The 238,955-nt window shown below is 43.3% G+C and overlaps 2 protein-coding genes, 1 long non-coding RNA gene, 1 other non-coding gene and 2 pseudogenes across 4 annotated transcripts; 2 read left to right on the top strand and 4 right to left on the bottom strand.

Moving 5' to 3' along the window:
- Positions 1-1,517: 1,517 nt before the first annotated feature.
- On the bottom strand, positions 1,518-34,352 carry RS1 (retinoschisin 1). Its single transcript, XM_003261113.2, has 6 exons — positions 34,267-34,352; positions 19,949-19,974; positions 18,962-19,067; positions 9,052-9,193; positions 6,010-6,205; positions 1,518-3,756 (listed from the first exon to the last, which is right to left on the bottom strand). The coding sequence occupies exons 1-6, from the start codon at positions 34,316-34,318 to the stop codon at positions 3,604-3,606; spliced, it is 675 nt and encodes a 224-aa protein (XP_003261161.1). The 5' UTR covers positions 34,319-34,352; the 3' UTR covers positions 1,518-3,603.
- A 2,789-nt stretch (positions 34,353-37,141) lies between these two features.
- TRNAV-UAC lies at positions 37,142-37,214 on the bottom strand. Its single transcript has one exon. It is a non-coding gene; the product is annotated as a tRNA-Val (tRNA).
- A 12,888-nt stretch (positions 37,215-50,102) lies between these two features.
- Positions 50,103-54,145, bottom strand: LOC105738517. Its single transcript, XR_001114336.1, has 3 exons — positions 54,083-54,145; positions 52,897-53,062; positions 50,103-50,365 (listed from the first exon to the last, which is right to left on the bottom strand). It is a non-coding gene; the product is annotated as an uncharacterized LOC105738517 (long non-coding RNA).
- PPEF1 (protein phosphatase with EF-hand domain 1) lies at positions 52,431-189,141 on the top strand. The gene is made up of 19 exons (XM_012500894.2): positions 52,431-52,600; positions 59,310-59,396; positions 61,769-61,871; positions 69,102-69,269; positions 91,252-91,379; positions 94,802-94,856; positions 110,712-110,872; positions 118,524-118,638; positions 122,431-122,477; positions 139,745-139,911; positions 143,076-143,112; positions 144,637-144,786; positions 149,510-149,662; positions 164,288-164,473; positions 166,811-166,953; positions 179,165-179,271; positions 185,116-185,279; positions 186,946-187,030; positions 188,496-189,141. Exons 4-19 carry the CDS (start codon positions 69,224-69,226, stop codon positions 188,705-188,707), a joined length of 1,956 nt encoding a protein of 651 aa, XP_012356348.1. The 5' UTR covers positions 52,431-52,600; positions 59,310-59,396; positions 61,769-61,871; positions 69,102-69,223; the 3' UTR covers positions 188,708-189,141.
- Positions 189,142-200,191: 11,050 nt separating this feature from the next.
- LOC100589585 lies at positions 200,192-201,006 on the bottom strand (annotated as a pseudogene).
- A 5,423-nt stretch (positions 201,007-206,429) lies between these two features.
- LOC100589921 lies at positions 206,430-220,870 on the top strand (annotated as a pseudogene).
- The last annotated feature ends 18,085 nt before the right edge of the window (positions 220,871-238,955 follow it).

Genomic DNA, 238,955 nt, shown 5'->3' on the forward strand with positions numbered 1-238,955 from the left:
GTAAATATGTTAAAATAAGGTAAGAGTGAGTTTTTCCTACATTATGTATAATTTTTAATTGAAAGTTTCCCCCACAAAAGAAATGATACTTGCAAGCATAGTTTGTGTGTTTGACAGCAAGATTCTATTAGGCTTCAGATTTCCCTCAATAAAAGTTTTAGTTTTTATACATTCTGTCATGAATTGAATGAAGTAAATAATATGCTGTTGTAAGCAAATTACCTGCAGATAAATGTCTTATGAATCGTATATCTTACTGTTTATTAAATTCTGAAGTATTGAGCAGTTTCCAATGTGAAATCCCAGCTGGCTTCTTTGCAATGATGGACAAGTTAGTTATAATTCATATGGAAATTCAAGGAACCCAGAATAGCCAAAACAATCCTGAAGAGCAAAGTTGGAGGACTCACATGCCCCAATTTCAAAACTTACTACAAAGCTACAATAATGAAGAAAGTGAGGTAATAGAATTTGGAGTCCAGAAATAAACTCTCTCACATTTATGGTCAATTGTTTTTTGACAAGGGTGCCAAGATCATTCAATGGGGGAAAGAATAGTCTTTTCAGCAAATAGTGGTGGGACAACTGGATATCCACATGCAAAAGAATGAAGTTGGACTCCTATTTTACACCATATACAAAAATTAACTCAAAATGGATCAAAGATCTAACTGTAAGAGGTAGAACTATAAAACTCATAGAAGAAAACAGGGGTAAATCTTCATGACCTTGGATTTGGCAGTGGTTTCTCAGATATGACACCAAAAGCACAGGCAAAGAGAAAAATTAATTGGACTTCATCAAATGTTTAAAATTTTGTGCTTCAGAGCACTCTATCAAGAGGGTTAAAAAGATCCACAGAATGGGAGAAAATATTTGCAAATCATATCCAATAGGGGAATTAGAATATACAAAGAATTCTTAAACTCAGTAAGTTGTAAGCTGATTTAAAATGGGCAGAGGATCTGAAAGACCTTTATCCAAAGATGTGCAAATGGCCGGTAAACACATGAAAAGAAGCTCAACATCATTAGTCACTAGGGAAATGCAAATCAAAACCACAGTTGAGATGCAACTTCACACATTATGGGTATAGTCAAAGACGGACAGTAACAAGTGTTGCTGAGGATGTGGAGAAAGTGGAAGCCTCCTACATTGCTGGTGGAAATGTAAAATGATGCAGCCACTTGGGATAATAGTTCCTCCAAAGATTAAACAAGAGTGACTGTGTGTCCCAGCAGTTTTACTCCTAAGTATATACCCAAGATAAATGAAAACACACATCCACACAAAAACTTATACACAAATGTTCATAGCAGCATTATTCATAATAGCTAAAGAGTGGAAACCCAAATATCCATCAATGGATGAATGGATAAGTAACAATGTGCTCTTGACATGATACTGAACAATGATGTTCAGCAATAAAAAGGAGTGACGTAGTGATACACATGTTAAACGTGGATGAACTTTAAAACACTATGTCAAGTGAAAGAAGCCAGTCATGAAATACCACATACTATATGATTTCATTTATGTAAAACGTCCAGAATGGGCCAATCTATAGAGACGGTCGGTTTGCGGTTGCAGAGGGCTTGGGGTGGCCGATGGGTTGGGGAGTGATGGCTGATGGGTGCAGGATTTTTCTTTGGGGTGATAAATTTTCTAAAATTGATCTAGTGATAATGGTTGCACAACTCTGAATATACCAAAAGTAATCAAATTGTACACTTTAAATGGATACAAATTGTATGTGAACTGAATCTCAATAAAGCCGTGATAAAAGTTTCCAACATGAACACTTATTTGGAAAGACTTTCTCCCTGCCTCACTGTTTCCTCCTCTCCTTTTTCCCTGAACTGCACTCTCTCGACTCCTGTGTTTGATGTGCCCTTAACTCTTAGGATACTGCCATTTTGTCTGACAGTCCATGTCGTGACCAAAGTTAATTCACCTTTCCAAATAAGGGTCTCTGTTCAGGCATTTCTATCCAAAATAGATTTGTCCTGTGTCCTAAGGCCAGGGATAGGTCCCCCCCCCACCCACCCCCAACACCCTGTGTGATATGTTTATATTTGAGAGAAGATTGGGCAGGGAAAAGCATTTTCCGAAGTTCAAGCATACAGCATAGGGACTAGAAAGACGCTGGGTTGGATATAAAATAATTGAGCCCCCAAAGCATCAAGAAGGATGCTTGGAGCTTTTAGAAGGCTGCCTGTTCACAGAAAAGGTGGATGTGTTCTCCAGGACTGTGTTAGCGCGAGTCTAGTCACTTGCCTTGGCGTTTGAAAATGAAAAGTAACTCGGAAATGAGCTGCTAGCAAAGGCCACCCTGTGTCTGTGGCCAGGACAGTCTTTAGAGCAGCCTCGTCCTCTGATTCCACCACTTCCTCTCCATATACCTCTCCTGCCCCTCCCCCGTGTTAACAGCCTCTCCCAGGAAGGGGCCTGGAAACTCAGGCTGGGCTCTAAGTGGCCAAAGAGGCCTCCCAATCTAAGGCGCCGCCTCCAGGAACGGAAAGCCAGGCCCACTCCTTCCCAGAGAGCTTTTCAGGAGCAGGCGCAGTCTGCGTATTGCAAGGCAGGGGGTGGAGGGCGAGAAGCTTTCAGGGAAAAAGCTACGTGGTCCTTTTTAAGATGTGAGGCCTTCCCACTTCCTGCGAAGCATGTAGCCAGCTAATGAGCCTCCTCTGAGTAGCCAGTGGTAGCTCCTGGGCCAGCTGTTCTCGAACTCTGTTTGGTTTGCTAGGAAATGGTAGCCCTAGGTAAAGGGCAATTGTACTGTGTTGTGGTCATTTGGGGTCCCTACATATACTTAGATGTGCAGCCTGTCCTGTATGATCACCTAAATGGTGACCACAGACACGGGGAATTTGCTGGAATGGATTGCATAATGGAGCTGTGTGTATTGGGCACCCTGGTCCCTCCCCATTCCCTGTGTTCATGAGGGTGGAAGCCCAGATCCGCCTCGAAGGTGAGAACTGCGAGCAGAGGAAACTCCCCTACCTTGGGCTTTTGGTCATTTGTCACGTATAGCCTCTCAGGGCACCAGGATTCTCACCCACCACACTCATCCCTGCCACTCAGTCACCCTTGAGACCCTCAGCTGCCCCCCCGGGGCTCTGAAGTCCTCTTTGGCGATGATTTAGTGGAAACTTAACCAGGAGGAACTGCTCCCTTCTACATTCAAAGCCAGGCTTTAGGAAACTGTATATTTCTGTCTTGAATGTGGTAAAGCAAAGGAATTTTCAAATTATCAGGGCTGCTTTGTGTTCCCCTGAGACTGCACCTTTCACAGTATCACTGAGACAGAAAATGAGCAGAAAATTACCCCTGCTACTTAGGCTTTTGTAAGAAAAGTCGTTTCGGGGACATTTTCTTTGTTCTGACTTTCTCTGGCCCTGAGTGGGGAATGAGTTCATTTTTATTTCATTGACATCAGAAAGCTATATGTTAAAAAAAAAAAAAAATTATCTACCCAGCACTGCAGTTAAAATTGCTTTGCAAAATATAGCCCTGTCCATCTCGGTGGTGTGTGAGGGGGTCCCCTACGGCCCGCTCTGTGCCGGTGACCCCCTGGCAGGCGCCAAGCTGAGGCAGGCATCAGGCACACTTGCTGACGCACTCCAGCAGCTCCATCCGGATGGCAATGCGGACGTGCCAGCCCAGCGGGATGAGGCGGATGAAGCGGGAGATGATGGGGGGCCGCAGCAGGTTCTGAACCGTGGAGGTGCGATCCGAGTTGCCATAGAAGACCTAGAGAGAGGAAATCCTGTCACCATCACATCGGGGAGGGAAAAGGAAGAAGGGTTCCTTTCTGGAGCTAGCCCCAACTTTTAACAATGGAAATGATTAGGAAGTGGTTAAAGCACAGAGAGTTTGCGGGTGCCCCCCAAAATCTGACTTTGAGTGATTGTCATCACACCTACATGCTTGGGACATCTGGAACTGCACCATCCATTAGGGTGGCCACTAGCCAATATGTCTGTTTACACTTCAATTAATTAAAATTAGATAAAAATTCAGTTCCTCAGTCACATGGGCCACATTTCAAGTGGCCGCCATATTGGACAGTGCAGATGTAAACATTTCCATCATCACAGAAAGTTCTATTGGAGGGTGCTGCTAGAAAATGCCACTTGACTCATCGCTTTTGAGTTTTTATCCTTTGCATTTTGACATTTTGAAAAGGCCCACATCACACTTACATGTTCCAAAGGTATCCAAAGTAGGGCTCAAGTGAAAACCCGTGCTTGGCTCAGGAGTTGTAAGCCAGAACCTAAATGTGTGTTCCTACTTTGATACAAGTGATGAGTACCTTTTCAACTTGGAAAATGTTTTTTCAAAAAGACATAAAAACTTGGCCAGGCGCAGTGGCTCATGCCTGTAATCCCAGCACTTTGGGAGGCGGAGGCGGACGGATCGTTTCAGGTCAGGAGTTTGAGACCAGCCTGGCCAACACACAGTGAAACCCCGTCTCTACTAAAAATACAAAAAAAATTAGCCAGGCGCAGTGGCTGGTGCCTGTAATCCCAGCTACTCTGGAGGCTGAGGCAGGAGAATTACTTGAACCCGGGAGGCGGAGGTTGCACTGAGCTGAGATCACACCATTGCACTCCAGCCTGGGCAACAGAGCGAGACTCCATCTCAAAACAAAACAAAAAGACATAAAAACTCGAAGGAAGATTCTGGAAAGGGGAGGGTGGTGCCAGAGTAAAGAGAAAGGGGGTTTGCTTAGTGTTTTTAAGGATGTAACATAAAAACATGCTGTGGGTGTTTGACGCTATTTCCAAAGAAATCACTCTTTGCCCTCTTACCAAAGTCATGGTGCTCTGCCTGATGCCACTAGGACGTTTCATTTCCTTCTGGGATTATCTCCTGAAAATATCTGGCTGTTGCATTTGGTCCCATCCATCCACAAAACGGGAAGGGCCTGGTCTGCCATGTTCTTGCCTTTCTCCGCAGTGGCACCGCCCCACACTGCCCTGTCTATTGCAGTTTGTTTTTGAGCCTATTCAAGTCAGGAGCCAGGTGAAGAGAGGGGAGGGTGGAACAGGCTCCACCAGATTGCACAAGTGCAGGGGTGAAGTGCCTCTTTGCAAAGAACCTTCAAGGCCTTCAGAGGCACAGGGCTTGAAAAACTTCTCACGTCTTTTGGAGAAGCCAGCTAATAAGAATAAAAATGAAATTAAATGTCCAGGTATCAAGATGGTTTTTCCTATTGTGTTCAAACTCCTTGACACAACCCATGAACGTCTTGCTGTACAAATTGTTATCAGAGACTTACAAAGCCTTCTGAATCTCAGCTGTACATGTCTACTTAACCTGATTAAATGTTGAAATTAGCCTGGGGAACTCCTTACTCTTAGGCAAAGGGATGTTTAACATTTCCAAAGAGCTAGTGAGTTTTTAATTCATTTTTATTCATAGCAAATATATATGTATATATAGTCAGAAGTCTACTGTGTTTAGTCTACGGTGAAGAAGACTTCGGTCTCAATCCACAAAGATTAATAGGTTGTAGAGTTGCCCAAAGGTTTAAGTTCCTCTGTGTTCGTGCTGGTGAAGTCCTTTTAACCATTTAGCTAATGGGTAACTTGCTAGATTCTCAAAAGTCTCCCCTCTGTCAGTCTCAAACAATAGGAGAGGCCACATCTATATAAATGGATGATTCTCTACCCACATCAATAACATCAGACCATACCCATGAAGCAAAGCGCATTCAATGATCCAGTGAGTTGAAATAGTCCAAACGGTCAGTCTTAAGAATTCAGGCAACTGCATACTGATGTGGATGCACTTAAGAGTAGCACTCATTTGCCAACAAACTGTGCTGGGCACCAAAGCAAGCCCAGGAAAGAGAGCACAGCACATTGTGGGGAAAGTACACATGATCCACCGTGCTGTGGAGTTGGTGCTCTGACAGAGGGCAGTGACAGGAGCGCAGGGACCGGAGGGGAAGTCCCAGAGAGTGTGAGCCGAAGTTGGTTTGGGATAAGCCCAACTTACCCGGTTGTTTCCAGTCTGGTCCTTATAGTAAATCCAGTTCAGGCGCTCATCGGTCCTGTACTGCACGCTGTACTTGGTCATCCACTCATCGATGTCACAGCGCCCCTGGGTGAGGATCCCTGAAATCACTTTGATCTCCTTCAGATCTATCTGTAACCACTGGCTACTGTCCTGGAACTTGGAGAGCCAGGCGCACCTGCCGAGAACATACTGAGTCACCGGGAGACTTCCCCTGTGCATGTCTGCAAAAAGCCAGCAGGTGCTGGCTCTCGAGGGGATGCCAGCATCCAAAGAGCCCCCTGCCAAGCTCGGGCAGTCTGGGCTGCAGTCTGAGCCTTGTCTCCTAGGAATGTCCAGCTTCTGTTATGCTTAACTTGCATCTCATTCTCCCTCTCCCTGCATCTCCACCTCCCAAGAAAAAATTTCCAGATTCGACTAATTTGTCAAAGAAATGCCTCAGAGTGTGGCTGAAATTGCCTTTGGGAGTGGTTGAACATGTCTGCCTGCAAAGCATGCAGGTGTGGGCCGGGGGCGGTGGCTCACGCTTGTAATCCCAGCACTTTGGGAGGCCGAGGCGGGTGGATCACGAGGTCAGGAGACCGAGACCACGATGAAACCCCGTCTCTACTAAAAATACAAAAAATTAGCCGGGCGTGGTGGCGGGCGCCTGTAGTCCCAGCTACTCAGAGAGGCTGAGGCAGGAGAATGGCGTGAACCCGGGAGGCGGAGCTTGCAGTGAGCCGAGATTGCGCCACTGCACTCCAGCCTGGGCAACAGAGCGAGACTCCATCTCAAAAAAAAACAAAAAACAAAAAACAAAAAAAAAACATGCAGGTGCATGGCTGTTAGACCACCAGCCCCTGCCCTCTGCTTGAGACTCCCGGGGTGAACCTTTCTGCGCATTTCACTCTCTTCACACCTATTTGTGTTTCCCTCGGATGGTGACATTCCTGCCTCGTGCAGAGCACTGACCCATGTGGATCTAGAAGGGCTTTGGACAAGTGTCAAGCCAGATAACTGTTGAAGCAACTAAGTTGTTTTTTTAGCTACATTCCTCATAAATTGTGGAAACCTATAGTAGTTCCCCCCGCTGCCTCCGTTTTTCCTTTTAGTGTGTATTTTAATTAGCTTTGTAGGACTTAAGCCCTGGGCCACCTTCTCTTCTTTTTCCAGACTTACCCCTTGGGTGGCTCCTGACTTTTCGCTTCTATCCCAGACCTTTTCTAAATCCCAAATCCAGAGAGTTCAGTTGCCAGCTAGAGGACTTCTGTATGCCTCTCAGCATCTCAGATGAAACACGTCCCAATGTGAGCCCCTAAATGCCCCCACCCCACCCTGCTTTCAGACCCCACGTCTCTGAGTTAACCCCATCCTCGCATGCGTCCATGCCGGCCACCTGAGAACCATCCTGGGCCCCTCCTCTCCACCTCCAGCGCCCAATCCATCTATTGGCTCCATCTCCAAGTGCCTCAAATTCCTCTATTTCTGTCGGTCCCCCCCTTTCTTGCCACACCTCAGCTACTCTCCCTGGATTGCTCTGGCCCCACAGGAACCAGAGAACTTTTCTTAAAACACAAATGTGCTTGCAATACTCTTCGACTTAAAATCTTTATCCGGCAGAGTCTGCTAATTATCACCCGATACTCCCTTCCCATCCTCATTTGGTAATAGAACCCCTGAGTTTCATCTGGGCAAATGGCCATCTGGCTAAGATGGCATTTCCTAGTCTCCCTTGCAACTAGGTGGGGCCCCCTAACCAAACTCTGGTCAGTGGGATGTGGGCAGAAGTGGCCAGTAGAATATGTTTGTGTTCTTAAAGGCAAATCATGTGCACTCTGCTGCTCTTTTGTTTCTCCCCACTAACTAGAATGTGGATGTGATGGCAGAAGATGGAGACACCATTCTGGACCCCAAGATAGACGTTTCATGTTAAGGACGACAGAACAACAAGGTAGAGTCTGGGCCCCTCATGCCATCAAGCTGCCATAACGACCCTAGACTACTGAATGAAACTTTTTTTTCTTTCTGAGACAGAGTCTTGCTCTGTCGCCCAGGCTGGTGTGCAGTGGCGCACAATCTCGGCTCACTGCAACCTCCGCCTCCCAGGTTCAAGCGATTCTCCTGCCTCAGCCTCCCAAGTAGCTGGGATTATAGCCACCTGCCACCATGCCCGGCTAATTTTTGTATTTTTAGTAGAGATGAGGTTTCACCATGTTGGCTAAGCTGGTCTTGAACTCCTGACCTCAGGTAATCTGCCCACCTCGGCCTCCCAAAGTGCTAGGATTACAGGCGTAAGCCACTGTGCCTGGCTGATGAATGAAACTTTTAAGTGAGCAAGAAACACACTTCTACATTAAGTCACTGTACTTTGGTGCTCTTTGTTACAACAGCACAAACCTGTATGCTAACTAATACGCACTCAGGGTCCTCCCATTATCCCTATAGTACGGACCACAGTCATTAACGTGGCTTCTAAGGTCCTGCACCATCTGACCTCTGCTTGCCTCTCCACCTTGTCTCACTTGTGCTTCAGCCTTGCTGCCCTGCTCATGTCCCCCATCCACACCCTGGAGGTATCATCCCAACTCAGGGCTTTTGCACCTGCTGTACCCCACGCCTCTTCCCCTCCCTCACCTGGCCAACTTCAAGTCACAGGTCAAATACGTTTTCCTTAGCCTTCCCTGGCTGCATGGATGAGGTCTTTCTTCCTTCATCTCTCCCCCAGCACTCATAAGTACATTCTGTGTCATTTGTTTATTAGAGAGGTCTATATTTTTTTTCTTTTTTGAGACAGGGTCTCACTCTGTCACCCAGGCTGTAGTGCAGTGGTGTGATCTCGGCTCACTGTAACCTCTGCTTCCCAGGTTCAAGCAATTCTCCTGCCTCAGCCTCCTGAGTAGCTGGGATTACAGACACGTGCCACCACGCCAGTTAATTTTTCTATTTTTAGTAGAGACAGGGTTTCACTGTGTTGGCCACGCTCGTAGAGAGGCCTATTTTTTTTTAAAAGCACATGAAAAAAAATCCCCGGGCCCTGCTTACCCAAAGCCTTGACTGTTGAGCCGGGCCTTGTTTGCAGTCCACGAGGAATACCAGCCCACATACTGCTCCGGGTTAGAGCAGGTGATCTGGTCCGGTGTGACCTCCCCTGACTCGAAACCCAGGGGCTTGTGATATGGGCATTCTGGGAAAGGAAAAAGAATTCACATTCACACATATCTCAATACTCAACAAGCACCAGGTGACTGAAATAACAAAACAAACCCATCTGCTTTGCGCTTCGGAGATGGAGAAGGCTTTACCTGTCTCTGTGGTTCACAATGAGTACAGCTGGGTCTTCAACGGTTCACTACTCATGCGAGAAAGGAAAGAAGGATGAAGTAAAGGAATTGCCATAGAGACTCATAGCCTTTGTAAAAGCAGAGGGAAGTGGCTCTATGGCAACTTCACAAGGGGTGTGTGGAATTTTGAGAAATACTTCACCTCCTCCACCAGCTTAGAGATCTAAAAACCAAGAGGTGCACAGTGAAATACCATATTTAAATGCCATACATCTTTATTTCCCCCATTAACACAGATTTAGCCATCCTGCCTGATGACGTCAGGTCTCTCGTTGTCCTTGGGCAGCAGATCATGCCAATTATAGGGACAAAACCGCAGTGAGAGGCAAGAAGGGCAATTACATATTGAGATATAGAGAATGACTTCCTACTTGTAAATTGCAGTTTTCTCACCAGTCTAATGAAAAAAAAATGGGTGAAATGTGCTTGGGGGACTGTTAAGTGAGAAACAGCTAAAAGGAACTGCTTTTTCCCAGTGGTAGTAGCCAAAGGTGGTTCTTCTGTGTTAATTGTCTCCCCCTTCCTCTCGTCTGTATGTCCCCTCACAGTAAAAACAGTATCGAGGCTGGGCGCGGTGGCTCATGCCTGTAATCCCAGCTACTCGGGAGGCTGAGGCAGGAGAATCGCTTGAACCGGGGAGGCGGAGGTTTCAGTGAGCCGAGGTGGTGCCTGCAGTAGCAGGCAGAGTGTTTGTTGAGTTAACCTGGTCGGAGGCTGCCAATTTTCAACCCAGTATTCATTCATTCTCCCCTTCTTCTTCTTCTTTTTTTTTTTTTTCTTTTGAGACAGGGTCTCGCCCTGCCCTAGGCTGTAGTGCAGTGTTGCTGTATCAGCCCACTGCAACCTCTGCCTCCTGGGCTCAAGCGATCCTCCCACCTCAGCCTCCTGAGTAGCTGGGACCACAGGTGCACACCACCACACCCAGCTAATTTTTGTATTTTTTGTAGAGACAAGATTTTGCCATGTTCCCCAGGCTGGTCTCGAACTCCTGGGCTCAAGGGATCCACCTGCCTCGGCCTCCCAAGGCACTGGGGATTACAGGTGTGAACCATCACACCCAGTCTCCCCTTCTTTTTGACTAAAGAGCTCTCCTTTTATTGGGAGCAGCAATGTAGCCAGCTGAATAAAGGGCCTTTCCCAGCCTCCTTTGCAGTTAGAAGTGCCCACGTGACATGACTTCTGACCAGTGAGATATAAAGACTGCCTGCTGGGATTTCTGGTCAGGTTTTGCTTGCCCCTTTTTTCTTCCTGTTGCCTAGGTCACATCTGATAGTTGGTGTGACAGTAACCATCTTGCGCCATGTGGGTAGGGCCAAGAGAACTGCAGAGGCCGAGTGCAGTGGCTCATGCCTGTAATCCCATTGCTTTGGGAGGATCACTTGAGCCCAGGAGTTCAAGACCAGCCTGGGGCAACATAGGGAGACCCCATCTCGTGGCTCACATCTGTAGTCCCAGCTACCGGGGAGGCTGAGGGAGGAGGATTGCTTGAGCCTAGGAGTCTGTGGCTGCAGTGAGCCATGATCACACCACTGCATTCCAGCCTGGGTGATAGACCCTGTCTCAAAAAAAAAAACAAAAAAAAAAACCAAAAAAAAACCTGCGGAGACCTCAGCCTTAATAACCTTAAGTATTATAACTCCCCACCCCTAATTTTTTTTTACCATGTGAGTTAAAACTCCTAAATCAATAAGCCAGTATTTAGGGGGTCTTGTACTTATAACCAAACCCAGTTCCTAACTGAATTTCTACAGAAAACAAATGGCAAATGTATTTTCCTTTTTTTGTTGGAGACCTGGTCTCGCTGTGTCGCACAGGCTGGAGTGCCGTGGCGCAGTCATAGCTCTCTACAACTCTAACTCCGGGCTCAAGCGATCCTCCCACCTCATTCTCCTAGTTTTCTGATGGTGAATGATAAACTGCAATTAAGGCAAATCATAGTATTTTCTCCATCTGTAAATTTGAGTTCAGGTTGAAGGGCTGAACGTATTTACTGAGGCACCATTACCTGTAACTGTAAAACAAGGGCTGAAGTCTCTGGAGAATTTTTCAAAAGCCAGTAAAATGGAATGAAACATGCTTGCAGAGATGGCCATGCCCTGTCCCCAGAGGCTAAAAACAGGCCAGCTTCAGACCCCTGGCCAGGGAGGCTTAACTTCCTTTCTGCCCCAATGCACCAAAGGAATAGGCCCGATCTCACTAGTATCTGCAGCTCTGTGGGGCGGAGGGTGAGGGCACAGAATTTGTAGTTTACTGAGTACTCAAGACTTTGGGAGTCTGTTATGATCATGTCAATTTCCGGGAGCGAGAAGAAGAGCACCTTGTGGGCCACTCAATCATGCCTTGTGTGGCGGGCGAATCATCAGGGAGCTTATTAAGAATGCAGTTTTCAGAACTCCACCCCAGAGCAACTGCATTTTTAACAAGCTCACTTTTGAAAGTGCACTTTGAAAACCTTGGCCTGCCAGGGAAGACATTCTGTGGGCTGGAGATCCTGAGGACTGAGTGCCTGTGGACTCGAGGGCTCCTCCACCCCCGCGACACCCCTCCAGCTGGGAAGACGAGCCCGAGCGATCAGGAGGAGGGGCACAAGGCCAGGTGGGTGGGCAAAATTCTAACCTAGGGTGTCTCTGAGGCCCCTCCACTTTGAGCATTTGATGACTGAACCTCCTTCCCCTCCCCCCTCCCCCAGCTCAGGGCCACTAGCTCTCAGAGAGTAGGCAGAGGGGAAGGGAAAAAGCCAGCACCACCTCTCCCAATCATCTTATTCTTGGCACTTTGCCCTTTTTCGTCTGTTTCCCCTTCACATCTCTTTTGCCATTTTTTCCCAAATAGCCCATCTAACACTTCAGAGCGGTCTGTAGCCCTGCAGGGGTACCTGGCCAGGGCCAATGCCCTTGACAGCCTGGGAGGGCCTGTCCAGGCAGCAGAGAATGTGTGGCTCACTCTGCGATCTAAAGACTCGTGTGTCCAGACGTGGATGCTGCACTTACTCCCCAGGGAAGGTGACGCTCTCACTGTCACCTTGGCTTCAGCTGGTCTCTGGGAGCCGATGCCTGACTCCCGGGCCCCAAGCTTCATTCCACTGCCCTCTGAATATGTTCCAGGAGAATACTTCCGCTGTGGTGACCCAAAGAAGCCTCACACTCCGTGTGTCCCAAACCAAGCCCTTCATGGTCCAACCTCCAGTCCTGCTCCCTATCCAGTACTCCAGGTCCGAGGCACTTCCATATTCCCGACACTCCAGGTCCGAGGCACTGATGCTTTCAGCTGCCCAACCCAGCAATCCGGTAAGCAGAGACTCTAGACCGGTGGGGCTCAGCCTGGGCTGCACCTCGGAATTGCCCGAGGAGCTGTAGAAATGCAGATTTTCAGGCCACACCCCCAGGGATTCTGACATCATTGGCCTGGGCATGGGAACAAAGCTGCAGGTGATTGTAATGGGTGGTCAAGGTCAAGCAGGCCTGCGTCCAGCCAATGACACCTGGGGTAGGGGCCCACCCTCTCAGCGTGAGCGCAGGCCAGTTGCTTAACCTCTCTGGGTCTCAGTCTCCTCATCTGTGAAATGGGGCATGATGTAGTACCTGTCTTCATAAAATTGCTGTAAGATTAAGTGAAACTGTTTGGAGATTGTAGAGTTCGTAGAGCACAGCATCTTGCCAAAAAGCAGCAGGTGCATGACATTGGTGGAGGTGAATTCGTGAGACTACATTGATACCTTCTTGAATTTTGCACGTTTTTCTGGCAAAGACTCAATAGGGAGGAAATCCATTGCCCCTCCATCCTACTCCGTTCGTCCCCATTACCCTCCCCGTCCCCCCACCACCGCACCCCCTGCCACACCCTCCAGAGAATGAGGCCAGCTTCATGTGACTAATGAATGGTTTCAGCTCTCCTTGCCCCAGGCAGGAGCAAGTTTGTGTGTGTGTGTGTGTGTGTGTGTGTGTGTGTGTGTGTGTGTGACAGAGAGAGAGAGAGAGAGACAGAGAGACAGACAGACAGAGAGACAGGGATGTGAGAGAGAAACTTGTCGACAGCATCCCTTAAGCTTATGGACCTGGAAGATCTAGGCCTCACCAGGAATTAGCGCATTGCCCAAGAGAAGGAGGTCACAGCCCCAGCTAAAGTAGCAGGGATGTGGTGAGGGCCTGAGTGCAGCGGAGAGGGACCTGATTCCCCTGAGGGGCTGGACTGGCATGGGTTTGGGAGCCCTAAGCTCTGGGCACGCTCAGAAAACTTGGGAACGTCCCTCAGACTCAGTATGGCTCAGAGGGAGAGGAGCCACCCGTGAGGCGTCTGCCTTCCAATGGGGCTGTGGCCAGCCTGCCCTCGGCAGCTCGTGGGGGCCTCATGTAGTCTAAATGGGGAGAAAAGACCTTCAAAAATCCTGTCTGCAGACTCCTCACAGGCCATTACAAGGGGGCACTCCGGCTGGATTTCTTCTAACATGGAAAAATAGAAAATGTGGCATTTCCCACACTGTGTGTGCCCTGAAGAAGAGCACACTCCAGTTCTCTTATTGTGATTTTTCCTGACTTCTTCTTCCCCTTTCCTCTTCCTTCTGTGGGCCTGGATGAGCTCTTTTCAGGTCCACATGTGGCCTGCAGGCTTTCCCTGAGGCCATCCCCTGCCATCCACACCCCTTCGCCTGGCCCCCCATGCCTCAGCCTTCAGATCTCTGCCCGCCCTGAGCTGGCTGAGGGGCCCCAGGTCTACCTCCCCAGCACCCTCCACACCTGTCACGCACCCCTCCTCCTCGGGCGTACTTCACTGCCATCTCCCCTTGCCTGCCTCCCTCCCCATTCTCCCCCTAGCTGAGCAGAATGTCCACAGGTGCTGGGCACTCTCTAGGTATTGACTGGACAGATGGACGGAGGGATGAATGAACACACACCGTCGCCCCATCTGGGGACAAGCATAGGAAATGGCATTTCGAAACAGACAGCAGAGGCCTCAGGGAAGAAGCAGACGCTGACTGTGACCTCTGGCCTAATCAAAAGAAACCATAAATCGAGTAGATGCTAGAAGGCAACATAAATAGTGTTGTGAAAGAATTAAGGGGATCCGGCCGGGCGCGGTGGCTCACGCCTGTAATCCCAGCACTTTGGGAGGCCGAGGTGGGCGGATCACAAGGTCAGGAGATCAAGACCATCCTGGCTAACACGGTGAAACCCCGTCTCTACTAAAAATACAAAAAATTAGCCGGGCATGGTGGCAGACGCCTGTAGTCCTAGCTACTCGGGAGGCTGAGGCAGGAGAACTGCGTGAATCCGGGAGGCGGAGCTTGCAGTGAGCCGAGATTGCGCCACTGCACTCCAGCCTGGGTGACAGAGCAAGACTCCATCTAAAAAAAAAAAAAAAAGAAAAAGAAAGAATTAAGGGGATCCTAGGCTGGGTGCAGTGGCTCATGCCTGTAATCCCAGCACTTTGGGAGGTCAAGGCAGGAGGATCACCTGAGGTCAGGGGTTCGAGACCAGCCTGGCCAACACGGTGAAACCCCATCTCTACTAAAAATACAAAAATTAGCCAAGTGCAGTGGTGGGCACCTGTAATCCCAGCTACTTGGGAGGCTGAGACAGGAGAATCGCTTGAACCCAGGAGGCAGAGGTTGCAGTGAGCCGAGATTGCACCACTGCACTCCAGCTTGGGCAACAGAGCCAGACTCCATTTAAAAAAAAAAAAAACTAAGGGGATCCTTATCAGACACACACAGAATATGACCTTCCCGAGTTTTCCACCTAGTGTCACTTTGTTGTTACAGCTATTAGACCTGTTTCTATACTCATTTCACCCTTAGGGAAAAGCCTACATCTTCTGGGGCTCAAATGGCTCTTCTGAGCCATGATGTGATCATGAGATAGATAAAGGCATATTTGCAATATGTTGCCAGCCCAAGGCTGTGTATATTTCATATTCTAGCCTTTTTACTTTAGTGGCTACTTTCTGAGTTTGTAGGCAGGCTTATAAAGAATGCAGATCTAAAGAAACACAGAATTCAGGGACTTTCTTAACACAAGATTCCAGACAGATGTGAATAGTGTTATGCATAGATATTAGACTTGAATATATGTGACAATATAGTAGAGTACAGAAGAAAATATGTAGGATAATATTTCTGGAAGAATGGATTATAAGCTCAAGCATCATATAGAATAGAAAATCTAGAATCAAAATGAACCATTAGCAAACCAGTGGATTTCTTGTACTTTTGATAATTTCCCTACCCTATTTTTTGCTCTCAGAGTGCCGGGGTAATCTTGGCTCAACGGTGGAAAAGACAGAGCTTTTAGTATTTTTAATAGCATTAAAGTGAAGATTAGGAGGCCAGAATGCATGTGGCCTTCTGCTCCATGGGGGGCCCGGGCATTAGTCAGAGTGCACCTGCTAGCACCTCCTGGCAGCTCTGAGTGACCCTGCTGTCCTTCTGTGCTTTCCAGGGTTCTCTTTCTTCGTGAGACAGGCTATGAGGGAAGCCCTGATTCACAGGGCCCAGGTAAACCAAGCTGCACTCTTGACATACCATGAGAATCTGTGGCACTGACAGGCAAGTGACTTCTGCAAGCCTGTGGCTGGTCCCAATGCCCTGAATCATCTCTCTCATGGAAGAACCAATTAACACCAATGAATCAACCATTAACGCTGAGGTTGAGTTTTCCTTTCTGAAAATATCTGCGTTGTTAAGAATAAAAACCAGGGCCAGGTGCAGTGGCTCACGCCTGTAATCCCAGCACTTTGGGAGGCCGAGCGGGTGCATTGCCTGAGCTCAGGAGTTCGAGACCAGCCTGGGCAACACGGTGAAACCACGTCTCTACTAAAGTACAAAAAATTAGCCAGGCATGGCAGCGTGCGCCTGTAGTCCCAGCTACTCGGGAGGCTGAGGCAGGAGAATTGCTTGAACCCGGGAGGTGGGGGTTGCAGTGAGCTGAGATCACGCTACTGTACTCCAGCCTGGGAGACAGAGCGAGATTCCATCTCAAAAAAAATAAAAAAATAAAAATAAAAAAAGAACAAAACCCAAAAAACAGTGGAGAGAGGAGAACACTTAAGCTAAAAGAATTTCTAATTTTAGAACCTCAAGCTCATGACAGCTGTGTAGGGGAGACAGCTTTGGGGACCAGGGTCAATATCACATCCCTCAAACACATGACTCTTCTCTCTCTTTTTTTGGGGGGGGGACAGGGTCTCTGTCTGTTGCCCAGGCTGGAGTGCAGTGATATGACTATGGCTCACTGCAGCCTCAACCTCCAGGGCTCAAGCGATCTTCCCACCTTGGCCTCCTGAGTAGCTGGGACTACAGGCACACGCCACCGTGCCCCCCATCTAGAGATGGGGTTTCGTCATGTTGCCCAGGCTGCACATGGCCCTTTCTTGAAGTATCCAACTAGATTGGGTCAATGAAGCCAATCCACATAAACAATGTCTTTTCAATTTCTTCTTAGACAGAACTTACTTGGAACAGAATTCCAGGAGGTCTCATGCCTCTAGTGAAAAGAACATTCGTTACCACTAAATGGTAAATTTCTCTAAGGTGGAGACGATGCCTTCATTTCTGTCTCCTTGTCAGTGCCTGACACATCATAGGCACATGTTGAAAGATGGGTGAATTGAGTTATAAATGGATTATTAATGAGGGTGCGTCAATATTGACTGAGCCAATCATACCAACATTTAATGGCTGCATGAGCTCATGCCATGGAGCCTGAGGGGATGTCCTCACGATTGGGACCCCACAGTTCCCTTGGAAAACAAACTTAGTTCAGAAATGACTTCCCCTTCAGAAAACAGGAAAATCACGCAGTAGAAACCATTGTACCCTACCCTCCCACACACACATTGCAATTTACTTTTTTAATGCAAATTTAATGAAATAATGAAAAGAGCCTCACACACAGACGCACAAACCTGTCTCTTGTGAAGCTATTATTAGGCAATTGTGTAAAGTAAACGAAGTGGCACAATAGCATCATAACCCTGGAGAGGCAGCAAGGCCAGTTTCATGCAAAACAAGCTCTGAGCGTGGAAAGGATTTAAGCATTGCAAATATTTGCAGGGGCTGCCCAAGCCCCTGAAAATTGGATCTGCTCACTCCCTCCTCACAGTATGAGCTCTTAGGAGGCTGGTAGAAAAGAAACCAACCTTTATTCAACAGTGTGCTAGTACCCCACAGGCTGCTTTAATGCCTCATCTTATTTATTCCTTGTTGACAACCCCGTAGAGCAGAGGTCAACAAACTATGACCCATGGGCCATATCTGGCCCTCTGCTTGTTTTGTAAATAAAGTTTTATTGGAACCCAGCCATGTTTGAGCATTTCCACATTGTTTATGGCTGCTTTCCAAGACAAGAGCAGAATGGACTAGTTGTGACAGATTATTTGGTCCACGAAGCCACAAATATTTCCTCTCTCCTCCTTTACAAAATTTGCTGGCCCCCGTCTTAGACATAGGTTACATCAGCTGCAGAACAAATTGGCCTGGAAATTTCAGAGGCTCCACGAAACAGGTTTATTTTTCACTCAGGCAACTGGTCTACTGTGGGTAGACAGGGGGTTCTGCTCCACGTGATCAGCCTGAGACCAGGTTGCAGAAAAAGCCACTATTTCAACAGGTGGCTTCACAGCAGGAAAGGGAGAGCTGGAGAGTTGAGTGCCAGCCCTTCAAGTGCCATTTTCGAAGTGGCCTGCTCACCTTGGCTGGAGCTGTTTGGATGGCACCACCTGATCAATTACAAGGGGGCTGGGCAATAGGAGGGAAGCACATGGCTGTTTGGTGAGCAAGCAGTATCCAGGCATGGTGCTATCATCACCTCCATTGGACAGACAAGGAAAAAAGTGGCAGTCCCAGAGTTCAGATGTGACACAGCCAGGATTCCATCCCTCATCTTCCTGGCTCTAGAGCCTGTGCTCTTTTCAAAATTCCAGGCTGCCTAGCATTAATTTCTTTTCTTTTCTTTTCCTTTTTTTTTTTTTTTTTTTTTTTGAGACAGGCTCTCGCTCTGTCACCCAGGCCAGAGTGCAGTGGTACGATCACTGCTCACTGCAACCTCCACCTCCTGGGTTCAAGCAATCCTCCCACCTCAGCCTCTTGAATAGCTGGGACCACAGGCGCAAGCCACCACACCCAGATAATTTTTGTATTCTTAGTAAAGACAAGGTTTCACCATGTTGCCCAGGCGAGTCTCAAACTCCTGAGCTCAAGCAGTCCGCCCGCCTCGGTCTCCCAAAGTGCTGGGATTACAGGCGTGAGCCACTGTGCCCGTCCTCCCATTAATTTATTTTCAATCAGTCTCATTCATCGATTTCATTGAAAGTTAGATCCCATCCTACTATCCCAGCCTGGAGACATGGAGATCTAGGGAGCTGTTTCTGAACACTGACATCACGCCATGTGTTGAAGCAGGGGCCATTGTGAGATTCGAAGCTCAGAGGCCAACTGGAGAAAACCCACATTAACATAGGCTTAATAATAGTAATAAATGAATACACACAGCTACCACTCATCTTTCATTCTAAAGATGGGGGTAGCGTTCAGGGGGTTAATTCAGCCGAGTGGGAAAAAGGAAGAGAAATGGGGTGTTCCGAATGACTGTTCCATCCCAAGGACAGGGGATACTCACCTGGTATACAGTCCAAGGAGGTGGCACCTGCAGACCACAGAGCATTGGGTCCTCCTTGGCAATCGCACTTGCATGCTTTTTGGTACCAGGGGTCCTCGCCTTCATCCTGCAGCCAACCAGAGAGGCAGGGCAGAAAAGTCACAGTCAAAGGTAACTGTGGTTGCCCCCCCAGAGTGATCACACTCATTCCTTATGCGTCGTCTATAGCAGCTTTGCTACAATGGCCAAATTGAGCTATTACTCCAGCCTTAATACACACAGCTACCACTCATCTTCCATTCTAAATAAGTAAAATGTCTGCCACCCTGGGCGACCAACTAATAATCTCACAGATACACCCATCTAGAGGGCACTGTTCACCCCATGATAGTTATCTTCAGGAGTTTGGGGAGCCCCAATCCAAGTTTACACTCTTCACATCCCCTGGAAGTTCCTATGTGGAGATAGATTCAAGAGTGTGCCATCTGATTGAAGACCTGCTTTACTTTCATTCTCTCATTCAAACACCAATCGTGGAGCTTGCCTAGGTCGAATGTGCTACTGTCACCATCACCTAAAAAATACTTTTTTGTTTTTTTGAGACAGAGTCTCACTTTGTCGCCCAGGCTGGAGTGCAGTGGTGTGATCTCGGCTCACTGCAGCCTCTGCCTCCTGGGTTCAAGCGATTCTCTTGCCTCAGCCTCCCAAGTAGCTAGGATTACAGGTATGCACTACCACACCTGGCTAATTTTTGTATTTTTTAAGTAGAGACAGGGTTTCACCATGTTGGCGAGGCTGGTCTCAAACTCCTGACCTCAAGTGATCTGCCTGCTTTGGCCTCCCAAAGTGTTGGGATTACAGGCATAAGCCACCATGCCCAGCCGAAATATATTTCAAAATACATTTAAAAACAAACAAACAAATCGATAGTCCTCTATGTTATTTTTGGCTAGGAAAATTTTCAAAAGCACTATGCATGTACATTACAGCTTTCTTACTGTTACATACCTCGGTAGATGATAATCCCAATGTGGCTAAAGCAAAAGGATGAGACAGAAAAAATCTAATTAATGAAAGAGAAATCCAACAGCATCACTTGTTACATGGAAAAGTGAAATAGAAATAGTCACATGAAAGCTACCAACACCCCTTCTGGAAGAAGTCATGGGAAGTAAATATCTGCCAGGAAAAACATCCGCAGATGCTAAGAAGCTAGGGACGATAAAATTAAACAGAAAGAACAAGATCATCATTATAGGGCCGGTGCAGCGGCTCACACCTGTAATCCCAGCACTTTAGGAGGCCAAGGCCGGCCTAACACTTAGGCCAGGAGTTCGAGACCAGCCTGGGCACCATGACAAACCCCGTCTCTACAAAAAATACAAAAATTAGCTGGGCATGCATGGTGGCACGCTCCTGTAATCCCAGCTACTCAGGAGGCTGAGGCAGGAGAATCGCTTGAACCTGGGAGGCGGAGGTTGCAGTGAGCCAAGATCGCTGCACTGCACTCCAGCCTGGGTGACAGAGCGAGACTCTGTCTCAAAAACAAACAAAAAAAAGATAATCAATATTTTTGTTCGTTATAGAATTTTGGAAACTACATTAATGTAGCAAAGCGGACAGGGCAGGGAGAGGAAAACACCTATATTTGTTACCACCAAAGCCAACACTGTTAACATTTTAGTATAAATATTTCCCGTCATTTCCTGTCATTTTTCTATGTGTATTTTTAAATATATTTGAGAACTTACTATGTAAACAATGTTGTATCCTGTTTTCCCTTTCATTTAACCCTAACAGCGTGAAGTTTTTCTGTTTTTTTTTTTTTTCTTTATTTCTTTTTTTTTTTTGAGATGGAGTTTCACTCTTATTGCCCAGGCTGGAGTGCAATGGCGCAATGTTGGCTCGCTGCAACCTCTGCCTCCTGGGTTCAAGCGATTCTCCTGCCTCAGCCTCCCAAGTAGCTGGGATTACAGGTGCGTGCCACCACACACAGCTAATTTTTGGTATTTTTAGTAGAGACAGGGTTTCACTATGTTGGCCAGGCTGGTCTCGAACTCCTGACCTCAGGTGATCCTCCTGCCTCGGCCTCCCAAAGTGCTGATATTACAGGCGTGAGCCACCATGCCCGGCCCAAGGTTTTTCTTTTATTAAACCTTCATCATCGTCATCATCATCATCGTCCCTTGTGTCTGCCCAATGTGCTCTTCAGGAGTTGATTCCCGGTTCCCTCGCTGTGCCACAATTAGGTGATTTAGGATTAAGACATTGTTTAGAAATTATTTTGTAGGTTTGCCTATAATATACAGGAAATATCAAACCACAATCAAAGTATAAGTACCATATACATAATGTGGGAAAATTGAAAGTGTGCAAAGTTTAACATAAAACTGACATATAAGCTCTCTTTATAGAAGCATGAATAAAGAGAATGAATTCACACTTTAGCAGGTAAAGAGTTTGCATGTATTAGCAGAAACTGATTGTTTAAAGCTTCACTGTCCAATGTAGTCATGACTAGTCCCATGTGGTATTGGAATTTAAATTAATTAAAATTGGCTGGGCGGGGTAGCTCATGCCTATAATCCTAGCACTTTGGGAGGCTGAGACAGGCCGATCACTTGAGATCAGGAGTTCGAGACCAGCCTGGCCAGCATGGTGAAACCCTGTCTCTACTAAAAATACAAAAATCAGCTGGGCTTTGTGGCAGGCACCTGTAATCCTAGCCACTTGGGAGGCTGAGGCAGGAGAATCACTTGAAACCCGGGTTGCAGTGAGCCGATATTGCACCACTGCACTCCAGTCTGGGCAACTGAGTGAGACTCCGTCTCGAAAAATAAAATAAATTAAATTAATTAAAACTATCAAAATAAAAAGTTCAATTCTTCAGTCAAACCAGCCACATTTCGAGTGCTTCAGAGCCACATGAAACTAGTGGCTACTGTACTGGCTAAGAAGATACAGAACGTTTCTATCATCGCAGAAGGTTGCATTGGACACTGCTGGTTTAAAGCACTGATGGGGTGCAGGAAACGCTACCACCAAATATGGCACCTGGACACACAAGGAAACTGAGAAAACTGCAGAAGCAGGAAGGTCTCTCTGACCTGCTCCTGCCCCCTCTCTCCTGAAGCTGGCCATAGAAACAAAAGCAGCCCTTAACCCTTTCTCTCCTGTAATGGGCCATCGAATTCCTTTCACCTCTTCTTCCCTGAAGCAGGCCATCAAACCTAGGAAGGTCAGTCTAATCTTCTCCCCTGAAGACCCTCATGTGACAGGTGTCCTGCCCTATACCCGGAGGGAAGGAGTATCACACAGGGGCACCAACACGAATCTGAACAAACAGGCCTTGTTATGCCCTTCTCACTTATTACCATTAGATCATACCCTTTGATCCTCCAATCATATTTCCACACAACTGTCCACAAAAATGCACAGATCTTCCTGTTTCGTGGGGTCTTCATCTCTGAAAGCTCCTGTGCCATGTAAAACTTATTAAATAAGTGTGGATGGTTTTCCCTCATTAATCTGTCTTTCGTCGTAGGGGTCTCAGTCACGAACCTTGAGATAAGTGAGGAAAAGTGCTTACTTTTTCTCCCTACACCACCAAAACTCCATGTCCCAGACTTGTTTTTGTTTTCTTTTGAGACTGGCTTGCTGCAACCTCCGCCTTCCAGGTTGAAGCGATTCTCCTGCCTCAGCCTCCCGAGTAGCTGGGATTACAGCCACCATGCCCAGCTAATTTTTGTATTTTTAGTAGAGGCTGAGTTTTGCCATGTTGCCCAGGCTGGTTTTGAACTCCTGACCTTAGGTGATCCACCTGCCTTGTCCTCCCAAAGTGCTGGGATTACAGGTGTGAGCCACCACACCCGGCCTTCCCAGACATTTTGAACAAAACAAATACCTTTCTTTCTTTTCTGATGATAAAAAAATTTCAGACAAAACCTGAGTGTAAAAAATGGAAATGAAAGTCCCTCCTTTAACCACTTTGCTATTTAAAAAGTGAATCTTTTTAAATAGCTCACAAAAAGCTTTTAGAAACCACACAAAGCCTTTATCATCACAATTATAAAAGCTTTAATTTCAATAATACACATTTCCCTGCTCTGCAACCACTTTTTTTGTGTCCACTGTAGTCCTGGCACTATACTAGGGCGGGGCCTTCTGAAATGGAAGACTCACTCTCTGCTCACAAGGGGCTTGAGGACCTAGGAGAAGACAGGCCACTGGACCATGCCCATGGTGAGTACTTCGATGGGCTATGCAGGGGCGGCAGTGGGAGTGAAGCGCACATGTCTCTTAGCCTAGGAAGATTCAGGGCCACCCTCACCTGCAGCCACCACACTGCTGTCTCTCCTGGGTCCTTGTTCCACTGGTTACTCACCCGCTATGGGCAGAATTGACCTTCTCAGGTAGCAATGAAGGTTAGGGAGCGCCATCTTTGTAGCAGGCCACCAGAGTCCCTGCTATGATCTGAATGTTAGTGTCCCCCCAAAATTCATATGTTGAAACCCAATCACCAATGTGGTAGTAGTAAGATGTGGGGCCTTTGGGAGGTGATTAGGCTTTGCCCTCATACATGGGATTAGTATCTGTGTAAAAGAGACTCCAGGGAGCTAGTGAAACAGGAAAGGTCCCCTTGTCCCCATCTCAGGGCATGCAAGGGAGGTGTGGCTCGCTTCTTCAGTGCCCCGCTGCTCAAACCTCTAGGGGAGCATACAGACGGGCAGGCTGTGGGGCTCCAAACCCACGGCAGTGTCTAGGGGTGAATGTTTACAGCTGAGGCCCCAGCACGCATGTGTTACAGGGTGCTCTTTTAGTTTGCCGTCTGTAGGCGGCTTGTGTTAGTCAGCTCCATTAGACTCGTCTCCCTGCCTTCTCACAAGGACAGAAAGCTTTCTGTATCTCAGGGTTCTTGCCTTGGGGTATCGGAAGAATCAGATCACACGTGGGCTTGCAGAATGAGTGCAAGGTTTTATTGAGTGGAAGGAGCTCTCAGCAGATAGGGGAGCCAGAAGGAAGATGCTTTTCTCCTGGAGTCAGGCTTGCTAGGTGGCCCCACTCTTCTCTGACAGCCCGGCCAAACTCCACCTGGTTCCACCGGTTGATGGCCTGGGGCTGCCGGCGTCTATCGTGTGCTCTTCCGCCGGCGCACTCCTCCCAACGCTTTCTCTGCACGTCCAGCCACTTGTGTCTTCTTCCGCCAATGTGCTCCTCTCGACATCCAGCCGCTTGTGTGTCTGCCTGCTAGGGTCTTGGAGTTTTGATAGGCACAGGATGGGGGCGTGGTGGGCCAGGGTGGTCTTGGGAAATGCAGCATTTGGGCACGAAGGCAAGAGTGCCTGTCCTCACCTAGGTCCGTGGGCACAGGCTTGGGGGTGGAGCCCGAGGCAGGGACCACGCGCTGCCCCCCTCCAGTATCACTAGTTTGCCCCTTCCGCCATGGGAGGGCACAGCAAGAAGGTGCCAGGGATGAAGCAGGAAGCAGGGTCTCACCAGACCCAAATCTGCTGGCACCTTGATCGTGGACTTCCCAGCCCCCAGTATTGTAAGAAATAAATGTCTGTGGTTTATAAGCCACCTAGTTTATGGTATTTTATTATAGCTTCTCAAACAAAGACAGTCCCTCAATGTCAGACTCTGTGCTGGCTGAGGAAGTTAACAATGACTTTAAAAAAAAATTATTATTATACTTTAAGTTCTAGGGTACATGTGCACAACGTGCAGGTTTGTTGCATATGTATACACGTGCCATGTTGGTGGACTGCACCCATTAACTCGTCATTTACATTAGGTATATCTCCTAATGCTGTCCCTCCCCCCTCCCCCCACCCCACGACAGGCCCCAGTGTGTGATGTTCCCTGCCCTGTGTCCAAGTATTCTCATTGTTCAATTCCCACCTATGAGTGAGAACATGCGGTGTTGGGTTTTCTGTCCTTGCGATAGTTTGCTCAGAATGATGGTTTCCAGCTTCATCCATGTCCCTACATGAACTCATCCTTTTTTTTTTTTTTTTTTTTTTTTGAGACGGAGTCTCACTCTGTCGCCCAGGCTGGAGTGTAGTGGCGCGATCTCGGCTCACTGCAAGCTCCGCCTCTCGGGTTCACGCCATTCTCCTGCCTCAGCCTCTTAAGTAGCTGGGACTACAGGCGCTCGCCACCACACCCGGCTAGTTTTTTGTATTTTTAGTAGAGACGGGGCTTCACCGTGTCAGCCAGGATGATCCCGATCTCCTGACCTCATGATCCGCCCACCTCGGCCTCCCAAAGTGCTGGGATTACAGGCGTGAGCCACTGCGCCTGGCCTCATCCTTTTTAATAGCTGCGTAGTATTCCATGGTGTATATGTGCCATGTTTTCTTAATCCAGTCTATCACTGATGGACATTTAGGTTGGTTCCAAGAACAATGACTTATTTTTTTTTTTTTTTGAGATGGAATTTCACTCTTGTTGCCCAGGCTGGAGCGCAATGGTGCGATCTCGGCTCACCACAACCTCCACCTCCTGGGTTCAAGCGATGCTCCTGCCTCAGCTTCCTGAGTAGCTGGGATTACCAGCATGAGCCACCACGCCCGGCTAATTTTGTATTTTTAGTAGAGACAGGGTTTCACCATGTTGGTTAGGCTGGTCTTGAACTCTGGACCTCAGGTGATCCACCTGCCTTGGCCTCCCAAAGTACTGGGATTACAGGCGTGAGCCACCGCGCCTGGCTTTTTTTTTTTTTTTTTTTTTGAGACAGGGTCTTACTCTGTCACCCAGGCTGGAGTGCAGTGGCAATCATAGCTCACTGCAGCCTTGAACTCCTGGGCTCAAGCCATCTTCTCACCTCAGCACCCCATGGTAGCTGGGACTACAAGCCCATGCCACCACACCCAATATTTTTAAACATATTTTTTATAGCGATGGAGGTCTCCCTATGTTGCCCAGGCTGGTCTTGAGCTCCTGGGCTCAAGCAATCCTCTGGCCTCGGCCTCCTGAAGTGCTGGGATTACAGTCGTGAGCTGCTGCACCCAGCCAACTTCTTATTTTCAAATCCAATGGACTCTTCCCAACACTGACCTCCCATCTTCACACCGCAATGTTGGGCGCTGTCAGTCCCATCTTCCTTTAGCTTCCACCACTCTGGATACACCTTCTCAGTCTCCTTTGAGAGCTCTGCTTCCTCCACCCACCCCATAAATATTGCTAAATCCAAGGTTCAGATATCCAGTAAGCACTGAATGGCCTACAGGATATCTTCCCATAGATGTCTCCTGCTAGCTCAAAGTGGACCCAACCTAGTGTTGACAAGGCTGTGGAGCAACCTGAACTGTCATATGTTGCTGGTGGGGGTGCAAGGTGGTCTAACCTCTTTGGAAAACTATTTGGCAATTTATACAAAGGCTGAACATATATGTGCCCTATGACCCAGCAATTCCACTCCTAAGTAGCTACCCACCAGATATGCATGCATATATACTCCAAAACCAAAAACATGTGCTAGATGATCCATAGCAGCAGTATTTGTAATACCCCCAAACTGGAAATGCTCATATGTCCATCAAAAGCAGAGTGGCTACATTGGGGTATATTTACACAATGGAACACTATACTGCAATACAAATAGACAGTCTAGAACTACATGCCACAGGATGGACACATCTCATGATGCTGAGTGAGAAGTCCAATGCTGAAGCAGATACACCACATGGATCCATTAAAAAATGTACGAAAGTGGCTGGGCACGGTGGCTCATGCCTGTAATCCCAGCCCTTTGGGAGGCCGAGGCAGGCAGATTACCTGAGGTCAGGAGTTCAAGACTAGCCTGGCCAACATGGTGAAACCCCGGCTCTACTAAAAATACAAAAATTAGCCGGCCATGGTGGCACACACCTGTAGTCCCAGCTACTCAGGAGGCTGAGGCAGGAGAATCACTTGAGCTGGGAAGGCGGAGGTTGCAGTGAGCCAAGATCACACCACTGCACTCCCAGCCTGGGCAACAGAGTAAGACTCCATCTCAAAAACAACAACAACAACAAACTCATCTCCTTCCTCAGACTGTTCTCCTTTCTCTATTTATTATTATTATTATTATTATTATTTTGAGACAAGGTCTTGCTCTGTCACCCACGCTGGAGTGCAGTGGTGCTATCTCACCTCACTGCAGCCTTGACCTCCTGGGCTCAAGCAGTCTTCCCACCTCAGCCTCCTGAGTAGCTGGGACTACAGGCCTGCGCTGCCATGCTCAGCTCATTGTGTTAATTTTTTTGTAGAGACGGGGTCTTGCTATGTTGCCCAGGCTGGTCTCAAATTCCTGGGCTCAAGGGATCCTCCCACCTCGCCCTCCCAAACTGCTGAGATTACAGGCATGAGCCACTGCACCTGGCCTCTTTTCTCTATTTCTTATCTCCTGAGTGGCTTCGCCATCCATCTACCACCCCATCCAGAAGGCTCCTCCAAGCCTTCTCTTTTTCCTAAATCCTTACCATCCTATGGCCACCAGGGGCTTTCTCTCCTCTCCATCCCACTGCCTGTTTTGAGGCCCCACCCTCTCTCCCAGGTACTCTACCTGCTAAAGAGAGACTTGTCTCTTTCATCCTCCATGCTCCGAGGCAGTGAGGTGCAAACCTGATGCCGCCACTCTCCTACGCAAAATGCTTTGGCGGGTCCCTGTTGCCAGGGTCTGAGTCCCACCTCTGAGATGTATTACAATCTCTTCATTTCCGCACCCCTACGATGCATATAATTATTAATAAAGTGTCCTTCAAGGGGTCATGGAGATAGATCTACCTCCTGCCCACCTCTCGGGATTTATGTTTCTCACTCTGTACTGCTCGCCAAGCCACAAATGTGCCAGACCGTCTCATGCCTCCGTCCATAGAATTTCTTTGCCTCAAATGCGTCCTCCTGCCCCTACTTCTCCGCCTGCTCAGCTCATTCCCTATAAAGAGGACGTTTCCTGGCCGGACGCAGTGGCTCATGGCTGTAATTCTAACACTTTGGGAGGCTGAGGTGGGAGGATCCCTTGAGCTCAGAAGTTTGAGACCAGCCTGGGCAACATGGTGAGACCCTGTCTCTGCTAAAATAAAAAAATAAATAAATAAAAATTAGCCAGGTGTGGTGGCACACACCTGTGATCTGAGCTACTCGGAAGACTGAGGTGGGAGGATCATGAGAGTTGGAGGCTGCAGTGAGGTATGATTGCATCACTGCACTTCAGTCTGGGTGACAGAGTGAGACCCTGTCTCAAAAAAAAAAAGAGAGTTTTCCTGTCCCTCAGCTCACCACTTGCTCTGGCCTTTTCAGTCCATCTTTTTCTTGCCCACAGGTTATAGAAACCCATACAAAAGGTGACTGATAATGACTCACCTCAAAGCATTCATTCATTCAACTAATATTCATTGAGCATCTACTACATTCCAGTCCCAGCTTTAGGTGCTGGGGATAGAGTAGCAAACAAAACAGGAAAAACACTTGTCATCATAAAGCTCACAGGCTAGTGTGTGTGTTGGGTGGGAGTGGGTGGGGAGAATACATTAATGAATGAATGAAGAAAGAGAATAGATAGTATGGAAAATTACGGTGACTGCTGTGGAGAAAACACAAGGAAGTCGGGGACAGGGACTGGTCCTTTTGGGCTTAGGGAAGCCCTCACTGAGAAGGTGATGTTGGAGCAAAGATTCGAAGGAGGCGAGACACCTGTGGGCAAAGCATTCTGGGCAGAGGGAACAGCATGTGCCAAGCCCTCGAGGTGAGCATGTGCTTGGCATGTTCCAGGAAGAGCAAGTAGCTCCTGAGCCTGGAGCCAGAGGAGAGAGAGTCTTAGGAGAGGATGAGGTTGGGGGTGTCCGGGAGCCAGTTGCTGCAGGGCCTCGTGGGCCATGTGAGGCTTTGTGGAACTTGAGGACAAACGAGGACATTACTGACCATGGTTTCAAAGCCTCCCTCTGGTACAATGTTGTGGACCGGGCTGGCCACGGCAAGTGTGGCAACAGGGTCCGGTTCCGAGGTGAGTGCAGTCATCCAAGGGAGGGAAGATGCTGGCTTGGCCCAGGGTGGTGGCAGTGGAAGTGTTGAGTGGTTGGATTCTGACTGCACTGGGGAAGTAGTGCCACAGGATCTGCGGGCAGATTACGCGTGGCAGGGGTGGGGGTGTGAAAGAAACGGAAGTCTGAGGCTGAGGCAACTGGGAGGATAGAGCTGCCATTTGCGGGGCGGGCGGAAGGGGAAGAAGGTTTCAGCGAGGACAAGGGATTTGGGGAGGATGGGGAGGAGGATGATCTGATTGGGACATAATGAATTTGAGATGCCTAGGGGACACCCCAGTGTTGAAATCGAGCTGGCAGCCAGACAGATGCTTCTGGAACTCAAGGGGGAGCCCAGACAGGCTGGATGGTGCCCTGTGCTCTGCAGAGTTAATGACCACATGAACTCCTAACCTCAGACCTGTAGCTGTTCATCAAGAGATGCAAAGGAAATCAGCAGTTAGGGTCTAGTTGGCTGGGGGCTGCTAGTCCAGGAGATGCTCTGTCCCATCCCCACCCTCAAGAGAAGCTGGGACTGGCTGTGAGGCAGTTTCTGAAGGGCCCTGTTAGTTAGGCCAACATCAATTGTGCCAGGCCAGTGGCTCACGCCTGTAATCCCAGCACTTTGGGAGACTGAAGCGGGCAAACCACTTGAGGTCAGGAGCTCCAGACCAGCCTGGCCAACGTGGTGAAACCCTATCTCTACAAAAAACACAAAAATTAGCTGGGCGTGGTGGTGCGTGCCTGTCATCCCAGCTACTAGGGAGGCTGAAGCAGGAGAATCGATTGAACCCCAGCGGGCGTAAGGTTGCAGTGAGCCAAGATCACGCCACTGCACTCCACCCTGGGCAACAGAGCGAGACTCCGTCTCAAAAAAAAAAAAAACAGTGCCAGATCCTCTTTTTGGGAGACCAAAGGCAAGGGGTATTGGTCACTGACAGTGTGGCTTTCATAACCAAATCCACTTGGCTCAAAGGCCATGTCTGTCACTGAAGAGGGTCTGGTCTGTTGAGCTGTCACTGAGCAAACCTAGAGTCCAAGGAAGAGAGGCCTGCTTTCAGAGCCAATTCCTGGGTGCAATCCAATTTTGGACCAATTTCTTGCATTTCTTTTCCTCCCAGACTCCCCTCCCCCAGAAAGCATTTGTCTGTAGACAGCCTGGGGTTCTGAGGTAATAGATCCTTATGGAAATGAGCAGAGAAAGAAGGAACGACAGGCGTTTTACAGAAAAAGCTGTCACCAAAGGAGAATCAACATGGCTGCTGCAGTCCCGCACAACAATTTAATCACCAACAAACTGGAGAACAAAAGCATTTTTGGCGACAACATATTGTGATGGCAAAAACTGCAATTACTTTTGCACCAACCTAATAGTATCATACCAGAAAATAGCATTGTTGGAAGGGGAACAAGAGAAAAATCTCAGCCTCTAAAGGAAAAATAGTGAAATATTTCAATTATGTGGCTGCATATTTTTCTCCCTGTTTAGATGGCTTCTGTGATTCCGCCACATGTTACATGAGACATCTGCCAGTCATCAGTCTTAGGTTTATGCAATATGGGCTTAGATTTATGCAATATGGGCTCATTCTGCCCCTTGGTCCAAAAGGGCCACTCTACTGTGGGGAAACCCTTGTTGTCACAGCAGGAAATTTCAAGGCGTGTCTATTTCTTGAAATGTACCTTGCAACCCATGAGGAAAGGCGCGCTTTAGATACACACAGGAAAACCTAGTTTGGTCTCTTGGATTGGGTATCACCAACTACAGAGCGTTCCTTCCCATGGAAACAGATGAAGCCGAGAAGAAAAGCATAAAATTATGAATGATTAAAAATGGTCTGTAACCAGCTTCCAATCTGCTTGAGAAACAGGAGGAACGCACGCAGCAGGCTGCGATAACGTCCCTCTCGTGAAAGAGAAAGAAGGAAATTGCTTCTGGTGTGAAAGTGTTACTATTTTAGGCGACAGGCATATTCATGGGTAAATCTGTTATCTGCACATGCTTCAAACACAGATGAACCTCAACCACATATGCTAAGCAAAAGACAAAAGACCACATGCTGTGTGACTCCATTGAAATGAACTGTCCAGAACTGGCTAATCTTTAGAGACAGAAAGTCGATCTGTTGTTGCCCAGGGACTGGGGGAGGGGGGAGACAGAGAGAATGGGGAGTGAGGGCTTAATGTTTGGGTGATGAAAATGTTCTAAAATTAGATTATGTGCTCCACAAATCTGTAAATATACTTAAAACGATCGAACAATAGACTTTCAATGGGTGAATTTAAGAGTATATAAATTACATCTCAATAAAGCTGCTTTAAAAAAACTCCTGCAATCCCTGATGGTAACACAGTCACCTATAAGTTGAGGCTGAAGGACTTTTTTTGTTTTTATATAATAAACATGACCAAGTAATGAAGTAAGATATTTTAATACGATAGATGGTCTAAAAATCCTTATTGGCATTGAATCCAATACGTGTGGTGTAAGAGAAATAGAAGCCTGACTCAATTATAAGACATAGGAAGCTGGGCGCGGTGGCTCACGCCTGTAATCCCAGCACTTTGGGAGGCCGAGGCAGGCAGATCACCTGAGGTCGGGAGATCGAGACCAGCCTGGCCAACATGGAGAAACCCCGTCTCTACTAAAATTACAAAAATGATCCAGGCGTGGTGGCACACGCCTGTAATCCCAGCCACTTGGGACGCTGGGGCAGGAGAATCGCTTGAACCCGGGAGACGGAGGTTGTGGTGAGCCGAGATCATGCCATTGCACTCCAGCCTGGGCAACAAGAGTGAAATTCTCAAAAAAAAAAAAAAAAAAAAAAAGACGTAGGAAATGCCTTACTATGATGCTGTGTGCTCTCCGAAATGAACCTTCATCCAACGCCTAAGTGAAGGCAATTTCTTTACCTTATTTCACTGTAATGAGGAGACACTGCCACTGAAGGACAGAAGCAGCGGAGGGTAAATTGGACGAAGAGCCTTTGTCTTCAGGTTCCCAGCTGTGCAATGGGACGCATCTTTCCCACGGCTATGCGCCTTATGCATCTCCATCTGGATAATATACTGATTAAGTGCAGTGATTGTGTCCTCTGTCCCCTGGAGCATCCCTCTGGCCCAGGGTAGGGCACACAGTAGGTTGCCAAGCCACACTGGCTATTTTTGGCTGGCTGCTTTCCTTCCAAGTGCTGTTAAAGGCCTGCATTAAGCGCGTAAGATAATTTAAGCTCCCCAAACCTTCCCACTGGCCCACGTTGCAGGCCACCTGAAGAGACGATGTTCTCTGCTCTTCGTGGACATTTCTGGAGCTCCCCAGCCATGCACAAAGATTGGTAAACTTCAGAACACGAAAGAGTGCTATCCTTCATGCCTCCTGACAGGCTGTCTTTTATTGCTGATATCCACCAACTGGGCAGGTCTAATTTTAAAATGCTTTGGTAAACATTTCTAGGACTTCTTCCCATCGCGGGGGTGGGGAGGTCACAGAACAGGGTTGTTAGACTCAGCACTGTGGAAGCAACAAGGATCTGCCCTGCATGTCAAGTCCTTTTTTTTTTTTTTTTTTTTTGAGGTGGAGTCTCGCTCAGTCACCCAGGCTGGAGTGCAATGGCATGATCTCAGCTCACTGCAACCTCCCTCTCCAGCAATCAGATGATTCTCCCGCTTCAGCCTCCCGAGTAGCTGGGATTACAGGCACCTGCCATCATGCCCAGTTACTTTTTGTATTTTTGTAGAGACGGGGTTTCACCAGGTTGGGCAGGCTGGTCTCAAACTCCTGACCTCAGGTGATCCACCCGCCTCAGCCTCCCAAAGTGCTGGGATTACAGTCATGAGCCACCGCACCCCACCGTCATACACAATGTTTGCCCCCTAGCAGATAGTCAGGGATGAGCTCTTAAAAGAAGGGACCAAGGAGTGAATGAATGAATCTCCATGCCAATCACAAAGAAGAGAAATCTGAGTGAGCCCTGTCTGACAACCAGGAGTATTTAAATCTAAGCCTTGAAAGAGTCTGCTTAGATTTTCTTGCTGAGGAAAGAGGAGGGGGCAAGGAGTAAAGGAAAAACAACAAAACCCCAAAGCGTCTTAAAGTAGTCAGAGTTACTGGGACAAGTTGCAGACTATTAATTGCAAGGGAAAACAGACAACTGGTTTACTTGATCCCTACTTAGAAATATACCTTGGGGTTTCCAGAATGACCTTGGAATTATATTGTCACCAGTCTTTCCAAATACTGAGAAATGTGACTAAGTAACAAAAGCCATCAGCCTGGGAAACATGGTGAAAACCCCTCTCTACAAGAAATACAATAAATTAGCCGGATGTGGTGGTGCGTGCCTGTAGTCCCAGCTACTAGAGAGGCTGAGGCAGGAGGATGGCTTGAGCCTGGGAGGTTGAGGCTACAGTGAGCCGTGAAACCAAGAATTCTGATTCTACTTGTGTGAGTTTCGCTGTGTCTGTCTACCAGGTCATTTGCAGAGCAGAGACACCTCCTTCTCCCTGCTTTTTAATTTAATTTCTATAACACACACAAATACACAATATCCACAAAGAAGACAGGCACCAATTTCTAATGTCTGGATGAACCTGAGGAGAAATTCTGAGCAGATGGGTACTTGAGAATTGAGAGAGGCATGAAAGAATATTATTTCAAAGATTGAGAGGGAATTGGAACTGGATGACATTTTAGAGATTTGCCCTTATTTTTTCCTAATTGAAGCATAGCACTTCTGCTAGGGTCATATTTAGAACATTTAAAATGAGTGAGTGTACTGAGTCTCCGGGATTTCTTGACTCTCAGTTGGATTATGTTTTTTATTAGATTCCAGTGGTACTGGGCATGTTACGTTAATCCATATTTAAACTAGGGTGACCTTATGTCCCGATTGGCCCTGGATGGTCCTGGGTTACACCTGTCGTCCCAACAGAATTATTAATAGCATCCTCCTCCACCGTCAATAGCATTCCGGTTTGGAATATTAAATTATACAGTCACTCCCACTTTGACTCCTAAAAGTTTTCCAGAATATGCCATACTTTCTCATTAATTGTTGCAACTTATGGCTATTTTATAGATTTCTGAGACCCATCCTTTTTTCTGTTGGATTTTAAGCATCCTTTGAACTTTAGAAGGCTCCTCACAGAACTGGAAAGCCATCCACACAAAGACGACTGTTGTTCATTAATAACACATGTTAGTTAATTAACGTGTTGCTAATTAATAGTTATATTATTCAGGTTATATTCCTATTTATCAATGATATTAATTAAATTATGTATTAAGTATGCAATGAATGTCAATGGTTGAATAGCACATACCTTCATAGCCAAAGAGAAGTAATAACAAAAAGCCTTCTATCTTGCGTGACATCTTCCCCTCGTCCTCGGCCGAAGCTCTACCTTGCTGAACTGGAGAGCTGGCCCAGGAGCAGGGGATTAAGTTGAGCCCTGGCCTCATTAAGCATCTTAATCCATTTAGTTCTTAGGTCTTCGGCTGAGCCCCATCAAGTTAACCTACAGAGTTACCTGCCTCAACAAGGAAGTCTCATGGAAGATACTAGCATCAACTGAGATTTGGTTCGTGAGGAAGATACTTTTTGTTCTTTTTTTTTTTTTTTTTTTTTGAGATGGCGTTTCGCTCTTGTCGCCCAGGCTGGAGTGCAATGGCGCCATCTCGGCTCACTGCAACCTCTGCCTCCCGGGTTCAATCTAGACTCCTGCCTCAGCCTTCCTAGTAGCTGCGATTACAGGCTCACGCCACTACGCCCAGCTAATTTTTGTATTTTTAGTAGAGATGGGGTTTCGTCATGTCGGCCAGGCTGGTCTCGGACTCCTGACCTCAGGTGATCCACCCACCTCAGCCTCCCAAAATGCTGGGATTACAGGCATGAGCCACTGCGCCCGGCCCATACTGTTTTCATTCTATCTTAATGTAAGGGAAGCAATGGAGGGAGAGAACTACAACCAGAAGTCTCAGGTCTTCGTCCTTTCTTCGCCATCATCTTCTAGGGGGTGACCTTGAACAATTTCCTGCCACATAAGCACTAACATTCTCGAATTGTATGAAAATGTCATGGATTCCCCTCTTTGAAAGCAACTAGGCATCATGTGCACACCTATTCACTCAGGAAAATGCTAAATTTGGTGGTGGTGGGAGGACAGTTAGACAAAGCTGCGCATTGCTGTTACTTTTAACAACAACAAATTGGAAACAATCTAAATAGCCAAGGTTAGGGGGCTGGTTAAGTAAATCAGGAGATGAGTGCAGCCTGGTAGGGTTAAGAGCACAGACTGCCAACCCAGACTGGGTGCCAAATCACAGCACTAGCACTTGTTACATTGTGACCTCAGGGCAAGTTATTAATATCTCTGCGCCTAAACTTTCTCATCTGTAAGATGACGATAATAATGCCTACTTTCTAGAGTTATTTTGAGGCTTACAAAAGATCATATATACAAAATACTTAGCACAGTGCTAGACATAATTAGCTATTATTTTTACATCACCATTCAGAATAAACTTGATGGGAGAAAAAGGGGAGTTGTTTAATAGGTATAGAGTTGAGTTTTGCAAGATGAAAAAGTTCCCGAGATCTGTTTCACAACAATGTGAATATACTTAACACTACTGAACTGTACACTTAAAAATGATTACGGTGGGCTGGAGGTGGTGGTTCACACCTGTAATCTCAGCACTTTGGGAGGCCAAGGCAGGCGGATCACTTGAGGTCAGGAGTTCGAGACCCGCCTGGGCAACATGGTGAAACCTAGTCTCTACCAAAAATACAAAAATTAGCCGGGCGTGGTGGCATGCACCTGTAATCCCAGCTACTCGGGAGGCTGAGGCAGGAGAATCGCTTGAACCCAGGAGGCCGAGATTGCAGTGAGCTGAGATTGCGCCACTGCACTCCAGCCCAGGTGACAGAGCCAGACTCTGTCTCAAAAAAAAGAAAAAAAAATGGTTAAGGTGGTTTAAAAAAAGGCCAGGCGCGGTGGCTCACACCTGTAATCCCAGCACTTTGGGAGGCCGAGGCGGGCAGATCACGAGGTCAGGAGATCGAGACCATCCTGGCTAACACAGTGAAACCCCGTCTCAACTAAAAATACAAAAAATTAGCCGGGCAAGGTGGCGGGCGCCTGTAGTCCCAGCTACTCTGGAGGCTGAAGCAGGAGAATGGTGTGAACCCGGGAGGTGGAGGTTGCAGTGAGCTGAGATCACGCCACTGCACTCCAGCCTGGGCGACAGAGCGAGACTCTGCCCCCCCCCCAAAAAAGAATAAAGTTGATGAAGTGATTGTAATAACAGGGAAAGAGTTATACTCTCAAGTTAGAAAAAGACGCAAATTTCTACACTATTAAGGATGCATAACCAGGTTGAAAATACAGAGAAAAATACTGAGTGCCCCTTCCCATTTTATATTTTTTGCTACCACCATCTCACCATGGCCCACACCCTCATTCCTCTTGTCAAAGATAAAAAAGCCAATATTTAAACAAATAATAAACTCCCCAAACGAAACTGTAATGAAATAGTAAAGAGGAACAGAAACTAGAGAAACGTTTGCTCATTGAACCAGTATTTATTGAATGTCTACAAGCCTGACATTTATTTTATACTGTGTATGAATTCTATTCCACAAATTCTACTGCTGCATTAAAAGGGACTGTGGGTTTTTTTTTTCTTGCTCTGTACATCAGAGTTTAATGAAAAATAGAACTTTTAATCAGAGTCATAATCATGATCGACCTTTAATAATTCAGCTGCAGTCAAAGCGCTGCTGTATTGCCTGCCGCATTTTAGTTGGAGGTTGGGTGGCCGGCCCTTGCTGGCTTGCAGGCAAAGGGCAGCCAGGTGCACTCCCCGAGAGCCCGATTTTCCGAGGCGTACTGGGAGGAGAGGTGGGGTAGGGCCCGGCTGGATCGGGGGCGCCGGATCAGGTCTAGGACTTCGCCCGGCCCCTGCCCTCCACTATTTCTCCTGTCGGACTATGGCGGCAGCGACCTTGTGGGATAGGAGAGGGTATCTGTCATTTCACTTCTGCGAGAAAAACATGCCAAAAAATTTAAAAAGAAAAAAAAGGACAAAAAAAGCTTCCTTGTCGTTTTTGTTTGTTTGTTTAACCCAAACCCTTTTTTTTTTTTTAACCCAAACACACCAAACCCTTAAAAACCAAAACTAACCGCCTTGCGGCTATGGTTCCACTGGGGCTCGAACCCAGGACCTTCTGCGTGTAAAGCAGACGTGATAACCACTACACTACGGAACCTCCACGGGGAAAGGTGTTGTTGGGACTTTATTCATAGACTCACAGCAGTTCCAGCCTCTCCGCCGGAGCCCCGCCTCTCCACCGTGACCCCGCCCCCGAGGCGCGGAGTTTGCGGCGGCTCGGGGTCTGGGACTGCGGCGTTTGGGCGACTTGTCTTCCCTGCCCGCCAGAGTCGCGGCCCCTGGGACCAGGGCGAGGCCGGGACCCCGGCCGAGAGCACCTCCCCGCTATCATCTGTCCCCAAACTTTCTCTCAGTCGAGGCGCCGGCGGGGCGGCCCGGCGGCCGGAAGTGCACCCTGCTCGGGCTTTGCGTCCCCGGCAGCTTCCTCCGCCCGCGAGGGCCCCGCGCCTTCCCATTTTCCCCACCGGCAAACTGAGCCTCGGCCACCAGGCCCACTTGCCCGTCGGAAGTCAGTACTTCGCCGCTTGCGGCGGCGTGGAAGGCCTCGCCTATGGAGCAAGGAGGACAGGGGCAAACCTTGGAACCAGGGTTGGAAAAGGCCGCTGGTTAGCGGGCCCTTTGCCCGAGGGTGTGGACCTCTTCCCGCTCGCCTGCCCCTTCCCGCGGCTTTCTTCCCCTCCCGAGGACAGGCCTAGGGGGTGCAAATGCCAGGGCTTCCGTTAGGTCCCCTTGGTCTAGGGCTGCAGGGGTGGGGGGACGAAGACGTGTAGACGGGGCCACCCGTCTATGGCTTCCAGGGAGGCAGCGGCCCTCGCCACGTGATTGAGGGGCCCAGTGCAAAATGAAGATGCCAGGCCCCTTGTTGTTAAGTTTTTGAGAATTTCACACGGTAACAGTATGCAACCCGGTGCGGGGTCCCTGACTTGCTTGCAGGACTGTAGTCTGGGTAAGGGGCTGGGACCCTCCGTCACAAAGGGTGATTCTCGTTTTTCATCGTCAGTGTCATTTGCCTTCTTCAGGGCTTCCAGATGGATCTTCGTCACCACCCTAGGATTGCTCACCGTCCTCAAGCTTGAAAACCCACCTGTAATCATTTGGCGGGCGGGGGCGGGGGGCATCTTTAAGCGCCCAGGTGAACTTGGTCTGCAGGCAGCAGCTGTCCTTTTTGCTGGATCTTCTGCTGAGGTCGGTAGGTTGATAAAGTGATACTGATTTTGTGGCAGGAACTCCCTTCAGCCAACTCCTGTCTTCCTGGGAAGGCCTCTGGAAGAAACCAGGTGGGTGCAGGGAACACTAAAGTGGGGGTCACGATCTGGATGTTCATCTTGATTTGGCCACTCATGAGCTGGGTGCTCGAGCTAGTTAGTTCACCTCCGGTCTCAGTCTCCTCCTTTGTAAATACAAGGGTTGGACTAAACACGTCCACTTTCACCTCTGAGTCTCAATGTTATGCCCACCTTCCAGGTAGGAAAACGGAGGCAGCTATCTGCAATGTAATTCCCCCCCTCCCCCCCTGCCCAGAAATAGAGGCAGGACAGCTAGTGGCGTGGGTTTTTCTAGTACCCGCTTCCCGATGTCCTCAGTTAGCTCACTGTCATATTCATCATGGGGCCCCCTTCTAGTCTGCTTTTTTGGTGAGACGTTTTCAGAGGCCTCTCGAGCGCTTGATGCCTAGATTGTGGGCCACGAGATGACCAGAGCGGCCAGCCACCAGCCGGAGGATACATTCGTGAGAGCTCCACGTTTCCCTCTAGTCAGTGAGCCTCAGGACTCCTGGGAAGCCTGATAATAAGTGTATCCCACCTGTTTCCAAACCCCTAGCGGTCGAAAACAAGACTGCCCGGAACTGGCCCTAAAGTTACACCCACTGGTTGTGTTTTGGATGGTGTCTCTAGGAAATGCTTTGCACTCCAGCCCGCGACATCCCGATTTTTCGGTCTTCCCCTGGCTATAAAGGTATGTTTGCCAAGTTGCCACACTTAACCTCCGTGTAGAAAAGAAGCTGGCGTCCCTCTGTTGCATGCAACACAGGTATCTGCCTTTGGTGAAAAACTCTTGTTCCTTTTCTCCATTCCAGGAGGGAAACTGTGTTCTGTTCTCCCCGCCGCCCCTCACAAGGTGTCATGACAATTTTTTTTTTTTTTTTTTTTTGAGACGGAGTCTCCCTCTGTCGCCCAGGCCAGAGTGCAGTGGCACGATCTCAGCTCACTGCAACTTCTGCCTCCCGTTCAAGCGATTCTCCTGCCTCAGCCACCCAAGTAGCTGGGATTACAGGCGCCCCCCACCATACCTGGCCTACTTTTTGTATTTTTAGTAGAAATGGGGTTTCACCGTGTTGGCCAGGTTGATCTCAAACTCCTGGCCTCAAGTGATCCGCCCGCCTCGGCCTCCCGAAGTGTTGGGATTACAGACGTAAGCCACCTCGCCCAGCCCCACCCAGCTCAAACTCTGTGGTCATTTTTATCACTTGTTTGTTTGCCCTTTCATTTCATCCTTGTGCTTGTTGGTAAAACCACAGTCTCTTACATCTGACTGTCTCCCTACCCTGCCCCTGAACATGGCCCAAGAAGAACACATCCAAGCTGACTGATTTCACACTAAATTCATGACTGCTTAGCTCAAGTGAGCCCTTTCTGCAGTCCAGAATACGTGTCCACTTCTAAGGACAGTTTCATGTCTTATCTCCGTAAACCTCCTGTACCCCCAACCCCAATCTCGGTTACAGCTGATGACCTAGCTTCCTATTGCGGTGAAAAAATGGAAGCAATCAGAAGAGAACTTCTGCAAGTCCCCTGCCAGCCACCGTCTGCTCTCGTGCTCTTCCTCCAGATCAGGATGGGTTGGGACTGGCTAACTGTCATAGGGGGCTGTCCTGTGTATCGTAGGATGTTATCCAGCATCCCTGGCCTCTATTCACTAGATGCCTGTAGCACACATCCTCCTCCACCACCCAATTGTGATGACCCAAAATGTCCCCTGGGGGACAAAATCTTGGGAGTTATTTGGCAATATCTGGAGACACTTTTGTTGGTTATGACTGGGAGAGGGGTACTATAGGCACCCAGTAGGGAGAGGCCAGGGGTGCTGCCAAACATCCTGTGGTGCCAGCTACTCTGGGGGAGTGAGGCGGGAAGGATCCCTTGAGCTCAGGAGGTCGAGGCTGTTGTGAGCCATGATTGCACCACTGCACTCCAGCCTGGGTGACAGAGTGAGAACCTGTCAAAAAAAAAAAAAAGGCCAGGTGCGATGGCTCACGCTTATAATCCCAGCACTTCGGGAAGCTGAGGCGGGCGGATTGCTTGAGCTCAGGAGTTCAAGACCAGGCTGGCCAACATGGCAAAACCTCATCTCTATAAAAAATACAGAAAAAATTAGCCAGGCATGGTGGCGCACACCTGTAGTCCCAGTTACTCTGGAGGACTGAGGCAGGGAGGATCCCTTGAGCCTGGGGAGGTCGAGGCTGCAACAAGCTGAGATCGCATCACTGCACTCCAGCCTGGGCGACAGAGTGAGACCCTGTCTCAAAAACGAAAACAAAAGCAAAAAAAACAGGAAAAAAATCCTTAATTCCACTTCCACCTGTGCCACTTCCATTTCTCTGCTCTCCTTTATAATACACTTCTTAGATTGGTCTGGTGCTCTCTCCAATTCTGTCCCCCCACTGGGACTTGTTCTAGCACTCCACCAAAATTCCTGTGATCCAATGACTTCCACATTGCTACACAGAATAGCTCTTCCTTTTCATCAGATTTGATCTACTAGCAGCATTGAAAACAACCCATCACTCCGTTTTGAGGTACCCTCCCCTCGGCTTTTAGGATGCAGCCCTCTCGTGATGTTTATTTCCTCTCACTGCATACTCCCTTTTGGTCACCTTTGCTGGAGCCTCATCTCTTTGACCTTTAAACACAGCTGTACCTCAGAGGTCTCGGTGCTTGGACTTCTCTATTCGTTCTCACCACCCCAGCAACCTCATTCAATCTAATGGCTTTCAATACCATTGAGAACCTAGAAGATTCCAGTGTGTATCTCTAGTCTAGACTTTTCTCCCAAACTCCAGACCTACATGTTCAACATCTCCATTTAGATGTCTGTGTCCACGCTCCTGATCTCTGCCCCTAAATCCGCTCCTCTCTTGATCTGTTTTTCTTTTTTTGGAGACAGTTTTGCTCTGTCGCCCAGGCTGGAGTGCAGCAGTGCCATCTCAGCTCACTGCAACCTCTGCCTCCTGAGTTCAAACAGTTCTCGTGCCTCAGCCTCCCAAGTAGTTGGGATCACAGGCGTGTGCCACCACATCCGGCGGATTTTTTTCTGTATTTTTAGTACAGATGGGTTTTGGCCGTTTTGGCCAGGCTGTTCTTGAACTCCTGGCCTCAAGCGATTCACCCACCTCGGTCTCTCAAAGTGTTGGGATCACAGGCTTGAGCCACCACGTCCGGCCTCTGTTTTCTTTATCTCAGATAATGGCAACTTCATCTTTCCAGCTATTTAGGCCTAAAACTAAGAATCATACTTGATTCTTCTTTTTCTTACACCCCCAGTGTAATCTTACTAGCAAAGCTTATTGGCACCACCTGCAAGATCTATCTATGCTAGCTTTCTGTCATCTCCCCAGCTACACTCTAATCAAAGCCACCATCACATTTTGCCTGGGTCGTAGCCAGTAGCCTCAGATCTTGGCCTTCCAGCTTCTGCCCTGTCCCCAGCATATCTTCTCCACACAGTAGCCAGAGTGGTCCTATCAAGATTCAAATTAGCTCTCATCATTCTGTGCAAAACCCTTCAGTGGCTCCCTACCTCAACTAGAAAAGCTGAAGCCTTACAGTGGCCTACAAGGCTTGTGCCTCTCTGGTTATAAATCCTCTTACTGGCCAAGCACGGTTGCTCACGCTTGTAATCCCAGCACTTTGGAGGCCAAGGTGGGCAGACACTTGAGGCCAGGAGTTTGAGACCAGTCTGGCCAGCATGATGAAATCCTGTCTCTACTAAAAATACAAAAATTAGCCAGGTATGGTGGCATGCACCTGTAATCCCAGCTACTTGGGAGGCTAAGATGGGAGGATCGCTTGAGCCTGGGAGGCGGAGGTTGCAGTGAGCCGTGACTGTGCCATTACACCCCAGCCTGGGTCACAGAGCAAGACCCTGTCTCAAAAAAAAAAAAAAAAAATCCTATAACTTTGCCTTTGCTTTGACTCCACTCCAGCCACACCAGCCTGCTTGCTGCCCTTCAGTTACACTAGGCCTCTCCTGCCTCGGGGCCTTTGCTGCTGCTGCTGCTGCTGCTGCTCTCAGCCTTGAATAGTTTTTCCTTAGATCACACTGTTGCTTGTTCTCTCACCTTGCTCAGGTCATACCCAAATATCTTCTCAGTGAGGCCTTTCCTGACTGCCTACTGAAAATTGCTATTATTCTTTTCCATTCATGCTAGAGACTCACTGCCCCCCTTTCCTGCCTATTTTTCTCTGCAGCACTAAATTTCTTTCTTTCTTCTCTTTTTTTTTTTTTTTTGAGACGGCATCTCGCTCTGTCTCCCAGGCTGGAGTGCAGTGGCGTGATCTCGGCTCACTGCAACCTCTGCCTCCTGGGTTCAAACAGTTCTCGTGCCTCAGCCTCCTGAGTAGCTGGGACTACAGGCACCTGCCACCACGCCCAGCTAATTTTTATATTTTTAATAGAGACGGGATTTCACCATGTTGGCCAGGATGGTCTTGATCTCTTGACCTCGTGATCCGCCCACCCCGGCCTCCCAAAGTGCTGGGATTACAGGCATGAGTCACCATGCCCGGCCTGCAGCACCAAATTTCTACATATTTACTAATTTATTTTGTTGATTGTCTGTCCCCACCATCCTCGACTGGAATGAAAGTTCCATGAGGGCATGGATTTGGCTTCATTCTCTGCTGTATTACGCAGAGTCTAAATAGTTTCCAGCATATAGTAAGCGCTCAGTGAATATGTCTTGAAAACAATGTGTCAGTGTTGAGGGTGACTCTAGCCAGGGCAATGAGTTCCAGTAAGAGCTAATCCTGGACTTTTGCTTGACTTCTTGAGCAGAGACGTTTCGTAATTCACCCTGAACTTGAACGTGAGATGATCTAGAGGCTGGCAGTTCTGCCGCCATCTTACTATTGCATTATATTAGACAGGGCTCTTGGTTGCATACAACAGAATCCTCTTGTTCAAAATATTCACTTCTCTTCCCCATGTAGGATTTTGACACCATGGCCCCCCCGATAGACTTGCCCAGGTGGCTTTGCTTTGCCCAGCTGAATGTGAGCAGAAGTGATGAGTATCACTTCCAAGCAAAAGTGTAAGAGCCAGTGTGGTGGCTGCTTCTGTCCTTCCCCTTTGCTGCAAGAAGAACAGCAATGCCCCAGAGACAGGTTGGCCTGAGTTTCAGAGGGAAGCCTCCATGTTACAGAACCGCAGCCCATCTGCACTGTCCGCGGAACTGGAGTGCAAAACAAACCTTTGTCATTGTAAGCCACTAACGTTTGGGGTTGTTATGAAAGCATAACACCACCTAAGCGGCTTCAACACTCCCACAAGTTTAAGAGGAAAAGGAGTTTATTAAAGGACACCAGGTGGCTCACAGGATCTCCAAGAAGGCCTCGGTGACTCCAAAGCCAGGAATGATGTCCCAATCTCACTGAGGGACTGCACGAGCGCAGGTGCGCACTGCTGCCTCCTCTGAGTACAGATTTAGTAACATAAACCAGTGTTGGAGCCCAGAATCTTGACCACTGCTGTCTCTGGAAACTGGACACCTCTGCCACTAACCTTGGCAGAAGATGGCCTTTGGGAGCCCTCCACGTCTTCAGCTTGCCCTCTTCTGAATTGAAGTCGCTGGCAGAGCTTAGTTTACCTGCCTGTGCTCTTGCTATCAAAGAGGCTGGAAAAGCTAATTTCTTGTTTCTACTTTGGGGAGTTAGGAGTCAAATGGGAGGAATTACCAAGACATAGGGAGGAGGTTCAGAAGTTAGTGAATGACCATGAAGCATGAAGGACATCCACGACCTGCTGGAGACCTGAGGATGGAGCCGACACCAAGGGATCCCAGCTGAGCAATAGAGCAGCTGGGTGTGGTCCCTTATGCCCCGGCCCCAGTCATGCATATACCATTGACTCTTCAGTTATTTGAGGAAACCATTCCCAGCTTTGCTTAAACCAGCTGGAATGGGCTTACCGACACTTGCAATGGAAAGAGTCCTAACGATCTATGTCTAAAATGGACGAGCGTTGGCTCTGTGGCTAACAGTGGTGCCCTGGCTCAGATGCCTGAAAGTTTTGGTTGTTCTCAGTCCCCAGTAAGTGGGGATGAGGCTGACAGTCATGGGAGTGGCCGCTTCTGGTAGGGTAGGTGTATTAGTCTGTTCTCACGCTGCTAATAAAGACAAACCCCAGACTGGGTAATTTATAAAGGAAAGAGGTTTAGTGGACTCACAGTTCCAATGGCTGAGGAGGCCTCACAATCATGGCGGAGGATGAAGGAGGAGCAAAGGGATGTCTTATATGGTGGCAGGCAAGAGAGAAATGAGAGCCAAGCAAAAGGGGAAGCCAAAACCATCAGATCTCATGAGACTTATTCACTCTCATGAGAACAGCACAGGAAAGACCTGCCCCCATGATTCAATTGCCTCCCCTCTGGGTCCCTCCCACGACACGTGGGAATTGTGGGAGCTACAATTCAAGATGAGATTTGGGTTGCAGCACAGCCAAACCATATCACCTGGGTTGTGGTTTCCCTGTTTCCTGGGGAGCCAGTAGTTCTCATGTACAGCAGGGCGCTTGCTCACGTGTGGCACAGTAACCAGGCCAGGTACAATTATACAGTGGGCAACATGTCTGTGTCAGATACTGCTAGTTGCTTATCTACTAGCAGATATTGAGGAAAAGAGGAATATCTCTACTATTATCATAGTTTGCAGGTGAGAAAATCGAGGCACAGAGTAAGTTGGTAACTTGACCAAGTCACACAGTGACATAAAGAAGCAAGATTCTAAGCCCAGACCATCTGGCTCCATGGGCTGTGCTTAGCCTCTGCACTATAGTGCCTCATTTTGTTTGTTTTGGCGATGTGTCTGGCTAAAACAGCTTCATTTCCTTGAAAGGAGGTAGACCCATTTGGTATCCCCCTTTTTGCCCATAGTCCATCTCTTTCTGCCTGGAATGTGAATGTGGTGCTAGAAGGAGGGCATCACTTTCTGTCGTGATCACTATTTTGCACCCATGAGTTAACAATTGGGAAGAAGAAAGCTGCATGGCTTGGCCTAAAGAAGGAAGGCACCTGGGTCCCAGCCCCAGATTCCCTACTCCAGATTCCTTGTGAAATGAATAATAAAATCCCTCATTTTTAATGCTACTGTTTAGTAGAAGTTTCAGTTACATGAGGAAAAATACAGATCCTACTGATTGAACCTTTGCACATTGCTCACCTGTAGCTCTCTCCTGTACCATGTTGACAATGTCTTTAATTTGTCCCCCAGCTACCAAGGGCTTGCCCTGTGTTCCAGTCCCTTGATGGAAGTTGTTCTGGGAACACAGCATTGGGTAGTGTGGGAGCTTTATGTAAAAAAGTATATGACATGGCCTCATCTCAAGAAGTTTGAAGAACATGAGTTAACCCAAAGGACTCATTTGTTCCAATACGTTAATGGAAGATAGTGGCTTGATGTGGTTTTCCTAATGTAGGATGTTACTAGATCTGAATTTGGGCCCGGTCTCCTTTCTCTTAAAGAAGCAACTTGACAAAAGAGAAGGCTGATGAGGGATAGGCAAGGTGATAAGCAAAAACCTGCCTAATAGGAAAGAAGGCCTCACATGGTATACCTCTCCAGACCAGCTATCTATAACCTTAACAATCACCCACAATCACTTTCAGTGAGATTACATTTCCTGGAGATGGCCACTCGAGAGAGAAGCAGATCAGCTTAGGATGTTTTGTCTCCCCCTCTCTTAACCTATCTTGAGATGTGTCTAGTATCTTTTTCTCTCTTTTTTTTTTTTAAATTTGAGGCAGAGTCTCACTCTGTCACCCAGGCTGGAGAGCAGTGGCACAATCTTGGCTCGCTGCAACCTCCACCTCCCGGGTTCAAGCGATTCTCCTGCCTCAGCCTCCGAAGTAGCTGGGATTCCAGGTACCTGCCACCATGCCTTGCTAATCTTTGTATTGTTAGTAGGGATGGATTTTCACTATGCTGCCCAGGCTGATCTTGAACTCCTGACATCAGGTGATCTGCCTGCCTTGGCCTCCCAAAGTGCTGGGATTACAGGCATGAGCCACCACGCCCGGCAGAGATGTGCCTAGTTTCCAAAGTCACTCCCCTGTGACTAGGTAACTGAACACAAAACAATTTGACTACTACTGCCCACTCCTCTAGAGTCCCATTTAAAAGGCAACACCTGATAGCAGCCAGTGCTAATCGGTGATGGAAATGAAATGGGTTACTCCCTCGACTTCCACAACACTTACTGCCTGATTTGTTTCCACATGGATTCAACTGGGCACGCAATAAGACTTGCCTCTAAGGTTTCTGCACAGTCTGAGGGAAAGATTTCAAGTGTGGTGCAGGTGTTAAACTCCAGTCATATTGTGTATTTTTACTAGTGATTTCAAGAATTGGGGATCTTTTGGATACAATTCGGGTAGAGTCCTAAGGCCATCTACAGTAATAAAAGCAAAACCAATTAGTAGGTTGTTTAATTCATTTAGAGGCTATCTGCATGCTAGCAGTTTTCCTCTGCTAAATCCTGTTAAGATGCAGTGGGTTCTGCAGGGCGCGGTGGCTCACGCCTGTAATCCCAGCACTTTGGGAGGCCAAGGCGGGTAGATCACAAGGTCAGGAGATCGAGACCATCCTGGCTAACACAGTGAAACCCCGTCTCTACTAAAAATACAAAAAATTAGCTGGGTGCGGTGGTGGGCCCCTGTAGTCCCACCTACTTGGGGGACTGAGGCAGGAGAATGGCGTGAACCCGGGAGGCGGAGCTTGCAGCAAGCTGAGATCTCGCCACTGCACTCCGGCCTGGGTGAAAGAGCGAGATTCCATCTCAAAAAAAAAAAAAAAAAAAAGATGTAGTGGGTTCTATTTTGTGCAGACGGAGTAGGCTGCCATGACAACTGTCTGTGAATATTATTTCAATATTAGTCATACATTTCCAGCGTCTGCCTCTGGGCTCAGCGTTCTTCTAAAGCCTGGATACATATTTATTCTTAATGGACCTCTCCTGGACGTGTTTACAAAAAGAACAAAAACAAAACACTTTCAACTGGCTGACCTTTTTTTTCTTTCAGAAGAGAAATTTGAATGAATTCACACGACTGAAAATTGATTGTGAATCTTACTGTCATTTTTTCTTTTCAAAAGGTGATTTTGATGTGAACTTATATTGTGCTGGATTATAGATTTTACTGAATACTACACCAGGATTTGGAAAGTTCCCCTGTAGGCATGTAGTCCTTACACTAAAATTATTATTTTTTTCTTCTAACAGTATCAGAAAGAATCTTGTAGTTGCCTGTGGCAGAAGATCCAACCCAAAGTGAGCAAAACCAGTTTCAAACGAATCTGGTTTGAGACTTCCAAAGGTAAGATTTGATCCAGAGACTTAGGATGGAGGGCTCCGGCTCCATTTCCGTGCCTTTTGGTCGGCCCTTCCCCACGTATCACTTTCACCCCCTGGACTGGCTCTTCTCATGGTGACAGCCTTGCTCAGAGCACCACACCAGGGGGAGATGAGTGAGTCTGTCCCAGCACTCTCTCCAGGTACCCCGAGATTCACTCGTAATACCTTTCTTTAGCTATACGCCCACCCCAAACACTCCTTTTTGCCAGGAGAAGAGGATATGCTGTCTTAGGCCTGAATTATGTGCTTGTTCCTGAAAAGTTGCTGTTGCTTGGGGAGTGGGCTCGGATAATTGGCTTAAGTCAGCCAGGGCCTGTGCTTAGAGTTGGGGGCTGCGTCAGTCCCATGCAAATCACATGGCTAAAAACAGGAAGCGGGGGTGATTTCGAAAAGGAAAATTGTGATTCTATTACAAGGAAGTTAGGGGACTATTTGCTAACCACCTGGTTAGGGAACAGAATGCTGGTCTAATGATAATAATAATAGCTAACATTTACTGAATACTATGAGCCAGGCACCAAGCTGCTTTACAGTTGTATTGGTTAGAGAATGTGTTTGGCTGCCTGAAATAAGGTAAATGGAACAGCAGGGGCTTAACACAGAGCGCTTGGTTTTCGTCCCACATGATACGAAGCCAGGAGATATACAGTGTCACATTGTCATCCAGGTCTCAAGCTCGTCCCTCCATCCTGCATCATGGTTTCGCTATTCTCAGTGTGAGGCTTTCTTCCTAGTGTGCACAAGATGGCTGCTCCTCCTCCAGGCATTGTGTCCTGGTTCCAGGCAGAATAGGGGGAAGGACAAAAGAGAAGAGGCTTGTGCCAGCTGAGTCTTTTCCTTTTCATCAGGAAAATAGCTTTTCTGGAAGCCTCGGCCCATAGATTTCTGTTTGTATCTCAAGGGCTAGAACTGTGTCACATGACTACCCGTAGTTGCAAGGGAGCCTAGCAAATCAAGTTTTGTTGGCCGAACACTGCCACCTAGAACAAAACTGGGGTTTTATTGGTAAGGAAGAGGGGGAGAATGGACGGTAATGATCAGTGGCTGCTACAATGTGTATTAACCCATTCATTCGTTACATCAAAGTTACATCAACCCGGTGTGCTTGGTTCCATCCGTAGCCTCGTTTTATAGTTGAAGCAATAGGCACAGAGAGGTTATGTAATTTGCCCAAGCTCACACAGAGCTGTTAACTGGTTGAGTAAGAACTTGAACCCAAGCAAGCTGACTCTAGAATCTAATTCTGTTATGTTCCTAGACACATCGTGACCCACTGGCCAGACCACATTTCTTCTCTGGGATGTATATCCACTCAGGAAATGCAGGCCTCTCCTAGAAATGGTAGCTAATACTTGTTTAGCACTTTATAGTTTACAAACAGATTGCCACTTATTCTCTTTAAATATTCTTCTTCTTTTTTTTTTTTTTTTGAGACAGAGTCTCACTCTGTTGCCCAGGCTGGAGTGCAGTGGCACGATCTCAGCTCACTGCAACCTCCACCTCCCAGGTTCAAGTGATTCTCATGCCTCAGCCTCCGGAGTAGCTGGGACTATAGGCGCACACCACCATGCCTGGCTAATTTTTGTATTTTTAGTAGAGACGTGGCTTTACCGTGTTGTCCAGGCTGGTCTCGAACTTCTGACCTCAAGTGATCCACCTGCCTTGGCCTCCCAAAAAGCTGGGATTACAGGTGTGAGCTATAGCGCCCAGCCTATTCTCATTTTTAAAATGAGGAAACTGAGGTTTAGAGGAGTTATGTAAGTTGCCTAAGGTCCCCAGGTTGAAAGTGGCAGAGCTGATATTTCCTCAAAATTATAAAAACTTACTCCTGTTTCCCTTTCTTAATCTTCCTGTTCTTCTCTGCACAGAGGAGTTCATTTCTAGTTTTTTTAAATGACAATATTTCACTCTAGGCCCTATATTAACTTCATAACCTTCTCAGGAAAACCAGTCCAGAGAAATCTTGGCTCTCTCGCCTACTTGTTTTCACATAGGCCACCAGGAGGAATGTGGCACATCAGTGGGAACTGTGACAGAAGTAAGTAATGGAGGCCTGGAAAGGGAGGTGGTTTTTCTCTCACATCATATAAAATCCAGAGCTTCCGTCAGAAAATGAAAGTGTTAGTTACAAATAGCTCTTATTGACCGGTTAAAGAGTTATTAAACATATAGACATTGCTTGTCATTAGTTACATCAGATTAATTTGTTACCTTTCTTTAAAACTATTTCATAAATTGAACTTATCACTGAGTAAGAACTGACAGCCCACTTCACTGGGATAAATTAGAGAAGTTTCACTTGACATGTCAGTTTGCTTGTGATTGTTATTTCTCTCGTTCTTTCCAAGTCTTTGAAATCTTTAGCTTTTGGCATTGCTTTATTTACATATCACAACATTGTTTTGTTTTGGTCTTACTACTGAGTAAGCCATAAAAATTAATTGTAGAATTAATACATTTTAGGGAGACATGAGAGTTCAATCAAATACATTTAAGAAATACATTGGTTCAGTTCGGAAAGGCAGGACAACTCGAAGCAAGGGGGAGGAGGGGCGTGGCTTCCGGGTTATAGGTAGATTAAAAAATGTTCTAGTTGACAATTGGTTGAGTTTATCCAAAGACCTGGGATCAGTAGAAAGGAGATGTCTGGGTTAAGTGACTGTGGAGACCAAAGTTCTTATTGTGCAGATAGATGAAGCCTTCAGGTAGCAGGCTTCAGAGAGGACAGATTGTAAATGTTTCTTATCTGTCCTAAGGTCTGTGTTTATATTAATGCTGGAGAGGTATAATGAGGCATGTTGGACCTCTGCTTCTCGTCATGGCCTGAACCAGTCTTTCAGGTTAAATTTTAATGTGCCCTGGCCTAGGAAGAAGTCCATTCCAATGGTTGGGCGGGGATTAAAATTTTTCTTTTGGTTTACACTCCAAAAGCTATGAATGAGGCCAGGTGTGGTGGCTCATGCCTGTAATACCAGTGCTTTGGGAGCCCAAGAATTTGAGACCAGCCTGGGCAAGATGGTGAAACTCCATCTCTGTAAAAAATAAAAAAAATAGCCGAGTGTGGTGGCAGGCACCTGTAGTCCCAGCTACTTGGGAGGCTGAGTGAGGAGGATTACTTGAGCCCGGGAGGTGGAGGCTACAGTGAGCTATGATCGCGCCACTGCACTCCAGCCTGGGTGCGATCATAGCTCACTCTGACAGAGTGAGACCCTGTCTCAAACAAATAAAAAAAAATAAAAAGAGTACTGTGTTATAGAGCAGTGCCCCTCAAAGTATGCTTCACTCTCACCTGGGAGCTTATTAGAAATGCAGCTTCACAGCCCCACCCCAGACCTACTAAATCAGATTGGGATTCAGCAGGGATTGGGCCCAGGAATCTGTGTTTTGACAAGATCCCTAGGTGACTTGTAAGTGCATTAAAGTTTGAGAAGTGATGTTTTAGAGTTTTACGCAAATGAGTTGTAAGACTGACAGATTGTGCACCCTTTAAATATTGGTGAAAATAAGAGCTTCGGCTTTAGTAAATTAGACCTATATTGAATCCTGGATTCTCCTTTGAAAGTCTCCCAATCCTAGTCTCCAGTTAGCTACTCTGGGTCATGAGCCTTAGCTCAACTGTATGCTTGACTCCATCCCCCATCAACACCTTCACCTAATTAATCCACATTCGACCTTCCACTGTCAGGTCAAAGATGACTTCCTCAGAGAAGTCTTTGCTTGACCTCCCACCTCACTCTCATAAAATGAATACTTGTCCTTTGCAATTTCACATTTATGATTATTTGATTCATGTTTACTTCTCCTACTAGCCTATAAGCTTTAGGAGGGAAGAGATCTTATCAGTTTTGCTAACTGGTATATCCCCAGGGTGTAGAACAGTACCCGGCACATAATAGATGCTCAACAAATATTTATTTAATGAATATATGAATGAAACCAAGCCAGGAATAAGTGCACAAAAGAAAATGCTCTGAAAATTTTTTCCATAAGCTTCTCCATAAACTCTTAGTCATCTGAGGCAGTAATAGTGAGGGTTTTGAAAAGAAAGCCCTGGATATTTTCTAGGCCTTGTTTTTTTGTTGTTTTTTTTTTTTTTTTTTTTTTTTTGGCGGGGGTGGGCATGGAACAGAGTCTTACTCTGTCACCCAGGCTGGAGTACAGTGGCACTATCTCAGCTCACTGCAACCTCCACCTCCCGGGTTCAAGTGATTTTCTTGCCTCAGCCTCCTGAGTAGCTGGGATTACAGGTGCCTGCCATCATGCCCGGCTAATTTTTGTATTTTTAGTAGAGACAGGGTTTCACCATGTTGGCCAGGCTGGTCTTGAACTTCTGACCTCAGGTGATCTACCCGCCTTGGCCTCCCAAAGTGCTGGGATTACAGGCATGAGCCACCGTGCCTGGCCCAGGCCTTGTTTTATCAACATTCCTCCAAGAAACAAACTTTTCTTTGTTTACCATGTTCATGAACACAAAAATAGTTGATAGGCAATGGTGACAAAAAGAAAGCTGGAATCTGCCTTTCAATAAGCAAGAAATAGTCCTCTCATCCAGGTCATGTCGTCCACATTCCATTGGCAGGTATTGTCATATCTGCATCCTACATTGTGAGGTCATCAAGGCAACCTGTTAATCATTCTAGAATCTACCTCTTGAAGATTACAACTGAGACTGGGAAACCCTCTTCAATAAGACCTGTGTGATGATAGATTGTGTCCTGAGCCTGCAGGCTGAAAGAGTCAACAACCAGCAAAGTGAAGATCTAGGAGTCTGTTCCCCTTGAACCTGTGTGGACCTGATCAAACCTGGAGGGAAAGATAAGAGCACTTAGTGGACCAAGTGAATTGAGTGTGATCCGGGTAGGCATGGGACAATGATCGAAAGTTAACCTGTGGCCTCTGTCTGTTTAGTTGTTTAGCCCAACTCTTGTGGTCTTTATGTTTTATGTATGAAGTTTGTTAAATGCTTTAATATATATGCATAGGGTGGAATTGAGTCGCCTTGATGTACTGGTCACTGAGTCACAGGACTGTGACTTTGGGGAGGCCACCTAACTTCTCTGGGCGTGGTTTCCTCTCCTATAAAATGAAGATGTCTGAGGGCCTTTCTGGACAAGTCCAGAGGATCAGAGTGTCTTACCACAGTTCAGGCTCACCTGTTACAGAGCTCTGGGCAGAGAACCTCATGATGGTCTTGCAAGGTGACTCCATTCTCTGCCTAGATCAGTTTTGCCCAATTCCCAGTGCTTTGACATGAGAGGGAGTTGCATCAGTGTGTAGTCTTTGTTTTACTTTTGTTCTTGGAATGGCAGATTGTAGCTCCTGTAGAAGGAAAAGAAAAAGAAATAAGGAATTAGCATTGCTCTACATTGACTCATGCTAGATGTCAATCTGAGATACATGTAAAACGTAAGCACATACAAGATAAAGAAACAGATTGTGGCAATATTTAAAATTATCCTAGCTTTCTAAATTAGAAGCAGTTCTGATAAGCCTATTTGGAACTCATGCAAAACATCCATAACTCTGACAATCTGAATTGTACATGGCAAAGGTAAATTGCTTCTAGGCAGTAATTCTAGGTGCAGGTTTAGATGGACTATACGGTAATCAAGTCTCCATTGCTTTACAGATAGCCCTCACTCCTTGGCTTCTTACTTTCCAGATTGCTTCTTTGTTAGCCTCCCTGTTGGCTCCTCCCTCTTTTCATTCTCTTTAATGTCTCTATTCCCCAGTGTTCTGCTTTTGTCTCTATAGCCTTACTCTACAAGCTCTCCCTGGTATTTTATCTTCTCTAATCACTTCAGCTATTGTCAGCAACCTGATGACCTATTTAATGTGACTCTCTGGTCCTGATTTATTTCCTGAGCTCCAAACCCAGGCTTTTACTGCCTATGGGATATTTCAACAGTGAGGTCTCACAAGTACTGAAATTTAGCACACCGCTGACCGAACTCACAATTTTTCTGCACCATAAACTCACTTGTCCCCCTTCATGTCCGACTCTTGTACCCTTCAATACCCTATTGCAATGAATATCATCATCTCCTAGACTGTAAATTACAAGAAGGCAGAGACCATGTCTATCTTGTCCACCCCTTGTAACCACAGCACCTAGCGGAGTGCCTGGCACATGGTAGACACCCAGTAAATATTGTTGAGTGAATGATGAATCTATTTATTCTTCCAAACTAAAAACCTTGGAATCCTCCTCGATGTCTCTGTCTCCCTCACTCTCCATGCCCAGTCTGAGACCTGTGGGGTTTATTACATAAAACCTTTTTACATTTGGCTCTTCCTTCCCTTTCATCCCCACTGCCATGACTTTAATTCAGCCCTTACCATCTATCTCCTGGATTATTGCAGGAGCCTCCTCATTGGTCTTCCTGTTACCTGCTTTTCCCCATTCATCACCATCTGATCCCCAGAGTGATCTTGCAGCTTTAATCTAATCAGCTTACCCTCAGGCTCCCCTTGACTTAAACAGAGTTTGCAATCTGGCAGCTTTAAGCGGAATCCACGCAGTCTGTACGGCGTTTTGAGAAAATGAGAATGACCGTATTTTGTTGATTCTAAGATGCATATTTTTTTTTCACATTTTAGCAGCTCTGATATTGGGATGTGTCTTGAAATGGACAGTGACATAGTTTGATCAGTAGTGTTCTCTCTTATTGGTACATAAAACAGCAGTGTACCGTGTAATCAGTGGCTTCATAAATTTGCTGAAAAATACTCATGCTAACATTTAAAAATAAGGAGATCGTACATAAAACTATCTTTAGCTTCTCTTGGAAAATTACATCAGGCAACACTGGGCTGCGATTTCTGGATAGCAGCCGAAGATGGAGCTACCAGTAAGTAGCAGCTACCTCATTTAGACAAAAGCTCGCTACAGTGTCTCATGGTTTCCGCCCAGGCTGCTTTAGTCATTTGTATTATCTGCCCCAGCCCATTAAGCATTTGAAAGGACAATCCCTGACTGATAAGTTGAAGTCCAGATTCTTTGTTGTGATTTATAAGAACACAGGTGGCACCAACCTACCTCCTCCAGGTTAATGCTCCCAGCCTTTGCTGTATACTCCCTGTATCCCCCAATCTCGAATATAACAGACTCCCATGTTCCCTGGAATGTCTCTCTCCATCTTTTATGCCCTGCGAAACATTTCCTGGTGTTCCCAGGTCGAGCTCATTTCTTTCTGGACTCCAGCAGTAAGTACGTGGGCATATCTGCAAAAACCACAGTTACTTTTGCACTAACCTAAAGTACAGTTCTGTGATTTATTTTTTATTTTTTATTTTTTGAGACGGAGTTTTTCTCTTGTTGCCCAGGCTGGAGTGCAATGGTGCAACCTTGGCTCACAGCAACCTCCGCCTCCCGGGTTCAAGGGATTCTCCTGCCTTAGCCTCCCGAGTAGCTGAGATCACAGGTGCCTGCCACCACGCCTGGCTAATTTTTTTGTATTTTTAGTAGAGACCCGTTTTCACCGTTTTGGTCAGGCTGCTCTTGAACTCCTGACCTCAGGTGATCCACCTGCCTCGGCCTCCCAAAGTGCTGAGATGGCAGGCGTGAGCCACCACGCCCAGCCAGTTCTGTGAATTTTAACACATGGATAGATTAGCGTAACCACCATCATCATCAGGATATAGAACATGCCCCCCAAAACTCCCTCCTGCTAGCCCTTTGTAGTCACTCCCCTCCCTCACCCATAAACTCCTGGTAACCACTGATCAGTTCCCTGTCACTGTAGTTTTGTCTTTTTGAGAACGCCATATAACTGTCTGTATCCCTTTCAGCCTGGCCTCTTCCACTCAGCATAATGCCTTTGAGACCCATCCAGCTTGCGTGTATCAGCTTCATTTGTTTTTATTGCTAAGTAGCATTTCATTGTATGGATGTCCCACAGTTTGTGGGACACTCACTGAAGGACATTTAAGCTCTTTTCAATGTTTGACCATATGAACCTGCGTACACATTTTTGCATGAATAGAAAGTTTTCTTTCTCTAGAATAACTACCCAGGAGTAGGATTGCTGTCATATGGTAAGTATATGTTCAACTTTATAAGAAAGTACCAAACTCTTTTTCAGAGTGACTGTACCACTTTGCATTCCTGCCAGCAAAGTGTTAGAGTTTGAGTTGCTCCACATTCTAGCCAGCACTGGATATTGTATTAAAAAAAAAAATTTTTAGCTGGGCACAGTGGCTCACACCCATAATACAAATACTTTGGGAGGCTGAGGCAGGCAGATAGCTAGAGCCCAGTCTGAACAACGTGGCAAAACCCAGTCCCTACAAAAAATACAAAAATTAGCCGGGCATGGTGGCATCTACCTGTGATCCCAACTACTTGGGAGGCTGAGGTGGAAGGTAGCTTGAGCCCAGAAAGTCGAAGTTGCAGTGAGCTGTGATTGTGTCCCTGTGCTCCAGCCTGGTGACAGAGTGAGACCCTGTCTCAACCCCGCCACCCAAATTTAGCCATATTCATAGACATATAGTGGTATCTCATGGTTTTAATTTTAATTTCTGCTTCCTTGAATCTGGCCTGGAGGAACTGGAGGGAACAAAAGGTAAACTCACTGTCAGTTCAGTGGTACTTCAAACTCTGATCTGTTTCCTTCATCTGCCTTCTGTTATTTACTTTTCAGAGTCCTCATGTTACTTGTTTATTGCTGTGGGACAGATTACCAAAAAGTCTAGTGGCTTAAAACAACACATGTTTATGATCTTACAGTTTCTGTGGGGCAGAAACCCAGGCGTGGCTTACTTGGGCCCTCTATGTCAGCATCTGTCATGAGCTGCTGCACACAATGTGTTGACTGGGCTGCTGTCATCTGAAGGTTTGATTGGGGAGGGATCCACTTCCAAGCCCATATGGTTGTTGACAAGAGTCAGTTCCTCATGGTCTGTTTGACTGAGGGCCTTAGTTCCTTGCTGGCTTTTGGCTAGAGACTTCCCCCAGTCCTTTGCCACATGGGCTTCTCCCACATGGCAGCTTACTTCATTGAAAGCACAAAAGCTGTGAAGATAATAGGGTCTGCTAGCAAGACAGAAAATCACAATCTTTTATAACCTAGTCATAGAAGTGACATCCCAATACCATTGCCATGCTCAGTTGATTAGAAGCAAGTTTCTGGGTCCAGCCTATGCTGAAGAGAAGGGATGAACACAACGGTGTGAACTGACCAGGAGGAAGGCATCAATGGGGGCAACTTAGAGTCTGTCTGCCACAGTCCTCAAAGAGCTGTTTCATGGATTCTGTCCAGGTTTTATAGCTTTGTCCCATGGGAGAGAAAGAGTAGAGTGGGTAAAATGTCCTTTTTCCATCTTACCCAGACCAGAACCTTCTGTGAAGCTTTTTGATTTGATTTATGAACATTCAGGGTTAATTTAAGGAATTTCTTTAAACTCAAGCCCTCGAGGACCAAGCTAGGGTTAGATTAAGCAGTGGTCTGAATTAAAATTCTGATATCTATTAATCTATTTATTAAATCACAACCAAGGAAAGCTCAACTTTTGTATCTAAGATGGAGCCTTTTGAAAGCTGAATTTCCACACCTTAAAACAAGATGGCTGTTTTTGCCTGTCATTGTGGCTGCTCACCAGGTGACCCCAATAGAAACATCTGGCAAACACTGACCTTTATGAATTTCTTCCATCTGATAGTGACTCATAACCCACTTTTAATTTCTTTTAATGATTTCCTAATGACTTGCCAGATCTGGCCTCTCTTTTCTCCTACTTAATGTGATTTTTCAGTACCCAGAATTCACCCTTGAAAATATGCTTGATCCTTTCTCTATTTAAGTGAAAAATCACTTGGTGTTCCTTTCTTCTCTTCACAACGGAGCAGGATCTTTAAATTAGAGTCCTTTGATTTTTTTTTTTCTTTTGAGACAAGGTCTTCCTCTGTTGCCTAGGCTGGAGTATAGTGGCTCTATCATGGCTTACTGCAGCCTCAATCTTGCAGGTTCAAATGATCCTTCTGCCTCAGCCTCCCAAGTAGCTGTGAGAACAGCCATGTCCCACCACACCCAGCTAATTTTTTTTTTTTTTTAGTAGAGATGAGGTCTTGCTATGTTGCCCAGGCTGGTCTCCAGCTCATCAGCTCAAGCAATCCTCCCTGCTCAGCCTTCCAAAGTGCTGGGATTACCAGTATGAGCCACTGCCCCCAGCCTTTTTGAACTTTTTTGATCATGGACCCCTCACAGTAAGTTTTGTGAGAATGGACCAAGCATATTTATTTATTTACAGCTAATACTGCTGAACTCATTTATTGTGTACATGATCAAATATACATGGAAATAGAAAAGTTAATAAGATTAAGAAAATAGATAAAAATATGAGTTCTGATGTTTTGCTTTCTGCTCTCCAGCAGATCTCCATGCATCTGCTATGGGGAAGCTACCCCAGTTTTGGAGACTACTAGGGGTTAGGAAGTGGTGATTGGGTGTGATTGCTTGCCAGTGGCCCCAGCATCAGGAGGCTAGCTCAGAGTCAAAAGAGCTGGGAGGCCAGCCCTGTCTGAGCTTCCCTGCTTTGGTGCTACGGGGCTTTGAGGTATCAGAAGCCACAAGCAGACACCTTAAGTACCCACCACCAAATAGATCTGCACATGCCGCTGTTTTCTTAGTCTCCTCTCCAGTCCAGCTGCTTTGCCTCAATTCTAGCGTACTCCTCAGGGTATGTCATGATCAATAATGGGAGCTGCCCATTAGAACTACTTTGCCTTGGCAGAAATTGGAACTGTGGCCAGCTCCAGGAAGCTTGTGAAATAGGAGAGGCTTGCCTGCAATGCCCTCTCTCCCTTGAGAGGTAGCCAGGCTTCTCCATTCTCCTCTGTCTTTCCATAGTTCGCTATTGCCATGGACTAACTAAATGTCCTGGGTTGGGATCCCTCAGAAGCAGAGCCTGAGATAAACATTTGAGAGCAAGTTTATTTGGAAGGCAGGAGCAAAGAAAGTACAGCAGTGGGGAAGTGAGAAAGGAAGGGAAGGCAATCAAGAGAGATTAAGTCCCGCCTGAAGAGGTGGAAAGGGCAGCCATTTTTCAATCTTAACATCCGGGCACCTTTCTCTATGTAATTGCAGCATTATCATTAGGAAAGAAGTTCATTTTGATTTCTAGTTCCCCTCTCTCATTTCACACCCTAGTTAAGTACTGTAGAATATGCATAGCTATGAGAACCCCCTCTTCCCACCTCTTTTCCTCTGGCTGATGCCTGGTCAGTCATCAGGTCTCGGCCCATGCATCACTTCTAGGAAGCCTTCCCTCACCCCCCTTTCTGAGATAGGGCTCTTTCTCTGCGCCCCTGGAGTGTCTCATACCTGTTTTATTAGATATTTTATCATACCGTATTGCTTTCATTTATTCATGTAATAGATATTTATTATGTGCCTGGCACTGTTTTAAGTACCTGGTATGTATATTTCAATATCCAATCATGTGTATGTTTTTTCTCTGCCATTTGTGTCTCTGTGCCTCAGCAGCACCTGCTACATAGGAGGTGCTTGCCACATAGGAGGTTTAAAACTGTTAACATCACTCTGCCCATCATTTTTTCTTTTTTCAGGCTGGGAGAACACATCCCTGGTCAGCTGTAGGAAAGCCAGAGAGCATTTGAGAAGAGGCTGAAGCTTGAATTTTGCAAACACACAAGGTGCTGACTCAGGCAGTAGAGTGTAATGATTATAATAAGCAGGGGTTCTAGAGCCAAAGTGCCTGGGTTCAACTCCCAGTTCTGCCCCTCATTTGCTGTTTGACTTTAGGCTCCAATTCCTAATGGGTGAAGAGGGATCATAATAGTATATACCTCAGAGGATGGTGTGTGGATTAAGTAAGATTAACATATGTAAAATTTAAAAGTACCTAGAGCGTGGTCAGTGCTCAATAGATATTATCGTTATTGTGATTTATTCACTTACATCAGTGTTGGTTCATTTAACAATTGGAGGTTGACCATAAGACCCCTTTGGTGCTCACAGTAACATTTCAGTGTTCTTTCTACAATGGAAAAATACAATGAAGTTGTTCATTTAAAGCAAATTCTGAGTTTTCAACAAATCACATAAAGGGCACAGCCAATCCAATTCGTGGTCCAGGGGCTGGCCATTAAAATAACCTAAATCATGAGTTTTTTTCCCTGCTTTCCTTTCTTTCTGTGGTTAAACAAATATTTGGTGAGTACCTCTTTCGCATTCAGTAATGAGTAGGTTTAAAACTGAGGGTGTGGCCAGTCGCAGTGGCTCACACCTGTAATCCCAGCACTTTGGGAGGCTAAGGCAGATCACCCGAGGCCAGGAGTTCGACACCAGCCTGGCCAACGTGGTGAAACCTCGTCTCTACTAAAAATACAAAAATTAGCTGGGTGTGGTGGTGTACACCTGTAATCCCAGCTCCTTGGGAGGCAGAGGCAGGAGAATCACTTAAGCCTGGGAGGCAGAGGTTGCAGTGAGCCCAGAATGCACCACTACACAGCCTGGGTGACAGAGTGAGACTCTGTCTCAAAAATAAGAAAACACACACACAACTGGGGATAAGAGGAATGAAATAGATCCTTTCCCTTTAGGATTTCACATGTAAAAGGGCAAATTACAGCACACTTTGAGCAGCTCTATAATTGGACGCACACATGGCTTTGAGAGCCGGAAGACAGAGTGACTAATTCCCCTTTGGTGATTCAGGAAAGGCTTCACACAGAGGAGGTGACATTGGAACAACTGTATCTAGACATAGCCATAATTTAATGGCTGAGGATTAAATAGGCATTTGGTTGGGAGAGCCAGCTGTATAGCTACATTGTCCACTATTTTTTTGGAGCCTGAGTAATTATGCTATCATTTACAATTTGTGTAGCAGCCTCATCAGGTCCTACTCTTGGCATCCCCACCATGGAAACCTGAGTGATTGTATTGCCTCATAATGAGGCCCTCTGGTGATGTTAATATACTAATAGGACAGAAGCCCAGAGCCACCTCGCCAGTTATTTTTCAAGTAACTCCATCCGATTAAATGGCAAACTAGGTAACCACTTTACTAGATCTCCTGTGGCTCTCAATTGTAGAAAGGAATTGAGCTAAAGAGCAGCTTGGGTGGGGTTCTGAAATGTTTATGGCTGGAGTCCTGTAAATTTTAGCTGGCAAAGCCAAAGACCAGTAAGCTTGAAAACACATATGCTGTGTCACCAGCTAGGAAGAGTTTGCCAGGGAAACAGCTAGCGGCGCAGCCACGGTCAGTATAAGACTCTGTGAACAAGACCACCACTAGATTGCCTCGAACATAGCAGAACTGTGGCTGCTGGCATCCATTACTGCCATGGGCACTTTGAATTTTCAAGTATGTCTTTCTCCTCCCCCAAACTCAGCAACATTACAGGCCAACTTTCCTTTCCCTTTCTGCTGATGAAGGGAGGTAATTCTCCCTTCACAGGTAGGTTCTCCAATAAGGAGCTACTGAACAGCTGGTGGAGTATAAATGTCTTATAACCCAGTGGCTGCTCCCTTAAACCCACACCTTTCTAGAACCAAGGAAGAATGTTTAGTTTTTCCACTTCTCTTAATTGTACCAGGTTAATGTAACGTTTTCTAAAAATTATCCTCAGTTTACCTAAAGAATGCTTTTCTGCTCTTATTTACTGAGATTCTCTTTTCTATTTTGTATTGATGGCAGATTATTTATGCACACAATAGCCAGGTCCTGCCCATGCGGAGCCTGGTCCCTTTGGAAGCAGTCACGTGGCCGCTGACTTTGCAGCCCATTACTTGAGTGCATCTCCAGGCCAGGAACAGAGCAGGGTTGGGGCAGAGAGCTGTGCTCACGGCCAGCACGTTGTCTCCCAGATTCGTGGCTCTGGGCTTGCCTTCCTGGCTGAAAGGCAAAGCAGCCTGGCCCTGTTCTAGTTATTTCTTTGTGTATGAGTGTGTATATATGTTTGTTTATTTAAGCAAGAGCTCTCTGCAGAGTGAGGTGTGTGTGTGTGTGTTTGTGTGGGGTGCTTCAGAGAGAGCTGAAATTGTACCTCTTTTCTTTCAGACCTCTGCATTTCCCCAGAGAGAAGGTTTTTTTCTCATCTTCATTTCCTTTGAAACACCTGGAGTGAGGAAAAACCTCTACACTGGCCAAGCAGAAGAAACAGGTAATATGTTTGTTTATTCTTAGGCATTTGGGACAAGCAGAAGTCTACATCATAAACATATATCGTGTGGCAATGGAACAGGGAATGTGCACTCCTTGGAATATATCTTACTGCTTTGCAATTTCTCGGAATGATTGTTCTCAAAAATGCTGGTTGTAAATCAGTTGCCGTCAGTTGAAGAAGATGTACAGATGACTTGGCAGTCTGAAGGATTGTGGCTTATTTCAAATGAACTTGATATTTGGAAAATCTCCACAGTCACTTGGATTGACAGCTAGAAAATGAGGGAAGGGATCCTTCAAGAAACCCTTCTAGGTCCCCTCAGGGAGTATTCTCCAAACTCCACTGCACACCTTCATATTTAGAAACCTTCCTTTAGTTCCCTTGGCTTCTTGTCGTCTTAGAGGTTTCCAGCTATCTGTAAGAATGGAACCAGTATTCCTTACAGTGTTCAAAATTCTCTTTAGTGATTTAGTTCTTATGCGAACTGATCAGATTGGATCCTGAAACCAAGGCATAGCCTTTTAGTGGGCAGACATTTTTGTTCTTTAATGATTAAACAGAGCGAGTCTTCAGTTCTGCCACTAATCAGCTATGCCAGGGAGTATGTTATCTGAGTCTCAGTTTTTTTCATCTGTAACATGGGGATGACGATACTACCTTGAAAGTTTGCTGTGAGAGTGAACTGAAATAATAGAAATATAAAGCACCCGCTGTGCTGGGTAAATAGTAGTCTCTTAATAAATAGTAGTAATTTTAGCTACTATTATGATTACTGGTATAGCATTCTTTCAGATCTTAGAGCTCTCAAGGGAAAAGAGCCCATTGCTTTGCAACTCTTAAATTATCCCAGAACCTGTAGGTGCCCAAAGGGTTTAGTCTTTGGGAGGCCCCAGACAAAGCATTCTGAAGAAAGAGACTTGAACAAACACAGTGGGTTCCCACCCATGCATGGCCCCTCCTAACTCATCAGCTAAAAACAGTTGGTCTTTGTTCAGGCTAGTTTTTTCCCACCACTCAGTCCTCAGTACAAGTCAGTAAGATATGCATTATTATCACTGTTTTCTTATGAGGAAACTGAGGTACAGGGGAATTAATGACTAAAAATTCAAACTCCTGTTGTCTGACTTCTAAACCCAAGGCTCCACTGGGCCAGCATTAGGCAGTTAGGAGCAATAGTTCTTGAGATGCTTTACTTCAAAAGGGCCCCTTGCTAGGCTCTTTGGGAAATAGTGGTCAGCTCTTTCTGAGAGATTCACAATGTATGTTCGTATATCAAATGCTCTGAGAAGTCCTGCAGTAAAGAAACCTGTCCAACTCTACATCCCCTGAACTTATTATGCAATGGTAGGACCTTTATTTTGGCCTTAGTCCTAGAATAATAAACCACATAGAACTATTCTTCCACAAACACACTTTGGAAAACCTGGCACCAGGCCAAGCTGTTTCCTGATTTCAATCATGTCTGATATACCAGCAGACACTTTCAAACACCTTCTGGTGGTCAGTATAGTTTCCTCCCTTTTCTTATCCTCTCATGTGGCGAGACCCAGGAAGAATCACCAGCTTGGTCTTACAGACCTCCCCTTACCCATTTAAGACCCCAGACATAAGTAATTGCTCCACTGTTCTACTGGAAAGGTAGTGATGGAAGGGACCTCTCTGGCACGGGCTGCCAGGGACTCCTCTGCCTCACCCTATGCCTCTTCATTATATTTAGGCCACAGACATCAGGCTATAAAACCTCTGTGGCAATGAATACCAAGCAGAATGCAATAGGGTGAGCCTGATGAGGCATCTGTTCTCCATGCTAGCACAATCTAAGGGGGAAGAATTACACCTGCCTACTTCACTCCCACTCTGGTGGTTGGGGGTGGGGGTAGAGGGTGTTGGTATCAGTTGAATGACTATGGGTTCCAGGTTTTCAGGACTAGAGCTAAAGCCAATTTCTTGCTAAAGCCAACATCTCTAGGAAAAGCTGAATGCTAGCATAGGAAACTACGAAACTGACATCTAGAATGCCAGAGAGGGTCGCGTCAGGGTGGCTGAGCCAAGTTGTGGAAGTGGGATGGAGATGAGCTTAGAAATCAAATCACCTTAAGAATGAAAGAACAACTCGGGGAGGCTGGGCTAGTGGTTGGAGGGTGCTTGGTGGCGAAGGTTAGTTTGTCCCCACGGCCTGCCTTTTGTTCTTTCCTTGTATTTTCAGCACTGGAAGTGAAAGATTAGCATGAAAAAAACTGAAAATTATCAGTTCCACCCACTCACCCCCAACACACACACAGTAAAAACCTTTTAGCGGAAGGCTTTCCTTTTGCAAATTATAAGTGAGTGCCAATGATGAGTCATTATTTCATGTTTACTCTTTAAAACCATCCTTGGTATATATTAGAAGGGACAGCAGCAATGGGCAAGTTTCAAGCTGGTTTTTTTGCCAAGATCCACCCAGGGGCTCGTGTTATCCACTAGGACATTCTTGGGCGTTTGTGAACCCCGTGGAAGCCCCCCACCTCTTTGAGCCTGAGAACCCTTTTCAGGCCTCAGGGAACCACTTCTTCAGAGACTTCTTTAATGCACTTAAATGCTAACAGAGGGTGGGAAATGGTAGAAGCTTAGATTTTACCAAGTCATGGAAAATCCCCAATCATTTTTATCAGCTTTATGTCAGAGATGTCCTCAAAGGCACACGCACTGCTTACAAACTCACTTCCCTCTCTCCTGGAAGTCTAGGTGGGGCAGTACATGGGAGGGGTAAGTGGCACCTTGCTTTAACCAGCTCATATTTTGGTGAGAATGAAAAAGAACTGACTTTTTTTGTAACCTATTACCTGAGAGAAAAACAGTTAAAATAAATTGATAATAATTATTTAATAATGTAAAAATTATAATAGCCAATTTTTTTCTAATGGATAATCAAAAAATTCTAGAACAATCATCACGTCTTTCCATCATGATTTTAAAACTTTCTTTAAAAATGATGTATAAGTACTACCCCTTTCGGATTTAATAAAATGCTTTTGTATAATTGAATAGCACCTACCTGTGCACAAAATGATGGATTAATAATGACTTTTAGCAACTAAATTTTTAAAGGACTCTGGCCTAGAAATATTGATTCCTTTGTTCATTCATTCATTCATTTAGCATTATCCAACATCTGCAATGTGAAAGGCACCATGTAGGTGCCAGAGATTCAAGGGCTATTTAGGAAGTTGCCCGTGGGGCTAATAGTCTAACAGAAATATACTCAAGTTTGATGCTTTTTAGTTCTTACTGAATCTTCTATATGAAATTGTGTTTGCTGTGGATCAACTGAGGGGTGACTGAAAACGAAATGCCTCTGGAGAGATATTGAGACAGTGCTTTTTTTTTTTCTGGAAAAAGAAAATCAAAATTGAAATATATCAATCAGTCCAATCAGTGTTTATGGCCTACTAAATACTCAATTCTTTTGTTTCCCTGTTTTCTTTTTTAAATTAAAAAACATACTTTTTTTTTTTTTTTTTTTTTTTTTTTTTTTAAGTCAGGGTTTCACTCTTGTCACCCAGGCTGGAGTGCAGTGGTGTGATCACGGCTCACTGCATCCTTGACCTCCCAGCCTCAGGTGATCCTCCCACCTCAGCCTCCCGAGTAGCTGGGACTACAGATGTGCACCACCACGCCTGGCTAATTTTTTGTATTTTTTGGTAGAGATGGGGTCTCCCTATGTTGCCCAGGCTGGTCTCAAACTCCTGGGCTCAAAGGATCCATCTGCCTCAGGCTCCCAAAGTGCTAGGATTATGAGTGAGAGCCACTGCGCCCAGCCCCAATTCTTATGTCTTCATAAAAAGGGGTAGAAAAAATAGCATGAGGATGGAGCGAAGCCCAAGGGAGATTTGGATACTGTTGGAAAATAGTGTTTCTCCAACTGAGTTATGGGTATTGCTTGCATCAAAGTTCCCAGCACGGTGCACTTTAAATGTGTATTCCAAGGCCTTGGACTTTTGAATCTGATTATTGTTAGTAAAGCCTGGGAATGTGCATCCTCTCACTCCCAGTAAGTCTTGTGAGCACTCGAGTTGGAGAGTACTGATCTAGGCACCTGGAGAATGTCACCAGGACTAGATGAATTCCTAGATGAACAGTGCCCCAATTTCAAAAATGAGAAAAGAATATATGCTAGAAGCCACAGGCTCATTGGCTTGATATGACCTCTGGAAAAATTCAGCTTGAAATAGATGGAGCCAAAGCATTTCTAGGAAAATGTGATCATCACGATGCAGCACCATGGGTTTGCTAAAAAACCGTCTCTATTACAGATTGTCAAACTTTGTTGTGTATTAGAATCTGGAAAACTGAAAAAAATCTTGATGCCTCATCCCCCACCCAGTACCAATTACGTCCAATTATCTGGAGGTGGGACGTGGGCATCAGTATTTTTTAAACCCCAAGAGATTCTGACTTAATGAGGTGCAGGTTGAGTACTGGGAGTTTGAACAGCTCCCCAGGTGACACTCATATGCAACGAAGTATGACAAGCACAGGTCTATATGACATGGGACAAGTTGCTTAACTTCCTTGCACTTTGTGTAAATACTAGGTAATTTTAAAGGTCTCTCTCACCTTTAAACTTCTATGATTTTGTTATTAAAAATCTTGCCAAATTGATTTCCTCCCTTTCTTCCTCCTCTGCCCTTCCTTCCTTTTCTCCTCCTCCTTCCCTCTCTCTTCTTTTGCTGGAATAAGCTGGAATGTCAAAGTATCAAAATATATACATATCATCATTTTATTAAAATATTTAGTAAAATTTTCCAGGATGTCTCACAGATAAATGAGAGTTATGATAGGTGAGTTTACCAGCTAACTGAACAAATGTGCTCAGCGAGTATGAAGGTAACGGATCTGTGGTGAACCTGGAGGATGGTTTGGAGTGGGATGCCACAGGGCTCATCCTGCCCTTGGATCTGACCTTGTTAATGTTCTTTAGCCATGATGTAGATAAGGAAGACACGAAAGAACTGCCTATCAAATTTGGAAATCGAGCCAAGCACGGTGGCTCATGCCTGTAATCCCAGCACTTTGGGAGGCTGAGGTGGGCACGTTGCTTGAGGCCAGGAGTTTGAGACCAACTTGGGCAACATGGTGAGACCCCATGTCTACAAAAAAAGTACAAAAATTAACTGGGCATGGTGGCACATGCCTGTAGTTCCAGCTGCTCAGGAGGCTGAGGTAGGAGAATCACTTGAGCCCGGGAGGTGGAGGCTGCAGTGAGTCATGGTTGCACCACTGCACTCCAACCTGGGTGACAGAGCGAGACCTTGTCTCAAAAAATAAATAAAAATTTGGAAATAACCCAAAGTTTAGGAAGGCTAATTAATTCAATACATAAAATAATCAGGTTCACCTCTGGTCAGAAAATCTGTTTACTAAGCTTATTGTTATTTTCAAAACATTGCCATAGTTCAAATATTTTGCTTATTTTGGTTTTCCCTTTCTTCAGTCAAGTTGTAATTTTGAAGCTTTTGGTGTAGTACTAATGGAAAGATAGATATGTCAGTTGTTTGCTGACTTTGTTCCTGTCAAGAAATGCAAATAGGGCTGGGCAAGATGGCTCACACCTGTGATCCCAGCACTTTGGGAGGACAAGGTCGGAGGATCTCTTGAGCCCAGGAGTTTGAGACCAGCCTCGGCAACATAGGGAGACCCTGTCTCTACAAAAAAAATAAAATTAGCCGGGTGTCACGACACATGCTTGGGAGGTTAAGGCTGCAGTGAGCCGTGTTTGTGCCACTACACTCCATCCTGGGTGACAGAGTGAAACTCTGTCTGGAAAAAAAAAAAAAAAAGGAATGCAAATATATTAGATCAGGTTGGTTTGGAGCATCACAAAATAAAGGAAACATCACCCTAAAAAGTAACGTGACAGTATACTCTGGAAAGGGATTTTGTTGAAAACTCCCATGAAGTGATTATGGGAATCAGGGAGCTCATGAGAAGGACTATAGAACACAAGGTTAGACTCCAGAGGGGCCTCAGCAGTGCCCAGAGAGCTTGTTTAAAAGGGCACTCTTGGCCGGGCATGGTGGCTCATGCCTGTAATCCCAGCACTTTGGGAGGCCGAGGCAGGTGGATCACCTGAGGTCAGGAGTTCGAGACCATCCTGGCCAACACAGCAAAACCCCGTCTCCAATGCAAAAAATTAGCCAGGTGTGGTGGCGCATGCCTGTAGTCCCAGCTACTAGGGAGGCTGAGGCGGGAGGATCACCTGAGCCTGGGAGGTCGAGGCTGCAGTGAGCTGTGATCACACCACTGCACTCCAGCCTGGGTGATAGAGCGAGACTCCATCTCAAAAAATAAAATAAATAAAAGGACACTCTCACAGATTACAATTCCTAAATTTGGGGGAAGGTTTGAGCCTCCTTTTTTTTTTTTTTTTTTTGAGATGAGTCTCACTTTGTCGCCCAGGCTAGAGTACAGTGGCGTGATCTCGGCTCACTGCAACCTCCGCCTCCCGGGTTCAAGTGATTCTCCTGCCTCAGCCTCCTGAGTAGCTGGGATTACAGACGTGCGCCACCATACCTGGCTAATTTTTGTACTTTTAGTAGAGATGGGGTTTCGCCATGTTGGCCAGGCTGGTCTCGAACTCCTGACCTCGTAATCCGCCCGCCTCGGCCTCCCAAAGTGCTGGGATTGCAGGCATGAGCCACCGCGACTGGCTGCCTCCTTTTTTTTAAAACAAATGTTCCCAACTTATTCCGCGAAATACTGTCAAAGAACTCACTTTGAATTTCAGCATAGCTGTTTAAATATGTTGTTTTTGTCTCATAGTCAACTTCCAATTTGTGTTTTTAAAAGCCTAGATAGGTTGAATTACTTTGAGCTGAAAACCAAAACAGTTAATTATGTCAGCTCCTCCACATCCCATTCCCCATATTTAAATTAGAAAATCGTATACTCTCATATTTCGATTTTTCTTTTCATTTTGAGTGTTCTATTTTATACAGAGCTGGATGTGACCTAGACATGGAGAAACTCATTTATGTCTAGCAGAGAAGCAGCCTATAGCTGCTCTGTAGCTGCTGCTGTGTTTTGGAAAATAAGCCAGGATTAGATTATGTCTGATCACTTTCCACATCACATGATGAACAGCGATTCAGAAGAAGCGTAAAATGAATCCTGCTGAGCAGCCCCTCAGCTACCATGTGGTTAACTGGCGGTTTCCTTCCCTCCCTCCTGTGTGTTCCTCATTAGAATCTGTGACTGAAGAGGATCAGCTAAGAGTGGTTCCTCGCAGCTTAAAGGGAGGCACTTTTCACACTCTGTCTTAAAATCAGAAGTTGAATTCATGAACACATATGATTTAGATAGAAGTCATGGGATGCAGCAGTTCTTCAGTGAAAACCAGGAGATCTGAGACATGTGAGTACTGGGAATGTGCCTGTGGTTATGAATGAAAAGGGGAAAATGAGCTGCCCTCACCCTCTTCTCCTTTCTCATTTACTCCCACGATGCTCAAGCTGCCCTGTGTGATTTGCACAAGGCATCGTTAGAGTAGCATAGGAAACTACATTTAGGAAGATGTAGCTTTGAATTTATGAAGTACCATAAAGTATTGTCTTAGAGATATTTTATGATTGATTTAATTTCAGTTGATAATGTACCAATATAAAATCTCAATTTAAAACTCAGTGGCAGGGAACAAGAAAGACAGTGTAATTTATATGTGTTTCTTCAATACTTTTATAAATAGCTATATCCCTACTTTTGTGACATTTAGTAGCATCATTGAATTTTTATTGGATTTGATAACTCAATGATCGCATCATTTCTATATCTATTCAACACAGAACTTCATGAGATTTGCATCACGTTTTAAAAATGTTCTAGGAGAATTGAGACAATGCTAGATAATCTGTTTCCAAAAAAAAAGGTGTATTATTTCTAAATAGATGGCATGCCTTTCTGTACCCCCATATAATTAGAAGCTTAAATATTCACTTTGTTTATTTTGTACTGAGGTTCTTTCTCATGGCTATTGACATCTAGCTGAAACAAACTTGAGCATTTAAGAGAGAGAGTTTCCAACAAGCAAATTAAAATAAAAACAAGTAAATAAGCTAGGACAATTTATGAGTAATTTGCTCTTAAACTCCACTTCTTTGATGTCTAGGTTATAGGTAGTTCCCCCAACTTCTATTCCACATTTTGCCTTTGGAAGTTTATTCAGGCTTAAGGTGGAGAGTTTAGGATGCACAGTGCGCTATACTAATTAGCATGGGATGTTTTCCTTTGGGAATCAAATGTTATTCTCCTACCCAGCTGACTTGTGCTGATGATGTAGGAAACTCATCGCTGAAAGTAGGAAGGGACATAGGAGGTGTACTAACTCTTTCAAATCTTTAAGCATGTCATGAAATAAATTTTTCAAAAGCTCCATCTGAACTCTACTGCTGTAGTAGACATTTATTAGCAGAGAGTAAAAAGAAATTATCTTTTTATATCTAGGATTACTCACAGTTCTTTAAGTTTAGCCAAATTTCTTAGGTTAAAAAAAAAAAGCCAAGTCCAACTTGTAAAAACAAATTATCTCTCTTTTTGAAATACTTTTCAACTTTTAAAACATTGCATGTAAGTGGAAATATTAGCTTAGATTTTTTGGATTGCTTTTTCTTTCAAATACCTGTGATTTATTGAGGTGAAATTCACATAACATAAAATTAGCCATTGTCAAGTGAACAACTCAGCAGCAGTTGGTACGTTCACAGTGTCGTGCAACCACAACCCCTATGTACTTCCGAGACATTTCCAACACTCCAAAGTAAAACCCCTTATCCATTAAGCACTTTCTGTCTCCTCTCAGCCCCTGGCAACCACAAATCTATATTCAGTCTCTACGGATTTATCTATTCTGGACATTTCATGTAAATGGAGTCATACATTATGTGACCTTTTGTGTCTGGCTTTGTCCATGTTGTAGCATGTATCAGTACTTTATTCCTTTTTATTGTGGAATAATACTTCATTGTATGAATATGCCACATTGTATTTATCCATTCATCAATTGATAGACATTTGATTGTTTCAGCTTTTTTTTTTTTTTTTGAGACAGAGTCTTGCTGTGTCGCCCAGGCTGGAGTGCAGTGGGGCGATCTCAGCTCACTTCAACCTCCGCCTCCCATGTTCAAGCAGTTCTCCTGCCTAAGCCTCCGGAGTAGCTGGGATTACAGGCACACACCACCACACCTGGCTAATTTTTGTATTTTTGGTAGACACGGGGTTTTACCATGTTGGCCAGGCTGGTCTCGAACTCCTGACCTCAGGTGATCTGCCCGCCTCGGCCTCCCAAAGTGCTGGGATTACAGGCGTGAGCCACTGTGCCCGACCTGTTTCAGCTTTTTGACTGTTTTGAACAATGCTGCTGTGAACATATGTTTTCTGTTCTCTTGGGTATATACCTAGAAGTGGAATTGCTGGGTCATACAGTAGCTTTATGTTTAACATTTTGAGAAATTTCCAAGCTATTTTCCCAAGTGACTGCACCATTCTACATTCCTACCAGCAGTGTATAAGGGTTTCAATTTCTCCACGTTTTCAGCAATAGTTGTTATTGTCTGTCCTTTTGATTTTAGTCATCCTAGTGGGTATGAAGTGGTATCACACCGTGGTTTTCATTTGTATTTCCGTAATGACTAATGACATTGAGCATCTTTTCATGTGTTTATTGGCTATTTGTATATCTTCTTTGGAGAAATGTCTATTCAGATCATTTACCCATTTTTAATTGAATTATTTATTTTTATATTGTTGTAAGAGAAGTTTATATATTCTAGATACAAGTTTCCTATCAAATATGTGATTTGCAAATATTTTCTCTCATTCATTGAATTATCTTCATACTTTCTTAATGGTGTTCTTTGAAGCACAAAAGTTTTTAATTTTGATGAAGTTCACTTTATTTTTTCTTTGGTTGCTTATGCTTTTGGTGTCATATCTAAGAATCCATTCCCAAGTCCAAAAAGATTTATGCTCGTGTCTTACTTTAAGAGTTTTTTAACAACTCAACAAGAAAAGAAAAATAACCCCATTAAAAAGTGGGCAAAGGTCACGAACAGACATTTTTTGAAAAGAAGGCATACGAATGGCCAAGAAACATACGAAAAAAATGCTCAACATCACTAATCATCAGATCAATGCAAATTGAAACCATAATAAGATACCATCTTACATACCAGTCAGCATGGCTATTACTAAAAAGTCAAAAAATAAGAGATGTAGGCGAGGATGTAGGGAAAAGGGAATGTTTATCACTGCTGGTGGGAATGTAAATTAGTACAACCTCTGTGGAAAACATTATGGAGATTTCTCAAAGAACTAAAAATAGAACTACCAAACTACCATTTCATCCAGCAATCCCACCACGGAGTCTACCCAAAGGAAGTCATTATATCAAATAGATACCTGCACACTTATGTTTACCACAGCACTATTCACAATAGCAAAGATATGGAAACACCATAAGTGTTTTTTCAATGGATGATTGGATAAAGAAAATGTGTGGTGTATGTATATGTATGTGTGTGTGTGTGTGTGTGTGTATATGTGTGTATATATACGTATATATATGTATGTGTGTGTGTGTGTGTGTATATATATATATATATATATGCCATGGAATACTACTCAGCCATAAAAAAGAATGAAATCATGTCTTTTGCAGCAACATGGATGGAACAAGAAGCCATTATCCTAAGTGAAATTACTCAAAAACAGAAAGTCAAATACCCCATGTTCTCACTTAAAAGTGGGAGCTAAATAATGTATACATATGGGCATCCAGAATAGAATAATAGACACTGGAGACTCAGAAAGCTGGGAGGGTGGGAGGGGGGTGAGGTATGAGAAATTACCTAATGAGTACAATGTATGCTACTTGGGTAATGGTTACACTAAAAGCCCAGACTTCATTATACATGTAACAAAATTGCACTCATACCCCCTAAATGTATATATTTTCAAAGGCCAAAAAAAAAAAACACAGTTTTGTACTTTTAGCTCTTACATTTAAGCATTTGAGCCATTTTGAGTTGCTGATTTTCATGTATGGTGTGAGGTAGGAGTACAAATTCATTTTTTGCATGTGGATATCCAGTTGTCTCAGCACCATTTGTTGAAAAGATTGTTCTTTCCCCATTGAATCCTCTTAGCACCATTGAATCAATTGACCATAAATGTTGTTTACTTATGGGCTCTCAATTCTATTCCAGTGATCTGTATGTCTTTCTTATGCCTGTACCAGTGTCTGGATTACGATAGCTTTTTTTTTTTTTTTTTTTTTTTGAGACGAAGTCTTACTCTTGTCGCCCAGGCTGGAGTGCAATGGCACAATCTCAGCTCACTGCAACCTCTGCCTCCCAGGTTCAAGTGATTCTCCTGCCTCAGCCTCCAGAGTAGCTGGGATTACAGGCACAAACCACCACATCTGGCTAATTTTTGTATTTTTGGTAGAGACGGGGTTTCACCATGTTGGCCAGGCTGGTCTTGAACTCCTGACCTCATGATCCACCCACCTTGGCCTCCCAAAGTGCTGGGATTACAGGCGTGAGCCACCACGCCAGGCCTACTATAGCTTTTTTTAATAAAGTTTTGAAATCGGGAAGTATGAATCCTTCAACTTTGTTTCTCTTTTTCAAGATTATTTTGGCTATTCTGGGTCCCTTACGTTTCCATATGAATTTTAGAATCAATGTGTCAATGTCTCAAAAGAAGCCAAGTGGAATGTTGACAAGGGTTGTATTGAATCTGTAGATCAATTTGGGGAGTATTGCTATCTTAACAATTAAATAATCTGATCCATGAACATGGGATGTCTTTCCATCTATTTAGATCTTTAATTTCTTTCACCAGTGTCTTGTAGTGTTCAGAGTATAAGTTTTACACTTCTTTCCTTAAATTTAACCTAGGTTTTTTATTCTTTTTGATGATATTATACATGGATTTTTGTTAATTTCCTTTTTGGATTGTTTATTGCAAATATTTAAAAATTGATTTTTGTATATTGGTCTTATATCCCAAAACTTTACTGAACTCATTTATTAGCTCTAATAGGTTTTTAGTGGATATTTTGGGAATTTTTATTTACAAACCAGGTCATCTGCAAATATAGTTTTACTTGTTTCTTTCCAATGCCTTTTGTTTCATTTTCTTGCCTCCACTACAATGTCAAATAGAAATGCAAGAGTAGCCATCCTTCTCTTGTTCCTGATCTTAAGGGAGAAGCATTCAGTGTTTCACCAGTAAGTCTTATATCAGCTGTGTCTTTTTCATAGATGCTCTTTCTCAGGTTGAGAAAACACACTCCTATTCCTAGTTTATTGATTTTTTATTATTACAAAGTGGTGTTTAATTTTGTCAAATGCTTTCTCTGCATGTATTGAGATGATCATGTGGTTTTTGTCCTTTATTTTATGATATGTCATATAATGTTAATTAAATGGCATATTATGTTAATTGATGTTAAACCAACTTCGCATTCCTAGGATAAATCCCCTTGATCATGGTGTATAATGCTTTTTATGTGCTGCTGAATTCAGTTTGCTGGTATTTTGTAGAGGAATCTTGCAACTGTGTTCATAAGAGATACTGATCTATAGTTTTCTTGTGATATCTTTGTCTGATTTAACTGTCAGGGTAATATTGGCCTCATAGAATGAGTTGGAAAGTGTTCCCTTCTCCATTGTTTGGAAGAGTTTATGAAGAATTGGTATTAATTCTTTCAATATTTGGTAGAATTCATCAGCGAAGCTATCTGGGCGTGAGGTTTTCTTTGTGTGTAGTTTTTTTGATTACTTATTCTGTCTCTTATTATATGACTATTTAGATTTTCTATTCCTTCTTGAGTCATTTGTGGTAGTTCTAGGAATTTGTCCATTTCGTCTATGTTATCTAATTTGTTAACATATACTTGTTCAGAGTATTCCCTTAAAATTCTTTTTTTTTTTTTTTTTTACTGCTCCATTGCTCCTTATGGAGCAGGGCAAACCCATATGGAGTGCGTCCAGAAGAGCCATTGAAAATTCTTTTTCTTCTTTTATCTCTTATTGGATATGCCAATCAAGGTTTATTATGAGTTCATAATAATAAATCTGCTGAAAGCTGATGCAGTGATGTTTACTTACATTTATTCATAGACAAACATTGTGTGCATAAAATTTTCTCTCATTCAGAAATTTGGAAAAAATATAGAAAAGCAGTTGAAAATAATGGATACTCCCTCATCATTCCACTACCCAGAGATAATGACAACATTCTGATAATTTCCTTCAACGTATTTTTTGTATATTACAGATTTCTGATCATCCTAAATATTAGTTTTTTGTAGCCTCACTTTTAGCACTAAAATGTTATGTGAACATTTCTCCAGTTGTTATAAATGCCTTGCAAACATCATTTTAGTCATTGCTAAGTATTTTATTTGGTGAATAGGCCATAATATGCTTAATTATTCTTCAAATATTGGACCTTTTAATACTAATATAAATAACACTTTGAAGAATTTCTTTGTGCAAAGCCTTTTCCTTATTTTGGATTATTTCTATGTTCAGGTGATTAGATATGAAATTATCGTGTCAAGGGCTATAAATATTTTGAAAGCTCTTGATAGAAAATGATAGATATTATTTCCTGATTACTAACCATATTCCAAAGAGTGTTCAACATAATCTACATATATTTTATTTTATCCTTGTAATAAACCTGAATAAACGGTTATTATTCCTGTTTGTATAGTGGAAGCAGCTCATGCTCAGTGTGGTACTTGGTAAGTTTTTTTTTTTTTTTTGAGATGGAGTCTCACTCTGTCGCCTGGGCTGGAGTGCAGTGGCGTGATCTCAGCTCACTGCAACCTCCACCTCCCAGGTTCAAGTGATTCTCCTGCCTCAGCCTCCTGAGTAGCTGGGATTACAGGCACCCACCACTATGCCCAGCTAATTTTTTGTATTTTTAGTAGAGGCGGGGTTTCACCACATTGGCCAGGCTGGTCTTGAACTCCTGACCTTATGATTCGCATGCCTCGGCCTCCCAAAGTGCTGGGATTACAGGCGTGAGCCACCGTGCCCAGCCTACTTGGTAAGTTTGTGCAGCTTACAGCTGGCAGAATTGGGATTTGAATTCAAGGAGTTTTGATGACAAAGTATTTTTTGCTGTCACCCATTACACCATTTTATGCCACCTCTGAATGTTGCTGCTTCAGAAGCTAGCTTTAATTAAATTTACTTATATACAGTACCTTGTATTTGCATAGTGCTTTTCAGGTTGGCCAGGCCCTGTAACATACGTTTGATCCTCACAGCCTTTTGAAGGGTTGTTCTCAGTTTGCAGAAAAGGAAATGAGGCTTTGAAAGGCAAAGTGATTGCCTCAAGGGAACACAAGTCACAGAGCCAAGGTTCGTGCTTGATTCCTGTTTCCAGTGGTCTGACTAGTGTTAAGGGTTTTTTGTCCTGCTAGGTCATTCCACCTGACCACAGTACTCTGCCTCTGGAGTATCATGGCAGTTTGAGAAAGCGTAACCTACATATAAAATCAAGGCTATTCCCTTTCTTGTGCTCTATCCACCTTCCATGTAGAGAAGTAGCATCGGGCCAGGCGCAGTGACTCACGCCTGTAATCCCAACACTTTGGGAGGCGGGTGAATCACTTGAGCCCAGGAGTTTGAGGTTGCAGTGAGCTATGATTATGCCACTGCACTCCAGCCAGGACCACCACCGAGTGAGACCCTGACTCTTAAAAAAAGAAAAAGACCAGGCACAGTGGCTCACACCTGTAATCCCAGCACTTTGAGAGGCCGAGGTGGGTGGATCACTTGAGGTCAGGAGTTCAAGACCAGCCTGGTCAACATGGTGAGACCCTGTCTCTACTAAAAATACAAAAATTAGCCGGGCATGATGGCACACGCCTGTAATCCCAGTTACTTGGGAGGCTGAGGCGGGAGAATTGCCTGAACGTGGGAGGCAGGCAGGTTGCAGTGAGCCAAGATCATGCCACTGCACTGCAGCCTGGGCAACAGAGTGAGTCTCCATCTCAAAAAAAAAAAAAAAAAAAGTAGCATCAATTTTTTATTGTCATTGTTATTTTATTTCTTTTGTGATATGTAGCAGGTAAGAGAGTACTAATAATAGCTATCATTTATTGAGTGCCTACTACTCTCATTATTTCTTACCAATACTCTGAAAGCTTTGATTAGTGTTCCTTGTTTTATAAATGAGGAAAGTGAGACTTAACTGCCCCAAGTTACACACTCATGGGTGGCAGAGCCTGAATTGGAACCAGATCTGGCAGATTCCAAAGTTCATGGCCCTTCTGATATGCTACCCTGACTTGGAGAATTGGAATTTATCCACGTAACAGAAATTAAACATTGCAATTTCATTCTCCTGAATTTCACTTGACACTTAAAATTTTATGTTAATCGTATTTCAATTAATAATCTATTGCCTTTTTGTTCCCATGGAGCACTTTGGAAACACTGATATATTTTATTTCTTCCCTTGAGACCACTTAGAAATGTATTTATTCAATTTCTGTAAGTGCTAAGAGGCCGACAAAGACAATCCATGCTTTTTTGGCTTTGTGGTTTGATGCTTAAGCTGTGACAAATAGAAGTTTCTCTAAAGGAAATCATTCCTTTCAAAAGTACTCGTTCTTTATTTTATATAAAAAAACTTAAAAATACTAAACAGCAAACTAAATATTTCTTTAATTCTTGATAAAACATCTAGTTAATTTAGCTGTTTAAAAATCGAACAGTCAAGCCATTCACAGCTGCTTGAGAGCCCCCCTCCTGGCTCTCCCTCCCCATCTCCTTACTGCCAATTTGAAGTCCTTTACTGTGATGTATATTTCAGTTTGAGACCTTCATGGAAAAATAACAAATGAAAATCTTTCATCTTTGGTGTTCCCTAAAGAATTTTCTCCAAGTTTAGAGGGCCTCTTGCCATTCTTCTTGCTATTGTTTGTCAGAGGGTTCTAGGTTATCATAGCCATCAAGCAGTCTTTACTGCCACCATAGGGTATATTGAAAATCCCTGTGAACTCGGACCGCCCTCATTTTCCTCCTCAATGAACTGCAGACAGAGAAGATGCTCTTTCAAGTCCATTGTCCCTCCAAGACTATCCGTATGCTCTGTAGCTGTGGGAGGGGTAGGTAGGGGAGGGCATTGATTTTCCTTCTGCCTCTCCTGCTCGTTCCCCTAGCTGTTGCCCATCAGCATCTTGACATGCTCCGTGACTTTCCTCTTTTTTTCCTTTTTCCTTTTTTTTTTTTTTTTGGTTTGGATATATATATATTTTTTTTTCTCAAGCCATTTTGTTTTGCTTTTGTTTTCCTCCCCAAATATTTTTGAAAATTGCAAACCTACAGAGAAAATGAAAGAATAGTACATAAACACCCGTTTGAAATAATTTGAAAATAAGCTGTAGACATTATGGAATTAACCTCTATGTACTTCAGCATGCATCTACTAAAAGAGGGATATTCTCTTATATAACTATAATACTAGATCACCCTGAAGAAATTTAACATTGATAGCGTAACATTATCTAACATGTAGTCCATATTCAGAATTTCCCAGTTGTCCAAAATTGCCCTTTGTAACTGTTCTTTCCTTCCCTTTAAAATAAGCCTTCTCTGGCCCTCTCATCCCCTCCAGTTCCTCTCGTCTCTCTCCTCCCCTTCAAGCTCGCTCCTTAAGGGTGCATTTGTACCACTGTCTCCTACCTCCTCATCGATCCCAGCCCAGGGAAGATGATCTGGCAGGTTCTTGAATGACCTCGAAGTCCAATGGAGCATTTTCAGTGCTGATTTTGCTCACTTCCTGGCAGTCTTTGGCACTCCTGCCCACTCCCTTCTTACTACTCATTGCCCTTGGCTTCAGGGGCAACACATTCTCCTGGTTTTTCTTTTAGGTCTCTGCATGAACTATTTGTGTGGACTCTACTTTCTCCTGGCTTTTAAATGTTGGGGCTCCTCTGGGTTCCCCCTTGGCTCTCTGATCTTGTCACTCTAACACTCTCCTTGGATGCTTTATCTACTCCATGGCTTTGACATCAGTGTGTCAAGACTCCAAATCTTTAATTTCAGCCCACATTATATGCTCTAATCCCTGTTTTATTGGGAATCATTTTAAATAAGTACTTTTCTTTGTAAAAGGAGACCATTTTCTTCATCTGAAATCATGATTCTTCTCACTAACAATTCTTAGGTAATAGTCACCGTTTGATATGATAATGTGTTGGCCTGGAGGTTTGTATAGGATTGGTACTACAAACACATTTAATGCTTGTGTGAAACAGACAAAACAAAACAAACCCATCCCAACAACCTTTTTATTCTTTACACCAATTAAATACATCTTCATCTTTTTATTTGCTGTGTGATTAATTTACCTTTGCTTTAAAAATTTCAAGTATTTTGAGACTCTGATAGGGGCTATTTAGATATCCATTTTAGAATCGTGAACCTTTAGAAGGCAGAAAGGCCAGGTGTAGTAGCCATGTCTGTAATCCCAGCACTTTGGGAGGCTGAGGCGGGAGGATCACTTGAGGCTAGGAGTTTGAAACCAGCCTGGGCAACATAGCAATACTTCGTCTCTACCAAAGGAAAAAAAAATAGCTGGACATGGTGGCTCGCACCTGTAGTCCCAGCTACATAGGAGGCTGAGGCAGGAGGATCACTTGAGCCCAAGAGGTGGAGGCTGCAGTGAACCATGATCGTACCACTGCACTCCAGCCTGGGCAACAGAGCAAGACATTGTCTCAAAAAAGAAAAAAACAAACACACACACACAACACAACACAAAACCCAAAGAGAGCAGAACCACCTCTTTGTTTAAATGATTTTTACTGGCTTCCAGCTTTACTAGGAAATTCACAAAGAAGCCAGCTTTCTAGTTGGGTCATGTTAATTGTTAGGAAATCTTGTTAGAGAGAGACCTATTTCAACTAAGTGCAAGAAAGGACAATCCCTCAGCCCCAATTGCCAGTTATTTCCCATATTCAGAACGCTTTTCTTATATGATTATGGCTTTATATTTCATTAGCTTTTAGCAGCTGCAAAAGACAAAAATTTAATGCAGATCATATTTGACCTTGAATGAACGAACGTGGCAATATAACACAGATTAGTAATTAATAACAAGGGAGACATAAAACAGAATTGCAGTCAAGATATTATTTCCTGAGTGAGGATTAAAGGTTATTATTGAATTATGGAATAGAACACATTTCATATGAGAGACCATTTTAATAATTTAAAATGATAGGAATTCTTTTATATAGCAAAATTTCTTTTACATACTTAAGAATACAATAGTTTTTAAAAATTAATGTATTCATAATAATTCTTTTGGAAAATTGGCAAAACATAATATGGTAGGGAGGTTAACAGTTACTTGTAAACTATTCTCTTTGTCTGAGTGTTTTATTGAGTTGGCCTATTATTTCAGTATGGTATAAATGAAGCATCACATTTTCCTGAACTAGTGATATAGCCAAGGATTACAACTCGTCTTTTTTTTTTTTTTTTTTCTTTTTTGACACAGGGTCTCACTCTGTCGCCCAGGCTGGAGTGCAGTGGCACCATCAAGGCTCATTGCAGCCTCAGCCTCCTGGGCTCAAGTGATCCTCCCACCTCAACCTCCCAAGTAGCTGGGACTACAGGTGTGTGCCACCATGCCCGGTTAATTGTTATAGTTTTTGTAGAGATGGGGTTTCATCACATTGCCCAGGCTGGTCGTGAACTCCTAGGCTCAAGAGATCTGCCCGCCTCGGCCTCCCAAAGTACTAGGATTACAGTCATGAGCCACTGCACCCAGTCCAAGGATGACAACTCTTATGGAACCTTTCATGAGATGGCTTTATGTCATCTTCATGTTGTTCCATTGCCCTGTTGAATCAAATAGGGCTTTAAATGGGCCATTTAAAAATCATAATCCTAATAAATGTAGAAGAAATGAGTTCAAAAATCACTGTTTTGCAACCACCATAGAAATAATTGATTTAAGCAAAAATCATCAATGGATATTTTGGAGAACAGAATATATACACAGTCTTAAAGTGTGTTCCTGCAAATTGTTTATTAATTGTAAAGAGGAAAACACTTCTACAGTAGAGAAGTTCACATGGACACCATCTTACCCAAGTGATCCAAGTTCACATCAGTGATAATGAGACAGATGAGCACCACATGCCTCCTGATGTCCTAATGCACTGAGAAAGACATACCACTTATCCTGCCAAAATACACAACCTGAATCTCATCACGAGGAAAAGAGCAGACAGATCCAGATTGAGGGATGTTTTACAATCAACTGGCCTGTACTGTTTGAAAATTTCAGTGTCATTGAAGAGAAAGGCAGAGGAATTGTTCCAGAATAAAGGAGACTGAAGAAATGATGATGGTATATGGAGAGAGAGAGAGAGACTAGTTATTAACAATTATACTATCGTTACTTTTTCATACATTTGAAAATATTTCGGCCGGGCGCAGTGGCTCATGCCTGTAATCCCAGCACTTTGGGAAGCTGAGGCGAGCGGATCACCTGAGGGCAGGAGTTCAAGACCAGCCTGGCCAACGTGATGAAACCCTGTCTCTACTAAAAATACAAAAATTAGCCGGGCATGGTGGCGTGCGCCTGTAATCTCAGCTACTCGGGAGGCTGAAACAGGAGAATTGCTTGAACCTGGGAGGCAGAGGTCACAGTGAGCCAAGATCGCGCCACTGCACTCCAGCCTGGGTAACAGAGTGAGACTCCGTCTCAAAAAAAAAAAAAAAAAAAAAAATTTTTTTTCAAAAGAAAAAATCCTAATCCCGTACATCCTGAGATAAGTTTACCAAGTTTGTAGTGGTGGCAACGTAGGCTTATGTCCTTTGGTAGTACCATTTTTTAGCCCTTTCTTGTTTTTGCCATCTACCAACTTCATTCATTGAAGACTCTCCACCCACTCTGAGCCTCATACTGGATATCTTCACTGTACACGTGAATAAGCCCCAAATGCTTTGGTGTCTGAGTTCCTTGATCTCCTGAGCCCCAGAAACTCCCTCATCTCCTCAACTTCAGCTGCTCACTCCCATTTACTGGCCCCCATGGTCACCTGGAAAAGCCCCACCTCTGGAATCTTCATGATTATCATCCTATTCTCTGATTGCTTGGTCTTCTTTGAAACCTCTGAGCCTTAGATACTTCCCATGTGTCTCTATCTCCCAGCCTCCAATTTTATATAGATTTTGGGAATATAAGTGCATTTTTGCTACATGGATATACTGCGTGGTGGTGAAGTCTGAGCCAGCCCTCTCTTGTCTTCCCTTTCTTCCCCATCCATCTTCCCTCCATCTTTTGTTGGCTGTCACTTGAACCAGTTAACAGATCATACACCTTAGTCATATTTTAGGCAATTAAAAAAATTAATATGTGAAATGTTTAGTGTTCCCAAACCAATTGCTAGCAAACTTTGGCTACAATTCCTTGATGGAAAAGCCAAAGATATTAATAACTTACATTTTTCTACAGGGATGATTCCGATTGATTGATTTATTTTCAAGTAGCCTTTAGAATTTGTCTTCTTTGTCCAGAAGTTTCTGGTTTGAGTGCAGTTTTGCACATCATATTGTGCCCTTGGATGGTTATTTTCAGCTTTTCTATGTACAGTGATAGGTGGGCTGCAGCAATGGCACTAAAAACAAGTAGATGGATGAGTTAGAGTATTTGGTAACTGGAAAGAATCTTAGAGATCACACAATCCAAAGTTCTCATTGTTTACATGAGAAACTGAGGACCTCGGAGGTTGGTTGATTTGTCTGAGGTTACTTAGCTGGCAACTGGGTAAGTCAGGGCCCAAATGGAAGTATCCCAATGAAAAAGTCAGAACTTATTTTTATTAACCCATGTGGATGGGGTTGGTGGGTAGGAGAGTGAGTACATAAAATGTTGTAGAAATGACCTGTTATTCTCACTCTTGTCTCACTGGAAGGCCAGAGGTTCCTGAGAATGACACAATTATGATCTCTTTTGTCCCTTAGGGAAAGTGATAGTTTTGTTTCAAATGCCTGACATTGTTTGGAGACTGGACTTCACACTTTACTCTCCTCTTTCAGAAAAGTGTCTCCCAGGGACAAGGCCTCTGTGTTGTGGCCTTGCTCTGCAGGGCTGCCAGAGTTTGTGGCTGAGCGAGCCTCATAAAGTCTCTGCCTTGCTTGCTGCCCAACAAGCAGGCTTTGTGTCTGTCTCATGTTCACTGGGCATGTGCTTTGAGCTGTTTTTCCAGTGAAGTTAGAAGTCTCACTGGGACAGCCGCACATTCTGGCAGATGGCAGATATAGAATATCTGTAAACAAAAATAACAGTAATGAAGACTGTGGTCCTAGGCCAGAGTTCGCCATACCCTTTTCTCATCATGCTTTGAACAGCTGAGGTTATAGATGCTTCTCCTCTTCGCTTAAAGCCTTTTGCTATGAGAGGATTCATTTTCTTTCCAGTTCATTTGAATTCATTTTAATCAGCTGTGTCGCACTTGTGCCTGGGTCTCTTCTTGCCTGGATGCCAGTCCCCTTAAAGGTACATTAAATATTTGCTAATCCTGCTGCTTGCTCAGGAGGCCTCTGCCAGAAGAATTTCAAAAGCAGAGAGCCTTTAAATACCTTATCATTCTGAATATGAAATGTCTTGTTTGAAGAACTATCTGTCAAATAAACTCCTATTTAAAAACCAAAACCAAATCAAACATAAAGACTCTACCAGCCAGCACAAAGAGAAATGTAAGACACAAAGTCTTAACTAAACAGTAATTTCATTTGTTCAACAAATATTTATTCCTGCTATGTTCCAGGGACTATTCCAGGCTCAGGAAATACAGCAGCTAACTCAACAGATCAAAGTCCCAGCTCTTATAGAGATTACATTCTAGTGGGAGGACACAGACAACAACAAGGAAGTAAATATCACATGGTGATAGTGCTATAGAGAAAAAATAAGGAAGGAGATAGGCGATGGGGGGAGGGGAGACCATGTAAGAAGGGGTGGTCAGGAAAGGCCTCCCGCAAAGGTGATGTCTGAGCAAAAGCTGCAGGCTCTAACTGCATGCACCTCAGTTGGCCGGGCTCTTCTTGCTCTAGGCTGTTGTGTTCTGAGATGGTAGCCTGTTTGTCCACAGTAATTTGTGAAAATTTTTTTTTTTTTTTTTTTTTGAGACGGAGTCTCACTCTGTCGCCCAGGCTAGAGTGCAGTGGCGTGATCTCGGTTCACTGCAACCTCTGTCTCCCAGGTTCAAGCAATTGTCCTGCCTCAGCCTCCCAAGTAGATGGGATTACAGGTGCCCACCACCATGCCCGGCTAATTTTTATATTTTTAGTAGAGACGAGGTTTTGCCGTGTTGGCCAGGCTGGTCTCAAACTCCTGATCTCAGGTAATCCACCTGCCTCAGCCTCCCAAAGTGCTGGGATTACAGGCGTGAGCCACTACGCCCAGCCATAATTTGTGAAATTTCTAATGAAATATCATGTATAATCAGGAAGTCTTTGGGACTTAATTGGAATTTGTTAGCCTGGAGAGAGACAATTTTTAAAAAAGTATCTCGCATTTATTGAGTGCTTCCTATATGACAGGCAATGTGCTAAGCATTTTATATGAATCAATTAATATATTACTAATACCTATGTCAATAGATTACTAATACATTATTATGTATTATTACAACACCCCTAGAAGGTGTTCATTCAATCATTCATTCAACAAATATATAATACATTTCCAGGCCTTGCCCCAGGTGCTGGGGATGCAGCAATAAAAAAAAATGAAGTTCCTATCTAATAGGGGAAAATGGACGATAAACCCATACACATATAACTGTAGACAATGTCAGATGCTCAATAGTGCTACAGGGAACAATAGAACAGGTAAAGGGATAGGGAATGTGAGGTGGGGGAAGGTGTGGGAGGAGATGCTATTCTATATATTTTTTTTTTTTTGAGACAGAATCTTGCTCTGTTGCCCAGGCTGGAGTGCAGTGGCACGATCTTGGCTCGCTGCAACCTCTGCCTCCCGGGTTCAAGCGATTCTCATGCCTCGTGCCTCAGCCTCCCAAATAGCTGGGATTACAGGCATGCACCACCACACCTGGCTAATTTTTTTGTATTTTTAGTAAAGACAGGGTTTCACCATGTTGCCCAGGCTGGTCTCAAACTCTTGAGCTCAGGCAATCCACCTGCTTCGGCCTACCAAAGTGCTAGGATTAAAGACTTGAGCTACTGCGCCCGGCCCCGTCTCATTTTTTATGGCTGATTCCAAATGCCATGTATAGCAAAATGAGGATGAGCCCAGGTTCTGAAATTACAGATAACTGGATTTGACTCTACATTGTCCCTCTGACAAGTGACATGACCCCAGACATGTTGTTTCTGAGCCCCAGTTTCCTTATCTGTAAAATAGGGATAGTGACACTTGAGAAGATTGTTGGGGGGAGGATGAAATCAAATCAAGTTGAAGTAGATGATCCACATAAAGCACCAGGCACAATGCCTGGCACAAAGCAATCGCTCTGAATTCATTATTTGTCTTGCTCACTAACCCCCTACATGACTATTTAATTTCTTGCAAGATACCATGATATTGATTGCCACCACAGAAAAGAATCTATTAAAACAAAACAAAAATCCAGCTTGGCAATAGAGAAACCACCTACTGGGCACAGAAAATTGGCCAGATAACTTATTGAATCTATGCTGTTGCTTCTGTCTAGAAATAAAAATAGAAGACCCTTGCTACACATACTCCTCAATAGCATGCATGCATTCATTCATTCATTCATTCATTTATTCATTTATTCTGCATGGAATCAATGTGACCGGGAAGAGAAGCCCTGTTATCAGATGAAGCAGCAGGACCAGAAGTAGATCTAAGCTGTCCAATAAGTTTAGAACTTAGGTCTGGATGATGCAGATCTTCAAGTCTCAGGGCAGGGTGGGGGGTTATGGGGGCCAGCAACCCCCTCGGGTAGGATCTATCATGCCTGCATTCTACCCTTTGCTATTTTGGAGGTTTCTTCTCCAGGGGAGGGTCCTCAGCTGGCTAGTGCTGTCCTGTGGTGGATGGGGCTTAGGAATTAGGTGAGGTTTTGGAGGTCTGATGTTGGTATACCCAACCTTGCTGGGCTCCTTCCCTCTCCTGGGGAGGTTTCTTTGGGAAATGTATGCCCAAGGGACGACAGCAGGATGTGGATCAAAGTCTGCTTTATCAGCTGCTGCACAAGTACCCCAAATCTCAACGTAGAGCTCTAATGACGGCATGAGTTGGAGCCTGCAGGAAGTTGGAGGCTTGAGGTCTTAGCAGGACCTATTTTTCCCACCCCTCTGAGACGAGCTCATCGGGCAGGGTCTAGTCAGGAGGCAGAAACCACAGAGTGATTTGAACAGAGAGAATTGAATGTAAAGAATTATAGCAACTGCAGGGAAGTTACCACCCTAGAGCTGAGAGAACAAAGGGAAAAGAGTGGAATTATTCCAGTTGAGAAACTTGCAGGAGGGTCCCACAGAACTGAAGCCCAGACCTCTGAGAAGTGGTGTACTCAGCTGGTGCTGGTGTCTCCAGGGCTGCCATGAGACTGGCTTTGCAAGTGCTGGATGAACTGCAAACTGGATCCAACGACTGTTACCTGGGGTGAAGAGCAGTTGCTAGGTTACACTATCAGGAACAGGAAGCAGACAGGAAGGAGTGTGTCCCCAGTCCCTCCTCCAGCCTTGCAGTCTGCCTTTCCCACCCCTATTGGCAGAGCCTCACAGGGGGCAACTGACAAAGCTGAAATGCGGTCTGCAAAGTCCCAGCCTCAGCACCACTGTGCTGACTAGGGAAGGGTGGGGTTAGAGTTGAGACCTGATAGCTTAATAAGTGGCTTGTGTGCTCAGGTACAGGAGTATGAGCATAGACAGAGATGGCTGCTTCCCAAGCTGGGGTGGGGTGGGGCAGTTCCACTTCCTGACTTTGGAGTAGAAGAGGAAGTAGAAGACAGAGGGGACCATAGGTATTTATAAACCTCCTATGCCACAGTTTACACCCCTCCCAGTGGAACCCAGTGAATGTATTGTGTGCTGTATACAAAACAGCAGCTCCTCCCTTGGAGAGTGGGGTGGGGATGGACACCAGGCAGAGATGGGAGGGGGCCTAGCTTGCCTCTTTTCCTGTGTCAGGGAGAAGTGGCAGTAGATGTCAGGTGTCCAGCTAGTGCCAGCCACTTAGTAGGCATTCAAGAAATGGTGAATGGCCAGGCGCGTGGCTCACACCTGTAATCCCAGCATTTTGGGAGGCTGAGGCGGGTGGATCATGAGGTCAGGAGTTCAAGACCAGCCTGGCCAACATGGTGAAACCCTGTCTCTACAGAAAATACAAAAATTAGCTGGGCGTGGTGGTAGGCGCCTGTAGTCCCAGCTACTGGGGAGGCTGAGGCAGAGAATTGCTTGAATATGGGAGGTGGAGGTTGCAGTGAGCCGAGATCGTGGCTCTGCACTCTAGCCTGGCCTACAGACGAGATTCCGTCTCAAAAAAAGAAAAAAAAAAAAAAAAAGAAATGGTGGCCATTATTATTCAAAGGAAGGAAAGGTACACATAGGTTAGGGAATGAAGTAACTGACTAGAGTGGAAAGAGCCAGAGGACCTGAGTTCATATGAGATAAGTGACTTGGAACAAAAGACTCACCTTTCTGAACTCAAAATTTCCTTATGTGTAACATGGAGATGATGATGCTTGTGGGGACCAAATGTCTTGTAATAGACCCTTAACATATGATAATTATTTTGTTCTATTATTAGAGAAATAATAATAAGCTCAGTTCTTTCTTTTTTTTTTTTTTAATCGAAATGGAGTCTTGCTCTGTCTCCCAGGCTGGAGTGCAGTGGCAGCGATCTTGGCTCACTGCAACCTCTGTCTCCTAGGTTGAAGTGATCCTCCCACTTCAGCCTCCCAAGTAGCTGGGATTACAAGTGTGCACCACCATGCCCGGCTAATTTTTGTATTTTTAGTAAAGGTGGGGTTTCACCATGTTAGCCAGGCTGGTCTCGAACTCGTGACTCAAGTGATCTGCCCACCTCGGCCTCCCAAAGTGTTGGGATTACAGGCGTGGGCCACTGCACCTGGCCAAGCTTGTTTATTTGTTATTGATGTTACTAATACCAAATAGAAGAGACTTCAGTGATCATTTATTCTACAACATCATTGTGCAGATAAAGAAGCAGAGGCACAGAAAAGATCAATAGCTCTATGGAGGTTAAGAGCTTGGGCTATGGAGTCAGTCAGACGAGGGTTCGAATCCTCACTGTCTATTTCCACTTACCAGCTAAGTGAGCTTTAGTGAGTTCCTCAGTCTCTGTCAGCTTCGCAGTGTTGTGAGGACTGCAGGACTAATCAATGCCTGGCCCTTTGTAAGTGCTCAGGAAGTGGCACTGGAAAGGCACCTTTGTGCTTGTGAGTATGAGAACCCCTCAGGCCAGAGAGTGATTCATCATGATAGCGACTGTCCCACAGAACAGGCCTTTCAGGTGACCCTAGACCCTCCATCATGGTATTGTAAGAACACTTGAGATTTCAGCCATGCCACTACCAATTATTTGCTTTGCAAGGTTGAACATGTGTGTAGGGAAAATCTTTCTCCCCTAACCATTTTTTTTCTCCACTCTCACACCACAGCAATCATCAACACAGAAGACTTCTGTGACCAAATGTGTGGGGACTTTTCTCCACACACCAAGCAGCGGATGCCAGCTGGGTGTCCTCTAATTCAGTTTCTGACATTATCTACCCAGAGATAGTGTCAGATCCCACAGGTTGAGGGCTCAGTCCCCAAGACTGCCTACCCACCCCACCCCAACACCAGTTGCAAGTCCAGACCTCCAGAACTTCTGACCAACCAGCTTCAAGTTGGCGGTTCCCATGACCCCCCTTTGGGTTCCATTATTTTACTAGAGCAGCTCACAAAACTCAGGGAAACACTTCCTTACATTTACTGGTTTATTATAAAGGATATTACAAAGGAAACAGATGAAGAGATGCACAGGGCGAGGCTGGGGAGAAAGGGCAGGCCACCCTCCCAGAACCTCCACTCTTCAGCTATCCGGAAGCTCACTGAACCCGGTTCTCTTTGGTTTTTATGAAGGCTTCAAGACAACAGCATTTCTTCCCCTAGGGCATAGAGCCTTAAGCCCATAATCAGAAAGTCAGGGGAAGATTAGAGCCTTGGGGCAGGTGAAAGGAGGACAGGAGAAGTTCAGAGGCTGCCCCTGAGGCCTAACATACCCGACATCATAACAAAAGATTGTATCAGGTCCATGGATGAAAACCTCTCTCTCTCTCTATATATATATATCTATATATCAATATATATATAATATATATATCTCGTGTTAGTTCGTTTTCACACTGCTGATAAAGACATAACCGAGACTGGGTAATTTATAAAGAAAAAGAGGTTTAATGGACTTGTGGTTCCACATGGCTGGGGAGGCCTCACAATCATGGTGGAAGGGAAAAGGTATGTCTTACATGGTGGCAGATAAGAGAGAATAAGAGCCAAGTGAAAGGGGAAACCCCTTATAAAACTATCAGATCTCATGAGACTTATTCACTACCACCAGAACAGTATGGGGGAAACCGCCCCCATGATCAATTATCTCCCACCAGGTCCCTCCCACAACACGTGGGAATTATGGAGGCTACAATTCAAGATAGATTTGGGTGGGGACACAGCCAAATCATATGTATATTATAACACCACAACATGTCACTCTATTTCTTCTTCCTGTGGTTTTTCCCTATAAAGCTCATGATACATGACGTTGGGTCTATTTCCTGGGGTTTTCTGGAACCTGAATAATGGAAAGAGTCCCTGGAGCTCAAGAGCCTTGGGGAAGCTAATAAATTAACCTTGCCAGATGACCAGGTCCTGGGATATTCTGTGTACTGCAGCAGTACTAAACCAGAGGATGCTGGGACTGGGGGCTGGACCCCTGCTTTCAGAACTCAAATCACTTCTGTTATAGTCAACTGTTATTTTTTATGCACCAACTGGGAAAAATGATAGCATGAATAAAAGGAGCCAGCTGGTGTTGATTGCTCTTCACTCTAAAACTCGAGGAGGCATAAGAGACTGTATTTTAAATCTCATTATCTCTTACCTGATTTCTTTCTTCAATATGATGAAACTACAAGATGGCTTAAAGGCTACCTTCCCCAGAAGAGAGACAGTCTGCCTAGATAGTCCACAAACAAGACAATACTTCCAGTTGCCATTTACTTAGCATGTGCTTTTTACCAGGCATTGGGCTAAACTCTTCTCCTTGTAACATCTCATTTCATCCTCATAGAAACTCTGTGAGGGAGGGGGTGTGTTTCTTTATCCACCTGCATTTTATCAATCGAATCTCAGGTGCAGAAGGTGGTGTGAATCATACGTCTCCATCAGCTCATTGAACATTATCATCATTGGTCTGTGCAAGACCCCTTCTTATGTTAATTAGTTTATTCCCTTCTATTCATGTACCCCACGCTCATTCACTCCCCTATAAATAACCGGTCCATTATGTGTTGTGTGCATCTTTCCCTTTGTATATGTTCTTCTGAAATGTGATTTTGTGTGTATCTATATAGTTTTATTGATTAAAGTAGTATTTCATTCTGTCTCTGACTTTTTAATAACTATTCCAATGGAAGTACTATGTTTTTAAGACCTACTGGATAGGTTGCTATGGGTTTATTTAATCTATTGCTTCCAGTTGTGTTGTGCTACTCCGTGGTGTGCACCCACCAAAGGTACAGATTCTCTTTCCTAGTGATAGGCAGCCAGGCCTATTTGTATCAAACTTCCTATTGCCACAAAGAAGCAATTGCATCCCCATATGCCTCCTTGATGGACTGTGTGAGAATTGCTTTGGGGTACGTAGTGAAGAATGGAATTGCTACTTCATAGGGTATACATAGATTCAAAGATTTACTATGCTTAAGCCATGCCAAAGGTAGGTGCTGTTATTATTCCCATTTTACAGATGAGGAAACTGAGGTTTTGGGAGTTTTAATAACTTACCCAAAGTAACATAGACGATAATTAGCAGAGCTAGGATTCAAGTTCAGGCAGTCTTACTCCAAAACTTCTGTTCCTAATGGCTGTGCCATCATTATTCTCTGAGTGTTTGAGACATGAGGACATTTTATAAAAAACATAAAAGTCAATCTCATTGTTTGGTGTTTTAATATTCTTAGAACCTAGGAATCCAGGTGGACTGCTTTTTTTTTTTTCCACTGAAGCACCCTACTTCTCCTAACAGATACATAGTAACTATTTTTCTCTGACTTTCATATTCTGTGGGTCTGCAGCGCTGAGAGCTGCGTTGATCATCCAGAACTGGTACCGAGGTTACAAAGCTCGACTGAAGGCCAGACAACACTATGCCCTCACCATCTTCCAGTCCATCGAATATGCTGATGAGCAAAGCCAAATGCAGGTCTGTTTTGCAAGCTTTTCTCTTCTTTTGGTAAAATGATTCTCTTTACCCCTTGTTATTGAAAGAATGAAAGTTTGGGTCCATTTTAAGCTGAGGAACCATGGTGAAAGGCTTTAATAGAGCATGTCATGACATTGTCTTGGAACTAGTTATTGAGAGAGAGTGTGCTTTGGGAACAGGATGGTGTTTTTCCGTTTTGAAGTTCACATTTTTAAGAGGGCTGCCCAACGTCTGGTTAACTAATAAAAATAGTTTTATTCTATTTTGGGGCAGATGCCTTAATAGGAAATAAAGTTGTCATTTTATAAAAGAAAAAAATACTTCAAGGAGTTAAAAAATGGCAGAATTTCCTAGGAACAAACCTCTGCAAGCTCTAGAAGAAAATATACATGGGTGAGGAAGGCCTTTTTTTTATTTTTTTGCTTCGAGAGGGAATTTCACTCTTGTTGCCCAGGCTGGAGTGCAATGGCGCGGTCTCGGCTCGCTGCAACCTCCGCCTCCCGGGTTCAAGCAATTCTCCTGCCTCAGCCTCCCAAGTAGCTGGGATTATAGGCACCCACCACCACACCCAGCTAATTTTTAAATTTTTAGTAGAGACAGGGTTTCATCATGTTGGCCAGGCTGGTCTCGAACTCCTGACCTCAGGTGATTTATCTACCTTGGCCTCCCAAAGTTCTGGAATTACAGGCGTCAGCCACTGCACCTGGCCAAGGAAGGCCTTTTTAAAGGATACATAAATCTAGTTTTAATGCTCATTAATTTTAAAAAAGTACTTTTAACAATAAACAGATCTTAGATCTCCAATGTAGTTGCTAATGAAAAAATCAACTTGTAAAACAATATGTAGAGTTTATCTCATTTATGTGAAACAACATGAAACATACAGCAAAAGTCTGGAAAAAGATAAACAGGAAATTGTTTACAGTAGTTAGTTCTGAGGACAGGAGTGGTATGGGTGGGCGTGGGTTGGGATGTTAAGAGGGACTTCTCATTTTTATTTTATATTATTTGTAGTTTTTAGCAATCATATATCTGTGTATCACATCATAATATTTAAAGATAATTAAGAACATTCCAAAAAGAACTAAGTTGCTAGATTTATTTTTGGCAGCTAGAAAAATGATATACTGTGATTCAGTCAGATGCTCCCTTTTAGATTAGGAACCTCAGCATAGGCTGTCTTTTTAAGCACTGTAGAATATAGTGATAAATATACAGGTAGGGTGAACCCCAAATTGATATGCTTTAGACACATTCCAGCACCAGTACATTCTTTTCTATTGATTCTTTATTGAGATGTAATTCACATGCCATACAGTTCACCCATTTAAAGTGTGCAATTCAATGGTTTTTAGTATATGTACAGGGTTATGCAAACATCCCCACAATCAATTTTAGGACATTTTCATTTCCCCCCTCCTAAACTCCATACCCATTAGCAGTCATTCCCCCATTTCCTTCCCCCAGTCCCTGGCAACCACTAATCTATTTTCTATCTGGCCATTTCATATAAATGGAATCATATAATAGGTGGTCTTTGATGTCTGGCTGCTTTTTTTTTTTTTTTTCTTTGAGACAGAGTCTTGCTCTGTCGCCAGGCTGGAGTGCAGTGGCGCAATTTTGGCTCACTGCAACCTCTGCCTCCCAGGTTCAACCGATTCTCCTGCCTCAGCCTCCCGAGTAGCTGGGACTACAGGCACATGCCACCACGCCCAGCTAATTTTTGCATTTTTGGTCTCCCAAATTGCTGGGATTACAGGCGTGAGCCACTGTGCCTGGCCCAGCTTGTTTTACTTAGCATAATGCTTTCAAGGTTCACCCATGTTGTAGCATGTATCAGGACTTCATTTCTTTTTAGTTAATATTACTCATTCCAAAGAATATTCCATTGTATGGATGGACCACATTTTGGTCATCTATTCCTCAGGTGATGGATCATTTGGGTTGTTCCACCTTTTGGCTATTATGAATAATGCTGCTGTGAACATTTGTATGCAAGTTTTTGTGTGAACATATGTTTTCAGTTCTCTTGGGTATACACCTGTGAGTGGAATTGCTGTGTCATGTAGTAACTTTGTGCTTAACTTTTTGAGGAGCTGCTAAACTGTGTTCCAAAGCAGCTCCATTGTTTTACCTTCCCACCAGCAATTGATGAGGGCTCCAATTTCTTCAATTCTTTGCCAACACTTGTTATTATCTCTTTTTGATTATAAGCTATCGTAGTGAGTGTGAAGCGATGTCTCATTGTGGTTTCTATTGACTGTTAACTGATAAACCCATCATCAACAGCATTAAAATCATATATTTTGATAACTGTATGGAAAGTCTTCCTTCTCTCAATTCCCAACTCCCAGATCTACTCCCAGATTGATAAAGTGTTTACTTTTCATGAGAGGCAGGGCTTGAAAAAGAAATTATTTGTGCTGTACAAATGCAGGTCTTTGCAGATACCTGGTGGCCATAGAGCCAGTACCCCGACTGTGGCTGGAAAGCTGGTGAAGTTCCACCTTTCCCTTCCTTTCTTTCCAAAATATATTTGATACTTAAGAATATTCCTTAACTCTTAATTTCACCACCAAAAATAAAAGAGATCATGACCAGGTGCAGTGGCTCACACCTGTAATCCTAGCACTTTGGGAGGCCGAGGCAGGTGGATCACCTGAGGTCGGGAGTTCGAGACCAGCCTAGCCAACATGGTGAAACCCTGTCTCTACTAAAAATACAAAAATGTTAGCTGGACATGGTGGCAAGCGCCTGTAATCCCAGCTACTCGGGAGACTGAGGCAGGAGAATCGCTTGATCCGGGGAGGCGGAGGTTGCAGTGAGCCAAAATCGTGCCGTTGCACTCCAGCCTGGGCGACAAGAGCGAAACTCCACCTTAAGAAAAAGAAAAGAAGAGATCATAACGAACAAAATTTAGTAGCTGTTTTAGGTTGGATTTCCTAGAAGCAGAGGCTGAGACAGGGATTCTGGTACAAGTGACTTATTGAGGGTGTGTTTTCAGGGAAAGCCTGTAAGGGAGTGAGGAATGCAAGACAGGACAGGGGAGAAGCTAGGCCAAGATGTACTTTTTGAAGTCTGACCTCAGCCTGATCCCATCTGGAGCTGTCAAGTGTGAAATACACTACAATTTGTCCCTGGCAGAGGCAAGGGAGGTGGGGGACTGGGCTGTTACACCCTTGCTTCAGCCAGTGGTGGTCTCTGGGCAGCCCCACAGGAGGGGCATTCATGTGTTATCCTGTGTTGCTCTGGATGCAGGCAGTCCTCTGGAGGCAGGCATAGATATGACCCTTAGCACCTGCAGCAGCTGGGATAGGAATGCCCCACAAGAGTAAGGGCACTCGGGTGGAACACCAATAGCATTTGCCACAGTAGCTGTTTGGGGTTCACTAATTGATTAATGTTTTTTTTATTTTGTCCAGTTATCCACCTTCTTTTCCTTCATGTTGGAAAACTACACACATAAGGAAGAGCTAGGTAAGTAAAAAGTTTAGTCTTTTCAAAAGTGTCATTAAATATTGAATTGTCTTCATCAAGAACTGTAAATTCTGAAGATGGGAGAACACTATGAAATTAAAAAGATGCCTACCTCTTTTGTTTATGTGACACCCAACAACTGGCAACATCAGTTCAAGTGGCCTTTTTCCCTCTCTGGATGGTGTCAACTAAATCAGTCATTTAACTTTTTCACTTTCCCAAAAGCTGAATTAGAATTCATTCAATATTCATTTGTTGAATGCCTTTTCTGAACTACAGTCTATCAGTACACAACAGTAGGTTAGTAAAGGGAACCTTTTTATTATTATTATTGTACTTTAAGTTCTAGGGTACATGTGATCAATGTGCAGGTTTGTCACTTATGTATACACGTGCCATGTTGGTGTGCTGCACCCATTAACTCATCATTTACATTAGGTGTACTCCTAATGCTATCCCTCCCCCCTCCCCCAACCCCACGACAGGCCCCAGTGTGTGATGTTCCCCGCCCTGTGTCCAAGTGTTCTCATTGTTCAATTCCCACCTATGAGTGAGAACATGCAGTGTTTGGTTTTCTGTGCTTGTGATAGTTTGCTCAGAATGATGGTTTCCAGCTTCATCCATGTCCCTACAAAGGGCATGAACTCATCCTTTTTTATGGCTGCATAGTATTCCATGGTGTATATGTGCCACATTTTCTTAATCCAGTCTATCACTGATGGACATTTGGGTTGGTCCCAAGTCTTTGCTATTGTGAACAGTGCCGCAGTAAGCATACGTGTGCATGTGTCTTTATAGCAGTATGATTTATAATCCTTTGGGTATATACCCAGTAATGGGATTGCTGGGTCAAATGGTATTTCTAGTTCTAGATACTTGAGGAATCGCCACACTGTCTTCCACAATGGTTGAACTAGTTTACAGTCCCACCAACAGTGTAAAAGTGTTCCTATTTCTCCACATCCTCTCCAGCACCTGTTGTTTCCCGACTTTTAATGATCACCATTCTAACTGGTGTGAGATGGTATGTCATTGTGGTTTTGATTTGCATTTCTCTGATGGCCAGTGATGATGAGCATTTTTTCATGTGTCTGTTAGCTGCATACATGTCTTCTTTTGAGAAGTATCTGTTCATATCCTTTGCCCACATTTTGATGAGGTTTTTTGATTTTTTCTTGTAAATTCGTTTAAGTTCTTTGTAGATTCTGGATATTAGCCCATTGTCAGATGGGTAGATTGTAAAAATTTTCTCCCATTCTGTAGGTTGCCTGTTCACTCTCATGATAGTTTTTTTGCTGTGCAGAAGCTCTTTAGTTTAATTAGATCCCGTTTGTCAATTTTGGCTTTTGTTGCCATTGCTTTTGGTGTTTTAGTCATGAAGTCCTTGCCCATGCTTGTGTCCTGAGTGGTATTGCCTAGGTTTTCTTCTAGGGTTTTTATGGTTTTAGGTCTAACATTTAAGTCTTTAATCCATCTTGAATTAATTTTTGTATAAGGTGTAAGGAAGGGATCCAGTTTCAGCTTTCTACATATGACTAGCTAGTTTTCCCAGCACCATTTATTAAATAGGGAATCCTTTCCCCATTTCTTGTTTTTGTCAGGTTTGTCAAATATCAGATAGTTGTAGATGTGTGGTATTATTTCTGAGGACTCTGTTCTGTTCCATTGGTCTACGTCTCTGTTTTGGTACCAGTACCATGCTGTTTTGGTTACTGTAGCCTTGTAGTATAGTTTGGAGTCAGGTAGCGTGATGCCTCCAGCTTTGTTCTTTTGGCTTAGGATTGACTTGGCAATGCGGGCTCTTTTTTGGTTCCATATGAACTTTAAAGTAGTTTTTTCCAATTCTGTAAGAAAGTCATTGGTAGCTTGATGGGGATGGCATTGAATCTATAAATTACCTTGGGCAGTATGGCCATTTTCACGATATTGATTCTTCCTACCTATGAGCATGGAATGTTCTTCCATTTGTTTGTGTCCTCTTTTATTTCATTGAGCAGTGGTTTGTAGTTCTCCTTGAAGAGGTTCTTCACATCCCTTGTAAGTTGAATTCCTAGGTATTTTATTCGCTTTGAAGCAATTGTGAATGGGAGTTCACTCATGATTTAGGTCTCTGTTTGTCTGTTACTGGTGTATAAGAATGCCTGTGATTTTTGCACATTGATTTTGTATCCTGAGATTTTGCTGAAGTTGCTTATCAGTTTAAGGAGATTTTGGGCTGAGACAATGGGGTTTTCTAGATATACAATCACGTCATCTGCAAACAGGGACAACTTGACTTCCTCTTTTCCTAATTGAATACCCTTTATTTCCTTCTCCTGCCTAATTGCCCTGGCTAGAACTTCCAACACTATGTTGAATAGGAGTGGTGAGAGAGGGCATCCCTGTCTTGTGCCAGTTTTCAAAGGGAATGCTTCCAGTTTTTGCCCATTCAGTATGGTACTGGCTGGGCATTATTATTATTATGAACATTGAGATGCATCTCATTATTTTGAGATATGTCCCATCAATACCTAATTTATTGAGAGTTTTTAGCATGAAGGCTGTTGGATTTTGTCAAAGGCCTTTTCTGCATCTATTGAGATAATCATGTGGTTTTTGTCTTTGGTTCTGTTTATATGCTGGATTACATTTATTGATTTGTGTATGTTGAACCAGCCTTGTATCCCAGGGATAAAGCTGACTTGATCGTAGTGGATAAACTTTTTGATGTGCTGCTGGATTCGGTTTGCCAGTACTTTATTGAGGACTTTTGCATCAATGTTCATCAGGGATATTGGTCTAAAATTCTTTTTTTGTTGTGTCTCTGCCAGGCTTTGGTATCAAGATGATGCTGGCCTCATAAAATGAGTTAAGGAGGATTCCCTCTTTTTCTATGGATTGGAATAGTTTCAGAAGGAATGGTACCAGCTCCTCTTTGTACTTCTGGTAGAATTTGGCTGTGAATCTGTCTGGTCTTGGACTTTTTTTGGTTGGTAGGCTATTGATTATTGCCTCAATTTCAGAAGCTGTTATTGGTCTATTCAGGGATTCAATTTCTTCCTGGTTTAGTTTTGGGTGGGTGTATGTGTCCAGGAATTTATCCGTTTCTTCTAGATTTTCTAGTTTATTTGCATAGAGGTGTTTATAGTATTCTCTGATGGTAGTTTGTATTTATGTGGGATCGGTGGTGATGTCCCCTTTATCATTTTTTATTGCAACTATTTGATTCTTCTCTCTTTTCTTCTTTATTAGTCTTGCTAGCGGTCTATCAATTTTGTTGATCTTTTCAAAAAAACAGCTTCTGGATCCATTGATTTTTTGAAGGGTTTTTCTGTCTCTATCTCCTTCAGTTCTGCTCTGATCTTAGTTATTTCTTGCCTTCTGCTAGCTTTTGAATGTGCTTGCTCTTGCTTCTCTAGTTCTTTTAATTGTGATGTTAGGGTGTCAATTTTAGATCTTTCCTGCTTTCTCTTATGGGCATTTAGTGCTATAAATTTCCCTCTACACACTGCTTTAAATGTGTCCCAGAGATTCTGGTATGTTGTCTTTGTTCTCATTGGTTTTAAAGAACATCTTTATTTCTGCCTTCATTTCGTTATGTACCCAGTAGTCATTCAGGAGCAGGTTGTTCAGTTTCCATGTAGTTGAGCAGTTTCGAGTGAGTTTCTTAATCCTGAATTCTAATTTGATTGCACTGTGGTCTGAGAGACAGTTTGTTATAATTTCTGTTCTTTTACATTTGCTGAGGAGTGCTTTACTTCTGACTATGTGGTCAATTTTGGAATAAGTGTGATGTGGTGCGAAGAAGAATGTATATTCTGTTGATTGGGGTGGAGAGTTCTGTAGATGTCTATTAGGTCAGCTTGGTGCAGAGCTGAGTTCAATTCCTGGATATCCCTGTTAACTTTCTGTCTCGTTGATCTGTCTAATGTTGACAGTGGGGTGTTAAAGTCTCCCATTAGTATTGTGTGGGAGTCTAAGTCTCTTTGTAGGTCTCTCAGGACTTGCTTTGTGAATCTGGGTGCTCCTGTATTGGGTGCATATATATTTAGGATAGTTAGCTCTTCTTATTGAATTGATCCCTTTACCATTATGTAATGGCCTTCTTTGTCTCTTTTTATCTTTCTTGGTTTAAAGTCTGTTTTATCAGAGACTAGGATTGCAACCCCTGCTTTTTTTTTTTTGTTTTCCATTTGCTTGGTAGATCTTCCTCCATCCCTTTATTTTGAGCCTGTGTGTGTCTCTGCATGTGAGATGGGTCTCCTGAATACAGCACACTGATGGGCCTTGACTCTTTATCCAATTTGCCAGTCTGTGTCTTTTAATTGGAGCATTTAGCCCATTTACATTTAAAGTTAATATTGTTATGTGTGAATTTGATCCTGTCATTATGATGTTAGCTGGTTATTTTGCTCGTTAGTTGATGCAGTTTCTTCCTAGTGTTGATGGTCTTTACAATTTGGCACATTTTTGCAGTGGCTGGTATGGGTTGTTGCTTTCCATGTTTAGTGCTTCCTTCAGGAGCTCTTTTAGGGCAGGCCTGGTGGTGACAAAATCTCTCAGCATTTGTTTATCTGTAAAGGATTTTATTTCTCCGTCACTTATGAAGCTTAGTTTGGCTGGATATGAAATTCTGGGTTGAAAATTTCTTTCTTTCAGAATGTTGAATATTGGCCCCCACTCTGTTCTGGCTTGTAGAGTTTCTGCTGAGAGATCAGCTGTTAGTCTGATGGGCTTCCCTTTGTGGGTAACCCGACCTTTTTCTCTGGCTGCCCTTAACATTTTTTCCTTCATTTCCAACTTTGGTGAATCTGACAATTATGTGTCTTGGAGTTGCTCTTCTCGAGGAGTGTCTTTATGGTGTTCTCAGTATTTCCTGAATTTGAATGTTGGCCTGCCTTGCTAGGTTGGGGAAGTTCTCCTGGGTAATATCCTGAAGAGTGTTTTCCAACTTGGTTCCATTCTCGCTGTCACTTTTAGGTACACCAATCAGACATAGATTTGGTCTTTTCACATAGTCCCATATTTCTTGGAGGCTTTGTTCATTTCTTTTTACTCTTTTTTCTCTAAACTTCTCTTCTCGCTTCGTTTCATTCATTTCATCTTCAATCACCGATACCCTTTCTTCCACTTGATCAAATCAGCTACTGAAGCTTGTGCATGTGTCACATAATTCTCATGCCATGGTTTTCAGCTCCATCAGGTCATTTAAGGTCTTCTCTACACTGTTTATTCTAGTTAGCCATTTGTCTAATCTTTTTTCAAGGTTTTTAGCTTCTTTGCGATGGGTTCAAACATCCTCCTTTAGCTCGGAGAAGTTTGTTATTACTGATCATCGAAGGCCTACTTCTGTCAGCTCGTCAAAGTCATTCTCTGTCAAGCTTTGTTCCGTTGCTGGTGAGGAGCTGCATTCGTTTGGAGGAGAACAGGCACTCTGAGATTTAGAATTTTCAGCTTTTCTGCACTGGTTTCTCCGCATCTTTGTGGTTTTATCTGCCTTTGGTCTTTGATGATGGTGATGTACAGATGGGGCTTTAGTGTGGATGTCCTTTCTGTTTGTTAGTTTTCCTTCTAACAGTCAGGACCCTCAGCTGCAGGTCTCTTGGAGTTTGCTAGAGGTCCACTCCAGACCCTGTTTGCCTGAGTATCACCAGCAGAGGCTGCAGAACAGCAAACATTGCAGAACGGCAAATGTTGCTGCCTGATCCTTCCTCTTGAAGGTTCCTCTCAGAGGGGCACCCGGCTGTATGAGGTGTCATTCCACCCCTCCTGGTAGGTGTCTCCCAGTTAGGCTACTTGGGGGTCAGGGACCCACTTGAGGAGGCAGTCTGTCCATTCTCAGATCTCAAACTCTGTGTTGGGAGAACCATTACCCTCTTCAAAGCTGTCAGACAGGGATGTTTAAGTCTGCAGAAGTTTCTGCTGCCTTTTGTTCAACTATGCCCTGCCCCCAGAGGTGGAGTCTACAGAGGCAGGCAGGCCTCCTTGAGCTGCAGTGGGCTCCACCCAGTTCGAGCTTTCCAGCCGCTTCGTTTACCTACTCAAGCCTCAGCAATGGTGGACACCCCTCCCCTAGCCTCGCTGCCACCTTGCAGTTCGATCTCAGACTGCTGTGCTAGGAGTGAGCAAGGCTCCGTGGGCGTGGGACCCTCCAAGCCAGGCGTGGGATATAATCTCCTAGTGTGCCATTTGCTAAGACCATTGGAAAAGTGCAGTATTAGAGTGGGAGTGTCCTGATTTTCCAGGTACCATCTGTCATGGCTTCCCTTGGCTAGGAAAGGGAATTCCCCGACCCCTTGCCCTTCCCGGGTGAGGCGATGCCCCGCCCTGCTTCCACTCACACTCCGTGGGCTGCACCCACTGTCCAATAAGCCCCAGTGAGATGAACCCGGTACCTCAGTTGGAAATGCAGAAATCACCCGTCTTCTGCGTCACTCACACTGGGAGCTGTAGACTGGAGCTGTTCCTATTTGGCCATCTTGGAACCAAGATCAAGGGAACTTTATTTTTCATCCACAAAACTTTTGTGCTGAGAGATCAAAATATTTTGAGTATTTCATGCAGCAGATCTGGGGGAAAAGATTAAACACAGTTGACCTCATTGTATCTGTTTTCTGTCCTCTCTCTCTTTTTTTTTTTTTTGAGACAGTCTCGCTCTGTTGCCCAGGCTGCAGCGCAGTGGCACGGTCTCGGCTCACTGCAACCTCTGCCTCCCGGGTTCAAGCGATTCTCCTACCTCAGCCTCCTGAGTAGCTGGGATTACAGGTGCTTGCCACCACGCCCAGCTAATTTTTTGTATTTTTGGTAGAGACAGGGTTTCACAGTGTTGGCCAGGTTGGTCTCAAACTCCTGACCTCGTGATCCACCTTCCTCAGCCTCCCAAAATGCTGGGATTACAGGCATGAGCCACTGCACCCAGCCTCTCTTCTCTTTGATCTGTCTGTCTATCTATCATCTAGTCATTCTGAAGCAGAGGCAGGCAATGGAGGTGTTCAAAAATGATTTTAAAATTATAATTTTTTACAACCATGTATTTCTCCTGCAAATTAAGATCTGCCTGTTATTATCTCCAAGACAGATGCCAGACTTAAACGCTCATTTTGCTTTAATTTGGGCCAACCATTTTTTTTTTTTTTTTTTTTGCTCTTATTAAAATGTGTATGGCATCTAGGAGCATCTTTTAAATAATCTTGTAAATACCCTTCAAAGTGAAGTGGTAAAAGAATGGTGTTTTAACGGGCATGATTTAAGCTAAGTGCATATGTATGAAACTAATTAAAGCATTTAATGATCTGTAGAAGCCTTCTGAATGGTGAAATAGCCAAACCTAAGGAGTGGGGAGTGGGTGGAAGTGGGTACTTTGCCATTTTTTCTTTTAGATAACTGCGATTCAAAGACAGTTGTTTATGCTTCATATTCCTTGGCAAAAATGTTTTTGAGAGGAAATATGATAATGATAAAATGAAACAGCACTTTCTGCTAATGACCTAATACTTCAACCCAGGCTCACTTCATCAGAATCACTTACGGAGTTTCAGAGCCCCAGATGGCTGGGTTCCAGCCTAGACATGTTTACTCAGACTATGTTGTTGTTGTTGTTGTTTTGCTGTTTTAATCTGCATTTTAAAAAATTCTGTAGGTGATTTTAAAATATAAGAAAAATACTTTTATTAAAGAAGGGGTCAGTGGTTTAATCTTCTTATATAAGCTTTTTTTGGAAGTATAACATACATTACAGGAAAGTATACAAATTATATGACTCAGTACATTTTCTCAAAGTAAACACACCCATGTAACCGGCACCTGGAACAAGAAATAAAACATGATCAGGGCCACATAAGTTTCCCATCCTGACTTCTTGTAGTGCTACCGAACCCCCACACCATCACGTAACTACTTTCTTGACTTCTACACCCTAGATTAGTCTTTGAACTTCTTCATATAGATGGAAGCATGTGGTATATACTCATTTGAGTCTGGCTTCTTCTTTTTTTCTTAATGTTTTGTTGTTGTTGTTGAGACAGAGTCTTGCTCTGTCACCCAGGCTGAAGTGCAGTGGCGCAATCTCGGCTCACTGCAACCTCTGCCTTCCTGGTTCAAGCAATTCTCATGCCTCCCGAGTAGCTGGGATTACAGGCATTCACCACTACACCTGGCTAATTTTTGTATTCTTAGTAGAGATGGGGTTTCGCCATGTTGGCCAGGCTGGTCACGAACTCCTGGCCTCAAGTGATTTGCCTGCCTTGGCCTCCCAAAGTGCTGGGATTACACACGTGAGCCACCGCGCCCGTCCCTGAGTCTGGCTTCTTTTGGTCATCATTACATTTGTGAGAATCATCCTTGTAATTTGGTCATTTTTATTGCTGAATAATATTCCATTTTACTAATATACCATAATTGATCCATTCGATTGTGTATGGGCATTTGAGTTGTTTTCAGATTGGTGATTTAAATGGTGCTGCTATGTACATTCTTGTACATGTCCCTTTTGGTAAAATATGTATGCATTTATTTTGCTATATATTCATTTTTGGTTATCTATTGCTACCTAATAAACTACCCCCACATTTAGTGACTTAAAAATAACAGCCATGTTATTGCATGTGATTCTGTGGGTCAGGCATTTGAACAGGGCTTGCTGGGAACAACTTACCTCTGTTCCATGTGTTATCAGTTGAGCTCACTCATCTAGCTGGACTGGGCAGGAAAGATCAAATGGTTTTAATCACATGTCTGGGACTTTGGTATTAGCTATTAACTTGGTTACCTCTCGGCCAGGTGCAGTAACTCATGCCTGGAATCTCAGCACTTTGGGAAGCTGAGGTGGATGGATCACTTGAGGTCAGGAGTTCAAGACCAGCCTGGCCAACCCTATCTCTAGTAAAAATACAAAAATTAGCTGGGTGTGTTGGTGCACGCCTGTAATCCCATCTACTCAGGGGACTGAGGCACAAGAATCACTTGAATCTGGGAGGCGGAGGTTGCAGAGAGCCGAAATTGTGCTACTGCACTCCAGCCTGGGTGACAGAGTGAGACTCCATCTCAAAAAAAAAAAAAAAAAAAAAAAAAATTGGTTACCTCTCTTTTTCTCACGCAGCCTCTCTGTCCATTAGACTATTCTGGACTTCTTTACATGATGGCTGGGTCCAAGAGGGCAAAGGCAGAAGCTGCCAGGCCTCTTAAGGCCTATGTGCTAGAACTCTGGGAAATCAGTTCTGCCATACTCTTATCGGTTAAAACAAGTCACAAGGCCAGATGTGAATTCAGAGCAGTTAAAGAGATATCCATCTCTTGCTCAGAGGAGTGGCAGTATTACAGTATAAAGGGATGTGGACATAGGGAGGCATGATTCCTTGGGGAGCCATTATCATAAAAATGTACCACAAGCCAGGGATAGAAGTTTGGGGTTATAGGGCTTATATCTGTTCAGCTTTATTAGATACTGGCAGACATTTTTACAGGATGGTTGTAACAAGCTATACTCTGACCAGTTCAGTTGTTCCATATCCTCACCAACACTTGCAATAGTACATTCATTTCGTTTTAGTCATTCTGGTGAGTATCTAGTGGTATCGTATTTCAGGTTTAATTTGCATTTCCCTGTGAGCAGTCAAGTTGCTCACTTTTTTTCTTTTTCTTTTTCTTTTTTTTTTTTTTTTTTAGACAGAGTCTTACTCTGTCTCCCAGGCTGGAGTGCAGTAGCGTAATCTCGGCTCACTGCAACCTCTGCCTCCCAGGTTCAAGCCATTCTCCTGCCTCAGCTTCCTGAGTAGCTGGGACTACAGGCATGTGCCACCACACCTGGCTAATTTTTGCATTTTTAGTAGAGATGGGGTTTCGCCACATTGGCCAGGCTGGTCTCAAACTCCTGACCTCAGGTGATCCACCCGCCTTGGCCTCCCAAAGTGCTGGGATTACAGGCATGAGCCACGGCTCCCGACCAAGTTGCTCACCCTTTTGTATGTTTATTGGTCATGTGGACGTCTCATGTGGTGAAGTTCCTGTTCAGGTTTTTTGTCCATTTTTCTATTGGGTTATCTGTCTTTTTCTTACGAATTTGGAAGAGTTTTCTAACTCTTCTTATTTTATTTTATTTTTTTAGATAGAGTCTTGCTCTGTCACCCAGGCTGGAGTGCAGTGGCATGACCTTGGCTCACTGCAACCTCCCCGCCGCCCAGGTTCAAGTGATTCTCGTGCCTAAGCCTCCCAAGTAGCTGGGATTACAGGCATGCACCACCACACCTGGCTAATTTTGTATTTTTAGTAGAGACGGGGTTTCTTCCATGTTGGTCAGGCTGGTCTCAAATTCCCGACCTCAGGTAATCCACCCACCTCGGCCTCCCAAAGTGCTGGGATTACAGGCGTGAGCCACTGTGCCCGGCCTAAATAGGGTATTTTTAGGAACCAGAAGGTTATTTAACATTTCCAGATATCAGGGCCACCAGATTAATGGTCTTAACTCTGGGGCGTGGAGTATCTTGAGACACGTTGGGTGCTCTGAAAATAAGAGGTGACCCTGGAAGCAGTCATATTTGTCCTTGTAATCCTACCACCTCATGATGATCAATTATAACAGTTGATCTCCCTGTACTACTACTTTAAGAGCTCAAAACCAGTGCATAGGACTCCATGGGATATAGAGACTCCACAGAAACATTCCCAGTCCACTTTTCACACATCAGCCTCCTCCCACAGGCAGAAAGCCGAAGCTGCCATACATAGCCATAGGTTTAAACAGAGACTGGCGGAAGCGGGGAGTGGGATGGAGTGTGTGGAAGTGTTGTTTTCACTTTTCTTTCTGCTTCTTAGATCAGCCAAAATGTCCTATCAGACCAGGTATTTTATATATTTTGTTGCTATGGTGAATAGAATATTTTCCCCATTATATCTTCCATTGGTTATCGGTAGTGTTTAGTAAAGCTTTTGAATTATGTCAATTTATCTTATATTGCGCTACTATTAATAATAATATTTTTATTGTTGATATTTGTTACATGTTTACCATGTGCCATGTATTTAAGTGCTTTAAATACATCATTTCATTTAGTCTTCATGACAAACCGGTGAGATTAGTAGTATTATCATCCCCTTTTGTAGTTATGGAATCCGAGGCTCAGAAGGTAATCTCTCCCAAGGTTATTCATCTCACTGGTGGAGAAGCTGTGATTCAATGATTCAAACCAGTGTGATTAATGTCTATATTTTATATATATATAAAATATAAAATATATATTTATTATAGTATTTAAATAATATATATTCCATATAATTATATATTTATATAGAATATATATTATATATATTTATTTATTTTTGAGACAGGGTCTCACTGTGTCACCCAGACTAGAGCACAGTAACATGATCATGGCTCACTGCAGCCTCGACCTCCTGGGCTCAGATGATCCTCCTACCTCAGCCTCCCGAGTAGCTGGGACTAGAGGCATACACTACCATGCCCAGCTAATTTTTTTGCATTTTTTGTAGGGGTTTTGCCATGTTGCCCAGGCTTGTCTCGAACTCCTGGACTCAAGCAATTCTCCATGCCCAGCCTCGGTATTACATTTAATTCTCCTATCAATTCTGGAAGTTTTTCAATTGATTTTCTTGGGTGTATTTAATCACATTGGCCACAAGTAACTTTATTTTTATATCTTTCTATGCAATAATTACTGCTCTTATTTCAGCTTCATGTCTTATTGCATTGGCCAAAGATAGTGGATCAGTGTTAGAATGAAACAGTGAAAGTGGGCATCCTTATTTTGTTAATGATTTAATGGAAAAACCATTATTGATTATTTAAATTTATAAAGTGATGTTAAGGAAGTATCATTCCATTGCTAGTTTCTGAGTTTTTAAAAAATCAGGAACAGATGTTAAATTTTATGAAATGTCATTTTGGCATCTATTGAATTTATTATATGGACATCAATGGTTCTGATCCAGATTCATAACTGAGAAACAAAAATAACTATAAATGTAGTTCAATTGTTGCTTTTCTTTTTCCGGCAATATCTGGAGCTTGTTTTCAAAGTGACATGTGGGCGGCAGAGGCAGAAATTGTTGTATAAAAATTTATGGGCTTTAAATTTTGCCCTGTCCAGATTTTGAGTCTGTACCGGGTAAAAGAAAAGATTGTGTGTAGGGGGTATTTTTGAGGTATTTTCTTTAGAACAACTTGTAAAGGTATCATTTGCCTGTAATTCTTAATTAGTTTAGATTCGTGTTGACAAAATTGTAAACCAAATAGGTAAGGATTAATTCTGTGTTGCACAAATCTTTATATATTGTTCATTAAATTATTGTTATTAGTTATAATAGTTCTAGCCCACAAGAACAGTATATACATAAGAAATGTTAAAGCCTTTGATTGTTTTCATACATGATACATTAGCTACTGGAAGAGAATTTATGTTATTCTTTTTTATGTTGCTAAAAACCAGCAGAAGGATTATAATTTGACATTGACTAATACTTCATATTGAGTAGTTTTAACTAAGAATCGGTTTAGGGAACTGGTGCTTTTTCATATATTTGTCACTGAACTTTTAGGCAATGAGGGTCATCAGATCTATGGAAGGGACGGTAGACCAAGCTTCTCTTTTTTTTTAAAGAATGAAAACAATATTTTAATTTTGTTCTTAAGTAACAAGACTGAGTCTTCATAACTGGAAGGGATGGAATTGATTTGCTGTGTCAGTTAGCCAATGGGAAAGGGAGAGATGACAGAGCATGGGTGGAGGCAGTGATTGGGAAAATAAAATGATTTTTCTTTATTGCTCACAGAGTTGGGATTACTAAATAAATCGGTTATAAGTATATAAATAATACTATAGGTATCATGTAGCATAGTTACATTTTAATATGTAGTAAAAGCATACTGGTTAAGAGTTTGAGCTCAAAGCCAGCTTCTCTGGGATCAAGTTTCAATTCTCCTACTTACATGCTGCACCCCATTTTCCTCATATATAAAATGGGGATACCAACAATATTTATCTCATAGGGTAGTTTCGGTCATTACGTGAATACACATGTGTAAGGTGCTTGGAACAGTGACTGGCACATCAGTAACTGGGAGCTCCCATCCTTGTCATTATCAGCGTGATGCCTTGGAAAAGGTGTGGCCTGGGGTTCAACCTGGGCAGGGGTTGCTGAGTTTTGAAGGATGAGAAATTGTCAAAAGAAGAGAAAGCAAGGGTAGTCCAGGGAGAGGGAAGAGTGGGAACAATAAAGACAGAGTGCTGGGCTGGAAGAGGAAAGCATCGCCAGTGTGGGGCAGATGCGAGGTCCAGGGGTGACATCTTAGATTGGAGGAGTCTCTAACTATGTTTAACTGTGTTACAGAGTCGAAAGAGAGGATCATGCTGGAGATACAGGCGAGGGAGGAAGTGACTATGCAGTTGCCAGGCCTCTGAGGATTTGGAAGGGAGAAAGGGGGCGGGGAACAGCTCCATGGGCGGTCCCATATGCCTGTCTTCATCCATAGCTGCATCCTCAACTTCATTTCCTCTTTCCCTCCAGCATCTGACTTTGTAAATCAGGCATGCTTCAAGCTATGCTGCCTTTCTTTCTTTCTTTTTGAGACAGGGTCTTGCTGTGTTGTCTAGGCTGGAGTGCAGTGGCACAATCACACCTCACTGCAGCCTTGACCTCCTGGGCTCATCGTCCTGCCTCAGCCTCCTGAGTAGCTAGGATTATAGGCGCACGCCACTGTGCCCAGCTAGTTTTTTTGTATTTTTTGTAGAGACGAGGTTTCACCATGTTGCCCAGGCTGTTTCACTGCCTTTCTCGTGAACACTGCAATCATATTATAAATTCCTCCCTCATCTAAAAAACAAGATCCCCTAGTTTTGACCATACGTTCCATATTCACTTTATTTTTTAGAGTCTATAACAGAAAATAACCTTATAATTCTGTTAGATGATGTAGTGAAAGTACTGCGGGTTTTTGTGGGTTTTTGTTTTTGCTGTTATTTGTTTTTTTCTAAGAGTTGCTTGGTATTTCAGCGTGTACAGTCAGGAAAAGGAAAGTTTTCATTTGGAGCAAGATTTATATCCAAGCATGACTACCAAATTGAAAAGGGTGCCATGAGCTTTGAAGACAGTGAAGTATTTAGGCTTTACTGCCTACGTAATGAATCTGAGATAAAGTTATCAAGATGCTCTCCCTTTCTAGTCTCTAAATATAAGTTGAAATAATTAAGTTATTCTTAAATCTCAAACCAAACCCAAATGAGAAAAATAACCACTCCTGGACCACATTAAAGACAGACATTATTACTCCTAAATTCAACTTCTTATAAAACATCATCAACCACCACCAGAAAACACTGTGGTACACAATAATTTAGAAAATATTTTTTTAAAATTGCCAAATAGTATGACTTTAGAAAATATTTTTCACGTTTAGTTCTTAACTGTAATCTCTCAGCATAACTGGATCATGAAAAAAATGTATTCTGTCTATATCTTGACCACTCTGAATATTTTAAAAGACAGAAACTGTTTGCAGAGAACTTCTGAAGAATGGCCTTTGTAACAATTCAGTGTTAATGAGTTGAAGAGTATGTCATTGTCCTCTAGGTCATTATCTGCAAGAATATTGTGTATTAAACAACCACCATACCTCAGTGGCATGTAATCAACATTTCTTTTTGCTAACAAGTCTACAGATTAGCTGAACATGTCTGCTGATCTTGGCAGGTTGGATTAGGCAGTTTTTTGGGTCTTGGCTGGAGTTCACTCATGTGTCCGGAGCGAACACTGGTGGCTGCTGGCTGGGGTCTGATCGAGGACAACCTTGGCTAGGATGACTCAGCTCAGCTCTACATGGTCTTGGATCTTTCTGAAGCCTAGCCTAGGCTTTGTGGTAGTGGCATCATTCCTAAAGACAGCATGAAAGCATACAAGGCCTCCAGAGAGACCTGGGCTTGGAACTGGTACATAGTACTTCCATCACATTCTTTAGGCCAGTACAAGTCATGAACCCAGCCCGGTTTGAAGGGATGGGGAAACACACTCCTGACAGGAGTAGCTGCAAAAGTACATTACAAAGAGCATGGATAGAAGGTGGGATAGAGAATTGGGATCACTTTTGCAATCCATCTACCATGTTTCCTTTCATCTTTCTGTATCTGAATTGTCTTGATTTCTGTACTAGGGCTGACTGTTTCATGGGCAGTCTAGCAGGCAGGGACCCTGGGTCTCAGCACCCACTAAAATGGACAGTGCAGGTACTCCGTTATGTAGAACTGTCTCTCCGAGACTGAGAGGTTCTTTGGATATTTCTGCCTGTGGTTTGTCCTTTAACTTTATCTGCTTTGTTACCAAGAAAGCATGAAAATCATGTCAGAAAATTTATTTTTATGTAAAGAGAAAAACAAATCCGTTACAGCTAAATAGAATCCTCTGAAGTGTTTAACAGGGGAAATATTGAATGTTGCAGTTCAATTTTCTGTAAGTTCTGAATAGCAGCAGATGTTTGAACCAAATATAATGTATTGTTCTGTTTTCAGCCCTATTTGTAAAAGTCTGAGATGTAAGAGTGGGCAAAAAACTTAGAGCTAGAGCTTCGATCATCCAAATACCTTGATTGGCCAGTTTTCCCTGTGCTTCTCCCTCCCCTTCCCACTAGCCATGGACCCACTGCTGTGGTAAAACATCTGCCCAGGAAGGGATGGTGGTGACCCATGTGAATGTTCTGGTCTCAGGGTCAGTCATTCCTTGTGGTTATACGTGCTGTGTTGATATGCAGAACATTTAGCACAGTGCCTTACATGGGCTAGGTATTCAAGAAGATATTTATTAAATGTAAGTATTGAAATGTTGATTCCCACCCCCACCCCCCCCCACACCCCCGTTCTGTCCTTCCTTTTCCAGAATTAAGAAATCAATCTCTTGAAAGTGAACAGGACATGAGGGATAGACGGGATTATGTGGACTTGATAGATGTCCCAGACTCCTATAATGGTCCTCGGCTACAATTTCCTCTCACTTGTACTGATATTGATTTACTTCTTGAGGCCTTCAAGGAACAACAGGTAAGTGGAAGCAGATGCTGCCTTGATTCTTGTACGTAACAGATGCCCAATAACTGTTGAAAGAATGGATGACATACCACAGCAGAAATGCATTTCTTTAGAAAACAGTTCACGTTAAGTGAGAGCTACCCTCTGTTACTCATTTAATAGAAGTCTCCTCAGGTGCACAGCAAGCTCCTCTCTGTAGGCTAACAGCATTTCATTTGCCCATTTTCTGAGATATCATTCACATACCATAAAATTCACCATTTTACAGTGTACAACTCAGTGATTTTTTTCATGCATTCACAAGATTGTGCAACCATCACCAATATCTAATTCCAGAACATTTTCATCACCCCCAATAGAAAGGCCATTCCTGTTATCATTGCCTCCTCCCCACCCCTGGCAACCACTGTTCTATTTTCTGTCTCTATGGATTTGCCTATTCTAGACATTTCGTATAAATGAAATCATCAGATATGTGGCCTTTTGTGTTTGGCTTCTTTCACATAGTGTTTTAAAGGTTCGTTCATGTCATATCATATATCATTACTTAATTTCTTTTTATGGCTGATAATATTCCATTGTGTACCACGTTTTGTTTATCCATTTATCAGTGAATGGACATTCGGATTGTTTCCACCTTTTGGCTGTTATGAACAATGCTGCTATGAATGTTCATGCACAGATTTTCATATAAACATGTGTTCTCAGTTCTCTTGCGTATATACTTAAGAATATTTCACTGGGTCATATGGTAGCTCTATGCTGGATCATGTGGTAACTCTATGTTTAAATTTTCCCCCAGTAATTACTAAACTGCTTCCCACAGAGTGGCACCATTTTGCATTTCTACCAGCAATGTATCTTCCAATGTAGGTTCCAATTTCTTCATGTTTTTGCCAACACTTGTTATTTTGTTTTTATTTTTATTATTATAGCCATCCTAGTGTGTGTGACATGGCATTACATTGTGGTTTTGTTTTGCATTTCCCTAATGACTAATGATGTTGAGCATCTTTTTAAGTATTTATTGGCCATTTGTATACCTTCTTTGCAGAAATCTGTGCAGATTCTTTGCCCACTTATAATCAGGCTTTTTATTATTGAGTTATAAGAGTTCTTTCTGGATAGAAATTCCATATCAGATATATGATTTGCAAATATTTTCTCCCATTCTGTAGGTTGTTTTTTCATTTTCTTGATAATGTACTTTGATGCATAAAAGTGTTACATTTTGATAAAGTCCAGTTTATCCATGTTTTTTCTTGGTTGCTTGTGCTTTTGGTGTCATATCTAAGAATCCATTGTCAAATCTAAGGTCATGAAGACTTGCCTTTGTGTTTTCTTCTAAGAGTTTTATAGTTTTAGCCTTTACACTTATGTCTGTGAATGATTTTGAGTTAGTTTCTATATATGCTATGAAGTCAAAATTAATTTTTTGCATATGGATATGCAGTTGTCCCAGCACCATCTGTTGAAGAGACTGTTCTTTCCCCATTGAGTGGTCTTTGCACCCTTGTCAAAAATCAGTAGGCCAGGCCAGGCATGGTGGCTCATGCTTGTAATCCCAGCACTTTGGGAGGCCGAGGCGGGTGCATCACCTGAGGTCAGGAGTTCAAGAGCAGCCTGGCCAACATGGTGAAACCCTGTCTCTACTAAAAATACAAAAATTAGCCAGGCATGGTGGCTCATGCCTGTAATCCCAGCTACTCAGACGGCTGAGGCTGAAAAATTGCTTGAACCCAGAAGGTGGAGGTTGCAGTGAGCCGAGATCACACCACTGCACCCTAGCCTGGGCGAGAAAGCAAGAGTCCATCTCAAAAAAACAAACAAAAATCTATAGGCCATAGATATATGGGTCTGTTATTGGACTGTCAGTTCTATTCTATTGGTCTATGTGTCTGTGCCAGTACCACACTGTCTTGATTGCTGTAGCTTTGTAATAAGTTTTGAAATAGGGAAGTGTGAGTCCTTCAACTTTGTTCTTTTGCAGTGCTGAAGTTGTTCTTCATTATTGTTTTGGCTATTTGGGGCCCCTTGCAATGAATTTGAAGATCAAATTTTCCATTTCTGCAAAAAAGCCTATTGGAATTTTAATAGGGATTGCATTGAATTGCTATATCACTTTGGGTAATAATTGCCTTCCTCACAATATAAGTCTTTCAACCCATGGTGTCTTTCCATTTATTTATGTCTTTAATTTCTTTCAGCAATGTTTAGTAGCTTTTAGTGGACAAGTCTTTCATCACCTTGGTTAAATTTATTCTTAAACAATTTATTCTTTTGGCTGATATTATAAAAAGAAGTGTTTTCTTAATTCCTTTTTTGATTGCTCATTACTTGTATGTTGATCTTATACTCTGATGAATATACTTGTTAGCTCTAGTAGTTTGTGTGTGTGTGTGTGTGTGTGTGTGTGCGCGCGCGTGTGTGTGGTGTATTCTTTTGAATATTCTATATACCAGATCATGGTATCTGTGAATATAGTTTTATTTCCTTCTTTCTGATTTGGGTGCCTTTTGTTTCTTTTACTTGCTCAGTTGCTCTGGCTAGAACTTCCACCACAATATTGAATAGCAGTGTGAAAGTAGGCATGTTTATTTTGTTCCTCATCGTAGGGGGAAAGCTTTCAATCTTTCACCACTGAGTTTAATGTTAGTTGTAGGTTTTTCCTAAAAGTCTTTTATCATGTTGAGGAAATTTCCTTCAATTCTTCGTTTTCTGAGTGGTTTTATCAAGAAAAGGTGTCGGATTTTTGTCAAATGCTTTTTTTTTTTTACATCAATTGAGATGGTTGTGTGTTTTTTACCCTTCATTCTATTAATGTGGTGTGATATATTGAATAATTTTCTTATGTTGAACCAACCTTGTATTTCTGGGATAAATCCCTCTTGGCCATGGTATATAATCCCTTTAAAATGCTATTGTATTTGGTTTGCTGGTATTATGTTGAGAATTTTTGCATCTATTTCATAAGGGATATTGGTCTGTAATTTTCTTTTCTTGTAGTGTCTTTTCCTGGCTTTGGTATCAGGGTAATACTGATCTCATAGAGTGAGTTAGGAATTGCTTCCTTTTATTCTGTTTTTTGGAAGAGTTTGAGAAGGATTGGTGTTAATTCTAATTTAAATGTTTAGTAGAGTTCATCATTGAAGCCATTTGGTCTTGGACTTTTCTTTGTTAGGAGGTTTTTGATGACTGATCCAATCTCTTGTTCTAGATCTGTTCAGATTTTTTATTTGTTCTTGAGTCTGTTTTGGTAATTTGTGAGTTTCTAAGAATTTCTTCATCTCATCTAAGTTATCTAATTTCTTGGTGTACAATTGTTCATAGTATTCTCTCATAACCCTTTTTTATTTCTTTAAGGTTGATGGTAATGTCCCCACTTTAGTTTCTGATTTTACTTATTTTCATTTTCTCTCTTTTTTTTTCTTAGTCAGTCTTGCTTAAAGATTTGTTAATTTTGTTGATCTTTTCAAAGAACCAACTTTTGGTTTTGTTTATTCTCTCTATTGTTTTTCTATTCTTTATTTCATTTATCTCCACTCTAATTCTTATTTTCTTTGTCAAAATATTAAGTTAGTTTATTGATTTGAGATCCTTCTTTTTTAATGCATGCATTTACAGCTACAAATTTCTCTCTGAACACTGCTTTTGCTGTATCCCATAAGTTTTGATGTTGTGTTTTCATTTTTATTCATCTCAAAGTATTTTCTAATTTCCTTTGTGATCTTTTTATTACCCATTGGTTTTTTAAGAGTATGTTGTGTAATTTCTACATATTCATGAATTTTCTAGTTTTGCTTTTGTTATTGATGTCTAGTTTCATTCCATTGTGGTCAAAGAAGATACTTTGCATGATTTCAGTCTTTTTAAATTTGATGAGGTTTATTCTGTGGCCTAACATCTGGTCTATCCTGGAGAATGTTCCATGTGTCCTTGAGAACAATGTATAGTCTGCTTTTGTTGAGGAGAGTGTTTAGTAGATATCTATTAGGTCTAGTTGTGTGTGGGCTCTGAAATCTCTGTTCCTTTAGCTTGTGTTAAGTTAGTGTTTTGACAGAGATTTCCTTGAACACCAGGAGTGATTTAAAAAAAAAAAAGGGGGGGGAAACAAATATTTGCAGATTGGCTCTGTGTTGGAGCACTCCTTCAACTCCTTAGGCCATTTACAAATCTTAGTCTTTACTTCCCGCTTGTGCTGAACCATTGTTCAGTTTCCTTTTTCTTGATTCACTGTTTGGTTGCTATAAACTTTGAGTATTTTCCAGAGTTCTGACAAAGTTGATTCTGACAGGGTTTGTTTGTTTGTTTGTTTTTGCTTGATTTGTCATGTTTTTGTGGCGGAATGGGACCTTAGAGTTGCCTACATGACCGTTTTCTCTGACATTACCCCAGTACCCTCATTCTCAGGTTAGGACCCTAAAGGGCATACCTAGGAGTAAGAGTGAACTGGAAGACTGGCTTTTCAATGATCAAAGAACAGCTTGGAATGAATCATCTAATTCCTGAGATTGAATTGAGATCATCTTAGATAGCTAATGCTCCTAACCACCTGCCAACAGCAAATTTAAGTCTTCTCTGGAAGACAATAGGCCTGAGATTGTTTGTTCAGTTTTTCTTTCTTCCTTTCTTTTATAAAGGCAGGGTCACACTCTGTCACCCATGCTAGAGTGTGGTGGCACTAGCATAGCTCACTGAAGCCTTGACCTCCTGGGCTCAAGCAATTCTCCCCCCTCAGCCTCTCAAGTAGCTGGGATTGTAGGCACATGCCATCATGCCCAGTTAATTTTTTATTAGCTTTTGGTAGAGACAAGTTTTCACTGTGTTGCCCAGGCTGGTCTTGAACTCCTGGCCTCAAGTGATCCTCCCACCTCGGCTTCCCAAAGTGCTGGGTTTATAGGCATGAGCCACTGCACCTGGCCTCAGTTTTTCATATGCAATTTCCAGAACTCCATACAAATATAACCAAGCACAGGAGGTTATAAGACACGTGAAAGAAAACTGAGGCAAACAACAAACAATGGAAACAGACCTGTAGGGTATTTGGTTAGTGGCATTATCAGACACTGAGTTTAAAATAAATATGCTTAATATAAGTTCAAGGAGATAAAAGATACATCAATCCAAGGAGCCATAATAGAGAAGATTGATAATTCTGACTTTATAAAAATGAAAAGACTGTTATTAAGGGAAGAATAAAAGGTTCAACACAGTGTACAGAGTAAAAAAAAAAAAGGATCATGTATATTTTGATTTTTTTAATTGAGAAAAAATTCATCTAATATAAAAGTGATCATTTAAATCATTTTAAAGTGTATGAGGCCAGGTGCAGTGGCTCATGCCTGTAATCCCAGCAGTTTGGGAGGCCGAGGCGGGCGAATCACTTGAGGTCAGGAGTTCGAGACCAGCCTGGCCAACATGGTGAAACCCCGTCTCTACTAAAAATACAAAAATCAGCTGGGCATGGTGGCACATGCCTGTAATCCCAGCTACTCGGGAGGCTGAGGCACGATAATCACTTGAACCCAGGAGGCAGAGGTTACAGTGAGCCGAGATCGTACCACCGCACTCCAGCCTGGGTGACAGAGTGAGACTCCATCACCCCCTCCCCCCAAAAAAGAGTGTATGGTCCAACAGTTTTTAGTATATTAAAAATGTTGTGTAACCATCACTACTATATAATTCCAGAACATTTTCATCACCCCCAAACAAAACCCTTTACCCATTAGCAGTCACTCCCATTTGCTCCCTCCCCCAGCCCCTGGCAATACTAATTTACCTTCTTTCTCTATGGATTTGTCTAATATGAACACTTCCTATAAGTGGAATCATACAATATATGTGGCCTTTTGTGCCTGGCGTCTGTTGCTTGGCATGTTTCCAGAGTTCATCCGTGGTAGCATGGATCAGTACTTCCTTCCTATTTTTAGCTAAATAATGTTACTTTGTATGGATATAGCACATTATATTTAAGGGATTATATGTTTATACATGCATTTTCATATTCATCTGTGGTTATATTGATTTTTATATGCTTGCAAGCATATAGAATATTTCTGGGAAAGATATGATACTTTTAACAGTGGCTGTTTCTAGGGGTAGGGATTAGGGGCATAAGATCTGGGGGAGACGGAAAATGACTTTTCATTATTTTACCCATTTCTACTATTTAAAATTTTATTTCAACTAAAAAAATGACTTGTTTCTCCATTTTAAAACTACTCTTTTTTTTTTTTGAGATAGAGTCTCACTCTGTTGCCCAGGCTGGAGTGCAATGGCACAATCTCGGCTCACTGCAACCTCCGCCTCCCGGGTTCAAGCGATTCTCCTGCCTCAGCCTCCTGAGTAGCTGGGACTACAGGTGCACACCACCACGCCTGGCTAATTTTTGTATTTTTAATAGAGATGGGGTTTCACCATGTTAGCCAGGCTGGTCTCGAACCTCTGACCTGAAGTGATCTGCCCGCCTCAGCCTTCCAAAGTGCTAAGATTACAGGTGTGAGCCACTGTGCCCGGACCTAAAACTACTTTTTTAAAAAGAAATATTCTTTAAAGGTAGTATTTTCCTCCAACTTAAAAGAATGTGACTATTTTATTCAAGTGTTTATTTAACCTGAATATATTTATAAATGGAGAAACTGCCATCTGAGTTAATCATCTTGAGCATTTAATATTGCAGTTGTAAATATAATTCTAATGCTATGGAAAGATAGCCTTATAGGCAAGGACTGGTATGACCAAAATGATTTTAGTCAATCCAAAGACCCAGAGAAATTATTTTCATAATAATTTTCTATTGTTGCAATATATTCTCAGTGAATATTTATTAATTTAGCTTTTTTAAAAAAGAAAACTGCCCCTTTAGACAACAGTTACTCTGATAACTACTACCAATGGACCAGAAAAACTACAGTGACAAGCTAAGGTAACACTGCAGCCAGTGTTGGGAATCAATAGATTACATGTGGCTGAGGGTGGTGGCTCACACCTATAATCCCAACACTTTGGGAGGCTGAGGCAGGAGGATCACTTGAGACCAGGAGTTCGAGACCAGCCTGGGCAACATAGTGAGACCCTATCTCTTCCCCACCACCAAAAAGGAAAGAGCTTGAAAATCCAGTGTGAATTTTTCACTTACAGCACATTTCAATTCAGGTTAGCTCCATTTCACATGCTCAGTAGCTCCATGTGGCTAGTGGCTGCATATTGGACAGCATAGGTCCAATATGGCAATAGGTCTAAATAGTTTTGACCTATTAAAATACGTTAAATTTGTGTGGTAGTCACATCTCTGCTGTATTATATTTTGGAGTACGTATTTATAATTATTTTCATTCTCCCTCTCCTTTTTCTTTTTCTCTTTTATTATTACAATTGGCTTTTTGTCTGCACGTTTCCCTAGGGCAAGGGCGTGCCTCCCTTCAATTCTCTTGGGCTCTAAGGACCTGGGATGATGATTCATTTTTTCACTTACACACGTCCACTGAGGGCTTATTATATGCCAGACACCGTGCTAGAATGATCTATTTCAGAATAATTGAAAGGTTATCCTGAAATACAGCGACCTGAAACGTGCATGCGTGCTCCACCTTTACAGTTTTCTATACAGTCATGTCTTTCTTCCTTGTTCATTACATCTATTTCCTCTGCTTCCCCCTCACAGATACTTCATGCCCATTATGTCTTAGAGGTGCTATTTGAAACCAAGAAACTCCTGAAGCAAATGCCGAATTTCACTCACATACAAACTTCTCCCTCCAAAGAGGTAACAATCTGTGGTAAGTTTCAGAGCACAGTTGTCAAATTAATATTTAGGAGCCTCTTGGTCCTACATCGTTTGCCTAACTTGAAAACTGTGTAAATTGGACTGTGTTAAGGGAAAAATGTTAATATAGAATTATCTATCATGATAATACTGTTCCCCATCTTGTCTTTGTTTTGCATACCAGCTGGCAGGAATTAATTATGTGAGAAATTAAAGAGCTCATAGCTTTTTATAAAGGCAGACAGCATTTTAATATGGAAAAACCACCCATGGGTGGAATAAGCATTCTTTGCCCTCCGTCTAGCTCTCATTATCTTTGTTCCACATTGCTTTTTCTAGGTGGGCCCCTGCATGCCACTTATGCTGGGAAGAGAAAAGCCCGTGGCGGGGTGAAGATTAAATTCTTCTCTGCCCTTGGCTGCTGTTTTAGATTTTTCCAACTGGTCTCTGCAGCTTTTAGAAGAGTGGGAATGTCCCAGAAATCTGTTTCTTGTTCTTTTAAATAACAAGATTTGAGATTTTGCTATCATATAGGCCAGCCTGGCAGGATATTGCTTCAAGAAACAGTACACGTTGAAATTCCTCACAGTTGGTGCTCAGCATGCTTGCAACCATTTGAGAGTGGGGTGCGTGGAAGGAACAGCAATTCCCTTAACTTCTAATTAAGCCTTTAGGTTACAAAACAGTGATTGTTATTTTCCAAATCAGTTTTTAGCCTGCATTTCTCTTATTCTGGCAGGTAGAAGTGAATTTGACAATCTAATTAAACTATTTGCATTTCTAGCATCTGATAGTGGTGGCAGGGATTTGATGTAGCAGTGCCTACCTCATGACATGCCCTGACTCAGGTTTTTGAAGAGTCTCTAATGGTTCATTTCCAGCCTCATCAGGCTATCACGTCTCTGACTAGCAGATGATTCATCTCAGCAGTGGAGGTCTTTTATTCAAGGCCTCACCTGACCTTACTTTTCATGGAAAATAGAGACTTCGGGTCATGAGGCTCAGAAAGCCATGCCACCCTGTGAAGCCTGTGAGGCCAGGGCTAGGTACGCTCTTAGGATATATAGAATAGCCCAAACTGAGAATGGGATCCGCTCCCCTGTGTTTCACTGGGAGCCACTACAGACTCATCCTTGCTAAAAGGATCTGGAAGAAGACACATGTTAATTACAGGGCAGGGCAGTCCTAGAATCCCACAGTGTGAGAACCGAAGGGTTCTCTAGTCTATTCCTTGCTCTTATGGGTGAAGTTGAAGCTCAGAGAGAAAAGTGGCAGGATCAGAATTAAAATCAGGTCTTCTGTATCCCAGGTTAGAGGCAGCCCCACATCTGCCATCCTGACTCGCATTATGTACCTGATGATTCATTTTCCATCATGAGACAAAGATTAGGGCATGACTTAATTGGACATCTCCATTCATTAAAGATTTCCACATCTTGGCACTTATTTCTAGACTTTTTCACGTAGCACCTTTGGTAGGGGGAAAAGACAAGGCCAGTGGGTCTTCTTAACATGGGAATATTATTATTTTCCATTTTTAACAGCTCATTGAACTTCAAAAATTTCGTGATTATTTATAATGAAATTTAAAATTGGGGCCATAACTTTAAAACCATCTTCCGTTTAAGACGATGTTAGGAAAGGGGGAGAGATTGTGATGAAAATTTGCTATTATTTTAATTGTGAGATGCATTTTTTTACATGTACATCTAAATATGCCCCATAGTTTTCAGCATGCATGAAATATAAGAGGATTTTTAGTCTACAGTTATATTATAAATGATAACCAATTCTGCACTCATGTTTTTGTTGGCAGTGGAAATATCTTTCTGTCCTTCTTCCCATGATAGAAGTTTTTCTTTCACTGTCCAACTAGAAGTTAAAAATATTAAACTAAGTAAAGAGTCCTCCCATCTTTATGTCCTTAGATTTAGAGTGAGACCATATGAAAGCAATGAGATTTAAGCACACAGTGATACTAATATGCTAATAATATTATAGTAGTATTTTATAAATAAGTGCTGGTGATATAGAATTTCTATTTTATTATTCCCAGTATATTTGGAGTCTTCTGTTGCATATATTTGGTTAATCTTGGTTGTGGGATTTTAAGCAAACTGAGGGAAAAGTATTCGTAAATTAAATTCTATAGTAATTAAGTTGGATACAAAGAATAAAAATTTATGAGCAGAACTTATGAAAGATATTTTACCTAGAAATAGTTATCCAAATAGGGCTTTTGGATATTCATATAGTCACTCATTATTATTGTTATTTTTTGAGACAGAGTCTTGCTCTGTCGTCCAGGCTGGAGTGCAGTGGAGTGATCTCAGCTCATTGCAACCTCTGCCTCCCGGGGCTCAAGCGATTCTCCTGCCTCAGCCTCCTGAGTAGCTGGGATTACAGGCGCGTGCCACCCCACCTGGCTAATTTTTGTATTTTTAGTAGAGACAGGGTCTTGCCATGTTGGCCAGGCTGGCCTTGAACTCCTGGCCTCAAGTGATCCACCTGCCTCGGCCTTCCAAAGTGCTGAGATTACAGGCATGAGCCACCGTGCCTGGCCTTATTTTTTAATTAATGGCTTCAGATACTCATGATCTCCCCTAGTTGGCTTTCATTTTTTTTCTATGTCTCATCAAAGAATGTCAACTATCTACTGACAATGTTAAATTTCAGATGCTACTGCTGGAGTATATTGAAAACATGGCTTTAAAAAGCTATATACTTAGCCAAGAAATGTATTTATTGAGTGCCTCTTATCCACTGGGTCCTATGGTAGGCACTTGGGGATTCAGTGCTGGCTACAATGGATACTGTTGCTGCTCTCCTAGGGATTACAGTGTGGATGTACAGAATAATCGCTAAGAGCCTGAGGGGTTTTTTGCCTTTTGTTTTATTTTTGAGACAGGGTCTCACTTTGTCACCCAGGCTGGAGTGTGGTGGCATGATCACAGCTCACTGCAGCCTCGACTTCCCAGGGTCAAGCAATCTTCCCACCTCAGTCAGCCTCCTGAGTAGCTAGGATCACAGGTGTGCACCACCAAACCTGGCTATTTTTTTTTTTTTTTTTTTTGAGATGGAGTCTTGCTCTGTCGCCCAGGCTGGAGTGCAGTGGTGCAATCTCAGCTCACTGCAACCTCCACCTCCCGGGTTCAAGCGATTCTCATGCTTCAGCCCCCACAAGTAGCTGGGATTACAGGCGTGTGCCACCATGCACAGCTAATTTTTGTATCTTTAGTAGAGACGGGGTTTCGCCATGTTGACTAGGCTGGTCTTGAACTCCTAGGCTGAAATGATCCATCTGCCTTGGCCTCCCAAAGTGCTGGGATAACAGGTGTGAGCCATCACGCCCAGCCAAGCTTGAGTTTTGAAGTGAGTTAAAGTTGGGTTTGAATTCTTGCTCTGATACTTGATGGCTGGGTATCTTTGCATAACTTACTTAACTACTCTGAGCCTCATTTGTAAGATCAGAATGATGAAGATAAAACCCATCTCATAGAGTGGTTGTAAGGACTGAACTAGATAATTCATGTAAAACCCTTAGCACAGTGCTTGGCCCAGAGTGATCGAAGCCCTGTGCAAATGACTGGACTGAATAGGTAATTGAAGCACTAGATGCTGTCCCCACTGTAGGAGAGGAAGAGAAGAGTGCTGTGGAGACAAATTGCCCGTCAAATTAACATCGTCATAGGATAAAAACCCAATGCCCTGAGAACACTTGGAGTGGATCAGCAGTATTTCACTTTTAAAAATGGGCATTGCATCTTGTTTTCTACTGAATACTGATTTTTCATTTGCACTGCAGGTGATTTGCATGGGAAACTGGATGATCTTTTTTTGATCTTCTACAAGGTAAATGATGATTTTGCTAAATATTAGCATTTTTCTTGGGGGAGGGCAGTCTTAGGGCAGATAACAATATTAGTTTTACTAGAGATATGTACAAATACAGATATAATGTTACTGTTTTTAACCAGGAGGCTCAAAGATTTGTAGAGTCATATCTTTTTTTTTTAAATACACGTCTCATAAATTTTTAAAAAATTGTACTTTGGGTCTTCATTCTACGTTGTTGTTGTCTATGTATCCATTAGGATTTGTACCGGATTGTATTTATTGTCTTTATCACATCATAAATGTCTAGATGGTACAGGATGGGGAGGGATGCAGTCTGTTTTGTTTTAATTTTGTTCAGGGATGAGCAAGTCACATACCAGTCTTCTCTTCCAGTGCACACTAATTACGCATGAGTGGAGTTGCCTGTGATAAGGAATAAGTTCCAGCGTGCTCTCTTTTCTTCCCTGATTCGCCATCCATGGGCTCAGTTGTTCTTCCAATGCTGTGCCTCTTCTTCATTTATTGCATTTGGCTTGTGAGAGCCAGCACAGAGGGCACAAAACTGCTTGGCCAGCATGGAGTTTCTCTGCATTTCTTTGATTGGATTTTTTTCTGTCTCTGGGCCAAGAGTTGCAGCCTGAATGTTTGCTTCAGGGATGGCTGACTGCATATAGGAAACTGATCTTGAGGTCCCTGCCCTCACAGTGGTTACCCCTTTATACTGGTCTTCCGAATGTCTCTTTTTGATTAATGCATTTATTGTTCACCTACCCCTGTGATCCCCACAACTAGCATGACAAATAATTGGGCATAGCATAGGTATCTCAGATGGGCGGAAAGAAAATATATTCTGATTATTATTGTTACCAGAAAGGGGTCCCGATCCAGACCCCAAGAAAGGATTCTTGGATCTCGCACAAGAAAGAATTCAGGGTGAGTCCATAAAATAAAGTGAAAGCAAGTTTATTAAGAAAGTAAAAGAATAAAAGAATGGCTACTCCATAGACAGAGCATCCCCAAGGGCTGCTGGTTGCCCATTTTTATGGTTATTTCTTGATGATATGCTAAACGAGGGGTGGATTATTCATGCCTCCCCTTTTTAGACCATATAGGGTAACTTCCTGATTTGCCGTGGCATTTGTAAACTGTCATGGTGCTGGTAGGAGTGTAGCCGTGAGAATGAACAGAGGTCACTCTTGTTGCCGTCTTGGTTTTGGTGGGTTTTAGCTGGCTTCTTTACTGCAACTGTTTTATTAGGTTGGTGCAAAAGTAATTGCGGTTTCTGCATGCTCTGGTTCAAACGCCTCTAACATTATTGTTCCTGGACCAAACTGAGGGTTGGGCTGCTGTTTCTCATGGCCCAATAACGAGATACAGATGAACTGGGAAGGAAGAGAGTTTTTGTTTCTGTAAGTGGCTACAGGGAGAAGGCCTGGAAATTATCACCAGACCAACTCAAAATCACAAAGTTTTCCAGAGCTTATATACCTTCTGAGCTATGTGTCTACGTGTAAGTGTGCATTCATCTAAAGACATGAGTGATTGACTTCTTTTAATCTATAACTAAGGTCTGAGTCCTGAAGACCTTCCTCTGATGTCTCAGTAAATTTACTTAATCTAAATGGGTCCAGGTGCTGGGGTGATTACCCTTATCTTGTCTCCTGCTAAGTCACGGATGTTTGGGGAGTTCCTTTAGACCCCCAATAAACTTGTTCATGGAGACCTGTGGAGTTTCTTCAGACCCCCAATAAAATTTGTTTAATCCTAAACAGGTCCTGTTAAGAATTCCTTCGTTATCTTGCCATGCTTTAAGGCCCAGGAAAGGCCCAGACAAAACTCTTGGTGGGCTTTTGTTACATTCCAGCCTTTGTATAGGGCACTGGCTCTTTCAGCTTTTAATATTTAACTGAACCACTCAGTCAGTACTGAAATAGTTGTTATGGAGGCCTGTGTTAGTGAGACCTGGCCTGCCACATTTTGATGACCAATCAGTTCCACTCTTTGAGGCTGTGGGAGCTTGAGTGAGCCATACAACCTCCATGAACTGCAATTTTTTTTTCAGCTGCAATATTATCTTGAGCTTTCACCCCATAAGAGGTTGTCTTCTAGATAAAATAAGTATCCAAAAGCATTTTTAAAATAATAAATTATAATAGAAATACAAGGTTTTCACTTCATGCATTAGATTAGCAGCTTGGAAGGGAAGGGGACAGGCCAAACCAGGAGTGGGTGGAGCCAGCACCTAGGAAGAGGTTCCATTGAGACTTCAGCAGGCCCAAGCCAGGACGTAGAGTGTGACTGTCAGAGAGTGTTAGGAGGCATCCCAAGTATCAGGTTGGTGTAGGAAGTCCAGGCGAAGGTTTGGTGGCAGAGAGCTCAGGGGGCTGGTGAAAGAGCAATTCTGGACATCAGCCACAGAATCCAAGCTGGGTAGAGAAGGAAGAGAAGCCAGGATGGGCCAGTCAACTGGGAGAAGTAGGAGGGTAGTAGGACTGGAATGCTGACCGACTGTGTTAGGGAGCAGGCTGACTGCAGTGAGGGCCTTAGGAGGTAGGATGGTGGGAACTGCAGGGGGAGCAGTCCCAGGGCAAGGGATGCCCTGGGGTGGAGCCTAGAACATGGGCGGCCCAAGCCATGGAAAGAGAATATTGGCGATGAGGTGGGCAAGGACCTAGAAAGCAGGTGTGTTCAACAGTCAGGGGCACCACGTGGACCCAGATGAGGAGCAGGGGAAGGAAGTTTAGTCAGAGGTCATGGGCCTGAAAGGAGGGTGGTGGGGTGTTTCTCTGTGAGCAGCCCAGTGGGCAAGCAGAGCCTCCCCTGCTCCTGGGCCTGAGGTGGGTGTCCTGGGGATGGGTGGGTCCTTTCCTTCAGAAGGGCTACAGGAGTCAGGAGTGCTGCTACGCTCTGGAGGAAGCCCAGGCCTATGGAGGAGAGAAGGCTTTCTGAATAAGTTCAAGGTGGAAGGGGATTGACCATGAAATGGGGATTCTACTGGCCCCACTGGAGTGCCGTGGGAGAGGTGGAAGGATGGACAGGCGATGGGATTTATTTAACTTGGGATGTAGCTCCACACCAAATGTTCAGAAGTGCAGTCCAGCTATTGTTGACAATACAATGTGAGGAAGGAGGAGGGGGCAGGGTATGTGGAGAACAACAACAAACCTGGTCATTCTTTATCTAGAGTCTTGGGAAATATATAAAAGGGAAAATAGTTGAGTAAATTAAATCGGGAACGTAGTCACTAAATTCCAAGGCATTTAGAAAAGAAAATTTCTTTATTTCATATGAAAGTGCGATAAGGGATAAGACTCTGGAGTAGACAGATGAGAAAAGAGAATTCTAACATATTTCTTTAATTCTGTCTGCAAAACTATATGGAACATATAAAACTGGAAGGTGCTAATGTAAAGATTGAACAGGAGGAGGTGGGTGGTAAGAAGTACTATAAAAGGAACTAAAGGTGAAAATATAGCATTCAAATGCAAGCAAGATATATTTGGAGAGCTAACCAATGACAGTGCTAAGGAAATGGAGATTGCTAGCCCAGTGATGAAAGACTAGGGCACTATTATATTTAGGATGGATTTGGGTAGAGAGGTGAGAGGGATTTCTGGAAAACAGAAGTGTGCAAGAGCCATGGATTAGAATTCTGGCAGGCGTGAATGAGAAGAAGGTAAAATGCATCTTGGACATGGAATGAACCACATACACCAGAATCTCAAAACTGCCTGGTTTAAGGGGGGAAACCAAGGGAAGAGCCATTGATGACAGCAAGTTTCCACTTTAAGAAACTGAAAAGAGATCTAATGTACAACATGAGGACTATAGGTAATAAAATTGTACCATGTATGGGATTCATGCCAAATGAGTAGATTTTAGCTGCTATTGCCACAAAAAAACAAAAAATGGGTAACTATGTCAGATGATGGATACTTTAATTTGCTTCACTATAGTAACCTTTTTACTATATGTATGTATTCTGTAACATCATGATATATTATACCTTGAATGTACATGGTAAAATTTATTTTTTAAAAAAGAAGAAAATAGCAACAATGATAAAGCAATGGGAAAAATAGCTGATCAACAATATCATTAGTATTTTCAACAGTGGTACAGCAGAAAATCCGGAAACTATATTATTATTTTAAAGGAATTTATAATAAGTGAATAAATACATTACTTTCATTTATCTAGAAAAAGGAAAAAGGCCGGGCACAGTGGCTCACGCCTGTAATCCTAGCACTTCAGGAGGCTGAGGTGGACGGATCACTTGAGGTCAGGAGTTCGAGACCAGCCTGGTCAACATGATGAAATCCCCGTCTCTACTAAAAATACAAAAATTAGCTGGACGTGGTGGTGCGTGCCTGTAATCCCAGCTACTCAGGAGGCCAAGGCAGGAGAATCGCTTGAACCCGGGAGGTGGAGGTTGCAATGAGCCAAGATCGCGCCATTGCACTTCAGCCTGGGGGACAAGAGCGAAACTCTGTCTCAAAAAAAAAAAAAGGAAAAAAAGCTGGAAAGGTAGTGTTCTTAATGGTGTCTCAGACGGGAGAATGACACGTAGAGCTTGGGGGTGATGGTGCTTGGTCGCTTAGCTTATAGCAAAAGAATGTCCTAAGTTAAAAGCAGGGAAATGAAAGGCCGGGACACAGAGATATCTGAGGAAGCCCCGGCCATCTGATGATCTCTGATTTACCAAAGTCAGCGTTTTGCCCTTTTCTGTGTCATTTATTTTTGTCTGCAGTTTAACTGGAGAATGATGATAGTTTGCATGAATGTACTGAGGCCTAAAAGCATGAATACAAGCTGTTCTGGAAACAGTGTTTCTATATAAATATAAATGACAGTGATACCCCACCTATCCCAATGTCGAACTTCAGTATACTTTACTTACCTTCACTTACCACTCATATGTCCCAAACCCAGAATTAAGTAAAAAGAGTCTCTGAACGCTTGGAATTGTTGACACAAATCCAATGAACCCTACTCACAGGACAGGCCTTAGGCCTCTTACTCAAAGACCCATGAACCAGTATCAATAAAACCTTCTCTCACACAGGGTTCACATGAGTTTGTCTGTCTGGCTACCCACCCCACAGCAGATTAGGGAGTGGGAGGTGAAGAGGGAAAAGTCAGACATATTGACAGCAATGAAAATTAAAAAGTTCTGGCCGGGCACGGTGGCTCACGTCTGTAATTCCAGCACTTTGGGAGGCTGAGGCGGGTGGATCACCTGAGGTCAAGATTTCGAGACCAGCCCAATCAACATGGTGGAACCCCATTCTCTACTAAATACAAAAATAATTAGCTTTGCATGGTGGTGCATGCCTGTAATCCCAGCTACCTGGGAGGCTGAGGCAGGAGAATTACTTGAACCTGAGAGGCAGAGGTTGCAGTGAGCCAAGATTGCGCCATTGCACTGCAGCCTGGGCGACAAGAGCAAAACTCTGTCTCAGAAAAAAAAAAAAGAAAAGAAAAGAAAATTAAAAGACAGAACTATAAAAATGAGATAAAAACTGAAATACTAATCCTCAGCGATCTGGAGTTGTGGAGTGTAGGGAAGAGAGTTATTGCCTTCTCAGAAGTGTCTGAGGGGATGTTTAGACTGGTAAGCCTGCAAGGTCAAGAGAGTTTCAAGTTAAAAGGTGTATACTCTTAAGAAGTAAAGGGGACCAGACACATGGCTCATGCCTGTAATCCCAGCACTTTGGGAGGCCGAGGCAGGTGGATCATGAGGTCAGGAGTTCAAGAGCAGCCTGGCCAATATGGTGAAACCCCGTCCCTACTAAAAATACAAAAATTAGCTGGGCGTGGTGGCACGCACCTGTAGTCCCAGCTACTCAGGAGGCTGAGGCAGAAGAATCGCTTGAACTTGGGAGGTGGAGGTTGCAGTGAGCCAAGATCGTGCCACTGCACTCCAGCCTGGGCAACAGAGCGAGACTCCATCTGAAAAAGATAAGAAGTAAAGGGAGCAAATGGCACATTTAAAAAACTTCCAACCAAAATGGTTAAAGTAATTTTTAAAGGCATTTTAGCTTTCAAAGGAATAAGCTTCAGTGATCTGGAAAATCCATTTAAGCAATGCTTATAGTATGAATGAGGATATTGGGTCTTAGGAATAGGAGGATGAGAGAGCATGAAGAAAGAGAAAGCTTAGTTAAGAGGAGAGTATTGGGCCATAAAAATAGATTAGGAAGAAAGGAAGAAGCACATCTCAAAGGAGGAGAGTGGTGAGGGGGGTGGGGGGTGATGGATTTCTCTTGGTAGCATCACACGCGAAGGCTGCCTGCTCAGATTACAGGAGGTGCATAACTATGACCTAAGCAATCACTTGATTGCTTTGGGAAATGGTAGAATTTCTGTGATGGTCTTTGTTTCTCACTGTAATACTTTGTACTAATCAATTCATCAACAACTGATTGAATCCCAATTACATGTCATACCTGACTCTGGTTCATTGGTTGAAGCTACAATTGAGTCACATCAGTGTAACCACAGGCTCCCAATCTTTTGTTTAGAAGTAGTTAGTGGCCGTGCTTTCACTTACCTTTATTTTATTATTGTTTTTAAGAGCAATAGATCTTGAATTGTGGGGAATAGTTTCGCAAACTACATCCTGTTGGAGATTTTTGGAGCTATAAGTGACCAAAGTTTATGTTATACTATGATTAACTGATTCTCTCCATCACTCAAAAGAGTAAGTAGGAAAACCTCAGGCTTTGAATTAAGACAAAATTTTAATTCATCTCAATTGGTGGTTTGCTAGACACTTTCTTCCTCATCAGTTCTTTTCTACAGCATAGCATGAATAGGCTGTAAGGCTGGGGCTGGCCCAAAGCCAACTAAGGGCACAGCCTGAGAGACTGTTCTAATGTAGGGTCATTGAGAGGCCTCACCATATTACTCTTTTCATCCAAGTGGTTGGTTTGGTTCAAGACTTCTGTCATTATAACTCACCATATGCAAAAGTGAATCTGTCTACTAATGCATTCATTCAGTAAACTTTTATCCAGTCCCTATAGTGTTCAAGGTATCATATAAACACTAAAGGACCATACAAAGTTGATTTAACATATATTTATGAAACACCTATTATGAATGAGGCACTCTACTAAGGGTCGGCAATACAGTATGACTAAAACACAGTTGTTGGCCCCAAAGACATCACAGTTTAGTGGGGAAGGTTGGCTGATAAAAAGACAAGATAGTTCAGGGTTGGACATGTTATGATTGGGATCAGCATGGAGCTCTAAGAGAACCCATTGGCAGAGCACCTAACCTTATGGAAGACTTCCTGGAAGAGATGACATTTCTGACGATCTCTTCAAAGAATTTTAGTAATTTAGTAAGTGCCTAAATCATGAGGGGAAGTTTTGGAGGATCATGAAAGATTTTATTCTCACACACTTTTTGTGGTGCTCTACAATAAATGATGGGATTTATAGCAATTATTGTTCCTCATTGATTGTTTTGAGATTTTGGTTTCTTTAATATTTGGTTGTCCTTAAAAATTGTATCAGCTAGCACCTTAATACTAAGGGGAACATTTTCAGCTCAGAATCGCATCTGGGTTTGAAAAGGACTCTTCCCCACTGGGTACCACACTCTTAACCACAACAAACCTTTGCTAAAAGGGCCTCTCAACTTTACATGGCTTCAAATATAATTTTATCGTCAAGTGAAGCAATTTACATATCATTAGTTAGGTCATATTTTTATATTTTATTTTCTGAAAAGGTTAATTTTAATCAGCCCTTTTGCTTAATTAGAGTGACCAATTTGAAATACTTCTTTCAGAGCCTCAGCCTTAGTAAAATTACAAGACATTTTTCCCTCATTGAATAGAAAGCTTGAAATTTTAGATCAAGTATCACCAAATTAGTTTGTTAAATTGATGCCGTGAGTGGTGACCTCCTATCACTGAAAAAGAGATGCATGTGAACAGAGAGATGCTAATGAACTCTTAACCCTGTGGGTACCATCCTGATGCCATCCAGTGGAAGCCCTACTGTCTTGTTTTCCTTTTTTTTCTCTCTTCCCCACCATCCTCCACCCCCTACACCCATAATTTTCCAGCTGTGAAAGTAGTCAAATATTTTCTTTATTTTCTGTCACTGAAATGCTTCACACTGCTACAGTGGCCAATTTTTTCTTTCCTTTTGAGGTGAAGGTAGTATGTTACAATCAGAACGGACCTCTGAAATAGGGTTTGCAGAAGAAGAAAATTAACGTGGAGTTGACCAGAGCTTATTGTTTGATGTGCCTTCAGGAAATGTCTGAATTCATTGGGATAACTTCCAGATGTCTGTTGTAAAATGCTTCCATAGGAAATAGGCGAGACTGTGGGAAACATCTGGTTTTTGTCTCTGTTTAAGTTAATTAATTATGGTCTGCTATTTTTTCCCCCTACAGGTCATCTGACTGCAGTTCAGAGTTGTAGCTGCTCTGGACTTTTTGTATCTGTCAACTTAATCACCATGTCATAGATGGTTTGTTGCGTATTAGCTGCAGAATGAGCCAGAGGGTTTCGTTTACTGGAACTGGGTGAAGCATGTTTTATGACATGAGGTTTTGCTTCTTTGAGGGAAACCTGGAGAAATGTCAGTAGCCGGAATCCTAAATATCCTAGGCACTCACATCCCAGTAGACTAGTTCCTTATCATCCTGTGTGCTTTTTAGTTCCCTTATTACTCTAAGACTAAAGTGGATTCAAACCCAAACTATATAAAGTAATTCGACTAATCCTGGAACAACAGGGCAGATCTTACACATCCAAATGAGTCTTGCTCTCTTTGATGTGGTTGTCTTGAGGGGCTTAACACTGAAAGGAGTTCAGTATACATTCAGGACTCCTTTTAGAATCACTTTCAGAGATGATGACATACTCTGTTGAATGAGCTTTATTATCACAAGTCTTAATCTCTTGAAGACGTGTGAGATTCTTGAAGACAATCTTGAAGATTTTCTGAAAAGGTTAAAACTTATTGAGTGTTAAGTGTGTTGCATAAGGTGGATGGATTAGTTGACCATTACTATCTGGGGCTTAAAATGAGGTTTAACTGAAGACATTCATTACTCTTTGCTCATAGTAGAGGTGAAATAAGACATCACAGAGGTAGCAAAGAATTTACCCACAACAAATTCTGGTTTAATTTGAGATAAGAAGTTTTAATACAAGAAAATCTGTCATCGCAATAGAAAGTGTGTTTACCATTCAAACATAATAAATATAATTTCAGACTATTGGATGCTTTCCTCAAATTTTGAAATTAAGGTTATACTGGTTTCATAAAATTAGTTGGAGAGATTTTCATCTTTTTCTCTTACTTATAATAATTTGAATCCCTGGGTTGCAAACTCAAACTTGGCTGTACATTGCAATCACCCAGGTGATTCTAATGTGCAGTCAAGGTTGGGCATCATGGGTTTAAGTCACATTAAAACTATTTGCTCATGAAAATTAAAATAGAGTTCTGCTAGAAAGCCACATGGGGCCAGTGCACTGTTCATGTTTTCCTCTTCTTTTGAATCAGTTTTGCTAGGAAATGGATGATTTTCAAGGAAATCATAAAACTGGTTCAAAGAAAGAACCAATAAAATTTGGGTTTATATAAACCCAAATTATCTTTTTTATTTCTTTTCTATTTCCTTAGTTTCAGCTCTTCTCCTTATTTGATGGGTTTTATTGTTCTTTTTCTAATTTCCTAAGATGAATACCGTCTTTCATGAACATCTTTAATAATGAAGGCATTTAAGGCTACACATCTTTTCTGATTTTAGTTTTAACTAGGCCTTCTATTGCACTTGTAATTTTGCTTTTAATTTTCTCTTTGATACAATACTTATTAAGATGATAATTTTTAATTTCCAAGAATCTTAATTCAAGGAGCTAGACTTTTTTTCTAATCACATTTTTATGAGAATGTATCCTGTGACATTTTTCTTATTTTGAATTTCTTAAGAGTTCTTTGAAGTCAAGTATGAGACTGATTCTCATAAAAGTTCCGTGGACATATAAAAAATTAATTATAGTGTTGAGCCTTGAGCAGTGCTGGGGTTAGGGGTACCAATTCCCCATACAGTTGAAAATCCACATATAATTTTGACTCCCCCAAAACTTAACAACTAATAGCCTACTGTTGACTGGAAGCCTTGGCATTAACATAAACAGTTGATGAGCACATAGTTTCTATGTTATATAATTATAAGCTAGAGAAAAAAATATATTATTAAGAAAATCTTAGGCCAGGTGTAGTAGCTCATGCCTGTAATCCTAGCACCTTGGGAGGTCGAGGTGGGCGGATCACTTGAGGCCAGGAGATCGAGACCAGCCTGGCCAACATGGCGAAACCCTGTTTCTACTAAAAATACAAAAATTAGCCAGGCGTAGTGGCACAGGCCTGTAATCCCAGTTGCTACAGAGGCCGAGGCAGGGATTTGCTTGAGAATCTACAGATAATCTACAGAGAATCACTTGAGCCTAGGAGGCAGAGGTTGCAGTGAGCCGAGATTGCATCACTGCACTCCAATGTGGGCGACAGGGCAAGACTCTCTCTCAAAAAAAAAAAAATAATAAAATAAAATAAAAATATATATATATATAAAAGAAGAGAAAATATATTTACTACTCATTAAGTGGAAGTGGATCATCACCAAGGTCTTTATCTTCATGTTGAGTAGGCTGAGGAGGAGGAAGAGGCGGGATTGGTCTTGCTATCTAGGGGTGGCAGTGGGAGAAGAGCCACATATAAGTGGACCCATGCAGTTCAAACCTGTGTTGTTTAAGGGTCAGCTGTATTCTCTTATTTGTAATACACAAAGTTCTCCATATATCTATTAAATCAAGTTTATTGGTTGTATAGTCAATTTTCCCATGTTTTTTCTATTATATTTACCTAAATATGTATATTATGTTGCTGTGCAACAAATTACCTCAATGCTTAATGACTTAACACTATAAACATTTAGTATCTCACAGTTTCTGTGGGTCAGAAATTTGGGTCAAGCTTAGCTGGATGGATTCTGGCTCAGGATCTCTCATGAGGTAGCAGTCAAACTATTGGCCAGGGCTGCAGTCATCTGAAAAGTTGACTGGGGCTGAGGAACCCATTTCCAAGATGGTTCACTCATATGGCTGTAGACACAGCATTTCAGTTCCTCACTGACTGTTGGCAGAACAGCCACATGGGCTTCTCTACAAGGCTGCCTGATTATTCTTGTGACAGAGCAGCTGGCTTTCCCCAAAGTGAGTGATCCAAGAAAGAAAGCATGCAGGAAGCTGCAATGTCTTTTATGACTTAGTCTCCGAAGTTGTACATCATCACTTTTGCTTTTTTTTTCTCTTCATGAGAAGCAAGTCAGTAAGTCTTGCCTGTACTCAAGGCGAGGCAAATTAGGCTTCACCTTGTAAACAGAGTGCCAAAGAATTTATGGACATTATTTTAAAGCAGTAATTCAGTCTGAATAACACACTGTGTATTTTTAAACAATTTCTTCTTGCATTTAGCAGTTAAATATATGAAGCAAAAATGTATTCTTTTGTTTATTGACTATAAGTTCATGAGTTGTATTTTTTTCATAAAGTGCCTTTTATTATGACATAATGTTGCTTTGTGATCCTGTTTAGAACTTTAATCTTAAACTCTACTTTACCCAGTATTAATATTTCCATTCTTGCTTTCTTTTTATTGCATCTACCTCGTTTTCAACCTTCTCTTACCTACTTTCTAATGTATATTTCTCATGAACAATATATACCTGGGTTTTGTATTTTAACGCAGCCTGGTAATCTTGGTATTTTAATGAGAGAATTTAATCCATTCACACTTAATATAACAACAGATATATTTGAAATTTTTTCTTCTACTTTGCTATTTCACTTTGTTTCACCCTTTTCCTTTTCTTTTTGCTGTTTTGGTAAAGTTTTATTTTTTATTGTTTTATTTGGAATTTTTACTGTGCTTTTCCATTCACTAGTGGTTACCTTCCCACTTCTGACATTTCTAGTAAATAATGTGTATGTGTGTATTTCTCAAATAGCTATAACTTTATTCTTCCACTGCGATCCTTTCTCTCTCTCAATAAGACAATTGTTTACACACTCCATGTCTCCCATTCAGTTAAGATTTCTAGAGCATTTTATTTTTCTCCTCTCACCTCCCCTGTAAATCCGAGCTATTGCTCATACCATAGTTTTAGTTCTTGACCATTATTAGGTTTTCCTTCATAGCATGTCTCTTCCACTTCTGGAATCCTTGCTTAATACTTAAATGCAAGTTTCATATTGTCATATTGATTTATATATAATTATATATTTCACGATTGATTGTTCACATCTGTATTCTTTCCTCTTGATCTTTCCCTGACTTGAGGACTTTTATTTTTTATTTTTATTTTTTTCGATATGGAGTTTCGCTCTTGTTGCCCAGACTGGAGTGCAATGGCATGATCTTGGCTTACCGCAACCTCCACCTCCCGGGCTCAAGCGATTCTCCTCCCTCAGCCTCCCAAGTAGCTGGGATTACAGGCATGTGCCACCACGCCTGGCTGATTTTGTATTTTTAGTAGAAACAGGGTTTCTCCATGTTGGTCAGGCTGGTCTCGAACTCCCGAACGCAGGTGATCCGCCCACCTTGGCCTCCCAAAGTGCTGGGATTATAGGCATGAGCCACCACGCCCGGCCAGGGACTTTTAAATGTTAGTATGGTTATTTAGTTAGAGTGTTTTGTTGAGTGTTTTCCTCGGTGGGGCATGTGGATGCTATCTTCTCTGAATGCAGTCTCCTCGAATACAGGGACTTGGTATTGTTTACTTCTGTGTTCCTAGCACCTAAAACTGTGCCTGGTACATAACAAGCAATTGATATATGTTTACTGTTTTTGTGATATTAAATACTACACATTTACATGTCTGTCTTTCACCCTGAGCATTTCTGTTGTTGGTGATAGTTGATCTCTTACACATCTGCAAGTATTTTTCTATCACCCTGAGAACTTAATGTCTTGGCCACCGTAGAAATCTTGGTTCAAAGTCCTTTTTTCTCTTTAATTTGTAAATTTTATTCTACCATCTCCTACCTCCCACTACTATAGATGAGAAGTCTGATGCTAGGCTGATTCTTTTCCTTTTGTAACTTGTTCTTTCTCTCTGGCCTCTTCCAATCTTTTTACCAGGTAGTAGGGATTTTGTCCCCATCAATTGTGTGTAGAAGTCGTGTTTTAAGCTTCAAATTGAAGTCTTTTTTTTAACCATAGAAAATGTTCTCTCTTATTTTTGTAATTATTCCCTTTTCATCTGTTCCTTTTTCCTGATTTTGAAATGCTTATTATTGGCATATTAAGTCTCTTGGCTTTGAATGCTAGTCTCTTATTTATTCTTCCTGATTTTCATCATTTTGATTTTACTCAAAATGATGAGAGTAAGAGATTTTTCATCTGCTTGCTCTTTCAGGCCAATAATATATTTTCCCAACCATTCTTTCTTTTAGTTACCTTTAACCCACTGATTTTTTTTTTTTTTTTGAGACAGAGTCTCACTGTGTTGCCCAGGCTGGAGTACACTGGCACAATCTCAGCTCACTGCAACCTACACCTCCCAGGTTCAAGTGATTCTTCTGCCTCAGCTTCACCCTCCTGAGTAGCTGGGATTACAGGTGTGTGCCACCACGCCTGGCTAATTTTTTGTATTTTCAGTAGAGATAGGGTTTCACCATGTTGGCCAGGCTGGTCTTGAATTCCTGACCTCAAGTGATCCACCCACCTCAGCCTCCCGAAGTGTTGGGATTACAGACATGAGCCACTGTGCCCAGCCAACGCATTGATATTTTAAGTTTGAATAGTATATTCTTAATGCCAAGAATTAATAAGTTTTTGTTCTTTCTTGTATGCTCTTCTTATTACTTTAAAAATAAACTAGTTCTCTGTTTCCTCCAGCAGTCCTGTTTTATTGGGGACCATCTGCTTTAGTAGATCTGATTGGTCTGTCTCTCTCTAGTTGCCGGATCCTCTTAGGTACTAGCTTATTTCCATTTTCTATTTTCTGCTTAAGCTAGGTTAAGCCTTTCCATAGTTGGAGGCACAACAGTTTCTACTCCTGCATCGAGTGTGAAAAGAAGTCTCTGTGTTTCTAGGTACCCCTAAATGCAAGTGATCTGTTCTTTTCGTTTCAAGGATGTGGAAGAGATCTTCCTACACTTTTTCTAGTAGGATCCAACATTTCAGCTCCCCCTGCCTCCAAACCAAGATCACACACACGCTCTGAGGCAGAGCCACCCCCTTAATCAAGTGTCCACTGTCCCCTCAGGCCTAGTTCTTCAATGTTTTCACCCCAGGGCTCCCTGCCGCTGCTCCTCTAGCCCCCTTCAGACCTGGACATCCCAACAGAGTCTATAGCCTTCAACAGTCCTCAGGTTCCTCCAGCTTACTCACCCTAGACAGCTGAAGGCTGGGTGAAGGAAGGGTAACAGAGATCAGAGATGCAGAATCCTTCCCCCTTTCTTTGTGGTTGGTTGGTTGGTTTGTTTGTTTTAGACAGGGTCTCACTGTGTCACCCAGGCTGGAATACAGCGGTGTGATCTCAGCTCCACTGCGCCTCGACCTCCCAGGCCTCAGGTGATCCTCCCACCTCGGCCTCTTGAGTAGCTGGGACTACAGGTGTGCACCATCACACCCGGCTAATTTTTTTGTACATTTTGTAGAGAAGGGGTTTCGCCATGTTTCCAAATCTGATCTTGAACTCCTGGGCTCAAGCTATCCGTCCACCTCGGCTTTCCAAAGTATTAGGATTACTGTTGTGAGCCATCGTGCCCAGGCTTCTTTATGTTTTGATGAACAATAGCCTATATTTTTGCAACTGGTTTACACTAAGCCCAGTGTGAATAAGGTTATATGAATTAATACATAAGAAAATATTGGGGCCATGCGCAGTGGCTCATGCCTGTAATCACAACACTTTGGGAGGCTGAGGTAGGCGGATCACCTGAGGTCGGGAGTTCAAGACCAGCCTGACCAACATGGTGAAACCCCATCTCTACTTAAAATACAAAATTAGCCAGGTGTGGTGGCAGGTGCCTGTAATCCCAGCTACTCGGGAGGCTGAGGCAGGAGAATCACTTGAACCCAGGAGGCGGAGGTTGCAGTGAGCTGAGATCGCGCCATTGCACTCCAGCCTGGGCAACAAGAGTGAAACTCCGTCTCAAAAAAAAAAAAAAAAAAAGAAAATACTGGAATCTTAGAATTAGAAATAACGTGGTCATAATAAAATGAGTCTCTTAATTTGTATGTTGCTTTACCATTTTAATGCAATTTTATGCACATGGTCTCATTTGAGTTCCAAAATAGCCGTGTGTGGTAAGTATGGAAGTTATCATCCTCACTTGACAGATGAGAAAACTACAGCTCATAAAGGTTACATAACTTGCCCAAGGACACATGAGTAATGAATGGACCTGGACCAGAGAATTCACCTTCTTATCACACTATGCCATTGCTTGTTTATTTGTTTGTTTGCAATTGCCTTCAGAACATGTTACATTGTAAAAATGATTTCTAGAATCCCTAAATTATATGCTGTAACCTGTATTATATTTTTTCAATTATTTCTATTATACTGATATGAGCAATTTAAAATGTATATACATAATAAGGTATTGAGTTTAAAGTAATAAGATTTTTAAATGTAGTCGGAAATCTAACAAAAGAGGAATTTGAAAATCATTTGAAAAAGATTAATGTTACTAGAATATGTGTATTATTTCCTGAAGGTAGCCATTTTGTTTTTCTTTTCTTTTCTTTTTTTTTTTTTTGAGATGGAGTCTCGCTCTGTCGCCCAGGCTGGAGTGCAGTGGTGCGATCTCGGCTCACTGCAAGCTCTGCTTCCTGGGCTCACTCCATTCTCCTGCCTCAGCCTCCCGAGTAGCTGGGACTACAGGCACCTGCCACCACAGCTGGAGAATTTTTTTTTTTTGTATTTTTATTGGAGACGGGGTTTCACCGTGTTAGCCAGGATGGTCTTTTCTTTTCTTTTTTTTTTTTTTTTTTTAGACCTAGTCTTTCTCTGTTGCCCAGGCTGGAGTGCAGTGGTGCAATCTTGGTTCATTGCAACCTCTGCCTCCCGGGTTCAAGCAATTCTCCTGCCTCAACCACCTGAGTAGCTGGGATTATAGGCGCACACCACCATGCCTGGCTAATTTTTGTATTTTTAGTAGAGATGGGGTTTCGTCACGTTGGCCAGGCTAGTCTCAAACTCCTGACCTCAAGTGATCTGCCCACCTCAGCCTCCCAAAGTGCTGGGATTAAAGGTATGAGCCACCATGCCTGGCGAAGGTAACCTTTTTGAAGGAGGACATGCATCTTTATATATGAGTAGTTAAATTTGTCTCTTTGTAATATATTTTTAAAACATTTGAATTTGCCTTATTATGCAGTAGAAGCCATGTAGTAGGGAAATAGCCATCTCCCTATCAAACATGACATCGAGAAAATGTAACCATGTTACATGTGTTTGTTTTGTCTTAGAGTTTTATAGAGTAGGACTAAATGAATTAATAGCTATTTTAAAGACCAGGCCTTTGTTCTGATCTCTGCTGCTTTTCATGCTAACACTGTGTTTAAAAGTATTATACTCAAGAGTGATATTAAAAATACTTAAAAACTGATATGGCCCTGTCAGTGATCACTGAGAATATACCGGGCTCTGCACACCTGGTGTAGTTGCTTGCTGGCAGTACATCCGACCTGCTCGGTCATATCACAGCACCCTTCACCTGCCTGAGTACTTTCATTTCCATTCTCCCAGGTGATCTGGGGAGGGATGTAGTGCCATCCCCATTTTGCAAATTGGGGGAATCACAGCCCCAAGGAGCTGACCATAGGACCCCTTAGAATAAAGGATTTCTGGCTCTTAGTTTGGTGGTCTTCCTTGGGTAGAAGTTTCCCTCTTTTCAGAGGAGAAGGAAGAGGTCAGAATAGCCATGTTTGATAGGACAAATATCAGCTCCTTTCAGAGGAAACTCGTAGTAGGTGGTAGGTAGAATTAGCACCGCCCCATCCTCCCTGGAATCTTCCATTCCCAAGCAGATTTGTCACTTTCAGGGCCTTTGCAGGAGATGCCTGCCCTGGAAGAGTAAAACTGGCTCAAGCGAGAAAGCAGATTTTTCCCGGTGGAAGAACCTGACTCAGCCTCTTTTTTCCATATTAACAGGGATGTTATGTACACAGCCTTACTCTAAAAGTATATTCTTTTAATTCCTTGTTTTTTCCCTTCTCCTCCTTCCACAGAATGGTCTCCCCTCAGAGAGGAACCCGTATGTTTTTAATGGTGACTTTGTAGATCGAGGAAGGAATTCCATAGAGATCCTCATGATCCTGTGTGTGAGTTTTCTTGTCTACCCCAATGATCTGCACTTGAACAGAGGGAACCATGAAGATTTTATGATGAATCTGAGGTAACCCAGGCCTTTAGATTTTCTCTCTTAAAAGTTTCGCACTCTGGAAAATGCTGCCATATTTAGTTCCTAACAGAGATAGAAGTGAGTGTATTGGAAGAGGGATGGGGGGATCTCAAGGAGGACTTCAATTCTTACCCCTTTCACCACCCCCCATTATTCTGCTGAGTATCAGTTGCCCTGAAACTCCCTTCCTATCTTTTCTTCCAGTTCTGTGCGTTCTTCTCCCTTCTATTATGTTCTTTCTCTTGCTCCCATGCCCGACCTTCACAGGCTGAATTGTGTGTTGGGTAGGTGTATGAGGCCGGGTTTGGAGGTGTGGCAGGTTCTTTGAACAGATTTGGATGGAATCGTTCTGTTGCTACTCTTGGCTTGCCTCAGATGTTGTCTCAGAAACTAGTTCCATGTTTTTCACAGACACGTGTGTTGTTTTATGACATGATAATTGCTTCTGGCATTGTTGCTCATAAACATATTTATGAACACAGCATTTCAACTATCTAACTCACCAGAAACCTGAGGAATAAAGATTGGTTAGATGGTTTAAGAATCTTTGCTGGAAGGCACAGTAGGTGACAAAGGTTCCCTTTTCCCTTCTTTTTTTCTTCTTCTTTTAAAAAATCTCGTTTTCTGAAAAACAGAAATCAGTTTGCTCTAGGACACTGGAAGATATGGCATGTCTCATGCTTTTGGTCCTGGGCTTTTGGATGCCTTGATCAAAGCTCAGCAACTGATTAGTTTTGTCTTTGGGGCAGTTTTGGCGCCTGGCTTGAGTACAGAGTTTCAATTCTAATTCTCAAGGTATGGAAGCAAATGCTAAAACTATGAAGGAAAAAAATCCCAGGACTATTATCAGAGGCCCATTATATATAATATAGCTTGATATTTTTATTTAGGCATGCTGTTTATCCTTCTTGCCTATCATATTTATCTAGTGTCTATAATGGTTGATGAAGGAGACATGGCCCCTGCCCTCATAGAGCAGGGAAGACGCATGTTGAGCAGGTTTTTCAAGTGTGATGAGTTTGTAAAGGGGGAATCCAACCTTGTCTGAGGGATGATGGAAGGTTCCCCCATAGAAATATGGCTTTAGCCTGAGAGCTGAAGAATGAATTAGGCAATCAAGAAAGAGCCAGAGAGGGGGACGGGAAACAGTGTTCCACAGTGAGGGGACGACTTATGCAGAGCTCAGGACAAGACTGTTTAGATGTGAAAGAAGTTCAGGAGGACAGGTGCATAGACTGAGGGACAGGGTGGTGCCTCATAGGGCTGGAGACATAAGAAATGATTGGATGGTTCAAAGGAATTTGACAGACTTCCAAGAACAACAGAGTGTCACCGAATAATGTCATAAAATTTGTGTTTTAAAATGCAGTAGGAGGAGAGAGTTGGAGAAGGGCAAGAGTGAATACACGCTCGTCAATTAGGAAGTAGTTGAAGGTTAAAGGGATAGATAATGGGTTCTCATTTAGACTAGGATAGTGGTGATAGAGATGCAAAGAAATAGATTCCAGAGGAGTTTAGGCAACGATGATTTAAGGCTCAGTAACTGGATATGGGGGAGCTGAAAGAGGAGGGAATCGGCCGGGCATGGTAGCTCGCGCCTGTAATCCCAGCACTTTGGGAGGCCGAGGCGGGTGGATCACGAGGTCAGGAGATTGAGACCATCCTGGGTAACACAGTGAAACCCTGTCTCTACTAAAAAATACAAAAAAAAATAGCTGGGCATAGTGGCGGGCGCCTGTAGTCCCAGCTACTCGGGAGGCTGAGGCAGGAGAATGGCGTGAACCTGGGAGGCGGAGCTTGCAGTGACCTGAGATTGCGCCACTGCACTCCAGCCTGGTGGACAGAGCAAGACTGTGTCTCAAAAAAAAAAAAAAAAAAAAAAAAAGCAGGGGGAGGGAATCAAGGATGACCTCCAGTTTCCCAGCTTGAGTTTGGGGGTACAGTGGCATCATTCACTGATATTGGGAATGTGGAAAGAGGAGAGAGGTTGGGATGAGGGGGAATGATGAGTTTAGTTTTGGGTAAGCTGATTTGAGGTACTATTGAGTAGGCAGTTGAGTGTACATACGTGTCCAGAGATCAGAAATGAAGTGTGGTCTGGAACATCATCCTGTGGTATTAACACTACATAATAACTGAAAGCCTGGGCAGGGATGAGATTCCCAAAGGAGAAAGTGAGGGGAGAAGAGAGCCTAGGATGGAATCTGAAGGAACTGCCACATTTAAGGTAAGGTAGAGGAGAGCTTGCAAAAGAGGCTCAGAAGAGCCAGGAGGAAAACCAAGAGAGTTTATGGTCACAGAATCCAAGGAAAGAAAAGTTTTCTAGAAGGATGGTAGAGTCAGCTGTATTTAGTGTTTCAGAGAGGGCGAGAAAGGTGAGGACGGCAAGGCATCTGGTGGATTAAACAGTATGGACACCTTTGGTGAGTACAGGATGGAATTCATCTCAGAAAGCATAACGTTACACTGTAGAAGCCTGATGTGACATGATTTCCATGGAAAGCCAGAGTGAGTGTATTGCATTTCATCTTCACAGTGTTGGATATTAAGGGCACGTACTGTTATCCTAAAGCAAGGAAAAGTAACAGAAATATTGTCATCATTGAATCTCCCTTCACTACTGCTATTCAGGCATTAAGATTCCTGACACTTTCTATTAAAACCCTCAATACCGTTATGGGACCTGTATCAGAGACAGCATAACAAGCCAACTTGTTACCTTCTAGGCCTTTATCTTTGTTCAGTCTTTTCTTTTTTCCAATCGTTTACTGTATAAGATGTCTGAGAAATTCTATCTAAACGAAAAGTCTTCTCTCACACAGCTTCCCCCAGCTACCACAGCATGCTTCTCTGCATACTTGTAGCGTTTACACAACCTGTGCCTACCACATATTTCTTAAGTCTTATAATTGTTTCATAGAAATCTATCTTCTTTCCCCAGCTATACTATAAGCTCCTTGAGGGTAGGGATGATGTCGTTAGTTGCTTTTATGTTTTCCAATCATGCCTAGCAAAGACTCAGGTAAGTAACACTTCCAACTGAACTCTGGTTTCTTGAGTTCTTGTGATACTGAGATGCCAAGGGCTCCCCTTTTTGCATGACTCATGGAAGTAGGCGTTATCAACAATCAAATCATTTAAATCCCATTTTTTTTTAGGTATGGCTTCACGAAAGAAATTTTGCATAAATATAAGGTAAGACATCTTTTTTCTGTTTTTTTTTTTTTTTTTTTTTTTTTAGTATTCACTTTGCTGTTTCTATAGAGAAATTTAAAAAGAGCCAAGAAAGACCAGATTGATGCTTTAGGAAAGGTAATAGGCCAACTAGTCAGAATGCATGCCAATAAAATACAAGCACAGCAGGAAGCCCTGGCCACAGTAGAGTCTTATATTTTCTTTCTGGATTAAACCACACTTTTTCATTGTGAGTTTTGTGTAAGTTTTAGCATAGATACATATTTCATTGCTTTAAAGATACCAAGGATTTGTTTTACTTAGGTGTGGTAAAACATGCAGGCACAGAAATGATTGTCATAAAGGAAGAGATTTTTATTTACAGTTCTCTAGAAAATAGAGGCACTAGACGCCACCCTGGGAGACCATGTGGGGAAGCACCAGAGTTGGTCAGAAGGCAGAGGGAGGCTGGGCGTGGTGGCTCACACCTGTAATCCCAGCACTTTGGGACGCTGAGGTGGGTGGATCACTTGAGGTCAGGAGTTCAAGACCAGCCTGACCAACGTGGTGAAACCCTCTTTCTACTAAAAATATAAAAATTAGCTGGGCGTGGTGGCATGCTCCTGTAATCCCAGCTACTCAGGAAGCAGAGGCAAGAGAATACTTGAACCCAGGAGGCATAGGTTGCAGTGAGCCGAGATCATGCCACTGCACTCCAGCCTGGGCAACAGAGCGAGACTCCATCTCAAAAAAAAAAAAAAAAAAAAAAAGAAGGCAGAGAGAGGGTGGAGGGAAGCATCTGAGTGTAATCTGGTTTAGGACTGACCAGTTTGAGTAATTTCAGCCTGCTGTGGGCCACAGAGGTTGTCCCTAGTTGTCTGGTACCTGGCCCTGGGATGAGGAGTGTGAGAGCTCAATAAAGAAGGTAGCTGGGGTGTGGGCTCTCCATTGCTTGGCTTGCATATGAAGGGCGAGTCATTGACTCTCTAGGAATTAGCTAGCCCTGGGAGGGACAGTCTCTCCTCCAGAGTCAGCAAGGCCCCAAGATGTCATAGTATCAAAAATACAGAACAAAGGGCCAGGCACAGTGGCTCATGCCTGTAATCTCAGCACTTTGGGAGGCCAAGGTGGGTGGATCACCTGAGGTCAGGAGTTCGAGACCAGCCTGGCCAACATGGAGAAACCCCATCTCTACTGAAAATACAAAAATTAGCCAGTCGTGGTGGCACACACCTTTAGTCCCAGCTACTTGGGAGGCTGAGGCAGGAGAATCACTTGAACCTGGGAGGCGGAGGTTGCAGTGAGCCAAGGTGGCGCCACTGCACTCCAATGCGCAACAGAGTGAGACTCCATCTCAAAAAAAAAAAAAAAAAAAAAAAAAAAACAGAATAAAAAGACATGATGAATACATGCTCATTGGTTAGTGACTCCTTGCTGACTTCCTTTGAGTGGCCTGAAAACCATTACTTTTTGTCCATACGTGGGGACTATTCAATAAACTGAACCTGTCAGAAAAACAAAACTTACTCAAGCTCTTACTTACAGCTACATGGAAAGAGAATCTTACAAATCTTGGAAGAACTCTATGCCTGGCTCCCAATCGGTACAATCATTGACGATGAAGTCCTGGTCATCCATGGTGGGATATCAGAGACCACAGACTTGAATTTACTCCACCGTGTAGAGAGGAACAAAGTAAGAAGTAATGTTGGTATGAATCTTCTGTCAGGGATTTAGAAGGGAATACATACCTCTTCATTTATTATTTTGAATTGATTTGTATTTTAGTGGTTGTAACTCTAAAAAGATTATAGATTTTATTAGAGTATATAAAAGTATAAATTTTAAGAAAAATCTATGACTGCATGATAAAGAACTAAGTGGGTAACTTCTATATATGGAAAAAATTTTAAATTCATGTTGAGGGTGGAAAAATGAGGAAATGTTGGCATTTTATGTAGTTTCTAAAAGTGAAAAATCCTGATTTTTAAAATTAAAACCTCAATTCATTCATTTATATTGTGATAAAATATACATAACATAAAACTTGCCACTGTAACCATTTTTAAGTGTATAGTTCTGAGGTATTAAGTATATTCACATTGTTGTGCAACCATCACCATCACTACCATCTATTTACAGAATTTTCCATCATCCCAGACCAAAACTCTGGACCCATTAAACACTAACTCCCCATTCTCCCCTATCCCAGCCCCTGGCAACCACCAACCACCATTCTACCTTCTGTCTACGAATTTCACTACTCTAGGTACCTTATATAAGTGGAATCACTTATATAAGTGCAATTTATTTCTGAATTTATATGATTTCCCACATAATACACATCAAATAACTTAGGATACTTTTTTTGGAAATACTTTTTGAAATGTTTAAATAATCGTGTTAAATACAAGCAGAGCAGGAACTAGTATGGAACCTCTGAGACAAGTGGCAATGTGGTGCCTGTGAAGATCTCACGCCTAGTGAAGGGTTCCTTGGACGGGTCTTGCAGGGTCATTGGAGTTGTCTTCCTCCTCTACTCAAGCCAAGAGGAAGCCCTCAGGCTAGAGGTGTAGGAGGCGCCACATGGGTTGAGGACCAGTAATAGCAGTGGAGCCGGATGATGCTATATGGTCCTAGTGGGAAACCTGAACTGTTACCCCTCAGGACTGATCATCAACTTCCAACCAACCCGGACAGGTGGGGTCTAGAGCTGGAATTTAATCTGATAGAGACAGAAATGTGACCCCAGTGGCACCTTGACTTTTTGGATCCTTTATACACATGTGAATGAGAACGTTGTTGCTAGCATCCTCCCATCTTTTTAATTAAAGTTTAATAAGTCTGACCTCCAGACCAGATGAGATCCCGTTTTATATACTGTCAAGCCCCTTGTACATATCTTTCATCACAGTTACCAAATTTAAGTAAGAAATTGTGGTACTGTTTGTTTACTATCTTCCTCTGTTTTTCTAGTCCATTGATAAAACCCCAGCACCTGGGATGTAGTAAGTACTTAATATTCATTGACTATCTCTTGAGAGATTTAAGATCAAAGCAGGGTAAACCTAAGACAAAACTGAATAGAAAGTTTTTTACAGCCCTCTCCTGATTCCGTGGTGATTTTACATACCACCCTTCCCCACCTCACCAACTGATGACGATGCTTCCTGGCTTACACCTGTTGTCCTGTTGTAATTATTAATAGCACCTCCTTTTACTCTAAAAAAGAAAAATCCCAGTTGCAGCCAGGCATGGTAGCTCACCCCTGTAATTCCAGCACTTTGGGAGGTTGAGTTGGGCAGATCACTTGAGACCAGGAGTTTGAGACCAGTCTGGTCAACATAGCAAGACCTCATCTCTACAAAAAAGAAAAAATTAGCCAGGTGTGGTGGTGCACACCTGTGGTCCCAGCTACTTGGGAGGCTGAAGAATGAGGATTCCTGGAACCCAGGAGTTTGAGATTGCAGTGAGCTATGATCGCACCACTGCACTCCAGCCTGCATGACAGACAGAGACCTTGTCTCAAACACAACAAAACCCAGTTGCAATAAAATTTAAGCCCACTCTAAGTTTAAGGTACCTTTCTCATTATATCAGTGAGTAATCAAGCCAATAAGACATTTTGATCAAGATATAATAGTCATTATTAACATAATGAGTGGATTAGATTCTAACCAAGAGCACAAGGGAACATGATGTCTTTGTCAGTCAAATATTGGCAAACACAGGGCATGAATGCCACACTCCATCACCACCTGCCCTATGACTACAGTGCTAATCAGTGATGGCAGCCTCTTCCAATTGATCAGATTGAAAACTTTTGCTTTCCTGAGGTTAGTCTGAGCAGCCAGCTCTATCAAGGACTTTTTGAGATATTGAGAAGATGCCTCTGGGATGTCCCTCACTAGCGCTGTGGAGATCCCAAGTTGAGAGCCATCTTACCATAGTAAAGACTGTGAGGCTGTAACATTAGACAGACAGAACTAGGTTAACATCCTGCCTCTGCCACTTTCTGGGTGACTGGGCAACATACTGAAGTTTTCTAATCCTTGGTTTCCACACTTATAAACTGAAGGTAAAAATACCTACCATATTGGATTTTTGGGAGGACTAAATGTAATTATCCATATGAAGAAAATGGTGGCCAGGCGCGGTGTCTCTTGCTTGTAATCCTAGCACTTTGGGAGGCTGAGGTGGCCGGATCACTTGAGGGTAGGAATTCAAGACCAGCCTGGCCAAAAAGGTGAAACCCTGTCTTTACTAAAATACAAAAAAATAGCTGGGCATGGTGGTGCACACCTGTAATCCCAGCTACTTGGGAGGCTGAGGCAGGAGGATCACTTGAACCCAGGAGGCAGAGGCTGCAGTGAGCCAAGATCAAGCCACTGCACTCCAACCTGGGCAACAGTGAAATGCTATCTCAAAAAAAAAAAAAAAAAGAAAAGGAAAGAAAATGGCATATACTACTAAACATATAGCTCTCTCCTCCAGTTCTCTCTTCTTTTTTCCTGATACTTGGTTCTGAGGTTTGTGTTTCAGTCACCAATACAGATCCTGGGGAGGAGTTTGTGGGCCAGCAATTTTCTCAGGATACCTAAAGTTTCACCCCCTTCAGGGATAACTGTTCTACCTGCTCTTAAGACTGGCTTTAAAGATAGAAATTCAACTCGTATATTGTTTGTGTATTCTACCCTTCCTTGAGTGAGGTTGAACTGGTAACACATACTTGTATTAAATATCATTGAACTGTAGTGAAAATGATAGGTTCAACCATTTGGAACTCTATCAGATGAGACATAAAAGTAGATTGTTCCAGTCCAATTTTATAACCCCCACTTTCCCATCCCATAGGACTCTCCAACCCTCTGTGGCAGGAGGGACCATACTTCCTGGTTTACACCTGTGGTCGTCATGGTATCATTGTTAACAGGGGTGGGGAAGGGTTGGGGGAATTTGATGACAACCTCTATTCTAGGTTCATTTAAGGTATTTTGTAAGGTGGGCAGGTTGAGGGGGGTCAATGCAGAGGGACTAAAGAATGAAGGAAGATTTTATAAAACTAAGATTCTGGTTTATTATTTGTCAAACTTCCCAGCAAGGCATTTGGGGAAAGATGGCTACTAGGACTCCCTGGGGGAAAATGGTCGTGTAGTGCCTTAGGGAGAGCTGGGGCAAAGTATCCCGATCCCAAGTGGCCTTGAAAACTTCAGAGCCACACATACTTAAGAGACCATGTACAGCTGGGCACGATGGCTCATGCCTATAGTCCCGGCACATTGGGAGGCCAAAGCGAGACGATCACTTGAGACCAGAAGTTCGAGACCAGCCTGGGTAACATAGCAAGACCCCATCTGTACAAAAAAAAAAAAAAAAAGAAAAGAAAAGAAAAAAAGAAGAAGTGAGTGAGTTGTGTGGACCCAAGTCCGGAGGGTCCTCCCAGAATATTCTGCTCTGCCCCTAATGGGAACATTTGCTGGCAGAAGACAGGGCAGGTAGGCTGCGAACTAGCTAGCAATAGCTGAGCTTGAATTTCTACCTAGCTCAATGAGACAGGACCTCAGAATAAGACTCAATTTCATTTTTAAAAAATAAAGGTAAGATTTCCTACACACTCTAGTTTGTAAAAGAAACTAAGTGCCTACCACAGAGAATTTGTCTATCACTGAACCACGGCCACCAGTATAACAGAAGTATTGTTTAATATTGTTTTGTTTAAAGAGATGGTGCTACAAAGAAACAAGTATAAAATTACAGTCTCTGCTTGTGTAAGGGAACAAGAGGGATTCTAGTAATTGATGCCCTATCAGAAAGACATTTTGTTTTCCAAAGAAACACAGCAGTTTTGTTGCCAGGATTAGAGAACATCGTCAATGGCTGGCAGAGTCAGGCTGAGAACCACAATGCATTTCGGTTGAAGGGCTTCTGAAGTTTTCAACCTATGTCCCCTTTAAGAACTTTCTTGGACACAGATGTACCTTTTCTCTTTTCTTCTGGAAAGCATAACAAAATGCACAGCAGCCACCCTCTTAAGAGGTGTTTCTGAACTCCTGAAGATCCTATGGCTAGATAAAGTCTCAATAGGAGACTAGTTGCCCCTACCTTGGCATCTTCCATTTTCTGTGTGGATGCCACAGAATGTGTTTAACACCTACAGAGAAACTCCAATGAAACACAGAAACTCTTTCTTTACAGGCAATGTCTGTAATTGGAAAATGTACCAACAATGTAACAGACCCACTTTACAGACATCAGTGGTTGAGTGAGATATGGGAGGTGGACGACATGCAAAAAGTGACCATGTGTTTTTCATTGGGTTGTGGCACCACAATATAGAAAGAATCCCAACTGGGACTGAAGTCTCTGTATGCGGCAGAATAAGCAGAGGGTTGGACTAAAGCATGAATTTGTTTTATAGATGAAATCTGTGCTGATACCACCAACAGAAACAAGCAGAGACCATGACACTGACTCGAAGCACAATAAAGTAGGTGTGACTTTTAATGCACATGGAAGAATCAAAACAAATGGATCTCCTATTGAACACTTAACAAAGCGTGAATGGGAACAGGTAGGTAATCAGGGTGTTCACTGCAGTGGCAACAATGACACCAGCATGCATGTTGTCCCTTATAATATATAGATAACAAGTGACTTTACCTTTACAAGCAGACCACATGATTCTCTTGGAATTCATCACTATATTTTTAACAACTTTATTGAGATATAATTCACATACCGTGTAACTCACCCATTTAAATTGTATAATTCAATGGTTTTTAGTATATTCACAGTATTGTACAACTAGCACCACAATCTAATTTTAGAACGTTTTCATCATCTGAAAAAGAAACTACATACCTATTAGCATCACTCCCCATTCCCTTCTGTAGCCACCCTGTGCCAGCTAACAGCCTTAGGCAACCATCAATCTACTCTCTGTCTTTACAGATTTGCCTATTCTGAACATGTTGTAGAAATGGACACATATGTGATGTTTTGTGTCTGGCTTCTTTCACTCAGCACAATGTTCTGGAGGCTCATCCATGTTGTAGCATGTATCAGTACTGAACATCTATTTGTTGCTGAATAATATTCCATTATATGGATATACACATTGTATTTATTCATTCATAAGTTGATGGACATTTGGGTTGTTTCCACTTTTTGGCTACTATGAATAATCCTTCTGTGAACCATCACATACAAGTTTTTCTGTGCATGTATGTTTTTATTTCTCTTAAGTGTGTACCTAGGAGTGGAACTGCTGAGTCATAAACTAATTCTAAATAAAGTTTAACATTTTAAGAAAGTCCCAAACTGTTTTCCCAAGTGGCTGCACCATTTTACATTTCCGCTAGCAATGGATGAACGTTCCAATTTCTCCACATCCTCTCTAACACTTGTTATTGTCTATCATTTTGATTTTAGCCATCCCAGAGGGTATGAGATGGAATCTCATTGTGGTTTTGATTTGCATTTCCCTAATGACTAATGATGTCAAGCATCTTTTCATGTGTTCATTGGATATTTGTAGATCTTCTTTGGAGAATTGTCTATTCAGATCCTTTGCCCATCTTAAAAACTGAGTTATTTATCTTTTTATTATTGCATTGTAAGAGGTTTTTCGAATATATTCTACATACAAATCCTTCATCAGGTATATTATTTGCAAATACCCTCTCCTATCCTGTGGGGTGTCTTTTCTCCTTTCTTGATGGTGTTCTTTGCAGTACAGCAGTTTTTAATTTTGATGACGCCCAGTCAAAATGATATATTTTTTCTCTTTGGTTGCTCATGTTTTTGGTGTTGTATCTAAGCTATTGCCTAACCCAAAGTCATAAAGATCTATTACTTTGTTTTCTTCTAAGGGTTTTATACATTTAGGTCCTAAATTTAGGTGTCTGATCCATTTTGAGTTAATTTTTGTATGTGGTGGGAGGTGAGATTCCAAATTCTTTCTGTTTTATGTGGATATTTAGTTATCCCAGCACCATTTCTTTCTTTCTTTCTTTTTTTTTTTCTTTTTTTTAAGACAGAGTCTCACTCTGTTACCCAGGCTGGACTGCAGTGGCACGATCTTGGCTCACTGCAACCTTTGCCTCCTGAGTAGTAGCTTGGATTACAGGCATGCATTACCACGCCTGGCTAATTTTTGTATTTTTAGTAGAGATGAGGTTTCACCATGTTGGCCAGGCTGGTCTCAAACTCCTGACCTTAGGTGATCTGCCCGCCTCGGCCTCCCAAACTGCTGGGATTACAGGCGTGAGCCACTGCGCCCGGCCACCAGCACCATTTCTTAAAAAGACTATACTTTCCTTATTAAATTTTCTTGACACCCTTATCAAAAAATCAGTTAACCATAATAAAAGGGTTTATTTCTAGACTCTTAATTATATTTCACAATCTCTATGTTTATCCTTATGTCAATACCGTACAATTTTGATTACTGTAGCTTTGTGGGAAGTTTTAACATTGGGAAGTGTGAGTTCTCCACTTTGTTCTTCTTTTTCCAGATTGTTTTGGCTATTCTGGGTCCCTTGAATTTCCATATGAATTTTAGGATTGATTTGTCAATCTCTACCAAAAAGCAGCTGGGATATTGGTAGGGTTGCCTTGAATCTGTAGGTCAATTTGGGTACTATGGCTGTCTTGAGATGTCTTTCCATTTATTTAGATCTTTAATTTCAACAATGTGTTTTACCTTTCAGTATACATGTCTTGCTCTTGTTTTGTTAAATTTATTCCTAGGTGTTTTTGATGCTATTGTAAATAGAATTGTTTTCTTAATTACATTTTGGATTGTTCATTGCTAGTGTATAGAAATACAACTGACTTTTATATACTGAGATTGTGTTGTGAACTTTGATAAACGTATTAGTTCTAATGGTTTTTAGTGGATTTCTTGAGATTTTCCACATACAAGATTATGTTATCTGTGAATAATTTTACTTCTTCCTTTCCAATCTGTCTGCCTTTTCTTTTCCTTTTTTTCTTTTTGCTTAATTGCCTTGTCTAGAACCTCCAGTACACTGCTGAATAAAAGTGAAGAGAGTAGATATCTTTGTCTTGTTCATGATACTGGGGAAAGCATTCAGTCTTTCATCAAGTATGATATTAGCTGTGTATTTGTTTGTAGTGGCCTTTTATTACATTGAGGAAGTTTCCTTCTAAGTTTATTGAGTGTTTTTATTGTGAAAGAGTGTTGGATTTTGTCAAATGCTTTTTCTGAATACATTGAAATGATGTGTTCTTTCCCTTTATTCTATTAATACGGTATATTATATTGATTGATTTCAGAGATGTTAAACCAACCTGACATTCCTGGGATAAATCCCACTTGGTCATGATGTATAATCCACCTTCTATGTTGCTGGCTTCCATTTGGTAGTATTTTTTGAGGATTTTTGCGTCTATATTCATAAGAGCTATTGGTCTATGGTTTTCTTTTCTTGTCATATCTTTGTCTGGTTTTGGTATAAGTTTGGCCTCATAAGAGGAATTGGAAAGTATCGTCTCCTCTTCTATGTTTTAGAAGAGTCTGTGAAGGATTGATTTTAATTCTTCAAATGTTTGATAGAATCCATCAGTGAAGCCATCTGGGCCTGGGCTTTTCTTTACAGGAAGTTTTAAAATTACTAATTTCAATATTTTTCCTTGCTATAGTTGTATTCAAGTTTTTTGTTTCTTCTTGAGTAGTTTGTGTCTTGGTAGTTGTGTCTTTCTTGGAATTTGTTTCATTTCCTGAAACAAATTTATTTCATGAAATTCATTTCATCTAGTATATCTAATTTGTTGACCTAAAGTTGTTTGTAGTACTTCTTTATTTTTTTTTCTCCTGAAAGTTTGGTAGTAATATTCCCTTTTTTTCTTGGTCAGTCTCACTAAGGTTTGTCAATGTTATTGATCTTTTTGAAGAACCAACTTTAGTTTTATTGATTTTTCTCGATTGTCGTCTATTCTCTATTTCATTTATTTCTGCACTAATTGTTAACAGTGGAGGGTGTCCAGGTTCTTGGCGTCTTGAACAATGAATTGGACAAAACGCACAAATGAAGCAAGGAAGGAATGAAGGGTTTTACTGAAACGAAAGTACACTCCACGGTGTGGGAGTGGCCCGAGCATAGGGGCTGAAAGTCTCTGTTATAGAATTTTTGGGAGTTTCAGTACCCCCTAGAGGATTCCATTGTTTACTTGGGGTACACCCTATGTAAATGCAGAGTTTGAAGTAAAGTTACAAAGTCGTTTACAGCGTAAGCCCAGTGGAGAGGATATTTCCTGTCATAGCTGAAGTGTGAACTGGCCTTATGTTCCCTGCCTCCAGACCTTATTTTCCTGCCTCATAATCTATCATTTCCTTCCTTCTGCTTGTTTTAGGTTTAGTTTACTCTTCTTTTTTCAGTTTCCTTAGAAGGTAATATCATTGACTTGAGATCTTTTTTATTTTTTAATAAAGATACAAATTTCCCTTTAAGTACTGCTTTAGCTCCGTCCCTTAAGTTTGCTATGTTATTAAACAATTGCTGCTGACTTAAAAAAAATAGTTTTGCTATGTTGTGCTTTTGTTTTCAATAGTATTGTCTAAATATCCTTGTGATTTCTTTAACTTATCTGTTATTTGGTAGTGTGTTGTTTAATTTCTACATATTTATGAATTCCCCATATTTCTTTCGTTTATTGATTTAAAATTTAATTTGATTGTGGTCAGCGAACACATGCTTTGCTTGATTTAAATTCCTTTAAAACTTTTTTTCTTTTTTTGGTAAATCCTTTTAAAATTTGTTGAGGCTTTTTTTGTGGCCTAGCATATGGTTTATCCTGGAGAATGCTCCATGTGCACTTTAGAAGACTATATATTTCACTCTTATTGGGTGGAGTGTTTTATATATGTCTCTTTGAACATATTTATAATAGTTGCTTTGAAATCTTTGTCTGCTAAGTCGACGTCTGGTCCCTTCAAAAGCAGTTTTTATTGCCTGCTTCCCCTCTCCGCACCCCCCCCCCACCCGCCCGTGTATGAGTCATACTTTTTTCTTTGCATGTCCTGTAGTCTTACATTGTAGTAACCCTAGGTAGTTATTCCCATGCCCCTCTGGGGCTTGTTGTTATTTGCTTTTTTGTTTATTTGTTGAGTGACTTGTCTGGACTAGTTTAGTGAAGTCTATTCCCCTTCAGTGTGCAGCCTCTGCTGTCACTCTTCACAGAGTGCTGCCTTGGGCATGCATACAGTTTCTCCGACCACCAGGGCTGGTGTGGATTTAATTGGGCTCTCTTTGACTGTCTCTTTCCCTGATCTCTCCTTTAAGCTTTGGACCCATCTGCCTCTATTTGAAGCAGTCCCAGCTGTTAGCCTTCACTAATTGCTAGCCGATTGCTCTATTGTTTTTAACAATGCCCTGGCCCACAGAGTGTTCTACAGTCTGATCCGATTAAAGTTGGACCCCTTTGCAGGGGCAGGGCTTTAACCATGTTTGAGGCTTACTCTGACCTCCACAAAGGCTCTTTTCTCGTCTGTCTCTCCCCAATTCAGTCTGTTAAATTTCTTCTAGCTGGGGTAGTTACTACTAGTATCTGGGCACTACCATCCTCCTCATAAATGCTTATTCCCAACATCTCCATTGTTTTCAACAGTGCCTTTAGGCATGAACTTCCTTACACTCTGTGCCGAATAAGGCCAGTCCCCTTAGGAAGAGTGGCAGTGCTCTGTTCTTGACCTGCCTCTTCCCCTGGGCCAAACCACTGTGCCATCACACTGCAGCTGGGAGCAGGGACAGTGACCCACTTCTCCAGTGACAGCTCCATTCCACAAGTGGGGTAGTAGGCAGGGATGATAGCCCCTGGTCTTCTTGGCTTGCCCTTCCTGGCATAGCACCTCCTCCTTATGATTGAGCAAGCATGGGGGCAGTTGGGGTCTAGCACCTGCAGGCTGCCATGCCTAGGATAGGGCTTCTGCCCAATGAGTGGGGGAAGTGAACCCCAGTCCTCTCTTCTGTGCTTGCCTGGAATCCAGCTTCTGTAACGCAGAGCTGGGGGGAATGAGGGATGCCCATCAGCTTGCTCCTTCTGGGGCAAAACCATAGCCCTCTACTGGGAGCTGGGGGGAAGAAGGAGCCCCGTCTTGGATGCGTCACTTGAAGTAGAGCATCCTTCATGCTGATCAGTGAAGGGGGTTAGAGTAGATCATGGCTCAAATGCCACAGACTCTCTCTGTTGGTATCAAAATTTAGTAAGTTTTCTTAAATGTTTCTCCATATGCTGTATGCCATTAGGACAATTTCCAGTGGCTTTAACTATTTTAATTTTTTTTAAGTGATTTTCCACTGGGCATGGTGGCTCATGCCTGTAATCCCAGCACTTTGGGAGGCTGAGGTGGGCGGATTGCTTGAGCCCAGGAGTTGGAGACCAGCCTTGGCAACTTGGCGAAACCCCATCTCTATAAAAAGTACAAAAATTAGCCGGGCGTGGTGGTGCATGCCTGTAGTCCCAGCTACTCAGGAGGCTGAAGCAGGAGCATGGCTTGAACCTGGGAGGTGGAGGCTGCAGTGAGCTGAGATCGTGCCACTGCACTCCAGCCTGGGCGACAGAGTGGGACCCTGTCTTAAAGAAAAAGATGTTCACAAGTTAAATGGTTGTTTCACTGGGGAGAGGGTCTGCCAAGCCCCTAACACTGCCATTCCTGTCATTATGTTGTCATTTTGAGAACTGTACTGAGTATGTCTATAAACATGGATGTAAAGGCAATAAGCCATGTACTCATCTTTGTGACAGCGTGCATATCCGGAGCTGCCTGTCTGGAGTCTCTGGCAGCTTCGGGCTTGGAGTAAGATCTATAAATATTCCTCTCATTCATTCATCCACTCAACAAGAATGTATTGATCACTCCTGAGTACTCTTGCTCATTTGTCTTGGTGAAATTTGGCGTTTTTCTAAATTTGCAGTCCTACATTTTAACTGCTTTCTTGTCAGTTTTTACCCCATATGGCAGGGATGAGTTCTTAAGAACAACAGCTATGTGTATTATCTCATTAAATCCTTAAAGCAACCTGATGACCTAGATAATATTATTCCTATTTCCCGAAAGAGGACACTGAAGCTCACATAAGTTGAATAATTTGCTAAATGATGGGTCTGGATTTGATTCCCAATTTGTTGGACTCTACACTTCTCATTTTTAACTGCTAGGTCATACCATGTCTCTCACTGTAGGAAAAGATGTTACAGGACACTGGGTTTTGTTTGTTTAGTTGGTTGGTTTTTTTTTTTTTTTTTTTGAGATGGAGTCTCACTCTGTCACCCAGGCTGGAGTGCAGTGGTGCAGTCTCAGCTCATTACAACCTCCGCCTCCTGGTTTAAGCAATTCTCCTTTCTCAGCCTCTGGAGTAGCTGGGATTACAGTCACATGCCACCACGCCTGGCTAATTTTTGTATTTTTAGTAGAGACTGAGTTTCACCATATTGATCAGGCTGGTCTGGAACTCCTGACCTCAGGTGATCCACCTGCCTTGGCATCCCAAAGTGGTAATCCCCAAAGGGATTATAGGCATGAGCCACTGTGCCCGGCCCCAGAATACTGTTTTTCAACTTCTTAGATGGGAATGTTATGACCTCTTAGAAAGGTCTTTTGTTGACTTTTCTTCAGGTTTCCTGTTCTGAAAGAATTGAAATAAAATTATTGGAAATGGACTAATGCTTAATGATAAAAGTGTTCTTCCTGTAGATAGAATCATAACCATAATAAGTAGCTTTCGTTTTCAGATATAAACACACATACATGCATTTGCAATGTCACAAGTACACATAGACACATGCCTACATGATGCTGGCTACATCTGTAGCTGGGAAACATAATTAAACAATTAGCAAACAGTGTTGAATTTCTTACTTCCCTTCAGTAATTGTTAAAGAAACCTCTATTTCTTGATCTGGGACGCTTATACCTTGATTGCTGAAAATGTTGACTAAAATGTGACTTCTGGTGTAAAATATACCCTGATCAATGAGGAGAGAGAGAAGTGGGGAGAGAGACTGAGGGAGAAATGGAATTCATCATTGGCTGTGAGTCCAAAATATTTAAAAATCAAGTAAGCATGAGAGGCATCTCATAGCAAGTAGGAAAGGATGCCTCCTTAAACCTTGACATCCAAATCCCAAAGACTGAAGTTTAGAACAAGCTCTTCTAGGATTATGGTGAATAAAGAAGATAATGTTAAAGAAATTGGAGCTGCACACAAAGAAAATTGTGGCCTCTGGAAGCCTAGATGAGTTAGAGCCTTAAGAAGTGGGAGGGAGGAGACTGGGGCTCATTATTCCATAACAGAGCCTCCCGCTCCCCAAATAATAGAGATACGGCATCTTGCAGACCCCACACACATGATCAGAGCTGACATTGGGTAAATGGGCCAGAACCTCATTTCTGATGTTTAATCATTTTAGTTGTGCCCCTAATTTTCTTTCCTCAGTTCCTGGTACATAGTGGATAAACACACACATAGTTATGCTAGAGCCGAAATTTCCAGATAAAAACAGAGCTCACAATTACTTTATTTCTTAATATCTATGAGCTATTTTGTATAAAGATCATATACTCTTTATTTTGTCTTGTAGTCATGGAAATTCATAATTCTTGGCAGAGTGCTATAGTTTAAATTTTCCCTTATGTTCACTGAGATGTGGGGATATATTTAATCAGAGTTAAGTCACTATACAGAGATGAATATGATACTCTTTAAGACAGACTTACAAAGAGACAGAGGCCAGAAAGCTTTCAAAAATAATTTTAATTATTTATAGCCTGAATGACTCCCCTCTCTTTATTCATTCATTTAACAGGTATTTATTGAGCACCTACTATGTGTCAGACACTGTTCTAGGCTTCTGGGAAATGTCAGTGACCAAATAAAGATCCGTTACCTTGCAGAGCTTACATTTTAGGGGGAGGAGTTAGATGATAAACAATACAATAATGAGTAAATGATATGATATCTTAAGTGCTACGTTCTTTTTTTTAAATTATTTTTAGACGGAGTCTCGCTCTGTCGCCCAGGCTGGAGTGCAGTGGCGCAATCTCGGCTCACTGCAAGCTCTGCCTCCCGGGCTCACACCATTCTCCTGCCTCAGCCTCCTAAGTAGCTAGGACTACAGGCGCCTGCCACCACGCCCGGCTAATTTTTTTGCATTTTTAGTAGAGACGGGGTTTCACCATGTTAGCCAGGATGGTCTCTACCTCATGATCCGCCTGCCTCGGCCTCCCAAAGTGCTGGGATTACAGGCCTGAGCCACTGTGCCCAGCCTTAAGTGATAAGTTCTATGGGAAAAATAAAAACTAGAGCAGAGTTCAGGAGAACAGGAAAACTGGACTTGGGGACAAAATTGCAATTTTTTTTTTTTTTTGAGACAGGGTCTCGCTCCTGTAGTCCAGGTGGGAGTGCAGTAGTGCAATTACGGCTCATTGCATCCCTGACCACCTGGGCTCAAGTGATTCTCTCACCTCATTTTTTAATTTTTTATAGAGACGATGTCTCACTATATTGCCCAGACTGGTCTTGAACTCCTGGGCTCAAGCAATCCTTCTTCCTCTGCCTCAGAAAGTGCTGGGATTACAAGCATGAGCCATGGCTCCTGGCCAAAATTACAATTTTAAATAACGTAGTCAGCAGCATTGAGGAGGCTCCCAAGAGGAAAATGACTTGATTGAGTTCTCTTGGCTGGTCAGGAATGATGGAGTAGGATTTGATCCTGAGGTTGACTTGAATGTCCATTCTCTTTTTCTGAAGGGATAGATGAGAGTAACAGGCATTCTCAGGAAGGACGTGACCTACTTTAGTCAGCCCTTATTCAATGAGGCCTAAAGGGTGGACAGGGAGCAGGAGGAAGGCATTTAAAGAAATCTAGGTACCTGGCTGGAAGGTTTGGGCTGAGCATGGCTTTTTTTTTTTTTTTTTTTTTTCTTTTTTTTGAGATGGAGTCTTGCTCTGTCGCCCAGGCTGGAGTGCAATGGTGCGATCTCGGCTCACTGCAGCCTCTGCCTCCCACGGTGAAGCAATTCTCCTGCATCAGCCTCCAAAGTAGCTGGGATTACAGGCGTCTGCCACCATGCCCGGCTAATTTTTGTATTTTTAGTAGAGGCAGGGTTTCACCATGTTGGCCATGCTAGTCTCGAACTCCTGACCTTGTTCGTGATCCACCCACCTCGGCCTCCCAAAGTGCTGGAATTACAGGGGTGAGCCACCATGTCTAGTCTGAGCATAGCTTTTAAAATGACATGGTCTAGGCCGGGCATGGCGGCTCACACCTATAATCCCAGCACTTTGGGAGGCCGAGGCAGGCGGATCACAAAGTCAGGAGTTCCAGACCAACCTGACCATCGTGGTGAAACCCCGTCTCTACTAAAAATACAAAAATTAGCCGGGCGTGGTGGCGTGCGCCTGTAATCCCAGCTACTGGGGAGACTGAGGCAGAATTGCTTGAACCTGGGAGGTGAGGGTTGCAGTGAGCCGAGATCACACCACTGCACTCCAGCCTGGGCGACAGAGCAAGACCCCATCTCAAAAAAAAAAAAAAAAAAATGACATGGTCTAGCTGGGCGTGGTGGCATGTACCCGTAATCTCAGCTAGTCGGGAGACTGAGGCAGGAGAATTGCTCGAATCCAGGAGGCAGAGGTTGCAGTGAGCTGAGATCACGCCATTGCACTCCAGCCTGGGTGACGAGAGCAAAACTCTGTCTTAAAAAATAAATTAATTAATTAATTTAAAATGACATGGTCAAAAGCTGGAAGGGAGGATGTATAACTAAGGGAAAATATGAAAGAATAGTGAATCTATAGTATTAATGTTTTTGAAGAGAGGCATTTAGACATACCTTTCAGAGCTATTAACTCTCCCTCGAAGCACACTTTTGGAGTCTGGATTACTTAGAGCTGCAGACATGCGCAAGGTGCTTCTTGAAGGATTTATTTTAGATTGAGGAGATTTAAAAGGCTGACACACAAATAGATTTTTGTTGACCAGGTCATATAAAAGCTGTAATTCAGTAAAACGTTCCAATTTTTTTGTTTGAAATTTTTCAGGAAAGAATGTTGTAAAGAATTAATTAGTCTTTCATGCAGTGATCACCCCAAGGCTTCTGCATTTCAGAGGATAATGTGTTGTTGAGATGAAAGAGATGGTTTCTACTGAGGAATTTGTTTCACCAACAAAGGGGCTTTTATGCAATTTTTTTGTGAGTTCTGGAATTAATCTTACGTTACCACTACGATCTGGGTAAACCTAGTCAAGTAAATGATTTCTAGACAGAAAAAAGAAATGCAGAACTCAGGGAATGGATTCTGAAGGACAAGCTCAGTTCTTAAAAACTGTTACCCCTTATGACTTAGAATCAAAGAAAAATAAGTGTTAGATATATCTTCCTCATTCCTTTGATGATGACTAAGGCCTGAATATGTTAAGTGATTTGCCCAAGGTGACTTAGGTAATTACTTGAAGTGCTAACTCCTTGGCCAGTGCTTATTCTAGTTCGACAGAGTCCCATCATATGTGCATTGAATTTATGTAAATTTCAATTATTGCATATGGCAAAAAAGGAGAAAAATGCTGGAAAATTTTATTTTCATATACTTTATCACATATATAAAATAATATATCCATATTTATATAATATATATAAAACATTCACATATCCATATTATTGTATAGAGTTGTATGCATACAATCATGTACAGTCAACCCTCCGTATGCACGGGTTCTGCATTGTGGACTCAACCAATAACAGATTGAAAATATTTGGAAAAAAAAAGAAAACAATATAACAATACAATATAAATTTTAAAATATGGCATAACAACTGTTTACATAGCACTTACATTGTATTAAGTATTATACGTAATCTAGAGATGATTTATAGTACAGATACTCTTTGATTTATGATGGGTTTATCTGGACTTAATTCCATCATGTCAAGGAGCTTATTCAATGCTTGTTGCTTTTGCACCATTGTGAAGTTGAAAATCGTAAGTCAGGGACCATTTGTAGACAGGAGGATGGGTGTGGGTTATATGCAAACACTATGCCACTTTATACGAGGGACTTGAGCATCCACAGATTGTAGTATCCTGGATGTAGGAGGTGGTCCTGGAACCAATCCACCTTGGATACTGAGGGGCAACTGTATATGTTAAGGGTAACTTAAGAGGTTTCCCAGGGGTAATTTTGGCTATAAATGATTTGCATCCCATGTAGAAATTGAAAGCTTAATCCCCTCCTAACAAAGCCCAACTCCTTGATTTCCATCTTTCCTCCATCATTATATTACAGGTCGAATTATGTCCCTAAACATGACGTCATGGTGTAAGAGCCAGATTTGACTCAGTTGAAAATGCAAGTGTTATTTTTGTCATAAACACCAGCAAAGGAAAGGGGTTCCATTATATTTATTCGTAGAGTAGGGTTGTGCTGATGTTGGAATTCAGTGGGAAGAAAGGAGCCCCCTGGGCTGACTCTTCTCTGGGTGGTTTTAACTGTCACTTCAATCATCAAAAACTCTGCAGGTGTCTGATGTGAGCCTGGTACAGGGTTTCTCTTTTCTCTAGTTCTGACCAGGTGCTTATTCCAGGGTAGCTCTCCTGCCAGTTCTGCTCTTTTCACCTCACTGTCTTTTTCCTCACTTATTTCTAGTTCTTCTTCCATACCAAACTTATAAATGGGTGTATAATCATGTTTAGCAATTCCTGGTCCTCTTCTCCAGACCTGATTTGGACCCACTAGAATAACTGCACAACTTCACATGCCTGCTTTTTCATGCACTCGAAAGAAACATGTGGAAAATATAGACTGTTAGAATCAGTCTGTTAGAATCTGAGATACTTTACAGGTCAACTGGTCCAAATGCCTGATTCTAAAGATCTCAAAAGTGAGACCCAGGGAGGATTTTCAAGGTTGTATAGCTTTAATGGCAGAGAGAGTTTTTCTCACTGCTCTTTAAGCTGTTATAGAAGTTTCAATAAAGAAACATTACAGGCCGGGCGCAGTGGCTCACGCCTGTAATCCCAGCACTTTGGAGGCGGAGGTGGGTGGATCACTTGAGGTCAGGAGTTCAAGACCAGCCTGGCCAACATGATAAAACCCTGTCTCTACCAAAAATACCAAAAATTAGCCAGGTGTTGTGGTAGACCCTTGTAATCCCAGCTACTCAGGAGGCTGAGGCAGGAGAACCACTTGAACCCAGGAGGCGGAGGTTGCAGTGAGCCGAGATCATGCCACTGTACTCCAGCTTGGGCAACAGAGTGAGACTCCGTGACAAAAAAAAAAAAGAAAAAAAGAAAAGAAACATTACAGATAGACAAGAGCCACAAAGAGGGAGCCTCCAATCTTTATGAAAAATATTATTTTGTTTTATTTTGAGATGGTGTCTTGCTCTGTTGCCCAGGCCACAGTGCAGTGGCATGAACATGGCTCACTGCAGCCTCAACCTCCTGGGCTCAGGAATCCTCTCACTTCAGCCTCCCAAGTAGCTGGGAACACATTCCTGCACCACCACACCTGGCTAATTTTTATTTTTTAATTTTTTGTAGAGATGGGGTTTTGCCATGTTTACCCAGGCTGCTCTTGAACTCCTGGACCCAAGCAATCCTCCCGACTCAGCCTCCCAAAGTGCTGGGATTACAGGCATGAGCCACTGTGCCTGGCAGAAAAATGATTTTAAAAATTTGGACCTTTAGTCCTGGACATCATGTAACCTGCATTTGCCTCTCCTGTGCCCCTAAGGAAATGTTATAATAATACAACACTTGTGGATTTAGAACACATTGTGGAAACCAGTCAGTTGCTAAATGTATTGCAGTAACTGAGAATGTACTTACCATTGAGGGGGGAAAGGTGAAGGAGATGCTTTAGGAGACACCCTCAGATAAACAGGTTTCCACATTTGTGTTGGGAAACAGCAAGGGCTTCCTCAGGCTATGTGCTCAACAGGACAAAAACCTGGCCCAGAGCCACAGCAGGAGACCTACTTTATGTCTTTGAACATATTAAGACACACCTAATGTGTGGGCATTGTGGGGAGCTAATTTCCCCCCTGAATGTGACAATGAAGTTCTTTTAAGAGAAAAGAACCTTGTAGATTCAACAATTGTCAAACAATTGTGATGGAATTTTTAAAGCCAAAAAAAACAAATGACAAGGGCTGATTCTTAGTTATTGTTATTGCTGTATTGGTTATTCATGGAGGAGGTGAATATGAAACAATGTTCTTTTTTCTTTTTATTTTTTGCTGAGACCAGCTCGGTAGGGGAGACCCTAACCCAGTGGCGCTAGAGGAATTAAAGATACACACACAGAAATATAGAGGTGTGAAGTGGGAAATCAGGGGTCTCACAGCCTTCAGGGCTGAGAGCCCCGAACAGAGATTTACCCACATATTTACTAACAGCAAACCAGTCATTAGCATTGTTTCTATAGATATTAAATTAACTAAAAGTATCCCTTATGGGAAACAAAGGGATGGGCCAAATTAAAGGAATAGGTTGGGCTAGTTAACTGCAGCAGGAGCATGACCTTAAGGCACAGATCGCTCATGCTACTGTTTGTGGCTTAAGAATGCCTTTAAGCGGTTTTCCGCCCTGGGCGGGCCAGGTGTTCCTTGCCCTCATTCCCGTAAACCCACAACCTTCCAGCGTGGGCGTTATGGCCATCATGAACATGTCACAATGCTGCAGAGGTTTTGTTTATGGCTAGTTTTGGGGCCAGTTTATGGCTAGATTTTAGGGGGCCTGCTCCCAACAATTTTTTTTGAGACAGGGTCTCTGTCACCCAGGCTGGAGTGCAGTGGAGTGATCATGGCTCACTGCAGCCTCAACCTCCCAGGCTCAAGCGATCCCCCCATCTCAGCCTCCCTAGTAGCTGAGACTATAGGCATGCACTATCATGCCTGGCTAATTTTTGTATTTTTTGTAGAGATGAGGTTTCACCATGTTGCCCAGGCTGGGCTTGAACTCCTGGCCTCAAGCAGTCCTCCCACCTCAGCCACCCAAAGTGCTGGGATCACAGGCGTGAGCCACCATGCCAGGCCTGAAACAATTTTCAAGGAAGAATGAGAAGTAGTCTTTGGGATACCTTGGGTTAATATTTCTGACAAATAAGTTGGAATCTAGAAAGATATACTCTCACTTGTAAGTTACAGCGAAATCTGGTTTGTTGTTCCAAGATTATTGATATTCTGTGGAGTGATCCTAGAGGCAAAAATGGCTGTTTTCCAAATACGGGCCGAGGAGGGGGCTGCTATTTTGGACCAGATGTTACTTCCAAGATTCTTAATAAATACCAGTTGAAGATGCTCATCAGGTCTCATGAATGTAAGCCCGAAGGGTATGAAATCTGTCATGATGGGAAGGTAAGCTAAAATTGTTGGTGACATTCCCATAAACATCCTAACCCCTAAGCACAGTCTTTTCTTCACAGAGTATGTCTGGCCTAGAAGCCCATGAGAAGATGTCTTCTCTAGTACCAAACGGAAACCAGAGAAGGCGAGCTTCATCTAGGTTGTTTGAAGGGGCCTCACTGTCCCTTATCCTAAAAGATATTTGGTTTATTTCCCTGATCTTCCCTAATCCCAGAAACAAAAATTCTTTTTTTTTTTTTTGAGACAGAGTCTCGCTCTGTCACGCAGGTTGAAGTGCAGTGGTGTGATCTCAGCTCACTGCAACCTCCGCCTCCTGGGTTCAAGTGATTCTCGTGCCTCAGCCACCCAAGTAGCTGGGATTACAGGTGTGTGCCCCCACACCCAGCTAATTTTTGTATTTTTAGTAGAGACAGGGTTTCACCATGTTAGCCAGACTGGTCTCGAACTCCTGACCTCAGGTGATCCACCTGCCTCGGCTTCCCAAAGTGCTGGGATTACAGTCGTGAGCCACCGCGCCCAGCCCCAGAAACAGAAATTCTGATACATGGCACTAAGTAGACACACAGAAAGGCTTGGTTCTTTACTGCTTGTAAGGCAACTGTCCCATACAGTGGGGTTGAGAATGTCCTTTTCCTCACAGAGCGCATAAAAGGCAGCAGTGAATCCAGTTTGCTCTTGCACTTTTTACATGTTCCCTATGCAGGGCCCAAAACACAAAACACACTTCCCTTCAGCTCCCTGAGTAGGTGACCTCCAGCAAGTTGCTCACTGTAGTCAGTTTAGCTGCAGCCACTAAAACGGAGTGTGTTGTGTTCCTTCAGTGGTATCTGATCAAAGGCTAAAAGAGGTGAGGACTGAGGAGCTGGTTTCTTGTCCCAAGTTGTTCTGGGATGCACTGTTTTCTTTCTTTTTTTTCTTTTATTGAGACAGAGTCTCGCTCTGTTGTCCAGGCTGGAGTGCAGTGGTACGATCTCGGCTCACTGCAGCCTCCGCCTCCCGAGTTCAAGCGATTCTCTTGCCTCATGCTCCCGAGAAGCTGGGATTACAGGCGCCCGCCACTACGTCCAGCTAATTTTTGAAGTTTTAGTAGAGACAAGGTTTCATGATGGCCAGGCTGGTCTCAAACTCCTGGCCTCAGGTGATCCACCTGCCTCAGCCTCCCAAAGTGCTGGGATTATAGGCATTAGCCACTGCGCCTGGCCTGGAATGCACCTTTTTCTATAGTGAACAGCAATAAATAAAAATGGATACCAAGTTGTGTGGCATTTCCCTCTGTGTCAGCACTTTGTTTTTCTGACCTTTATTAATTCATTTTCAGCTCATGCTAACATTGCAAGATGAGTAAGGCAAGTATTGTTTAGGGTTTCTTTATAGTAAGAAAATAGAAAAAATAGATAGAAAACAGCAGTGGCTTGTGTGAAGTGACATGCTCATCAGGACAGAATGGGGCATAAGCCAGGTTCCCTGTCACCCACAAATATTGTCCTTCTGGCCGGGCGTGGTGGCTCACGCCTGTAATCCCAGCACTTTGGGAGGCCAAGGCAGGTGGATCACGAGGTCAAGAGATAGAGACAGTCCTGGCCAACATGGTAAAACCCTGTCTCTACTAAAAATACAAAAATTAGCTGGGCATGGTGGCACACACGTGTAGTACCAGCTACTCGGGAGGCTGAGGCAGGAGAATTCCTGGAACCCAGGAGGTGGAGGTTGCAGTGAGCTGAGATCGTGCCATTGCATTCCAGCATGGTGAGAGAGCGAGACTCCATCTTAAAGACAAAAAAAAAAAAAAATTGTCCTCCCATATTCTACCACAGCCCAAAGCTAGTTCCTTCACAAGACAGTGGTCGTGGTCCCTTGTTCTAGCCACTGCACCTCTGCCCTTACAGCACTGACTTTCTGGGGCCCTGAACCCTCTCACTCAGCTCCAAGCAGAAGAAAAAAACTGAAGTACCAGACAAATTTTGTTCTGAATGCTCAACTATTACAAGGCAAGAAAATAGGGGATTTATCCCCTTGGAAAAAGAATTTGCAAAATCAAACATTAAAGAGGATTCTGAGATTTGGCACTAAAATTGTACCCGGGATTGCAGGGCCATGCGCTGAGGACATTGGCTGAGTGGCCAGGAGTTAGTGCTCCTGGGGACACTGGGTAGTAGCCTTGTTTTCCTCCGATGCAGTCATAGAAATCACATCAGACTTTGATGATTTGCAGGGTTTATGAACTTTCTTTGATTTTTGCTTTTTAAGAATTGAGCTATTTCTGACCTTATTGAATGACCTTTTGAGAACTAATTTTACGTGAACCTGACCCTCTTTTTCTTTAACCAGGTTGTGACTATATTTTCTGCTTCTAATTATTATGAAGAAGGCAGCAATCGAGGAGCTTACATCAAACTATGTTCTGGTACAACTCCTCGATTTTTCCAGTATCAAGTAACTAAAGCAACGTGCTTTCAGCCTCTTCGCCAAAGGTGTGTATACTATACCGAGAATGCTGAACACTGGTATCACGGACCCATTAGAACCAGTCCCACGTGACTAAGAGCAGCCACGTGAGTGAAGAGAGTCATTTATAGCTTACTCATTAGTATCAACAAAATGGAAATAGTTCCAGACACCAAGTGGTGAATGCACCCATATTTGAAACCAAAAGGAGCAATTTTAAATTCATACATCTTTTTAGATGGATAAAGCAGTCAGCCCTCAGAAACATAACTGAATGTAAAGAAAAGAAGGTCCCCATACCCACTCAGTCCCCTAACCTACAACCTTCTCTGACCCACAAACAGCCCTATCTGGTCTTGCCCCTTTCTCTTCTCTATCCAGAAGTGTATGTGACAAATAGTTGAGTGTCTTTCTCCATGTGATGGCATTTGTAGCTTATACTCATTTTCTCCCTTTAACATTATCTTTTTGGCCGGGCGCAGTGGCTCATGCCTGTAATCCCAGCACTTTGGGAGGCTGAGGCGGGTGGATCACGAGGTCAGGAGATCGAGACCATCTTGGCTAACATGGTGAAACCCCGTCTCTACTAAAAATACAAAAAATTAGCCAGGCGCGGTGGCAGGCGCCTGTAGTCCCAGCTACTCGGGAGGCTGAGGCAGGAGAATGACGTGGACCCGGGAGGCGGAGCTTGCAGTGAGCCGAGATTGCGCCACTGCACTCCAGCCTGGGCTACAGAGCGAGACTCCGTCTCAAAAAAAAAAAAAAATTATCTTTTTAAGGTTTTTTTTGTTTGTTTTTTGGTTTTTTTTGTTTGTTTGTTTGTTGTTTTTTTGAGATGGAGTCTCGCTCTGCGGCCCAGGCTGGAGTGCAGTGGCGCAATCTCGGCTCACTGCAAGCTCCGCCTCCCGGGTCCACACCATTCTCCTGCTTCAGCCTCCCGAGTAGCTGAGATTACAAGGGCCCGCCACAACACCTGGCTAATATTTTGTATTTTTGGTAGAGACAGGGTTTCACCATGTTGGCCAGGCTGGTCTTGAACTCCTGACCTCATGTGATCTGCCTGCGTTGGCCTCCCAAAGTACTGGGACTACAGGTGTGAGCCACTGCACCCGGTATAAGATTTTTTACATTGTAGAACTAACATGGCTGTTGTTAACAACTGAAAAAAAGCAAAGAAGCATAAAGAAAATGTTAACAACTTCTCTCCCTTCTCGATTATCCTTTTCCCCCAGAGGTAACTAAAACTAGCAGTTTAGAATGGCCCCTTCCACCCTCTTCTTGCTCTTACAAAAATAGACAAGCATTTATTCAGTCATTGAATTTAAAAAAACCTTTGAGTACCTACCATGTGTCAGATACTGTTCTAGGCATACATAATACAAGATAGGCTGAAGTCCCCTCATCAAACACATATCTCAGTGTGAAGAGAAAGACGATAAACAATGTACATACTTTTTTTTTTTTTAAAGAAGGAGTCTTGCTCTGTTACCCAGGCTGGAGTGCAGTGGCACGATCTTGGCTCACTGCAACCTCCACCTCCTGGGTTCAGGTGATTCTCCTGTCTCAGCCTCCCGAGTAGCTGAGACTATGGGCATGCCCCACCACGCTGGGCTAATTTTTGTATTTTTAGTAGAGACGGGGTTTCAACTTGTTGGCCAAGCTGGTATTGAACTCCTGACCTCAGGTGATTTGCCTCCCTCAGCCTCCCAAAGTGCTGAGATTACAGGTGTGAGCCACCACGCCCAGCCTGTACATACATTTTTTTTTTTTTTTTTTTTTGAGATGGAGTCTTGCTCTGTTGCCAGGCTGGAGTACAGTGGCGTGATCTCAGCTCACTGCAACCTCTGCCTCTTGGGTTCAAGCAATTCTCCTGCCTCAGCCTCCCAAGTAGCTGGGACTACAGGTGCACGCCACCACACCCAGCTAATTTTTGGTTTTTTGGTAGAGATGAGGTTTCACCATGTTGGCTAGAATGGTCTCAATCTCTCGACCTTGTGATCCGCCTGCCTCAGCCTCCCAAAGTGCTGGGATTACAGTAGTGAGCCACCACGCCCGGCCGTACATATATATTTTTTTAAGAAAGATAGAATCACACTGCGCACTGCATTCTGCAACTGAATTTTTCCCCGAAAAATTTTATCATGAACATCACCCCAAGTTAGTAAAGATAGACCTAACTCATTCTTTTTAGTACATACATATTATTCTGTAGTATACATGTACCATAACAGTTATGGAGCAACTAAATCTTATTCAATTGATAGACATCCAGATTGGTTCCAGGATTCTGCATTTAAAAACAATGCTATAACCAGCATTCCTATATATAAGGAACTCATACGACTCAACAGCAAAAAAAAAAAAAAACAAGTAATCCAATTTAAAAAATAGGCAAAGGACCTGAATAGATATTTTCCCAAAGACATACAAATGGCCAACAGGTGTACGAAAAGATGCTCAACGTCACTAATTATCAGGGAAATGCAAAGCACAACCACAATGAGATAGATACCATCTCTCACCAGTTAGAACGGCTGTTATCAAAAAGACAAAACGTAAGTGTTGACCAGGGTGTGTAGAAAAGGGAACGCTTGTACTCTGTTGATAGGAATATGGATTAGTACAGCCATTATAGAAAACGGTATAGAAGTTCCTCAAAACATTAAAAATAGAAGTACCATATGATCCAGCAATCCCACTACTGGGTATATATCCAAAGGAAATGAAATCAGTATCTTGAAGAGATAATTGCATTCCCATGCTCAGTGTGGCATTATTCACAATAGTCAAGATATGGTAACAACCCAAGTGTCTATCAAGACAGAAAAAGAAAATGTGACTGATATACGTGTGTGGATTTATATATTATATATGTATATAGATATATCACTATCTATCTATCTATCTATCTATCTATCTATCTATCTATCTATCTATCTAGTAATTCCTTGATATTTGTAGGGAATTGGTTCCAGGAGCCCTCTCGGATACCCAAATCCCTGCATGCTCAAGTCCCTCATATAAACTAGCATGGTATTTGCATAAAACCTATGCACATCCTTCCATATACTTTAAGTCATCTCTAAATTACTTATAATACCGAATGCACTGTAAATACTACGTCAATAGTTGTTATACTGTATTGTTTAGGGAATAATGACAAGAAAAAGTCTGTACATGTTAAGTACAGGCACAACCATCTGTTTTAAAAAAAATAAATTCGGCCAAGCTCAGTGGCTCACGCTTGTAGTCCCAGCACTTTGGGAGGCCGAGGCAGGAGGATCATTTGAGCCCAGGAGTTCGTGACTAGCTGGGCAACATGGTGAAACCCCATCTCTACATAAAATACAAAAATTAGCTGGACGTGATGGCGCACACCTGTAATCCCAGCTACTCTGGAGGCTGAGGCAGGAGAATCACTTGAGCCTGGGAGGTCAAGGCTGCAGTGGGCCAAGATCGCACCACTGCACTCCAGGTTGGGCAATAAAGTGAGACCCTGTCTCAAAAAAAAAAAAAAATCCACTGAAGGGAAACCCATGCATACAGAGGGCTGATTGTACATGTACAATGGAATATTATTCCAACATAAAAAAGAAATCCTGACATTATGACAACATGGATAAACCTGGAGGGCATTTTGCTAAGTGAAATAAGTCAGACAAATACTGTATGACATCACTTATATGTGGAATCTAAAAAAGCTGAACTCATAGAAACAGAGAGTAGTATGGTGGTTGCCAGGGGCTGAGAGGTGGAGGATATCTGGAGATACAGGTATATCAAATCATCACATTGTATACCTTAAATATATACAATTTTATTTGCCAGTTATAAATATGTTATAATTATAGTTTTATGTCAATAAAGCTGGAAAAAAATCCTCTGTGTGTGTGCGTGTGTGTGTGTGGACATATATCCATAAGTTTTAGTGGCTTTTTTAATGTAAGATTTTACAATGTGGAATTTATGGAATTTATATGTTTAAAATTGTAATAGCTACTTCAAAAGGGTTGTAACATTGGACAATCTGAAAAACAACATACCATATTTATTTATAATTTCATTATAATTTTTGGATTTTTGCCTTTGTTTAGAAAATTTCTCTTTCTCTCTGTCTCTCTCTGCACACACACACATACACACAAATTCTCAAATTTAACAGCTACGTTGAGATGTAATTTACATACCACAAATTTTACCCATTTACAATTCAATGACAGTATGTTTACAGAGTTTTGCAACTATCACCATTATCTAACTTTTGAACATTTTTGCCATCTTAAAAAGAAAACTCATAACCATTGAGCAGTCATTTCTCAGTCACCTCCTCCCATTACAGCCCTAGGCAACCACTAATCTATTTTCTGTCTCTATGGATTTGCCTATTCTGGGCATTTCGTATAAATGAGATCACACAATATGTGGTCTTTTGTGGCTGGCTTCTTTCACTCAGCACAATGTTTTTGAGGTCATTCATGTTGTATTCTATATCAGTACTTCAATCCTTCTTATGGGTGAATAATATTCCATTGTATGGATAGACCGCACTTTGTTTGTCCGTTCATGAGTTGATAGATACTTAGGGTGTTTCCACTTGTTGGCTATTATAAACAATGGTGTTATGAACATTCATGGGCAAGTTTTTGTGTGTACATGTTTCATTTCTCTTGAGTAAATACTTGGTAATGGAACTGCTGGGTTATATGGTAACTCTATGTTTAACATTTTGAGGAACTTGAAAACTTTTTTCCCAAGAGGCTAACCAGTTTACCATTTCCACCATCAGTGTGTGAGGATTCCAAGTTTTCTACATCATTGCCAACTCTTGTTATGATCTCTTTTTATTTATTTATTTTTTTGAGACAGAGTTTCACTCTTGTTGCCCCAGGCTGGAGTGTAGTGGCACAGTCTTGGCTCACTGCAACCTCCACCTCCTGGGTTAAAGTGATTCTCCTGCCTCAGCCTCCCGAGTAGCTGGGACTACAGGCGTGTGCCACCATGCCCAGCTAATTTGTGTATGTTTAGTAGAGACAGGGTTTCTCCATGTTGGCCAGGCTGGTCTCCAACTCCTGACCTCAGGTGATTTGCCCGCCTTGGCCTCCCAAAGTGCTGGGATTACAGGTGCGAGCCACCGCGCCCAGCTTGAGCTCTCTTTTTTCTTATTGTTCTCTTAGTGGTGTGAGATAGAATCTCATTGTAGTGTTGCATTGTATTTCCCTAACGATTAATGATGTTGAGCATCTTTCCATGTGCTTATTGCACATTTGTACATCTTTAGAAATATTTCAGGTTCATTTTCTATTTTTAATTATCACTCTTTATTTTTGCATTGCAAGAGTTCTTTATTCTATATACACATCACTTATTCAGTATATATATATATTTTTTGAGACAGGGTCTCACTTTGTTGCCCAGGCAAAGGCGATCATGGCTCACTGCAGCCTTGGCCTGCGGGGCTCAATTGATCCTCCTGCCTCAGCCCCTGAAGTAGCTGGGGCTACAGGCACAAGCCAGCACACTTGGCTAATTTTTGTATTTTTGATGAGACGGGATTTCACCATGTTTCCCAGGCTGATCTTGAACTCCTGGGCTCAAGAGATCCACCTGCTTCAGCTTCCCAAATCCTGGGATTACAGGCGTGAGCCACCACGACTGGCCACTTGTTCAATATTTGATTTGCAAACATTCTCTCCCATTCTGTGGGATGTCTTATCCCTTTCTCTGTGGTATTATTTGTAGTGCAAACATTTTTCATTTTGATGAAATCCAATTTATGTGCTTTTTTGGTGTTGTATCCAAGAAGGCATTGCCTAGCTCAGAGTCATAAGGATTCATTCCTGTGTTCTCTTCTAAGAGTTTTATAGGTTTAGCTCCTACATTTAGGTTTCTGATCCATTTTGAGTTAATTTTTGTGTATGGTGTGAAGGAAGGGTTCAGCTTTATTCTTTTACATGTGGATATCCAGTTGTCCCAGAACCATGACTCAAAAACTGTTCTTTCCTTCTTGGCACTCTTGTCAAAAATCAGTTGACCATAATATAAGGGTTTGTTTCTGGCCTTTAAATTGTATTCTATTTGTCTGTGTCTATGTCTATCCTAATTCTAGTACCACACTGTCCTAATTATTGTAACTTTACAAACTTACTACAGTTTTAAAACTGGTAAATGTGAGTTGAACTTTGCACTTCTTTTTAAAGATTGTTTTGGCTATTTTGGATCCTTTGCATTTTCATGTAAATTTCAGAATCAGCTTGTCAATTTGCAGAAATACCAGCTGAGAATTTGATAGGGATTATGTTGAGTCTGTAGATCAATTTGAAGGCTATTATCATCTTAACAATATTAAGTTGTCCAATCCATGAACGTGAAATATTGTTCTATTTAAATCTTCTTTAATTTCCTCCAATAATATTCTGAACTTTTCAGTGTACAAGTCTACGACTTATTTTGCTAAATTTATTTCTAAATATTTTATTCCTTTTGCTGCTATAGTAAATGGAATTGTTTTTCTTTTCTTTCCTTTTCTCTTTTTTTGGAGACAGGGTCTCACTCAGTCACCGAGGCTGGAGTGCAGTGATGTGATCATAGCTCACTGCACCCTCAAATTCCTGGGCCTTACATTAAAATTAGCGTGCACCACCACACCCGGCTAATTTTTTCAATTTTCTGTAGAGACAGGGTCGCACTATGTTGCCTAGGCTGGGTCTCGAACTCCTGGGCTCAAGTGATCCTCCAGTCTCGGCTTCCCAAAGTGCTGGGATTACAGATGTGAGCCACTGCACCTGGCCTGTTTTCTTAATTATATTTTTAGATTCTTGATTTCTAGTGTATAGAAATACAATTGATTGGCCGGGCGTGGTGGCTCATGCCTGTAATCCTAGCACTTTGAGAGGCTGAGGTGGGTGGATCACCAGGTCAGATCAAGGCCACCCTGGCCAATATGGTGAAACCCTGTCTCTACTAAAAATACAAAAATTAGCTGGGCGTGGTGGCACACGCCTGTAGTCCCAGCTACTCAGGAGGCTGAGGCAGAAGAATTGGAGGCTTGGAGACACCCTGGGGGGCGGGGCAGGTATGCCGGGGGAGGCGGCGGTCCGAGGCGAGATCGAGAACCTAACATGAAACCGTCTCTACAAAATTAGCCGCGTGGGCGCCTGTAGTCCAGCTACTCGAGCTGAGCAAAAAAAAAAAAAAAAAAAAAAAAAAAAAAAAAAAAAAACCACTGCACTCCAGCCTGGGCCACAGAGCAAGACTCCGTCTCAAAAAAAAAAAAAAAATTGATTTTTGGATATTGATCTTGTACAATCTTGATTAACTTGTATGTTAGTTTTAATCTTTTTCTAGTAGAGTCCTTGACATTTTCTATATCCTAGATCATATCTGTTAATGGAGACAGTTTTACTTCTTTTCCAATCTGGATCCCTTGTATTTATTTTTCTTGTATAATCATCTTGGTTTTATTTTTCTTGTATAATCATCCTGGCTAAAACTTCCAGTACAGTGTTGAATAAAACTGGTGACGGCAGATATACTTGTCTTATTTCTGATCTTAAGGGAATGCATTCACTCTTTGATAATTAAGTATGATGTTAGCTGTGTATTTTTGTAGATGCCTCTCATCAAGTGGAAGAAGTTCCTTTCTATGCCTAGTTTGGTTAGTGTTTTTATCATGAAAGAGTGTTGAATTTCATCAGATAAATTTTTCTGCATGCATTGAGATGATCATGTGATTTTTGTGATTTTTTAAAATTTCAACTTTTATTTTCGATTCAAGGAGTACATGTGCAGATTTGTTACATGGGTATATTGTGTGATGCTGAGGTTTGATGTATGAGTGATTTCGTCACCCAGGTAGTGAGCATAATACCCAATACTTAGTTGTTCAGCCCTGGCCCTCCTCTCTGCCTCCCCCTCTAGTAGTTCCCAGTGTCTATTTTTCCCATCTTTATGTCCATGTGTACCCAATGTTGAGCTCCCACTTAAAAGTGAGAACATATGGCATTTGGTTTTCTGTTCCTATGTTGATTCACTTAGGATAATGGCTTCCAGCTGCATCCATGTTGCTGCAAAGGAAATGATTTTGGTTTTTTTATGGCTGTGTAGTATTTCATGGTGTATATGTATTGCATGTTCGTTATCCAATCCACCATTGATGGACACCTAGGTTGATTCCGTGTTTTTGCTATTGGGAATAGTTCTATGATGAACATACGAGTGCATGTGTTTTTGGTACAATGATTTATTTTCCTTTGGGTATATACCTAGTAATGGGATTGCTGGGTCCAAATGGGAGTTCCATTTTTAGCTCTTTGAGAAATCTCCAAACTGCTTTCTACAGTGACTGAACTAGTTTGCATTTACACGAACGGTGTATAAGCATTCCGTTTTCTCTGCAGCCTTGCCAATATTTATTATTTTTTGACTTCTGAATAATAGCCATTCTGACTGGTGTGAGATGATATCTCATTGTGGTTTTGATTTGCATTTCTCTGATGTTCAGTGATGTTGAGCATTTTTTCATGTTGGTTGGCCGCTTATATGTCTGTTTTTTGTTTGTTTGTTTGTTTTTTTAAGATGGAGTTTCGCTCTTGTTGCCCAGGCTGGAGTGCAATGGTGCAATCTTGGTTCACTGCAACCTCCACCTCCCGGGTTTAGGCAATTCTCCTGTCTCAGCCTCCCAAGTAGCCGGGATTACAGGCGCATGCCACCACACCCGGCTAATTTTTGTATTTTTAGTAGAGACGGGGTTTCATCATATTGGTCAGGCTGGTCTCGAACTCCTGACCTTGTCATCCACCCGCCTCGGCCTCCCAAAGTGCTGAGATTACAGGCGTGAGCCACTGCGCCCTGCCATATGTCTTGTTTTGAGAAGTGTTTGTTCATATCCTTTGCCCACTTTTTAATGGGGCTATTTGTTTTTTGCTTGTTGAATAGTTTAAGTTCCTTATAAATTCTGGATATTAGACCTTTGTTGCATAGTTTGTGAAGATTTCCTCCCAATCTTTAGGTTGCCTGCTTACTCTGTTGATATTTTCTTTTGCTGTGCAGAAGTTCTTTAGTTTAATTAGTTCTCATTTGTCAATGTTTGTTTTTGTTACAATTGCTTTTGAGAACTTAGTCATAAATTATTTGCTAAGGCTGATGTCCAGAAGGGTATTTCCTGGGTTTTCTTCTAGGATTTTTATAGTTTGAGGTCTGACATTTATTAATAAGTCTAATCCATCTTGAGTTAATTTTTGCATATGGTGATAGGTAGAGGTCCAGTTTCATTCTTCTGCATATGAATAGCCAGTTATCCCAGTGTCATTTATTGAATAGGGAGTCCTTTCCCCATGGTTTATTTGTCCTGTGTTAATATGGTATATTACATTGGTTGATTTCAGCTATTAGACAAAGCTTGCATTCCTAGAATAAATCCCACTTACCCATGGTGTATAATCCTTTTTATATGTTTCTGGATGCCATTTGCTAGTATTTTTAGGATTTTGTATCTATATTCATAAGAGATACTGGTCTGTAGTTTTCTTGTGATCTTTATCTGGTTTTTGTATCAAGGTAATACTAGCTTCTAAGTGGGCAGTATTCCCACCTCTTCTTTTTGGAAGAGTTTGTGAGTGATTGGTATGAATTCTTCCTTAAATGTTTCATAGAATTCACCAGCGAAGCCATCTGGCTCTGGGCTTGTCTTTGTGAATCATTTGATTAGTTAGTCTTTTTACTTGTTACAGGCATGTTCAGTTTTTTAATTTCTTCCTAGTCAGTTTTGATCGTTTGTGTCATTCTAGCAATTTGTCCTTTTCATCTATGTTATCTAATTTGTTGGTCTACAATTGTTCTTAGTATTTCTTTATAATCTTTCTTACTTTTGTAAGGTCAGTAGTGATGTCCCCTCTCACTCTTGATTTTAGAAATTTGAGTCTTTTTTCTTTTTTTTCTTGGACATTCTAAAGGTTTGACAATTTAATTGATCTTTTCAAAGAACCAATTTTTAGTTTTGTTAATTTTTCTTTATTATCTTTCCATTCTCTATTTCATTTCTTACTGCTCTATTCTTTATTTCCTTTTATCTGCTTATGTTGGGTTCAGTTTACTCTTTTTTCCAATTTTTTATTTTACTTATTTTATTTTTTTTGAGATGGAGTTTTGCTCTTGTTGCCCAGGCTGGAGTGCAATGGCGTGATCTCAGCTCACTGCAACCTCTGCCTCCCAGGTTCAAGTGATTCTCCTGCCTCAGCCTCCCAAGTAGCTGGGATTACAGGCATGAGCCACTACATCCAGCCTTTTTCCAATCTTTTAAAGTGGAAGATTATGTTATTGATTCGAGATCTTTTTTCTTTTTTAATATAGGCATCTATAGCTATAAATTTTTATCTAAGCACTACTTCATATGTTTTGGTATGTTGTATTTTCATTTTCACTCATCTTAAAGTATTTTCTGACTTCTCCTGTGATTTCTTCTTTGACCTATTGGTTAAGATTTTGTTTAATTTTCTCATATTTATGACTTGCACAAATTTCTTCTGTTGTTAATTTTTAATTTATTTATTTTCCCCAATTACTTTCTGTTCTTAATTTACTTCTTTCAATAAATCTTAAATTTTCTTCAAAGTAAAGATACTTTGATCTTAATCCCTTTAAATCTATTAAGGCTTATATTATGGCCTAGCATCGAGTTTATTGTGGAGAATGTTCCACATGTACTATAGAAGAATATAATTCTCTTGTTGTTGGGTGGAGTGTTTTATACATATCTGTGAGGTCTAGTTGGTTTGAGTGCTGTTCAAGTCTTCTATGTCCATGTTGATTTTCCACCTAGTTGTTTCATCCATTACTGAAAGTCGACTATTGAAGTCTCAGTATTATTGTTGAATTGTCTATGTCTCCCTTCAGTTCTGTCCGTTTTTGCTTCATGTAGTTTTGAGCTCTGTTGTTAGGTTCTCATGTGTTTATAATTGTTTCATCTTCTTGATGGACTGTTTTATCACTATAAAATACCCCTCTTTGTCTCTGGTAACAATTTTTGTCTTAAAGTCCATTTTGTCTGCTATTGGTATGCCACTCCAGCTCTCATGCTTGCCGTTTGCATGGAATTTCCTTTTTGTCTTTTTCCTTTTAAACTCTTTGTATCTTTGAAACTAAAGTGTGTCTCCTATTGACAACATATAGTTAGATCTTGTTTTGTTGTTTTTATCCAGTTTCACAATCTCTGCCTTTTGATTATTTAATCCGTTCTCATATGATGTTATTATTGATACACCTGGATTTACATCTATCATTTTGCCATATATGTGTGTGTGTACACGCACAAAAAATATGAAGAGGAACAAAATAGTCATTATATGTATGTGTGTGACTATTTTGTTCCTCTGTTCCTCCTTTATTTGAAAATTTATTTTTGTAAATGGTCTGAGATAGAGGTTGAAATCTAGGTTGTTAGCTAACTATCCTAGCACTCTTTTTAAAAATTGTCCTTTTCTACTGAATTGCAATACCTCTGTATTATATATATTATTCCCATACACAGTTTGATATATTTATGAATTTTTTTTTTTTTTTTTGAGACAGAGTCTGGCTCTGTTGCCCAGGCTGGAGTGCAATGGTGCAATCTCAGCTCACTGCAACCTCCGCCTCCTGGGTTCAAGCAATTCTCCTGCCTCAGCCTCCCAAGTAGCTGGGACTACAGGCACGCGCCACCATGCCCAGCTAATTTTTGTATTTTTAATAGAGACGGGGTTTCACAATTTTGGCCAGGATGGTTTTGATCTCTTGCCTTTGTCATCCACCCACCTCAGCCTCCCAAAGTGCTGGGATTACAGGCGTGAGCCACAGCACCCGGCCTTTGTTTGTGAAATTACTATTATGTCCTACTCATGTATCAGTCTTCTCTTGTGTCAATATCTGTTGTTTTATCTCAGTGATTTAATGATAAATTTCAATATCTGATATAGTAAGTTCCTCTTTATTTTCCTTCTTTTCAAATGATTGTTCATGTGAGTTTTGACATTCAAAAGAAAATACTATTTGTAATCCTTTTAAAACTTCACGAAATGCATGTGTGCATGCACACACACATACACATACATATAAATATGCATACATTTACCAGCTAGTAGTGATATGTGAGAATCTAGGCAATTCATTTAAAGTAAAAATTCATAAATAGTAATATTGCACAACAAAATGAAACACAACAGGATGATTTATGTTACTTTTACCTAATTATTGTTTTCTTTACAGAGTGCATACTATGGAAAACAGTGCCATCAAGATATTAAGAGAGAGAGTGATTTCACGAAAAAGTGACCTTACTCGTGCTTTCCAACTTCAAGACCACAGAAAATCAGGTAACAAATTTGTATAACATTTACCATTTCTTAACACACCAAGTTACATACAGATCACTTTTCATTTTCTTTGCTTCCTTAGGATTTCAGTTCTCCATTTTTACTAAGAAGGAAGAATAGAGATAAAAATAAAATATAATCCATTATTTGCTCAAAAAAGGCATATTTCTCCCTTTTAGCAAGCTATTTTCAACTTGGAAAACTAACAACAACCCTGAATTAAACTTTTTTTTTTTTTTTTTTTTGAGACAGAGTCTTGTTCTATTGCCCTGGCTGGAGTGCAGTGGCGCGATCTCAGCTCACTGCAACCTCCGCCTCCTGGGTTCAAGCAATTCTCCTGCCTCAGCCTCCTAAGTAGCTAGGATTATAGGTGTGCACCACCACACCCAGCTAATTTTTGTGTTTTTAGTAGAGATGGGGTTTCACCATGTTGTTCAGGCTGGTCTGAAATTCCTGACCTCATGATCCGCCCACCTTGGCCTTCCAAAGTGCTGGGATTACAGGTGTGAGCCACCGGGCCCTAAACCTCTATTCTGATAGTATGCTAGACTAGACATTCTGGAGGGCCTTCTTGTTAACAAACAGCTAGATTTTGTAGGATGTAGAATGTTAATGCATTTACCAGCCTCACAGTAACGTGAATCTTCCAGCTGCATCTTCACTTTCCGTGAAAGATGATTTGAAACCACATGTGGGAGCATAGAGCAACAAGAAAGCACAAAAGGCTAGATTGTCCTGGGGCCCAATGCTGATATTGGTATAGCAATCAATTCTGAGACTAAATTATAATATAGTAGAAAGATGGAAAAGCTGAATTTGAGATTTCCATCATCATGCTTGCACCCTCAAAGTGGCTAAAGTTGTCCTAAGTCTGTAATGCTCCCTGACTCCTGGCAAGCAAATGCAAATTTGTCTTTGAGGGAAGCATCCCTAATTTTGGCCACTCGCGTATCCAGAGATTAAGATCAACTCACATGAGCTCACAATCAAAAATTACCAAACAAACAAGGATACAAACTACCATGAGTGAGAGTCAGCAGAAACAACAGTTATTTCCCCGAGGACATCAAATATTGGAATTATCAAATAAATATGTTCAAAGGAAATATGGAACCAGAAACATGCATTTGGGAATGATTTGAAGAAAAACCAAAGAGATAGAAAATATGCTTGTTAGAAAAAGAAAAAGCATAATGGATGGGTTAAACGGAAGATTAGACGCTACTCAAGAAAGAATTAGTTCAGGAGTTATAAACAGGCCAGGCGCAGTGGCTCATGCCTGTAATCCCAGCACTTTGGGAGATTGAGGTGGGCGGATCACCTGAGGTCAGGAGTTTGAAACCAGCCTGGCCAAAATGGTGAAACCCCACCTCTACTATAAAATACAAAAAAAAAAAAAAATTAGCTGGCCATGGTGGCAGGTGCCTGTAATCCCAGTTACTTGGGAGGCTGAAGACAGGAGAATTGCTTGAACCCAGGAGGCGGAGGTTGCAGTGACCCGAGACCGCACCATTGCACTCCAGCCTGGGTGACAAGAGTGAAACTCTGTCTCAAACAACCAAGAGTTATGAACAGTAAAATGAGAAGTTGAACATACACCTACTCAGGGTACTGGGAGGAGAGAATAGAATGTAAGAGACCATATATTTGACATGGTAATGGCTGAGACATTTCCAGAATTGATAAAAGACTCAAATTCATAAAGAGGAACAGTGATTCTCAAGTAGAATGAAGTTAAATCCACACCTACACACATTTGTTGTGAAACTCCAGAGCACCAGTAGCAAAGAAAAAATCTTTAAAAAGCAGGCAGAGAGGAAACACATATTGCTACAAAGAGATAACAATTAGACTGATAGATTTCTCAACAGTTGCAAAATTAGACCATAGAATCATATATACAAAACACTGTAAATTAAATTTAGAAAAACATATACCATGAAAACACTAACAAAAACAAAGCGAAGACAGCTTTATTAGTATCAGGCAAAGTAGACTCTAAGGAAGTATATATTACTAGAAATAAAAAAGGACATTTCATAATGATAAAATATTAATTATGCCAATTGAATCCATTCTAAATGTGTATGTACTTATTCATATAGCTTCAAAACTATTCAAAACAAAAATTGACAGAATAAAAAGTAGAAGTAGAAAAATCTACCATGATAGAGGGAGGTTTTAATACTCCTCTCTCAGGAACTAAAAGAACAAACAGATAAAAGATTAGCAGACTCTTTTTTTTTTTTTGAGACGGAGTCTCGCTCTGTCTCCCATGCTGGAGTGCAGTGGCGTGATCTCGGCTCACTGCAACCTCTGCCTCCCGAGTTCAAGCGATTCTCCTGCCTCAGACTCCTGAGTAGCTGGGACTACAGGCGTGTGCCACCATGCCCAGCTAATTTTTTGTATTTTTGGTAGAGATGGGGTTTCACCGTGTTAGCCAGAATGGTGTTGATCTCCTGACCTCGTGATCCACCCGCCTTGGGCTCCCAAAGTGCTGGGATTACAGGCGTGAGCCACCGCTCCCGGCCAGCAAACTTTTTTCTTAAAAGACTACATAGAACTCTGTACCCAGATTTCAGAATGCATATTCTTATCAAGCACAAATAGACCATTTACAAAAAGTGACTGCACACTGGAACATAAAGTGAATCTCAATAGGTTTTGAAGTATTGGAAACATTACAGAATAAATTCTCTGACATATACAACTCAGTAACATAAGATAGTAATAAAATCACCCTTTGGCTTGGAAATGAGAAATATACTTAGAAATAATCCTTGGCTCAGGCCGGGCGCGGTGGCTCACGCCTGTAATCCCAGCACTTTGGGAGGCCGAGGAGGGTGGATCACAAGGTCAGGAGATCGAGACCATCCTGGCTAACATGGTGAAATCCCGTCTCTACTAAAAATACAAAAAATTAGCCAGGCGTGATGGCGGGCACCTGTAGTACCAGCTACTCGGGAGGCTGCGGCAGGAGAATGGCATGAACCCGGGAGGCAGAGCTTGCAGTGAGCCGAGATCGCGCCACTGCACTCCAGCCTGGGAGAGAGAGCGAGACTCCGTCTCAAAAAAAAAAAAAAAAAAAAAAGGAAATAATCCTTGGCTCAAAGAGAATCACAATGGAAATTAGAATGCTGAAACTGAATGACAATGAAAATACAATGTATTAGAATTTATGGGATGCAAATTAGAGAGGCATTGATGATAACCTTAAATGTAAAAGTTGAAGTTATGATTAACAAAGTAAAAAAAAAATTAGTTTTTGTTTTGTTTTGTTTTGAGATGGAGTCTCCCTCTGTCATCCAGGCTGGAGTGCAGTGGCACGATCTTGGCTCATTGCAACCTCTGCCTCCCAGGTTCAAGCAATTCTTCTGCTTCAGCCTCCCCGAGTAGCTGGGGAGGCACATGCCACCACGCCCAGCTAATTATTTTTGTATTTTGCATTTTTGTATTTTTAGTAGAGACAAGGTTTCATCATGTTGGCCAGGCTGGTCTCCAACTCTTGGCCTTAGGTGATCCACCTGCCTTGGCCTCCCAAAGTGCTGGGATTACAGGCATGAGCCACTGTGCCTGGCCAAAAAATGGTTCTTTGAGGAAACTGTTGAATTTGATGAAACCATGGTGAGAGAGAGAGAGAGAGAAAAAAAAACAACAACAAATAACCAGTGCAAGTGTAGGGAGGAGCTGTTGTCTAAGGCTGAGAGAGAGGACCCAAGGAAGGAAAAACTTGGAAGGGACCCCTACTCCCAATCAAGAGATGAGATCAAGCCCCCATTGGTGAGGATGTGGCTATGGTCCGCTGGATAGGGCAGAAGTTCACTGAGGTGCCTCAAGTTAGAGCTGGGTCTAGATCAAGCCCTCATTGGTAAGGATGTGGCTATGGTCCACTGGATAGGGCAGAAGTTCACTGAGGTGCCTCACGTTACAGTTGGGTCTCCAGCTGGTGGGCCAGGACTAGAGAGGATGGAGCCACCCACTGAGGTGCCAGCAAGACCCTCTTTGGGCTGTGCACCACCGCATCTCCCACACACTAATGACGAGGAAGCCATGGGCTGTGGTGTCAGTGAAATTTACTAGAAGGTGGGTGCCACTACATTTTCCACACATGCTAACCATGCTGTGCTGTAGAAACAAGAAGCAAGGCACACCAGAACCAGAAAGAAAAGCTTTTTCTTTTGCTATTCTTTGCAGTGTTCTTCCTGCACTGTCTACTAACAGAGCCTAACGTTATATGAGCTGCCAAAGAGGAAATGATGACAGGGTCCAGCTCTAGTATCACAAAACGTGGAAAAAAAAAAAGACTAGTTTTGGAGCTAAGTGGGAATAAATTGATAGCTGGGGTAGCCAGCAATTAGCTTTTAGATAACAAAAATCTTAAAAGATACCATTCACAATAGATAATCAAGTACTGTGGGAGAAACCTAATGCATGAGGTATGAGATTTCTTTTTTTTTTTTTTGAGACGGAGTCTTGCTCTGTCGCCCAGGCTAGAGTGCAGTGGCACGATCTTGGTTCACTGCAAGCTCCGCCTCCTGGGTCCACGCCATTCTCCTGCCTCAGCCTCCCGAGTAGCTGGGACTACAGGCGCCCGCCACCATGCCCGGCTAAGTTTTTGTATTTTTAGTAGAGACAGGGGAGGTATGAGATTTCTAAGATATTATTAAGATAAATCAAAGGGGACTGAAATAAATGGGTGGGTATTACTGTGTTCAAGAACTATAAGGATTGAAGTTGTCAAGATACAAATTCCTCCCAAATTGAGCTATAGTTTCAATGCAATCTCAGTCAAAATCCCAAGGTGGGGATTTTTCAGTAGATCTTGAGAATCTGTATCTAAAAGTCATGTGGAATTACAAAAAGCCCCAAATAGCCAAGATGTTCCTGAAGAAAAAGAATAAGGTGGGAAGACTTTCCCTATTATATATCAAGATTATAAAAGTACAGTAATTAGAATGGTATGCAGTTGGCACCAGAATACCCATATAGACAATGGAAGCAAGTAGAGAATCCTGAAACAGATTCATGCATATATAGACACTTGAAGGTCCCACTGCTGAGCAGTGGGCAAAGGAGTCTTTTTCAATAAACGATGCTGGGCCAAATGGATATCCATATAAAAATAGAAACAGCCTATATGTAATAAAGATATTTGTGTTTTGAAAAATTACATATATTAGGAGGAAAAGAATATTAGTTGTGAAATGACAGGTGAATAATACATCTTTTATTCTTTGTATTCTTTTGTGTTTTCAAATCTTCTATAATAAGCAAACCTAGGCCACACATGGTGGCTCACACCTGTAATCCCAGCACTTTGGGAGGCCAAGGTGGGCAGATCACTTGAGGTCAGGAGTTCAAGACCAGCCTGGCCAACATGGTGAAACTCCATCTTTACTAAAAGTACAAAAAATTAGCCGGGTATGGTGGCGTGCACCTGTAATCCCAGCTACTCGGGAGGCTAAGGCAGGAGAATCACTTGAACCCAGGAGGCGGAGGTTGCAGTGAGCTGAGATGGCACCACTGCACTCCAGCCTGGGTGACAAGAGCCAGACTCCTTCTCAAAAAAATAAATAAATAAGCATATCTTACTTTGTTAATCAAAAAAAGGAAAAAAAAATCTAACACCTAAAGTCTGATTTCTTACAGGTGACAGGAAGGACACGATCTGTGGAACACTGAAGATATCCTTGAGTTACTTCTCCTTCAGGGCTGCAGGGCCTGGGAGAATAAATTATGAGGGAGAGCAGCTGGCCCCATGCTGCCCTGGCTCTCCCAAGGAGGTTGCATTCTTTAAAATCATATTTTAACAAATCATTTGGGCTTTGTTATTGTTGTTGTTAGGAAAACTTTCTGTGAGCCAGTGGGCTTTTTGCATGGAGAACATTTTGGGGCTGAACTTACCATGGAGATCCCTGAGTTCGAATCTGGTAAACATAGACCAAAATGGAAACGTTGAATACATGTCCAGCTTCCAGAATATCCACATTGAAAAACCTGTACAAGAGGCAAGTGAAACATAGCCCCAGCTAAAACCTGGCCAGGGTGAAACATAACTTAGTCCTTTGAAAAGCTGGGAGTGGCCGGGCATGGTGGCTCACGCCTGTAATCCCAGCACTTTCGGAGGCCAAGGCGGGCAGATCCCGAGGTCAGGAGTTCGAGACCAGCCTGACCAACATGGTGAAACCCCGTCTCTACTAAAAATACAAAAATCAGCCAGGTGTGGTGGTGCCCACCTGTAATCCCAGCTACTCAAGAGGCTGAGGCAGGAGAATTGCTTGAACCCAGGAGGCGGAGGTTGCAGTGAGCCAGGATCGTACCACTGCACTCCAGCCTGGGTGACAGAGCGAGACTTCGTCTCACAAAAAGAAAAGCTGGGAGTGGGATAATCTAATAGATGGAGTGGCAGTCTTAGGAAAAGCCGAAGGGGAATCTCCCAGGTACACTGTGGTCTGTTCAGCAAATTTGTGTGTTCCCAGGATAAGCAAAAAGAAAAAAAGAAGAAAAAGCTTCCACAAACAAGTCCACATCAAATACTGGATTTTTTTTTTAAGTGCTGTCTAGCAGAAGGGGAGATATGACATCCATGCTTTTTGTTTGTTTTTTGAGGTGGAGTCTCGCTCTGTTGCCCAGGCTGGAGTGCAGTGGTGCAATCTCGGCTCACTGCAACCTCTGCCTGCCACGCTCAAGTGATTCTCCTGCCTCAGCTTCCCAAGTAGCTGAGATTACAGGCGCCTGACACCATACCCAGCTAATTTTTATATTTTTAGTGGAGATGGGGTTTCACCATGTTGACCAGGCTGGTCTTGAACTCTTGTCCTCAAGTGATCTGCCCACCTCGGCCTCCCAAAGTGCTGGGATTACAGGCATGAGCCCCTGTGCCTGGCCTGACATCCATGCTTTTATACAACATACCATTTCGAATACTTAATGTATTGCTTGTTAAGCCTGAGCGTACAGACTTGCTGACATGACCCAGAATACGTCTGAAAGAATTTTGAAATGTAGAATCTTTTCTTAGAATGTGAATATCAGGGAGATTTATCAGATCCCCATACTTATTAGTTAACAATTCATCAGCAGTTAAATATGACATTGAGCTGAAAGGGAGCTGGTTGGAGCTAGGACTTGGGTGATCATTTGCAGCGAAGATGAGACGTTAAGAGCAGAGAGAAGGGAAGTAAAGGTAGGTTAGAGACTAAAATATCCCCAGGAAGGAGGCTTTTGACTTCACTTCAGAGACAGTTTACCATGGTGACTAAGATCACAGGCCTTGGCTTCAGGCAGCCGAGATTTAAATCCCACTCACCAGCTCTGTGACCCTTGGCAAAGTTCCTTTATCTCCCTGTTTTCAAATTTGTAAAATGGACATAATAATAGTTCTGTTCTTGTTCCTTCTTGTTGTAGAGGACCGAATGAAATAATCCACATAAAGTTCTCTATAAATGGTGGCTGTGTTAGTTACTGCTGCCTTATTCATTTTGGCCCTGTCCCCTGAGGATCACAGACTGAATGAAGAGGGTGGGGCTTCCAAGGGAAGGCTGGCCTTCTCAGATTTCTGTCTAAATCACATAATTTAAATTGTTGATGATGTTTTCTGTTTGTTACATTTGCTAAAAGCGATCTGTGTCATGAATTCAATATGTTCTAACACTTAGAAAATCTTTATTTTAGGCTCATTCTACTCTAGTTGAAACTCTGTACAGATACCGATCTGACCTGGAAATCATATTTAATGCCATTGACACTGATCACTCAGGTAAATAAATGAACTTTGATGAGTTCATTTAAAAAGCATATTTGTGTGTGTATGTGTGTGTGTGTGTGTATGTTGGAGATACAAAGTGAGTACACTTTGATTGAGCCCTATAATTAATATGGTTTGACACCTTCATTGGTAAGATGGAGGCTTGCTTATGCATACTGTTAAATGAAAATTGTAGGAGCCCATTGTTTTGGACTAAGCTCCTTCACCAGGCCCCAACAGACTAGACTAAAAGTCAAAATGGGGTAGCAGTAGTAGAAAGCAAAGGCTAATCTGGTTCTCTGAAATCAGAACTCTGATTTTATCTATTTCATTTTTCATTTAACATGATGAAACTTGAGGGGAAAAACAAACTTATTTAATATTATTGTTATTTTAGTTTGGCTACAGGCTCTGTATTCCAGACCATAGAGTCCTACAGAAGCCTATGTAGCCATCAGTCAAACTGGAATAACTTTTTGTAAATCACCAGCACAAATGAAAAGATGATTTACTATCCATTTCAATATCTTATTTACTCATGGCCATAAAAATCATTCCTAGAAATCTGATTCTGTTTTGGGGACTAAGGGCTATGAAAACTCGTTTTCTGCTTTTTTTTTTTTTTTTTTTTTTTTTTTGCGACAGAGTTTCGCTCTTTTTGCCCAGGCTGGAGTGCAATGGCAGGATCTCGGCTCACTGCAACCTCCACCTCCCAGGTTCAAGCGATTCTCCTGCCTCAGCCTCCTGAGTAGCTGGGATTACAGACATGCGCCCCCACACCCTGCTAATTCTTATTTTTAGTAGAGACGGGGTTTCTCCATGTTGGTCAGGCTGGTCTTGAACTCCTGACCTCAGGTGATCTGCCCACCTCAGCCTCCTAAAGTGCTGGGATTACAGGCGTGAGCCACTGCGCCCGGCCTTCTGCCTTTAGCTTTGATGCACAATTACTTATTTTCAAATTTTTAAAAACTCATCAGATAATCCCCTACTGCAGAGACCTTTGAACACCAAAAAAAAAAAAAAAAAAAAAAATCAATGATCAACACATTAAAGTAAATTATTGCCTATGAAAAAGGCAGCACCATTGTTTGTAATCCTCTTATTGACTCCCAGGGTATCTTCTCCCTCTGCTTTGATGTCACCCTCTTCTCTGCCCTCCTTCCATGCACCTCACCTTTCTATTTCAGGTCTTGTAATTTCTATACCACATTTAGTCCCATAGTCCACAGCCCTGTCCCCATTTCTTCACTGTTTGCTCATTCTGGCTTTAGAATAAGTTCAGGATCCCTTGGTAGTTGAAAGTGACATACTGTTTCTTATATTTATGATCTTACTCTTCCATATCCTTCAGTATCTTCATGGTCAGGCATTTTAGTGAGTTTCTAATTGGGGCTATTTAATCAGTGTGGCTTCCCCAACCCTTGCCTTAGATGAGTCTTAAAATGAACACTCACAACCTTCTCCTATATTCTTTTAGGCCTGATCTCCATGGAAGAATTTCGTGCCATGTGGAAACTTTTTAGTTCTCACTACAGTGTTCTTATTGATGATTCCCAAGTGAATAAGCTTGCCAACATAATGGACCTGAACAAAGATGGAAGCATTGACTTTAATGAGTTTTTAAAGGCTTTCTATGTAGTGCATAGATATGGGGACTTGATGAAACCTGATGTCAGCAACCTTGGCTAAACACAAATGAGAGCTTCCCTCGGGCTCCCTGTAAACAGCTAGGCCCAAATCACAAGTACAGTCCTTTCCAACACGCCTGAAATTCAGTCAGTAGCAGAGAAAAGCAGATCCCAATTCATCCCACAAACAGATGCATAGTATGGGTTTTGGAAGTCCCTAGCAAGCTGTTATTGGTAAGATTAGGTTAAATGTCAGTAATAGGATTTGGTTTCAGCATTAGTACCTACATATTGCCAGCAAGAAACTGGGTTTGAACCTAGTGGTGTTCTCCTGAGTGCCATCTAACCAGGAGGCCAGAGCGGTTTGAAACCATCCTGAAAGGAACTCACACAGCACAAGAGAAAACTACTAAGCACGACATCTGTGAGTGACTGAGGGAGACAGGAGGAATACCAGGTTATTCATGGAATAAAGTCTTTCCATCTTTAAACTGTGCTCTTCTTTGGAGATTTTATAAGCCAGTGATCCTCAATTAAGGGATCCACCCTTCAGGGATGAGAACCATATTGGATTCTTGGGGGCAATCTGTGGGAGTGTATTGTTTGAAAAAGCGTATTTTTGTGTGTGTGTATGTTGGAGATACAAAGTGAATACACTTGGATTGAGCTCTATAATTAATATGGTTTGACACCTTCATTGGTAAGATGGAGGCTTGCTTATGCATACTGTTAAATGAAAATTGTAGGAGCCCATTGTTTTGGACTAAGCTCCTTCACCAGGCCCCAACAGACTAGACTAAAAGTCAAAATGGGGTCACCCATGCTGAGGTCCTGTGTCATCTCAGGCCAGCTTCAATTGGCATAATAATGAAGTTACCTCTGCCTTACAACAAAAAGTAACCTGATGTTAACCAATCAATTATTTGTTTATTATTACTTCCCTGCTGTCTTACAAGCAAGGTAACTTTGAAACAACCAGTCTGCTTTTTATCCTTTGGTTCTGCTTTCTTCAGTTTTTCTCTGTCTATAAAACCAACCTCCTCTGCTCAGCTTATCAGAACACTTTATTTTTATGGAAGGAAGTGTTGCCTGATTCTAGAATCACAAACAAAGCCAGTTAAGATCTTTAAATGTTATCTTTTGACCAATCTGGTGACCATAAAAGGGACCATAAGAAGGCTACTAATTACTCTTAAGGGCCTCTTGAGGAATGCAGATGTGCTGCTGACCCCTTTCAGGTCCCCTGTCTTCCTCACAGAGTCCTGGGTGTTGTAAATAAGTTTATTTTGGGCCAGACTCTGCTGTTTTTGCATTGAGACCCCTGAATCTTTTGGCTTTCAAATCCAAGGTAAATGCCATGAGTGAGCATTTGGCTTTGGGGTACTGCTATGATTTGAATATGGTGTATCCCCTCTGAAACTCATGTTAAAATTGTATTGCCATTTTGGCCATGTTGGGAGGTGGGGTCTTTAAGAAGTGATTAGGTCTTTAAGAGGGATTAGTGCCTTTCTCATGGGAACAAGTTAGTGATTGAAGAAGTTCAGCCCCCTTTTCTCTGGTGTGTGAGTGCTCTCTCTCCCCTGCTCCTTTCACTTTTCCACCATGCTATAAAAGAGCATGAGGGCCTCACTGGATGCAGCCACCCAATCTTGGACTTCCCAGCCTCCAGAACCATGAGCTAAATAAACCTCCATTCTTTATAAATTACTCAGTTGCAGGTATTCTGTTATAGCAACACAAAACAAACTAAAACAAGTACCAAGGGTCTGTGCCATAAGAGGACACATGGCTTTTGGGTTTGCAGTGGATGATGAGTCACCGGCAAGGGCTGCAGTTTTAAAGGTAACTGACAGTAGTTGCAGTAACTGACTGTTACTGTAGGAGTGAGCCTGGCTTTCAGAATTCACAGCTATCTATCCACTTTATTTCTTCTCTTCTTGTATGCTGAGGTAAGAAAAATCATTAGCTAAGTTAAAGGGATTTCAGAGCCAAAACCGACTTGGCTCTGAGAGACCCAAGTTCCAACATAAAAATAGGATCCTTAATTTCTAAAGAACTGAGTACTCTTGGCTTTAGGGTGCCCCTTTGTTAGTGGTTCTTTCCCTCCCATGGACAGCTATAGGTTTTCCTATTTGTCATGTTTTTGTGTCCTGAGAACTTGGTCAACCAACCAAAAGGTTGGGAGTTGCCAAGAATACGGCTAGACAGAAATGTGGGTTGCACCCTATTTGTGACTAGCGTACTGACTGTTATGTCTAAATTTTTCTTTCTTTTGGCTATCTTTGGTAGTCTGGATTTTGATCTAGAAAGATTAATAAGAAACATAATGGACACCCCAAGTTCTAATGCATGCAAATATAGTCCCCCTTTAGGGACTCCAGACAGCTATGTATTCAAACATTATGGTCCATTCTTGTGCACGTTTTTAAACCTATGGGCAGATTATACCAAAGACTTGGCCAGGCACAGTGGCTCACGCCTGTAATCCCAGCACTGTGGGAGGCCGAGATGGGTGGATCACTTGAGGTTAAGAGTTTGAGACCAGCCTGACCAACATGGTGAAACCCTGTCTCTACTAAAAATACAAAATTAGCCTGGCATGGTGGTGCACACCTGTAATCCCAGGTACTCGGGAGGCTGAGGCAGCAGAATCACTTGAACCCAGGAGGCAGAGGTTGCAGTGAGCCAAGATCGCACCATTGCACTCCAGCCTGTGCAACAAGAGTGAAACTCCGTCTCAAAAAAAAGAAAAACAAAAAAAGATTATACCAAGGACCATTTGGAGTTCCAGTGGCCTTTAAGTGGACTGTTCAAGCCTCCCAAGGTTGTTTTTATTCTTTCTTTTTTTTTTTTTTTTTTTTTTTTGAGAGGGAGTCTCGCCCTGTCTCCCAGGCTGGAGTGCAATGGTGCAATATTGGCTCGCTGCAACCTCTGCCTCCCGGGTTCAAGCAATTCTCCTGCCTCAGCTTCCCAAGTAGCTAGGATTACAGGCGCGCACCACCACGCCTGGCTGATTTGTATCTTTAGTAGAGACGGAGTTTCACCATGTTGGCCAGGCTGGTCTCGAACTCCTGACCTCGTGATTCACTTGCCTCAGCCTCCCAAAGTGCTGGGATTACAGGCATGAGCCACCACGCCCGACCTCTTTTTATTCTTAGAACTAAATTAGCAGACTGTAGCTATAGGGTTAAAGTCTGAACGGGATGTATATAATTGATTAGCATGTAGAGGCTTCTAAGCTCTCTTTCTCTCTGTCCTCCCCTGCCTACTTAGAATCTGCTGACATTTTTGCTTGGTTACCTGCCCAGGATTCCAAAATAGCCTTTTTAAAAGATTCATTGCAAAGAGCTAATGAAAGGCTAGAAATGGAAGATATCCCCCACACCAAGGATGGTAAAACTGATGTAACTCCTACTGCTCCTCTCTATCCTACTTTGCCTGAATATTTAGTCTATTAATACTCTGTCTGAATTGCCTTTCTTCTGTGAAAAAAAAAAAACAATACAAAACAGTTAAATAGTTTCCTTGTAGCATAAAACCACCTGAAAATTCAGGAGATGATGCTGGAGTGATTTACATTACCTGGATAAAAACAGCTCAGGGCCATAGGTTAAAAATTTTGCAAACCCACGGAAGACCTTTAAAAGTTTTCTGAAGAATTTACAGTCTTTTTTTTTTTTTTTTTTTTTTTTTTTTTTGAGACAGAGTCTTGCTCTTGTCACTCAGGCTAGAGTGCAGTGGTGCAGTCTCGGCTCACGGCAACCTCCGCCTCCCAGGTTCAAGCAATTCTCCTGCCTCAACCTCCTAAGTAGCTGGGATTACAGGCACCCACCACCATGCCCGGCCAATTTTTGTACTTTTAGTAGAGACGGGGTTTCGCCATGTAGACCAAGCTAGTCTCGAACTCCTGACCTCAAATGATTTGCCCGCCTCAGCCTCCCAAGGTGCTGAGATTACAGGCGTGAGCCACCAGGCCCAGCCAGAATTCAGTCTTAATTATAACTTAAGATCCCGGGATGGGGGCCGGGCATGGTGGCTCACGCCTGTAATCCCAGCACTTTGGGAGGCCGGGCGGGTGGATCACGAGGTCAGGAGATTGAGACCATCCTGGCTAACATGGTGAAACCCATCTGTACTAAAAATACAAAAAAAAAAAAAAAAAAAAAAAAAAAAGCCGGGTGTGGTGGCAGGCGCCTGTAGTCCCAGCAACTCAGAATGGCGTGAACCTGGGAGGCAGAGCTTGCAGTGAGCCGAGATGGCGCCACTGCACTCCATCCTGGGTGACAGAGTGAGACTCTGTCTCAAAAAAATAAAAAAAAAAAAAGATGCCAGGATACCTGATCTACACCAACTAATATACATGTTGGTGGGATCTGGAAAGCCCAGAAATGGATGAAAGAGGCAGAATGCTATTTTCCTAAGAGTTAGTGACCTGACAAGCCCCACCTGGTCCATTTACGGGTCAGACAAACCCTGAAAGATCGCAAATGACCTTAGGAAAGCTATTTCCAAAGTATTTCAGCTCTATGGCAACCAACAACCTAGAATGACTTGTGGGCCTGCCCCAGGGCATTCCAATAAGCAACCCCTAAAACTGCAGTTTCGAAAAAATAGTTGTCATTTGTGCAAATGATCAAAACATTGAAAAAGGGACTGCTCCCAAAGAATTTGAGAGAAGCCCTTAAAAACAAGCTGCCTACCTCTGATCATCTCTGTTAACCACCAAGACTGACAGGCCTCCGAAGACAGCTCTGGTAAGTTTCTACTAGTTATTTTTTGCCCTGTTTGTTAAAAAGCTCTGCCCTGAAGGCAATGATCTAAGTAAGGAACAAGATTTTGAAATTCTTTCTAAAAGAAATTTATATCTGTAAAGGAAATCTCCATTTGTAAGGGTATCTCCCTCTCTGCACCTAAAGCATTAGAAACTTTTACAATGAGAAAGGCACTGGCTTAAAAGCTTGCATATCAACCTTTACCTTTGTTTAAGTTGCTTTTCCTGTCCATCTTGTCATTTTTTTTTTTTTTTTTTTTGAGACAGAGTCTCGCTCTGTCGCCCAGGCTGGAGTGCAGTGGCGCAATCTCGGCTCACTGCAAGCTCCGCCTCCTGGGTTGGTTCACCCCATTCTCCTGCCTCAGCCTCCCCAGTAGCTGGGACTACAGGCGCCGGCCACCACGCCCGGCCAATTTTTTTTTGTATTTTTAGTAGAGACGAGGTTTCACAGTATTAGCCAGGATAGTCTCGATCTCCTGACCTCGTGTTCCGCCCACCTCGGACTCCCAAAGTGCTGGGATTACAGGCGTGAGCCACCGCACCCGACCCGGCAAATGAATCTTAATGAAAGCAATAAGATCTGCTTCTTTCTGTGTTTATGTTTGTATATCTATGTGTTATGTGTATCTGATATTTTCATACCGAAATATATAAAAGAGCTCTATTTAATTGGCTTAAAGAAAACGTGTTTAAAGTCATTAATTATAAAGCAAGCATATTTTTCCCCTAAATTTACTAGTCAAACAAGCTTATTACCTCTTAGATGTATAATAAAGCTATAAAGCCAACCAAAGAGCAAAATACATGAAAACAAATCTTGATGCCTATCAGCCATGGTGATACAGAAGGGCTGGGCTCCTGGCTAAACCCAACCCATAAGCCTGGAACCTCGGCCCTAAGTGAAAACAGCTGACCCCATTTTTCCAGCCAAATGTTGCCATTTTTGGCCTGCCCTGCCCCTATCCTTTGCCAATAAAAGACTTCAGCTGGCAGAGCAACACAAGTGGCTGAATGTCAAGGATACAAGCAGCTGAGTGGTGAGCAGAAAAGCAGTGCGCATCAGAGACTATGGATAGACACGGCTAACTTCAGACGGTGCGGCTTCGGAGAGGAGCCCAGGCAGAGACGGCCGGGCTTCAGGGAAACATCACCTTCCCATCCCCTTTCCAGCCTCCCTTTCTGCTGAGAGCCACCCACCGCTCAATAAAGTCTTCTGCATTCATCACCTTTCAAACAGTTCATGTGGCCTGATTCTTCCTGGACTTCGGACATGAACCCGGGTTCCGAGAGGGCAGGGTTTGCCACCCTGACCCTCCACTGACCTGGTTGGCACTTGGCCATCCCCGGATGGCAGAGCTGAAAGAGCATTGGTTGTAACATGCTTGGACGCTGCTGCAGGGCCCACAAGAGCCTACTCCCACCAGAGAAGAGCGACCAGTCCGTCCCAGGATTCATTTGCTCTGGTTCCTGCACTCACTCGCTTGCACGCTCCCTCCTGCGAAGAGTAGCCAGTGGCGGGCTGAGTGGAATGAGCTACTCCAGTTCCCGCCCACGAAGGAGTTCAAGAGAACTATCCCGTCTCAGTGGGAAGGGAAAAAAAGCAGAGTGGAAGAACCACGTTTAACCTATTAGTCTTTTTGCTTCTGTAATACTTCAGTTTCCTGATTTTTTTTGAAAAATAACTTGAGGTGATGGCTAGCTTTGCTTAATGAACAACTCAAGCATAATTGTTAAAAATGAGTAAATTGGGTGTATGTAAATGGATACAAATTGATAAATGAACTTTTCAGTTTTGAAAACCTTTTACAGTAACTTAAAGTCCTGTTATGATTAAGTAATATTCATGAACTGTCTGAGTCATTTCCAATTAAGTTAGAATACTGAAACATTAATTTGAACATAACTTTAAATTTATTTTTGGCTTCTTAAATTTTATAGAAAGACTAAATATGGCTGGCTGGGCGCGGTGGCTCACGCCTGTAATCCCAGCACTTTGGGAGGCCGAGGCAGGCGGATCACGAGGTCAGGAGTTCCAGATCAGCCTGGACAACATGGTGAAACCCCATCTCTACTAAAAATACAAAAATTTGCCGGGCGTGGTGGTGGGCGCCTGTAATCCCAGCTACTCAGAGGCTGAGGCAGGAGAATTGCTTGAACCCGGGAGGTGGAGGTTGCAGTGAGATCGCGCCACCGCACTCCAGCCTGGGTGACAGAGCAAGACTCTGTCTCAAAAAAGAAAAAAAAAAGACTAAATATATTTTAGTCTGTTTAAAGAAAAGCTATGGAAAAATAAATATATTTTGGTCTGTTAATATGAAAAATTGTACTTTGAGAAAGTGCATATTTCTAGAAATTATGAAACTTAATTTATAGAATACTGATTCACAATTGCAAAGGATTAAAAATTCTAATAATTAAAACTAAAGGAATTCTGTATGCAAACTGAAGAAAGTAAGATGTGTTTTGGTGAGGAAAAAATAAAAGGATATTTTTTTCTTAAGAATAATTTTGTCTAATTTGGAGGTTATTTAAAGGTTGTTTCAAAATAAGGATTTAGGAAGGAAATAGAAACGAGGTAGGGAGGAACCTGTAAGAGCGATGTCAAGAAAGCTATAAGTACGAAAATGTATGTTTGGCTTAAAAAAAAGTTGAAAAGAGAAAAAGTAATTTTTTTTGTATGAGGAAGAATTTTTGTTGTCAAAATGATACAGGAAAAAGGAAAGTAAATTTTTGTCATAAAGTAGAATGATTGGTTGTTCCAATATGAAAAAGAAGGAAGTATAGAACAAAACTGAAGGTTTAAGCAAGTTGTACAAGATTTGAGCAAGTTCTAAGAGGTCTGAGCAAGTTGTAGGTGTGTAGGAGATAAATCCTATGAAAAGAATTTTGTAGGCCAGGCGAGGTGGCTCACACTTGTAATCCCAGCACTTTGGGAGGCCGAGGTGGACGGATCACTTGAGGTCAGGAGTTCGAGACCAGCCTGGCCAAGATGGCAAACCCCGTCTCTGCTAAAAATAAAAAAATCAGCTGGGCGTGGCGGTGCATGCCTGTAATCCCAGCTACTCAGGAGGCTGAGGCAGGAGAATCACTTGAACCTGGGAGGCAGAGGCTGCAGTGAGCTGCAACTGCACCATTGAACTCCATCCTGGGTGACACAGCAAGACCCTGTCTCAAAAAAAAAAAAAGGATTTTGTATGTGATCAAGCTGGCAAAAATTGGAAGGGAATTATTTTTAGGGTTGTCTAAAAATTAAGCTTTGAGACCAAAAGTACACTAATACAAAACTAAAATTTAGTCCCCTGTGTTAAAACAGGGTTTTCTTAGAGTATTCATCTGCTTTTTTTTTTCAGAGACCTTTTTTTGTATTAAATGTGTAAACAGTAGTCCTCATTTTACAAATTCAAAATCAGACAAATGTATGAGGGTGTATAATTGGTATATTTATAAACTGTATCACCCAAAAAACCACTGTGATCACAATCTATATTACATTCAACGTTTGCGTATTTACATGATACTTACTGCAAAGTAAATACAAAATGAACTCCCATCAGCTTAGTTCAGAACACAGGTGATATAATTTCAGAACAAAGGCAGTTTTTTCAACAACAATAACAAAAAAACAGAAGTCTCCCAAGTACCAGTTCACTATTTTGTGGAAAAATGCAGAAAGACTAATTATAAGAGTTCCGGCCGGGCGCGGTGGCTCACGCTTGTAATCCCAGCACTTTGGGAGGCCGAGGCGGGCGGATCACGAGGTCAGGAGATCGAGACCACGGTGAAACCCCGTCTCTACTAAAAAATACAAAAAATTGGCTGGGCGTGGTGGCGGGCGCCTGTAGTCCCAGCTACTCAGAGAGGCTGAGGCAGGAGAATGGCGTGAACCCGGGAGGCGGAGCTTGCACTGAGCCGAGATTGCGCCACTGCACTCCAGCCTGGGCTACAGAGCGAGACTCTGTCTCAATAAAAAAAAAAAAGAGTTCCATTCAGGTTTAGTCAGTAAGATATGTTGTTTGTTTGTTTTGTTTTTAGCGACAGGGTCTCACTCTGTCATCTGGGCTGGAGTGCAGTGGTGCAATTATAGCTCACTGCAGCCTCGAACTCCTGGGCTCAATGAATCCTCCCACCTCAGCCTCCTAAAGCACTGGGATTACATACATGAGACACCACACTCAGTCTAGTAAGATATGTTTTTGTTACTGAAATACAGCTAAAGTTTTAGATTTTACTCACCAAGATAACAGTACTTCTGGTTTACAATTGACCTTAAAATAGTGGATACTAATATATATACATTTTGACATTTTTTTAAAAAGTCTTCAAAACTTAATACAATTCTGAAAGTATATGTGCCTTGCCATCCGTTCAATAAACATGATTTATTTTTATACAGGTCACAAAAGTTCAATTAACTAGAATTCTATATCTATTGCCTGCCTGCTAGGTTTCAGTCTTAAGTCTGACTATTCATTTCATAAAATTAATCCCAAGAGTTACTGGGTAGCTTTTAAACTATTTTACTGCTTATAATACAACTCACTAGAGAGTCTACACCGGTGGCTCCTGACATCAGAATTATCTGGGGAGCTCTTTAAAAAATACATGGGATCCACATCGTAGCTAATTACACTAAGAATCGAGAATGTCTGTATTTTTTAATGTTCCCAGGTGATAATGCTATGCAGCCTAGTGTGGGAAACCCTGACCTACCACTGAGCCTGTGGTTCTCAATTTTTCAGGTGCATTGGAATCACAGGGGGAAACTTGAAAAACTAAAAGCAAGGCAAAACAAAAAACCAGATGTGCTTCATTAAATTGAGAGTAGTGTGCAGGAACCAGCATCTGAAACAACCATTGCAGTTGGTCCAAAACGACTCAGAAACACTGCACCCCTTTTGTCAGATATCATATTACAATGAGTACATTCAGCAATTTAGGTGACATTGTCCTGCAAGCCCTAATGAATCCTGCCCTAGGCAGTTTTAGCAAGTGTTTGAGGGCAACACTCAGCCTTTTCAAATAAAATATATTTATACTCTTAAATATTAGGTCAAAGTCAACTGAATTGTGAGACCATCATTCAATCATTCATTAAAGAAGACAAATGCCCTTTCAAACAATTTAAACTTTTTTTTTTTTTTTTTTTGAGACAGAGTCTTGCTCTGTCACCCAGGCCGGAGGCCAATGGTGCCGTTTCGGCTCACTGCAACTTCCGCCTCCCAGGTTCAAGCAATTCTTCTGCCTCAGCCTCCCAAGTAGCTGGGGCTACAGGTGCGTGCCACCACACCTGGCTAATTTTTGTATTTTTAGTAGAGATAGGGTTTCACTATGTTGGCTAGGCTAGTTTTGAACCCCTGACGTCATGATCTGCCCGCCTCGGCCTCCCAAAGTGCTGGAATTACAGGCATGAGCCACCGTGCCTGGCCACAATTTAAACTTGTAAACAAACCAGTTCTTAGCCCTGAACTTAAATCCAATGCTTTCTCCATCATTAGCCTGACACGTGATCAGAGGTAGTGATTCCAGCTTACCAAAAATGTAATGTGGATTATGGAAGATATACATTCATACATCTTTCATACAGGCTCTGCACAGTCTCTATGTAATAGAGATTGGAGACCAGTTGGATATTAAATAATACTGTAAAACAGTAAATAATACACTCTTGATTTTAAACAATGAAACCTCATAATATTTTTCTCACATAGTAAGTTTCTACATATAGTATCCAGAAAAAAATCTAGAAAACATTAAAGGTATCATGCTACCTCTTTGTGAAACTATTTACTAATTTTTCATCATCTCTATCATTATAAAGTGGTCGTTGCTATACATCATTCCACTTCAAGATTTTTTTTTTTTTTTTTTTTTTGAGACGGAGTTTCACTCTTGTTGTCCAGGCTGGCGTGCAGTGGCACCATCTTGGCTCACTGCAACCTCTACCTCCTGGGTTCAAGCAATTCTCCTGCCTCAGCCTCCCGAGTAGCTGGGATTACAGGCATGTGCTACCACACCGAGCTAATTTTGTATTTTTAGTAGAAACAGGGTTTCACCATGTTGATCAGGCTGGTCTCGAACTCCTGACCTCAAGTGATCCACCTGCCTCGGCCTCCCAAAGTGCTGGGATTACAGGCGTGAGCCACTGCGCCTGGCCTAGATGTAATCTTTGAACCCAAAAGCTTCAAAAGCAGTGACAACGGCACTGGTTAGTAGAATCTATCTGGCATCTTGCTCACCTGAACTACCCCTGAAGTGCTGTTATTTCCTGTGCATGCACTTTTCCATTATGTTCTTCACAAGGCTCACCTCTTTTCCAGGGGTAGATGTGATTAAACAGCTGGCATTTCTTCTTAACTAAGCAATGAAAAGACAATTACTAAAAATCAGCTTTGTATTGCCAGAAACGCAAGCCAGTTCATAAAATAAGAACTGGAAAGTTTTAAATCTATATTCATTAAGAAGCTAAAAAATTCATACGAATTTTTAACCACTTAGAGTCTAGACTCTAACCATTTTCCAGCTTATAAATGATTCGAGGTCAAAATACTACATTTTAAAATTAAATAAAATTTGAAAAACTTACATATAAATATCAAAAACAAAGCAATATGATGTCTACGATTTAGGAAGAAAGGCATGGAGACACAGTAATCCTGGAATAAGGATTTCAAGATCTGATATAACGGTATAAGCCACTACCTCAACTTCAGTCTACACTTAAGCCATCTTAATCCAAATAGAGGATAGGAGAAGAAAACATACAAACACAAATTGTCATGTCCTTTTAGCTGGTCTGGCAGTTAACTACTTTCCTCTTTCAAACTCCTGTCATTGCTGCTCTTTTTCCAACTCTTTTTTGCCTCCTTTGCTGCAGTTTAAGTGCTTTTTTTTTTTTTTTGAGACAGAGTCTTGCTCTGTCAGCCAGGCCGGAGTGCAGTGGCACGATCTCAGCTCACTACAACCTCCACCTCCTGGGTTCAAGAGATTCTCCTGCCTCAGCCTCCCAAGCTGGGACTACAGGCTTGCACCACCATGCCTAGCTAATTTTTGTATTTTTGTTGGAGATGGGGGTTTCACCATATTGCCCAGGCTGGTCTCGAACTCCTGACCTGAAGTGATCTGCCTACCACAGCCTCCCAAAGTGCTGGGATTACAGGTGCGAGCCACCATGCCTGGCCTGTGCTCTTTTTAAAAAAAATTTGATGTTTTTTTCACGAAGCATCAGCATCTCTTTTCTTATATTCACCAACTCGGCAGGATAGTGTTTAGCCTCAGCAAACAAAGCATTAATATCCAACATAGAATGACAGTCTTTAAATTTTGAAATCTCTTGTTCCAGTGTGTCTGACAATACAACCTGGTTCTGTGTGAGTTCCTGGAGGGTTTGTTTTGATCTGTGCAGATCTGGCAAGTAATGAGAAAGCAATCCTTCTGCCAGTTGCTCCACAGCTTTGTTTTATAGTCAAGTCCTCTATTAACCCTTCATCTGGAGAAGTGTCACTTAAACCCAGCATGGGCTCCCAGGCTTCCAGGCTGTTGGGTGGCCTTATCAGGGCCCCGTCCAAGGACGATGGCCCAAGGACACTCATGTCCCTCCAGCTAGGAACAGGGAAGGGGCCTCATCTGCTTTTTTTTTTTTTTTTTTTTTTTTGAGACAGAGTTTCACTCTTGTTCCCCAGGCTGGAGTGCAATGGCGTAATCTCCACTCACTGCAACCTCTGCCTCCCGGTTTCAAGCAATTCTCCTGCCTCAGCCTCCTGAGTAGCTGGGATTACAGGTGTGTGCCACCATGCCAGGTTAATTTTTGTATTTTTAATAGAGATTGGGTTTCACCATGTTGGTTAGGCTGGTCTTGAACTCCTGACCTCGTGATCCACCCACCTCAGCTTCCCAAAGTGATGGGATTACAGGCATGAGCCACTGCGGCCAGCCCTGTTTTTCAGATTTGAGAACACTTTTTTCTTTTAAGCTACCTATAGTTTACAACAATTTGATAAAGTTTATTTTTGTAAACAAAAATTGAAGGCCAAGGTGGGTGGATCACCTGAGGTCAGGAGTTTGAGACCAGCCTGGCCAACATGGTGAAATCCCATCTCTACTAAAATACAAAAATTAGCTGGGCGTGGTGGCACACGCCTGTAGTCCCAGCTACTCGGGAGGCTGAGGCAAGAGAATCGCTTGAACCGGGGAGGTGGAGGTTGCAGTGAGCCAAGATCACGCCACTGCACTCCAGCCTGGGTGACAGAGTAAGACTCCATTGAAGCATTTGCTTTTTCTTCCTACCTTATCCTCCAGAATTTGGAAACTATTCATGAGTATTCTTATTTTTATGGCAATCTGGTTATTCACATAAGTTCAATAAGAATTTGCTTGCTTTATAACAGGATACAATTGACAACACTGGTTAAAATACCAAGGCTTTGACTGGACTGTCATATTTGAGAATGTGCAGAAAATGCCTGCTTTCAAGGGTTCCGAACCTTACAGTGTGGAAAAAAAGTCACTCTCAAGATATTAGATACTACAGGCAAAGTCTGATGTCTGCCTTAGTTTGGCTTTTTATTACTGAGCGGTTTTAATTTTAATTTTATTTTTGAGACAGAGTCTCTCTTTCTTTTCCCCACACATGCCCAGCTAATTTTGTATTTTAGTAGAGACAAGGTTTCTCCATGTTGGTCAGGCTGGTCTCGAACTCCCGACCTCAGGTGATCTGCCTGCCTCAGCCTTCCAGAGTGATGGGATTACAGGTGTGAGCCACTGTGCCCGGCAATTGCTGTTTTTAAGACATTGAATTTTAGAGTAGTTTATAATGTGGCAAAAACTAAATTATAAGGAAAAGGATAACTACAAGTGGAGTGCTATCCTAACAAAAACTGAAATATGTGTCAATAACTTTGGGACAAGGTGTTAGTGTGCCTGGACCAAACTGAGGATGGGGCTGCTATTTCTTGTGGCCCAATAACGAGATGCAGATGAACTGGAGAGGAAGAGAGTTCTTATTTCTGCAACTGGCTACAGGGAGAAGGCCTGGAAATTATGGCCAGGCCAATTCAAAATCACAAAGTTTTCCAGAGCTTATATACCTTCTGAGCTATATGTCTACGTGTAAGTGTGCATTCATCTAAAGACATGAGTGATTGACTTCTTTTAATCTATAACTAAGGTCTGAGTCCTGAAGACCTTCCTCTGGTGTCTCAGTAAATTTACTTAATCTAAATGGGTCCAAGTGCTGAGGTGATTACCCCTATCTTGTCTCCTGCTAAATCACGGATGTTTGGGGAGTTCCTTCAGACCCCCAGTAAACTTGTTTGCGGAGGCCTGGGGAGTTTCTTCAGACCCACAATAAAACATGTTTAATCCTAAATGGGTCCTGTTAAGAATTCCTTCGTTATCTTGCCATACTTTAAGGCCCAGGGAAGGGCTAGGCAAAACTCTTGGTGGGCTTTTGTTACATTCCAGCCTTTGTATAGGGCACTGGCTCTTTCAGCTTTTAATATTTAACTGAATCACTCAGTCAGTACTGAAACAGTTGTTATGGAGGCCTGTGTTAGTGAGACCTGGCCTGCCACATTAGGGCAGAGGCTGGAAAAGCAGTGAGGAAACAGCAAAACCTGGAAAATTAGCTAGGAAACTGCTATTGCAGGCTACAAAACATGGTTACACATGTTATGTGGTTTTGAAACAATTTCCAAAAGTGTAGTCTATGATAATATGGAAGATGGAAAAGCTTCTTAATGAAATTTGGATTTGACTAAGGAGGTCTACAGGCAAAATGTTGAAAGTGACAGCTGATTGGTCCTAGCTGTGTATAATAGAGTATAAGAAAAGAGATATGAGCCAAAGCAAAAACTGTTCAGTTTTCAAGCAGGATTTATGAGGAATATAAAGGGGCCAGGGCAGGCTGAGTTGGAAAATAAAAGTACTTTTAATCTCTATCATCCAGCTAGAAGAAGATTTTCAGAGTAAATGAAAACCTGAAGTCAACTTCTGCTTCTGGCCAACATGGAGTAACAGCGACCAGATGTACCCTCCTGATACAACAAAAACAAAAGACAGAATATCTGAAACAATTATTTCCAAAACACTGGACATCAGGCACTAAATAATAGTCATCCTGGAGAGGTGAGAAATGAATGAGGTAAACCCTACAATTGCTCCAGCTTACTCCCTTCAGAGAGTTTACAGGCTGTGGCACAGGGAGGGGAAACTCAGGCAAAGCCCGAAGAATCCCTAAATTGGGAGTCCAAGGTAGCTAGAGTTTGTAGGACATAGTCCTGGAGAGGAGACAGCTGGACAGAGAGAGAACTCTGGAAATCTGCAGAGGCTTCCCCTCAAGTTTTCAGCAGAAGGCTGAGCAGTGCATGCACATGAGGAAATTACCTGAGGCCAGGGAAAGAACCACCCGCTTCTCACTTAGGGCCCAGAATAAAGCCTTGTCCCACTAATTAGTATGGAAAATCTCCTAATTTTTGGAGCATTGGATAGAGTACTCCAAAGGACCTTGCCTCAGTAGTGGGGAATAATTAGCTTTAGACTAAACACTGCTCTCATTCCATATAATTCACTTTATTAACAAACCAAAAAAACATATGAGTATCTCAGTAAACATAGATGTTGAATAAAATCCAACATCCATTTCTGATAAAACTTCTCAGCAAACTAGAAACAGAAGGAAAATTCCTTAACCTAATAAAGGGCATATATGAAAAACCTACAGCTCTGGCCAGTATAATCAGGTAAGAGGAAGAAATAAAGACATCCAGATTTGAACAGAAGAAGAAAAATTATCTCTATGTGCAGATGACATGATCTGATGGACTCTACAAAAGAGCTAGCAGAACTAATAAGCTAGTTTAGCAAGTTTGCAGGATATAAGATCAATATATAAAAATCAGTTTTACTTCAATATACTCACAACGAACAATCAGAAATTGGAATTTAAAAACCAATACTGGGCAGGTGCAGTGGCTCACGCCTGTAATCCCAGCACTTTGGAAGGCCAAGGCGGGCGGGTCACCTGAGGTCGAGAGTTCAAGACCAGCCTGACCAACATGGAGAAACCCTGTCTATACTAAAAGTACAAAATTAGCCAGGCGTGGTGGCGCATGCCTATAATCCCAGCTACTCGAGAGGCTGAGGCAGGAGAATCACTTGAGCCCGGGAGGCAGAGGTTGCGGTGAGCCGAGATTGCACCATTGCACTCCAGCCTGGGCAACAAGAGCGAAACTCCATCTCAAAACGAACAAACAAACAAAAACCAACAACAACAATAGCAAAACCAATACTATTAAAAAGAGCTTTAAAAAATGGAATATTTAGCAATAAATGTGACAAAGTATTTGCAAGTTGTGCACTAGAAGCTACAAATATTGCTGAGGGAAATTAAAGAAGATCTAAATAAATCTTGAGGTATACTGTGTTGAGTCAGAAGACTCAATAATGTGAAGATCTCCAACCATTCCCAGTTTATTAATCCATAGATTCAACACAATCCCAATGAAAATCCCAGCAGCCTTTTTTTAAAAAAACAGAAATCAACAGACTAATTCTAAAATTCATATGAAAATGCAAAGGAATTAGAATAAGCAAAACAACATTGAAAAAGCAGAACGGATTTAGAGAACTAATACTCTACCTTATTTCAAGATGTATCATAAAGCTCTACTCATTAAATGGTGTGGTATTGGTGTAAAGATAAATAAATAGGTTAACAGAACAGAATAAAGTTCAGAAATCCATACATGTGTGGACGACAGACTTTTTGTGTTTTTGCTTTGGAAATAATCTGTTTATTTTAGAACAGGTTTATAGAAAAGTTGTAGAGATAGTACAGAGAGTTCTACATACTTCAAACCCAGTTTCCCCTATTCACATCTTACATTGGTATGGTACACTTGTCACAATTAATGAGCCAATGTTGATGCATTATTATTATTATTATTATTATTATTATTTTGAGATGGAATTTTGTTCTTGTTGCCCAGGCTGGAGTGCAGTGGTGTGATCTTGGCTCACTGCAACCTCTGCCTCCTGAGTTCAAGTGATTCTCCTGCCTAAGCCTCCCAAGTAGCTGGGATTACAGGTGCCTGCCACCACGCCTGGCTAATTTTTTTTGTATGTTTGGTAGAGACACACCACGCCTGGCTAATTTTTGTATTTTTGGTAGACAGGGTTTCACCGCATTGCCCAGGCTGGTCTCGAACTCCTGACCTCAGGTGATCTGCCTGCCTTGGCCTCCCAAAGTGCTGGGATTATAGACGTGAGCCACCGCGCCTGGCCGTGATGCATTATTATTAACTAATGGAGGGGTCCCCAATCCCTGGACTGCGGACAGGTACTAGTCTGTGGCCTGTTAGGAACTGGTCCGCACAGCAGGAGGTGACTGGCAGGTGAGCTTGCATTACCGCCTGAGTTCCCCCTCCTGTGGGATCAGTGGCAACATTAGATCCTCATAGGAGCGCGAACCCTATTGTGAACTGCGCATGTGAGGGATGTAGGTTGCGTGCTCCTAGTGAGAATCTATCTAATGCCTGGTGATCTGAGGTGGAACAGTTTCCCCCCACCCCAGTCTGTGGAAAAATCGTCTTCCACCAAACCGGTCCCTGGTGCCAAAAAGGTTGGCAACTGCTGAACGAATGCATACTTTATGCAAATTTTCTTAGTTTCTGCTTCATGTTATTTCTCTGTTCTAGGATCCCATCTAGGAAATGGCATTACCTACATTCAGTCATCTTGTCTCCTTGGGCTCCTCTTGATTGTGACAGTTCCTTTTTTTTTATAACCTTGGCAGTTTCGAGGTGTACTGCTCAGGTATTTTGTAGAATCTCCCTTGACTGGGATTTGTATGATGTTTTTCTCTTGATTAGATTGGGGTTGTGTGTTTGGGGGAGGAAGACCACAGAGGTTAAGTGCCATTCTGGTGGCATTTTAGGATACAAAAATTGTCAACTCATTCTATGAGGCCAGCATTATTCTGCTTGAATAAATTATATCAAGGATACCTACTATCAATATGACGTATCACTGGTAATGGTACCAATTTTTCTAGAGTCAACACTTGTAAGTCTGTTTGGTGACCTGTGTCACATTCCAGCACCCAGAGAGACTGAGGTCTCTCAACCCAAGCAGAAAGGAACCCAAGCATAGAACCAGACACACCCACGTATGTACCTACTATGTGTTGGCTGCTGTATTTGGCAGTTTACGTGAATGATCTCATTTTATCCCATAAGAGAGATGCCATTATCCTCTTTGTTCTACTCATGAGGAAAATGAAGATCAGAGAGGTTAAGTACCTTGCCCAAGGTTGACCACCACAGCATAATCTTATTATGGGCCACCATCTCTCTCAGTTGCAGCCAAATGGAGGCAGTGCCAAAACTAAGAGTGTGTTCATGCGCAACAGCTGGAAGACCTTGCCCTAGTGCCCATCAGAAGGGCCAGTAGCTGAGGCGGGGCAGGCAGGTGTCAGTTGGACCCGCTCGGTGGTCAGCAATGGTGGTTGTGGGGCTGGAGTAAGGAGCCTCTGGGCTCAGGTCACTGAATGGGGCTGTCAAAAGCAATGCTAGATCCTCTTAGGTAAGAACTGGGGCAAGCAGTTCTCAAGGCCAAGGTCTAGCTGGAGGTAGGATACACAGAGCAGGATGAAAGGCCAAGTCCACTTGATCCACGGTCAGCTCAGCTCTCCAAGCTGCCCCTGCCTGAAAGTGATGCCCTATTCCTGGGCAGGAAGAGCCTAGAGGCCTGCGGACCAGAAGCCGGGCAGAGTCTCATGCCCAGGCGCGTTCTCCATCTCAGCTGGCCCGCAAGCTCTCTTAAGCCGATTAGGTGCTTTTTTCTACTCTCTGTTTCTCTCTCAAAATAACTTTACTGAGAGATATTTTGGATCCTATAATTCACCCTTTTCAAGTGTACAATTCAATAATGTTTTAGTAAATTTCCTAAGTTAGGAAACCATCACCATAAATCAGTTTGAGAACACTTTCATCAGATCAATAGGATCCCTCACACACACTTCTAGTTAACCCTCCTACTGCTCTCACCCTGCCCCACCCCATCCACTCTCCAAGCAACCACGAACCTACTTTCTGCCTATAGATTTGTCTTTTCTGGATAACTCACATAAATGGAATCCTACAATATGTGGTCTCTTGTGTCTGGCTTTTTTCACTGAGCATAACGTTTTTGAAGTTCATCTGTATCATAGCACATATTCATAGTTCATTCCTTTTTATTGCTGACTAGTATAGCACTGTATGGATATAGCACATTTTGTTTATCCACTCATCAGCTGATGAACATTCATTTGCTCTGTCGCCCAGGCTGGAGTGCAGTGGTACGATCTCTGCTCACTGCAACCTCCACCTCCCGGGTTCAAATGGTTCTCCTGCCTCAGCCGCCCAAGTAGGTGGGATAACAGGCATGTGCCGCCACGCCCGGCTAATTTTTTTTTGTATTTTTAGTAGAGATAGGGTTTCACCCTGTTGGCCAGGCTGGTCTTGAACTCCTGACCTCAAGTGATCTGCTTGCCTTGGCCTCTCAAAGTGCTGGGATTACAGGTGTGAGCCACCGCGCCTGACCTGTTTCCACTTTTTGACTGTTATGAAAACTGCTGCAAAGAACATTCAAGTGCAAGTATGTGTATGGATATACGTTTTCATTCTCTTGTCCAACCCTCTCTCTTTAGCTTCCATTTCTTTTTTATTGGGCTGCTTCTACACTTTCTACTTTTAAGATTATCCTTCCTGTCTTCAGCTTCCTCACTGGCTTCCTGTTGTCTTCAGCATTAAACTCAAACCCCTTAGTGTGGTCGGAGAAGGTGCCTTCCTCCCCATTCAATCTTATCTCTTGCCACTCTCTTTTTGAAGTGAAGAGGTGTATCACTTCCAGAATGGAGACACACTGAGACACAAGTCTAGAAATTATTTCTCACGTGTTCTAATGTTACTTATTGCCAGTCCCCCATATAAGATAATCTGCACTAATGATAACATATTCTTGATTTGATATAGTAACTAAATGACCACTTTGGTTTTTGTTTGTTTGTTTTTGTTTTTGAGATGGAGTCTCACTCTTGTCACTCAGGCTGGAGTGTGGTGTCGCAATCTTGGCTCACTGCAACCTCCATCTCCCAGGTTCCAGTGATTCTCCTGCCTCAGCCTCCCGAGCAGCTGAGATTATAGGCACCCACCACCACAGCTGGCTGATTTTTATACTTTTAGTAGAGACATGCTTTCACCATGTTGGCCAGGCTGGTCTCAAACTCCTGACCTCAGGTGATCTGTCCACCTTGGCCCCCCAAAGTGCTGGGATTACAGGAATGAGCTACCGCACCTGGCCAGCCTTTACTCATTTTTCTAATGGCTGGTTGTATTTTTCTTATTGATTTCTAAGAACTTTAAAAACGCTTCTTGATACCAATACTTTGTTCTTTATTTGTGAAGCAGATGTCTTCTTCTAGTCTGTGACTTGATTTTTCACTTTCCTTCTGGCATCCATTTTCAAGCAGAAGTTTTAAATTGTTATTTGTCCCATTTGTCTTTATAATTTGTGCTTTTTGTGTCTTGTCTACAAACAAATCCTTTTCATGCCTGGAAATATCAGAAAGATACAGTTGATCCTCATTATTCATAGATTTTGTATTTGCAAATTTGCCTACTTACCAAAATCAGTATCTTCAGTGACCACATGCAAAGGTAGTGAAAAAATCTGAGTCACGCACATTCCCAGCTGAGGTGGAACAAGGTGACACTCTGCCTTCTTGTCTCAGCTGTCAAACTGTAAACAAGTGTCCTTCTTAAGGCACATTTAGTGCCACCATTTCCACATTTTGTGCTTTTTGTGGGTGACTTTGCTGTTTAAAATGGCCCCCAAGCATAGATGGAAGTGTTGCCTGACACTCCCAAGCACAAGAAAGCTGTGATGTGCCTTACAGAGAAAACACCTGTGAGAGAAGCTTCCTTCAAGCATGAGGGATGGCCGTGTTGGCTGGGAGTTTAGTGTTCAGGAATCAGCAATACAATTAAATGAGATGCCTTTCAACAGAAACGCACAAAACAAGGTTCTGGATTGATAGGGTGATGAAAATATCGTGACCAGAGGCTCACAGGAACCCTACCCTGTATTTCCCTTAAGAGCGATGGTTCAGTATTTGCTAATTCAGTGTTCACAGTGAGTTTATAGAACACAGCTATTGTGAATAATGAGAATCAACTGTATCCTCCAAAGGTTTTTTTAAAATTTTGCTTTTCAAGAGCATTTAGCTCTCTCATCCACTAGAAATGGTTTTAAGGTGTGATGTGGGAGCACAGTTTATTGAACAGTTCATTCTTTCCCACTCATTTGTAAGGCCGCCTCTGCCATACAGGAAGCTCCCATATCCACATGGGTCTGTTTTTAGGCCTTGTGATCCACTGGTCTCTTTGACTATCTTCTCACTAATATCTCATGTATCACATACTATAGGTTTATAATAGTATTTTTTTTTTTTTTAGATGGGGTCTCACTCTGTCATCCAGGCTGGAGTGCAGTGGCATGATCATGGCTCACTGCAGCCTCAACCCCCCTAGGCTCAAGCAGTCCTCCCACCTCAGCCTCTCAAGTAGCTAGGACTACAGGCACACACCACCACACCCGGCTAACTTTTTTATTATTTGTAGAGACAAGGTCTCACAATGTTGCCCAGGCTGGCCTTAAACTCCTGGGCTCAAGTGATCTTCCTGCCTCAGCCTCCCAAAGTGCTGGGATTACAGGCATGAGCTGCCGTGTCTTGATATCTGGTAGTATGAGCCCCACCCCCATTACCTTTATTCTTTAACTTTTTTTTTTTTTTTTGGCCCTTTAGCCTTTTGTACAGATTTTAGGATCAGTTTGTGAATTCTGTAAAATCCTCTGTTGGATTTTGATGGGAACTGCATTAAATTTATAGGCTAATCTGGAGAAAGTTGCCACCTTTGCTACATTGAGTCTTCCCATCCATGAAATGGTACATTTTTTCAATCATTTGAGTCTTCTCTAACGTCTTTCAGTGAAGAATTTATAATCATCCCTATAATCTTGTTTAAAAAACATATTCCCTGATACATTATGGGGTTACTGTTCTATTTGATGTTTCTTCAATTCTTCTTGTCCTTTTTCCATAGAATTCAGTTCTATTAGGATTTGATCGTGTCTTTTCTAGTCTTCAGTTACTTTATATGTATTTTTTAAATAATCTCTTTCTGGTTATCTGTGTGCATTTGGAGTTTGTGGGGGTATAATTGTATGTTTGTACTATGTGCAGACTGTTGATTTAGTTGGATTAGTCACCAATGGGCTTTGTAATATTTTACTGTGAACTCATCATTAGCAGGGTTTATTTTTTGTGTGTGTGTGAACATTCCATGATATTTGGGATGTGGGAGCTTCAATTCAAAGAAGTTTTTTGTTTGCTTCTGCCTTGTGCCCCAGGAGTATCACTGCTTGATGAATAATTCTCACGGTACTTTTTAGTCTGGAGTTTCTGAACTATGTGGGTAGAGTAAAAGCAATGTGAATTGTGGTCTTGTGGTTTTGACTTCTCAGAGAGCTTTTATTTTTTTTCCCACCAAAAGCCCTGTGTCCTGTGGTCTCTCTTGTTTTTAAATCCTTTCATTTATAGAATAGTTATTTGAGGGTCTCAGCTGTAAGCAAAGCTCTCTGGGCAATTCCTTAGCTCCCAGAGCCCCAAAGCCTCATTTCCTGCCCCTGTGTGGGCATTCATTCCCAAACCCCCAGGCTCTGCAGACAGTTGCCCCCCATTAACTCAGGCACTCACCCTTCTGCTTTTTCATTTCCTTCTTTGTTTCTGGCACCCGGGGATTTGATTTTATTATTTGTGGGCCTAGCTCTACATTTAAAATTGTTATGTTACATTTTACCCAGTATTTCTAAGTGATTGTAGTAAAAGAATATTCAGGTTGTCTGAGTCCACTATATTGCTAGCAGTTGATAAGTAGATTTTTTGTATTCTTTGCTGTTTGTTAATAATCTTTAGGCTTTATATTTTTTCCCAGACAATGACAGAATGTTCATAATATGCCATGTGCTTGAGTTATGCAACATAAATCATTTCCTGGGTCTCAATTTTTAAACCTTAGTAGGACTTATTTCTAAATTTCTGTATCTTTTTTACATAGATGAGATCATATATGTATTTTTTGAGGTGGGGTCAGGCTATGTTGCCCAGGCTGGCCTTGAACTCCTGGACTCAAGTGATCCTCCTGCCTTAGCCTCCCAAGTAGCTGGGATTACAGGCACGTGCCACCCCACCTGGCCTATACTTTGTCATTGTTGTTGTCATTTTTAAACAAGGGCATATTATTTTCCTTTTTCCCTTTCCTCCCCCGACATCAGCATGGCCCTCATCCCCTTCTCCCTCACTGAGGGAAGCCATTTTAACCTGCTATATGGCCTTCCATGTTTTTTTTTTTTTTTTTGAGACAGAGTCTCGCTCTGTTGCCCAGGTTGGAGTGCAATGGCTTGATCTCAGCTCACTGCAACCTCTGCCTCCCGGGTTCAAGCAATTCTCCTGCCTCAGCTTCCCAAGTAGCTGCGATTACAGGCACCTACCACCACCTCTAGCTAATTTTTGCATTTTTAGTAGAGATGGGGTTTTGCCATGTTGGCCAGGCTGGTCTTGAACTCCTGACCTCAGGTGATCGACCTGCCTTGGCCTCTCATGGACTCCTTACAGGCGTGAGCCACTGCGCCTAGCCAGCCTTCCATATTTTTATCTGTCTACATATAAATCTATAGAGACTCACATATATCCTCATATATACATGTATTTACACCCCCAGGAATACATAATCAGGGTGGTTTTATTGTTGTATGCTGTATGAAAATGGGATTATATATATATACACGTATATACGTATGTATATATACACGTATATACGTATATATGTGTATATATATATATATACATACACGTATATACGTATATTTTTTTTTTTGAGATGGAGTCTCACTCTGTCGCCCAGGCTGGAGTGCAGTGGCGCCATCTCAGCTCACTGCAAGCACTGCCTCCCAGGTTCACGCCATTCTCCTGCCTCAGCCTCCCCAGTAGCTAGGACTACAGGCGTCCACCACCACACCCAGCTAATTTTTTGTATTTTTTTTAGTAGAGACTGTGTTAGCCAGGATGGTCTCGATCTCCTGACCTCGTGATCTGCCCACCTTGGCCTCCCAAAGTGATGGGATTACAGGTGTGAGCCACCATACCCAGCCGAAGATGGCATTATATTATACATGATTTTCCACGTTCTGTTTTTCTTAACCAAAAATCAATACCTAGTTGAAATCCCTGCAAGTTATTACAATTTTAAGTCCGGTGTTTCTGAATACACAAATCATGAATGTACTGCCTGATGAGTTTCCACAGTGAATATACCCATGTAACCAGCACCCAGATCAAGACATAAATTTTTACCGGTGCCCGAGAACTGCTACCTCTCCCAACATGCCTCCTCCCCTTGACCTCCCACCTCCACAAGGGTATCCATCCTCCTGACTTGTAACAGCATCAATTTCTTTAGTCTGTTTTGTGCCTTATGTAAAAGAAACATTCAGTACAAACTTTTTTGCACGTTATATTCTTGACATTTATAATGTTGTTGCATGTAGTTGTGGCTTGTTCGTTCCCATTATGCGACTATACCAGAACTTATCGATCTATTCTCCTTCTAATAGGCATTGGGGTTATTATAGCCAGTGCTGCCATGAACATTTTTGTTCATTAATTGGTTATTTTTAATGGCTGTATAATATTCCTTGCTATGGAGGACCACCCTTTATTCAGCCATCCTACTTTTATTAGGTGTTTACTTTGTTTCCTGTTCTTGACCACTAAAGCAAAGCTGCAATAAATATTGTATATATGTCCCTATGCAGAGATACTAATCTATCTCTACTAATGGAACAATGTATTAGTCCGTTTTCATGCTGCTGATAAAGACATACCTGAGACTGGGTAATTTACAAGGAAAAAGAGGTTTAATGGACTTGCAGTTCCACGTGGCTGGGGAGGCCTCACAATCATGGCAGAAGGTAAAAGGCACATCTCACATGGCGGCAGACAAGAGAACTTGTGCAGGGAGACTCCCGTTTATCAAACCATCAGATCTCCTGAGACTTGTTCACTTCCACAAGAACAGCATGGAAAGACCCGCCCCCATGATTCAATTCCTCCCACTAGGTCCCTCCCACAACATGTGGGAATTGTGGGAGCTACAATTCAAGATGACATTTGGGTGGAGACACAGCCAAACCATATCAGACAGATTGCAGGAAGTCAAATTGCTGGTTAGGGTAGTAATTGCCTTTTAAAAGTAAATGCTGTTGCTTGTTTTTAAAACAAAACAAAACAAAACAAAACCCTGTGACAATGCCATTACTGTCAGCAACACCTAAAAATTCCCCTTTCCCTCATCTCTGCCAGCATTGGATGTTAGAGTTCTTTCTGTGTTTTGTGAATCTCATGAGTATAAAATGATATTAGCATGATATATTTCCTGACCACTAGACAATTTAAGCACCTTTTCATGTGTTTGGACTTGTTCTTCATATTTTTTGCTCATTTTTTTTCTTTTGGTCTATACATCTTTTTCTCATCAATTTGTAAGATATTTTTGTATACTGTAGAAATTGACCCTTTAGGCCAGGCACAGCGGCTCATACCTGTAATCCCAGCACTTCGGGAGGCTGAGGTGGGGGGTCACGAGGTCAGGAGATCAAGACCATTCTGGCCAACATGGTGAAACCCCTTCTCTACTAAAAATACAAAAATTAGCTGGGCGTGGTGGTGTGCGCCTGTAATCCCAATTACTCAGGAGGCTGAGGCAGGAGAATCGCTTGAACTCGGGAGGTGGAGATTGCAGTGAGCCAAGATTGTGCCACTGCAGTCCTGCCTGGGCGACAGAATGAGACTCCATCTCAAAAAAAAAAAAAAAAAAAAAAAAAGGAAATTAACCCTTTATTATACATTTTTGTCCACATCTATTGTTTATTGACTTTGTTCATGTTACCTTTTGCCACTGAGAACTCAAAATAAAATCCACACCCCCACTAACCAACTGAGTGAAACTCCTCTTGGCCAAGGGCACCCCAGAAAGACCTTAAAAACTGTGTTCCCTGCCATGAGAGATGGGAGGTTGGAAACATCTCATTATACCATCTCCCTCTGCAGTTTAGACGCAACAACTAACCAAAATTAATGCTGAAATAGAGATCATAAGACTGATGGAAGGGACTCTCTGTGGCAATAAGATACCAAATTATAAACAAGACCTAAAGCCATGCCAGGCAAGGGTTAAGTCACACGCTCCTACACTTAAAGAATCAACTATGGGCCGGGCGTGGTGGCTCACACCTGTAATCCCAGCACTTTGGAAGGCCGAGGCAGATGGATTGCCTGAGGTTGGGAGTTTGAGACCAGCCTGACCAACATGGAGAAACTCCATCTCTACTAAAAATACAAAAAAACTAGCTGGGCATGGTGGCGGGTGCCTGCAATCCCAGCTACCGGGAGGCTGAGGCAGGAGAATCGCTTGAACCCGGGAGGTGGAGGTTGCAGTGAGCTGAGATGGAGCCATTGCACTCCAGCCTGGACAACAAGAGCGAAACTCAGTCTCAAACAAAAAAAAAAAAAAAAAAAGGAATCAACTATGTTCTAATTGCCACAAGGATTTTTCTTTTCCCTTTTATTCTAGCAACTAAACAAGCACTGGTTTTGAGATAAGCAATGTTGATGCAATTGCAGCTTACCCACCACCAAACACTAACTGACCCCCCAACCCTCTGTTCTACCAGCCATCACTTCAGCTTTGATAGGGCCTAATTGTTATCCATTTAAATATTAAGTCTGCACCCCAAAGTGAACATGGGATGTAACCTGTTCAGCATAAATCTTTGTTCCCCACTCCCTCGAAGTGTCTGCTGGAGGCTACACTTCGCAGCCTGTGGGATAGCCAGCCTGCAGGCTATATAATCCTTTATAAGAAATAAAGTCTCCTTTCCTGTCTGAGCATGTTGACTCATGCCTGTAATCTCAGCACTTTGGAAGGCCGAGGCGGGCAGATCACCTGAGGTCAGGAGTTCGAGACCAGTCTGGCCAACATGGTGAAACCCTGTCGCTACTAAAAATACAAAAATTAGCTGGGCATGGTAGCACATGCCTATAATCCCAGCTACCCGGGAGGCTGAGACAGAAGAATCGTTTGAACCCGGGAGGTGGAGGTTGCAGTGAGCCGAGATCACACCACTGCACTCCAGCCTGGGCGACAGTGCAAGACTCTGTCTTGAGGAAAGAGAGGAGAGAGAGAAAGAAAGAAAAAGAAAAGAAAAGAAGAAAAAGAAAGAGAAAGAAAAGACATGAGGCGAGGCAAGCCTCTTGCAGATAAGGTTGATTAAGACATGCCCAGAAAGGTTGGGCATAAGGGAGACAGTGCAGGAGAAAAAAATTCTCCAGCTGCCTCTGAGGGGAGTGCACTGCGGTGTCTTAAGGAGGGTGACATACATAATTCATGAGGTTAGGGGAGTGTCCACATGTGCAGGGTGGAATTTAAGAATCACAGGCGTAGTAAGGGGTTATGCTAACGCATACATCACATGAGCAGAAAATGGCAGATAAGCCCCTCCTTGGGCGGGAAGTTTAGTAAAGATGGGTCTGGTCTTGTGCACATGTGGGTGATAGGGTTAACTCCTTTGAGTGAGATTTATGTTGGGATATTGCTTATTTTAGTTTTTCAAGGTCCTGCGATCAGCGAGTATGGTGCCTTGCGTAAGATTTATTGGGGGTTGCTGTTTATCTTAGTTTCTTCAAACAGCTTGCAAGGTCTGGTCAGTATGTATGGAAAAATACATTAGTGGGCGTGGGCCAAGTTCTATCCCTATGACCTCATAGGTACTTATTCAAAAAAGCCTATTTACTGTTGCAATGTATCTGGTATCCAGTCTCCTTACCAACTATTGTTACTCTAAAAGTTTTTTAATAGAATTGTTACAGTAGGTAGCTAGTCAGACATAAACAGGACAGGAGAGCACCCCTCCCCTTCCCCGCCAACCACCACCAGGAATGTCAGATGTCAGGTGACCATCAGGTCATGGTCAGCCGGTTAACTGTCTCTCTAAAATAATAATTGGTCACAGCCAGCACCAGGGAAAAGCAGTTTCCCAATAGATAAAAACACCTGAAACTGATGATCAGCGGTTTCCCAATAAGAGCTCAGGAATTGGGCGAGTGGGCTGGAGCATGTGCATTAAGGGGCAAAATGGAGGAGTTTAAGTGGTATATGACCTTCTGGGGGCATTCTATTGGTAAAGGGAAGAACGCCTCAGGTGAGCATGCGTACACCTCCAGTAAACACACTGCGCATGCTCACCTCCCAATTGCTGGCAGGCCACCGCGCATGTGGGCAGCCCCCCTAAGGGAAGAATCAAGGGGAAAAGGATGCAAGATGCGGGAAGCAGGCCAGCATATACAACCCCAAGTCCAAGGTGAAATGAGGCACTTGACCTCCAAGATGCCCCCTTGGCCCTCTTCCAAATACTTTACTTTCTTTTCATTCCTGCCCTAAAGCTTTTATTATTATTATTATTTATTATTATTGAGACAAGGTCTCACTCTGTCGCCCACGTTGGAGTGCACTGGCGCAATCTCAGCTCATTGCAGCCTCTGTCCCCCCGGGTTCAAGCAATTCTTGTGCCTCAACCTTCCGAGTAGCTGAGATTACGGGCACACACCACCACACCCAGCTAATCTTTGTATTTTTGTGGAGACGGGGTTTTGCCATGTTGCCCAGGCTGCTCTCAAACTCCTGGACACAAATGATCTGCCCACCTTGGCCTCCCAAAGTGCTGGGATTACAGGCGTGAGCCACTGCGCCCAGCTGGCTCTAAAGATTTTTTTTTTTTTTTTTTTTGAGACTGAGTCTCACTCTGTCGCCCAGGCTGGAGTGCAGTGGCGCAATCTCGGCTCACTGCAAGCTCCGCCTCCCGGGTCCACGCCATTCTCCTGCCTCAGCCTCCCGAATAGCTGGGACTACAGGCGCCCGCCACTACGCCCGGCTAATTTTTTTTGTGTGTTTTTAGTAGAGACGGGGTTTCACTGTGTTAGCCAGGATGGTCTCGATTTCCTGACCTCGTGATCCGCCCGTCTCGGCCTCCCAAAGTGCTGGGATTACAAGCGTGAGCCACCGTGCCTGGCCTCTAAAGCTTTTTAATAAATTTTCACTCCTGCTCTGAAACTTGCCTGGGTCCCTTTTTCTGCCTTATGCCCCTTAGTTGAATTCTTTCTTCTGAGGAGCCAAGAATTGAAGTTGCTGCAGAACCATATGGATTCACTGCCAGTAACGGGGTCTCTTGGGTTTTCAAGGTAGACAATTATAGCATCAGCAAATAGAATTCATTTATATCTCTTCTTTTAGGGTTGCCTGCTTAAGCAAACAAAAATACAGAATGCCCAGCTAAATATGAATCTCAGATAAATAAGGAATTTTTTTTAGTATAAGTATGTCCCAAGTACTGTATGGCACATACTTATATTAAAAAGTGATTCATGATTCATTTGAAATTCAAATTTACCTGGGTGTTCTGTATTTTATCTAACAACCCTCTTTCTTTCCCAGTGAGGATGCCTACTGCTTTATTTTCTTTTTCTGTTGCATTTGCTGAAGCCTGTAAGACTGGTTCTCATTCTGGGCTACACATTAGCATCAGCCAGGAAGCTCTGAAAAAAAAAAAAAAAAAAAAACCTCCTATGGCAGGCAGGCCCTTAGGCTCAGAGATTTAATTGCTGTATATATACACATATTTAAAAGCTTCCCAGATGATTCTAATGGGCATCTGGGGTTGAGAAGCACTGCCTTAAAACCATGTTAAATAATAACGTTAGTAAGCATCAAGAATCTTGTTCTCGATCTTAATTAAATATTTCCAGTGTTTTGACATTTAAAATAACACTTGTTGGTTTTTAGTAAATATCCTTGGTTTTGTTTACATAGTTTCCATCTAGCCCTGTTTAAATTTTGATTAGGAATGGTTGCTTTTAGCACCTATTAATATGATTATGTGGTTTTGAGAAAAGAAAAATAGAACAGTCTGGGCTATGTGAGGTCTGCAGGCCCAGAAAGACATGAATATGGGACTTTCATTCCTCCCTGCTCCCCCTCTCCCCATGCCTGGGGGCAATTGTTTAAAGTCATTTTGTTCCCAACCAGCTGTTTCACCCTTTGCCTTCTTGCTCCTAGACTTTGGGTTTGTTTGTTTGTTTTTTTCGAGATGGGGTCTCTCTCTTTCACCCAGGCTGGAATGCAGTGGTTTGATTTCAGCTCACTGCAGCCTCTACCGCTCAGGCTCAAGCGATCCTCCTGCCTCAGCCTCCCGAGTAGCTGGGACCACAAGCGCACATGACCATGCCCAGCTAATTTTTTTATTTTTTGTAGAGACAGGGGTCTTCCAATGTTGCCCAGGCTGATCTTGAACTCCTGGGCTCAAGTGATTCACCTGCCTTGGCTTCCCAAAGTGTTGGGATTACAGGCATGAGCCACTGCCTGGCCTGGAATTTGTAATACAAAGAACCATGTATATAGCCCTTCAGTAGTTTTTTATTTTAATGTAAATTCTTGGTAAACAACTCAGGAACTGCCTCTTCCTTTCCTTTAAAAATCCACTTGTAGGCCGGGGTGGTGGCTCACACCTGTAATCCCAGCACTTTAGGAGGCTGAGGCAGTCGGATCACGAGGTTAGGAGATCGAAACCATCCATCCTGGCTAACACGGTGAAACCCTGTCTCTACTAAAAATACAAAAAAATTAGCCGGGTGTGGTGGGGGGTGCCTGTAGTCCCAGCTACTGGGGAGGCTGAGGCAGGAGAATGGCGTGAACCCGGGAGGCAGAGCTTGCAGTGAGTGGAGATCATGCCACTGCACTCCAGCCTGGGCGACGAGCGAGACTCTGTCTCAAAAAAAAAAAAAAAAAAAATCCACTTGTAACTGCCACTAATCCAGAGTGTATATTCAGGGCAACTTGAATCTGTTCTCTTGAGGACTAATCTCTGACCTTTTTTCCCTCTTGCCCAAATTCCTATCTAAGGGACCTGGGAAGTTACGCCATAACATCATGAACCATATAACATCACAAACCATAACATCTCATCAGGTGAATTTTATTTAACTCTATATAACGTGTTACTTTCCAACCTGACTCACATAACACCACCGGACAGAGAAGAAAATCAAAATATTGCTAGTGAAGTGGCGGGAGTGGCAGCTATGGAGCTGCTGGAGGAGAGAGAAACATTGCTGCGTGGTTAGAAAAAATATTTGGGCCGGGCTCGGTGGCTCACGCCTGTAATCCCAGCACTTTGGGAGGCCGAGGCGGGCGGATCACAAGGTCAGGAGTTTGAGACCAGCCTGGCCACTATGGTGAAACCCCATCTCTAATAAAAATACAAAAATTAGCCAGGCATGGTGGGGGGCACCTGTAGTCCCAGCTACTAGGGAGGCTGAGGCAGGAGAATCACTTGAACCCGGGAGATGGAGGTTGCAGTGAGCCGAGATGGTGCCACTGCACTCCAGCCTGGGCAACAGAGTGAGACTCTGTCTCAAAAAATAATAATAATAAATAATAAAAATATATATATTATATATATATTTGGAGATCATCCCATTCCACAGTATGAGGTGAACCCACGTACCACAGAGATTTTACATCACCTTTCAGAATGCAACAGGGTCTGGGACAGGGATGTCTACCTGGTAATGGAGGACTTGAAGCAGAAAGCAAGTGAATACAAGTCAGAAGCCAAGTATCTCCAAGACCTTCTCATGGAGAGTGTGAATGTTTTCCCCTGCCAATCTCTCTAGCACTGGTTCCAGGTATCTGAATGCTTTGGTTGGCAGTGCAGTGGCCCTTGAAACAAAGGATGCCTCACTAACTAGTTTTATCCCTCTAGTGAATGATTTGACCTCTTACCTCTTTCGTACCAAATCCAAAAGTGAAGAAATCAAGATTGAACTGGAAAAATTTGAAAAAAAATCTAACTGCAACTTTAGTATTAGAAAAATGTCTACAAGAGGATCTCAAGAAAGCAGAGTTGCATCTGTCTACAGAAAGGGCCAAAGTTGATCATCGTCATCAGAACATGGACTTTCTAAAACCAAAGTCAGTGGAATTCAGATTTGGAATCAAGGCTGCAGAGGGAGCAACTTGCAGCCAGAAGCACAGATGCTTCTCTGTCTCATCAGTCCCTAGTAGCACTGTCAGAGAAACTGGCAAAATTAAAACAACAGACTATACCTTTGAAGAAAAAATTGGAGTCCTAGTTAGACTTAATGCCGAATCCATCCTTGCTCAAGTGAAAATTGAAGAAGCAAAGTGAGAATTAGATAGCATTGAAGCTGAACTTACAAGAAGAGTAGACATGATGGAACTGTGACAAGAGCCAAATAAACAGCCTTTTCCCTAACAAAGTAAATTGAATAGGACTTTACAGAGTTCTTTTTCCTCTTGGCATTTCTTAATAACAAAATTTTCTGTGTTCTTAGATTACAGAATGTCATAATTGATAGAATACGGTTTCTAACTGTATTGCATTTTTGTGCCCAAATACATCGTTTTCATTAAAAAAAAATCAAAATATCTTACCCCAAAATATGTGTTTTTTGGCCATATTTTGAAATGGTCCTGCAAAGCCATCTTTGGTGGGGGAAGGTTTGCATCTGTAAAGAATCTCCGTTAATATAACTAGATCTTCCCCTTCCAGACCCTCCCAATCCTGAAGAGATAAACTGAGAGTCTGGCACCTTTTAAAGGTCTGAATAGGAAACATTTGCCGTCTATTGTCTCTAAGGGCATTCATCTGTGACACTTCCTAGCAACCTTGGTCTCCACAACCCCTTATCTTAACCCAGACACTCCTTTCTGTTGATGCCAGGTCTTTAGATAATAATTTAACTCTTTCAACCAATTGCCAATCAGAAAATCTTTGAATCCACCTGTGACTTGAAAGCCCCTGACTTCAAGTTGTCCCACCCTTCCAGATCCAAGCAATGTATATCTCACATGTATTGGTTCATGTCTTATGTCTCCCTAAAACGTCTAAAACTAAGCTGTAACCCAACCACCTTGGGCACATGTTCTCAGGACCTCTTGAGACTGTGCCTCAGGCCATGGCCACTCATACTTGGCTCAGAACAAACCTCTTTAAATATTTTACAGAGTTTCACTCTTTTTGTCTCACTCCTGGGTTGCAGTCCTTATACTTGGCCCAAATAAACTCTACTCAGATGAATTTTGCCTCAGATGCTGGGCGCATTAGCTCACGCCTATAATCCCAACACTTTGGGAGGCTGAGGCAGGAGGATCACTTGAGCCCAGGAGTTTGAGACCAAACTGGGCAATATAGTGAGACCCCATTTCCAAAACGAATAAAAGAAGTATTAAAAAATGTGCCTCAGCTTCTTCCTTTTAGGTTGGCAGTTTTCTCCTTTAGTTCATTGATGCAAAGAGTCACATTGCTAGGTTTCTTCATATTGAAGAACTTTCTAATTCTGTTGTTCAATGCCAAAGTCTGTTTGCTAATATTTTATTTAGACTTTGCATCTATATTTATACATTAAGTTGAAGCTGAGGATCTGTTATTGTTGGAATTACCACTGTCTGATTTTGGTATTTAAGTAACCTTGGCTTTGTAAAACAAACTGGTGAACTTTGTATCTTTTTTTCCTACTTTCTGAAATAGTTTAAATTGTTGCTACTCAAAGTGTGGTCCAGGAACCAACAATATCTGCCTTACCTGGAGCTCGCTAGAAATGCAGAGTTTAGGGCCCCGCTCCAGCTCTACTGCATCTGAATCTGCATTTTAACAAGAGCCACAGGTTATCTGTGTACACATTCATTTTGAGAGAAGTGGGTACAAATACCATTAGACTCATTTGTCCACTAAAGGTTAGATAAAACTCAGCCATGGGCGATGCAGTCCTGGTGCCTGTTTCACAGTGGATTGCTACTCCCCTTCCCAATCTCTTCTGTGATAATTGGTCTATTTCAGTGATTGGTCTATTTTGGTAACTTCAGTTTTGCAAAGAAATCATCCATTTCCTCTAAATTTTTCATATTTACTTGTTACTGCTTCTTAAGACTTTTTAAAATTTGTAGTTATGTCACCTTTCTGACTCCTCCTCTTGTGAACTTCTGCTTTCTTTCTCTTTTTCTTGATCTGGCTTATAAGAGATTTGTCTCTATCGTTAGTCTTTTCTTTTCTTTTTTGAGACAGAGTTTTGCTCTTGTTGCCCAGGCTGGAGTGCAGTGGTGCGATCTCGGCTCACTGCAACCTCCGCCTCCCAGGTTCAAGCAATTCTCCTGCCTCAGCCTGGCTCAGCCTCCTGAGTGAGTAGCTGGGATTACAGGCATGCGCCACCACGCCCAGCTAATTTTTTTGTATTTTTAGTATAGACGGGGTTTCTCCATGTTGGTCAGGCTGGTCTCAAACTCCTAACCTCAGGTGATCACCCGCCTCGGCCTCCCAAAGTGCTGGGATTACAGTCGTGAGCCACGGTGCCCGGCCTCATTAGTCTTTTTTAAGTACCAGTTTTACATTTATTTATCCTTTGAGCTATTTGGGGGGAGGGTATTTGTTTTCTATTTCACTTGTTTCAGCTTTTATCTGTAGAAATTCTCTTCTGATTTCTGTTGGTTTATTATTTTGCTGTTTTTTTCCCTAATTTCTTATGATTGGTATAGGTTATTAATTTTTAGAAATTTTTAAAAATAATGAAGGCATTTAAGGCTATAAATTTTCCTTTAAGCCCTGCTTTCACTGTGTGGTCAGTTTTAGTGTGAAGTGTTCTTTTCATTAGTTTCTAGACAGTAATTTCCCTTTTAATTTCCTCTTTATTCTTTTTTTTTTTTTCTTTTTTGAGACGGAGTCTTGCACTTTCGCCCAGGCTGGAGTGCAGTGGCACCATCTCGGCTCACTGCAAGCTCCACCTCTCGGGTTCATGCCATTCTCCTGCCTCAGCCTCCTGAGTAGCTGGGACTACAGGCGCCCACCACCACGCCCGGCTAATTTTTTGTATTTTTAGTAGAGACGGGGTTTCACCATGGTAGCCAGGATGGTCTCGATCTCCTGACCTTGTGATCCGCCCGCCTCAGCCTCCCAAAGTGCTGGGATTACAGGCATGAGCCACCACGCCCGGCCTAATTTCCTCTTTATTCTAAGGAGTTTCCAGGAGTGTTTCTTATTTTCCACATTTAAAATATTTCAAACTTCAAATTTTCACTCTTTCATTATTCCTTAAAATTTTAATAAGATTTTCCCTGTGGCCACATACCTGATCTATTTCTGTAAATGTTTCATGGACATATTAACAAAATGTATATTTTCTGTTTGAAGAATGTAAGGATCTCTATGTACTTGTTATACTAAATTGTTGGTTGTATCAATCACTTTGTCTATGCCCTTACTGACTTTTTTGCTTATTAGGTATACCCAGTTCTGAAAGAAGTGAATTGAAACACTCTACTAAAACTGTATTTTGGCCAGGCGCGATGGCTCACGCTTGTAATCCCAGCACTTTGGGAGGCCAAGGCAGGCAGATCACTTGAGGTCAGGAGTTCGAGACCAGCCTGGCTAACACGGCGAAACCCCATCTCTACTAAAAATACAAGAATTAGCTGGGAATGGTGGTGGGTGCCGGTAGTCCCAGCTACTTGGGAGGCTGAGGCAAGAGAATTGCTTGAGCCTGGGAGGCAGAGGTTGCAGTGAGCCGAGATTGCACCACTACACTCCAGCCTGGGCGACAGATGGAGACTCCGTCTTGAAAAAAAACAAAACTATATTTTTATTCTGTTTGTATTTCTATATTTTTTCATTTTATGATTTTAGTGCCTACATTATTTAGTGCACATAAGTTTATGAATGTTGTATATTATTAATTGTACATTCTTATTATACACAAGTTCTTCTTCATCCTGCTTAGGGTTTTGAACTTCAAGTTTCTCCATACCTCTGCTCTTCCTGCTTTCTTCTTATTGGCATTTTTCTGAAATCTTTTTGGCATATTGTTTTCAATTTTTCTCTCTCATTTTATTTTTGCATTTTTCCCTGTGAGCAGCATATACCTGGATTTTTACTTTTAACTCTATCTGATAGTCTCTGTGTTTTCTTGAGTAAATTCAGTTTAATCACCTCTGGTAAGTTGACTGATATACTTGATTTCATTTTATTCATCTTACTCTATTAAACAACAGTTTAATATTTCCTCTATATTTTCTAGTTAAATTAAATTGCCACTCATTCCATTTTCCCCTCTGTTGTTAGACTTTTATGGAACCTACTGTTGTTAGACTTTTATGGAACTTATAGGTATATGGGCTTTTTAAACATGCCTTTATGTGAGATTTTAAGTGATAAAGTAACAGATACATTCATGGAGTTGAAAGACAAGTTGGTGTCCTTTTGACTGTAACTCAAGTGATCTTTCCACAATACCAGGGCTTTGGAGCAAAACCAAGAATTTCCTTTTTTTTCTTTTTTTTTGAGACAAAGTCTCACTCTGTTGCCTAGGCTGGAGTGCAGTAGTGCAATCTTGACTCACTGCAACCTCCACTTCCCGGGTTCAAGTGATTCTCCTGTGTCAGCCTCCTGAGTAGCTGAGATTACAGACGTGTGCCACCACACCCAGCTAATTTTTGTATTTTTAGTAGAGACAGGGTTTTGCCTTTTTGGCCAGGCTGGTCTTGAACTCCTGACCTCAGGTGATCCGCCTGCCTCTGCCTCCCAAAGTGCTGGAATTACAGGCATGAGCCACCACACCCAGCCCCAAACCAAGCATTTCTAACTGAAAAACATGGCTCATGCTCAGCCCAGCTTAGGGTCAGGGTTATCACTCTATCTGGGCACAAATCTCATGTTGAATTGTAGCTCCCACAATTCCCTTGTGTTGTGGGAGGGACCCAGGGGGAGGTAATTGAATCATGGGGGCGAGTCTTTCCTGTGCTGTTCTCGTGATAGTGAATAAGTCTCACGAGATCTGATGGTTTGATAAAGGGGAGTTCCCCCGCACATGCACTCTTGCCTGCCACCGTGTAAGATGTCTCTTTGCTCTTCCTTCATCTTCTGCCATGATTGTGAGGCCTCCGCAGCCACGTGGAACTGTGAGTCCATTAAACCTCTTTCCTTTATAAATTACCCAGTCTTAGCTAGTTCTTTATTAGCAGCGTGAGAACAGACTAACACAGGCCCTTACCCAGCCATTGACCTAGAGGGGCTGGACTGCCATAGCGGGATCGCAGCCCCCGATGACTCCCTTCCTGGGGTCCCTGGGCCTGTGGGGAGGACAGCCATCCTAACAGGAGCCTATCTGGTGTTGTCATTTTAGAAAGCCTTCCGGAGAATGTACTTGGAGCTCCTAGTAAGATATCTCGGGCCAAGGAAAATGTCACATTTCTTTGCTCTTGGCAGGAATCCCAGCTCCTTGGCTTGGGAGCACCCTTTCTCCCATGCTGAACAGAAACTTCATTTGGCCGTTATGTTCACCGCCAATTAATAAATTATAGGAGAACAAATTAATTTACTTATCACTCGCAGCTTGGGAGACAAACTTGTTCAAAGCAGGGAAAGTGGGGTGATAAAAAGATCCCTGCAGGAAAAACGTTGGGGATCCCTGGGGCACTCACATGTTGGGTCTGAGTGGGTGAAATCACTCTTCATTACAAAGCTCTCAGAGGATCCGCAGCAGGGGCACCTCGTCCACACCCCCCGCCCCCAGCTGGCCTCCAAAGATTGTGGTGAGGTTCCAAATGAGGTGACAACATTGGAACTTGCTGCATCCTGAACATGTGCACTGAGTGATGAGGGTGCTGGCGCTGTGGTTGTGGGGACCCTGACTACACAGCCCTGGGTGTGGCTCAAAGTGACAGTCTCCCACTGCCTACCAGCGCTACAGACCCCACCCTGCAAATCTCCTAAAGGGAGAAAACCTGCTCCCCGCTCCAGGCACTTGGTTGCAGTAGGAACACCTGGGAACACAGGAAAGCGTGCTGGGTGGGGTCAGGAGGCTCAGCTCTGTCTGCTTGGGCTCACCGCTAATGTGTGTGAGCTGGGGCTTGCGTTTCCTCGCCTACAACAAAAGTGACGAACAGAATGCAGGGAAGGCCCAGGTAGCACCCCCATCCTGTGAGTTCTGCCTCCGCCTGCGCTGCTGCCTGTGGGTTGTGTGTGAAGCACGTGAGGCCCTGTCCCTCAGTGCTCAGCGATGCCGCTGGTGGTCTGAGATGATGTTGGTGGTGATGGTGAAAACTCACACACTAGCACTTCTACCAAGCCCATTGGTATTCTGAGGGCTTCACCCATATTAACTCATTAATCTTCACAACCAGCCTATGAGGTTACTGTTATTATCACTCCTATTTTACACAGGAAGAAACAGACACAGGTGAAGCCACTTGTCAACATTGTGTAGCTGGTACGCGGTGGGGCAGAGCCCAGTCAGGCTCCCGGGCCTGTGTGTGGGCACTACTGTGTGCTGTCTGGGTCTGTCCTGGTAGCCGAGTTAACCAAAAGCAGCACAGAGATCATGCAACTTCATTCTAACCTAAGCTTTCAACCTCCTCCCTCTCATCAAATTTTACGTAAAAAATTTTCAGAAACTAGCAAGAGTCGAAGTGGCCGGATGTCCCCTCCTTCTATTTCCCCCGCCCCTTGTCCCCGTGGCCCTGGGGGCAACTGCAGGAGGGAGGTGACCCTGGGGCTGGGGAGAGGATTCTCCTGGCGTTTGCTCTTTTTCCTGGCTGCCCAGGTGCACCCTTAGCCATGTCCAGTCCTCAGGCTTTCCCCAAGAGGGAGAATAACGGGGGCATGGGCCAAAATCCTGAGCTGAAGTATAAAGGCCCCAAATAAAGCAATTATAAATGGAAACTCTGAGGCTGTGATTCACTCAAGCAACATGACTCATGTTCTGCTAAGGTTTCCGTGAACAATATGTTCACAGTCTGATTTAATTATAGCCTAGATTTACTGCTGCCTCGGGGAGCCTCCGAAGCTCACCCCATCCATCCCTCACTACCCCCGGCGCGGCGCCTGGTGAAACGCCTCCCAGTGCGAGAGTGGGAGCAGGCACTGGAAATGGTTTTCTGCAGGTGCTATGTGTCACATCGTGCACAGTGGACAGCTCTTGGGACCTCAGCTGGGCGGGGAGGCAGAGTCCTCAAATAAGAGCTCTGGGGTACAGCTCAAGCCCCCGGGGATGGGGGAGATTGTGCTTCCTGGGCTTCCCCTCCGTGCAGGGGCTCCTGCAGAGTTGAGGTTTGTCAGCGCCGAGTGTGGGCGCCTAGAGTGATCGATTGAGAGAGAGGATCCAGCCACAGCTCCCTCACGCGAGGGTGGAGGGAAACCCGGGGCTGCCTGCCGAGCTCGGGGGCGTTCCCGCGGGGACCCGATAACACCGGACAGAAAATGTCCCACTTCTCATCGCTTTGTGCTTTCAGTGAGAACCCCCCGGAGGGACCGCATTTAAAGGGGATAATTTCAAACGTGGTGATGTGGCCACAATTATATCCTCGTTATCAGAAAAAAACTGTAGGTCCCCTCCCTCTGCAAAGCACGAAAGCGTTTGTGTGCATTTCAATGTGACAGAATGCTGTCCCCCAGTATCTGGTGCTATGTGCTCTTTCCACGCCCCCCGCACCCCGGCCCTGTTTGCTTGAGTAATGAGAGTGGAAGAGGGCAGCCCACTACTGTACGCTTTGGTGTTGTCAGCTCCGTTAATTTGCATGTCACATAAGCGAGGCGTGATAGTTTCATTTGCGCATGTCCCAAATATTGCCCGGAACATGCTTGTGCTAAAACCAGATTCCTTGTTTACCTGAAATCCAAATCTATTTTTTGAGACGGAGTCTCACTCTGTCACCCAGGCTGGAGTACAATGGCACCATCTCGGCTCACTGCAACCTCTGCCTCCCAGGTTCAAGTGATTTTCCTGCCTCAGCCTCCAAGTAGCTGGGACTACAGGCGTGCATTAGCACGCCTGCCTAATTTTTGTGTTTTTAGGTAGAGATGGGGTTTCGCCATGTTAGACCTCCCAAAGTGCTGGGATTACAGGTGTGAGCCAGTGCACTGGGCCTTAAATCCAAATATAACTGGGTGTTTTTTTGTTTTTGTTTTTTTTGAGGCAGAGTCTCACTTTGTTGCCCGGACTGTAGTGCAGTGGCGTGATCTTGGCTCACTGCAACCTTCGCCTCCTAGGTTCAAGTGATTCTCCTGCCTCAGCCTCCTGAGTAGCGGGGATTACAGGCGTGTGCCACCATGCCCGGCTAATTTTTGTATTTTTAGTAGAGACGAAGTTTCACCATGTTGGCCAGGCTGGTCTCGAACTCCTAACCTTAAGTGATCCACCCCCACCCCGGCCTCCCAAAGTGCTGGGATTACAGGCCTGAGCCACCGCGCCCGGCCAGCGTTTTGTATTTTTAGTTGTCAACTCTGGCAACCCTACATGGACTTTGAAGTCATACAACCTGACTTCAGATGCCCCTCTGCCATCAAGGGCATGGGAAACTCTGGACAAATGACGTGGGCATTCGGAGCCTCCATTTATCATAACCACAACCACATCCCGGGACCATAGCAAAGATGAGAGTGAATGTACGTGAAGCACGTAGCACAGGAAGCGGTATCTCGTTGTAGTGGAAGCTGTTGGCCCTGCTGCATCCCCTTTATTGGCCGGTGCACTCATCCTACAGCTTCTAGGAATGTTGGGTGCCAGCAACGCACAGCGACCCCCTTTTCTGGTGCATTGCCCTGGGCTGATGGGAGGTGCTTGCCTAAAAGCTTGTGTCCCATCCGTGTCCCCCCCAACTACCCCCATTGCCACCCGCGGGCAGCCAGCAGTCACTGGCTAACTGATGTCAGAGGCTGCCTTTATCTTGCAGTGCTCACTCCAGAGCCCCCTGTGGTGTCGGGCTGGCTGGGTTCCACCTGACGCCACACCCTGCTCAGCTCCTTCCCCTGTCACTCTTGCTTCCTTCCAGGCTGCTCCCTGGAGCACACTCTTGGCATTTCACTTGTACAACATGCCTGGCCCTGGCACGCTGCTGGTGCTGGTGTGCACACTGATCACATAAGCTTGTGAGCATTCAGCGCTGAAGGCCAAGGATGCCTTGTGCTCTGCGAATGGGATCTGCTGGGGGCAGGAGGGACTTGGGGTCGGGGTACATTGCTGGGGAACAGACAAGGGATTTGTCGCCTCCTGGGAAGCTGGGAAATGGTGTGGGGTGGGCGACTGGGAGAGGACGGCCAGGGACAGCTTCAGGCCTGGTGTCCTGCAAAACCTGACACCTAGCAGATGGGAAGATGCGGCTCAGCTACCTCCTCCCAGAGCCAGGCTGAGGAGGCCACGTGGGCCCAGGAGGTTCAGCCTCAGCTGGGCTGTGCTTGGGGAAATCATCAGGACTCAATGCAGAAAAATGACATGAATTAGGGGGCTCGCCTGGGTGCCACGCGAACCTCTCCCTGTCTCTCCACCTTGCAGGCATGCTTCTGGGTACCGACACTCGTTCCTCCAGGAGGAGTGGTGGCAAGGAGGAATCCTTTGGCCTCCAACCCTGGAAGAAGGCGTATAGTTTTAAAGGGCAAGGCTTGGCTTTGAATTGCAGCTCTGCCACTTCTTTCTCTTTCTGTTTCTCTCCCTTCCCTTCTCTTCCCTTTTCCTTCCCTTTCCCTTTCCTTGCCCTTTCCCTTTTCCGACAGTCTTTCTCTGTTGGCCAGGCTGGAGTGCGGTGATGCACTCTCTGCTCACTGCCATCTCCACCTCCCTGAGTTCAAGAGATTCTCCTGCCTCAGCCTCCTGAGTAGCTGGGACTACAGGCACGTGCCATCATGCCCACTTAATTTTTGTGTTTTTAGTAGAGATGGGGTTTTACCATGTTGGCCAGGCTGGTCTCGAACTCCTGACCTCAAGTGATCTGCCTGCCTCCGTCTCCCAAAGTGCTGGCATTACAGGCGTGAGCTACTGCACCCGGCCCCATCTCTGCCACTTCTATACAGGCGCTGGAATCCAGACCAGCTTCTGAACATCTCTAAGCCTCAGTTTCCCTGTCCACAGAAGGGGGCGATAATGCCTTTTCTCAGAGAGGTGGCGTGAGGAACAAATGGCGTGTGAGGGATGAGTGTGCCTAGGATATGGGGAATGGATGTTCTGCTTGTTTTCTTTGCCCTAGAAGTCACTGTACTTCAACCTGAATTTCCAAAGAACATTGTCAGACACCTAAAGAGAAGATCACTTGAAGGAAGTTGAATTTTGATATTTGAAGTTTAACTGTTTTGCCACTCACAGTACAGTTACTTACTTTTTTTTTTTTTTTTTTTTTAAAAGACAGAGTCTTGCCATGTTGCCCAGGCTGGTCTCAAACTCCTGGGTTCACACCATCCTCTTGCCTCAGCCTCCTGAGCAGCTGGGACTATGGGTGTGTGCCACCACACCCAGCTAATTCTTAAATTTTTGGTAGAGATGGAGTCTCACTATGTTGCTCAAGCTGGTCTCAAACTCCGGGGCTCACATGATCTTCCTGCCTCAGCTTCCCAAAGTGCTGGGATTGCAGGCACGAGCCACGGTGCCAGGTCAGTTGCTTACATTTTAATGGCCAAAGGGAAGAAGATGTTCTCTAACTTCTGAAAGTGTTCGGAAAAACTGCAGAGCTTAAATGACTGCTGAGAGACTTGGGATTCTGAACAGACACTGCGAGGGGCCAGAGTTTGGGGATTGGTGACCTTAGACACAGCTGCCGCCACTTTCTGATGGAGAGAGGGTCCTCTGAGTGGAGCGAGTGGCGGAGGTCGAGGTCGTAGAGCCCAGCCCCACTAGGAGGCATGGGAGGTCCCTGAGGAGGGACAGCAGGCAGGGTCCCACTTAGAAGTACCGCAATGGCTGTGTCTTCCTTGGTCCTTCCAGGTCGTTGCTGCTTGTGATTCTTTCCCAGGGTCCATGTGGGAGGAAACAGCTCACAGGTCATCAATGAGACATCGGAGAGAGCTGCTAGGTGTTGTGGCAGATGAGGCAGTGCTTCCACATGTGCTAACGGGCACTCCGGGTCACGAAGAGTGACCCACTTGGCAAGGCTCTGGACCTTGGTGGCCTTTGACATCCGACCCAGAGCCTATTCAGGATCCCAGTGTCTCCTTGGATTTGGAACAGGTGGCCTGGCATTCCCAGCAATGAACACCAAGCTTTTCTCATTCCTTTGGCTTGTACAGTACAGACCCCTCAGCAACTGCGCTCCATGCACGCAGTACTGTGTGGACAGTGCTTGAGTGGCAATGGCCACCGCACTGCGCTCCCTCCCCAGCTCATAGCTGAGGTCTGCACCCACTGACCAACGTCTCCCCAGTTCCCCTGGTAACCGCCTTCTACTCCCTATTACTGTGAGCTGGACTTCAGATTCCACATATAAGGAGGATCACGTGACATTTGTCTGTGTCTGGCTTATTTCACTTAGCATAATGCCCTCCAGGTGCATTCATGTGGTGGCAGGACTTCCTCCTCCTTTTCTCTTTTTTTTAGGCGGAGTCTCGCTCTGTCACCTAGGCTGGAGTGCAGTGGTGCAATTTTGGCTTACTACAACCTCCGTCTCCAGGGTTCAAGGGCTTCTCCTGCCTCAGCTTCCCAAGTAGCTGGGATTACAGGCATGCACCACCACACCCAGCTAATTTTTTGTATTTTTAGTAGAGACAGGGTTTCGCCATGTTGGCCAGGCTGGTCTTGGACTCCTGACCTCAGGTGATCCGCCTGCCTCGGCCTCCCAAAGTGCTGGGATTACAGGTGTGAGCCACTTTTTTTAAGAGACAGGACATCCAAGTCCAAAGAGACACTTGTATCCTGGGGAGGCTCTGGGTCAGGAAGCCAAAGGTCACCAAGGTCCAGGGCCCTGATAGGGTGGGGCAGTCTCTGAGACCAGGAGTACCCATTAGTACTCATGGAGGCACCGTCCCATCTGTCGCCCAAGCTGGAGTGCAGTGGCTTCATCCCAGCTCACTGCAGCCTCCACCTCCTGGGCTCAAGTGATCCTCCCTCCTCAGCCTCTTGAGTAGTTGGGACCACAGGCGTGTGCCGCCACACCTGGGCCCACTCTGCCTCTGCTATGAGTGCTCTCCCCCAATGGCCATGCAGCCCTTTCAGCGCTTTCCAGTCTTTGCTCAGATCTTTTCTTCTTGACAAGCCCTAGCCTCAGCAGCCTATTTAATACTGCTGCCTGACTCCCTCACTCCAATCTTTCTTTGAGGCCAGAGCTGGCCTCACTGTGGAATTGGCTGCATAACGTTCCGATTTGTTAAGGTCGTTGCTTATCGTCTGTCTCTGCCTGAACTTAGGCTCTGAGATGGGAGGAATAACTGTTTTGTTCATGGATTCTCCCATGTGTCTAAATCAGTGCCCGGCACGTAGTAGGTGCTCACTAAATACATGTTCAGTGCACTGACTGAGGAGACTGGAGCCCAAAATGGTTATGTGACCTGCCCAAGGCCACCCAGCACACTGGGGAAGGAGCAGGGATGGAAGCCTAGACTCTGGTACCAGGATCAGAGCTCTTAACCACCAAATACTACTGCTCACCCAGTGACACCTGTGGCCTTTGGGTGACCTCCACCCCTCTTGTCTAGGTCTCATTGGGTTGGGCTGGCACCCTGTGCGCCCTTCAGTTTCTACCCAGGCTGGTGTCTGGGCTCTTTTGGGGGTTCCTGCTCCTCCCACCTCTATATCCCTCCCAGGAAGTGGACTAGACTGTGTGGTCCCCACCAACTGTCCCCTCACTGCCTGTTACCCCCTCACTCTCTGCCCTGTCACAGGAGCAAGAGGCAGCCAACTCCTTGTGACCTCAGCCTGGCCTAGGGGGTGGCTGGCAGCTATTAGAGTGGGCCTCGACTTTCAGAGACCCCTGAATGACATTTCACCAGCTCTCTGTGGCTGTGCCCCCAGTCCTTTGGCCTTCAGGCGAATCCTGCCCCCTGTGAATTCCTCTTCTGTCAGTTTTGTCTCGGGGAGGGTCGAGGCATAATCCCGAGGTGCTGCGGGGTCCCCGTGAGAACGAAATGCTGGCCCTGGCAGCCTCTAAGCCTCATGCCCACAGCAGTAGCGGCACCCTCTCCATGTGTCTTCCCCACGCAGGAGAGGCACCAACCGCGGGGATGCCCTTGGGGGAAGCCAAGGAACAGACCTGCAGAAATAGCTCAGCAGAGGCCCCAGGACAAAGGTGTCCACTCTGTAGTTCTTCTAGATTTGCGGGGGAAGGTGCTAATGATCATTGCAAACTCAATGCCTCTGTGCCTGTTTTTTCTTCCGGTCAACCTCTTATTTATTTATTTACTTATTTTTGAGTCAATGTCTCACTCTGTCACCCAAGCTGGAATGCAGTGGAGCAAATCACGGCTCATTGTGGCCTCAACCTCTCAGGCTCAAGCTATCCTCCCACCTCAGAGTCTCAAGTAGCTGGGACTACAGGTGTGCATCACCACACCTGGCTAATTTTTCTTTGTTAACTTTTTTTGTAGAGATGGGGTCTCATTATGTTACCCAGGCTGGTCTCAAACTCCTGAGCTCAGGTGATCCACCTGCCTCAGCCTCCCAAAGTGCTGGGATTACAGGTGCGAGCTACCTCACCCAGTCCTGCATCTTTCTTTAAGGCTTAGTAAATAATTGAAATTTTAATACTCCAAGTGTGCATGAAGAATGTATGTATTCGCAAATTGTTGAGCAGACCTGTCCTCATGTCGGTCAGCTCAAGGTTGTTAACTGTGTCACTGAGACCTTCTATGTCCTTGATGATATTTTGGTCAGCTTGACCTACCAGTAGTAGAAAAAAGATGTCTCGAAGCCTCCCACCACGATGATGAAGTCATCTTGTCCTTGTACTTTTGTTAATGTTTCCTGCATTTATTTTGAAGTTGTTTATTGGATAAAGAAATGTTTAAAATGGAAATGTCTTCTTGGCAAATTTCATCTTTTATCATCATGTTATCCCGTTTCTCATCCTTAATACCACTTTTGGTCCTGAAGTCTGTTTTGCCCAACAGTAACACAGGGGGACCAGCCCTCTTTCTGATAGCATTTGCCTGGCATGTCTTTTTTTTATCCTTTTCTTTGCAACCTTCTGTATCCATATGCCAACAAAGAGCATATATCTTTCTACATGAACCATGTAAACCCGATCTGTCAACATTTGTCATTTAACAGGGGTCTGGTCTCTTGACATTATTGTCACCATCGATCTAGGTAGCTGGTTTTGAACATGTTCATGTGTACGGTGGCTTCTCCTACCTGGTCCTTCCCATTGCAGAGCATACGATGTACACTGCTTTGCATTACAGACTTATTTTAGTTTGTCACATATTGCCTGGGTGACAAACAGACACACAGGCACTCCGTCCTGGCTTCAGGATGGAAATTCTGTGTTTCTATGTTTCTCGTCTTTTTTTGAGACAGAGTCTTGCTCTGTCGCTCACGTTGGAGCACAGTGGCACAATCTTGGCTTACTGCAACCTTCTCCTCTCAGGTTCGAGTGATTCTCTTGCCTCAGCCTCCCGAGTAGCTGGGATTACAGGCACCCTCCACCACACCTGGCTAATTTTTTTTTACTTTTAGTAGAGACGGGGTTTCACCATGTTGGCCAGGCTGGTCTCAAACTCCTGACCTCAGGTGATCCACCTGCCTCGGCCTCCCAAAGTGCTGGGATTACAGGCGTGAGCCACCACACCCAGCCTCTCATCTTGTTTTTGAATTGATCTCTTTCTCACCCCTTATATTCGAAAAGAACATTTGCATATTTCACATCCCAGAGTGTCTACTGCCTCACCTCAAATTCTATCATGCTGATTTTATTTAGACTTTTCATTCTGGGTAATTATTAATATATTTGCAGTCGGGGGTGGTGGCTCATGCCTGTAATCCCCAGCACTTTGGGAGGCCGAGGTGAGCGGATCACGAGGTTAGGAGTTTGAGACAAGCCTCAAACTCATATATATATGATATATAGCATATATATCGTATACGATATATGATATATATGATATATAGCATATGTATTATATGCTATATATCATATATGCTATATATCATATATAATATATGCTATATAATAGATAAATATATAATATATATAAATATATCTATTTGCTCTTTTGCTTTGGTTTTGATTACTCTTTGAAGACAATCAAAAATCTTACCAAGGGCTGGACTCAGTGGCTTAAGCCTATAATCATAGCACTTTGGGAGGCCGAGGTGGGAGGATCACGTGAGCCCCATCCCTCAGAGCGCAACCTCCGGCTTCTTTGTGGGGATATTTTTGTTGGACCTTAGACCTGCCCGTGCTGCCAGGTCCGCTAGACTGCCTTCTCCCAGCCCAGGACTGATGCAAGGGGCCCTGGACAAGGCATAAGAAACTTCAGGAAGCATAGAAAGAGACCATGACCCAGGAGGCTAAGTGCTCCTGGCAGACTCAAGGTTGCCCAGCAACAATCTCCCTTCTTCCCCACTAACAGGACCCCGAGTTTGTTGCAGATATTTGACAAGTGAGGTCTCCAAAGGTGCCCCACCAACCTTGCGAGGCCCATGATGGTTCCAGACTTAGAAATCCATCCTGTTAATCCTTATTGCACTTGCCAGTGATTAGTGTTAAACAGGCATATGACTCAGTCCTGGGCATTTAGAATTAAGGAAAAGTCTGCCAGAGGGCTTCTAGGGAAGACTTCCCTACCTGGAATGGGTTGATAGGGAGAAGAGGGGTGGAGAGGGAGTGAGGGAGCGAGAAAGAGAGAGACTGGAGCAAGAGAGAGAGAAGCCAAAAGCTAAAGAAGAAAGCCCTGACCCTCCCTTCTTGGTTGGGATGTTGTCCTTTAAGGAAGTGATGCTTGGAGCTGTGGCAGCCATCTTGTAACCATGAGAAAAGAAAGCGCCACTCTGAAGTTGCTGGAGAAGAAAGACAGGAAGAGCGTGGGTCCTTCGTGGCATTGTTGAGCCACTGAACCGACTCTGCAACCTCCCAGCTGCAGTCATTGTCTTGCATGGGGTGAGAAATGTCTTTATTGTTTGAGCCACTGACAGGCTGGGTAGCTGCGATAGACAGCTGAAAGTATCCTGAGAGATGACTGAGGAATTTGTCCTCTTGTGTAATCCTGCCTGCTGTTTTAATTTAATTTTTTTGAGACGGAGTCTCGCTCTGTCGCCCAGGCTGGAGTGCAGTAGCATGATCATGGCTCGCTGCAGCCTCTGCCTCTGGGCTCAAGTGATCCTCCCAGTTCAGCCTCCTGAGTAACTGGGATCACAGGTGTCTGCCATCACGCCCGGTTGGTGTTTTTTTTTTGTTGTTGTTGTTGTTTTTTCGTTTTTTGTAGAGATAGGGTCTCCTTATGTTGCCAAGGCTGGTCTGGAACTCCTGGGCTTAAGCGATCCTCCCACCTCATCTTGGCCTCCCAAAGTGCTGGGATTACAGTCATGAGTCACCGCACCCAGCCATTCCTGCCTTTTAGAGTCCTGGGAGGAGACAGGTTATCAGAACGCAGATCCCAGGCAGTGCAGCCTGCACACAGGCAGAAAAGATGACAGTTGGGAGTTAAGGACCCTTTCCCCATCACACTGGCCAGCTCAGGGGCTGAGAATTCCACAAGTCACAGCTTTCACCAAAACTTGCATGTGACTTGTGAAATGCAAACATTCCAGGGAGGACTGGGAGTGACCCGCACCCTGTGGCTTCTTTCCTGGAACACTTCAGCACCTGAGTGTCTCCCAGGTAGTGGGAGGCTGGCTGTCGGGAGGACAGCATGGGAGAAAAGGGATTCGGAGGCTTTCTCAGAGGAATTCATTGAATATTTGCTCTGTTCCGGCAGCTTTATCCCCACTATCTTTTTTTTATTACACAAACATTTATTTAGCACTTACTATGTGCCAAGTGGTATCCAAGTGCTGTAAAAATATGTCACATTCAATCTTGTGACAGTCACGCGAGGTACAGGTGCTCTCACTAAGCCCAGGTACAGAGGTGGTGGCCCCGGATGTGGCCCAGGCAGACCAGTGCCAGTCCCAGTGCTACGCTCTGAACCACCCAGAGTGCCAGGCAGCTCTTGTAGTCTCAGGCTGCTGTGTAGCAGTGACACCTCCAGCGAAGTGGCACCACTTATTGCCAGCTCCCTGGCCCCAAGCCCTCCGTGGTTGCCTGCTCTGGTGGGTCCCGAGTGGGTCAGACAAAAGGCAAGCCCTGCTCCTCAGCCTCCCCCAGGGGCATCCCCCATCCCAGGCTCTCTCCCTTCTTCTAAGGGCAGACAGCCTTCTCCCAAGTGAGGGCAGGAGGCTCCACACCCCTTTGCAACCCCAGGCCCTTGGGCGGCAAGTGTCAAGAGGAAGAAGGAATCCAGAGGTAGGTGAAGGATGAAGACAGGGCTTTTATGCTCTTCGCTTCTCTTCCTCAAAGTGCCACCTCCTGTCTCTGTCCGCTCTGCTCTGTCCTTGGTCCGTATAGCAGAGCCCTGCTTGGGGCGGCGCTGATTTCAACACCCTTGACCTTGAACTGGGCTCCTCCCAGGTGTGCCAGGCTGGAGTCCTCACAGACCTCTCTCTTGCTCTGTTTAAAATGGATGTATCCCCCTAGCTCGTTCTTAACAGTCCTCCAGAATCTTCCACCATGAGCACCGTCATCCCCATTTGACCAATCAGGAAATGAGGCTCAGAGAGTGACTTGCTATCCAAGGCCACGCAGCTCAAATGTCACCTGTGTGATCCAAAGCTCACCTTCAGACACACCCTGGGCCCTCCCGGATGATCTGGAGCCTGCAGACCTAGGCCGGCGCCACCTTGGGGTGGGGGAGTGGCAGCAGCCTCTGTGCTGAGACTGCCAGTGCCACGTGATCATGACCTCATTACATACACGGTATTGTTACTGTTATGTCCATTAGCTTGTTAATCTCTAGAACCACCACATGAAGATGGTTTATATAATCACCATCCCATTTCACAGAGGAAGAAACTGAGGCACCAAGAGATTGTGTCTAATCAAAGGGTGTCCAGCTCTAAGCAGCAGCATGGGGGTCAAAATTCTGGCCCATCTGACCCCTGAGCTCCTGGTGGTGACAGGGGCCCAGGAGGTGGCCAAAGCAAGAGTGCGAGACCTTAAACCCAATGCTGCCTGTGTCACAATTTTGCCAAAGGCTACCGTCTGGGAACAGTCCCTAGGGTGACTGTGCCCACATCACAGCAGAGGCTACTTAAGGGCTTTGAGGGCTCCAAAGCATGAGCCACATTTCTCCTGACCTTGAAATGGACTCTTTGAGAGAGGCAGGGAGGGACCTGGTGTCCCCGCTTCCTAGCTGGGGCAGCCAGCAGACTCGGAGGAGCTAAGAGACTTGGCCACTGTTCACGGTGCTGCATCCCCAGCCTTGCTGCGCCGCCCAGTTGCAAGCGTGACTTCTATCACCCTGGGCTGAATTTAACTTCCTAACCCCTGTATGCTAAGCTGAGAATTCCCTTCCCCTTCAATATTTCTCTTCA

The sequence above is a fragment of the Nomascus leucogenys genome, chromosome X (assembly GCF_006542625.1).
Source record: "Nomascus leucogenys isolate Asia chromosome X, Asia_NLE_v1, whole genome shotgun sequence".
In the NCBI taxonomy this organism is placed as follows: domain Eukaryota; kingdom Metazoa; phylum Chordata; class Mammalia; order Primates; family Hylobatidae; genus Nomascus; species Nomascus leucogenys.

Coding starts and splice junctions, on each gene's coding strand:
- RS1 (XM_003261113.2), bottom strand. CDS start 34,318: ATGTCACGCAAGATAGAAGGCTTTTTGTTATTACTTCTCTTTGGCTAT. Junction 19,068..19,948: donor TGGGATTATCATCTACCGAG/GTATGTAACAGT, acceptor GGTTGGCTGCAG/GATGAAGGCGAGGACCCCTG. Junction 9,194..18,961: donor CTCCTTGGACTGTATACCAG/GTGAGTATCCCC, acceptor TTCCTTTCCCAG/AATGCCCATATCACAAGCCC.
- PPEF1 (XM_012500894.2), top strand. CDS start 69,224: ATGGGATGCAGCAGTTCTTCAGTGAAAACCAGGAGATCTGAGACAT. Junction 69,270..91,251: donor AACCAGGAGATCTGAGACAT/GTGAGTACTGGG, acceptor GTGGGTCTGCAG/CGCTGAGAGCTGCGTTGATC. Junction 187,031..188,495: donor CATTGACACTGATCACTCAG/GTAAATAAATGA, acceptor ATATTCTTTTAG/GCCTGATCTCCATGGAAGAA.